Raw genomic sequence first — 241,431 nt, 5'->3', positions numbered from 1 at the left:
AGAGTCAGTTTAGAAATGGACCAAGCAAAGCATTGTGACCCAGACAGCTTGGAACATGTACATTTCACAAGGATATGAACGAGAAGGCAACATTATCAGGGTTTCTTTAGCAATTTAAACTCTGTCACATTGAGAAAGACACAAGATTTACTATGCTGGATTAGATTACACAGAAGCAGACCCTTGTGACTCTCTTGTGCTGTCCCACATAGGAGCAGACCGAGTTCTAACACTGCCACCTCACACTGGGAATGTCCCTGATTTGTAAGCTTGCTTAGCAGCACGTCCTCTTGGTATTCAGGTTCAACTCAAAGTCACTGGGCCAAAGTCTTTCAGGTGATTCCAAGCAATTTTTGCAAAATTTGCCCATTTACTGGCATGCAAACATTTCTAGAGCACATTGGAAAATCTGGATACATACAGCTGACCAGAATTTTTTTCTGCACATCTCTTGTTTCTAGCTTTAAACACCTTTGCACCTAGACACTCCTGCCATAGCAGGGCACTTAACACATGTATAACCCAAAGTCTCAGATATATGGTGAAGGATGCTTAAGAGTAAACAGGTAGGCTGTTCTGCATTTTACAGAAGAGGATCAAAACAATATATTCCCACTGCTAGTTAATGGCCAAAATTACCATCTGAGACACCATCATGAAAATTAGGAAAGGAGGGAACCCATACTTAGCATGGATATTTCAAAAGATGCATTAGTGAATCATGCACATGGAATAAATGTGTAAAGATAACAGCCACCCTTTAGTATAAAGAAGGTATTTTAATTCATTAGAAAGGATCTCCCGCACAGCAAGTTGTAAAAAGAAACACAGTGTCTGTATCATCAGATTATTTACAGAATTCCATATGGAAGAAAGATTTTTCCACTTGACCACACTTCTGAAACGCTCTTAATTATTGGTGGCAAGGGATGAAAAAGAACTCTGCATGACTGACAATTTTAAAAAAAGGCTTTTAGTCAGTTGAGCAAATACGACCTGGAATTGCTGACACAAATGTGAAATCTCCCAGGGAGAAGAGTTACTTTTCAAAATAAAGTCATGCTTTGAGTTCTAGGAGAAACAGAACGTGGACAGTGGATCTTATAATACAAACATAGTCTAAAAACCCACTGAATTGCAACATCAGCCTGTTGCAACCAGAAGACAATCTATTCTTGCACAAAACACGTATGGCACTGTGCATCTGGAAGCACATTTAAAGGCTGCCCACAGAAAGCACACCAATAGAAGGCTCTCAATGGAAGGAACTCCTCCAAACAACACACAGCTTTCAGCCAGTTCCCACAACTTGTATCCCAAAATGTTGATGCCAACGAATACTGCTAATTGAGATCTATTCCCCTAATGACAGCTACTCTCTAAGTTGTCTTAGTGATTCAGGCAACACGTGAAAGTGAGGTCTGGTTTCTGCCAGAGCCTCTGTTACCTCAAATGTAACGTGATGTTGTCTTTCAAAATATTGAACTGAGTCTTTAAACAAGTGTACAAGAGAGGAAGAGGATTTATGAGGAAGTGAAACCCAGCACTAGCCCCTTTCGCTTCCTGATTTAATACCAAATTGAGCATAACAGCACCCATGTAGCAATCCTTACAGCAGAAATTACTCATCAGAGCAAACAGCAGTCATCATACATTCGTACAGGAGCTAGTGCTTCCTCCTGTTGGTATAAGGAAGGGAAAAGCACTCCCTGAAGAATTTTGAGCAATGATTCAAACATTAGATGCAGTGAAGAGAACATACATAAATATCTATAAAAGCAGCAAGAGAGAGACCACCGAGATCCCAACTCTCCCACGAGAGGTGACACCACCCTGACAGCAATGCGTGCTTATTTGGTTAAGTAGTCAATCAGTCAGGAATCAATCAAGGTATCCTATGAATAACAGCTGGCTATGTTTGCTGTGCATGCAAACTAAATGCAGTAAAAGAGTTTCAGTCTTTGCCTCTGTCTCTACAGCTCAGTTAATGGTCCCATTATGAAACAACCTCCCGTTGTAAAAAATCCCCTCTGTCAGCTCACACCAGAATGAGATTCTGCCATTGCTGTGCACAGTTGCACAGAGACCTTCACGGTAAGACACTGGGCAAGAGACCCTTGAGGACAGAACATTCTCCCAAGACACTGCTGAAACCTGAAACATATGAGGGCTGTGATATTTTTTGCCTGTTGTTACCAGGTTAACCTTTCACCTGCAGGACTCACTGCTTCCATTTGCCCAACCTGTGATAAGCTGGAAATGAAATCACTTTGGCAGCTGTAAAAGATCAGTTGTAGAAACAATGTACCAGGTTTAGCTCAGTACCTCACCTACAGCATCTGCTATTCATTGCCATTTTAGTGTATCCACAAGAACAAACCAGATTCCTCCTTGCAGCAGAACACTGATGATACCTAGGAGCAAGATGCTAAGTCCAGGTGCTCACATCTTACCACAGCACTTGCAAAACTAGATCATCCAGCTGCAAGAACAGATTCTGGAGATGATTTTACAAAACTCCTGGGGATGCGTTCAGGACATCTGAAATAAGGAGGGAAGGCAAGCTGAAGATGACCTCTCAAGTGATGTTCGCAAGCACTTGCAAGTAAATGGAAACTTGTAGTGCTGTGAATGGTACAATCAGCAATTAACATATGGCAAACTCTGTTACTGACAATGGTTCATCAACCTTTCACTCACAGAAATCCTGACCTCCGCTCTATCTGTAAGACCTTGCGGAACACTCGTGTAAAGATTTCCTGGGTTTTGTCATGCTTCATGAACACACGGTGCAAGTATGATGTATTTAGGTGCATCAGTCTCCCTACTGATCCTATCAACACAGATGAATGTGCCAGGGAGAGGCAGTCCTGAAGATAATTAAGAGCTGCTGGTAACTGACTGTTACATGAAATACACAATTGACTTTTCAGTATCGGGATTTTTCTCCCCCACACAGCAACAATTGTACATTATTTGGCACATCCCCAAAATAACAATTTCTCATCTCAACCAAGCCTCATATATTGCTATAATAAAGATTTTCTGTTGTTCTTACTTTATTTATGAGAATACTTGCACACATTTCAGAAAAGAGAAATCTTTGTAAAATTACATGGATTTTATGACTACATTGGAAAAGGTTAATAACTTCCCAAATGGAAAAACCATCAGCAAGTCAGGCTTGTGGTCCCAAATACGCAAGCCTTTGAACAGTGATGCAGATGTCTTTCCCACAGACATATGCTTTTATATTATAAAGGAAAAAAACCCCATGATCTACAGTCCAGGGTACTTACAGGACTTCATGCTGTAACTCCAGCATATGGCAATGCTATACTAGTTTACAGGATATTCTAATTGCTCTCATTGCCATTGACCTTTTACTAACACACAGTGCGCTGACCTGAGCCAGGGCTGAGTAAACCCCTGCCACAGAAAATGTCTGCTGAAAAGCCAAAGAATATTTGAGATACCTGATGTAACAAAAAGATAACCAATGGCACATGTATTCTTTCCAGGCATGGTTTATTGAAAACACACCAAACTGTTATCCTACATACCTGGTTTCTAACAAGCATTCTACTTGTCTGCATTATGGAAAGATCCTATAATAGTAATACATTCTGTCACGGTAACATTTGTTCTATGAAAAGCATGTTCCACCTTTTTTTTTTTCCTCTCCATACTTGTAAAATCAAACCATTCTAAGTGTTTCAGTTTATAGTACAGTGTAGATACAATGCAAAATCCCACCAGTCTAAACTACAGAGAGAATGTTGAGCAGTATTACAGAAAACACATTGTTGATTTTTTTTTTTTAATTCTCCTACCATGAAAATTTTAAGGCACATGATAGTTACAAACACATTAGCTACTAATTATCAGTAAGCTTCTTAGTCTAGTTATTTTGTTTTTCTGAACAGTAAGAACCAGATTGGCAGGCCTTGTAGTATCTGCGCTATCTTCCTTCTCACACCTTGGACTTCAGAACATCCTACCCTGATGTAAAACTTCAGACAGAAAAAAAGGTTCATAATACCTTCTCCTTAAATGCACTAGGTTAGTCATTGTACCAATAAATCAGAGAATTTCTCTGTCAAAGGAAACACCAGATTTTAGGGGCATCAAAACAAAGAAATTTTGCAAGAAACAAAGCCTATATAAACCCCTTCAAAAACTGTGAGAGCACAACTCCACCCCAACAGCACAAAAATGCTGGCTGAAGTTATTGGCACACTGTTGTTTTCACCGAGTGGGCAGTCAGCACAGAGGCTGTAACCGCTGCCATATGCCCGTTTGGCTTCCAAAGCTTTGCTGCCTCGAAGGGTTTAACGTGCGCCTCTCTTGCAGGCAGCTGAGCCGACACACTCGGCTTTAAGGCAAATAACAGAAGGTAACTCACCACCTTGAGTCTCATAGAACTGCTCTAGGAGTGAAAGCTGCTTTGCCTAGCAGAAGCCTTGCATGCTAGGAAAAAAAATAAAAATCACTGAAGACTGCTCCTCAAGAGCTGGCAAGAACTTGCTCATCTGCTATAACGAACATGCCATCCCCTGCTTTCTTGATGTGTCACAGCAAGTCAGTTCCTACTCCCCAAGTTGGTCCCTTTTGTGATGTCTTGGCAGAGACCAGATTTGTTTTCCCAATACATTCAGGATTGGTGTGTCAGAGTGCACAAGAGCAGAACCAGGCAGGTGTTTTGGCCAGAAGACACGGAAGATCAGCACCTATGGCTGCCCAAGCTGTTCTCTGGGGAACATTTCAAGCTGGCAACACATCTTGAGTTGTCAAGTTACACTTAAGGCTAAATTGCTACTTAAATCCAAGACAGAAACAACATGTCCTAAAGCCTTGCATTTCTACTCTCCTCCTTGAATTCTTCAGACAGACCAACCCCGGATGTTGTAAGCACAAGTACAATTGCTCATGTACTCAACAACAAAACTTGATGCTTCTTCAGGGGAGTCTTGACACACCATGTTTTTTTTTAAACCTCCACAGCTTAGTAAAGATGCTTGGGTGATATGCAGGCCACCTCCCTGGGAAGAAAGTTCTGCACTAATAACATGCCATCAGATGTCTCCCTCTACCCTGTGTTATCTCAGCCCTCACTAGGCCATCAAACTGCCTCCTCCTCTTCATCAGGAGTTTTGCAACACCATCACTTCCTTCCACAACCATTCTTCCCACTAGAATTTCTGCAAGTAGAAAATCTTTTCCATCCCACCCCTTTGCAGGCAGATTCCCTCCAGTTTTCACAGTGGAGCCAACAGAAGGAAGTCACATACCTGAGCCCTAAAAAGCACCGCCTGCCTTTTAGCAGACTTTAGACCCTACTGCAGCTTTAGTCACACACACTGCCGCTTTCCCTTCTTGACATACAGTCCCTGCTGCCAAAACACAACAATTATGGGTTCATCCACCCACATCCCAGAACAGCTCAACCAGTCAGTCAACACTTGTGCCAGCAAGGGGGGGGGTACGGGCAGGCATCCCACCAGCAGGCTTGTGGCCATGGATAAAAAGGACATCAGATCACCTGATCTGGTTCGAAGTACCTTGCTTTGGACTTCAGCTGGTGGGCTGATTAATATAAGGCAATAGTCTCACATGCAAGTCACCCCCCAATCCATTTTCCTTCCTCAATATCCAAACGAGTTTAGTGAAAAGAAAAAAACACAGTAATGTAAGGGTTATTGCTACATATTTGGGAATTCATCATTATTGTAAGGCATGGGAAGGGAAGGGGTAAGACGTGTGATTTCCAGGGGAAGTCTTAGCCCATTGACTTGGTATTTGACTTCTTGATGTACCATCCTTTGCTTTTCTGCAGCAATAAACCATGTTGTCAGCTCACAAGTACGCTGGCTGCCAGAACACTTGCCCCCAGGAAAACGAAGAACAGTTTGCTACAATGACCCTGGGCAGGCAACACCATCTAACCTGACAGGGAGGTTTCTTTATCACAGGATGCAGTGTACATACAAAAAGGATTTTTGGGGAAAGTCACATGGGGTCGAATTTGCTTCTCAACTACTCCTCGGTGTTCTTAGCCCACTAATGACAGAGACCAAAGTAGATGCCAATCCAGATTTTGAGTGTCCCTGTAGTGCCCACTGAGAGCCATGGGATATCTGGGATAGGAGGTCATGGACATAACTGGCCCCTAGTCACTTCAATTCCCCTTTCCTACAGTTTTCTCTGTTAACCTCTTGCTGGCTTTAAAATATCTGTACAATAACTAAATCACAAAGTCTTAGCAGAGACTCCTTTCAACAGTTAGGTTTTTATTTTAAATGAACTTTTGCTCAGACTCCTTTGGTAAATATATGGTTTGAAGTAGATCAGGGACAGACTGACAGCATGGCCCTTCTCTTACACTGTTCTAATCAGCTACAAAGCAGGTTCCATTGCTAATTACTTAACGTTTTTAAAAAAATCCTTTCATATACAAAAAGAATACACCAAGTACATAACCAAAAGTGATATAAAACTCTTCTGTGTAGCTTGGTTAAAAGGGTCTCCGCGTATTGGCAGAACAAGTATGAAAAGAGCACCATTGATATAATATACAGTCAGACTATGTATCTGGTTTCATTGTCACACTTGATGTCTACACATAGAGAGACACTGCCCCGACACAAATGCAGATAATCACAGATGTATCTCTTCGCTTCCCTTGATCCACTGAGCATCTTTGGCCCAACAGGACTGTCATGCAGGTGAAAAAACAAACCTTTGCTATTTTCATTTGCTCCAAGCAACTTGACCTTCCCCAGGATCCAGAAGTGACCACTGCAACATACCTGGAAGATGAGTGTCAAAAAGGGAGGGTGTGAAGGAGCACATGTATCATCCAAATCACTGACAACTTCTGGCATCAGTCTTTTTCCCTGAATCAACAAATGCTTCCCTCTCCTGCAAACTACTTCACACATGGTTTTGTTAACCTATCCTCTGCACAACAATATATATATAGATATATAGATTTTTTTTATTTATTTATATATATGTATTAATGTCAAATTTTTTATATACTCAAGAAGATACAAAGCTCTTGGTACTTGCCTTTTTTTTAAGTTTTAAAATATTTTTTTACAAAAATTTTAGATGTTTACTATTACAATAATATTTTGGGGGAGGTGAGGTTGTTGGGTATTTCCCCTTTTTAATTACAAAGGAAATGGCAGGCACTGAAAACCGCAAATGATGTTTGCTAAACTCAAAATGTGCTTTCCAGTCACACCAATTTTAGGAGCTTGTTTAAAACTAAATGTGGCAAAGAACAGTGGCAATCAAACAAAAATCAGCAAAAGTCCTCTGATGTTACTACGGAGACAATCTGCTTCCTATGCTCATCTTGACCAATGCCTGGAGAAAATCAGTGATCTGAAGTCATTTAGTTCACGGCATTACCAGGTACCATATATGCAGAGTACGTTCTTGTGAGGTAAAAATTCCCCCTTACACAGTGCAGGCCTTGGCATCTCAGACGAGAACTGTTGCACGTGGGTGATTTTCACATCAACTGAAATATGTAATCTTAAAAGAAAACCAAAGGAACACAGAAATCACGATGATCATTTAAAAAATGCCAAACCAGTTCCCTTTGTGGCACTTTTCTTCAGAATCTGTAGCCCAAAGCAAACATGGATCCAATAGTGATAAATTTACCATAAAACATAAGTGACAGACCCATTTAAAATTATAGCATGTTCAAAATAAGACATCCTACAAAAAAGCTCCTATTTTCTTGCAATGTGTTAACAGCTATGGCAAAAGAAATTGTTAATCATCAATGCAACACTGGTACATTTAAAATGCTCCTTATTGCAATCTTTGAGAACAAGAAAATAAAAAGCCAGCCAACTCCATTTCTCAGCATAGATTTCTGAACCAAGGACACTGAAACCTTCAATAAACTGCTTTTCAATATGTGGACATAAAAACAGAGCCATTACAGAATTCAAAAGGCGGAAGTATTGTACACCAGATTATAACGATAATATAGCACTGTGATTGATATAGCTTACTCTAAAAGCAGATTATACAGCTTGCATCAATTTTGTCATCCACTCTCCAGTTCACTTGACCAGCGTTTTTGTTCTGCATTTTTTCCCTTCATTGAAATCCAACAAACCCACTCAACATTCCTGCACTTTCTGTGGAAATAATAAAGAAAACTTGAACATTTTTCAAAAAGCCTTTAAAAATGTTAGATTCACAGTTCAAAAGAAATCCCCCAAAAAAGAAAAATAAAACAACGAGCCCCAAACCAGAAAAGTGCTATTATCTTCATGGCTACACCTATGATATCATTTCAAATATTCTGCAGTCTCTCTTTCATTTGTGAAGCCATCTGCTGCCACACGACCTTCACTTCTCATACTTGGCACCATCCACATGTAAGAGTCACTGCCTAAGAACGCAGCCAGCTAGATGGAAGCTTGGATTTCTTTTCTTGCTTGCTTGCTTCTTGCAGGAGTGGGAAGGAGGGGGAGGTGGTGGCTATTTCTGCTGGGAATGTAACTGAATTAAAAAGCAAACTGTGTCGCTGTAAGGCATGGTGCTCCGGGTTGGCAATGGCAGGCAGTCGTGTTTTCTCCCCACGTCCTCCTGGAATCTGCAGCCGGTCAGTGATGCAGCGCCCTCCAAATCTGAATGGCAGTGGTGACTGATGAGATCCTCTGGGTCAATTCAATGTTTATTTCTCCCCCTCAATTAAAAAAAATGTGTTTGGACTCTAGCCCTGCAAAATAAAGTCAAAACTGATTAATACCAGAGAGTAACATGACCTTAGTGATCTCCATCACCCTATGGTAGGGCAGTGACTGTAAACATCAACCTATCCCCAATGTACGGGTTCCTGGGAGAAAAGGAGCTTTTCAGTCCGTCTCCCACCTGTAAGCTTCACTGCTCAGAGGAAGAGAGCAGGAGTGCAGCATATGGGCACTACACACAGCTGCTTCTCCCTGCCCTTTGGCTGGGCCTGCAAGGCTGACCAGTGCTGACCAGCTGCAGGACACCAGCAGTGCCAGCATCAGCTCCAGCTCCCTGTTGAAAACTGCCCTGAGCAGGTGCTTCCAACCCAGGGACAGACACAGTCTGTGAACGCTCAGCACTTAAATGAAGGAGGAGGAGAAGAAAAAAAAAATAATCCACCACCCCCCCCAAATTCATACAGAGTGTTCTCTCCCACTAATGCAAATGTTTACCATGTAGAATTATAGGGGTGGACGATGTTTTAGAATTTGGGCCTTAAAGGCCTATTGTTCACTCTGATGGGAAAGTTGCCCAGTGCACAACAGGCACTAAGATTTTCTGTTAGTCATAGCCAGGGGCAGAAAACCTGCTGTTCCAAACGTAGCGTCACATCTCATGGAGCACCAGAAGGTAGAACCAGGGTAGAGGGCTGTCTAGCACGACAGCAGGAGACAGATTAGCAGTGGCAGGAGAAAAGAAAGGCCAGTGACATTACTGAGGAACCTGGCATGTGACAAAGGCAGAGAACTAGAAAGCAGCAAAAAGGCACCTTTCTTTAGCAACAGAACAAAAAAAAAAGGAATTGAGAAATGGGTCATTGTTTACTGTGTAAGCAAAATCATCTCTCCTTGCAAAGTAACTTGTGTACAGCCAGCAGCTTTCCTGCAGATGGGCAGGGCTGTGTAATGCATGTGAATCTCAGGGGACATCCATAAATAGTCAAGGATATGCTTTTCCTTAAGTCTCAGACTAATCCTTATAATGAGCATAGAGGGGAAAAAATGGTTGGAAGCAGGAGCACACTATTCAAATTCATTCCCATGGCCTAACAGCAGCCATTTTTCACATTTCAGCTGACAACCAATCATTCATGATATTAATTTTCTGTCTGGTTATTTGACAGGTTATTTTTAATCAAACAGTGCTGTTTGATTGCATTTTATTAAAGATACACTGAATAATATAAAACTCACTTTTTTTTTCAAATGGATTTTCATTTGTCTGAAAGGACCCAGTTAGCAGTTAGCCTTGAAGAGATTCCACAGTGATACAGATAATGCACGAGACAAGTTAATCACTAGCACCAATTACCATTAAAAGGACCTACCATGCATGCAAATTAGACCCAGGAGTCAACAGGCTGGGGTTTAATGTCACGGGCATCCACCAGATTCACCGAAGCCCTGTTACTCCTGTTAATGTTTTTCCTATTTGTGTCATTCTGCAGCACAGGGTGAGGAGTTAAAAGGCAAAACAGAGCGGATTAATCAAACAAAACCACCAAACAAGTCAGCTTAAAGGAGCACAAGGGAAAATTAGTGGTAGAGAAAGAAACAAGATCAGCAAAGGCACAATACTGACAAAAGCATCTGCAACAGCCAAAAGGTTGCACTTCCCTGCCATCGGTATTCACAATTCTCATCCACTCCTGTACCTCAGAGCGATAGTTATCAAACTGTTCACAAGCCAGCAGACCCCACTGATATATTTCTGTTTCACAGCACATGGAGAAAGATAAGTAACAGCTATTCAGCTCTGCCCAACTGAGGGCAGGAGGTGTGTAACAGGCTGAATTCAGGTTACCCTGTCCTTAAAACCAAAAGGCAGCACAGACTATGGGAGACACATTGTCAACGTGACATGTCTTTTCTCTTTTTCTCACGAAAGCAAAGCAGCTACTCACTGAACTCCGGGCTGTGCTTCATTTCAGACACACACTGGAGTTTGGGCTGCTTGATGTGATTTGGAGAGCTGCATTGGACCACTTCGATGAATTTTGAGTGGCAAAAATAACAATTTTCCTGCCTTAGCCTATTTTCCTTAGAAAGACATTTTCTGTCAAGCTCCTATTGATCACATTCATATGCCACTTAGTGCATCCATTCCCACTGCATCCTTGTAAAACCTACTCGAACTGTGATGAGGGAACTAGAAGGTTTATTTTGTTGACACTGGCTCGAGTGGGGCCATCTCTCGCCACACTGGAGCAGGGGGACACACTCACAACTTGAGTATCAACTCTATTTTATCAGTTCCAAAACCAAATGAAGGAGTACAAGGACCTCTACCAAAAATCCAGCTGCGTAGCCTTCAACAGGGTACAGCTGTACCCAAAACTGGCAAATTGAAGAGAGTGATCTGTGCTTAGAAACATCTGTCTAGACTGAAGCCATTCTGCTGGGTAAAGCTTCACAAAACGGCAGGACACAGTAGGATATGAATGACCAGGCAGGTTACTACACACAGACTGATGCAGCGGCACATCGTCCTTATTTGTGATCCAAGGAAATATTTTTCTCCAAATCACATTTTTATTTCCCTTGTTCAATAACAGTGGGTTTTGCTTTCAATTGACCGAAATTTAATTTTTTCCACTGAATGTGAATCACCTGGCTTTTCTGATATTACCAGCACTATGCTGAAGGTTATTAAGGACAGCCTTCTGCAGACTAACAACAGCATTTTCTACCACTGCCTCTTGCTTCACTGAATCCTCCTCTTGTCCCTCAAAATCGCTTCCTCAGGGGAAAAAAAGAGCTTGTTTTGAGACCAGGGAGAACTGACAGCCCCAGCGTTAAGCGCCTCCAAAAAGGTCTGCTGAAAATGCATAGCAATACAACCAAAGTTACACAGAGCCTGCTAAGCCACATTTGCACACAGCCCACAATACAAAGAGCTTTCTGGAGATTTTTTTTTCGTTATAAAGTTGTCTCCATTTGTTTTTAAAAGGCACACACATAACGATGCACGTGTCTCGGGCTCCATCTCCTTAGCCCATGCCATAGTCCATTGTCAGGACCGTGAAGGAGCGCTGGGGACAGGAACAGTGTTCGCCAGACTGCTGTACACAGACACGCGAGCTCACACCTACTGCTCATGCTGAAAACAATAAAGCAGTGTGACAGTCCAAAGCGACTGCTCTAGGAACAAAGTCTGAGCACACTTACACACTTCAGGGCTAGGGAATGCTGCCTGGATGAGGGTGACAGAACAAACACTTTCTATTTTTACAACCTCATTCATTTACAGTACAGTGATTGCCTGTATTTGCTCCTGCAGTAGAAAGCAGCATTTTGTTTTTATTTCTAGTTAGCCAAGTGCTAAGTTACCAAATAGTGTCTTTATCTAAAAAAAAAAAAGCCTTTTATAGCCCCCTGGTGAGTAACTACTCTGTATTTCTTGCTGAGGATACCAGGCTTCCCCTCTTTTAGAGGCACTAAGTAGCATTCAGCAGTAAGAGGAAGCTCACTTTTAAAGGTTCTTTCTCTGAGGCATCTCCTGTGTTATCACTGGTCTTGTATTTGCGCTCCTTGTCCCGGTGATCGATGGTGGAGTACCCATCTGAGGAGAAATAACACAACGGTCAGGTGTGAGGCACTAGGAAGAGCAAAACCAGAGCTGATGCTAGCAGAATTCTTCAGCAAAGAAACAGGAAAATAAACCATCACAACCCAAAGATGCTGGCAGCCTGCTTTTCACATGCACTCCAGCTCTGAAATTTCATTTTTACCAGCTTAAAACTAAAGAGAAAATCCCTCTTTTTATATCACTGCCAGAAGCCGGCACTCATTAGCAAACAGCACTGTTTTCCTCCCAGCCTGCTGTGCCTTTTAGTGTGCCCAAGGAAAGCAGCAAGTTGTCATCTCGTGCCCTGTGGCTAATGAGCTCCAAATTCAGCCCAAATCTTGTGTTCCTTGCTTAGCAGCCTGATTAATTGGCTGTGTTCATTCCCTGAATGCTCTGCTGCATGCTCCCGCTCTTCCTGAGCCTGACCACTAGCAGGACAGGACAATCATTTGGAATAGCCCTTTTCAGAGCACTGAGAAAAAGGGCCTGGTGAGTTGGAAGAAATCCCGATGCAAACCCTGCTGTGCTTGGACTGTCTTTCATTACAAAGTAGCACCTGTTGGTGCTTTTTCTCCAGACAACTAAGAGACAATATGAAAGAGTGATGAACACAGTGAAGAAAAGTGTAAGGAGGTTTTATAAAGAAATGGCTCTAATTATTTCAGAACCTTTGCTTTGCATCATTGTCAGCCAATACAGATCTTAATTTATTTTCCTGAATGCATCAAATTTCCCTCATTATCAGTGACAAATAGATCCTCTCCTGCTCTGCTTTGACAGCATTGTAATCTGCAGTAAATGACACTCAAATTTATAGCTCCCTGTAGGCTTTTGCTTTCCCCTGTGTAACTGAGGGTTCATTAATGTTTTCATGTCCTGACAAAGTGGGTTCTTAGTATACCACGAAGAGGTTTTGCAAAAACTTCCAAAACGCTTCTCTCTTGGTTTATTACTTGCCTGCAACAGGCTGGTAAGAAAAAGTCAGTCATATTTTTGTGGCACTTCCATGGCATAAAGAGGCACCGTTCGCCCACATGACAAAAGCACACACAGCTACAGTGGCTTGTACCAAACACAGTTGCAGAGCAGAGCCCTAAATAATGTCCTTGCTGCCCACAGCCATGTTAGTTTTAAAAGGGCTGTAGTTGTCCTAAGTATCTAATGAATCAAAGTGCACACAGACCTGCAGCAAGCACCTGGAGTGTCATATGTTTATGGAATCATGGATAATACCAGATTATTTAACCATGCTGCCTAAAAATAACTAAAGAATTTTTGAGCTATACATGTAGTCACAGATCCTAAAACCACGAAAATAATTGCAACACAGAGATTTACTTACAATTCTTTGATGACAATGAAGATGCCTAACATTCTTGGCTATTCCTTTCAAACAAAAACCAAAAAAACCTAAAGCCTACCAGCTGCATCCAGCTACCCAGGCAGCATTTGTGGAGGAATGCATGACCAATCATTCTCTTTCAAATGACAGCCATGAATACTGCTAGTAAGTAATATCCTAATCCGAAGACTCATAATCTATTTATGAGTAAATAGTTCACATAGGCATGTAGTTAAATGGCAGAAAGGTGCTGACTCCCCCAAAAAATTAAACTCACAACAACTGAGCAGCAGCTTTTTACAATCTAGTATTAATTATACTCACAAGGATGCAATGGATCACTTTGCATTTTTGCAGTGCCATCATCATGGGTGGTCCAGAAGCACTGAATGGCCAAGATACAAAGAAAACCTTTAACCTATCCCAGAAAGCAACAGCTACTATGTGAAGTATGGAAGCTCTGACACTTCCCAAGGAGCAAGGCCAGAATTAAGGACTGTAATCGCAAAAATTAAAAGCACAACAGAACTTGAATACTACTAAAAGCTAAAAAACCCCATACGTAGCTAAGATAGCAGCAACAGGAAGATCAAGCTTTTGCACACTGGCAGTAATCTAACAACAAAGAACGGTCACAAACTTTGTTCTTCATATCTAAGTTCGAACGTATTTTGCAATTCAAACTGTCAGCCCGCGGTTGTGCGGTCTGCATGCTAACGGTGCTGCACACACCAGCACTAATGGATTACGTGTTTCTAAAAACCACACACTGCGCTATGACTCTGTCAAGATAAGCAGCAGCAGAGATAGGAAGTTCATGATCTGACCTAATAAAATGAGAAGTAGCTTGAAGGAGGCTGAATCAGAGAAGAATACCTCGGTGCCCCAAGGACCACAGCTCTCCAAAGAAATTACAAAGTACTGCTTCTTCCATGTTTCAGATTCATTATAAAAATCAGAATTAACTCTGCTTCTGTGGCATAAAGGACACCTATACAGATCTCACTGCTCCAAGGTGTAAGTGCGTTTCTCTGAGCTAAAAGAATCCAATGTATAGAAAAAGTTATATTGGTCAATAGAGGCCCATCTAATTATTGGCTTGTTTATTCCTCTCTCTCAACTTTCTGCTTGTTTTCTATATTGCTTCACTGACTATCTCCCATTCACTCTGCAGCAACATTTTTATGTCATCACAGATTAAAGGACCAAATGCCTGCTGAGTGTCAGTCCATCTGTGCCCTCACACAGCTCTCAACTTACAAAGATCAAACCTCCAGACCCATCTGAAAGGAGAAGGAGGAGAAAGGAAGAGTTATGCCTGAAGATGGGCATGTATGACAGGGGCACCTGAACTATGTGTCTCTGGTCTGAACAATTCTCAGCACCCAGATGCTTTTCTCTGACAGACTGTAGCTTAATTGAGGCACAGATAGAGTTTTAGAGAACTCACAAATTTGGCATACAGCCTGGAGATCACAGGTCTGCTGCTTCCACAGACAGCGCGGGTCACAGCCACCCTCAGGCAGCACTGTGACAACAAGCGGTGATGATCTCCAGATGACTCGGTGCAGAGCCACTTGTCTGGAGTTGATGAGATCTGACAGACCTGAGCTCTCTCTGCACTGGGCTGTCTAGTGCATCCCACACCAACTCATAATACATGTTTTCTTCCATTTCCCAGGACATCCACCCTCTACTCAGGCCCGTTGTGCAGACAACAGGAATGTGACTGGACCAGTACTGCCAGCTGATAGAGAACGTACCTTTCTGCCTCTCTAGCCACACTGACAGGGAATTAATTTCCTTTAGAGAGAAGGATGACGCCCCCAGCATTAGCAAACAAGCTGAGATACCAACAGCAATTTTCTTTTTGCGATTTTGAAAAAGAGTCAGCATGGGTTAACAGTAAAGGCCCAGGCAGCAAGAGAGCTGAACCCTGACAAAGAGAGGCAATAGCTGAGCAGCACACAGGTGGAGATGTTCTGAACAAGCAGCTTTGTACACTGCAGGGGAGCAGGATGAACACCCTGGGCTGGAAGGGTCCGGCTGAGCGGGTGATACCTCTAACACGTGTGAAATGGAAACCCACTGAGTTCTGCACTGTCACACTAATGTGTTTGAGGCAATTAAAGTTCCGTACCAAAGCAGTACAGTAGAAAGATAACTGCAACTTGGAAGCACAGGAATTAAATGGACAACACAAAGCTGGAGGCAGATGAGAATTCTCTAGAAGACAGTGAATATAAAGTAGAAAGATCTTAGGGCAAGTAAAGTTCAAAAGAGGAAGGCAAGGGAAAAACACACAACTGAAACCAGGGCACAGGACGTTCAGCAATAAAAAGAAATAAAAAGAAATGAAAAGATAAGCTGCGATGTTGAAAAATTTTCTCTGATATTTTATCATGCATTTTCTCTGCAAAAGTAAATGACGTCAGTCTCTCCTAGAGGCTCAACATAGACTGGTTGGAGTATGTAGGGATACAACCAGACTGCCTACTGCAGATACAAACCCAGAGGACTGCACTTCGATGTTGTGCTCCTTGTATCTGAAAGTTCACTCCAGAGTGGAAAAGGAACAAAACTCCAGAATACAACAGTTCACAATGGAGTTAAGATCAGAAAATATAGTCTAGAGGAGCTCCACATGTATGTATGCGCGTAAGACAAAAACCATATGACATTTGGAACAGCCTGAAGGAAAGAGATGAAGTACTAAGTTGTTATTTCAGTTCCTTGGACTTAAGGATAGTAAACTGGATAAATTAATTTAGTTCCTTCTCAGTTGTTCTCTGAAACAGCACAAAATTATACTCATACTGGAGTTAAAAAGCCCTCAAGAGCTGGGGTCAGGAAAACTTGACAGATTTCGTCTTCTAATAGTGATAAAAGGATCTGTCTGACATTGTACATATGCTGGTAATTTGCATCTCATTTTATACTCAGAGCTGCACCAGTAACTCCTGAAAGCATAAGGCAACAATTAATATTGAGACTCTAACCTATAAGCACTGCCCATACTGCAGCACCTGCTATCACACACTATCCTGCCAACAATCTCCTCTGAAGTTATTTGCTTTCATTGTGAGAACAAATGTTTCAGTGTTCCCTTATGCAAAATGCATACAGACAGTTGACTTATGGCAGGTGGCATCTCATTTTTCTAAGATACGAAACGTAATACATACCTTTTATTTTAAATTCTGAACATGCTTGGCTTTCAGCTTGGTTCTAACTTGCTATTTTTTTCAGCTACAATCACAGATAGCAGTATATCAAACTGTTTGATCCGGAGGCATTAATATAGGTATTTAAATAAAAATGTCAACTGGAAGCAGTAAAGCAAATTCCAAAGAGACCACACAGCACCTTGATCTACCTCAGTAAAGAAAAAAATCCTCTACAAGTTAAACTACAGAGCTTATCAATCTCAAAGCTCTTCAATGACAGCAGGTGGCTGTTCTCAGTCTACAGGAAAAGCCAGGCTTGGCTAGATGCAGGTAAAGGAAAAGCGGAGCCAGGAATATCATACATATTAACTTATTTCTGGTGTTACCTACAGAAAACAAAGGCAGAATGCATTTAAATGCAAGCATTACATTGAACTAAATTTTCAAGTTTTTTTTTTAACTTCCGAATCCCCAGATTTCCAGATCTGCAATAGGGAATGCAGCTGCCTCAAGAGCTAAAGGCGAGACTGAAAGCTAGGTCTGTATATCTCCAATATCTGCTTAAAGTACTGGAGAAATCGATATGTACACTCTACATGTATTTAAAAGAAGAAAAAAGACAGGGAAAGAAAAGAAAACAAAGACGACGACCAATCTTTTGTAAGGTAATGTTCTGTTTTTAAATGTCAGCTTTATCCATCTGCAATAATACCTCCTAGAGAAATAGTTGAACTTTCCCGTGAGTGACAGTGTGCTCTATTGGAACAGACAGAGGGTTTGATCTATGACTGAATTTACCTGGGCCAAGTTCATCCATAGGTATCATGTCACGACTCCCAGCCTTCTCGTTATCTATAAAATAGGAACATATGACTTAAGTTACATTTGCTTTTCTCAAAACCTGGTAGTTTTACATCAGTCACACAACCAGAGAAGTCCACAAAAAACTGAGTGCAGAGACTATTGTAAAGAATCCTCAAACTATTCAACCGTTATATCCATTCAGAAAGGGAAGTTTGATTTGAGTTCTCCAGAAAGCACAAGTAATCCTTATATTTTCTGCTTTGGCACTGCAATGTAGAACTCCCTCCAAGTGATAACAGAAACCTGCAATTCTGCTTTGGACTACCTACTGCTGTTAACAAGCTTCTCCCTGGTCTTTCCAGAATAAAAGAGAAAAAATAAGTAAGGGTGCAGCCTCACAAGGCACACAATCCAACCCAGCAGCCTGCTGAGCCAACAGAAAGCTAACTCACAAAGAAAACAAGAAGTTTACTGTCACATCAGCAAACTGATCCAAGTCACCCTCTGTCTGCATGATCTACCAGAACTGATCAAAGACAGGGCAGTGTGGTGCTGTCTTTTTTGCAATAATCTGCAGTTAAACCAGGTAAAGTGTAACATGGCAAACTCTGTCACAGGAGACTAAAGATTTCTGAAAAGGAATGTTGACATCTGAGCGTTGGAAACTAGAACCAGATTCTGAGACAAAGCAATCCCAATGACATTAAAGCTGGAACTACACCAGTGTTGGTAAGGCTGCTTTAGGCCTCATGAAAAAGCACAGACAGGTTTAGCTGAGCTTGGATAAACCCATCTCCAATGGAAAAATCTGCACAGTGGATGAAGAGGGACTGCCAAAACAGGCACGTTTACTTAGAAAGGAAAAGATTCCCATACTTAGTAGGGGCAAGGCCCAGTCCGCTGCCTGGCTGAAGGCAAGATTTATTAATATATAACATTGTCAAACAAGGCCATTCTCCTCTTTCGAAGTTTCAACTCACATCTATCCCAGATTCTCTCAGGAAGATTTAACTGATTACATTGCATACAAGCTGAGAAAACAACATCAGTAGTGTATATGTCACAAGGGAAGGAACTGTACACATCCAGCTAATTGGACTGACCATTTTGGGACTGAGGGGTAAAAATCACCACAGAAATAATACATTTTTACCTCCTTACGCAATAACACAGATGTGACAAATCCAGAAAACAAGCAAGCAAACACAACAGAAAAAGTGCTAAAGAGCAGAACTGACCTTGACTTTTATCCACCAGAGGCAAAGTGCTGTCATCATAGCCAGACCTGCCAGCAGTACCTTTGGAACCCTTTGGAGTTGCAGAAACAGACTATGAGACAAGAATCAAATAAATAATAAATTGATACTCAGGGAAACTGAACAAGAAAAACAAACAAACCAACAGTATGGCAAGAGATTCTGGAATGCTGTTGAGCCCCCCCTTCTGTTGATAATACGGCACTGGAATATCTTTTATTTTAATATAGATTTGCTGGTGGAATTGTTTTCTTGTTACCTACATGGCAGCATTGTTGGTCTGTGAAAGGAGCAAAACCTTTTCACAAGGGAAGATGAAGAGGTTGCACGGTAAGAACAGGCGGCTGCCCTACGCTGCTAGATGGAATGTTTCAAATGAGATACAGCTAAGACAAGACATGCTAATTCCTCCTCCTGTAAAGCACGGGCATTTGGCCCATATGAAGTGGCATTCTTCCAAAATCTAAAAAGCTGCATTTCACAGGGCATTGAAAAGCACACCCAGCAAGTATTTGTGTGATGCGGTGACTGAACAGAATACAACACATTGCTCTGTCATCTAAAAGAACAGAACCAAAGCCCACAATCTATCAGACTGTAATATTAGACTAAGTTAGGACATCTTCCACTCAGGCATTTCCATAACTACATCTAAGACCCCGCATCTTTACCTGGAAGTGTGATTTGTTCCACCCATCCTTCTGCAGGGCATTCCGTAGTTCTTTATAGCTCCAGATCATCTGAAGAACGTGAGATGCTGCTTTTGTTTCTCTGGGAGACTGGCTGAGTTGCAAGATAAAATTAGAGCTTAAGTTTCAAGCAATGTAAGACTATGTTGACCTCTTGCACCAAAACAATATCCAGGAGATACCTAGTACTCCATACAGCTGTTCTCTGAACCTATAAGCTTTCAGATTTCTGGGTTTTCACGTGTATTGCTTAGCAAGCACTGAGACCATGGTGACCCTTTTGTCATGTAGTTGTCATAAACAAAAACCAGACATATTCCATCCTGCCTGGATTTGTTTGGAAAAAGAAATAAATCAAAACAACAAAACCAAACAACAACAAAAAAACCAAACCCAAGCCACCACTACAACAAATCCCAAGAAACCTAACTCCTCCCAAACTCAAGTTCTATGCCACTTTTCAAACCTTCTCCCCAACTTAAGCATATTCCTTACAATTTAATTAAGTTGCTTCATAGTTCAAAATACCTTACAAAGCAATTTAGGTCAGCAGAAAAATAAGCTATTTTTAAACAGAAAATAGAAATTTTATCGATTCCTTACTAAGTCAGTACACAAGCAAATAATACAGGGCTAGATTCTTAGTTGCCTCTTATATTTTGTAACAATGCAACCCAATAAAGTCTTTGGCTACTCTCCCAAAAGTTTGCTGAAAACACACCTATAATGTCTACCTGGCCAAACTGTACAACACAAACTTTCCTCTAAAGCAGTCAAAACACAGTTTTCAACAGAACTGCAGAGTGAAAACTTGTCACTTCAAATTACCACCACCAGCCCTTTGGCCATAACAATTACTGCACATCATTAACCATTTTACTTAAAAGAAACAGATGTCATCACTGGCATTCCAGGAATGGAACAATGCCACAGGAAAAGGCCTCCCACACTAAAAATAAAGATCACAGTTTCACTGCAAATGGTGTCTGCTAAATACATACATGGTGCTAATATGTATCTGACAAAGAGTACATGTCTTAACCTGACTGAAGTGACTACTCAATTCACTGTTTTCTTATCAAGCAAACCTGTTAAAGGTGCTGACTGTTCTTACTGTGCATATATTAATTACTCTGAAACTAAGGCTTCTGAAAGGTTAGGATGCTTGAATACTTTCACAAAGCAAAAGCTGCTGTTCGCAGTGAGTTCTTATGCATTTTGCTTTCAACGGTCACTTACCTTGACTTGCTGATAGCTACCAGCTTCTGAATGCCCTGTGTCTGGATCAGAGACCTTGCATTTTCTGAGCTGTCAGTAATGATTTCATGGATGGTGTTCAACACTGCAACCACTGTATCCTCTTCCAGGTTCTTTGCAGATCTCTGTTGCCTGCTGGGCAAATTTCTTACCAGCTCACCCATGGCATAACTACCTAGGGTAAGGGGAAGAGATACCATTAGTCAATAATAATTTCAGCTTCCCATCCTGAAAAATAAAACTCAAGGGTGTTTGCCAGGTCAAAAACCTTACAATGCACATGTTTTGAACCTTTAGACTGTAACTTAACAGTTCACTTATCATTCATTATTTCCAGATGATTGAAGGTTGATATCCAAGACAAACACCTTCATCACAAATGCTAAAAGGTATCAAGGGGGAAAAAACTCCACCCGAACAATCTTTATTGAGAATTTTACAGCCAGCATCTATCATACTTTGCAATGCCTGAGGAAACAGCATCCAATAGCTGCTGCTAATGCCACGTATTCATGCTAATACACGCACAAGGCTTACTCAACTTAGCCTTGTAATAGGCCTTGTGGGGCAAGGTGTGCAGCCATGCATTCATTAACCTTGCCCCAGCAAAGGTAAGAGTGGTTCCTCGGGGTGTAGTTAGCCTTCACAGTGTGTAGCACTGAAGAAATAAACAAGGAGTCTGGAGTTTATCATTTCCAGGTGTCTGTACCATTTGCTCAGCTACACCTCTGAACTATTAAAAAAGAACCTGCTGTATTAAGGCAGAATCCCACCTTGCCATTTATTAGTATCAACTTGGATTACAGCCCACATATGTGACTGATATTTACTAGCCTGACAAAGCTCTATTTTAAACAAATACATCAGTTAAATACAGAGGCACCCAGAGGTGCTCAACTCACAGCTGAATCTTTCAAGATTCCTTCTAATGGGCAAGTGAATACTTATTTACCCACCCTGGACAGGAGCTAGGGAACAATGCTGAAGAACTGCCACAGAGACTAACTTGTTTGGTGTCCAGTTTGACAAGTAACTACCACCCAACATGATGAGAAGGGAAGGAGGAAGTGAGAAAGAAGGGACAACTTTAGAGCCCACTGTGCTTCCCCAGGCTGGCTCAGCACGCCAAGGGGAAGACTCCCATGCCGGTCTAAAGAGCAGGTCTAAGGAGCAACATCTCTGTAACCACTGGGAGCACCAGTGCCATGTCAGCCAGAGCTAAGGAAGAGACAAGAAACCTCTTAACCCACCCAGTCCTCTGCACACCTACAAACACTCTCCTCTCCTGCAAAAATCTAGAGCTGTTTTTACTCCTGAGTTAGAGATTTCCCTCAAACCACAGCTTGTTTGAATGGGCTGGAAATACATTCTGAGATGACAGCCCTCCGCTTGGTGGCTGCAAGAGTAATCTTAGTGCAGATGGAAACTGCATACAAAATGAATCTTCAGCACAAGTGACAGAAAATGTGAGGTGTCTCAAGGGTATCCAAGATCTCAGCCTGGTTAGAAAAGTTCAGAAGATACCTATAAGATCCTTATTGCGACGATCCATGGAAAGATTTCTCAGGGCAATTGACACAGCCCTCACCACCTTGTCAGAGTCAGACTGGAGCAGCTCCACAAGCACTGGTAAGCCTCTCTCCTTCCGCACTGTTGCACGGATGTACGTGGACCACTGATCAGAACACACAAGGGAAAAGAAACAACACAAAAGTATTGTGAGTTCATACACCTGCCCTTTCCTTGTCCCTGGCATTTCTTTCAGTGCTGCAATTCATTTTTTTTCCCTGTAAATACTAGTTAGACTTCATGTGTTGATGCATTTATAACTTAACCCATCATTCAAGTTCATCAAGCACCGAGGAAGAAAGGATGTAGAAGTTCATCCTACAGCTTAGCAAGCTGCCAGGGAAAGAGGTCAGAAATAGAAGTAGCATCATCTGCCAGCATCTGTTCTGTACACACCTCAGCTTGAAAATGCATCCCCCCCGGATTAGGAAAAAAGAGGTCATTTGGAGGGAACAGTACAGCATCCAAAGCATCTGTTATCTTCCCCCACCTCCAACTTCATGCTTCTATTCCATTTCATGTTTGATTTTAAAATAAACTAGACAGCTGTAAAACACCACCCTGCAGATCAGTCCCACTTTGCCAGGCAGTTCTAGAAGTGATCTGCACACCTTTGAGAGAACTGCTTGATTAGCCCTGCAGATGCTTCAGGGAAGATATCAGAACACACTTTAGAGTGCAGTTTCCTGAGCAATCTGACAATCTAATGAATTAAGTACTCAGGACACTTAATCATCTAACAACAGGCATTTCTAAATGGACAAAGCAACGGTTAAGTGGTTTAAGTAGTAAAACCTGCTCATGGTTAAATTGTGATGAGCTCAGTGATGCTTCCACTACATAAACACCATCTGTCCTGAAGATGCAAAACATCTTAAGTGGGCAAATAAGACAAATAATTTCTTTGAAGTTCTCACCTCCTTCCTTTTTATAGGAGATGTAAACGCACAAAGTAACAGCACACTTACAATGGGACATGACTTTGTTTTTACTTACACAAAGGCAACTAAAGGCAGTAGACTGCACTTACCATCCAGTTGCCAGCACTGAGATTCTGCAAAGCCCCTGCTGCAGCTTCCAGAGTGTTGAAGTTCTGACTTTCGGTGAGGATGGAGAGGTACAGTCGGACCACATCTGGCTGGTACAGCAATTCAAAGCCTGCAGGTGGAGGAAGAGGAGAACAGAAGCAAGAGAAGCAGAGAAGGCAATGCAGAATGAACAAATAGCATACCTTTATTTAATCACATATGAGTACAGCCAAGAGAAAGCTACACCACAGAAAGAAGTGCTGCTGTCACATCTAGGATGCTTTCTCCACAGTTGCTGAAAATGCTGCACACGGGAACTTAGGCACAGCACATTCACCTGGGCTGAAGGTCCCCTTTGCCTGTCTTCAGGCTGACAATTCTTTCTGAAATCTGTGCTATGCTACGTACTGCCTAGCAGCCTGAGTGTATGTGTGTGACGAGAGAGGTGATGAGAGACAATTTTTGTCTGCAACAATTCTTACTTTGCATCTCTAGACTGGGTTGCAAATTAATCTTCTGCACTCCTGTTTTCATTCAAATCTATCCCAGTACCTTTACAGACACAAACAACAGGGCCAAGGAGAACAAGTGACACAACCATTATCAGCCACCCCCTTCTCACATCTAGGTGACAAAAGATGCGAGACGTCAAAGTGATAAGAATCCCCAGTTGGCAGGGAGAAATGCTGACTCCAGTTCCAATATGAAGTAAAGAAATACACCAGCATCGTACCACACTGGGAGACTGCGACAGACACATGTGGTAACTAAACATCCCCAGAGTGACAGTATCAGCTTTGCAGTTTAAGCGTGACAGGAATGAGAACTATTCCCAGCTCTGCCACGGATTTCCTTTTGTGACGCTGCGTAACTGACAGGAGCATCTGTGTCTTGACTTCCTCATCCACAGGATTAGGATTTATCCATCTACCCACATTAAAAAGGGGTCTTAGGCAAGACCTCCATCATTCCAAGTTGCGGTACAAGCACACTGCATTGATGAGGGAAGAGTCTGCAAGCACCCACTTAAAGGACTTGCTAAACAAACACAATCTCAAATATCACGGTGCTGTTCAGATTACATGAACAAAAAACTAAACCCACTGAAGTGTTTTGGTGAGTGCAGGAAGGCACAAGCAACCTGTGGTCAACACTGACTCATCTGCAATCACTGTAGCTGGAACACATTTCTCGATTGGTAGGTTTTGGGGTGTTTTCAATAATAATAAGTAAAGTTTGGCAGGCATTACCTAGGAAAGGAGTTCTAGAAAAACATGACATGAAAGAAAGCATAAAGGTGTAAATGAGCTTGGGTAAAGAGGAAACATGAAGCTTGCTTTGAGGAGATTATTTTGGTTTTTTATTATTTGTGCACATGAAAAGAATGTTTTTCACATAACAAGATGCTGTCCTAGAAGAGCAGCATAGTAATTCAAAGCAAGTTTTCCCCCAGCAAGACGGGATACCTACAAACACAGATCATTCCCTCTCTTCAGTAATTTCTCTTCAAAATCATCTACCTCCAATATACATATTTTTCAGCACGTATCACCGATTACTGTATTTCAGACATCTCAGATCAAACCTAGAAGCAAGAAAACTGAACAATACTATCAAAGTAGATATCACTTTTTCTTCTTTTTTCTTTTTAAAATTCTCCGTTGCTAAAGGCTTTCTGAAATCAAAGCCTTACGTTTCAAACGTTTCTCCACATTTTTTGCAATAGTTATTGCTGTGGGACTACGTGAGTCAAGACAGCAGAACTCAGTACTTTAAACCTTGTATAACACTGCCCATAGACACAGACCATGTTAACTTCCTGCATGTACAGGGCTTATTCATCTCACTGAAAGCAAGAAAACAGACTTCATTAGCCAAGCATTTCTTTGCTCCATATAAAAACCTGATCTATGCATGAGGATCCACAAGCTCCCATGTACTGGCTCATCCTTTCCCTGCTCAGCTCCTCACATGCAACCCAGCATACTTGCATTCTTCCCTAACAACTGGATAGTTGACCTGATCCATGTCTCTAACCAGTTTTAATGCCACTGCTTGCTTGCTACATGACACCCTACGGATACATGCGAGCTGTGACAGGTGGTGATCCCCAAAGGCTCCCTGCCAATCCATACCACTTACTTTCCTCTTCTCCAATGTCCTCTCCTTGTGTTGGGATCATTGCCCTCTGCATTGAACGCTGAGAAGAACTGTAGTTACTCAATACATGAAGCATGAACAGTTGTATAGCTCTTCTCCATTCCTCAAATAAGTTTGCGATTATCTGACTCCAATATGACCTTCATATCACCTTTTTCCTCTGCCACTTCACAAGGTGAATTGGCAATCTAAGAACTCCTCAAGAAAAAACACCACTGCCTGATAAGCGTGCAGTAGTTCTTTCCTGAACACTAATGCTTTAAAAATCTCTTAGGATAGAACACTGGCACTTTTGCACTGTTATCTTTTGACGAAACTTTGCTGAAATGTAAATCAGATCAGCAAAAGAGATGAAGGCAGGTTCATTAACAGATAATATTCATACAACACATTGACCGCTTCTGTATTTGAGCTCAGACTCGCCTGTGGTTGGATAGCATGCAATTGTTCAGCCAGTCTTCTCCAATGACTTTGCTTTGAAATGCCTAGTCATTATTTCGGCATAATTGGAAACAGCCCCACACCTTCACCCCTTGTGTTATTTGAGTGTGGTCCGCAATGTGTCCTGTCAGGCTGTACATTCATTCTTGGCTGGACTCTCCCTTCTCCGCAGCAGCTCACTGCGTGTGAATACCAAGATGCAACAACCCCCTCACCTCAGCCTGGCTCCTGGGGACAGAGCTGCATTCCAGTCACGTGCCTCCCACCCGCTTTCTGTCATTACTCCTCTTCATGCATGAAAGCCTCTCCTTTTTCCTACTTACTAATGTGAGAGCATCTCAAAAATGTCTTCACCTTCTCCCTTCAGTCAAGCACAGCATTTCCTCTCCTCCAATTATCAGCACATTTCTGCTTTGGGCCATAAGCCCACAGCCAGTTTGGAGGATGATTCCCACTCCACGCATCCCCACTTTCCAACTACATTTATGCCTCAACGCCACTAGCATCCGTTTTAAACAGAGTCTGCAAGCGCTACACACCACATATGAAACTCTGTCCTCCCTTGTGTTCCCCCCTCTCCTCAAAGGCTGCAGATTCCAGCACTGCAGCACCTCTGTGCCAGCCTGGCTATGCCAGGAGAAGGCAGGAGTTGCTGAAACAAAGTAGTATGAATGCCCCTCATGGACAGCTGCTCATTAGCAGAGACGAGAACCTAATAGTGAGAAAGTTACTGCTGCACCAGAGGGTTTTTCCCTCATTGACAGCAAGCTGACACTTTTCATAAGCGTTACAGTCCCTTAAAAAGAAACAAACAAGTTTTATATTTTCTCCATCTGCCTCCTGTCCTAATGAATCCAGCTCTGCTATTTATAGGATGCAATTTGTCTGAATTATTATAAAATTTCCTTCCAGTGTTGTGTGGAGGCCTGGCACATTTTTCCATGAAGCGCTTCAGGCACGTTCCTGGGAAGCACAGCTGGTCTCACCTCCATTAAGCACCTGCTTCTCTTCAAAACTGATTTCCTTAATTTCAAGATCATCTTAATTATTTTTTCAGGTAATGCTACTTTTGTGCAATATACGGCTAATTGCTTATATCCGTTTTTTTAAATGGAAATGAGAAAAGAGGGTCATTAGTGATAGGTAATACATCAAATGAGAAAAACATCCACTCTTCTTTTCTTTAGAAAGCTGTTTTAATTATAGCCAAGATTCAGCACTGCCCTTAAAAAGATAATTTCTTCCGGAATAAATGAGGCTTTTCCACCAGTTACAGATTTGTGCTGAGTTGCAATCTACACAGTTTCCTCCTAGAAAAGCATGAGGATAAGTCACTTACTGCTTTTTTTCATTGCAGAAAGCAAAGTAAACAAGTTTACTATATTAGCTTTTGCCTTTTAGAGAAACAGAAAACGCCTTGGATGCTGATGTCATTCTGAGTATCAGACATTTCACAGCACCTAAGCATTCCCCCAGCTAATGGCACGAATGTGCAAGCAAGGGAAGTTCTTCCATATTAGACACATCTTCACCAACATGCAGTGGCCTCATCTTCTGAAAAAAGGAAGATCAGCTTCTTTGCAATTGCTCAAAATGGGAAGTTCACGCTACCAGGAGGCAGCAAGTGGATTATCCTTTATTTGCCCACAGAACAGTGACAGCACAGACAGCAACTTCAATCCTGACCAGAAAACACCTGAGGAATTAACAGGGGGTGATTAGCCATCTCAATCCACTCAACCCTCAGTGTCTGTGCCGAGAATGATACAGCAGTTCCTCAATTATCTCCTCCACAAACTTATTGGCTTTCATCTTGGCAATGCTGATTCTGTGCCTATACTTAGCTACGTTCTGGCAATAACATTACATACTGCACCAGGTGCCTATCTCTGATACGCCAGCTTAATCCCAAATTCAGACAACTCTCTTTGGAGCAAGGCTGCCAAATCTATTCCCCTTCATTACCCATCCCGTTCAGGATTTATCCTCCCCCTACAGGCATGGGAAATAATACACATGTGGATACTGCTCAGATGACAGTTCTACTGCTGTAGCAGAAATGTGCTCCTTCATTTTCTATCCAAACAAAAACTCTGCACTGCTGTGTAAAACAGAGGCAAATTTCATACAAAGCTGGAAGGAATTTCTGTTAATCCTAGGGAAAAAAGAAAAAGATCTCTAAAACAAACTCTGATAGCTATGCATTCCTGCAGTGTCCATAGGCATGTTTACATTAGTGTTTCATTCAGACCACTTTTGAAGTGAATTTCCCACTTACTGTACTTCGGTTCCCAACGCAGACAAGTGGCAGCACCACCTTGACTCCTTTTGGGGTGGAACAAAACCAAGAGATGTGCTCCAGGCCCACAATGCAGGTGTGCAGAGCAGAAGGGAAGCTCAAGGGCTCATCTGCCCATATTGAGCCGCTCCAGCGGCTACTCCGGCATCCGCCACACTGGCCCATTCCCAGCACGGGCTGTGACAGCCGCCGGTAGATGGAGCGAGAGGAGCCCAAACGGCAGCTTCTCTGCAAGGTCATCTACTAACAGACTCTATAGAATAAGCAAGCAGCTCCCCAAGCAGCTAAGAAACTATCAGCCAAGAGGAAAGGAGGGGGGGGAATCATGTCAGCAAAAGTAATAAACAATTTGATTCTGCAAGAAAGAAAAGCTCCACAGACCCTGGACTCCTGCCCTCTGCCGACAGCAGGCTGCGAACTTCATTACAGCCTGTGTAGTTCATTGTTTGCAAGTTAAACAGCTGTAAACCAGAGTTCAGAATTATTTGCTACAGAAACGTTTTCAGAACATGTAAGCAGCAAATCAGCCCAGCAGTTCAGCCCTTCTCCCTCCCAGGAATGCCGAACCCCGCAGTATGGTTTTATAATAGACTACACGAAAACCCCAGAGCAGGCAGGGGGCAGGCAGCTGGTTACTTTTATAAAACCAGTAATCAGATCCTTAACAAAATCAACCCATCAGCTCCATTCCATCTGGATGCTGTGCTTCAGCACCCAGTGCACAAAGCAGCCTGAATGCCAACATAAACTTGCAAGATTCTTCTAATTGAAAGGCTTAACAGTAGCGAGAATGCAGCCGGCTCCGCCAGAGCCAAATGCTTGGCATAAGTGACAGAGAATGCAGCCCGATGCAGATACTCGTAGAATACTGTCATGCAGAGGCATAGCAAACTTCTACAACAAACCAAGGAGAAATAATAGCTGGAAAGTTCTGAATAGTCCCTGTAGCTTTCACTTCAAGGTACAAGTCAGGGCAGGTGTTACGCTTACTGCAGAGATTCAATCAAGAATGCAGCATCCACCACTGAGCAGGAGCTATGAAGACAGACAGAACAGCCTCTGAATACTATTGAAAAGAACCGCCAGAATAATATGAGACACACGAGACTCAAATCAGGCTTGAGAAAATGTTGAAGAGAAGTTTTTCTATTCAGAAAACGAGCACCATAGTGTGTGACCTTTCCAACTAATCTACTAAGTCACACACAAGTTCTATAATTACATAAACTCTTCCCAGCTTAGCATGTACTCCCACAATGACAGAAGCAAAGGCATGTCAGTTAAAAAGGGATGCAAGCAACCCCCCAGCCCAAAGGATGTAACAGGAATGTTACCAGCACTACCCAGCATAGAGGTATGCAAAAAACAACAGAAGAAGCCAGGCTGACTGCAGGGAAAACAAAGGCAGCAAGGAAAGCAAATGAGAGGGCAAGGCAGTGCAGGAGAAATAAAGATGCCGGGGAAAGCAAACTGTCTTTTGCTTTATTCTTATTATTCTTTACATTTCCCAAGCTCTGCAAGCTGTCAAAGTAACTTCTCTTACAGAGAGTGCTTTGTAAGAGGTCGGTTAAATTCCACTTCATATCCAAAGAATATGCAATTCAACAAAGAGATGGCTCAATTAAATACAACACATTTTGACCTTGTGTGAGTTCCAGCACTTCTGCTTTCTGTGAGCAGACATTTTAAAGCTAATACAGTTTTCCCTTTGCAAAGGACCTGCAAGCAGCGTTTCTCCCAACAGTGTTTGACACGCTGCCCAATAACAAAGGCTTTTTTCAAGCATATGCAGCGAAGTCTCTTGGCAACTGGAGACGTTCCGTTAACAACCTTCTCTCCTCTGTTCGCTAATCAGCAGCAAAGGCTCTGGAGGACCAATACTTAATAAGGATCTGAAAGTTGCTGCAGATAACTAGAGCACTACCCAAGCTACTTGTTCAAAAGAGAAATGTGCTGTGCCCACAGGCCGGTTACTGCAGAGCAGGAATTACCTGGAGCCAGGCTGGTGCAGAGCGGGAGAGCTGCTCAAGGTCTCCTCTGAAAGCAGGAGGCATGCGGGTGAACTGCAGCACATACAAGCATTTGTAGGTCACCTCTGGCAGTGCTTTTTGTTTGTTTTTGAGAAACGTCATTGTTACAGGCAACAATGCTTTGGACCCAAAGTTAACATTAAGCCCTTTGGCTGAATGATTAAAATGGATGGCTCATGTAAATGGCTCCCTTTACCCCAGTCCCAAAAGACTTGCATCTGACCTTGGAGACTTTAGGTACAGTACATGAAATGTTAACACTTGCTCTTTTGCCAGTTTCTCTGATCCAAAGTTATTTCTACTTACTTCACAGTTGATAACTGAACATGTTTTCCTTTAAAGGGAACAGGACAACCATGTTATTCCAAAAGTACGTCTGTTGAAATGCAATTTGTATCTAAACCCCAAATTACATTCTCTCCTTCTCTCACATACACAGAGAACATACACTGGAGTCTCTGCTTTGTGAACTACATATCACACACGATCTGTTTGGAAGTACAGGTTCCCTTTTTCCCCAAACAAGCTTCCCATGGTGTGTGCAAGCCTCCAGAACACACTCCAGGTCCTGCATCACCACAGCAAAAACTCAAATGGGACTTGGTTCAAAATGCTGGCTCACCTACCCAACTGGCAAGTAATTCTCACCAAAGGTCTGCCAGCCCTGGAGGGGGTTTCACAGTGTGACACTGGCTTGCCCTGCAAGGGTCCTGTACTCCTGCCAGCCCAGGCACAGCTGAGACTCTAAGCCAGGGGTGAACGCTCTCTTGCCTGGAGAAATTCTGTGTGTCTTCCATAGTCTTGCAGGTTGTCCCTTACTCTTGTCTCAACCACTACAGTATTTTAAGACAAAAGACAGATTGGGCTTATCAGGCTGGTGATCTCCCTGAGAGCGGATCAATAAGCTAGGAAAGCAGCAATGCAAAGGCTCCTAATGCCGCAATCTCGGCTGCTGCCTCCAGGGAAGCTTTCAGGTCAGACACATGTCCCTAACAGCTGATACCAAAAGGACGGAGGCACAGGGATGATGGGCACTGCACTGGGGACTTCTTAAACAGACAGCAATTTGACCCACATACAGAAGATCAATACCTAGCATGTCACTGATCATGCTGTTTCCTTGGGAGGGAAAATCTGAGTTTCCAGATGCTGTCTGCTACATAACAGGAATATTAGAACAACAGTGGACAAGGTCAAATGTCCACACTTATTTAAATCTCAGTGCTGCTGGTGCTACTATTGACTCTGGATGCTTCTGACGCGTCTGTTCCTGTCCCTGCGAGAGTCCGGAATTACACGACTGACTTGTTTTCTTTGTCCCCTCTGGAAGGACCCAGATGGCAGTGCTTGGTGACTGCTCACATGCCCTCAGGGGCATCTCCTCGTGCGTGGCACCGAACAGCTCGATTTTGTCACCCTTCCTTTTCAGTCACAGATCGCAACTGCAAGGACTGCAGAACCCACACTACAAATAAGGACATTGCCAAGCCTGTCTGGCTTCTGGCATTTGGGCCAGTTACACCAGTACAAAATGCAGAAGCTCAGGAAGGTGTGAACTTAAGGCCCTCAGAACTACAAGCACAAGCCAAGAACTTGTGGGGATGCCACAATAATCCAAATCTGTAGCACAGCCAAAGATCATTCCTCATTCGTAATTCTGGAAAGACACAGTAATGAGGTGACTGTACAGAAAGCCTCATTTGATACAAACAGGTGTGAAAATGCACTTTTCTTCTTAATGGGGAAAGCTTTTAAATGGAGGAATCTCTAGGCTGGAACTTGCTTACTCTCTGCCTTGGTAGGTCTTGAACTCACTGCTTTTTGGAGCATATTGCAAGCCTTTTTCATTTAGTTAAGCTGTCCCAAAGGAACAAAAGGAATAGAGAATGCTGGAAAAGCTAATGAGGACTGGGAATTTGAGGAAGATTATTACTTTTCACGTTATATAAACAAATGTGGTTTTACAACTGTACATTCATGTACACGTGCCAGAACATATGTGTTTTCAGGGACTTTTCCTTAAAAAAATAAAACCAGGTAACAGCATTTTCCTTACAAAACCCACATACAATTCTGCAAAGCATGCTACTGCTTTTATGATCAGAGCTGCCACGTGAGGCAGCCAAACACACCTGAGATCTAAGACAGAGTCTTCTCACTGCTGTTAATAGTGCACATGCCCAAACACTGGAAGGTTTGAGCTTACTGTATAAAATGTGTTTATTCAAGAGAGAGATACTGAGTGATTCCCTGATAGAAAGATCCCATTAAAACAACAACAAAAAAGATCACACCACAGCTATGTCCAGTAATAAAATACAACATGCTGCTGTTAGTATCTTATCAACAAGTCCAAGAGCCTCATAACACAAAAATGTTTTGGAACTAGAGCCATCACTGAAAATGAACAGCACTGTTAAGGGACTTCTTCCTTCAACTTGTTGCTGCCTAGACCTACCATTTTCTTTCCTCTCATCGTTTGTGTGTGTTTAACCAAGGATCATGTGTTCCAAATTGCCCTTCTTTGGCCTCAAGGCCCTGTAAAACTCAGCTTTGCAGTTCCAGATGCCAATCAGCTGTTTTGACTCCAGGAAGCTAACGAGCTTTTAGCTTCCCCCCAGCTCAGCAGTAGAAACCTGTCTGCAGAGAAAAGCTCACTGCAAAAGCAAAAATGCATCAGTTGGCTCCTGACATTACTCAGAACTGTTTAGCTGTTGAATGGCTTTATAAACTTACTGTCACAAAACTCCAGCACAGAAAAGGGGAAGAACACTACAGAAGACAGCTGCAAGGCACATCAGGAAAACCTACATGGTAATACTTATTTAGTTGAAATATTGCAGCAAGTGGCCACTGCTTTGCCTGGCTGCAGTAGCCGCACTGCCCTAGACCTCCATGGACGCTGTTTCTCTCCACCAAGTCCGTAGAAAGTCAGGGTGTGTGGGGGGCCCACAGCACCTTGTGGGATCAGCCCTTCTCTGCCTTTACACACTGGGTGCTGCACAGACTCCTAACCAGCAAGGCAAACCCAAACGCTCCATCGCCCAGGAGTTTACAGAAATGGGATTGCTTTGCCAGGTGTGGGGCTGTGGGGGTTTTCACTGACTACGCTTCAAAACACTGTCCTGCTGCTGAGGGACTTTCTGCTCTGGTTTGAAAGCCCACACACTCCTGACAAGCATTTGGATGTATCAGCAATGGGCGCTGCTTAGAGCTGCGACAGACAGTATTTCCACTTGGGCTGGCACCTGTCAGGTTCTCCCCTCCGCAGCCTGTCTTATCTTCAATGCCGAGAGGAAAACAGCTTCAAGAAAAACAAAACAAACAAAAACACACACACAAAATCTTTCAGAGCTCATGCACACTCGGAAGCCAGTTTGAAAGCTGCTTTCTGGGTTACTTATGCTTCACCAAGTCTACTTATACTTCCACTTCTCATCATGATTTTTACGTAAAGTCTCATAAATGGTCATAAGCCATTACACAGGTATTTGGTTATTCATTTCAATTCAGTTGCTTGTTAGAGGCCTGTCTGCTTAAGGCAGTGAAAGGCAGCAGAATTCCACAGCCTGAATTCCTCGAATACAAAGGAAGAATAAATTCTCCAGTGGATCTACCCCCACAGAAACATCAAACACTTCAAAATCTAAATACTTCCCAGAAGGAAGGAAATATTTGGATATAAACAACCTTTTTTGGGCAAAGGTTACTGGAATCCAAGCTAAGAAGCAGCTAGCAGGTCCAGTCTCAGCCCGGAGAAATGAAAGGTCAGTGATTCCTAATCACCAGCACTGATAATAGAAGTCTGTTTGGTTCATGACAAGCAGAGTCCTGCAGTCTTGCCTTTATAAGCATTTTATAATCAAGTGCCATATGGAAAGACTCCCTCATGTTATTAAATAATTTATTATACGCCAACCCAAACACTTCCTCCGATCCTGTTTGTGTCCTGAAATTGCTAATTAGTTCCTGCTACAGTTTCCAAAGTCAAAAGTGTGTTTCAACTCCTCTCTCCATCTCATGAAAGCTGCCACATGCACCCAAAGGCAGCCCAGTGCCTCTGATCTGTCTCCATTACAGTCACTATGCTGCTGTCAGGCGATTCAAGTATCTCCCAAGCATCCAAGTAGAAGAATTTTGTGTTTTCAATGTCAAGTTAATGTCAGGCCAGAGTGGAGGCAGCATGAATAGAAGGTTTCCTTCAACTTCTCTAACAAAAAATAGACCTCGCAGCCCAGGTTTTCAAGGTACAGTATTTGGGTACTTAATTCTCATGCATTTCAGCATAAGCTAGAAACCTTAATTTGCCTTCAAGAGCAGAGGTTTTCCACCCATCCTCAAAGCACCATGTCCAGAGAAGGGCTACAGATGGTGAGAGGCAAGAGAAGACGCTGCTGCTCCTCATCTGAACTGGGATGTACCACATCGAAGGGATGGAGTGAAGGGGAACTCTCCTTTCTGCCAACCATTCTCTGCAGCTTTTTAGAGAAATAGGAAAGTTCTGTTAAATGTAAACATGTCTGCTGTTTGATGCACTGACTATTTCATATCACAGGCAGCACTGACACAAAACCAGCTTTGCCCATTGAATTATAGGCTTCCTGGAAATATACATCTTGCTATGAAACTTAAATTTGGACCAAAATGGGAAATAAGATAAACACGATCTAGAGAGAAGTAGCTCTCTGAAGCTTTAGCCGTCCAAATACATGCACATTTTACAACCACAAATAAATCTATTTTCAAGTAAAAAAAAAGAAAAGAAAAACAGAAAGACTGAGGCCCCAGCTTGTAGCAATGAATGAGAGACTTAGTTGAAATGAATAGAGGAAGCAAAGAGACATTTTTCAAGAGACAAAGGGGAACATCACACAGCATCCAACTGCAGACTGGCCTCATCTTTACCACACTGCAGGAATGGCCTATGTTCACAAGACACCAGAAAGTCATATGAGAAGTTTTACAACAAAGCTACAGCAGACACTACCTCAAAGCAACTCTGACAGCTGCTCTGAAACAGTTTCATCACTGTTCAAATGGTGGAAAGATCCCTAACCTAACAGCCACTGTACTTAGGACAGTTTTTGATTGCAATGCAGCTTTTTTACGGTAATATTAAGCAATTAAAAATTCAGCTTAAAAACACCCATGAAAAAGATTCCAAGCAGAAGCAGACATTTACCATGGAGTTTGTTCATGCCCATAGAAAACTCTGAAAAGATCCGTGTGAGTAAGGTGGGATCCTTCTTCAAGAGTACAGTTTCTAATCATTCATATCTGCAAGGCAGTGTTATGAATGCCCTGACAGCTTGTCATGGGCCATCTGAGTCCATAGCTGGATCTACAAACAGGCCTTCAGACTGCATTGAGGGGAGCGGCACCAAGTTTTAAGCATTTCAGGGAAGCTGGGATGCAACCCCATAGAAAAGTTCTAATGCATTTTCATTTCAATGGGATTAATCTCAGTATCACCTTCAGCAAGTAGATATGTCTGGTTTGGAAAGGACCCGCTTGCTAGGATTTAACTACGAAGCAAAACCTTGCAGAACTGCTGAAATCCGTAAGTCACACGTGCTTTTATCAAGTCTTAAGTTTTGGACACCTGCACCAACCAGAAGGGAAGGGCTTCCCTGGAAGCAGCACTCGTGTAATTGAATAAACGGGATTAGATTTTCTGTTCCTGACACGCACACTGCCTCATTCCTTGAGAAATCCCAAACACGCTGCAACACAACTAACACCTCAGTCATCCTTGACACATCTCTCCTCTTACACATCTGTAAGTTGCCTTTTGGGCTCTGCAGCGATCACTAGCACGTTTTACGACTCAACGCACAAAATATCCCCCAAAAGGGAGCAGGAAACCTGTATTTGCAAGGAACGCAGACTGCAGTTTCCTAAGTGCTTGAAGGTCGTTCAGAACACTACAGTTAAAGCAGATCCCTTCTCTAGATTTGTTTTTATATTTGTCCCCTCACATTTTCAATGTGTCTTTGGAGATGCTTCTCTTGCTCATAATTTTTTAGCTCTCAGCATGAAAAGATGCAATTATTTGCTTAATCATGTTTGCAGATTTGCTGGTTGTGATTTTAGAGGTCTCAAAACTCATTAGGTTAAATATTCTTTCTGGCTTTGTATGAGAGGGACCAAAGTGACATTTCCCAATGGAAAGGGCTTGCTACCTGGCTTGTTAGCATGAGCCAGCAAGAAAGACCTTGCTTTAGGAACTGGGAAACCTCAACTCGGTCCCCAGCTCTGCCACTGAAATGCCATGTAACCATACAACTCACTTCAGCTGCCTGTGTCCTGCTCTCCCCTCCCACTCTATTTCTGTCCTGCCTATCTAGACTTGGCCTGTTCAAGTGGACTGTCACAGCGATCAGATACTTAAACTTCACTGAGGCTTCTGCTAGAAGAGAATATGATGTTGTTCTACGTGTCTCCTGCAAAAGCAACAGTTTATTCAGTAAAGTAAGGAGACTGCAAGGTATGAAAAACATGCTTGAACTGGATACCAGCTGGAAGGATTGCTCTTCACATATCCTTCTTCCAGATAAGCCTGAATCGTGGTCTATTCCTAAACACACAAACAACATTTCATGCTATTACAGACTTCCAGCTCTCCTTATGACTAAGACACAGAAAATTCAGGGCTGAAACTAATGGTGTAAGAGGCTGAAATAAAAATGGTCTCCTTCCCACCATGTACCGGTCAACATTCACACTGATCACCTGAAAATGCCTGGGTCAACAATCAAACTCTCAGCGGGTCCAGAGCAATGAAAGGCTGGATTGACATTGCTTTCTAAACCACGCAGAGCGAGATTCCCCCCTCCAGCTGACAGGTAAATTTAAGTGTCTGCTTTACAATGTAAAATGTCTGCCTCTCACTTCAAGGTCATTTTTCTTCAATCTGCAGTTAGAGGTATATGGCACATTAAGTCATATCATTCCCCTGTCATGTCAGAGAAGGGGGGAGCTTTTAAGCCTGTGCAGAGCACTCAGGGTTATAGAAATAAATATGGCTTTACATAGCGGCTTTCACATTCAGGATATCTCAAAGTGGCTTACAAAGTAATGAGTCAGATAATAGCACTGCAGCAGCTGTGCAGGTAAACGCAGTAGAAATTAATGCTGAAAAAACAGAAGTCTTTCTTTTTGATTTGATTTGCCTTCCTGCAACACATGACCAGAGCTTCAGTCTGACTAATGAGCACCACTGACTTCTCCAATTTAGAATGCACAGGCTGACAGTCCAGTTTATTTTAATTTTCGGATTAACACCATGATTAAAGCTCTCCATTAACTCTAATAAATACTGCTCAAGCAAAAGCAGAAAAAATGCTAGACATTTTACTGCAGGTACCTCCCCTGTCTTGGCTGCAAGATAAGGAAGGCCACCTTACCTGATCTCTAGTACCTCAATTTGCAATCAGTTCAGAATCACACAACTATTTCATTTTTATTCCCCTTTCTCTCCCCAATCATTAGCTGTTACAAGCTCACCCTCAAAGACTGATTAACATCGTGGTGCTATGAGTACTCCATGGATTATTATACTGACACCACAGAAAGTACATATTGTAAGTAAAAATATATTTGTCTTTTAAAAAGCCATGCCTTGGGGGAAAAATAATCTAAAACATAATAAACCTGAGATCCAACAATTAAGATTCATTTTGCATCTATTCTCATTTCCCAGGTTCCACGGGCAAACGGGTTCTCTCATTCTCATTCCCTTCTGAGTCACCTAACCAGCTATCATAGATGAAGCTGTTTTGGAAAAATCTTGTCCCTAAAATGTGCTGGATTTTTTTTTTCCTCTTCTCCCCAGACACTTTTTTTTGAGTTTGTAATCAGTTAATGAGAGTCACACAAAACAACTGAGTTCAAAGGCAGTGTGGGAGGTCACTGGGCCAGCCTCCTGCTCAAAGCAGGCTCAGTGCTGAATTTACACCAAGTTATTTATGGCTTTGTCCAGTCAGATCTGGAAACTCTTCAAAGACAGAGAACCCTTCAAAACCTCTCAGAGGAACCTATTCCTATGCTTAATTACAGGGCATCAGCACGCATTTTTGAGGGCAAAAGAACACCAGACGGGACAGTCACGAGTATTCCAGACAGATGCTTTAAGTCAGACTGAAGAGGTGTCTGTCTAGCGCTGAGGTTTGAAAGCATCTGAGTCCCACAGGCCTCTGAGAAAGCGATCCATGTTCCTGTTGCTCCTAAAGGTACAGCCTTCTCAACACTCACCCTGAGCTATAACTACTTACTTTACTTATGCTTACGCTATTTCTGGAAATCTGGCAGGGGATTTAAATCATCATTACACCATTTTTCTGCCTCGGCTGTTCTGAAACTTTCTGCTGTTCTCTTAACTTGGCAAGTAGCTTGGTCAGCAGAACTTCACTGCGGTACTTTTGATGGACATTAAAGACAACTGTAACTTTGTGCAACGAAGTTTTTGTAATTGACTTTGACAGGAAATTTCATCTCTAAATTCCAACAGAAGCTGCATTCCTCTTCCTTGTGCTTCACGATAACACTGGCCAAGGCAATCAGGAAAACTTTCTGATTCACACCCCTCTTCAAAGTACAATCTCATTTTATACGCTCTTGCTGAAAGTGGGGAAAAAGACTGAGCTTTCATTGTTGTTTCTTAAATGAAACTGACTAAGTGGTATGGCAGAAATCTGACATAACACAACAGCGATGGATGGATGGAATTTTTCACTGCAGTGATGAAGTCCCAAGACAAGGTAGTTACAGTTATGTGGGATAAACACCTCCCACCAACTCCTGCTTTTATTCCTGGAAGACTTTCTTGGCACATTCTCATTTTATAAAAGCAGCATCTGTATAATGAGCTATGTTCTGTAATAACAGGCATTCTATTTTCAAGTAACAATTAGAATTGCTTGTAGAATAGAAATGCTAAATGAGACATGCAGAAACATGTACACAAACCAAAGGGTGGGAAAGAAGAGTATTAACCGCTCTTAGCTGGGGCAAACAGTAAAAGGAATGCTGTGAAAGGAAAAAGATATGACTGACAATTATCACTCTCCAGTATTAACCATTCTATCATCAGAAATGTTAACCAAGTATAAAGGATGTGAAAATCCTATCCGTGGTTGACAGGTTAAGATCCTGCATTGCCAGAGAGCACACATTGCTGTAACTACAGTAAACGTTGTAGCTGGGCTGTAAAACTTGACAAGATTTCATGTTATATATTGGTTTCTGTATATACATATCTATATAGAGCATCATAAATAATACAGTTGAACTTCTCCATTAAAAATACACAGTAAGTGTAATAAGCACAGTAAGAATACAAAGCAATTCATAGTGCTACATATTTTCAAAATACTCTGTACAACATGAACTCCTCAAGTCCGTTCACACAATATCCCTTTGGGGTAAGCCACCACCATCCACCCTTAATGGAAAATATGTTCTTATTTAGTTTTTCTATCACTGTGGTGCTAGCAACAGTTGTGATACACAATACTTTGCCATAATTTTGCTGGTTTTACAAATACATCACGTATACTACATCTGCACTGCTTATCACAGCCGCAGTGAAAATACCAGTAAGTATTCTAGTGAAGGCAGTGGAAGCAGCAGACACTTCATGAACGAGTTCTCTATAGCTCCAGCATCTGAACGCAATTAACTTGCCTCAGGCCACTCAGCACATCAGTAGCAATGCTGGAATGCGAAAATGAGACTCTTGCTTCCAGCTCTGTCTTTTGCCGAAGCCCCAGACCACTCCGTCTCCTTAGTAGCTGCTGTAATTACCATGTGCTTGAGTGGAGTTCCTGCTGTTTAGTTTTTCATAGGCTACTTTATTATGCAAGTATATATAGGCTGTTCTAGTTTAAAAGCTTATAACCACATGCATAAGTCTCATTTTCTGTGCATTTATAACTTGGCCACAAATTCACATCAAGCTGGAAAGGGAATTTACCACCCGGGATTCTTGTCTTTTGAAGATACTGCTAGTTATGATAACAGATCTATATTCTTGGGTGTCAGCCTCAGGCAAGAAGGAGCTGGGAGCTGACTACTGGAGATGTTTTACAGTCCCATGAGAGTCACAGGTGAAAGAACAAAGTTGGAGAGCGAGAATCTTGTCTCCAGCTGCCCTCTGTTCTGAGGAAGACTGAACATTCAAGAATGCAAGAGAAGGATAAAGAGAAGGAACCACTGTGGCTGTTCATTCACCATTTCCAGGATAACCAAAATACATTATAGGCAAGTCAGATTTTTCTCATTCAGAAGGAAGTTTGAAACCATTCAGGAAGAAAGGTGTCTTCCCAACTCATCTGGCATCTGACCTCTAGCTGTTAAGACAGAGGTAGAAAACAAAGAGAAAAGGAGGAACTCTACAGGCAACCAAATTATAGCAGAGCCAAGAAGTTATCAACAAGAACAACCACCCTATGACTTCATCAAGAGCTTCCCATTCTCAGTCCTGCATAAACATAGAGCTGAATGAAATTCTTGTATCACTACAACCGCTCCTCCTGCTTCCCCTCCCTGCAGTTGTTTCCCACTGCTTTAAGCTCCCACAGCTTAAACTTAAATCTATAAAACCTAAAACTGAAAAAGACATTTACACTATGAAGTGTCCATATTGGGGGTGAGGAGATATTAGACATATGTAACTATCACAGTTGAAATTTCTCCTCCAGTTCACATTGGTAATATATCCCCTCTACGTAGCGGAACTCTTCAAGTTCCCATCTCAAATCTTCCTGACACAAAAGTAGATCTCCCTTAACTGGGCAATTTATAGGGCAGTCTAGTCACACAAACGTTGTATTTCCCCTTGCTACAGCTGCAAGAGCTTTTCTGCTCTACAGATGCCACTTCACCTCTGCCAGGAATCTGTCCCATCTCATCCGTAAACGCAGCTCTTGCCTGGATGTCCCCATGGACGATGTGAGGGAGGACAGCCCAGCTCAGAGCTGCGACGCTGCACCGTTCCAGAAGCGCAACAGCAACCATTTCACAAACGTGGCAGCAATTACCAGAATGCAAAGCCAAAACTATTCTGCACATTCCTGAGCAGACAGATAACACCAGAGTAAGAGCTGGTCCTGTAACCGTCTCAAATGCCTCTCATATGGTTTGGTGGAATAAGTGAACCCCACACAGCAGAGCTGCGAGTCTCAGCAGTGTCACTGTGCACAGTTACTGGGGAGGGTTTCAGTTGCACCTTTTCATCTCTGCAGATGAGTCACCACCACCCATCACTGCTCACGCCACTAGAGTTTACCCAGAACTGTAAACTCGGTGAACAAAACCTCTCTAAAACGAACAACCTTCCTACTGGAAGGATTTTCTGCTTTAAGTAAGTGTTATCAAATTAACTACTGGTGACAGAGTTTTGCACTCCATTTAAAATCCACACTGAGTAACCATTCAATGCTCTCTGTATCCAACTGGTGCCAGAAACTCACACGTCATTAAAAGGCAAAGTGTCACCGTGTGTCAATACAGGCTACAACTCTTATAGGCTACAACTCTTCTTACAGGCTTAGGCCAATCTACTTGAAATGAAAATAGCAACTGTTCTATAATACACTTGCCACTGGTTCAAGTTGCTTGAGTTGTCAGGTTAAGAACAAGAAGAAGTTATTTCAGACTCATTCTTTTCATTGAAAGGAGATACGTTAGGGTAGAAACAAGACAAAAGACTCCAGTACTCCTGTGCTTCCAATTCATGTTCCAGTTGCATCTCTCCCTATGATTTTTCAAACCCTTCAGTTCCAGCCCTAAACTTGTAATTTGTGTTCTACATAATCAAATTTAACAGACCTATAAAGATCACAAATAAGAGTTTACACCTGTAGAGCACAGCTCAGCAGGCCAGGAAGCAACTGGCTGTCTCGGCTCCGCCCAGCTTTGAACTGCAGCGCGGCTCAGCCTAAGAACCGCAGAAGATTATGACAGTAAGAGCAGAGTATTCTAGAACTATTAGCAGCCAGCTAATGGAAAGAATGTGTATGCAAAAAAGGAAAAAAAAACACAGGTACCTGCTCCAAATTCCTTACAGATGTTGGAGAGAAAAAAAAAGAATGAGGATTTACAGGTACCAGGCTGGAGAAGTTTGGCAAGGGCAGGCTCCATATGGGAATTTCCCTACTCAAGGTAATAAATTTTCTCTGACTCAAAGCCCTGGAAGACAGATGAGAAATCTTTCACTGCTTTGTAAATTATGAAAAACACACGGGAGCAAAATGAACACTCTACTTAGTAAAGCAACAGAAATAAGAGATACTTAATAATTCTGGTAGGAATTCTCAACAACGTGCATGAAATACTTGAAAGATGTTAATACAAGACCATGTTACTTGCTCTCACAGAGAAGATCTTCCCAGTCCCCCACTTTCCAATGGCGGGCACAGGATGGGTGTGGATGGTGCCATTAATCAACCTGTTCTACTCACTTATTCACAATACGACAATCAAAATTAATGATTGAAGGGAGCTGGAAAGGGCGGGTGAGTGCTTGAGTCAACTTGTAAAGGTTTTAAGAAAGCAAATTAAAATGGCAGTGAAATGAGAACAGCAGCTAATCTTAATTACAAAGCTGAAGTCAGAGTAAAGCTTCACTGAAGCTTTTCTCTCCCCACACTACATGTTGCCTTTAGCTGAAGACAAATTGTCCACATTTTTGTAATCTACTAAGTTAAAGTCATTACCCTGACAGTGCCAGGAAGTCTAATTTCCTGGAGCAGTAACACAAAGATTTATAAGTGAATTTAAACACTCACCTTCTGGAATAGAAAATCTATCATCAGCATCAGGCTACATGGAAAACAACCAAGGATTTCAGATAATGGAGAAAGAAGAAAATCACCTGCTGACAAGTTCACTCCAAATCTCATTCCCTACCTACATAGGCTGCTGACCAGGGTAAATCTACACACAAAGTTGAGCTTTCAAATAAATTCAGCTGCAATGGAACAGACTTGCTCAACTATAAGCAGCTTTAGCACTAGTTCAGTATTTCTGCTTGACTCTCCTCAACTTCTGTTCCCATTAAAATGGAAGTAAGCTTAAATAATCAAAATGGGAAAGATAAATTAATAACCACTTCAATAACAGCTTTAAAAGAGAGAATGAGTTAGCTCATCCACCATGCTGAAATGTATCTGCACATGTCTCCTTACGGCTGAAAACTCTGAAGTCCCTAATGAGATATACTGAATCCATAGCTGAACTTCAACACCCAAAGCACCTTAGAGCATCTACTTTTATGTCATTAGATGTATGGGTGCATAAACAAGAAGCCAGAAGATTTGCCTAAACCCAATACAGCACAGAGGTCTGGATTTAATGAGGAATAACCTGCTGATTCCATATAAAAAGCTGTTTTGCTCTTCCGGACTTTCTCCTGCCACGTTCCAGCACTGACGAACAGAGGCAGACAATCCAACACCTTCACATCAGGAGGATTAAATGTTACAACTTTTATAACATCTTCAGAGGGCCGACACATATCAATGATGATTCTTTTCAGAAAAGCATATCAGAGTCTGCCATCTGAGACATCGCTTTCCACTGCACAGATATGATTAATCCTGATCTTCCCCCCAATGCACCAGCCTCCTGTCACCATTCCTGCTCAGAAATAAGGACTCTGCAAACAAAGCCAAGGAATTGCACTATGCTATGTATTTAATGTGCACACAGGAGAAATCAGCATTCGCACTGTGGCAGTGCAGAAGAGGATACGCTGCAGAGAGAGTCAACACCACTGCCAGTGACCTACTTTATATTGGGGAAGGGATTTCAGCAAGACTTTCCTTTTTCCCCTGACAGAAGCAGGAATTTTTGTAAGTACTAAATTTAGCAAAGTCCTGAGGACAACATTCACAATTTCTTGTCAGTGCTATCCCCTTCTCATAGGGCTCTACGCAAGCTCTCATCACTATCAAAGAAAATTGTCCTCTCTCTCTCCAACTGTCAGAAAAAAATATTCTCCTTTCAACAAAGAGGGAATGAGAAGCTTCTCTTCCACAATATTTCCTCATGAGGACAGCAGAACTCTGGACACTGCCAGAGCATATATACTTATTTGTTAATATCGGACAAGACAGCTTCTGAAAGCACTGCAAGCTCTCCCATCTGACATTATCCAGTTTGCCACAGATAACAACCCTGAACTGGAAGCTTTCCCCTGCCAGAATGCCCGGCACGTAGGATTGTTAAAGCCTTAGAAATGGTTTCAGGGCTGCTCAAATGGCGTGCTGCAGCAAAATCTGATTTCCATTAAAAAAACAAGAGCAATCAGAAGAGAAGGAGACTCTAGTTCATTACTTTGAACAAAAGATTTGCCTTTATTCACCTCTCTCCAGAGCAAACAAATTCCAGGAAAAAAAATTACTAGCATTTAAACTAGGTAATAACTCACAAGACCCTTTGGACTGTTCAGGATATGAACATGTTCCTAAGCTGTCTTAACAAAGACTGAGAAAACCTCTGCCTCCCACACAGACAATAACACCCCCAGCCCCCAACCAGAAACTATGAAAGTTTCTGGTTTTATGATGTTTGGCTACAGGACAGACAGAGATTCCTGCAATTAAAGTAATTTGGAGACGGAACGAAGTTTCCAGAGATGACAGAAAAGAGGTTGGAACTAGTTCAGTGCTTCTAGTTCACGGTTTCTCAAGCCATCACAAGCACACTACCAATTAAGCATAGTGATCACACCTAAGAGTATTTTATAGGGAAATAATGATGTCAAGTTACTGAAACCTTATGTTTAGATCCACCAGATGAGCATGATCAATGCTGACTGTAAGATTACAGGAAATTTAACACCACGACATCCCAGTATCTGTTAACTATCACTGCGTTCACTTGCTGCATTGCACGAACAAATCTTACTACTGCAGCTTCATCTGCCCACAAAGATTCCAGCTGAAAACTCACTTTAAATATGGCTTTAATAATACATGAAAGACATTAATCTATAACTGTTGATTTTTGAAATAGCACTTCATTGTGTCACTCAAACTGAGTGCTTTTGATCATTAAAACTTGCATGATTTTTTCAATCTTAGTAATGAGGCTCTGCTTCAGCTGAGAGCTGATCTCATCAGAACCAATTATACACTATGGCATAGATCTGACCGGAGCTTTTAAAGGTTTTAAAAATGCAATTTCATTTTTCTTATCTCACCAAACAATCCAAAGTCCTAGCAATCTTGTTACAACATTTAGGATCCAGGAACTCCTAGGAGACTACTAGTAAAAACATAAACAAAAAATGCATCACTGAATTTGGTTTTTTACTCTTCACACACAAGTCAATAGTTCCCTGTGCCTTTTTCCATGTGAAACGGCTTCTCTAAAATGCTGTGGGATTAATCTCCTGACCTCACTTAGCATGAGATATGTCATCAGACTAAACTCTGCTCTGCTTAGATTAAATGGGGGTATCTCAAAATTATCAAAGAAAACCTCTTCAATAATGTGTGATTTCTAGCAATTGAATATGATAACGAGCTCTGTAAGCTCAGAGAGATGGACACATCTCCCATCAGATATGCCACAATGCTTCTTCCATTGACAGACACACAAGCAAGATTTTCATCTTATTTTAAAGAAAGTTACGTGAGACCCATTTCTTTGCAGAAATCCTTGATTTCCATCTTTTCCCTTTAGCGGTACCTACATTCCAATCACGTTTAGAAAGGTAGGAAAGTGCTGAAGCCCTTGCTATATTTTGCGTTCCCTTCTTTGTCTGCATCCTTAAGACGTCTTCTCGCTCTGCAGTGTAATCAACGCCCAGCCCCGGACTGGTGACATTGCAGCGAAGGCTGGTACGAGAGGGTTCCTGCAGCTCCCCCAATACTATGGTGTTGCACCTTCTAAGAGGTGCGTGAGTATCTTGAGCAATAATGCACCAAATGAAAATTAGCATTTAGACATTAGCCTGGAAACTGTACACATTGTCAAAGGTGTCTGTAAATAGATTAGATCCATCTATATATTAAGATTAGTTTGCGCATCATCACTGTTTCACTGCCCGTGAATTTAAGTGAGAGCACGGCACTTCACATATAAATCATTATACCATTACTGACTATCAGCACATCTCTAAGGATGTTAGATACGGCCTCTGTTGTTGCCTTCAGTTAACGGTAAGGAAATTGAAGCACATATTAGTTAATTTGATCAAGGTCACTGAAGTAGCACAATTCAGGTCTCCCAAATCCAAGGATCTCTCTTATTGAGTGACACTGCCTCTTTATACTCTCCGAAATTGCACAAGTGATGCAGGAAGAGTTTAAGGCTTTCCGTCTGAAGAATCCTCAGCTAGTTCTGTGTATTGACAGATCGTTAAGGTGAGGGTGCTGTGGGAGAGCTTTCCCCGCCAGGCTGGGTTGACAGGGTGGCACCGCCGCCACGGTTGCCATGACAACGGCCAAATCTTTGCAATGACATTGCACACACTTCGAATGAAAACCTGCACAAGTCTCAAAACACCATCCAATGCTGTAAGAAGTCTGACAAGATCCCAAATCATCTCCTGATCTCCAATTAAAGAGAGAACCACACGTGCAGGAAGAGAATGCAGATTGTTTGTGAAAGATTTCACCTCTGCCAGAGCTGAAACACAGAAGCACAATGCAGGAGAAGTTTTCTGTGAACCTCCCGATTTTGGAAAACTACAAGTACTACTCACTACAGAGAGGGAAGAATGCTGTATTTAGGAGAAGAATGACTATCAGTCGAGACAAAAAACAAATGAACTCATCCTCTGCCATCACTCTCCAATTCGTCAGAACACTGAAGAACTACAGAGATGCCAGGGAAAGAAAAAGGTTAGTGGTAAAGCAGCCTAATGCATTTCATAACTCCTTACATTCACATCTAGTGCACACAATTTACAAATGGAGTTGTAAAGGAAGAGAGCATGTACTCACTCCCCTCTGGAGTTACAATCACCTAATGCCATATCAGATGGGCGAGATTCCACCAATTCAGCAGCTTTATATGAAAGCTGGTTATATCCAATATTGAATACTAGATAACAACAAGCACTGACATATCTATTATTTCAATTAACTGAATACAAAGGACAGAGATCAGCCCAATGCTCACATCTCAAGGCCCTTTAAAAGCCTCCAACTCCCAGGCTACTTGTTATTTCCAAAAGCACAGATATTAGCATTACCTTTTGCTGCTTCGGATCGCTTAGGCAAATCAAGTGTATCAAAATTCCTGTCCAAATCTCCATTCTTCTTTCCTGTGCAAAAAAAAATAAAACAACAGATGGAAAGGACTGTCAGCATCCTGACAGGTAAGTTACTGTCATGTGCATCTACAAGATGAGAGAAGATATAGACTCAGAATATAAATCGCAGACTATTACCCATATTTGCACAAATCTAACTTGCAATCCAGCTGCATAGCTGTGGTTTTAGCATGAGCAACTTAGGGGCAAAAAATCTGTGCTACTTTCAGGTTGATCCACAAACACGCTTAGCACTAGCATTTCAGTGGGTCTTAAGAGTGCTTAAAATCTTGGAAAATTGTGTCATTTCCCTTCTTGGCAAAGCTATGCCCCTCCCTCAGAAGCCCAGTATTTACTTGTTATTTTTTCAGAGGTATTTTGACCCGAAGCTTAGCTGAAGCAGAAGCCAACAGCAGAGCAAAAAACAGCAGGCTTTTGATTTGCAGCCTCTATTCTCATTGCAACCATCAGGCAGGAAGGCTTAGATTTAATACACTGTACAAACAGCAGCCAACAACTTAACCTTGAATTACCCTTCAATCAATAAAGTACCATTTTGACTATTTATTAGAAGCTAATGCAAATAACTCCATACTTTTGCTAAGAGACACTTTCAAACCATTACATCAGATTTAATTTATACGATGCTTCATAGAAAGCAGAAAAAACCCCTGGATTTTAGTTTTAGTTAGGTTGAGAATTCAAGGTTAGGTAAACAACTGGAGAGGGAAGGGTTATTTTTCATCCCTTCCTCTCCCCACAAGGAGACACACTGCCCTGGGTAAGGCAGGGATGCTGTGGGATAAGCAGGCACCCTGCTGTCAGACGAGTACTGACAGCACAGAGATTATTCTGAAGTGCAGGAATCTACGTGGCTTCTGAAGCCAGCAATGTACAATTTACCTTTCCCAAATTATTTGGGGGGGAGGGAGGAATCAAATTATTTAGTCCCTCTCCCTCAAGAGCAAGGGAGGCAGGTGCAACAGGATGAATTCTGAATAATACAATTTAGTCTTCCAGAGGTGGCTTCTGAACAGGGGCTCTACCAGGCTGCTAACGGAGGTTTACAGGAAGTGCTGAAAGCTCTGCCGGTCAGAATGCCTTAAAGTAAACAGCAAAATCATCCTTGAAAGTGTAATGTGGAGATCCAGCTGACTCTTGACTGGGAATAGGTCAAAAAACAGGAAAGGCCACTCCCTGTTACAGCAGAGATGGTGCAGCTTCTGCACAGTGAATTCAATGGGCCGCTCTAGCTTTCTTCTTGACAAATGGATAAACATATGCAGTACTATACAAGGAAGAAATAGAGCTTTTAAATACCAATATGAATATTTTAAAATAACATCAAGAGAAAAACAACCCCTCAAGATAGTATTCCATTCTCTCCCTTTCTTTGGAAATATCACACTATTTTGTTTTGAACTGCCAACACAGAATATCAGCCAACTTTAACTACTGTGCAAAACAAAGCATGCAGCTAGAAATTCGGTTCACCTGAAGTAATTTGCTTAATTACACAGAGCATGAGAAAGCCCATCTAAGCTGCCAAAAGGTCATGCAGCCAGGTACCATGCCATCCTTTGAAAGGTGTCTTTTCCAAAGGAAGGGACAGGAATTAGCTGCCCTTCGCAGCCCTCCATCAAGTTTTTGCTCCATGAAAGAACCAGAAAGATGTTTCTTGGGGAATCAAATACCAGAAAGAAAAAATGAAAGGACACTGCATTTCATAAAGGCAGCTGAACCCAGTCACTGGCTGCAAACCCTTGACCCTTAGAGCACTGACAGCAAAAAGCAGGGCAGAGGAGGGAAAAAGCATTGAAGGAAGGAAGTCGATGTTTAGGAAAGATTACAGACTTAAGGCAGGCCAATAAATGTGACTCCATCTTATCTACAAGTAGGACAAACTGTTTTTTTCACATGACCCCGAATTTCATGTCTCTGGCATTAGCTAGTTTGAACCTCAGAACATTTACTTGGAGAGCCAGACCTCATTCAACACAACTACTCATTTCAGAAGTTCTCTCTGTAATTTAAAGGCTGGGGTTTGGTACTTCTATTATCCCTGCATAACTGAAATGGCCCAGTAAAAGTTCCTTTCTTTCCAGTTCACTTTTAGTCAGCAGTGTTAATTTGTGCATAACTTTAAGGAAGACACTGCCCAGGAGCGCAGTGTTGGCTGCTACATCTTTTGAGCTAGCAATGCAGAAGCAGCTGCCTATTTGCTAAGCCATCTCTCACCACGACAGCTCACTCCACCTGCACTCTGTGTCTTCAGTCCCTGCCTCTCAGTTTCTGGGCCAGACTGCAAATACTGTCCGTATTCTGTGAAGCCCCTTGGCTAGTTTGTCTCTCAGCCCTCTGAGAAACTAACCCACGTCTGCTTGAACCAGAAGCTGCCAGCTGTTTACGAATTGAAGCAATTCAGAACACAGAGCTCTGACCAAGGGGATTTCAACTCTACAAATTACTTGTTTAATCAAATTGAGCAATGGCCAGGTTCAGAAACACCTGAAGCAGCTCCATTTTCCAGGGCTTTCCTACAGAGGGAAGGTGACCAAGCTCTAAGAAGACTCCAAAAGAAATCCATCTAGAAGGCAAAGGTTTCAAACTATGGCCCAGCTGGTATTTTTCCCAATTTGATTTTCACAGGTCCCACAAATATTGGTTTGGAGTTTCTAAAAAGGTGACCCAATTTAGCAAGGTGAAGAGCCTACCAGTTACAAATCTCAGCCATCCCCTGGCCTGACTGGTGTCATGAGAGAACCAGCTCCACCACTAGCCTCTGCAGCTCTGGACACCCCTCTGCCACTCGAGCCCGTCAGCAATGCCAGCGCACAGCGGTGCTGCAATGGCCGCACCAGCAGGAGAAAACAAGTTTAAGACCCTGTGTTTGTGCATTTAAATTTCTGCCCTTCTATGCATCTCTCTGCTCCCCAAGTTCTCCAGCCCGAGGTACGCCAGAGAAAAGATGATGCTGTTGGATCAGAAGCATGGCTCTAAACCTTGCCAAGAGACAGACAGCTCTGAATATGCCTGCTGACAGGTCTGTTTTATGAGACCTGGCTGTAGGAATTGGCCCAGGACTCTCATTTGGGAAAATGCCCGAGCCTTGCGTGTGCAAGATGCAGTTTACAGTCTCTGAAACCGTGGGATTAAAATTCTTTCTCTCCCCCCCGTGCTACTTTTCATTATGTAAGGAATAACCAAAACATGACCTCCGGCATTTTCAGCCTGTCAGAAACTCAGTATGGATTTTGAAGTACGACCCAGCGTTATTAACCACTAATGTTGCTGCTGATCTTCCTCAAATATCATTTTGCTTTAACGGATAATCAAAACAAGTCTTCAGCTAGACCATTTTTGCTCAAGGATTAACCTCCCAAACACTTTTTTTCTGGTTTAAAAAAAAAAAAGTTGAAGGGAAAGAGATTCTTCTTAACAACCCCCCTTGTTCTCCCAAACAGTCAATACCGTGCTTGTTAATACAGCCGCTGAGCCGGCAGAGCGAGGGCTGAGCTCTGTCCTTCCAACATGTCCGTCCTCCACAGGCTCACAGTCATACTCTGAATCAGCGTCTCACAGAACGCTAGTGAGCTTCATTTGTTGGGTAAAGCAACTAGATTTCACAGACACACACACCCCAGCACCCCCAACATTTCTCCTGTAGCTCCGTCCTGCAGAACCCACTGATCTGAAGCAAGTGTTACAAACTGAAAACAACCCTGCCGTTATCCCCAAGTCAGTCTCAGTAACACAGTGGAAGTCTGTAGGGCGCTCACAGCAAAACAACTTCCCAGCCGAGAAGCAAGGGAGGCAAACTTCAGTTTGTGCATTCCAGTTGTAATTGCACCTGTTGTGCCAGGATGAGAAACTAAAGGGCATATCCCCCAAGGTGCATCACCTAACCAGTCCAGTGCCAGCAAGAAAGATGCAGCAGCCCAGATGTGCATGCCCAAGCAGACGAGACACCAAGGATCCCTGAGAATACACATCCAGGCCGCTGAGTCTTCATGGCTGCTGCTGCCTAGCCAGCAAAGCTGTTCTTGGACACCACAGGGCTGGGGAGGCAACCTGCGTGCTCCAGTGTTCCCTCTCTCATGGATTTTCAGGCCAGTTACAAATCAATTCCCCTACTGCACTTACACCAAGAGTGAATAAAACGTCGTGTTTTCTATTGGCAGTGTGGGAAGATCAAACTGAAAACACTGTCTCCAGCAGAGGATTTCCCTGCCTGCTGACATGAACAGGAGGATGCACTGGGAGAGGAGAAGGTGAATGAATGGGACCTCGATCTCAGCTCTCAGCTTTGCATGTGAAAGTTGAACAAAGCATATTATGGCGATGATGAAAAGAAAGCATTGCAAAGACTCACCTTGATTGAACCACTCCTCTAATTACCAGAAAAGCAGCAGAAGAAAAACAAAAATTTACAGAAAGGAAGAAAATACAAAGGAACAGTCACAAAGAGGCAGAATGTCACAGAACAGGTTCAAAACCTGAGTATTACAAGAATACTACAGAACTTTCATCAATTAAAAAAGCAAATCAAAACAAGTTATTCCACTTTCTCCCTTTTGCTCCTGCTGAAAAAAAAAACCACCCCAACAATCTGCACAGCTTTTTTGTCTTCCTCTTTTCATTAAATGAAAAGGTGCTCCCAGCACTGAGGGGACAGAAGGCTGACTGGCCCTTTTCAGAGGTGTTTGAAAAGCTGTGATCAATGACCATGAAATAAAACAAAATAAACATGGAAACACTGCAAGGTTAAGTGAACAAGAGGGGGAGATAATGGATCTATTTTAAAGTCCTAGACTGAAAATATTAAGGCAGGTTCAGACCAGGTATTCAGATAAATGTGAGAAAAGGAAGCTTCTCTTTATGATTTTAAAAGCACACATACTAATGGATTTAATTTTTATTTTTTAAACACAACAGTTGCCTGTTCCCCTCTATCCTTCTGATCTAAATACTACCTGCTGCGAGCTCAGGATTATTCCCAGTTTATCTCCCTCTAGAGAGCAGTACACTTTTTATAAAGAGCACAGCAGAAAGGAGGAAAAAACCAAGTTAAAATATACTTTGGAAATTGTCACTTCCTGCTGAAGACAGAGCCAAACTCAAGCTGTCGCTGCGTGCCTGCACTGCTCGCGGAAACCTGTGGGTTCATCCTCAGTGTCAGATGATTTTGAGACCAATTTATCCAAAAAGACATGATCAGATGCTTCGGCTGATAAACAGGAGCTGTCGGGGCGTACAGACACAGAAGGTATCCCAGGTCGGCCCCGGCGGCGAGGCAGAGGCTTGGCAAAGGACAGCCACCCGAGAGCGCTCGCTCTGCGCTCTGTCATCAAGATGACGCTGACAGGTCTCAATTAGCAGCTCCCCTCCTCCCACTGTGCACACTCACAGCTTTTATGTCTCAAAATGTTTTCACTGACTGTGTTGCTCTCAAGCAGCAAAACAACAGGGCCCACGAGTGGCAGGAACAGGCTCGAGTCAGCACACGTTCAAGGTTTCCAAAGGATATCGCACCGAAGCATCAGTGATTCGCTGTGAAAACAGGCTGGCCAGGCAGGTAAAATTCTCTCTTCAGTTTTTCCCCCAGTCATTAAAAGATTCCCATCATTTTTTTCCTTTTTAAACACAATTTACATCTAGCTGATGACAGACTAGTCTGCAAAAGCCAGGTCACACTGTGATGACTTCCTTGACACATATGGAGACATAACATTTTAATAACACGTACAGGTCAGATCAAAGGAAGAGTAACATGCAGCACACAGTCCATCAAATTCAAACAATTCCATACCAGCTCTTCTGGACCAAAACCTTCCTCAGACCTGGCTATAAATAGTAAGCCAGGATGTGAGTACACATGAATGAGGATAATGGAGCCTAGACAGAAAATTGAGTTAATTATCTCTGAATTCAGTCTAGAATAGTCATTTCTCTAAAACAACAAAGAAAGTGGATATAATTTGAGCCTCCTTCTAAAGGAAAGATAGAAGGGGGGTTACTGAGACTATTAATCCTCTCTTGTAATGAAACTCATTTGCAACACTCGTACCCCAGAGGAGAGAACAGGTCTAAAAGTGACTGACAATTAAAAGCTACAAAATCATGTTTGCAATTTAAATTACTGGAAGAGTGACAGAATTGGGAGGTTGTGTGTTTTGGTTGTGAGTGGGAGGGCAGGTTTTCAGCGTGTTTTCAGATGCGAGTGACCGGAGGCACGGCAGCCGCACAGGCAGGACATGCAGGGGTGAAGCCGTGCGGGCGCGGGTCTCGTGCTGCGTGGGCTCAGCGGAGACGTGACGGATGCAAGAACACAGCAAAGCGGAGAAGAGGCAGACACATCCATGTTTGGCCAACAGCAGAGAGTCACCTGTCAGCATGCACCACTCCTGTTCAAAGCCAAACAAAACTAGAGCAACCGTGGAAAAGAAATCCCCAAATATCTAGTAGTAACGGAACAAGGGAGACGAACACGTGCCACGACACCACAAACACGAACCTCCGCAAGCTGCACTGCGCTAAACTCGCATGATGAATGTGCTTGCGAGAGCAGGCCTACGCAGCAAAATTCCCCCCCAAATCCATTTACAGTTCTGAGCTCTCTGCAACACGTACCTTTGGCTTTTTTTCCACCAAAACAACCAGCGTCATCTTTCTTCTTCTTCTGAGAGCCTCCCGTGCTTGTTGTCTGACTGGCGTCTAGTTCTTGGTACTTATCAGCTCCGGGGACCTCTTTATGGACGTGATAGGAAAGGTTCCGCATGATGCACACGCAGTTCTCCACAGACTGTTACACAGAAATGTATGTTGTAGTAAGTACTTCACCTTCTTATTTGCAAACTGTTATATTATACAGTGAAGGGGTTGGGGGAATTTTAAAAAAGCCCATTTGCCCCAGGAAAGAAGATTTAGTCAAGACCCCCTAAATTAAGGTTTGTTCTTGCTCTAAACCCAATTTTATTCTTCCAAAAGTGAAGTTCTTCATAAATAGCACCCATTCAAAATGAAAACTCTAATCAAAAATACCAGTTTGATCTTACATAAAGAATACAATTCACCAAAAGATCAAACACACAATGGAAAATGATCATATAAGGATTTTATTTTAATACAAACCTCTCACTTTTCCAACCTTTACAATCCCCAAGGGGCCCATTTTGTTACATTTTCTCTGGGTCAAAACCCAGGCCTTGTGAGGATTTCAATGAGAACACACATTGTCCTACAGTAATATCTAATCCACAGCACATCAGGTTCTGACAAGAGCAACGCTCTGCAGGCTGCAATGGAAACCACCAGGTGGTTACAAAATCCACTTCCAAAATTATCTGATTAAGTGACAGGGCTTTAGAATTCCACCACACAGTGAGACTCAAAAAGCATGAAATAATGATGCTTTACAAGCCTCACTGGTGTTACAAAGCAATAGCACACTCCTTTCTCAAACAGGCTAAACTTATGATATTCCTTATGCATATAAGTAAACATTTAAGCGGCACAGGATGAGAAGACAATAAAACCAGATTAATCAAAATCTGCACCTAAAATATAATCACAGCCACAATGAAAGTGCTGCAGGTCTGAAGACATATCTTACTATCTAAGCACTACAGTCTTTAGAGATGGTGCTGAAAAACTCTTTAGAATGGGAACTGACTCCTTTTCTGGTATTGTACAAAGCACAATACAATAGGACTCAATTCTGATTTGGAGACTGCACTTATAAATGTCAATTAAGTAATGCAGAGTAATGGCAATAACGTCACTAACGATAATAAAGGACCACTCTCCCCACCTGTTACAACCACTTGCCTTTGCTCACCTCATCAGCCACACATGGTAACTCAGCAGCATCGTGCTGATACCCCAGCAGCACTACCACGGATATCACAACAGAGATGAGAGGAAGATAATTATTATATTTTCTGAGGCAAGCATAATCCCCTTCTGAGACCAGCAAATAGGAGTCAGATCCCAGTGCAACACTTCAGCTTAAATTAATGGAAACATCCATTAATTCTTAATACTCAAATTCACCTTATTGTCTGTATCCTTCTTGCCAACTGCAGACTGGAGGGCGTGCAGCAGAGCATCCACCAGGCCATCGCACTCGCGCAGCCGCCGGCGCGCCTCTGCTCCGTCTGAACTCACATTCCTAGCAGGAGAGATCGGAAAGAAGATTTAGCCCTCTGACCTGCACCATGAAGTTGAAGGTGCGTCCATTTATATCACAATTATCAAGAACTCATTACACATTGGATGAACAATTGGGAGGTGAAATAGTCTGATAAACCTATTACATCTCAGCAAAATATGGGCAACGCACATCTGCAGCTCCCTGAGTCTGAACGGAAAGCGGAAAACAGTCACAGAGGTGTCTACAAACACATTTTTCCAAATTGCTGGCAAGTGCAGCCACATGCCTTAAACTGAGCAGGAGGTTTCAGGGCAAACAATACGCAAACTGAAAAATTAATTTCAAAGCCAGAACTTTTAATCTGAAAAACATTTTCGCTACCTTAAGAAAAAGATACAAAAACCACAAAACTACTCAGCAGTATTAATGGCCACAGAAACCGAAAAAAGAAAATGGTTAAAACCAGGCATACAATAAGCTGTATTTTATTTAATCAATCTGTAAATAAAATTAGTCTTCACTTTCCCTGGCCACCATCTGCTCCAAAGCAGTCAGGCTGGCGGTGACCCCGTACCACTGCTGTCCCCTTCACTGCTCAAGGTTTTGTCAAATCCATTCTGGATCTCCAGCTTTCTGACTGGAAGTTACTGCTACCCAGTTAAAATCCCGTGTTTTGACATTTAAAGCCCACCCTGCACAGCAGCTTCAGCCCAAAGCCCGAGTCAGTCACATTTAAGAAAGTAAAAGAGGATAGTTTGTATGTTTATATGGCTTTAAGTTTCTTGAAACAAAGGGAATCAAGTGACAAAATGATTCTTAACATTGCTTGCTGGCAAAACTGACATGGAAAGCTTTCTCAGAGTTGAAATGCACTAATTTTGACACCACCACAGTCAACATTTCAGCTCTCAGGCTTCAGTTCCACAAGCCCGTGCAGGGCTGGCTCTCAGAAGCTCAGGACACAATCATCACCTTCTGCCGCCAGGATCGTGCAGCCAATTCTTTTTAACTAACTAGAGGGACTGCCAATCTCGAAGTAATTAACAAATCAATCACGGTCCCCTCTCCTGTCCCCCATCATCCAGGCAGGCTGGCATGTTAATGGCATGACTAGGAAAAAAACACATTTTCTTAGAGACCTCTCAAAATCTGAAGACACTTAATTGTGAGCTGGTTGCTGTAACAGCACATTAACTTTCAATTAAGAATACAAATTGAATGCACAGATAAATGAATCCTTTCCCCAAATCCTAACACACGGTCTCACCTCTAGCAATGGCTGATACAAGGCAGGTAAAGTGGATATTAAAATACGAGTCTACAGGATATATGGAAGAGAGAATTCTACACGCTGCTTTTTCAGACTTCAGTTGTACTAATCCTTTTGTATCAAAAGCTCAAATGTGAATTTTAATGTCAAGTCTTTATGAAACTGAAATTAGAATTCAAATTCTCTGTGAAACCTTTCAGGAGTTACAACAGTAAATGATAGCAGCTCCACCTCCAAGCACATCTATTAAAGTGGAACATTACTTCTTAAGCTTGAGGGTGACAGAAATGCACTAAAAATGGTTGTATCTGGAGCTGTGTATCACGTTTCTTATTCCCTCATTGAGTCTTAGAAATGCAGAGCTAACATACATATGGAACACTTGCAGACTTCAAAAAAAAGCTTCACACCTGGCCCACAATGGCCTATTTGTAAGAGATATTTCTATGGTCCATTTGTGCTACCACACTTGTAGTGCATTTGTTTTACTGCTTTGGTTATCAACAGCATCACAGTATTTTGTATTCTGCTTTCTTATTTATTGACCTGTATTAGGATCAATGTTAAGGTAAGCACTGTTTAGGCTATAATTTAAAAAGTTACTACAGAAGTGCATCAGTAAGAGCATGGTTTGCTGGTATCGCTGTATCTTCAACTATGGAAAAATTTACTGAAAATTAATGCCTCAAGAAAAAAATCCCACATTTATCACACATAAGTAGGCATGAAAACTGTGCAGGATGAAAGTAATAGCTAATTAATGCTATGAATAAGTTATCCAGACATCAAACTTTGCAGCTTTAATGTTGCAACTAACACATCAGAAAATGTATCCGTATGAGCATCTCATGCAGAAACATCTGCTCTATGAACACCCAGCACTCCGGGGATTCTGCTGGTCCTCCCGCCTTGGGTGAGGAGGTTCCTGCAGCCCACGGGATTTATCCAATATGGAAAAACAAAACCCATTTCCCTGTCTGTAGCTCTAACCCAGACCTACCGGAGAGCTCAGCTCATGTTCTTCTCCACAGAAGCCTGGGCAACAATGGGCTAAGAAAGACCAAGCCCAGGGAGATCAGGACCAGCTCTTTCTGCTGCTCCAACACTGCAAATACAGCAAAAATCTCCCAGTTCCCATGGGAATATTTGCATTTCAGATACACGCACAAGCACACCAAACATCCCTCAGCACTAGGCAAAGGCGGGCACAGTTAAAGTGAAGCCGGTATCCTTGGAGTGAGCTGTCACAGGCAACCCCAAGAGAAGAGCTCCCAGGGCTGGTCTCCATGATCCAGAGCAACCTTCAAAAGCTCAGGCAAGCGCCAGGTTCCATTTCTGCCTTGGGGTGTTAAGATTCTGTAGCATCTACCTCCTTGTAAAACATCAGCTGGTAGTCATCAGCCAAATTCACATCTTGGGTCTTCAGGGGGATACGCAGCACGGAGACAAAAGTGATTACATGGACTGGAGAGCTAGTGCTGTCACTGCAAAGAATGGAATCTGCAGCCTGGTATCGCACTCCACTGGCCAGCCAGGAAAAACCTCTTCCAATTTCACATCTGCACTAAAACCATTCTTGATGCAACTTACAGATTTATTACACATTATGGAACAAAAGAAGTAACTAAATCATGTTCCAAAGGAACCTTTCAAAGCAAAGTTTCTAAACACCCATCTTTGAAGAGTGGTAAAAAAAAATAATCAACAAATAGGTGAGAGATTCCAGTAGATGTAACCAGAGGATTTGTAGCTGTCATACACAGGGTGACACTCCACAGAAGGAACCCAAAGCCTTGACTAGGGCAGAAACTTCCCCAAATTCATGCAACAGATAGATTTGCAACACATGGGAAGTGTATTTGGATGGAGTGTTTTGCTTTTCACTGAACTTTTCTACACATGAGACAAGCATTGCTTTATGTCAGAAGAAATGAATCCTTCGGTGGATGGAGCGTTTGACAGAAGACATCAAATAGAGAAGCCAAACCCCTCGCTGAGGTGCTTGTTCACTCTGTCACCAATGAGCCAGGCTGCCATGCATCAGATGGAACAGCCCAAAGATTCTGGAATTCAACACATTCTCTCAGTGACTTGCTTGCCAGGGCATCTTAATTATCAAGAACTTCTACAGATGAAATCAAAGATACTTTTTAAGCTTGAACAACTTGAAGCAGGAACTCTGAAGGGCTTTTGAGGCACTGATGATGGGCAAAATCCTCTTATAAATGAAAATAAAGTTGACTGCCTGTTCAAATGGGTGGGAATGGGGAGGAGGAACTACCGAACTGCTTTTAGATAAAACAGTGATAAATGATACCTGCCATTCACGTCTGCTTCCCTGCCTTGTCTCTTCACCCCCAGAGAGGCCTCCGCTGCTTTCCAATACTTTTCCAAGAGTCCATTTAGTGAAAAATGTATTTAAAAGAAACCACAATAGTATTTTTCTCACGTCACACTAGGGTGCTTACTGTACATTTATACAATACACTCAAAAGAGCAATTCTAGGAGCAAGACATGGAATTACTGTCCATGTTACTCAAATGCACAGGAAGGAAAGCAACTCTATGACTGATCTTATGTAAAACAGAAAAGCTCAAATCTCATTCCAGATATTTTAAGTCCCCAGCCTTTAGCTGGAAAAAGTGACCTGGATTCTTCCTCAAATTCTTGGGGTCCAGACTGCAGACGGGACTAGAGAAAGAGGATTTGTAAGGATGTTCAAATATATGCTCTCCCTGGGAAAACAAAACAGAGGAGCACTAAGTAAATGTTAAATAAAAGTAAATACCTACTAGCACAGAAACACATCAGACTAGGAATCCAGTCTGTTGGTATTAAAGACTTCAGAAAATGGTGGGGAATGTGCTGAGAAATCTGTTCATGCTTTAGATAAGGTTATCATTACCACCAAATAGTTGTCTTAATAATATGCAAGCCTGAATGTAACATTTACATCTGCAGAACAGAGTCGGTATTCATCATCTCTAGGATAGGTGAGCTGTTACTCCCATCTCTGCCACACGCTAAGATTGTCCTCAAGAGAAAAGATTTTAAAGTAATTAAATGCATGGCACTTAATTTGCACTGTTTCAATGCAAATCATGTAGCAATGTCCCCACTGTGCTTTACGTAACAACCTGAAAGATAGAGTGGAGACATGGAGAGATTGCGTGTGCTTTTTTTGTTTCCTTCAGATGGTAAAGAAAAACTTGAAAATATAAGCATCAGAGAGATACGCTGTTTTCTCCGAACATTAGAACTAGTATTTCCAAGACCATTGCTGTGTCTGCCACCTGGCTGGAAAGGGCCATCAGTTGTTATCCCGCAGTGCTGCAGATGCAGCTGAAAGCCAGAGGTGAGAGTGTTACTGAACACTTACTACCCCACTTCAGTGTAAAAACCACTTTGTTTAGAGACCCAGCTGGGGATGAAGACAACAGGTTGGGGACTTTCTCATATAGAGAGAAAGCTGAGCAGGAACTGTTTAAGATACTCTCCTGGTAACATTTCCACCTTTCTCTGGAAGAAGCATGGACGAGAGCTGAAGCCGAGACAGCGATGAGCTCTGACCAACAGCCTCTTGGTGCACACACCAAGCTCTCGGACTTTACTGTTGTAAACAGTTTTTACTATTATAAACAACCTCCTAATAGCTATTTTTGTATTGCCAGGCTAAAAAGTAACATTGACTCCTCACTAGACCTGGACTGACAACCTCACTGAGGCTTCGCTGTCCAGACACTGAGTTTTATGTACTTCAGCTGACAAAAACTACAAGGTTCTCACAAGTCTAATTTAAATGTATTAGTAGTTGTACTCTGACAGTCAGAACCCTTCCTATAAAAACACCCTTCCACACCCACACTTTGCTTCACTATTAAGAAATTTTTATTTGGATATCAGCCAACAGAGACTGATAAATAATAGTTGCAGTAAATGTACTCTATTTCCGAGCATACTTCTAGGCACTGAATGTCCCAAAGGAGGAATATGCAGCATTTTAAAATCATTCCATCACTTCATGCAGAAACAGAATGAATTCCATACTTCAGTTCACATGAAATATCAGAAAGTTTAATTGGTATTAAGTTCATTGTTCTGCAAATAAGAGAGAAAAAGAAAGAAGCTGCCTGTGACACAAAGATAGCCCGGTGCAGGCAGCGCTGGTCAGACAGCCCTGCACAACACGCCGGAGCTTGGGAGCAGATGGCTGCATCAGGAATCAAGCAGAGAACATGGTGAAGAAAACAAGCCAAAGTCCAAAGAACTGAACAGAATGACAGGGGAGCTCTACTCATGGTGACGTTACGTGGGGAGCAGTCGTTCAAATGTGAATCAGACCTGGGAGGAGATCCACTGGAGATTTCTGCTCTACTTAAGCATCCACTTACCAGCTACACACGAGAGAGAAGCTGCAGAGCAGCCCAGGTTGCTTTGCATGTAAAACTCTTCCAGCTATTTGAATAAAAAGATTTGTTTTGTTTAGTTGGTCAAATGCTCAGAAGAGGACATACCAAAAATCACCCCTGAAAAAGGACTTCCCAAGCTTAGTCTGTGCTCCAGCAATACTGACATAGAGCAAGAGACGTGCCAAGCACGCTGCCACGTGTCTCATATTCATGTCAGCAGTGTCTGCAAGAGCTCCCTGCAGTAAGCAGGGGCTCAAGAGCCTGCAGTGCAGTTTAACAAGGTACAGATGTCAAGTCCGTCCTTCATTATTTGTGGCTTTCTATATCCAAAACATCGCGTAATGCCTTCTCAGTCAAATGCTGACTGGTTGCCTGCTGCACGACCTACTTGGAGGGCTCGCCATCCTGCAACACAAACGATGCAGAAGTCCACTACACAAGAATTCCTTGATGCCCAGCAACTACTTCGCTTCCAAATCACTCCAGTCCCTGCTCAGAGGAAAGGCCAAGGGACTCTGCTTGCTGTATCACGCTTGCTTGCTGCAATGTGAAAAGAATCTCAAAAGTACAAAAATGAAGCAGTATTTATCTAAGAAAGGGTTATGGCTCACATGCATTCCAAAGAAAACTATGTCCATTACAGTGACGGCAGCGAGCTTTGTTTCAGTCTTGCTCTTCATCCCAAAGGGACAGATGTTTTTGTAGATTGCCTTCACTGACAGCCAAGGGAGAAGGGACCTAGATTCATTCCTAAGGAATGACAGAAGGCAATAAGCAAGTGCACAGCTTTAAATTTATACTTCAGATTCGATTGTAAAGCATTAAGGTTGCATGTAACTAGGTTATGTCTCTGCTGCTAAAATCTATGCATAATTTATTTATATTACAAGCTAAACATCAGGAACTGTCAGGAGGAACCCTAACAGCTCCTTTCTAGCACGAATTAAACGCTCTGCTCATCATATAAGCCCCAGGACAGCCATATGCTGTGATCCTGCACAGTATCAGTAAGCTAATTAAGAAACTGCCTTTGCTCACTCCTCTCTATTGTGTGGGTTTTTAATTTGAGTTGGTCTTTTTCCAGTCTGGGTTGGGCTGATAAGCTTCTCCCTTTTCCATTCTGCTTGCTGCCTCCAAAATGAAGATTCACAGGCTAATTTCTATTCCGTTCTTATCTCCTCCTAAAACTATTCCTTTGCTGAAAGTCCAGTTCAAAAGTACCTGTTAAATAACAAAACACTGACAGTATCGTTAGCTCCAGTTTCTGGAGCAGCAATCACCCAAAGGCTGAACCCGGCCTGAAAACAACACGAGCGCACTGGCCTCCGGGCACGGCGGGCGGGTGGGTGGATGGAGACCTGGCAGCACCTGCCCTCATCTCCTGCGGCTGGGATTGGGGCTGCCGAGCTTTGTAACGGGTCCTGTCCAGGCCTCTGTGCTTAAACAACTGTCCTACAAAAGCTCACAAAAGGGCTACTTGAACTACGATATGGGAGCACATAGATGAAGAGAAAAAGTCAACCACAGGACTTTGACAATGAATTTTTTTTTGGCGTGAGGGAGAAATGTAGATGCTACAAACTGGACTCTGTACTAGCGCTAGTTACTAATTTGCTGCTGATAAAAAAGAGAAAATAAAAGCCAGCACCTGAAAAGTGCCCCAGCAGCACTGGCACAGCTCTACCTCCTGCGCCCTGCTCCGCACCAGCCAGCGCTGCCAGCTCACGGATCTGCACTAAGTGCCTCCTTTCCGCAGGCAGCTGGAAACGGAGCCTGCCTCGAGTATATGAGAGTGCAGGTAGGACAAATATGATGTGACTGTCACCACATACTATTAGCATGCCTGCAGGATTTAGAGATGGATAGAACTTAGAGGTAACTCGCTTCAAAAGCTCTAATTTCCAAGCACTTTTCTTCAGAGAAAAGCCATACATTAATCATTAATAAGAAAGGAGGGTGTAAGCACCTGCTTTGACAGCCTATCTTCCTTTCTTTCCTCAAATTCAGCATGCAGAGATAAGAAGAAATGGACACACCGGTATCACCGAGACACTCACATAGTTGTTTCCAGGGTGGAGAGAACCTTTCTGCCAAAACAAGACCACTAGTTGTCTTTGACAAACCTCCTTTACCTCCGTGTGCCTCACAGATGCACACACTCCTGCTATAAAGCATACATGCTATAGGTGTTTGCATGTATACATATGTTCACAAGTACATAAAGACATTAGGACTCAAGGAAAGAGTCCATTACCACTAAGCAGTGTTATGTGTGACTGAAGCACCATAAGTTACATATGCAGGAGATGTACATTCATGTACGCTAATCCTTTCTGTCCTCAACAGAAAAAGGCTTTAAACATTTTCATATAAAAACCTCTATTTGGCACATCCTGAGTATTAATGATTTACCATCAAGCTCCCGCGGCCCTTTTTCCTCTGAAGTACAGAACAGTACCAGGAGCCTGCAGATACTCATACATCACTTCCCAGCTGGTGGAGTATGTTTTCTGCTGTGAATCTACCAAGTCCTTACCTCAAGTCTTCAAACATAATATCTCACACTTATCATAACTCTTAGGCTTTGATTCCATGGGACTGAACTCTTAATTTATACCTACAGGAGGTGCTTATTCCCAGTTGTCGTCTCTAGGACCAACCAGTTCACAATCCTTGGACTACTGGTGTTTACCAGCTTCAGAGGCAGGGTAAGGACAGAGGTGCCAACCCCACGTTCAAGACAGGAAAGAGAAGATCAGTGACCGAAGTCCAGACGCACTCAAGCACTTAGAAGCGCGAATCCAGTCACCAAAACCAGGAGGAGACGGGCTATTAAATATTAGACCATAAAAAGGTTTATACCATTAATCTTCCCTGTAATTACGTCCGAATAGCAGCAGAACAGCAATTAAATCCATACTTCTCTGGTCTCTTGTTCCAGCTTTAACCACCAGCTTGCCCCTTCTCAGGAGCTGCTGCTGGACAAGCTGGTGCATCCAATTTTGATGTGAAGAATGCATGTTTTCAGGGGAAGTCAAGTGGGTGCAGTTGTGTTCCTACACCTACGGCCAGGTCTCTGAACCCTGAGGCTACTGGTGAATGCAAATTTCTGTGTACTTGGAGAATTGACAAGGAACGCTGCTACTACAGATGGTACTCTGGAAAAAGGAGCACTTCGCATCTGTTTGCTATGCAAATTGATTCATTTAACATTTGTTGACAGCAGGTCAGTTTAGCACAGGAATCAGGCTAGAAAGCTGGCAATTTAGGAACTGAGTTCTACTCGGTCCTCTTAGAAATGAAAAAATCCAAGGGAGAATTAAAAGTAATTAGGCATAAACCAGCAATTAAAGCCAGAATGAATTGCATTTTTAAACCATTAAAATTCTTGCTGCTTCCAGAGAACTAGGGACCATGGTGGGTATCTACAAAGCAAACACAAAAGAGAACACGACTGCAGCAATGCTTTCTGACCCACAGACGCGGGACATCCCCCCTAAAGCACAGAAGGACCTCGGGGGAAACCTGGAGATACAGCGAAGGTCTCTGGCACCGCCTGGGTGCACGTGAGCTCGTCTCAGCTCCATCAGTCCTGCAAATAATTCAGCTTGTGCTCTTCTCCTAGAGCATCTTCACGTCTTGGTCGAAGTTGTGGGAAGGACCATGAAAGGGCCTGGTTAAGATGCACCAAATCATTACGTTATTTAAACTGCAGAGAGTACAATTTAAAAACAAATGCTTCTGGATTGAAAATCCCAGGAGGGATTTTGGAGTTTAAAGAAAAAAAAAAAAGACAGTAACTAGAAGATACATTCTCCACATACCTAAACGAATAAAATATAATGCCAAGACATGAAACTTGAACTGCAAAGAAATAAAGGAACATCTGTACATATTTAATGATTCTCTTGGAAAATGTCTTCCTTACTTCTTCTCCAGTCCTACTTTTCCATAACCCAAAATCTACGTAATTTCAACACATTTATATAGTTATGCTTTTTACTGTTCCTTTCCAGATTTATCTCAACAGGTTCAACAAAATATAATATAAAATTACAGCCAAGGTAGCATTTATCACAAGGCTCATGACCATTTTAAGTAGTAAAATTACTATGGACATAGCAGATCCATTCATCATATTGGGTCTGCCCCTATAAACAGAACACAATAATGGAAGAGGAAACATATTTTTCCTGACCTCAGGATGAGAATGGAGACAAAATTATCATCACCTGCACTAGTTCCTGAGAACTTCACTGTTTCTTGGCAAAGATTACAGAAAAAACACGCAGTAAATTTCATTACCAGGTCACAGTTTGCAAATTGGCTGTGCTGCCAAGTCTTTATTTTTCAAAGGGGAATACAGGATTCCCAAAACGTTTGTTTGAAGAGTTTTTGGCAAGCCAAGTGGATGCCACAAGAGAAACCACTCATCATGTTCCAGGATGATATCAGGATCCAGAAGATCCCTGCAACGGCCACAGTCCCAGGAGAAGGTTGGACTTTAGAAGGAGCCCTTCAAATAAACACCAGTCTTCATCGTCAATATAAACTTCAAGCAGTTGAGTTTTCTTCCTTTGATTCTTACTGGCTCTGTATACGTTGTCACCTAGCTACAGTTGTGTGGATGGACACCACCAAGTATCATAGATAATCAAGAGTTATTTAATTTAGGGCAAAAGATGCAGTGTTTAAATGGCATTCTTGATGCTAAGAAGCATTTTAAGAAGATGTAAAGGCAAATAAGTGTGTGTTGTTTTTTTTTTTTTTTTAAATTACTTGTTTTCAATTATTTTGAAAAAGTGTTTCAAAGGCTCCACATTATCAAAGGAAAGACCTAGATTAAGAACAAAGCTTAAAGGAAAGATCAGAAAGCAGTGTTAAAAAAACCCCCACAAATAATTAACCACTGGCAGTTCACCTTGTGAATCACCAAGTTTGAAACAAACTCACCCACATCTGTTAATAAACTTCATTAACTGAAAATATTATACTGAACGGAATGTCATCTTGTGTGCATAATGCCTGTCTTCTGCTTGGGCATCTGAACTGCAGAGACATCGGAAACCTCAGAAGCTCAAAGATCCCCCCAGGTTTTTTGGAACAGGAGGCAGCACACACGTGAGGCTGGCGCTCCATCAGGACTAACCTGCCAATTAAATATCACATTGGTCAACAGTTTGCAGTCTGCAACAAGCTCCACTCGTGGAAAATTGAATTTCTAGGACCAGTTACTGTGTCAATGAGAGAAGAGCAGGCAAATGGGTTTTTAAAGACTGACGTCTGTCAGACAGATGGCTGCACCAATTTATTCGCTGCCAGTGTTAACTACCTTGCTCGTGATTTTAAGGATGAGCTGCAGAGGACTTAAACAAATAATGCAAAATTATTTCCAACAGTAGTACTGATAGCTACATTTAACATGTCCATTTTTATATGTAGACCTGGAAGTGCTCTACAAAATGTATGTAACATGACCAACACTGCAACAAGAAGTACGATCAACTGGAAGACAGGTCATGTCTCACCTACTCCTGCATCGTTGTCTCTTGTCCTGGACTCACTTTGTCTCACTGCAAGAAGTCAGGAGACAGCAAGACGGTTCCCCCCGCTCTCTGTGCAAGAGGCTGCTCTAAGGCACAGCAAGAGACATGGACAAACTACCTTTCCAGACTGCCTGTCCCAGCTAACCTCTGCCAACACGTCTCCATTTACCTTAAGCAACTGCTTCCGAACATGGAATCACGTTGCCTCATGTCTGACTGAAGCTCCAAATTTTCCACAAGGAAGCACATAGTCCCATGACACTATGACAGCAGAGACTACAGAAGACAGGACTGAAATACACTTCCCCCTTTCAAAACCAGAATCAGTCACCACTCACTGGCTGCTGTTCTAACGCATCTGAAGTGCAGCAGGATCACTTAAGAACCAAAAGTTCAATTCTCTAATATACCTCAGTACTGCATTCCACACATCTCTTCATTAGCCCGAAGAATACAATGCCCAAAGTGGCACATACAAGCTTTTCCATGTCCTGTAAAACCAGTACCTTACTTTGAGATTAGAAAAACCCACCAAAAACCAACAAACAAAACCAACCCAAAGGTATCTTGGAATGTAGAAGTTGAAGTGGATCAGGGCACTGCACATACTAATAAAAATGTACGATGTGGATTAGGTTGGTCTAATAATGATCAATTTATTGTCTACACTTACTGGAGAATCTCATATTCATACAGATAATCCTTTTATCCCCCACCATGACTAATTTCCTCTTGCAGAACATCATTAGAAAATGAGACACTAGTAAGTAAAGCCCTATGATGTCTGGAGCCTACTTAAAGGACCTTAGTTTCCAGTGGGACCGCAAATAATTTCAGTAATGGGCCCTTTCAGAACGCTTTTCATTACTTTCTTCATTTGTGAAGTTACTCGGGGGAATAGTTATTGCAATTTAGAGACCACAAGCCCAGGAAACAGAAATGAACCAACTTCTGAAGATGCATTAATCAGTAGCAATCTGACAGAAACACACTTCAGAGCAACAGAAGGTATGATGCCAAATCTTTATTAGTTTTGTTCAAACTAATTGACTTCATCGTGAAGCTGAAGAATCTAACAGGGCATCTCCACTATTTTATCTCGAAGAAAATAAAAAGTGAAAGACTGTTTAGGGAACATTGGTTTTTCAGACTGCATTAGGACTCCTGACTCCAGCTTCTAGCACCTTCTGTCCTGCTGCCAAGGTGCTTTCAGAAATGCAAATACAGTTTCTAACCAGAAAAGTCTCCTTTGCAAGGAATATTAGAAATACATTCCTAAACAGTCAGTAGGTAATGTTTTTAAATTATTTCCCATGGGTCCTTATTCACTTTAGCTTAAAAATAGGAGCATGCCCACAAAAGGGTTTGTGGCTAAAACTGGATCCATGGTTCATGTTCAGCGTAATTCCATGAAACTACTTCCCTGGCATCTGCAAAACGATGCCTTTTGATAGCAGAAGGCCTAAAACCAGTAAGAAAGTTGATTGAAAACACTTTTCAGATACATAAAAACAGCACCACTAAGGGAAGCAGAGAAGGTGCCCAAAATTTGTAGACGCAGCCCACTGATCGCAGTACAATCGACAAAAGGAAGGTGATTGTCAGTACAAATGGCACAGTTTGCATTGCAAAATGCTCTTTTTGTACTTCTCTTGGCAAATAACCTTACCTGGGTGACTCTCCATTGTATTATACACCTCCCTGTACTGGTGCACTCCCCTAACCTGGATAAATAACCCTCGCACAGACCCACACTGACAGCCCTGCAGCAGGAGAGCGCGTAGCAGGCAAATACCTCCAAGCATCGCTGTTGTGGGCACTGAAATGGGGATATTTGTGCAAAAATGAAAGATATGCGATCCTTCATTTTGAATCAAATTAATGTTAACAAAATCCTAAACACGGGATGCAGTGAAAAGATGAGTACTCCACAGTTCTGTCTTACCGTAAGCAACCAGAAGTGTTCTTGAAGACAGTTGTCCACTCAGCATCGCGAGGCTTCGAGTCCTCATTGGGCTCGCTCTCCCAACCTGAATGGGGTATGATCACCTCGTTGGTGAGCGTCTGCAGGCCGTGGTTGATGATGACCATCTTCAGGGGCTCGTAGGAGGACAAGTTCCACAGGGTGCCTGCAGGAGAAACGCTGATTATTAAACAACAAGAGAATAATGACTATTTTAAAACTCTAGATTAAACAGAATCACTAGAAGGTTAAATCATAAAACTAAATGAAAAGTAGAAACTGCTTGGTGAGATGCCAGACTAGCACATAGCTCGGGGAAGATTCCACCGTCGCTGCAATAGAAGCATTTCCAAAAGCACTGAGGTACTTTTGTCAAGACATGGATATTGTTGAAGACAAGTACACAAATGTGATGTGCAATTGGAGATTGATAGGGTTTTCCTACTAAATACAAATTTTGTTACACTTTTAAGTCTAGCTATGCTTTGAAAAGTAAAAATTCATCCAGTGCAGCAGCCACGTATATATTTATTGAGGATCATTGATCTTATGCTTATCCTCTGCACAAGACAATATTTCATTCTAGACTCCTCTCTATTATTTACTTTCACATTTTCCTGTTACAGGCAATATTGGTGTTCAAATCACCTGGTGCCACAAGCATGTCATTCCGTGAAGAAGCTCAGAACCAAATCTCCCGTGTCTTTCCATTTTTTCCTTAATTATGAGCCAAAATAGACAGAAGTCAAACATCAAAACAACGTAACAGGAGAACAGCCTTACAACTGTAAAAATACCCTGTCTTAGACGGGTGATACAACTTAGCAGAGCTGCATCAGTGTCCTGATATTGCTCATTAGGTTAGGGCTGTACCGGGACAGTCACTTCAGAGATAATTTCTCCACAGGCACAGCCTGGTAACGTTTAAGAACTACCAGCAACAACACTCAGAGGGAGCCAGATGCAAGGTGTGTGAGAAGTGTAAGACTAGCAAAGTTTCAGAGAGACCGAACAGAGAAGCTAAATTGCCCAGAACACACAGGAAATCTTTCTTAGGTGGATACAACATAAACCTTAAGCTCCCTGTGTTAATACAGCTGTGAATCTGTGCACATTACAGTGCCAATTGTCAACACTCACCTCTTAGTATACACGTTTAAAACAAAACACAAAACAACCAAGGTGCAACCTTCTGTTTCAGTCATTTCAATCACTCCAGGTTTTAAAACCTACAATTTTCAAATTTTAAAAGCGACTGGGCAAAGATTTTGGATCTATTGCTTCTGTCGCAGGTCTGACACACGGATTTGCTGGACAGAGAGTGAAGACCCCTCAGGGCCACCACGGGGATCCCCTAGCAAAGGCAGCTCCCGCGGGAACACCCCTGCACACTGCACTGCTGCACGAGTGGCAAATGCCAAATGTCCTGTTTTAATACCCGAGTATTACCCATACAGGGTCATGACAGGTACCAGGTTAGGACGGGAATTTTATCTCCGTGTGAGTGGTGAGTGGCACTTGGACAATAACCTCAAAGGCTGAGGATTAGCAGAGCCAAGTGCTACGGTGTCCCCTACTCAAAGTGATCTTCACACAATCCAGGCATCCGTTCAGGCCGTATTAATTAATAGACTCAGAGGCTGACAACAGAATGAACACCACAATGTTTCTTCCAGTCTTTTTCTAAAAACATACAAAAATACTGCTTTTTTTGGCCTGATTCCCTTGCTGTTAATAAACAACACACTGCATAAGAGTTTCATGACCCACTTTTTTAGCTTTCAAACAAGACTGTATAGGTGAAATAGGAATTATTTCGCTCTTCATACTCATCACAATTAATCACCCTTTGCCACTGCGAAACACCAAACACAATGGACAGTAAAACACAAAACAAAACACCAGAAAATCAAGCAGAAAATGCTATTTTTCTTTTAAAGTCTTTACTTTTCAGAACAAATACGCATCAACTGAGGAACCTAGTGCGGCTTTTGTAAGGATCCTGCATTTCTGTTCTTTTTGAAACGGCAAAGTATCGCAACTGGAAATTGTGTGGAGACTTAAAATCATCTCTATGTGGAAGAGCTAAGTTTGAAAATCTGACAGCCCTTCATATTTAAGAGCTCTTTAGTGCACATACGGTTTCTGCACCTGAAATGAGATGCTGCCTTTTCCTCTTTCCCGGAGGAGTGACACAACCTGTTATCTCTGGTGTGAAACTACAAAGGCAAATTTCACTGCTTAAGAAGAATGAGGCAGAGATATACTTAAAAAGCCAAAAATACCTATCTAATTTCCAAGAGCTCTGATATTACAGGATTGTACAAGTTTTCCAGTGCTCAAATCTTTCGCTTGTCTTAAGACTTCGAGATTTGTGTCTAGATTTCAATACTTCCAAACCCAGTGTGCAAAATGAAACCATCACCTCCAAACTCCCTCTTCTCCTGTGTTCTCATTCACCAGTAGTTATTTCAAGAGAACAAACACAACTGGGATTCAATCACATTTTAACTGGGTTGCAACACCAAAAGCAGCACAAACCTGCCCCTCTACCACCCGCAAGTCAGCTTTGTGATAGCAGGAACCCCATCCAGAGCAGGAGAAGCACTTGCCCCTGCAAAACATCTCTTGTACATACTCATCCAGAATTTTTAGTTAAGAGGCTGACTGCAATTTATGAAATAAACCATTTACAGCAAACACATTTTGAGTGTCAGTCTCACTGAGTGCCTGTCAGACCGGGAACCGAAGGCCTTTCCCTCATCTTCTTTGAAGGAAAAAAAACCCAACACATTTCAAGCTTTTCAACTTCTCATCTGCCTCCCATCGCTCAAATATTTCATAAAAAACATCAGCTAACTGTAAAGAATAAAAGACGGTCTTACTACTAGAAAAAAAATATCAGAAAGCTCTTCAAATTCTTCAAAAATGTCAAAGCACTTAAATGTGTAATATTGTCTTTGAAGGCTGCACAAGGAAAAGCAGAATAATCCCTTTGTTGAAGAGCGTTCGGTGAAGGAAAACGCCCTGCACTGAACAGAGAGGTGGCCCACGATCAACAGGGCTGAAGGAATCTTACAGTGCCAAAGGCAGAGGAAAAATTCAGATTCAAGGCTGACTTCATTGGGAAAATATTCCACAAGAAGGGATACAGAAAATAAAGGGTGAAAATACATTTCTCTTATTCAAAGTTATGAACCAAAGTTATGAATCCAGCATCCTTTCAGTTCTTGAGAAAAAATAATCATCTAAAAGATACTGATAGTTGCAGCCACTGAAGCTTAAAAAAAAAGAACAAATTCAGATGAGACTGGAGGTTTTAGCACCGCAAGACAAAATCAAGCTACAAAAAATAAAATCCTTGCGAATTTGACATTCCTCTTTAAAAATCAGTCCCTGACTGTATTAGCATAACACACTAATGATCTAACAAGCTGGAAACACTGGCTTTAAAACTCTAAGTTTAATCAATTCAAATGAACAGCACTCAAGAGAAATCAAGTCACTACCACAGCAGCATAAGGGAAATGAAGTTATCTCCATTTTCCATGCACTTGCACTGCTAATATTGGCCTTTTGGACCACAGATCGCATTCATTTTAGGACTAGAGAAAGAAGATGAACTACAGCTTTCCAGAAGATGATCACAATTGTGATCAATATTTATTTTATTCATAAACACGATTTGCAATATACATATACATTTCTAACTACCAACATTACTCCTACTCTTTCAGCATGTTAAGCAGGGACAATAGCGACAAGTTTTTGTTTCAAAGTACTGATTATTGTAAAAACATATTAAAAATTACTGTAAGCTATGAACATAGCAATATGATTCAAGTAATATTAAAAGTGATTATGGCCACAGGCATAATTTCCTAAGTCTCTGCCTCCTTGGAGCTGTGAAAAGATTGCTAAAGGAATTGTGATAGAATACACACAGGCTGTTATCTTCTGAAATCTAAGGGAACTGTGTTCCTGCTGTGCTTGCTTACTAGCAAAAATCCAATGTCACCAAGAAATTAGACGAAGCCGCTGTTTAACTCTTTATCTGTGGCCCACACTACATCATTTACTATACAGGACAATAAAGCACTCTGCATTATATTCACCGAGGGCTTTTGTTGCACGTTGGTGCTGTACGCATTTATGGACAGACTTGTTTGATAATTCTAAGTTGTGAAGATTGGATGTGTGCTTCTTCAAGCTGAACAGTGGCCAGGCTGAGAACCTCGACACAACGTGCCGGAGAATACACCACGGAAAGGCTCCATCTTCTGACAAGCTTTCTAACAGAAAATGGAAGGAGTAAGGTCATCTGAAACCTGAAAGCTCAAGACAGCCAAGGTGCTTCAGAGACACGTTAGTGCCAGATGAGCTGACAGATCTCACACGTGAATGCCCAGGTGTGAATTCCGAGCAAACTGATCCATCTGCAAGTTGCCATTATAGTATTAGATCAAAATATCTCCTCTGCAGAGCATTTTGAAGGTCAATCATTTTTCAATTAAAACGAGTTTGGCAACATACACATCAGAAAAATCATGTTCTGCACCACTTAAAATCAGTTCAATGTCATCAAACAACAAAATTACTTCCAATGTTCGCACAACGAACAAAATTATTCATTAAAGCTACCAACTTCTGATTGCTTTTCAAAGAATGTAATAGAATTTTGGTCTTGCATATCCAATGGGAACATTTGCTTCACAAAAACACCCCTATTACTCAAGAGAAAACTTTTGCAGTTTTCATAATCAGAACAGATTTAATTCCTTATCAGCTGAATCCTTATTTCTCTGTTTCTCAAGGAAATGATACACTGAAAGTTCATTAGTACAGTTCCAAGACCAGAAAGGGATGCAAGGGAGAATTCTGTGGAGTATTTCTCACCACAACTCTACTCATGATTTACTTATGGACACTAACCATTAAATCGATCTTTTCTCAGAGCAGAAGAAGAGACACACTTTGTAATGCCACACTTTAAAAGACAGAAAATTGTGATCTGTGGCATTTTATGATTGTATCTTGAGTTTTGAAGGTATTTTTACAAACCTGATGTATCTGTCTTACCTTGAGGGACATGTTTTAGTGCTATTTGCAGATACATCAAGAATGTTTGGTAAAACAGACATGGCATTAACCCAGAGAGGGTTTTCAAATTCTGCTAAAACCAGTGCTATCTGAAAGGAAAAAAGCTGTAGACTTTGTTAACGTGGTAGTAGTGTTGTATCAAGTGTACTCAGCCTCCTTCCAAAGCTGCACACCAATGAGTTTGCCTAATCGGGGTTCTCCAAAACGTATATTCTGGGAGACAGTCAAGTGAACACAGTTCTGGTTGCCCTGATTCCAAACAGAACGTCACACCCGCCGTTCCCCTCATGCTCCGCTGCCACCACATCCACCTCTCACATGTTTCTAACCCGGTGCCCTGGCTTCTTCCCCCTCCATTAACCCACTGCCCAGCCCCGGCTGTCTGCACTGGTTCAGTCTCTCCTGGACACCTGTGGCTGCTGCATCACATCACCAAGTTACCAAGAGCCCATAGAGCTGTACTGAAGCAAATAAACTATTTAGAGCTCTCAATTCAGATGAGAACGACGTTCTGCGCTAAAGCGTGCTCTCCAGCTGCAAACAGCATCCCTTACTGAATGCTCCGTGTCCTCCTGTCCTGCAGGCAGGTCCCACACCCAGAGAGGCAAAACTCCAAGACTGCAAGTGCTCTTGAATTCAGACATCTGAATTATTTAAATGTCTTTAAATTATGTAAATCTCTTATGGACAGCAGGATTATTTCATCATTCACCCACATCTGGGAAGACCAGCTGATGACGACTATTCAGCTTTTGAAAAGCAGCCAGTATTGAGTTAAAGGAATATTAAACCACAGGGAAGTCAATGTGTCATTCCAAACTTGAATTTGCAGCCTGTTAAAAGAAATAAACAAGCAAACCCTGTACACTGTTGTCTTTTCTTCCCCCCTTTTCATTGCTGCAGAATCCCCAGAGACTTCACTCCAGACAGAATGAAAAACTTTCATGGCAAAGGTAGACTCTGGTTTATTACCAGGGAAAAGTACCCAGATAGGAAGTCAAGATTTCTACCACGACAACATCGGAATTGTGATCTGAATTTCTGAGCCTGCAAACACAGCCCTTTTGTAGCAGCCACGGCCAAACGCTCCCTTTGCACCCCACGTTGGCTCTTGTTTCTCTCTGCTGACTTTTGGAGCTCATTTTTCAAACAGACAATTCCCCATTATCAGCTGAGGCTTTGAACACTGACTGCAAGGACACCAGCACCCGCCACAGAGGCATTGCTGGAATACTCTTCTCTTCTATATTGATGCTTGAATGTCTCGCACTGGATCTGGTAATATCATCTTAGACGTAGAATGAAATGATGCCTGGTCAGGTGGAGATTAAATGCACATCACCTGTTACTGGACATCTGTTTAGGTTAATGCCCTCAGTATTCCTGGTGTTGCTCAGTAAATGGAAATAAAGAGCTTTAAACAGCAAAAAGCAAAGTGGAATGAAAATACTGTATTTAATTAGCAGGAGCTACTGTCAAATAAAATGCATTTGAACTCTAAAACTAATTAATCAACTGGAGATCAAAGCAATAGCCATATAGAGTGAAAATGGAAAACACTGAGTTTGTTTTTGTCATCTCAAAAGTGACTGATTATCATTTAGCATTATAATGATATTCCTTCAGAGTAAATTATAGACCGGTTTCTCCTTTCTTGAATCTAAAGAAACGAATTTATTCCTTCTCAGCACTCCAGAAATGAGTTTTGGGTAAACTAGAACAGTGCATAAACAGATGTTATTTAAAAAAATAATCATAAATTTAGGTCAGCCATCATACTAAATTACTGCAACAAATGGAATATAACTACTACCTATAGAGTCTCTGGGTTAAGAGACAATGCACCAACAGCAATCAAAGCACAACCAACACACTACTCAGAGGATCTCTGACAAACCAGCTCACTGGAGAGGGACTGAAAAACACCCCTGCTAGTTTCCAGAGACTATATTTAGACCTCATTTGCTAAATATCCTATAATGACTGCGGAAGAGCAGTTGGAACAACCAAGGCCACTCTTCAGCCCAGAGAATTATGATTACCAGTAAAAACTTGGAGAGCCTACTATAATTGTTTTGAAATTATGACAGAATTATGATGTTTACTTCTCATGGCTTAATCCACATTCACAACAGGGCCTGCCTGGAGAATCCAACACTGATAAGGTAGCTGAACAATTGCAGCCCTCGACTCATTTTTGCACTCACAAAACTTTCTGAAAAATTATGTTCTGGCACTGAAATTCGCTGCAACTGCCCTGGTCTCCATCCAAACATCCTCCGCTGCTTCTGAGAAGAGAAAGGGAAATCCATTTCATTCCTCGTGAGTTATGGGAGACTGAAGAACAATATATTTCTCCTTAGTTTAAGAGCTGACATACTTTTCCACCCTTTTTCCACTTAACGGCTGAACTTTGAAACTTGGCATATACTTTATTGCTCTTTTTGGATGATGTCCAAGACTAAGTTCAAATAAAAACCAGGTTGAATAAAGGAGTTATAAGTGCTTGAAAACTCCTTGCAAAGTGTGCATGAACTCATTAACTTCAAAACTTAATTCTCCCTCTTCCGATCATTGAACAAGCAAACACTATGTCCAGAGCATCTCAACAGCAGACTCCACACTCCTTAAAACCTGAGTTTTCCAGGTCAGAAGTGCTGTAGCTTCACACACAACCTCAGAGTCCTCAGCAGCAGGGGCTGGAAGTGTTCCTGAGAAGATTGTTCTATCAACATGAAGTAGTTGGGACACGGCAGTAGAATTGCTTTATAACAGATTAACATATCTTACCTCATGATCATAAAACGCTGAGGGCAAGCACACAACAAATTACCTGTCAAGGAAGTCGCTATAACTCATTTAAGTTTCAATAACTCGACCACATGCAGTTGCATGTGACACCCAAGCGGCACCATTCATCTCCCAGCGGGCAGGGAAACCCGAGTGTGACGCACACACTGATAATCCCGATTTCCTCCTGAAAGGCACGTTAGCCTCTGGCTTTCTCACACCACACATGTGGTGTGCTAAAGAAACAGCTGCAGCCAGGGGTCTAAATCGTCCTCTAGTCTCCAGAAATTCTTGTTCCTGAAGCTGAAAAGAGTCCTATAAAAAACAATTAATTACAGAAACTACAGATACTGACCTGTAATTAGTTCTCTGACTTCCATGTCATTTGTTTTTCGCAATAGTCTGATCAATGTAGGGATCCCATCACAGTTCTTTATAGCCACCTTGTTTTCATTATCCTTCCCATAGGAGATGTTTCTGAGAGCCCCACAGGCTTTACGATGGACCTCTGGCTTTGGATGATCGAGTAAGCCCACCAAGATGGGGATCCCTTTGAGGTGCCTCACGTCCTTTTTGATTTTATCGTTCTCGTAGCACAAGTGCTGCAAGTAGGCTGCGGCGTTAGACTTGACCGGGTCGATGGGGTGGCTGAGCATGGCGATCACTTCGGGGAGGTCGGGGTCCCTCCACCGGGGGTCTTTCCGAATGCTGTCAATGGAGGGGGAGCGCTTCCCCAGCCGGTCAATGCTGGCCATGCTGCCTCTCTCCGGCTGTGCCAGCGGGGCCGCGTAGCCACCGTGAAGGTAAGGGATCCTCTCCTCCACCATCTCTGTCTCGATGGGGTCATCGTAGCCCCTGTAAGAAGCAACAATACCAATAGAAACGACAAAAAGCACACAAACCACATTTAAACACTGCACCTCTGAGTCCGTATGGAGATTTCAGCTATGAGCAAGCATTTTAATATCACAAACTTTTTAATATCACAAACATCATTATGGGCCGCATATTTACACTTTCAAATAATTTATCTGTAGTAACTTGCAAATTAACCATAGCTGAGCACTCAGCAGTGAGGGGACTAGAGCACAGTGTTTGTTTGGCAATGAAATGATGACAGGAACTGCAAGTCATCAAACAGATTGCTTTCATTTCGGTCACTTAGCAAAACAATTAGGATAGAGCTGGATTATATTTAGTAGGGAACTCTGAGCTTCATTAATGCTGCTCCTTCTGCAACAACTCCAAACTTTAATTAAAGGCATTCAAGGCCTGAGCAGAGACCACAGACACTTCTCACCAAGTCTGAGAAGTCCCACTACATTTCCATGTTGGTGCTCACACAAGTACACCAAGCTCATCAATATACATAAGAATATCAAAGATGACGGAAAACCTAAGTCCTGAATCCAGGTATGTAATAAAAGTCCCTCTTGTACAGAATCATTTGGAATACAGATAAGAGGCTGATAGTCAAGAGACCTGGGTCCAACTATTAACAGCACAGTAATTTGCTGGACATCCAAAACAAGTGCTGTACTCTGAGCTTTCCTCCCCAGATCAGCAACTAACCTGGATGTAAGACACTCTGAAAATAATTTACAGCACTAGAGTGAATGTCACCCATCTTCTTGTGCTGCAATTCACTGCATGAAACTGAAGGTCACTCACAACCATTAACACATCCATTCAGATATTGCTGTCCTAGTTCACACAAAAGGCAAAGTTACAACCAACGCAGTTAAAAACACTCTAACGCAATACATTCTTACGCTACAAATATGCATAATCTTTTAAAAAAAATCAGTATTTGACAAATACTGCTTCTTTAACAAACACTGCTGCAACTATGAGCTCTAACCTTCCGAAGAAAAATTCCTCCCCTCTAGTTACTTCCTACAAGCACCTGCTAAAGGCAGAACATTTCTGCAAGAGATTTTTAAGGAAAGGCATTGCCAACTTCAGAATTTGGTTTTGAGATGCACTGATATACTTTATCATCCTTTATTCAAAGCGATACCTTTCAGCCTCCAGAACGTGCTTCGGTGCAGCCACCTGCGAGGTAACACCGGTGCAAGACCCACCGCTCAAAAATTCTTCCATTTTATATGTGAATAATCCCACAGGGCAATAAAGCGACTCGTACCTAACAGCTATGAACTCCCACAAACACTTGCAGTCGTACAGTCTCTCCTCTCCTGGGCTCACAGCAGCTCGCTAACCTGGCTGAGACAGAAGCTGAATCAAAATTCCAATTAATCCTGTTGTTTCAAGCCTCAAGTCTAGAAGATTTTCTTCCTCATGCTGCCTCTCCTCTAGTACTACTCTTAGTAGATGTTAACATAATTTGATTTTTTAAATTATTTTTTTTAAAACAATTGCAGCTTTTTGCCTGTTTTTTTTTTTTCCTGGCCAGATTAGCTCCTATCTTACTACTGTAGTTACCTCAGTCAAGCAAGTAGTTTTAATTGCTACAAAATCATTGTTGAAAACTTTCATTTTAAGAACCGATGGATGATTCCTTATGTCAGGCTGAAGAAAGTACAGACCATTAGAACTCAGAAGAAAATGGAGCTTGCTGTTATCCTAAAGGGACTGGTAATTAAACCAGACTCCGGGGAGAAGAACAACTGGAGGTGGAGGCTGAACTTGGTCTTGTACAATTAACGCTTTTAATGTTAAAAGCACCTCTACTGACTTTAAGTTACTCTAATTGCTGAATGAAAGGATAAAAATGGGCCAGTATCCAAAACTCAGAATGAATCTGAAGGAATCCTTTTATCGATGCAGCTATTTGTGTATGTATAATTCAGTACTTGCTCTACACAGTAATTTACAGTGTCTGGACAGCCGTTGTATTTTCTGTTACAGAACAAAGCTGATTCCATCATTCCAAGAACACAGTAACAACACCGAAAAGATTTACTTTTGTGCATATACACACAGCAGAAGTAAAAACAAACCTCCTTAACTGTTCCTCAAACAAAATTCTGCTTTTCACATATGCAAATTTGGGACAACCAGCATTATAACTACAACAGAAACTCATTTCTCAAACTCATCCTCATGTTAAATTCTTATTGACTTCCTAAAAGAAAATAAGCAGAAGATTAATTTTAATAATTGCCCTCTGCACAGCTGTTGCTTGCTTGACTTGCTAACTCGCCATTCAGCACGTCTCACTGCTGCGAGCTGCCCACAAGACAACTGCACACCACCCCAATTACACCTGCACAATTAAGCTTCTCTTGCCTTCTGATCCATGCAAATACACAAAGATAATTACTGTCTTGGGATGCAGTTTGTTTGCATTATTTCCGTGAAGCTGTCCAAACAGAACCACATGGATGGGCCCATCTTCCTCGTGCTGTATTCTCTCCCCCGTGCCACACAATGCTACTCAGTTTCATTACATTTGCCCAAAATAACACTTCAGTTAGGACATTGAACTGCAACACTGTCATGACTGGAGAAAGGACCACATAACTCTTATACCAACAATGCTACCTTTTAAAATATTATCACTCATTAAATAGGAATGTGAATACTTGAGTGAACAATCAGTCATTTTGAAAAAATCAGAAAAAAGATCATATCTCAACTTGCTACTTATTAGAATGAGATTTTTGGTTGCTGTTGTCCATTGGTTGGGTTAGTTGTTTTTTGGTTTTTCTTTCTTTCTTTTAACATAAAGGTTTTTTCTTCCATCTTTCTGATACAAATCTACTGATCCACCCAAGACAGCCAATAGGCTTTAACGACTCTCGCCTTTGACGATCCCTCTCTGATTAAATCCCCAGGACACAGGAACACGCTGTTTCAGGGAAGAGGCTGCGTTCCCAGCGCTGCGGGTGGTGGGGAGGGCAGCGGTGACCACAGCACACGGTGCTGACCCCGTCCCCACAGCAGCAGCAAAGCATCCTCCAGGAAACACACCCTGACCCATAAAGACACTGGGAAGTGACTTGTAAAAACTGTTGGTATTTTCATACAGTCCTGTGCAGGACTAGCGAGAGCTTCAGCACACGCAGCCGTTTGTGCTCAGGAGGCCAGGAGCTCTTTGCCTTGGGACTGAAGAGACCTGGTAGTTGGCCAGAGTTGCTGAGTACAAGCATCTTGCCTTCCATCTGTTTGCAGCAAGGCAGCCGAGTTTTCAGGATGCTGTGGGTCTCACTAATCATCTGTCTCAGGGAATTGATCAAAACACACTCTAGCACAGATAAAAACTGGGAGAAAGCTTGTGGATTTATCATCTTCCTTGTGGCTTCAACACAGGCACATTTGAGTAAACAGGTGAAGGATTTACACATTAAATCCTCAACAATTTAGACAAGTGTTACATTCATCACAGTTTGCAGCTGGTGTCTGCTCAGGATAAAAGACCAGAAAGGCTTGGGAATTCAGTAGGGAACTTTGTGCCAAATATTGAAGAGGAAATCCAAGGACCTTGCAGAATGAGGTCCTGCTTTCGCCAGCCTCTGTTCCCAAGAGGAGGACACACGAGAGGATTCAAAACTAGACTGAATTTTCTGTTGAGACAAGTCTGAGTTACAGGCCACATGGTTAAAACACCAAAATCCCTTTGACTGGAACTCCCTACAAGCTGGTAATGGATGAGCTGACACACCAACCTCAGCCACACGTCAGTCTTCTGCTACCAGATGATCACCCAACTCAGATCCCGTTCACTCTATGGAGGAGTGTCAGGAGAAAGAAAGAAAAAGGTTTTTCCTACACCCCATTCTGCCCAGGCAGGTCCGGAAGCTCCTGCCCCAAACTGGACAACAGCCCAACACTGCCACCATCCGGGTATTACATTAACGCTTGGTCAACCAAAGCGATTCTATGATTGAAGCAGAGAGGCCGATGTCCAGCAACAGGCACCGGCCCAACCCCGAGGCCACCGGCACAGGGGCTGCCGAGATCACCCTTGACACAGGGGACGTTCGGCCAGTGCGGACTGAAAGTCTGTCTAAAACTGCAAGCCTTTATATTCAAGACTGAAGAAAGACACCTGAGGTAGATTGTGGCTAAATGTATGTGATATCCATATTCTTGCACTGCCTATACATCACAGAATCAACAGAGACCTAGTGTTACAGTTATTTCATCTAAAATCTGGCTTGTTTCCTGGTAATAAGTCAGAGTATGAAGTGACCACAAAATACAGTCCCAGCCTCGTAGATCAGGCTTCTGCTATAGGAAATTTAACAGCAGAAAACTGTTTTGTTGTTGATTTAGTCAATATTAAAAACTCATATCCTCTCTAGTCTGGAACAGTAAAACTGGAGAGAGCTGCTCCAGAGTTTTTAGGGAAAAAAGAAGTGCCATGAATGCTCGTACAAGTGCAAACTCCAGAGGTTCATTCTAGGAAGAAATTAGCCCAGAGGCAAGTAATAAGAAGTTGAAGAGAAGATCATTTAAAAAAATAAGATGCATTGTGACTTGCCTTTTTTTTTCCTGCTCATTTGTGTTAACTTCAATTTATCGATTAAAAAAAACATTCAAATAATAGTAGGGATGTTTTTTGTGAATGAAAAAATATTCATTACTTCCTGCTTCTTCTTCCAAAAGGACTGTATGTAAAACATCTAGGAATGCCATAAGACTACATATTTTTAAAGACTATAATAAAAAATCTCCAAATTTAATAAAGCAACCTACCAAATGAAGAAAAAAGGGCATAAAACCAGTTACAGATGTGTAAATATGTTCACAAGTAAATCTGAGTAATGTTAAATCAGTATTATACACTCCAAATGCCTTTCACCCCAATTTATTACACAATCTGCCTTAAACCAAACCAGAGCACATGCTGAGGAAAAGAACATTAAATACCAGGTATTCTTCTTGCAGAAAATAATACATCTTACAGCAGAGACTCAGCATAGAAGAAAACAAGACACAAACCCAGCCACAAGCACTCAAGAGCCAACAGAAGGAATTTTTGCCTTTGTGCACTTATCTGGATTTATGGATGTTTGTGAGGAGGCACATTTTTCCCCAATTTAAAATGAAATAAAGGCAGCTTAAAAAGAGGCTGGCGATGACAGAAGGAGAGCACAATAGATATTTGTGTCTGTGATCAAACGGAGCAGGCAAGGGATGGGAAGGACAATCTGCGCTGCAGTCCCTGGGCTGGGACTCACACCACAGGGTCAGGTGAGAAACCCGCGTTCAGTCCCCCCAGAACAGCATCAAAACCAGGAACCAATAGCAAGGATCCTCTCAACTATTAACGAAGGGGCAGCACTTACTGGGAAGAAAATGAGAGAATAACTTAAGTTTCCACATCGAGTTGGCAAACAGAAGAATTCTGTTTGTGACGGGATGAAGACGCCCAAGCTGGAAGCCAGTGCTGAACCCCAGCCGGTGTCACAAGTGTTATATTCAAAATGTTGTTATAACATTATATCTACTCTACACACACTCCCCTTTGGAAATCAAAAGTGCCAGCAATTTATCACATTCATTTAATAATTTTCACAAGGAATAACTTGTTTTAAAAATGCTAGAGATGAATAATCAAGTAGTAATTACCCTCACCTAGTACAAAGCACTATTTGTAGTCTTTAGTTTCTTGAAGATCAGTAGCATATCTGAAACGTACATTTATTGAATTGTTCAAGTATTTCTTTGAAATGTCAACAAGTAACTATTTATGAAGAGGCTCTCATACAATCTTCTTACGTTCTCACTAGCTCAGGTTTGCTGCCACAGTCAGGCTAATTACTTGTCAAAGCCTCTTGATCATATTAAATATGGAAAAAACTCACAACAAAAGAAATGCAAAATAAAAACTGTGAATTGGTCCTTTCCAAACTGCAAGAAACAATAAATCAAAGGGATGTTTAAAACAAAAAAACCCACGCAACAACAACAAACTTAAAAAATGCAAATAGGTAGGTTCTAAGAAGACGTTTAATTATTCATTGTGCATAGAGTTTGAAAAAATGTTAATAAAAATTTTAAAAGCACTGTTGCCTGTTTTTATAACAAGAACTGTAAACTTTTTCAGATGCAGGAGAGCACCAATTAAAGTTTGATAGGTTGATCAGATTTTAATCTGGCTGTAGTTATTCCCTTTAGCCCTATAAAATGCTGATGTGGTTCCACTTCTTGGTGAGCGTGCAAGATCAAAGATGTCACTGGGAAGATCTTCAGTGAGGTTCAGCACAACGTGGTCATGCAGCTGAGGGTGCGCGGTCAGCACAGGATCAGGAGCTGATGCTGTCAAACGCCTCCCCAGACAGGGCGCCCTTCTCCACCAGCTATCAGCTCCCCTGCAGCCAGCTGTCCCAAATCTGTGCCTGCCACATGTGCACATAACCAGACCTGTCAGAAGTCCCATGGATTACAAATCCCTCTTTTCACCTTGCTAGCAGGGGATGGCTATGGGACAACACAATGCAGTCACAACTCTCTTTTAGGAAAAGGAAAAAAAGTAACTTAGCCCTCTTCTACAAGATCATCTCTTTCTTTCTAAATTCAACCTAAACTAAGCAGCCTAGAAACACAGTGAAAGGTTCTTGAGCACTACCATCATAACTCCCTTCTGTATTTCCCATGAGTTTTGCAGTCATTTACATGCTAATGAACTGATGGCTTCCACCTGTTTTTCTGTCAAGTAATTCCACAACTTACTAGACCATTAAGAGTTCACATAAGCAAAAGCAGATTAGCATTGTAAAAAACAAGTGGGTTTTACCTTCCTTTGTGAGGTCTTCCTCTCTCTGGCACACCTGCAGATGTCCTCCGGTTCACAGTTGAGTAATCAGGATCCAGTTCATACCCTTCATCGTCTACTCCAAGGCTGCGGTTATCATCTTCCAGGCCATAGGGCTCGGGCTGGAAGCGTTCTGGCTGGGAGCGGTTCAAGTCAACGTTGCTGCCTACGGGCACCTGAGGCTGGGCAACGGGACCATAGTTATCCCTTCTGCCCGGCAAAGTGAAGCTACCATCATCTGGCCTGTAATTGCTTCCTGGCACGTAGGCGTAGCGAGGACGGTAGTTGACGCCACGAGACAAGCTGCCGTAGTTATCAGATAGGTCACCGTAACCATCATGACTGATATAAGGGCGATACTGGCCTTCGTGGCTTTCAGGGTAAGAATCATTGTAGTTGTTGTAAGATCTGGTTAAGGTGGATGATGCTTGAGGTGTGATGTACCGCTCCCCGTTCTTCATGTACCTCCTGTCTATGGAGTCTGTGTAGCTGCCCATGGGTGACGAGCCGTCCATCGTCGGCAGGCCGTCAGGCCCAAGCGGCACCTGCCGCACTGTTCTGGTCGTGACTGTTTTGACCATTTTGGTCACCTGTGAGGAAGCAGTAAATGAATGTGTTAATTTTCTCCTTGCTGCATGATACAGGGAGCTACAATAGTGAAATGGGGAGAGGGCATCACAAAGCATACTACAGTGATGTGCCTGCTGAGTAGAAGCACTGGTGTACTCAAGAGTTCACCTATCAGGTTTAGGATATAGTAGTGGAAAAATACTTCTATAAAAAGCCGAAAAGACAGGTCACAGAGCCAGAGTCAAGTGCACTCTGGGGCTCTTACTACCAAACAAAAACCACTGCAGCCACGTGACAGCACGAGGAAGACACGCAAAGTCATTACCCCAGCTCAAATCTGCCCTAAATGTTTTCAGGAGGCATCTTTCCTAGAGCAGACTTTGCGATGTTGAAGAGCCACAGTCTGTCCTCCCATGATCAGCATAAATAAAACATCACATTCTCTAGTTCAACAGAAATACAGTCAGACGCTCCCACCTGATCTGTACCACTGTGCAATGCGATGGCGCTCACGTTCGGCAGTAATATTTAGGAAACCATGATCTCAAAAAGAAAAGTTTCGGGCTTTTAGACAGCACAACTACTTTCTCTTCAAAGATACAGGCCTATATTCAACCACCACTTGAAAAGCCCCACAGGTGTCATTCCATTATTTTGGTGACATTGTTTGGCAATAATGAACAGCAATGCCACACATCCTTTACAGTTGCAACTACCCTAATCATACTGGGCTAAACAAGATTGTTTAAAACATTGAAAAAATATCTGTACACAAACACATCTTTATCTTTTCTTCCTATAAATCACACATAATTTCAACACATAGTATTTCACATAACTGACCAAAACTAGCAATTTTAAGTGTCCGGAGGACACTTGCGTTCAGGGATTTTTGCTAAAGGGGAAGAACAAAGACTCCTCAAGAGTTTCCAAGAACATTCTGTCTCCATGTGAAAGGTCTGGCAATCTGCGTAAGACAGTGTCACACAAAAGCAACTACTGTTCACAAACTCGCAAAGGACCTTCTGTTTTGGTTGGTATCTGGGGTCTATTGACTTCTGTATTGTCTGCCAGAGTGACCAGCAAAAGCTGTTTTGGGGAGAACACAAAGTCCAGCAGAAGTCAATATATCCTTGGTTATCCTAACCCTAATAAAGTTATTTTAACCTACAAAAGTTAGCCTAACCATACTAAATTCTGACTTTCAGCCCTGTGTTATTAAAAAACCCAACCAAGCAACAAAACAACACACCCACAAATATGAGACAGAGACTCAATCCACCAGAGAGTTTTGCACACAGGGAGGAACACAAAATCGTTAAGAGATATTTTGGGTTTCTAAAGTGTTATAAAGGTAAATAAGCATCAGCAAATTATTTTTCTTCATGTAAGCCACAGAATGAAATGCGTACATCAAGAGAAACAGTAACTATAATGTGTATTCCTGTGGCTCTGAAGTCCACATTTTGACCTATAGCCTCCGATCTAAACATTTAGATTGGCACCAGCTTAACCAAGCTGCTGCTAAAACAAAATAATTAGAGTACATATCTTGAAGTAGCTCCAGACATGTCCTCTAGCCAGATGTTTTCACACAGAAACCCCAAACAGCGAAAATTCACCCAAACAGCATTTCTCTTCCCAGAGACATCTGTGAGCAAATGATACTCCAGCCTAATGAACTAATGAAATCCTGCAAGACTGAAAGCAGCGCAAATGTCTCTCCACCAAAAGCATCATAAAACAGCATCATGATGCTGAATAAAGTCTAGCCAGGTACCAACATGACTGTCGTATCTAATTGGGGTGAGAGCTGACAGAATTTTCCTGTTCAACCCAAAGAGATTTCTTTCACAAGTAAACTTTGGGAAAGATGTTAGCTTCCATGCCTCCTTTTTTTCATTTTTTTTAAAAAGCACACATTTTAATAATGAAAAGAAGCTAGAAACGAAACATTTATTTCATGACATAGAATCCAACAGCGGTTGTTTACTACCTGTGCACAATACTTCTGCTTCCCACTCAGCAAATGATTGCTGTCATGGCATTTATAAAACCAGACAGCATTTAGTGAACGGAAAGAGCTGGCGTAGCTTACAGTAGCTCTTTGTGAACTGGATACACACAAAGCAACACAGCTCAGTGTTCTCCTACTGAAGCCTGAAACAAAAGTTTTATTCAAAGTAATATGTTCATAAGTCATGTTCTAAGAGTAGAAAAAGCAACATTTCTCAGGCCTGAAACTGGGGGGTTTTGCAAAGCAATGACAAAACCGGACACTGCGCCTTTGCGTTCTTCAACTTGGGAACCAGCAACGGGAATAGCAAGAAGGTGGCGTTCCAACAATGTGATGAATCAGAAACTGATACTTGTGCCCGGCGGGGAACAAAGAGGCGGCTTTCTAGATGCCAGGACGAGCACTCGCATCATCTCGCAAAGTGCTTCCAGTGCCGCTCAACAGGAGCAGGATATTTTAAATCTAATTCCGAGTTTTGCTTTTCCAGACATATTGCCAGCCATGCAATTGTCAAGCTCCGATGATGCGGGTTACATAACACACCAGGTCTGGCTGCAGCAGTAGTGTGAGAGAAGGCAGCACCCAGCGCTGGGCTCTGCCTCTTTTTTGACTATTTCAGGTTTTTTTTTGGAGAATCACTGTTATTGTCAAACAGGATGAGGTAACACAACCTCAAATGTTGTTGGCAAGGACAACTGCCTACCAATATTCAGTACATCTACACAAAAAATACAAAGCAGAATCTCAGAACACTTTGACAATCAATTCCTAGACAATTTGTGACCTACCAGCTACACTTAATGAATTTTCCACCATGCTCTAATACTCTTAAAGAGTATTTACAGATATGATTTTTTCATGTGACCAACACAGAATGCAGGAGATTAATCTGCATTTTTTCCCATCTTCCAGACTGGCACAGACAAGTTTCCAGTGGCTGTGGCTAATGAAAAAAACCACTTAGCATCAGCCAGCACATGTGAGAACAAGTTTACAACGTCAGCACAGCTTCATTTCCACCGTTTTCTGAATGCTGCCCCTATTAACGAGTGGAAAGAATCAGGACAATCAAAACTCCCTTGTCAGACACACAAAAAGGAAGGTTTCTCTCAAGCATTAAAGAACACGTTTCTCATAGCAGAAAAGCATGAAATGCTTTTAGCAGAAATGCTAAAGGTGTTACGGTGGGGCAATCAAACCAAGTCTCTTTACATTTCGAAAGAGGGGGCGTATTTGCATTCATACCTCATTTGTCAGTAGTAGACATTGAGACAGAAGATTTATCACATGATAAACAGACTTTGTTGCCTACAGGACAATAAAGAGAAGCTTTTTGGAAGCAATTAGCCAGCAAACAGAGGAAGATCCATTTATTAGGTTTCCAAGCAATAAAAACAAACCACCAAAAACCAAAACAAACCCACAAGCCAAATGTCTTTATTTCAGGAAATCCAGCTAAAGGGAATCTTTCATTTATAGTTCTTCAAAGAACAGAGGCAGTCTCGAGCAGCCTGACAGCACAGTAATCTTCTCTCCCAACATTTTTGTGGTTTCCTTAATGCTGCTGCAGTAGCCAGAGAGAACAAAGCTCTTCCAAATGGGAGTCCCAGCACATCTTATCTAAGAGACACCTGATCCTCCAGATGCACCCAATCTCGGAAAGATTTATTAGCATGTACTCCTCGCTGCGGATTCGCTCTAATGAAAAACCTGGAGGTACCTGTTACTTTGAGAAAGCGTAATTTGACATCCTCTGTTCACTCCCCATCTCTGAAGAAAATCTGCTCAAAGAGGGGGTTTAGCCCAGTTACATATCAAAGGTGTTCAATTGCTTCAATGCTACAGTCTCAGAGCATGAGAAGAAATTTTCCAATTACTTTCTTATGAAGAGGTTGTCTTCAAATGTATTTGCAGTTCTTTATCCCCTGTAAACTATATTAAGGCTTCTAACCACGGTAAAACAGTGAAAGGTACCAATATACCAGGTTATTCAGCCCCTTTGCAACCAAAATCCTATGAGACTGCAAGCTGGTGTTTTCACTGCTGTTCCCCCATCCCAGAATATAACTGTATTTCAGGTTTACTGACCTTACCACTGTTCTCCCTGCCAGAGAGTAATTATTCTGTTAAATAATTCCCCTGCAGGCCCCATGATAATGTCTTTGCTAATTCTGTGTCTGGAAATACATTTACCAACAGAACACAAAGGAAATATTCCCACACATGAACCAGCTTCTGTATTGTTCTGCCCCTCATCCTTCTATAGGTCTTGAAGGATGCGAGAATAAACATGAAAGTATCTGAAGACTGGACTTGCTGGCGGCTTGTGCAGCTGGTCCAAGCAGATCCCTCCCAGCACACAGCACTGAGAGAAGAAAAGACAGTACTGAGATTTCAGCTGAAGCGGGTTACCATGGGCAAATACAGCCCTCTCAACCAGCACCTACAGCGCTGCCTTCCATTTGGTTATTGAGGTTGGTTTTGTTTTGTCCCTTTTTCATAAATTAAGTGCACTACGAAAGCTGACGGGGCTAAAAATTTTGTTGAAACTGTCGTAAAACAAAAACCAGATGGGAAGGCATACGTGGGGATAAGAGCATTCTGGCATTTCTGAGGGCTTATTTTTGAACTACGGGCTGTAAAAACTCATCAGCCCAAGCAGGCTGAAGCTATCACCTTTCTATTAAACGCTGTGTAAGAACTCGCCCCGTAGGTTTTCAAAACAACAGCTCAAATTTCTCCCCTTCAATTTTAAGCTTAAAGTTTCACCTTTTCAAAGGTTCCTCAACTTCGGCTGAAATCCATTCTTGTTACATTACTTAATTCCCCAAATTTTCTGCAAAGTTTGGAAGAACATCCCAGGGTACCCAACACGGCCACAACCAAAGAGTTTCGGTCACAAGCCCTTTCCCATGGCTGGTGCTGGAAGAGCGAGCAACGTTTCATCACTTTCAGGAAAGATCTGGCCTTGCTGAGTATTAGAAAGCACAAGGCAAGAGGAGGGACTGGAAATGAACAAATCCAGTGTGTTATTGGAAAACATCATTTTCAAAGAATAAGGGTGCCTACATCACTCCAGCCTTTTTGCATTTCAAAGACAGAAATTAAAGGTGCCTGAAGAAAGAAAAAAGCAAACATTAACACAAGCACACGCACATCTCATTTGCTTTACCGGGTTCTCTCGAGCCCCTTCTGCAGGCGGCAGCGTTCCAGCCGCCAGGCGAGAAGTGACAGCCTGCTCCCCAAGGTGACATTCACCGCTTTAGCACCAGGGCTATTCGGCTTCCAGAGAGATTATGAAGTTGAAATGAAGTATTATCTGCTACATCTTTTGTGCAGTGAATGTTATGTAGGGACTTAGTATAGTACTAAGACAATAACAGTTTGGGGAAAATTACTCAGAGATATCTCATTTTGTAGAGGCAGATGTTCTCTATTTAAAATATGTAAAATATTAAATTCTATTATGCCTTCTTCCTGCCTCACTGCTACAGGCAGCTTTTCAAAGGCGTGAGGAAAAGCGTAGAGAACCGTCAATGTTTCTGGATTAAAGCTGTTTACTTAATACACTATTGAAGAGAATAGCCTCTGTAAATTTTGGTTTTGAAACAACAAGGGGTAAAAATAAATAAAGGAACAGCAGCATACAGGAGCATTCCTGTTTACAGCCTTTGCTACGCTCAATTTCAAGAGGAGGAATTTCACGCACATCACTCTCCAACAAACTAAAGATCATAAAATGTAACTAAAATAAACAACAACTATAAAGATCCAAAAATACATACTAAATAACTAGGTTGAGTAATTCCCACATAAGCCATCCACCAAGCGTACATTTGGAAAACCTCTCTGGTCTCTCTGGCTTTTAAAAAAACATGACCTTCTTTATTTACTTTGTCAGAGGAAGCATCTTGTGCTGCCACTTCCTTTGCAAGACAAATAGCTGGAGATCGAGCCTGGCACTGCCCACACAGTCTTCTAGTTACAGAGGCAAGAAAAATACGTTCTAAACCCTTCCTCATATAAGCCTACAGCAAGGTAGACCATGCAAATGTTCATTTGTATGTCGTCCTCACTACCTTGATTTAACAGATGACTGAAAAAAGAAAAGAAGCTAAATACGAACCTAACCCCTCCTTAACATTGTGACTATCTCAACTTCAAACATTACTCTTATTTAAGTAACAGATTAGACATTACTGAAAATAGATGTGAGGGTCCCACCACAGGAAATGCAGCTCGTTTACAAGGATGAGCGGTACCTGCGCACTACACGCACACCCAGATTCGTGGGGGTTTTCTGTCAGGTTTATTTATTCTTAATCTGGGAAAAGGCAGAGAGACAGAACAGCAGTTTCTGGGCTCAGCACGGACCCCACCGCTGCACACCAATGCCCAGCAGACGTGTTCGCACCTCTCGTCCCACAGAAATGCTTTATTTCCTTTGCTGTCCTCATCTGAGCTGCAAGGTCACAATTCTTCCACTGCACAGAGGTACCAGGAAACTTAATTTTCTCTGTAAGGCTCTCACATGTAATAATATGACCTATAAAAGCACTGTGATGATACCTATTAGAAGTGATAGTAAGTCGATGCCAATTAACTGCAGGACACTTAATTGACGCTACAAAACCCCAGTGACAACAGTTTTCATTTTCACATTCCGTGTCAAAACAAAAAGCAAGTTGAAGAACGACATGATTAAAAAAATTTCGAAAAAATCTGACCTCAGATTCACATCTTCGAGCTGTTCAATCTACACCACATTCTCCCAGCAAGAAAAAGTCAAAACAAAACCGTTTCGGAGACAACAACCTCAGCAAAGTCACAGCAGCTCTTCTGACCGCCAGGGCTCAGCCAAGCCCATCTGCGTTTGCACATTTCAGGATCATTTTTCTCAACAACTGGATTTTTTTAGATTATTATCTTTTAAGAGCTGGACATTTTAGCAATTAAATACTAGGGAACACCTCCAGATGGTAAGTAAGTTATTTGAGGGTTATTTGAAAGAACACAACGGCAGAGCAAGAGCCACGTGCCCTGCTCTGCTCAACACACACTGCAGCGCCGCGGATGAACTGGAGAAAGCGGAGAACACCTCGCTCTTCGAAACCCAACAGTAGCTCCAGGCTGGCTGGTTTCCCATTCTCTTCTCCCATATGCACACACAATGCCTGTTTTGGAGCTGCCGCTTGTCCCTTTCTGTGGGAAGGCAGAAAAAATAGCAGGTACGCCACACAGAGGAGAGAATCGCGCCTTTTACGCGATGACAAACACGAAGCTTTATCAGTGGCGTGACTATTTCAGACAAACTATTTCGTTCCATGTGGTCCCGTTATCTAGGGACCACTGCATGGCCTCTCCTCTATTTTTACAGCCGTAGCTATCATTTCATTCCCTTGCATAGCTGCACTTAGAGTCTCCTAAAACCATGTGCTATTAGAGCATATAAAAAGGTGTCCATCACCACTGTAATTTTATCGCTTCCTTCCTGTACATAACAGTTGTTGCTGTCACTAGAAAGAAAACAACATTTCTTTCACATAAATCACAGATAAATACTTAAGATTATTGGAAGAGCTAATAAAAATTAGGGGTTTTTGTCTGCTTTATTTTTATTTTAAGACCTTCACCTCCTTCCAACAATGAGAAAACAGGCCGGTTATTTTTATCTTCTAACAATCACAACAAATATTAAACCAGATACTCAGTTTATAGCAGTGCGTGCAGGCCCACTGACCTCCGGAAACCAACATGCGTTCACTCCAACCTGAGGATCTGATGTCCTGAACAGATATCTTAGAGGATTGCAATGCTGGAACACCAGTAAAAATAAACACTGATTGATGCAGTGACCTCTGTTCAACTCCTTTTTAGACAGAAAGCAGTTGAACAGTCTTTTTTAATCAGCGCTGTTCAGAAGTTTTCAGAAAGGGAATCACTCTTAATCTTTCAGAAAACCAAAACCTAACGAAGATCTCAGCTCAACTTCCAAGACCCAAGCGTCAATGTATATTAGTGTTCCAGTGGTACCCAAATGCACGTGAGGCAGCCAGGAACACACAGCGTCTTCTCAGATGGGACTGCAAAATTATCTCACACAAGGGAACAAAAAGACATCAGGAAAATTAGAACATACGCAACACCTATAATCCAGCAGACCCTGAGGTACAGGTCACTTGAGAACACTCCCAGCTTGCCCCATGCAGCAGGAATAAAATTCCATTCACTGAATTGTTGCAGAATTTAAATGCTATGGTGTTATTTAAATAGAATATTTCTTGTTCTAAAGGACAAACACATAATTGCATACTGTTATTACAGATTACAACTAATTCGAGGACGTATTTCCAAGCACATTTTCCTCAGATGCAAATTTACTCCAAGCCCCATGAACTCATCTGTTATAGTTTTCATATCACTGTATGTGTTTGCAGGACAATGCTGTGAACTGTATCAGTAAAATAAAGTGATTCTTAAAAGAACAGTCTGGGAAGGGGGTCTAATGTTTTTGTTTGGTTAACCTGGATAATTTCTGCTGTTCAGTTCACAGCTCCACAAACAGCTGTAGCAGCACAGCTGGTCGGGAGCAGACTAGACATGGGTACAAAACTGGAAAAGCCCTGAACTCAGCTTTGCTAGCAAACAACATTCAAAATCACTGCGGATCCCAACAGCACAATTGTCCTCACTCAGGCTTTTCCCCGCTGGTTTTATTTTGTGATCGGGTAGTATTTAGTGATTCTCCTCATTGGTTATTAACCTCTCACCTTGGTTTCAGTTCTCCTTGTGGTTCCATCTTCAGAAGTGACAATAGACACATGGGAGGTGGGGGTGCCTGGGTCTTCCTCCACAGTAACTGTCTCTTCCACCATTTCTTGAGGCTCTTGCATCATTGCTATTGATGTCTGGTTACTGGGGCTTTGTTCCTAAAGAAGCAGGTAAAAGAAAATAAATTAACTTTCAGCTTCTACCATCATGCTCTAAACCGTTCTACTGAATGCAGCTTTCTTGATTGAAAAACACCTTTTACCCAACAACTTGCAAGTAGATATTCAGAGAAAGAAGTACTTACTGTCTCAAAAAAGCATCCTGCAACTATGCTGGTATGGCCGGGCTCAGCTCAATAAATGGAAATCATGTGAAGCATCTATCAAGCCCTTCATATTTATGGGCAACTACTACAGACTAGCAGACTACTACCTTGTATTTAAACCTGCTTTAAGCTTTCTCTTCAACGCCCAGCGTAGGAGGAATGGAATTTTTGTCTGTAAAAGCATTCATTCTGTTCCGCGGTGAACAGGACCATTGGCTTTCAGAACGGTTAATCTTACACAACATTAAAAGTTTATTTCTACTTGATAAAATACACTCAGTTGCAGACTACAAAAGGCTATAAAACCTCAAGACCTACTATTAAACTGACACCTTTCTCAAACCGTCCAAAGCAATGATAATTTAAAAAAACCCTGATAGCTAGAGATTAATAGCTGAATTATGTGAAATGCTACCCGTCTGACATCTTCCCTTCGCTAACTCCACAACATCTAACCGGCTATAAGCTTATTTAAAATTTATAACAGACAGACAACATAAAGAAACACTAAACAGAAAGAAAGTAGATCAAAGGCTGGTTCTTGCAGGAACAGCGCCCAAAGAGAACGCTTCTGCCTCTCGCCAGCACCAACGTCCAACCTTTCCTCCTCCTTATGTGATTATGTGTCTCAGCATAGAAATCAGAGAAGCTCCCCTTTGGTAGATGAATGTAATTCAGAAGTTTCACAGCAAGTGGCCAATAAAGAACCGACTTACATACTGAGAAATAAGACTTTTCCCCAGCATTATGAATCCTCAACTACATAGAATGAAATGACAGACTGTTCATTTCGTTATATGCCCCGAAGGTATCGGCTACACAAGCCTCAAAGCCAAAGCAGGGTTTCTATTTGCACATCTTGTCAAACAGGCACATAAAGAACATCTTTTATTAAGGAATATATATATACACACGCACAAATATACACATGCAGACACACCTTTTTTCATTTAAAAAAAGAACAGAATGACACAGGGCCCTAAATTGCAAAGTGAACACACTTTCCCTAAAGAAAACACCATAGGCAAAATCAGTGTACCTTTCACATCACAGGAAAACAAAATGATTGGGTTGAAATTGCTGTCATGCAGGTGCCGAGTCTAATTATATAAAGGATTACATACTCTCTACCTGTGACCAGCCCCATCACCAGGGAACTACAACACTTTATTTTGTAACATTTTAGTTACAAAAACCACATTTTTCTCAGATGCTCCGGATTGCCCCCATTACAGGGCCATATTTTGTGCAAGCCCCAAGGGATGTTGTTCTTCCGAGGGACTTTGTGCTGCTGAGCAGGAGCAGGGTACTGAGTCTCATTAAGCTCCATAGGGAAGAGCATCATTTAATCCTTGCGTGATCTGTAATTTGCTTTGAAACTACCTGAGATGCCCCTGTTCAGTTTTCTTTATTTACAGCTGTATTCTGACATTCTGGAACTGCTGCTTTCTCTTCCAGGTAAGCACTGGTATTAACCAAGCCCATGACAACAAGCCTCAGGCAATTATCTCAGTCAAAACGCAACACGAACAGCCTTCAAAGACAGGTTGGACCACCAGAGGTGATATAAGCAGGGACTACTTCCATTTCCATTGAAACCACACAATAACTCAGGCTACAGAATCAACGAGAATGAAGCTTCTGAAATCCTAAAGAAAATGCACACCTTCCAGTCTACACTGCTTAATCACTAAGGCAAATAACTTGCTATACACACCGCAGCCTTTATGGAAGGGTTCAGATGTCAGGTTGTGCCTTCCACCCCTGGTTTCAGAAGGGAAACTAGCTCCTGGGACAAATATATTAATCCTTTCATATTTTTCTTGAAGATACTATATTCTAACTGCAACTCCCTTTTCCCCACCCCACAGTAAAGCTTCCCTCCAAACAAAGATTTACGCACTATTGCAAAACAGTGAAGACTCAGAACTTCTGTTCGTCTTCATGCAACCTTGCCACCAGCAACGAAACCAGTTACATGTAGAGATTTTTTCCATTACACCTCATTCACGTAAACCGTCTCGTCATCTCTAAGGCATCAGTTGCCAAAACTGCTTCAAGGTGGGAGCTTCTCACTCCTCTCACATGCGTTTGTACAAACACACACCTCATCCATCATCCCCGTTTCCAGCCGCACCTTGAGGCGACTGAATGTATTTGCATCTCTTCTTTCCCCTCTAGATTCTTCCGAGGCAAACTCTGCTTCGTGATAATAAACCCGAGGAGATGGAAGGTGGAAATAAATATTTTGTTCCTTGAGCTTTTTGCAAAACTTTTTCTTTATGAAAAAAAAAGTCTCTCTTTGTATTCAGACTGCCTGTGGGCAAAGGAAACCTTTAAAGTTGGGCACTTAAACATGAGCAAATTGCAAACCAGAGCATATTGACTTTAAATGAGCACTGCACTACTTTTTATCCTCTGGCTGCTTCTAAAATGAAGATTCAGGGAGATATAGTACAGATCTGCATTCCTGAAATTGAAAACTATTGTTAGCAAGAGACTGTCCTAAGTATCAGAAAGAATTAAAGCTTTCCAAGGTCAAGGTAGATATTCCAACACAGACAACTAACAAGACGGCATCTTCTGGTGTTTCCCTTCTTATTGTAAGAGCTACGGAGGACAGCATGTGAGCAACAAGGACAGCACATCATCCAGCTTACTCTTCCCTGAATTAGTTTAAAAGGAGGTGGTTCTTTGATCTCCAAACCCAGTAGTTTCTCCACATCGCTAACTTGGAGCTGTCACGAGATAACACTGATGTAGAAAAGATGCAAAGATTTTGGCATCTGTTTTTAGTTTCCATCATTAAGGATTTTAGGTCACCAGAAATTGCAGAAACTGGGACACATTACCGCTTTTCAACCACCTTCCTCTGTGCTCAGCTTTAAGTCAGTATTTAGGATGCTCTTTTGCTAAATACATTTCAGCATCTCAAGATTCCCATCATTTGGCAGGCAAGCCTAATTATTCAAAGTAAAACACAAGTTGCCAGATAGAGCTGGAACATGACACCCCTAATGAATAATCCTATCAGTAGTTCCCTGCCTGCTAGAGATGGGAAATTCCAGTTTGGAATAACACTCGCTCACCTTGCTGCAAGGCTTTAAAAGCGACACCAAGCAGACAGTTCCCCTTCTCCTACCACACTGGCCAAGATCTCATGGTCCTTCCCACACTGCCAACCAAGAGGGTGTTCTCTGCACAACAGGGATCTGCCCTGCCACAGCAACCACCATCAGCTGAGCTTCTGGGAAGACCAAGTCTAAAGGAAGCTTCTTTCCAGCCTGTTCCCATGGGAGACCATCAGGATCCTTGACAGTTTCTTCAGGCTGGCTCCCTCTTCCTCCAGGGACCCTCCCTTTGCAACACTGAAGGCACAGCAGCCAAGCTACACCAATTGTGTCGCAGGGAACACCAAGGGCCAGTGGTTCCCTGGGGGATGTGGTGCTCAGGGGGATCCCCAGGTGTTTGGGCAGGGCTGGGCCACTGTCACATCACCCGAGCGGGACACGGCCAAGTTGCAGTATATCACGGTGACAAGGCCAACCTGGGAAACAAATCCACAGGTCAGGGTTAGGATAAGGTTCAGTGGTAGCCAGGCAAGCCCACAGGGACAAGGCAGCTCTGAGGCCAGGCTGGAAGTCAGTCTGCACGTCAGGGTCTATGGCCAGACACAGGCATGGCTGGAGCTCAGCTGGAGACCAGTTCTCCTCCAGTATAGCCCAGGCATGGGCTGAGGACTCAGGGCTGAACTTAAATAGAGGTCCCAGGTCTCTGGGCAAAGCCACTGAGGTCTGTCAATGCCCTCAGGGATCCCACAGCCCCTCGAAAATGGCTGTAGGAGTTCTCTTGCAATAAACACACACATATCAAAGCAATATCCCCTTCCCCAGTTGCTAAGCATTACCCATTAGGTCCCTTCCAAATAATAATCTCTGACTCCTTACAAGACAATTACAAACCAACATCAAGTTATGACAACAGAATCCAATCCAGTTATTGCACAGAGCATCAGCAGCCCCAGCTTTTCTCCCTGCTTTTTTGAGTACCAAATGAATCCTGCCCTGTTGATCTGCGCTTGTATATTCAGCGTGCTTTTAAAAAGCCAAGCTATTTAAAAAGCAAAACAACAATCAATTTATCCCCAGCCCCTAAAAGTTAAGTGCAGATGAAACAGCTAAAGACCTTGTAAAATAAGCAAGAATCATAAAATAACAGTAATTCCTGTTTTGTTAAAAACAGAGTGATTTACCATTTAGGGCACATATCTCCTAGGGCTTATTTTGCATTAGAATACTACAGCTTCTATAATCATCACCATTCCAATTCCTAGAGTTATGTTTCCATCAAAGCAGCTATTTTATATCTTTTTTAATAAAAGAATAACCTCCCCCAGGAGGATCAGACATCCTACTTTAAAACAGTAAACAAAGTTCTTTATTCTCTGCCTATGAAACAATTTAACACAGCCTGGAAATAATATAAAATTGCAGGAGATTATTACTTCCACTAAAACAGCCTCTCTTCAAAACCACTGAAAACACGTACATCGAACCATCATTCTCCCAGAGATACCCTTTGTTCTGCGGTTTGCAATGCAGGCTATTCAGGCTACCGCTTACTCCAGGCTACTGTCAGATACCAAATTTGAAGGTTTTTGCAAAGCACAAAGGCTGAATTCTACACCAGTGGACATATTTGTCCTCAACTGACCCCAGCACAGACAAAGCTCAAGTGTATCAACTCCTGCAAAACACAAGTCTGGGCATAATTAATAGCACTGGGCAACAATGCTAATTGAATTAATTGTGGATACCCTCTCCTCCTCCCCCTCTTTGTTTAAATTACTTCAATCTCTGCAAAGCATGAGATTATTTATAAGTGCAAAGCAGGGAAACATGGGTTTTGTCAGAGTTGAGTCTCAGGGAAACATTGTGCCTCACTGGTCTCCTTCCAGCTCCGGTCTGCACGTCCAGCCCCGTCCTGTCCTCCAGCCCTGATCTGCTTCAGCACGCGGAGGAGAACGGGGAGAAAAAGGGCAAGTCTGCAGGAACACGCCAATCCAACAAGTCTTGAGCTAGTCATGTTCCTGCTTTGAGCATCAGATTGGTATCCCCATGGGACAGCAAAGAGCAAGAAAAATCACCGATGGAGTTTGTAGAACTTGGTGTATTTGTGGCAGACCTTTCTCCAATACAAGATCGAGCTCCTCCTGCCTTGTCACAGCTCCTGTTCTTTCACCACGGCCCAAAGATCCCTGCTGTGCTAACCCTGGATTTGTCCAGAGAGGTTTTTTGTGCACCGTAGTAGTGCAACAGCTGGAATCCAAACCAACCTGCACGTGCACACCACTGAGCCTGGATCACCTGAGAGGCAGCTGTGCAGGGGACTGTCTTATTGATTTAAACCATGTTTCAGGAACGGGGGAACAGATAAGCCCTTCCATCCAGTGGTGCCTGCACCTCCTGGGAGAACACAGAGGCCTTGTTTCCAAGGGCTGCCACATGCTGCACTCCTCCAGTTCAAAAAATACAGCAAGGTCCAGGTCCTCAGCACCAAGCTCAGGTGCTCAGCCACACCTGTCCCAGCTCTTCACGGCCACGGGAAACTCTGCTGAGATGGGGACATGTTATTCAGGCAAAATGGCACTGGAACAAGCAGCACACGGACTAGCCCATATGGGAACCTATATAGTGTATAACATTGGAAAGAGAGTTTGCAAGAGAGACAATCATTTTAAGAGGGGAATACATAAATATCTACTTTGCTGCAGATAAACTGATCTCCACTTAGTAAGCCTACTTCTCCGGTCAAATGTTATGTGAAACAAAAATGTGGGTTTCATATATATAAATATGTATATGTATATATACAATAGATACATTTCACTTCAGAGTGAACCCAAACACATCAACCTACCACAAGGTTCCAGCGCTCTGTTGGAGCTCTCACACAAGCTCTACCCTGAGGCTGGTCAGCTCAGAACATAAGGAAAACGTTAGCTGGAAATGAAAGTAGGCTGTCCTGGCATGGGGTACCAGCATGAACTCAGCCACACACCACAATGCACCGACTGTTTCCTGAACACTTACACACTTCCTTTGTCCTTTAGAAACACACACGACAAGTGACTAACAAATAATGCCAAGAGCTTTTAAAGCACCAAGGTTAAAAAGGAACATTGCAGCAACTGAAAAAACCCACCTCAACTACAGAAGTTTTGAAAAGCCACAAAAAGCAGCTTTGTTTTTGCAAGCAGGCCTGGCAATTCACCATCTGAAGGCATCACACCTTTCAGGGAAAGCAAGAGGCGGAGGTGAAGGAGAAGGAATCAAAACCCAGACAAGGCCTGCAGTGGTAATATTCATCCCTCAAGTACCGCAGGACACACTGGGGTTCTGTTCAGCCACGCGGTAACTGCCCGTCAACGGGGAAATCCACAGCGCTTGCCCAACGGTCAACAAAGAGGCCTTTTATGCCATTTTAAACAATCTGAAGTGTCTCAGTTAATGGAAGACCGAGCAATTGGCCCTCAACTATTTCTAATTGACTGGAATGATGGATGAAGCTAAAGGGAAAGCTGACCCACTGAACTTTTCCATACAAAGCTGGAAAACTGAAGGAGATTGTAAACAGTTTATAAGAACGAGAAGTAGGAGAGGCAGAATCCCAGAGGCTTTGCTCCTCTCAACCTGCTGTTGTTTCAGACCAAGGAAAACAAGAGAGCTTCGACTCGGAGCAACAAGCAACAAAAAATACACGGAAGGCCTAAACAAATAGGGTATTTTTCCCATGCTCTCCTCCCCTTTCTCCAGTAGCTACTTAGCTCTGCCACGCAAGCTGGTCCTTTGAATCAGAAAGGGCAATTTGTCACTTTGACAAGTAAGATGGCTCTCAGGGCTCTGTATTGCCTTGCCCTGCTTTTCACATTGACTGGGTGTTAACCAAAGATGTCAAGACATTACATCTCAGTCAGCTTCAACAGATGTGATAATATATACTTAAAACTTAGGTATTAATCAGTCCCACGGCAGTGAAGTTAATGCTCAGCAAATCACACATGCACATTGATTTTCAGAACAAAACAATCACTAGTTGCTTTTGTACTGCCAAAGGGTAACGCTGCTGCAATGTGATGGAGCCGTCTGCTGACCTAAATAGCTGCTAGGGGGGAAAAGCAAGGAAAAAGCATCTATCTGCAGGCAGCTAAGAGAGGTATCTAAATGCACAACAACTTAATTCTTCCATTTCAGTCAAATAGAGCAGGAGCTTCAGAGAACAGTTCAGATTTTGCACAGACTAAATCGCCTCCTTGGACACATCCAGTTCTTGCCACTGATTCTGCAGGGAAATGGCATCAAGCACTTCAAGAAAGCATTAAAGGTAGGGGATGAGTCCAGACTCAGAATCCTGATGTAAGAACTCTGCGGTAGAACCCAGGTGTACCACAGGGTATCACAATTCATCATTCAGCCCCTCATCACAAGTCCTTTTCCTGCCCTGGTGGTTCAGCAAGATCAAGTGGTAAAAAACAAGCATCAGCCACTATTTTCAATATGAAAATGACAAAGGCCAACAAAAAGACAGAACACATGGCACACACAGTGTTAGGGCTAGCCCTATTTCTTTTAGCTGTCAACAGCATGGCAGCAAGTGTTTATCTGGAAAGTTTGCCCACTAGGAAACCATACTAAATGGGCCAGGAAATGACACTTTCTCACCAAGATTTGTACAGAAAGTTCACGGTTATTTGCCAAACTACCTCCCAAAGACAAACACAATGCAAATCTGCATGCCTAATCTTTGACCAAACCCAGACCAGATCTGACTTGCTTCCTCTCTGGAGTCTTTTAGATGAAGTAACCAAGGCTAAATTAGGGAGAGTTCTAGTGGGATGAGGTTACATCATGGATTACAATTTTCCAGCAAGTTTTTTCCTTCATCTCCACCTGCTGCTTCTACAATACTGGCATTAAGGGTGGTGCGGGATGACTCATTTGTACATTCCTTTCTGCAAGACAGGCATTCAGCTTTCATTGCTTCTGGGCCCCACAGTTTGGGTCATAATTTAAACTGATGCGTGTATTACTAGGTATCAAGTCTGCAAACTTACATGTACATAGGAGTCAGAAGTACAAGCTAGGTCCTGCATCTGAAACAAAGAATAGAACCGTCAGTTTGGCAGAGTACAGCAGCAAGTTTCTTTAGGCAGCCTGTGTGTCCCAGGCTCTACCCCCGCCACTTAAAGACATCACTCCTGCGTTAAACCGAGATCTGCCAGACTCAGCCTGTCACTTTTAGCCTAGCACATGCACGCCTACTTGCGCTGCTACAAAGCTACCTTAGGGAATTGCTTTTTTAATTTCAAGGTAGATGTAAACCATCTCTGCATTCCTTGAATTATGACCAAGACCGAAACATTATTTGGGTGTCCTAGCAGCCGTATCGGATCAGTGTTAAATTTAACTAATCTCCTCACCCACCCACAATCTTGCCTGTAGATCTGAACTACGGAACAAAAATGCTTTTTGTGGCAAAACACACCACCACAACACATAAAGAAAAAGAAAAAGCTTTTATAATCTTGAGGGAGACAGAACAAACAGATCGCTGATTAATTTTTAAGCCTGCATTCCAAGAAAGCCATTTCTTCAATAAATTCTCTCTCATTCTAGGGAATACAAAGTGATTGACAATAAATCTAATCACCCGCCTCATAAGGAGTGTGCTTGCCAATGTCTCCCACTATTAAGCACCAAAGCAGGTTTGCTTGGCACCAGGACAGCAAGACCGCTTCAGTCCAAACAGCTCCCCAAGAGATCACCCCTGGGAAACCACATTCTACTTCTTCCCTCTGCATTTCACCCCCTGCCCCGCACCAAAAGCCACCGACTACACAAAGCATAGCAGGGAACGTGTGAACGGCCGCTGACAGCGGCCCGGCTCTCAATATTGTGTAACCCCGGAGAGCAAAAATGTGACAGCAGGAAAGAAACTGCGCGGCAGGTCTCGGGATGACTACAAGTCCATTTGAACACCAAAAGACACAAACCAGCCAACAAAGCCAGAGGCCGCTCCATCTGCTGTAAATGTTCCAAATGGAAGAGATTCCAGCAGAAAGACAATTTTCCCCAGTGCAATGCAGTTACTGTGCTATTTCAACTACCCGAGAGAGTTCACCAATGGCTTTTTTGTCCAGTAGCCCATACGTCACACATTCTCCGTTTATTTTGTGAGACTGAGCTTCCAACCCTTAAGTGTACATGGGCAGTCTTGACAGACTGGAAAGACAGCAGGTAGACTTGTTAAGCCAGTGTTAAACTAGCAATAAACCATCGAAAGAGAAGAAAAAAATAAATGAAAGAGAGCACTTGGATATTAGGAAAATGCTGAATAACTGGCATTTCATCATTTCTATTTGTCATCTGTGTGGTCACTAGTGGGATGACCTGTTCAGGGCTCCTGCCCACAGCTGGGGAAGGATGCGACGCGCTGGGCTCAGAGAACGGCTGGCACAGCAGCCACGGAGAAGGATCGTCCAGCCCAAAGGCCCAAGCTATTCACCTCAAATACAAGGTCACGGGGTGATCTGATTACAGTTCAAGTGCCTAAAGGTGTAATGGAAAGTTGACAGAGAACCCTTCAGCCTCACAGACAAAATGTTTAACTCATCCTAATGGCAGGAAGCTCAGGGCTGACAAGACACACACATTTTGTTTTCATTTTTAGACAGCAAGCATGAACAGTTCAAGTATTAAGAACTTACATGCTAAAATTCTGCTAACCACTTAACAGATTAGACCTAATTATTTTTAAGAAACATGTTCCTATTTAATCAGAAACCTGGTAACGGAGAGGTGCTCATGTGCATGCACACAAGTACTCCTGCTTGACTACTATGTCACTCTGAAGATTTTTTTCAGCCTAAGAACAAATTATTTAAAACTTGTGAAGGATGGCCCCCAGCTCGCCCTAGCAAATCATACCTGAATGCAGCAAAGGGATTTTTGTCACCCTAACGAAGGTTCCCCATTCAGCAATTGTTCTGGCTTACGAGTCTCTTCTCTTGCCACCACCGAACGGTGAATCCCCTCCTCAGCTGGGCCAGCGGTACCTCCAACAGGGCCAAGTTGCAAACCAGAGCATTGTGTCAACTAAACTGACAAACCACCGTCACCAAATAATGACCGTCTGTTCTGTCCCCCAACCTTTGCTACCTATAGCACAGCTCCCAAACCCTGTTGTGCCAGCATAACAGAGCCGGCTGTATAATGGTAGGAACCAGTGACTGAAGGGAAAGGAAAAAAAGAAGAGATGAGGACCATTTATCCAAGCACTATCACCTAGAAAATTCAGTGAGAAACACTGAGTCCGTTCAGTGTCATCATAAGAATGCTAAATATCGACAGTCAGGCCATACATGGACAGCACAGACTGCTGTTACTGTATGATGAGCATGAATCTCAGAAAGGAAAAGTAATTTAAGATAAGGTGGAAATCACTTGCCCAGAGGTAAATATCTTCACTAGCAAAATAGCTCTCAATTTCTTAGTTAAATGTGTTTGGCTTTTTTCATTTTATATGAGCTGTGGTTAAGTGTTCCACATGCTTGCTGGAAATACGCATCTTTCTGTGAGCACCCTATTGGCACTGGGTATACAGCCTGTACTTCTGGATTAAAACACTGGAGCTGTAAAATCCAGTCACACTTGCCAACCACCCAATTATTTACATAGTATCTCTTTTGTTATTATGTCTGATGTGCTTTTGTCTGGCACTTCACAATGGAATTCAAACACGACAAAGATTAAGACAAGGCACAGCCCTAGAGCCAGCAATCTAAGCCACTTTTAAACAGGATCTCAGAGGGTTTTTCAGAGCGCCATTTCTTATTTAAACACACACAGATAACAACAAGCAACCATACGGGATGAAATTAAGGACTTGCTATTAACGAGCATCAGTCAGAAAACGAGATTCATGCTCTGAATGCTGTGCTTGCCTACAGCTGGCAAGCCAAGCTGCAAGATCGCAGTTTCAACCCAGGGACAGGACAGCTGTGTTTCAACTCCCACTCCTTGTTGTTGTTCTATGCCAGGAAAGGGAATTGTTTAATTTTTGCAGAGGAGCCCTGCCAAGATGAAGCTGCAAATAGGATACGGTGTGCTAGTAAACACAGAGCCAGCTTGCTCATACCCCGGCCACAGCTCTTCCAAGTGCTTTGTTCCCTATATACATGCTGGCAGCAGCAACCCCCTCGCTCTGGTGCAAACCAGCCCCCTGGGTTAGTCTCCCTTTGTTATTCGGGATTGCGCATGATGTGCCATTTTAATCTGTTCTGGCAAAATGTGGCATCCAGGTACCCAGCGTTGGCTTGTCTCCTTTATATAAAAGGAACTGCTTCCATAAGATCCCCCTCCACTACTAAAATTTTGGCAGAAATAAACCAGCCCTAACAGTGAAACTCCCGTAAATGCGTCAGAGGAACAAAGTTCTCCACAAAGCATTAGCAGTGCTGGTATCATCTATACACACAGCTGTCCTTCTCAGAGTTCAAATGAAGCGGTTTTATTTTCCTACCGACTCTCCACAAAGAATCAAAGTACAAACAGCCAGTCCTCCCACCCACCCTTTTTTCAACAGTTGGGCAGACTCGTGTACAAATTGAGCAGCACTGAGCCCCTGCCAGCGCTAAACCCCCTGCATGGGCACCGCTCCTGGGCATCGCGTTGGAAACCCCACAAACACACCCCAGCAGGGCTCATCCTCCGCTGGTTTTCACCTTAGGGGTTTACCTTGTTTCTAAGAGGAGAACGGTGCCTTTTAATCCCTTTCCAGAGTCCCCAGCAGCACAAAAATACATCCCAAAATGTGATGCTGAACCCATGAGTCAGGTTTGCTGATGTGGACTAACCCATCATTCATGATGTTGTTCTTAACAAATGAAGACGTCCTCGAGAACAGTCTGACAGATATCATAACACTCCACAGGTCCACTTGTTGAATCAGGGAGTACAATAGTTATTAACAGATAAAACATAAGCATGGAAGAGAGAAAACTTGGCACAAAGAAGACGAAAAAGCAACACTTTTAATCTATTTTTTTTCTGGCATGAGGTGGAAGCACAGCAGGGAAAGACGGGCAGAGGAGAAAAGCATTACAAAATACACGGGTCTGCCCAGGGAGGGGAAAAACAAAACAATAAAGCATGGCAGGGAAAACGGAGGGGGACAACAGGGAAAAATGAGAAAAGACAGAATCCATAAATGGAGTGTCACGTGGAAACCAAATGAGTGGGGTTTTTTTACATGAAAAAGAAGTGGTAGTAAAAGGGGAGGTGGGGAGAAGCATGATAGAAATATTTCAGTCTTTAATTTCATCCTGTTAACGCTGCTTTAGTTCACCATATAAATCTTCTGATGAATACCAGCTCTCTCCACACATGGCAGTATATTAAGGTTCTTTTTCAAGGCTTTCCAAACAACGCAATGTCATTCTTTGGCTTTTTATGTGGTTTGCCTAGACTATGTTTTTGTTGCTAAGCTCTCATTAGATCTGTATCTTTCACTGGTACTTACTGACAGGGAAGAGATTATAAAATACAAGAAACCCGAACACAAGCCCAGCATTCAATTTCACACAATTCAACTCTCACAAGCAATGCACAAGGCCTTGCTCAGGACTTGTGGATCCTTCTAAATACATTGAGGATGAACCAATTGTGCTCAAATTGTTCCATACTGGCACGCGAGCAATTCTCTGAGGATAGCGCAGAAAGGGTTGTTTTGCGACCGTCTGGAAGAGCACAGCTCCCCAAATGTAGCAACCCAGCTACTGGGTGTAACACAAATATATCCATCCTGAGCGGCTAATTCTGTCCAACACCAATGAACGCTTCACACGCCACAGGCGGAAAACCAGCCTGATTCTACACTTAATTCAATTATCCACGTCAACAGTGACCAAACACATCAGTATTTACAGCTTCCCACACGAAGAAATTAAATCAACTTCTGAATAAGGAATCACCAGCAACTCTGGTCACAGAACAAAAAAAGAAACTATTTTTGCCAACATGTTTAAACGGAGTACAGCTCCATTTAGAAAATTAGAAGAAACCTAAGAATAAGCATATAATTCACTTAACAAAAGCCACCCAACATATTGTAACAGGCTCTTAGTATATATCTAAAATACGTTTGGAAACCCAGCAAATATACTGGATAATGTGCACTGTATATCCTCAGCAGTAGACGTTACAGCTATTCTTAATCCTAGCTTTGTAAACCTTATAGATAAAATTCATTGTGGTTTTGGATCCGTACTATTTTGCAAAGCACTGCAGTTTGCTGGCTTATAAACACGTCCCGCCAGCTCACGGGCAGAAAGATTTCTGCTGACTTCATGTATCATTTCGGTTGCGCTCATCAGGGATTAATAATTTTTCCCATTTAGGATATAGGCTGTGAGTACTAAGCAGAAAATGTTATGCGTGTGTCTGAAAAAGACTGGTGACATTTTGACAGCTGATATTTGACTACACCAATAAAAATATTTAATATAAACTGTACTAATGAAAACCAGGGTCCTTCATTAAAAAGTGAAAAGCATATAAACAACCCAGAAGTGACTGAATACTGCACAGCACTGCTTAGAACATTGAATCGTGTTCTGAAACAACCAAATGATTTCTTATTTATTAACTATTCACTATTTATAGGGGTATTCAGAGAGTTTTTCCTTGCGAAAGGGAAACAGGGCATGCGGCAGCTGCTCTGACATACTGATTTATACATGAACACAGATATTCAAACATTAATAAAAGATGCTTTATTCTCAACTAATTAATTTCAAAAATCTCGAAGTTTTTGACAGGCTGCTGAAGTGAGTGCTTCTCTAAGCCAGAGAGACGCTGCTCCTTAGAAGATGAGACATTTAACTCGGAGCTCTGTGATTTCTCTGCCCCAGGGGCAGCACTGGGGTCTGCTGGGGCAGGGACACCACCAGGCTACACTGGGAAATACATGCCCAGCCCTACCGCCTCCATTCCTTCTGCAGTTCCAATACAGGAAAACAGTCGGGTTCACAATTAATTTTATCCCAAGAGGTCACGTTGTCCCCTGCTAACGATGGTTTGAAAATCCCCAAAGAAAAGCTGACAGCAAAAGCCACATAAAGCAAACAAGCACCCAAGAGACACTTCGCTGTTTCATTTGTGAAGTTCAAACAGGATATTAAAATTTCCAATCGTTTGGAAATTTTAGTGCTCTTTAAAAGACATAATTGATAGAATTGGTCATCGTAAATGAATTTTAACTCCTCCCATAACTCCTCCATGAGGAAGCAAGATAATCAGATATGCCTCTGTATTCTTTGCAGACTTTCATGAAGAAATTTCTCCTCTTTTTCACATAATTGCACACAAACCACAAGAAATAAGACCACTTTTAATAAAGAAGAGAGTATTCATCTAATGAGAAGATCCCAAGAAACCATAAAGGGAGACTAACAAGCATTTCTGGCTCAATCCGCTACCAACAAGGTCACATCTCAGCACAATGCCAATTCTGAAGCACTGCCATATTTTGCAATGAAGGTGATTTTTGATCATAGGGTGTATTTGCATTCCAATAATAGGTTTCTGTCTTTATACTCAGCAGGAAGTAAGCAAATATCAACACAAATCCACATAATTTGTTTAATGGAATTTTACACAGTTAAAAAAAAAAAACTTCAGAACAAATCACTGAGCAAATTGCTTCAAGAACATTATCTTCACACCTGCACCAACACCACAGCAGAAGAAATCATCAGTGAAATCCATTGCTTACAGCATTAAGCAGCATTTTGCAGTTTCAGCAGTCAAGCAAGTTCAAACAGTCAGTAGCGAAGAGCTTTTGTAACCTTTGTTATCTTGTTACTACTAAAAAAGACCCACTAGAGAACTTATTTGTTGTCAGGCCCAGGTGGAGAGATTCTAAGACCGTCACTGTCAATCCCCACACCGCAACACAAGCATTAGTTTACTATTCTCAGAGCTATATGATCTTGCTGACAGACCAATGGACTTTTTTCTAAAAGAAGATCAATTAAATGGAGGCTTGTAATTCAGCTAAATTACCCTGCGGTGCTTGTTAACCATCGGTCTACAATGCTCAAGTCAATGCGGTGCCACATAGAGATGCAAACCAAGCTGTACGACATTAAGAGGAAGGCACTGCCAATACGCCACCCATTCACACAACCGCTTTTTTTTTTCCCCGCTAGCGTATGTATACGCTTCAGTACAAAAATAGCTATATTCAGAGCTGATAATTCCACATGCACACCACTGCTTCTCAAAACAAAGAGACCATAGACTGCCCGGAGCTGGCCAGACTCAGCAAAGCAAGTCCACAAGGCAATGGTGAAAAACGACATGTGTTGACATCAGTTGTACGTGAGAACGCTGGTGGCTGAGAGACAGCTTAAGCATTAACTGCGTCTGCTCTTGTAAAGCCTGGCAGCGGCAGCCGGGAGGAGGCAGTCCCCGGCCCGTCAAGGGAAATAACAAGTGACAATTCAGGAAAGCATGTTCACTATCCATTCATGCACGCACGCAATCTTGGGCCAAAGAGCGGATGTGCTAAAAGGTTCTCCCCAACGGAAAAGTGTTTATTAATTAATATCTACTGAATTAATTGGTTCCACATATGCTCTGATGTGTTTTTAAGGCTGCAGTCCTACTGATATTACTGAAAGGTGTCAGGTGTGGTGACTACCCAGGAAGTTCATCAGGATACTTGAGTCAATCCAGAAACTTAATGCATGTGTTTCTTTTCACCAAATTCCGAGTGTGCCTGTTTATGCAGAAGTCTTGGAAAATGCATTTAAAAATCACCAACCCGTAATCACTTGGGAAAAAAAAAAAAGAAGAAAGAAAAAAAGAAAGCCAACACATACCCTTAGTTAAGACACAAATGTGGCACATAGCAGAAAAACAGAAGGCAGATGTTGATCTGAGGCCACCAGCTCATCTCCTGGCCTGTGACCTGCAGTAACCCTGGTGCTCCTTTCATACATCACACTCCTTACACCAATCTCTTCCTAGTAGGTGGTGCCACTACTACCAAACCAATCTTTACATCTACCATATCCTCTCCTCCTACTCCCTTTCATCAGGGCAGGACAGGTATTTTTGGATTCTGACTACATCTGGCATGAATCTGTATAGTGACATCATTTTTCCAATGTTATCAATCTCATTGAGAGACTTGATCCATCACACATTGGTGTGAGCCAGCAGGGCCCATGAGTCCGGCCATTCTGGTACAGTGGTCATCGGTCATCCTGGGTGAGCTCAGGCTGTAGCAAGGAAGAACAGTCCTACAACCATCCTCCTGTAAACACACACTAGCACAGGTTGTGCCTTCTTATCCACAAGGACAGATCACTCACCAAGATGTTCTTCCTCCATTGCAATGTCACTTCTCGCAAACTCCCTGGGTGCACCTACACAGTACACAGCCCAGCAAACCCTCTGTCAGATGGAGGGAGGACGAGCACCTACCACAGGAGGCTCTCCAGCAGATTCAAAGGCCTTTGATATCGATTTAGTCCAGGTCTACAGTTTCAGCATTCCCTCACGTATGCAATACCCATTTAGTCCGATTCAGAAACCTGAACACCAACGACTAGAATTACCACACCCAGAGATGAACTCAGACTGCAGCAACAGCATCCACGATGCAGATGGAGCTTGCTGCCCCAGCGCCCTTCCAGAAACACTCTGAAGTCAACATCTAGAATATGAAAGCACTGTTCCAGCCAAATTCAAGCACTGTGTTTCAAGGCTTTACTACTGTACCACCAGCACACCACCACACTGCCAACTGCAAGCTGAACAGGCCCAAGCACCAGATGTTTGACCACCGTTCAGACAGAAACTGCTCTTGCAACATCAGCAAGGTCTTGGGTGCAGCCACAATACCATACTTAAGACCTCAAGATAATGAAGCTGAAAACAGCCTGGCCGTAGAACTTCAACAAGACCATTCTGCTGCAGGAAATGGTTCAAGCATGTAATGAAAGAAACATTTATCGGTATAGACAGCTGTGATGGTAATGCATTCAAAACTAGCTTCCTACAGAGAAAGATGCCACCAGGTCATGCTGGTAAGAAACAGAAGGGGCTGTAGAGAGGCTTAACATCACATTCCTAAATCAGAGGCCATGTTAATAATAACTTATTTACAAGTATATAATAACTAGAACAAAAATTAAAGCTACCTTCAGAGAATAGTGTTTGCTGTGAAGCAGGCTGCAAATGAAAGTCAGCAGGATCTACACAACCTGTCTGGCAATTATATTTTCATTTTATACCAGGTGTATGACAAGCCAGACTTTTGAAGTGATCAGTATAAAACATTAGTGCATAGTGCAGTGCTAGGAATGCAGCAAATGGAAAAGGTGGGAAGACCCCTCCTGTCTGGGAGAGTTGTTTCTGCAAGATTTGCAATGTGCCACATGGAACCAGGTACAGCACTTCATCTTCCTGAGAGACGGCAGGTCTCTCAAAGCTATGAACTGCTCCTCTTTAACTCAGAATATCTGCCCCAACCAATGATTAAACCCTTTGACATTTCATTTAGGAGGAAGTATTTCACTTCCAGATGCTAGTAAAAAGCATTCAACAACAAAAATGATAGATGTTTGGTTTTCAGCCACTCTGATACAGCCTAAGCCTACACAAAGGATGTGAAGCGGCGGTAACCGCAGTACCACAGCATCACGTCAATGTAACCTCAGTGACCTCCCCGTGCACACACTGAGCTGTTCCTAGAGGCAACTCTTTGCTCTTCAAGGAGTCAGGCTGCAGGGGATCTTTTCCATGCACTTCACTTTGTTTTGGTTCACTGCTCTGCATGCAGATATGGAAGACTTCATAACACATTTGCTGTCCACCTGGAAGACATTAATGATTAATTTCCAAGCAAATCAAATATAGACAGCTCTTGGGCTTTCCTCTTCATTGCTTTATGTGAAGAAAAGAGAACAAGCATGATGTAAAATCCAGCCAGAGATATTAAAAAATTCCAGTATTTTTCAGTCTCAGCATAACTAAGGAGTCTAAGGTTTTAATCAAACCCCACGGATTAGGAGAAATGATTTTAAATACACAAAGTGCATGCCAGATCAAATCTTGTCTTCTGTCAGATGAGGTAACCATCGTACACAGTGAATTAATTTGTAAACATTATTTTAACCGGGTTTTATATAAATCAGTCTAGGTGAAAAGATGTGAAGCTGTGATTTGTCCTGCCAGCTCCAGCCCTGAGAGCACAGACAGTGAGGCGCGAGGCAGGAGATACACGAGGTCCATGGCCAAGGGGCCTTTACATGCAGAGACCATCCCGTTGGTGGTGAACGATGACACCCACCATGACTTCTCGCCCAGCCCTTTCAAAGATGTCATGTTCCTTCTCATGTCTGCAATGCAGCTCTGGGGAATGGTGAAACGCAGCCCGAGAGGCGCAGAACCAACACACACTTGCTCCATTAGCACCAGCACACAGCTCTTGCTCCAGAGACTCAAACAGGCCAGGAGAAGCTGACGCATCTCAACCACCAAAACACGAAAGCATCTGACAAAGGGACTGGGGAAATAACCAATTAGGGATTAGTGAAAAGGGAAAAAGCCACAGCTGCATTTTCATTTATCTATAAACCCACAGTCTGTGCAGTCAGAGGAACCAAGCCATTGCATTTAGATTTACCTCACCTTTCAGTCTCTACGCTTGAAAAGGAAAATATTGTTCAGGTTTTTCAAGACAGAGTTAAAAGGAACTTCCTGCCAAGCTTTCCCCAGACAAAAAAGCGCTAGTGACTTCTTGAAATACACAAATATACCAAAAACTCTCAAAAAGTTTCTGACTCCAACTTCTGCTTTCACAGTACAGGTTGTCAGATGAGTTCTTGATGTCTTTTGTAGTTGCACGTTACCTGGAGGCTGACTGCAGGAAAGATACAGCTACAGCTTCCCACAGCAACTCCTGATGCAAATACTCTGTCCTGAAGGAAAAACAATGCTCTTTTGAAATCAAATTAAACCACTGGTAAAGAAAAGCCCACACTCTGGGGTGAAGCCACGTTTAATAATAAGAAAATCCATGCAAGGACAGCTGCAATACATAAAATTTACACTGGAATAGACTGCACAGATCAGCACAGCTACCTTAACGCATCTTAGTCCACATTCAAAGGATTTTTTTCTTTAGTATAAAGCCTTGTAATAGGAATTCGGGATAATCTTTTACAATTTGATATATAGAACATAGAAAATATCAAAGAACAACAACAAAAATCAAGCAGCAGCTTTATGGAGTGTGCTTAAATGCTTTGCTTCCTGCCTGAAATTTGCCTCCTGATTGAACAATCCACAACAAACACTGACAGAAGTGTCTCTCCCATCCAGTTACCATCCCAGATCTCTGAGATGTTATGGGAACAGCAGGAGGTAACAGTCTCAGCAAAAAATCGCTGGATGACTAGACAATGCAAAGCACCAAATGGCTGGACTGTTTTAATAGGAAGGGCCAGATGAACACATACACATAGCATGCAAAAAAGACATGGAAATAAAATTGCCTTAACTGATCTAACACCACTGAAAAACAAGTCAAAGCCAGGGATTTACCAACAGCATTCTCACAAGTGAGGCTTCACGTGGCAGCTGCATTTTGTACATCTGGTAACACCTTTAAAAAGAAAACCCAATCACATATACAGAGCATAAAGCAGCATCCACTCCCAGCGCTGCTCTGTGCAGTCACTCAGCTTCCTCAGTCTTTTGTCCTTTTTTCTTTAAAAACAGAGAAGAGGGGGAAGATTGCATCTGTGACATACCTGTAAGTATCAGAAACTCGGTCAGCTTTTGCAATAATCTGAATCACTCCTCTGAATCCCCTCGCATTTTCTCACAGAATACACGAGCCTTACACAGATAGGATGCTGCATTACAACAGATAAAGAGCAAACCTGCAGAATTGAGGTCAGGGGTTTACGCCACTGGTAACTGCTGTTCTTTTTCATTGGGAAAGTCAGCGAGCTACACATGGCATGTGTAAAAGAATGAAAGCTAAAGCAAACAGCTTGCAAGTCCAGTTAAATTATCTGTACCGGGTGAGAATCATAAAAGCCACACAACATAAAAAGAGACTATTAGGTTTGGTTAAGCTGGCATACAGTGGTCAGGAAAAGACATCAGTACACTGCTAGAAGCCCGAGCATGAAAGATCTCCAGTTTAGGATGCAGTCAGCAGGTACAAAGTATTTGAGGTCCTAAAGCCGACCAGAGGTTACAAGAAGAATCCACGAGCACTCTAGTGCAAGCAACTTGGCTGCCTGACGGCTCAGACCCAAAAACTAATTGAGGAAATAGGAGTTCAGACAATGGCAAACTTGCAGACCGGCTTCTACATATACTTGAACAATACCTAGAAAACGGTGTATAATTCGACAGTAAGACACGTACCAACACTTGATGAATTGATGATCTCTAATAACATACCCAAGAACTTGAGATTTTTTTTGACTTTTAAGAAAACCAAGGAAGTATTTGTGGAAGTTGCATGTCAGTGAGTGTCTGCCGCTCCCCCTCGCAGGGAAGCAGAGCACTGCGCTGTCCTTCCACCGACACACACCGCGTTTGCTGTTTGTGGTGTTTATTCATTAAAGAGAGAGGGGGAAAAAAATCCTTTCTGCTAGTGCGCAGCTAATAGGAGAAAGAACTACCTCATTCATCTAAATAAAGTCAGCTCTAAAACCTGCAATAACCATTTAAGTGCCTAATTTGTTAATTATTTCACTGTTTATCTAATTCATTATGAGCATCTAAATAATAAGCTCTTTCAGCATAAACTGAGATCAGAGACATTGAAGACACCCATTCAGGCTATTCAATGTTCTGCTCACCATGGGTCTGTCCCCTGCAGCTTCACCCAGCAGCTTTATTGGGTTTCTAACCCCCTTGGGACTGTTCAATCACTCCACAGCTCAATACAGCACAGATTTATGAAAATTCGGTCTGTCTCTTCCACCATCAGTTCCCTACAGCCTTTGTGTGGACTTTGGGGATGGTTACTTCGTATTTTACTTCAGGAAAAAAGGTCACCTTCCAGCAAGACAAGGATAACACTCCCCAAGGGAGAGAACATGTGAATTGCTATATTATTAACCCACTTTCCTTTTCCTCATCTGTTGCTTTAGAATTGTTTATTTTGCATACAGCTGCAACAACACCAGTTCCTCTGCAAATCACTATTTCTATAAATATATAGTAGTGCTCACTTAGGAAACAAGTGCAACACACCTTTAAAAGAGCACGAGGAGTTGCAGTTACACCTCCCACGTGCCCTCCACTGAACCTGCCACCCACCCCCTTGCATAAACGCACCGCACTCGTGATTTCCTAAAGAAGGAGACAAAGTGCATCTCACCCTTCTATGTTTCATTTCAGTTTGGCATTTATAAAGCTCAGAAGATACTACACCTTTTCTAGCACTATTAACATGCCATTAAGTGGGCCTCAAACTGGGGTACTACCACCTTTCTCAGAGATGCTAAGCGAAGTAAGCGCACGCCCTGGCCTGAGAGGTTGTATGAGCAGCTCAAACACTGTTCTCCTCCACTCCTGAGCAGGGATCTAATCTCCGGGTGGAGTGCAATAGCGGGAGCCTGGGAGAAAATAAAAACGGAGAACTGACCACGAGCCTTTTACTTGCTGGCCAAGCCCAAGGCAACTTCACTGCAAGGGGCCGAGCACAAGCGGAACAAATCAAAGGAAGGCCCGGCCACGCTCGCGTTCCTGCCCGGGGAGGGGTGCTTTCCTCAGCTATTTCCAAACAGCGGTCGGTCAGCGAGGGTGGGTGCGGAGTCAAACCTCAGGGCAAACTGGTTATTTAAATAACTCCTTTTAATTGTCCTTCCTCACATCGTGGGTTTTAGCTACGGAATGGCACCCTGAGAAGGGGTGAATAGGTATCACTGTGACTGCAATTATAGCACGGTTACTAACACCAATCTCTTGATTTCTAAAATAAAAGCTTCTAAGGCTAATAATGAATTGAAGCATTAAAAAGTAGTGAAACTGATTTTCCATTTAGCAATAGTAGAGGAACTGCCAAACAGTTTACTCTTGATTGTCTACTGAGCACCTGAAATGATGCGGATCGTTAATTCCAGTAGGCACCAGCAATGTTAACCTGATTTACACAGGAGGCAAAAAATGATACTGTAATAGAGCCACAAAAATGCAACCGTACAACGTATGCAGGCTTTATATAAAACAATACACTATTCTAAGAAATTACAGTAATTTGGATGTGACTTAAATCTGGCCAAATATTATCAGGACAGCCAGGGTGAATTTATACAGCACCCCAAACGCCAATTAAAAATGCTAAAGAAAAGCCAACCCTGTTGATCTGTACATTTTTGTCTCCCAGGTGCTGTGTAGGCACATTATTTAGAGCAGCTGTGTTTTTAAAAAAAGGCTCTTCTGCACACACACAATTCTGTGCAGACCTTTGACCATGCACTGAAGGATGCAGTGTATGGTTAGGCCAGCAGAACCCACTTGATTAGCGTCCCAGATTTAGCACCAAGAGGAAAATTAATCTACAGCATAACTCTATTAAATGAATGTGGCTTCTTTTAAGTCAAGACCCAAGTCTGGTTCATGCAGCCAATGCACAATTAAATATCAGGCGAGCAAAATGTTGGAAGGAAGAGAAATTTCTCAACTGAATGTTATAAACCAGGATAAATAAACCACAGTGAGAAGGGGCATCTTTTAATTGTAACTCCATCATAGCTAAGCCACAGATTCTCAGCCTTTTCAGAAAACTGAGGAAAAAATGTGATCGCTTTCCATTTTGGCTCCTCGCTCGTGATCGCTCCTGCACCCTCGCAATCATTCCTACCTTTCCAAAAACTAATTTTTCAGGCATTCACAGGATTTACTTTCAGTCTATTGCAATCTCAAGCAGCCCAACTCAGGCCAATACCACAGCAGCTACATTAACATTAAAAGCCCAACCTGAGCAGAAAGCTTAGTGATGCAGGACACCTTTCATCACCTTCAGTCGTCACAGCTCTGCTAAATCCATGCCATCACAACAGCACAAATGAAGGAACACATCACTTCTGCTGGGATAAAGACATCGGAAGAAAACAAAAGCCAGAGGAAAAAACCAAAATCCAACTGGAAGCTTTTATAATTTTTTTCTTGAGTGTTCTACTACTCTCCCCCACCTCTGAAAGGGTTCAGGAACTCACACAAACACATTCAAAACCACATATTTGAAAAGACAGAAGCACACAAGAGTTTGTCCTGGAGGCAAAAAACAGAACTGGGTCAGAAAATTGGGTAACATTTGACTTGCTCAGGCCAACACAACCAGACAAAAAATGAAGTTTAGATTGGATTATGGCCATGCTGGCTCGAAGCAGTTATCTCCTGCGCTGACTTCAGTACTAAACGCCTTAAGCAACGACACTATCATGTTCCACATTTTGAAGAGGATGTGCTGGGTTTCATCCTTTGACATTTGCACATGCACAGCGTCCCTTCCTCACCCAGCAGCAAAGAGGAAAAACCTTTCATAACCTTCTCCTGAGCTCAACTAAAAATCAGCCGGTACATGTCAGCAGCAGCAGAGCAGACAGATGCCACCCTGGAGCCAGCTCCCGAACCGCCGCTCCTGCTGCGCCCAAACTGCCCGCATAGGCTGGATACGAACACAGCCTGAGCTTTCTGCTTCTCGCCATTTAAATAAAGCCATTTTGAGTACCACAAGTGTATCTTAATATGAGCTGGTTTCCAGAACGGTTAACCCTGCACTGTTTTACCTATTACAAAATTAACACTGCTTCTCCGCTGCTAAAAAGAGTCCCATGGGTATAAATTTTCAGGTCTGTTGCCATCCACCATTTCTCTGTAATGGGCTTTCTAGTCCCTCCTATTTCTCTCCTATACGAGGAAAGGACAAGATTTATTCCCCTAAATTGCTGAATCAAGACAGCTGCATAGAGCAAAAACTAGAAAGCAGCAGGCGGGCAGCAGAAGTGGATAAACACGGAGGTGAACGCCCAAGGGTGGGACCCCGCTGGGAGCCAGCGCAAGGGCGATTAACACCACGCAGGGAAAACCGTGTTTAGACAAACCCTGAGGATACACATCTGGATGGTGTTGACAGAAGTGACCTTGCTACAAAGTAGGAACAGCAACAGCTCTCCAATACTGCAAGCAGGAGATGTCCCAACCAAACAAAGGCCTTGTTTTCATTCCTATTATACAACTTGAAATAATTCAGCCACCTTCCAAAAATATTTTACAGTTCACAATCACCACCTTTTTTCCAAGTCCTGAGACGTTTGAAACCAGCATTCATTTTAAAGGCTATTTATTTCTTAGAAGAGGAAACCGAGGCACAGACTACCAAGAGGTTCTGTTTTTCAGTGCCTTGAATTACGCTGAGCTTATGTGACACATTAGTTGGCAGCAACAGCAAGTAAGTCTTAAGTGCATCAGTGTCTGACGGACTCCCATCTCTCCCATCATCCAAAGAGAAGGCTCCAGTTCTTTAACTTTTTCGGCCACTGAAGAGTTAGGCTGATAAAGTTTATTCTTTTTGTGCAGCAGATTTTGTGACATGTCCCACAAATGGCAGGTTGCCTCTGGAACTCATTTATCAGGAATTTCAGCAATGCCCTGCACAGATGTTGCCTATCACTGTAGGCTCCCGATAAAATGCAAGATGTTGTTGGATTCGAATATGAAGGATTAACTCCAAAGGACTTTAAACCGCAGAATTCCCATGAACACCAACAGCAATTCCCTCTCATAGCAATGAGAATACACCAGCATTAGACACTGAAACAACCAAAGCAAAAGAAACCTCTGCTGTCCTCTGGAGTTCACTGGCACGATGCGCCTGGCTTAGGCCCTGAGGCCTTTCCTCATCTGGTCCTCTTTCTCTCACACCTTTTTTTCCCCTTTAATTTAGCTACAATTCAGATGGTTTTGCTAAACTTCTCATAAGTGTTCCCCACACCGAAACACTTGCTGTCCTCAGTATCTAGTCAATTTTCTTAAATTCTCCATATCAGCTACCGTTTCTATAGCACAGCAGTTCTAATCTCCTTTGATATGTTCAAACAGTATTCTCTCTCTGCTTCTTTATTACCCATCCTACCTTCGCATCTGATGCCCAACATCCATCTCCTTCAGCATGTGCCTGAAGCACTCAGCCTCCCATTCAGTAACTCTGAAAAGCCAGCGCTTCGACCAATACATCAGCGTGAGCCATTTCTTCCTCCCCTTTCACAACTACCTTTTACAACCATCAAATACAATTCACAGCAGCTCTGCCTCAGGGTTTTTATTACCAGCCGCTTTCAATCAAAGGCACTGGGCCAAAATAAACCACCTCACTTACTAGTCCTACAACCTACTGTCCATCACAGCCCTTCTCAGCCGCCTAGGTCTGCTTTGCTCTGGGATTGCCCATTTTATGAGAGGTGCAGGGAACAGGACACTGAAAGGGACATGCAACTCCACCAGTGGCATAATGGGGAGGCTGGGGAACAGGGGTGTACGGCAAATCACCCAATGGCATCCTTCTATAGAGGCAAATAGATGTATTTATCTTCTTTACGAGAAGCTTTATGACCTGCAAGTGTTCATGTTATTTGTAGAGCCTCAGTTTCAATTCCACAACCTCCAACCTCAATTTTCACCCGAAGCTGCTCTATTAATAGCAGCTTCTTTCCTCCTGGGAAGTATCAACACAGCCATCTCTTGGATTCTTTCATATGGGTTAACAATAAAGTAATGCAAAAAGCAATCAACAAACGAGACAACAATCCAGCTTAGAGAAGTTCTTACCTTTTACTTTGCAAGAAAGTGAAAACTCCACATCTACAGAGGCAGATCCAAGTGCTTCAGGAACACTCCCTGTCCCACATTTCTTATTCCTATACACCAAAAGAAGCCTTTTCCATTGGATTAAAGTTCTGAAGTCAATAGCAACACTAATATAAACCTTTCAAGTATTTTCTCCTTTTGCAGATCATCCACGTGCTTTTTAAAAACCTTTTTCTCAGAAAAATAAAAAAGTTCTCCTCTACTCTCCAAATTGAAGCCAGCTCTATATATACCCACAGGTCAAATCTCAACGCTATTTCTTTACATTGACATGAAGAAAAGAGTGGCTGTTGTAACAAGTACAAACCCTGAAGAATTCTCCCAGGCACGTGAACATCAGTCCTGCTTAGATGAACAGTTTGAATACACAACACTCTCTAGGTTTGATAGTCTTACAGCCAGTTTTGACTGCCCGATGTACACACACTTACATGCGCCTCTCACTAAGTGTCTTTACCTCTTTCTGTAGCTCGCTCATTCCTGCCTTTACAGCGATCCGTCCAGGGAAAACTATTTTTTCTTCTTTGCATCCTTGCTACTGATCTGTGTTCATTAACCGATAGCTGTGGCTCAGGATCTGCGATCCTTCCTTGTCACACGCGGCTCTCCAGGGCACCGCTCGGCCCATCTGCTCACTGCTGAGGTGCCTTTGCAGCAGGATCTGCTGGCGGCTGCGAGGCCGGCGGCCAAAGAGCTGCTGCCCTAACATCATCATCATCCTCCTTCTTCTCCCGCAAAAACAGATCTACCGTTCTCCAGCTGAACAGCCCAGATCACCCCACTACCTTTGCATGAGGAGATATCCCAAGCTTTGAAACAAAATGTTCTTGTGTTTGAAGGTGTCAGGGTTGCATTAAACCTACCCAAATATTTCCCTGTGTGTGCGAAAGCCAAGCACAGAGCAGCACCAGACTGGCAGACTAACAGGCCAGGACCAGTTGTCTACAGCAAAAAGTCATTTTGTTGGTCAAAAGAGGGGCTTACAAATAAGTTATGTAGAGGTTGAATGATGCCCATAAAACTTCATTGGATGCTAATTTGATGCAGGTGAAATAAATCACAAGGTAACCCTAGTTTTACTGGCTTGATCTTGTTTCACACTTAAAATTGTTCGTTCTTGTTTATTGGGTAACATTTCCAGAAGCACCTGAGTTCTGCTGACACCCAGTATTTCTCCTACCAGCGTAGCAGATGCACATCTGGCAAGAATACAACCCTTTACAGTCCAAAAGCATTGTTTTGCTTCTAATAAGCAACTAAAGAAACCTTAGAGTAATAAGAGATTTCATCTCCTGTGCACAGGAAAGCGCAGATAGGGCAACCATGGTCGAAGGAGGTGACAAAAGATGGAGCAAAGCACTTTGGAACCAACTTCCCCAAGAGCAGCCTATAGGGACCTTTGTGCACAACCCAACGCGTGGCCGGACCAGCAGTGTGAGCTATGGATGGCTCGTGCTTCAGCCGGCTTGGTACGAACACAGTCAGCAGCAAACCACCCACTGGAATGCACCATCATCTCTGGGTGCTCTTCACCCCACAGGGGCCAGATTCCTCAATACAGCAATGCAGAAACAGTACAGAGCACAATTACCTTAATACGATTGCACCAAGATGATACAGTATGAAAATCCTATACCTTGGATATTTTGTCCATCAGTAACACAAAGTACTTTCCATCAGCATAAGGACAGTCTTTCAGTAGTAGAGTAAGATTTCAAGGGCAGGGGGAAGCTTTCAGTTTCTGAATGGGTTTTAAAAAAGGCATTTACAGATATTATTTTGAAAAAGGGCAGTTGAGACCAATTCCGTTGTCTACTTTGGAGGCCTTTAAAGGACATTTTGTAATTTCAAGCTAAACTATAAGTCTATCATGGGGAGGGAAGAGGAAGAAAAGGGAAAACAGTTTAATTTCCCCTGCTCACCTGAACGTGGATCAAGCGAACCTTTCAACAACCTCATAAAAACGCGCAAGGCAGACAGAAAATGATTTAGGATGCGTTTGGAATTTATTGACTTGGCCTGGTCATCTACTTGACAACGTATCTTGCTTTTGGTATGACAAGTGGGGAAAACAAAATTAAAGCTGGTTTTTGGAAACTGGCTGTCCTAAATTTAATTTTGAATATACTTGCAAGAAGGGGCTGGGGAAGAAGCCTCATGTTGCAATGAGAAGCTTTTTGCCTTACAGCTAAAGAGAAAGCAATCCAACTATTTACAAAAAAATAAACAAGGCAGAAAACAAAAACAGTCAAAAGCACTTGAAAATGATTAAGTATAGTGGCATGTTGGCTCTATTGCTTGATTAAGGACAAGGTTTTATTGAGAAAGCCACCACCTCAGCATTGTCAACAGCCCAGCAAAGCCTGATCTGGGTTCAGCGCTGAAAGGTGCCAACCCCAGCCTGTCCCACGGGATTATCTTTGTAGCCTCCTACTCAATGCTGTTTAACACACCACAGCACACATTTCAGCTGCTAATTCAACTCTCCAGTCAAAACAAGCAAGAGAAGCAAATGGATCATTTCTCCTCAGACTTTGGTTTTAAACCTACAATCATTATTTATATACAGCAATGTTCACACATCCATCCCCGGGAAACACAAATCTCAGTAACCTAAAACAGTTATCATGAGCCTAGACACACAGATTGAAGCAGGGCCCATTAAAAAAAGTGCAATTAATAAACTACAAGGGAGAAGCTGATGTTTGAAGGCACGTAGTGAGGCTCCCCGGCTGATCAGTACACCAGTTTTTCAACTGAGCCGCAACTGAAAATCCAACTGAATAAATATCTCTGATTTCAACAGGCAGGACACCGCCAGGCACCAAGAAATGTCACAGCTCAGCAGAAAGATAATGCAGTGATCATCGGGTGGGTATAATAGAGGGATTACTTTACAATTACAGCAACAATGCAAAAACAATTTATACAGTAACACACTGATGTACTGGCAAGCGCCTGTCCAAAGGGATTAAATAAAAGACTGACACAGACTATAGACAGAAGAATGTCTTTAACAAGAGGTTTATGAACATCCCTAGACAGTCATATTTCTCTGAAATGTCCTTTAAAGACAGTATTTTGCATTTAGATCTGTTTAGATAACAGAGGCACAACGCACAAATAAGAAATAAAGAGCACTTGGAGAATTCTTATTTATTTACAGAAAAGCAGAAGCATTTATGAAAAGGATAGGTCAACTTCTCATTGCTTCAGAAGGTCACTTCAGCAGCCCCCAAAACACCTTTAATGCTTGGGTTACAAATGGCCAAGGAGCCCCAGGGGTGACACTGGCAGTTTTGGGGCAGTTTTGGTTTGACAGGAGCAGGTGTGAGCAGGGCACACCAACAGCGACCAGCAGAGAGGACAGTGAGCCCAGAGCACCGCGGGGATGCAGAGAATGGCTCACAATGTCCCATGTTGCTGAAGCAACACCCCCGGTATTCTCTGAAAAAGGTCCATTTAACAGAAACAACTTGCAAGAATGACTTGCGGGTAGTTTGGGCACCTTTCCAGAGCAGGGAAAATCCAACCGAGAGGGGGAAAAATGTGTTTCAGAAGAGAGATTCCGGTAGTTCAAAGGGAGAGAAGATGAACATTTTCACAAACCGCAGAGCTTTTAGCTCTGGTTGATTTATTAAATGGGTCGTCCTCTTTTTACTATCACTTCAGGCAACAGCTGAATTATTCAGTGAGCTCCAGTTGACTATGTTGTTTCTAAAACACTTGGGCCACCTCTGGGGGAGAAAGACAGAAGGCGATGGGAAATAAAAACACATTTAAAAGTTAAAGAATTTAACAGAAATGGGTCCTATTCATTTATGAGAAGTCTCTGAGGCAGAGAGGAGGTGTTTCCGTCAGCCTTCTGCTCACTGGATTTCTCTCCCATTTCTTTCATCTTCTGTCTCAAATCAAAATGTTCCATTCCAACTGTTGCACTGTCTTGGGAACCTGATTTGCTTTTCCTGCTATATGCTACATGGTTTTTACTACAAAACAGGCAAGATCCTTTTCCAGATATCTTTTCGTTATTTCTTCCTGGGTCTTGATCTTATTAAAAGTTCTTCCTAGCTTTTTCTTCGGTAGCCATTTATCTTTTGTCCAGATGAAGTCTGTCCGTTCCAGCAAATCCCGGCTTTCTCATTACTGCAGAAATAGCACTGATGCAGGAATTTCAAATATGCGGGTTTAGTTTGTGCATGCTCATTGTGATAACTACAATGCAGTGGAAGAATGACTCATTACAATGATTTCAAAAGGATATTTTAATAGACTTTAAGTAAAAAAAAAAATCAAGTTTCTGAATCACCTATGTAAAACAATCAAATCTGCCTCTTTTTTTTTTCTTTTTTTTTAAACTAATAACATAGTCTTTTTGTTGTATTCCAGTAAAGCTGCTTCATTGTAACCACACATATTGCACAATGCCAGTTTTCAGGCTCCAGTGTCATGGGGAAATTCTCACTCGAGTAACTTCCATTCAGTCCCAGCCAAGAGCATTAGAATATGTATTAAGCCGACATGCCATTACCCAGAGAACAGCACCCTAACCAATCCATTTCAAACAATCAATGAAGTTCATTATACAGACCCAAAATTCATTACTGAGGACACATCTTTGAAGTAATCTAGAATATCATTAGGGGGAGAAAATTATTTACTAAAGTCACTTTCTTTTCTGGTTATGTTTGGTTTTTTTTACATAAGCAAACAAAAATTATGACAAACTATGCAACAGACTGAAAAGGGGCTTATAAAAACTAAGTAACGCCTTCTGTTTGCAACAAGCTGACAGCATTTGGTATTTCTCTGTCCTCCTCCTCTTAAGAGTAACCTCCCAGTTGACAAATGAACATTTAGAAGAGATTTGCAGGTAGCGAGTCCCTTGGTGCTGTGGCCACTCATGTCAGCACCGAGCAGGAAAACTGACAGGACTTGGTGCAAATTTAACAGTGAACAGTTCAGAACCAAATGCTGCCTAAACTTGCACATGTTCTTTTTATTTTTAAATTTTGGAACACCGGGGGCATAGAGAAGAGCTATGCAAGCTTGAGATGCACCAATCAGTCAGTTTAATGCAACCTAAGAGGATTTATATAGACTTTATCTTCAAATAACTACTTGTCTTGGACTTCCAGAAACACATCACTCCACCACCCAATCTTGAGACAGCCCCATAAAGATGTCTTGTGCTCATCAAACCCTGCAGCCCCAGCAGATCATCTGCCTTCACATGGGGCTGCTAACAGGTTTGTTGTGACCAAGAAGAGCATACAGGCAAGAATCTGTTCAAGATGAGCGACCTCTCCATCAAGACCCTCTCTACAGCCCAGTTCCCTCAACAAGTGGGGTGGTCATGTTGTCCTGGTTTTATTAAAAACAAGTTTTTCTTCTAGTGAATTTGCCTGTCAGCTAAAGCTTTCATATTAGCTGTATTTTCCTGAAGAGCCAGATAAATGTTTTGGTAGACACAGTAATGGAATGCAAGGTCATTGACAAGGAAGGATGTACATCTCGCAAGAGGGGCAATGAGAAACAGGTGACCCAAACCTGACCAACTGAAGCATTCCATCGCATTCACATCATACTTCATATAAAAGTGGGAGATCACGAGGATCTCGTCCCTTTTTCCTTATGACTGACATTAGGAGAGGACCTTGCGAGTCGTTCATGTGAACTGAGGCCTGGTGACAGACTGAATCCAGTTCCAGCTGGCTGCAGAGTCCAGTCCAGGACTTTGGGTGCCGGCCCTTCATTCTGCCGGAGCAGTTGCCGGGTCTTTCAAGATCTGTTTTGTATATTTTGTATTATTTTTCTCTATTTTATCAGTAGCATTAGTAAAACATTTTAAATTTTTCCAACTCTCTTCTCTCTGTCCTCCTTTCCCTCCCAATTGCCTGTCCTTAGTGGGAAGGGGCGAGAGGGAGGGGCTAAAGGGAGGGAAGAGGGGGTTAACAATACATCTGCCACGGTTTTATTGTCACCTCGCAATCAAACCTCGACACACGTTTTCTCCTGCTGGTCAGCAGCAGCAGAGTCTGAGCCCACGAGAGAGCCCCACAAGGGCAGTAACCGCTCCAGGGGAAGGTGTCCCACACCACCTGGGAGCAGAGGTCACCTGCTAGAGCTCCTTGACATCCACACAGGAATCATCAAGATCCACTTGCAGAGTGAGCTGGTGTCCCCACAATGTCTACAGCACTCACGCTTCTCCTTCAAACTGCATTATTCAGGTAGCCAAGGGCTCCAAGCAGCCAGGCGACCTAACACAGCTACATTGATTGTGCTCACAAAGCTGCGGACACTGGCACTCTGATGTATGCACACTACCAAATAAACTACAACAGGAGAGGACAGAGGTGCCACAGGTTTTCAAAGGAGATCTTTCAAACAGCAGCCAAGACAGCAATCTGATGCCATCTCCAACAAGCTACTTTAGAACACTGTCCAGGAACCATTCCTAAGGGTCATCTCCTAAGTTTTCACCAGCATTCAGGTGATACCAGCAGCTTACACAAGGTCTGCTCTCAAAGAGCTTCACACAAGACAGTGTGCAACCTGCTGGGGAGGGACTGTGACACCCCCTCCTAAGGCCAGCCTAACTCCAGCTCCTCCGTGTCCCCTTGCCCTCCCTACCACTAAGTCTCCAGCCTTTCTGATGATTATCAATGTACCAAGTAGCAGTAAACAAGATTCCCCTTCTCCTTCCTCCAGTGACAAATCATGGAGTGTTCTTACGCCAAAAGACAGAGGAAGATTCTGAGGGGAATGCAGCAAGTCTGATGGCTGAGAGAGGATGAGCAGGGGTTTTTATTATTTATTTTTTTAGCATCAGGGAGAGAGATCTGGCAGAAGCAGGTAGGAGACCTTGCTGCACACAGACATCACACATTTATCTACAGGTTTCTCACATGCACTTTTTTTTTACTGTTCAGCAGAAACAGGTCAGACTTCAGCCCAACGTATGTGCAAAAATTCCTTACAGCTGTGCTTTACGGGCAGCGTTTATTACATATGTTCCACTTGCCATGTCTCTTACCACCTAGTGAACAAACAGGGATAAACATCTGGAAGCATCGCTGTTGCTGGCAACACACACACAGCTGAAGCTCCGATCTGCAGCCCTGGAGCCGCACACACACGTCACCTGCTTTCACCTGAGCCCATAAGGGGCAGGTATTATTTACTCTGCCAAAATGTTCTGAGACATTTAACCTGTCCAAGGGCTGTCCACTTGCCTTCCTACAGGGAAGGGGACAGAAATTAATCATCATAAAGAAAGAACAAGAAACCTGACAGCTCCTTTTCCTCTGTGCTCTGTGAGGAACATGCCCAGCTGAAGAGATTCTAGCAGAAGAAAACACCATGAACCCCCCAGAGATACCAGAACAGGGGGTGAACAAGGGGCATCCATCTCCTGGGCCAGATCCCTGAACAGATTATTACAGGATGCCCAAATGTAGCTTTTCTCTTTATATTGCTACTTCATGTTATCTGAGAATTCTAGAATGTTATCTAGGATTCAAATCAGCAGACTTAGTGCTTGTATCATTCTCAGATTTTTCACAATAGAAGTCCTGAAAATCATGTCACTCACAAGGAAAGAGAGCACAATTTTTGTTTAATTTATCCCCAGACTTCAGAGAGTAACTTTTTCCTGCTGTTCTCTTCTCATAGAGGTGGTCAACAAACACACAGGACGCCAAATTATTTCCCCACAGCTCTACTGACAGACTCTTCTGTAACGCACCAGACCAGGGTTCCCCCAAGACAAAAGCCAGGACCAAACCCTTCTTCAGCCAGACAATGGGCTCGCAGAGCTTGTGCTGACTCTGGGTAGTGAGAGGAGCTCTGTGTCATTAAGTATCTGTGGACTTTTCTACACATTTTTTCAATCTAATAAAAACAAGCTACACAATATGGAAGGTGGAGAGAGGGAGAACAAATCCAACAGCATAGGAGGCTTTTTTCAGATTCCTTCTTTAGAAAAATAAATAAAACCAGGGAATCTTACGACACAAAAGGTTCTAAATGTTTTTTGCAGACCTTCCAAATGGAAGAAAAAAAGCTCACCACACAACACAACATTAATCCAAGTGGTAACAATGCCAGGGACCACATTCCAAAGGCCACAGTGCAGTTAAGGTACCTCACTGCTACATGGACACCACGCGACATCCTCTTCATGGCAGAGGAGACACGTGGACTCGGAATGATTCAAACCCACAGGAATTGAAATCTCACATCAATTCCAGGAACAAGCAAAAAGTCTTATATTTATGCACCTGATTGGCATCTATCACATTTAAAGGAAGACAAAAAAAATAACCCTTAAGATCTGGAAATCACCCAGGGAGCATTTCCCCAGCAATGATCCTCCTACACTTGGCTAACTGGTTTGCAGCCATTCCAAATGCCTCTGGAAACATCAGCAGGATCCACATACCTCAATTAAAAGCTGGCGTGTACTCAGCCACACTGCTGCACCACCAAATGTTTGTCCTGAAATTACTACACAACAACTCCCTCTGCAAAAATGTCCCTCCAGCACTGCATTCTGTTTGGCAATAGGCAAGTCTGGAAGTTTGCAATAGTTGTAACTAAACCTATCACCTTCTGTACCAAAACAGTGAAGCTTTTCTAAACATAGTGCAATCAATTCATCCCTCTTACTCACAAAAGCTTTTTAAACCTGTCTTCAGGGCTCTTGTGTCACTCCAACTGCCTTTTACTGGATAAAAGTAGTTGCTAAGAACTTAATTTATGTCCTTCTGGTACAACTGCCTCATCTTCATCTCCCACACTCTAATGTGCTAGATCAGACACCACCATTAACTGAGGCCTCATCTTCAATAAAACCCACAGCATGAAGACGCAGAAATAGGTAACTCAGTAGAGGGGCTTCACAACCACACACAAAATTTGCACCCAATACGTAGACCACGTATGGCAAAATAATGGTATACGAATATGCTCAGCCTTCTCCCCAGTGCTCTGCAAATCACTGCTCGCTCTCACAGCTCCCACGGCTCACAGCAAACACCTATTCTGGAAAGAGCACAGAGTAGGACCTTGGAAGAGGCAGCCAAAGGAAAAAATCAACTATTTCTAGTGCTTAAGCTACATAGGTGGCAGAGACAGGGCCCCCACTGCAGCTGAAGAGATGTCTTCCATTTTCCTGCTGTTACTGAACTCTTGTATTTTACCATTACCACAATTCCAGGTTATTTCACAAGTTCCTGCTGCTATGCCCTTCCCCAGTAATCTCTAAATAAAGAAGTACTAATGGCAAGAGAGCTGCATCCTGCCCCTGTGCGCTTACAGCAATTCTGATCCAATTTCAGCTTTAGTTAATTTAATTGAAACATTTCTGGACAGAAAGGAAGATTGATCATTCGCACAGGGCTCCGGGTTTCCAGCCTGAACTCGCACTGACCCTGCGGCTGAAGCCCCAGCGCTGCAAGAACCCACCAAATCCCAACCGAGGAGACGGGACCTGAACAGCCTGGGGAGGACAAAACAGGCTCAACATGACCGATGCTCACGCCATAAAAGAGGCAACAGAAAACATGACTTCAGAACCTCCTGGTTAAAACAACCACCAGCCTTTTCTGACTCCAAAAGACCAACAGGTCTCCTACCAGGCAGGTACAATGCAATGGATTATGCTACAATAAGGATACACTGTCACTGTACAAGAACAAAAACCCCGGCATCTGGCCTTAAATCATCACTGTCATGGATTTAAATCAAACTCCTAATGTCAGTAAGGCTACTTCAGAGCTAAAAACTCAAGACTAATCTCCTCTTAATTCTTTCTGTCACTAAAAATAAAAGTAGGACTTAGCTTGAATTTTCCATCTTTGCTTCCAACTGCACCTCACAGCTCTGTTTTCCAGTCTGCTTTGGTAGAAGTGAATCCAGATTTAAAATTCTTTTTATCTTTCTCTAAAAGAGCATGTAAAACATTCAGTCTTAATTTGGGAGGGAATCGAGAAACGGGCACATACTGGTTATCCATATTCCAGGGAAAAAATATTCCACTTTAGACTTTAAGATACTGATGACATCCAGCTTCACAGAAGGGAAGCCACTCAATGATTAAATTTCCTGATCAAGAGTGAAGCACCAACCTTATTGAGTATGCAGTTTTATTTTATTTGCCATCTAGATGAAAGGAAGTAAAATATAAGAGGGAAGTCTACACTTCACACCTTTCCCCTGCTTCTTATTCTGCTGGACTAGAGAGAAATTTCAACTTCCTACCAGAAATTATAATTAAAATATATCTCCTGCAGTTTTTCCAATTTAGTAATTTAATCTTCCTACCTTGCTGCTCTTCCACACACCTACAAACAGTTACTGAGGTTCCCCATGCCCCTGAATTAGCCCTATTCTCTCCCCATTCATAGCATGCAGGGAAGAAAAGAAGCAGCACCACTGGGGCTATTTTGCCCCTTGGGGCTGCACCGGCAGGTACAGCCCTTCCAGACAGGGCCAGGTGCTCAGAGCCTCAAACGCAGAGATTAATTAGCCCCGGGGGGCGCTTATTCCTTTCTGCTAATTAAGAAGCCCTCAGGGCTTCCCAACAGGCACAGAACACCCACCTACGGTTCTAGGGTTCTCAGTTCAGCGATTCAAGCCCGACCCGTCCACATTTCTTTTTACACACAGCGTTCAAAACTTCACTCCCTTTAACTGAAGAAGTTCCAAAGTGCAGAAATTACAGCCTTTTTGTGATTCTCAGAGTGGATGTGCTAAAAGTAAGGTTGTTTGCGGTTTCTCTACAAGATCCCCACAACTGCATCAAGAGAATTGTGGAATAAAAAGCTAACCACATTTTGCAATCCATTTATTTACATCAGATTTCCCTGAACAAGCAACATTCAAATGGAAACCATAAGCAGTTTACATGAAAAGACAACAGGCAGCAGTGAACTATAACATCTCCTAAAAGCTTAAGTGGACTTGCCTTGCAACCCTTCTCCTTTGAGCTGGTCACTGGAACAGAGGGGATCTGGAAACAAACAGAACACTACTGAAATCAGTATTCCGTTTGCTCCCAGCTGCAGGCAATAAACATGCATCCTTCTGAATCAGCTGATTGGTTTGAACAGCATCACCTGAGCTTAAAGTGTGCATGTCTATCTATTTTTTTTTTTTATTTTGGCATACTCACAGCATTGTTTTCCAATGTTTCAGACCAAAGGTTATTGTTTAAAACCAGCATCTAAAGGTATGTCCAAGTGTTTTAACTTCAACAAGTTCAGCTCAACAAAGGGAAATGCAAAGTCCTGCAACTGGGGGGTGAACAGCCCCCAGCACCAACACATGTGTGGCCATCCTGCTGGAAAGCACCTTGGATTTCTGGTGCTGGTGAACACCACATGTGAGCCAGCCTGGAGAATGAGAGGGTCAGGGGGATGCAAATAAACACCTGAAGGAAGGGTGCAGGGATGACTGAACCAAGCTCTTCTAGTGGTGCCCAGCAACAAGACACGAGCGATGGGCACAGAGTGAAACGTGGGAGGTTCTGTCTGAACATCAGCAAACGCTTTTTCACTGTGAGGGTGAGCAAGTGCTGGCACAGGATGCCCAGGGAGGCTGCAGGATCTCCATCCTGAGAGATGCTGAAAAGCCATCTGGACACAGTCCTGGGCAACAGGCTCTAGGTGGCCCTGTTTGAGCAGGTGGGTTGGACCAGATAATCTCCAGAGGTCCCTTCCAACCTCAACCATGTGCTGATTCTGTTGTTCCATTTTAGCTATAAAAATACATCCCACTGTTTCTGAAATCATAAATCTGCATTCTAGTTCCTCTCTAGACACTCCCAACCTTAAAGGAAGTCACCAAGAAAAAAGAAAACCTCAAAGCCTTTCTGAACTGCCTCCCCCACATTCAAATCAGTGGCAGCTATAAACGCATGCATAGTAATTGTCATCTTTACTCGGGGCTAAATAAACACACTTCAGTCAGCACTGTCTTCTTACTGTGACACAAAAGACCATGAATTTCCTTTTGCTCAGACAGGCAAATACAGATATAAAAATAAGACTGGAACATTTCAGAACAGTTTGTCTTCCAGATATCTACTCAATCCACAACATGTCTGTCCAAATAATTAAGTTGGTATGTCATAATGGGAAGTGATACAGATTAAAACAAGAAAATTACTTGAATACCTGTTCCACACTGTTTAAAGCATATTTCTACTTGTCCTATATACCTTCAGGTACAGTCTGAAAGTTAGATTTCTCAAACGCCAGAAGTACTGATGTTTTCCCTCAGATAACCCCAAACTTACATTCCCTCATTTCTTCATGGCAGAGCACACATCCAGGAGCTATAACACGCTTACCTTTATCTCAAAGTGTTGACAATCCCTCCAGAATTCATTCCCTTGGGTGAAACAGCTAAAGGATCTTTCAAAGTTACCTTCAGCAGTTGCCCAGGAAGGCGGAGATGTCCTTACAGCTGCTCGTTGTGTCTCATCCCCACGCTCCCCAGCAGCAGCAGGTGGCCAAGCAAAGCTGTCTCTGCACACCATCAGGCCACCGGGATCCTGCTTGCAGGACTGCTTTAAGAAGCCAAAGCACGCAAACGTACGCTCCACAATCTCTCCTGTGAACAGCTCCTTGAAATCCAGCTCTTCAATCATCATTATGCACGCTCTCCACTCCCTGCCTATGTGACCCAACATTCAGAGAACAGGTTTCTGAGGTTCCTGTCCTGCAAATCAATCCCCTTGAATCAGGCACCTTAACCCAGAGTTGGCATCATTCAATTAGAGAGGCATGTTCTTCACATCTGCAATAAATTCTTAATACTATAACAAACACCTGCTCTGTCACGCTTCTGTGCTTGCTTAACCTTTACGTCATTGTTTTGTAGAATGATTCCCCTACAATTTCTAACAGGCTGTCTCCATGGTATTGACACATCTCCCCATATTATTATATGTGGACAATCACAGCCGCTTCACAAGAAAAAAAGTCCTTGATTAGATTCTAAATCAGCAGCCACAGTATGGTGTAATGTGCTTCTCACTAACCTGATCCTTGCTATTGTCAGACACAGGAATGCAGCTCATACGTTGCACATAATCTTCATTCATCACTTTTCAATTAAACCTCTCTAATAAGGAAAGACTGAATTCAAAAGTGACACCATTATCACCTGATGGCTGATAGTTTAACTCAGCACCAACAAAAGTAACTTGCTGTGCCAACACCCTCCTCTTAACAGCCTCCTGCTCTTACTTTGGTAGCAACAGCCCCCAAAGCAAAACAACCTGAAGACAACACACAGCCTGGATCTAGTCGCACAGTTTATATGTTTAAGCCACCTACAAGGCCTTTTGGGCAAAATCAAGCAAAAGGAACTTCCTCAAAACATCCCATTCCTCGAAACTCCCTAAACAGCATTCCACGATCCTGAGCATGCTTCCAACATACCCTTTTCCACCCAGCAGTGATTTCAAAGCATACCAAATGGTGGTGCTTACCACTGGGCATCTATTGCAAAGTCCAGAACAAAACTGAGGAAACACTTCTTCATACGCTTCATCATTCTACTTCACCCCTTCAGAGAGACCCCCGAGATGTCTTGTCAGTGCTGCCGATTCATTTGCTTTCCAAAGACGACCCCATAGGAGGTCCAGCCGACTCTCCTGGAGGGTCACACCATTGCCATGGTCATTCCTGGGACACTGCCACTGAGTCTGAGGAACAGCAGAACCTCCAGGCCCCAGCACCATGGAGTACTTGTGTACTCAGGTGGATGACTTCCAGTTCTGGAAAACTATAAAGGAAGGTGAATTTATCAAAAGCATATTACAACAAGCCAGGCACCCAGTAGCTCCCAAACCTTCTGGATGGCTGACAGCTGGCTTTCTGCACTTAGACAAGCCCAATGAGGTAAAGGAAGAAATATTTGGCTGTTTGTACTGCATTGTTGCTCAAAAAGAAGTAGTACCGGGCTACAGAGGTTTATCTTCTCTACATCTTATGTTACCTCAATAGACAGCTAAATATAGTAAAAATGGTGATTATTCAGCACATCTTTAAAGCAACAATTTCCCTCCCAATTAATTTCCAGTTCCTCAGATTAATTATCTACTCAAATTTTCTTGATGCACACACTGCAAGAAGCTGAATGTGTTTCCTGTAAATTAAATTGCCTTCAGAGATAATGATGCTCCTAGAAGAACTAACTTTGACTAAGCAAAGAATCAAAAGCCCATGCTGCTGCCTGGATGGGTGAAAAGCAGAAACCAATGTCTCCAGACAGTGAAACCCCAGAGCTTGAACCTGAACAATGAGCTGCTTTCACTTGTCCTCAGGGTAATGACCCTAACATAATAATGAGAAGCAGCTTTTCATTGGCCCAAACAAGAACAAAACTCAAAAAAACCCAGGGATAATCACTATTGTTCACAACTTCAGCCACTGTGGACCTGTACTCAAGGAGTCTTGATGTCTACCAAGCCTGCAGATGGTCCAGACCTAGTTCTGTCACATCTAGTGACAAAGCTCCTGTAAATGTCTTCAACACCTGATTGGAAACTCCAGGAGAAAGCTGAAAGCAGAGTTCAGAGATCAAGTCCTTTCCCTCTGTGTCAGGCCAGAAGGACCAGAGGAGCAGTTGCAACCGCACGCTGCTGCACTCAGGAGCAGGAAGAAGAAAGCGCATCTGCCCTTCTCCACCCAGAGCCAGGAAAAGCAATTCCAACAGCTCTGTATTTTTTTCTTGGCATTCCTTTATTCTCCTACTCTACCACCTGATCCTGGAAGGGGCAGCGCTTGAACTCCTAGGAACAAAGCAAGAAAGTTGTTCAGTACCTGTCAAATTGCTTTTACTAAGAACAGCAGTTATATTAAAACCACTTAGTGGAACAGAAACCGCTGTCTTTCCAGGGAGGTGACCAGCACCAGGGCCACTTCTCCATCCTTGTGCAAAGGGAACAAAGCTCCCCTGTACAGCAGAGCACCCAATTCTGCACGGGGTCACTTCTGGACCCTGCCCTGCTCAAACCGCAATAGCAATCAAAGCTCAGTTCCCCTATCTAGTTTCTCATCATCTTTCTTTATATTGGTTCACTATTAAGTGCTGGAGTCCAGTTCTGTGGCCGTATGCTCTAACCACGCAGCACTGTGCCCTGCCCGCCCTGCAGAGCTTTCCTGTCCCGGGCCGTACTGCTCACCCAGCCGCAACGGGACTCACGTTGAAGGACCGTCCAAAACCTGCCTGCAGATTTTATCCCGCTGGCTCGAACCTGCCTGGCTTTGGCTTCATTCTGGAGGCACGAGGGGACAGGAGACACCCTTCGGTACAGATATGAGTTTACTGCAGCACTGTACGCTCAGAATAGGAAGGGAAAAAGAAAGAAGTTTCTTACACCTCCAAGCTCTCATTTGAGCACAACAAAGGGAACTTCCAGAACAAAGCGTGTCTGAAATCAGGTATCTGTTAAAAGCTTACACACTTCAGTCTGTCTAGATTACTAATGAGGTGTAAGTGGAAATGCACAATCAGACAACAGAAAGAAGGCAGGGTTAGCATACAATACACTGATCTTATAAAATATTTAAGCAAAGTATGTGACCGTTCATAACATGCACCCTGACTGAACAACAGGCTGCACATAAACAACTTTTCTCCTCCCAGACTTTGAGTGTATGGGTATCTGTGGAGGAGGGCTGAAATAAAAAACCAGCTGAAGAAAGAAAAAACACAAACACTGAGACAGCACAGCCCCTGTAAAGCGTGTTTGTAATATTATGCATTCTAGTTTAGAAAGAGACACATGTACACACTAACAGATTCTGCAGCCATTAGGTTTTTGAGGAAACATCCACAAGAGGAATGATTCTGCTGAGAACAAAGCTCTCGCACCCACCTCCAGTCTGCAGCTCCAGTGAGCCGTGTCCTGCAGGACAAGACCAAACAACGCTGTGCTTTAGTAACTGATAGTCCCCACCCCAGCTAAGGCCATCAGTCAGCTGTATAAAAACACTATATTACAGTATTTTAAATTCACCTCCTTAAAATTAAATAAATAATCTTTATTTTTCCCAAAAGGAAGTAAAATATCAAAAGAAGACAAGCAGGTAAGGGACCTAAAATTAGTTTCTCTTCTTCTGGATCACACCCTTTGCCAGCTCACTTCTACTTTATCAAAGTAGTAACAATGCAAACCTACTTCCTTTGTTAAAACACAACACATCCCATTTATGCTTGGATGGAAAAAGTAAACACTTAAGAATGCACCATATCGTGCCCTTTTTCCTACTAAGTCTACCTACATTACCACTCATGGATTTTTCTGCCAAAGGTGAACAGTGGCCATTGTCTAAAAAAGTGAGAGGATTTCAAGTATTGTCTTTAAGACTGAAACTGACCCTTTGTAAACTGAAACATTCTTGTTCAGACACAGTAAGTCATCACCATCCAAGCACTACATGGTTTCTGTGATGGTGCTGGTCTTATGCAATAATCCATGAGCTAATGATGTCTCTGTTCTCCAGAATCATAGCTACTATACTTGTATGCCAGCAAAATCCCATACCACCCAGAACAGCTAAGACGACAAAGAAGATAAATAACAAAAAACATAAAAATATAACTAGAAACCAATTCTACTCTGGAAATGCATATTTTCAAGTCACTTAGACCTGTAACACCAATCCTATCCATTATAAGATAGAGTAGTGGTCAAAGTCTACACTGCAGTGAAATGTTCAGTGTTTCCTGGTGAGTAGACTTGCCTGCAGTTGTCCTTATCTGCTTCCCTATAGATTAAGAACAAATTAAAACACAAGTTGACATTCTGAAGAACAAGTTTTCCGCTATGTTTGTGACTACTGTGTGAGTTTAGACTCTGCCGTTTGCAAAGTGTTTCTTTAAACTCATGCTCAGAGACAAAAACTACAAAAAGTTAATTAAGTTCTGGGATAATTCCAATACTGGAAAATCACACAGGTTATTTGGAAAAATGCAGATATAAAATATTAAATATTTTAGGCAGGTATCTTTACTCCCCACAACTACTACAGGATGGACCTACACAGTTCTGCCACTATTGCTGGGTATATAAATAACTGGCTTTGAATCAAATCCAGAAAAAGAATGAAAAAATGATGTTACACCAGAACAAGTATTTTTTTGCTTGAGGTTTCTTGACGCCGCTATTAAAGCTCAAACACTGATGCCATTTTTACAACCACAAATAAAAGATTAACTTCTCTGATCCAGAAGCTGCCCAGGGTACCCCTGGCACCAAGGCAAGAGGCCAACACTCCGTGAAAACATCACTTCTACCTTCCAGCAGGTACCCATGGTGGGGGAGCAGGATGGAAAAAGAGGGACAAGGGGGCAGGGGGAAAGGAGCAGGGACAGCTGGTTAAGCTGAAATCCCAGGAGGTGACTGGTATCTTCTTTAGGGAAAGATGCAGTCAAATTTCATAAACGCACTGAGCGAACAAACGTAGGCAGAAAGGATGCTGGTACCAATGGGGAAATTAATGATGACCTGAATTTAAAACACAGGAGTCGCCCACACGGAGACACACCGGCTCACAAACATCCCCGTGCTGTATGGATCTGTGAGAGAAGGCTGCATTCTGGGACACGTCAATTAAAATTAAGAATGAAATAACTCTGTGCAGCGGTGCTGAATGGCATTTTCTCTCGAGAGACCACAAGTTCAAATGGAGATTTCAGTTGTGCAATCAGATTTCCACCCTTAACTCTTTCATTTCCAATGCAATTGATCAGCTCATGAGAGTCTTCCCTTCCCTTCAACTCTCTCCTAATTCCAAAGACATTTCATAGAGACCCGTACCTGCCTGAAGCCCGAAGCCCGGGCTGTGGCAGCCCTTCCACCAGCATTAACGAGACACGAGTTCTGCCAGAAAGGAAGAGCAGCTCTGGATTACCATGGGTGCCATCAGAACCCAATCTAGAATTTCAGGCCACACTTTACAGAAAGCTCACAGCCGTGCCTGCTCGGGACGCCCACACGATCCTATGGGAACCCAGCTCTGCATTCCCACCACCACCACATGAAATACAATCAAGCAGAACCACAACACTATTTCTACTTGAGCTATACTGTATGACATGCCCAAAGCCATCCTGACATTCTTCCTCAGGAGAACATGGAGTTGAACTTTAAGAGGGAGGAAAAGTACCCTTTTCCCAATTCATTAGACACCCAAAAATATCTTCTTTGTAATCCACAAGAAACATTAAAAGCCAACATAGTTTAAGTAGTGTGTTTCCATCACTACCTTAAATTTTAAAGGCATCTTTAAAAAGCAGTTATCTATAATTTATACCCAGGAGAAAGCTAATTCTGCCTGGCCCTTTAAAAGAAAGCTGTGGATTTTTTAGAATAAAAAAACCAAAACACTTATGGGAATTTTAAATACAGGAAAAAGGGATAAGAAAATGAGGGAAGAACTCAGTCCTCAAATATTTTTGTGACTCCAGTTGCCGATCAGTATCCACACAATGTTCCTCTGCCAGGTTTCTTTGAACACAAGAAAATCCGAAGAGCAACAATTCCTGAAACACACCCACACATTTCCAGTATATTTATACAAGCGCACACAGCACTTCAGCTGCTGTGGACATGACTCTTCCTTCACTATCTCACTGTACACAGCAGATGCTTCTTTTCCCAGTGTCTCTTTTTCTGGAAAGTCTCTGGAATCCATCCAAGCTTGGGATGCGCGTTACACAATATCTGTTCTGCCTCTTGGTACAGGCAGCAGAGGAAGAAAATGACGTTTGAGTATTGAAAAGTTTGCGCTGGCAAGCTGGAATTTTAGAGTGGCAGCTTTGTAAAGGAAAGGAAAAGAAAAATAAACTGATCCCATGTAAATGAGACACAGAGATGGTTTTGACTTTAGCCTCAAAAACCAAGAAGCAGAAAAACTTATTGGATTAACAGTATGTCACAGTAGATTTAAAGCAACTTGCAGACAGGTGCTTCCAATCCTATTTACACACCAAAACCAGCAGCCGGATTTTCAAATTTGTACACTGGATGGATGGATCACTCTTCAGTTGATCTCGAATCATATTTGGAGTTGGCGTATACCAGCCTGAAAGGTTTGAAACTCTGTCCCCTCATTTTTGGGTTGCCTAAATAGCATCAGTTTTCTCTTTGAAGATTTGGCAATTGAACAAATAGTAGGAAAGAATGCATTTTAAAATCAAATATATTAAAAAGGGCCATAATCTTTTCAACAATAGACCCAAACAACATTCTTCCTCTCACTTCACCTTGTCGTAGAGTTGATGCAAAATACTTATTTTTGTATGTTAAAATACAGAAGCCACAACTGCAAATACAAAGGTCTGTCTGTCACTATTACACAAATAATGAATTACCACTTTTTTGCATCTCCTTGTACTGTTGCAGCCAGGAGAGAAGGGTGTAATGTCACCTTCTGTTTGCTTCATATTTACTGAATGGTACCCACAGAAGCCTTTTTTTGCTATCTCTTACATCTCAAATGATTGATGGCTGATGTTTTTGATGTAATTACAAATGGCTCTTCCCTCCAGAAATAACCTGCTCAAAAGAGTATTGTACATTATAAGTAAAGTATTACCCTTAAAAACTGCCAACGGTATGCACTAATACATAGCCCTGGTATTGCTGTGCCATGAGCTGGTGTCATGACTGTCACTGACAGATGAAAAGCTGAATAGGAAAGAGAAAAGAAATGGGATGTGATAAGATCGCATCATAAAATACAAGATAAATGTGTCACCGTGACCAAGATGCATTCTAACCTCCGGTAATAAAACAACATGTCATGGTAGGAGTAGAAAGAATGACCCAGATGAGATGAAACTGCTAAAGACAAATGTGAAATGTTCCTCGTCTAGCATGCTTTTATATACATTTACATATGCTAATATGAGAAATATAATTTTTTAAAACTCTTGTGAACATACTGTAGTTCATTCTTTTTGGGTAAAGAGGAGAAAAGAAGAACCAGAAAGTACAAGATTATTAAAACCCTGAGCCAGGAGCAAAGGGGAAGAAAGAAGCTGTGCCATAAGATTCTGACACTCTTATTGCTGGGACACAATCTCCCTGCAGAAGTGGATCAGAGCCATAACTAGCAGACTTGGAGTTTCAATATATTTTATTAAATATCTACTAACTTGCCTGCCAGTGCTAGAAGGCAAGTACAGGCTTTCCACACAACTGATTCGTTGAAATTTCACCCAGAAAACACTGTGCTTATCTCCACCCGACCACCGGTGCTGGTTGGCACCTGCTCCCAAGGCCGAGCTCACACAACTGTTTCCCCTCCCATCTGCAAACCAGCCACAAGGATCACCTCTAACTGCGTATAAACTATGCAAAGTGCTTTTGAAGCCCTTATCACGGCAATGGAGATTTCAACATGTGTAAACCAAGGCACTATGCATGTCTTGAATTCTTAAGCGTGGGGAATGTTTAATTACTGCCATCTTGCTGCCCCAGCATGGGGAGAGGGTCACAGTCGGTCAGGAACGGGGTTGGCAAGAGCTGCTTTAGGAGGGGCTTCCACCCCCTCGCTTTCTTCACCCAAAGCAGCGACAAGCGTGAACACCCAGAGGGAAATATCTCACCCATCAAGTCCAGTCACCTCTCCCATGAGCATTCAAGAAAGCTCATATGACATGAAGACCACTTCTCCACAAATATTAAGACATGACTGTATTTACAAGATCTAGAGGCAAAAAATTAAAAGAACTAAATGGTAAAGAGTTTCTTTTGCAGTTAATTTCAAAGTATTACCAACTCAACAGAAAAAAAATAAGGTAAAATAATGCACAAGCCAAGCAGCATGTAGGGGAAGTAATGAAAAGAAATAGCTTTTGAAGTTACCAACACAGAAATAACTCTTGCCTTTTCATTAAAGGCAACTCTTAATATCATCCATTACTCTTAAGGAAGTCTGCCAGCAATCCAGGAGTTCAAGGGTACATCTCAAGGCCAGAAGCTGTGAAAGCTGTGAGAGTTACATTTTACAATAGTAAGCAGCATCTACACGCACTTTATAAATAAAATGTACCATTTACAAAGTCACTATACATTCATAGCATCTGGCATTTAAGTTGATATCTTTTACAACGCAGGAGAAGATTATTTATAAGTGTTCTCTCATTAGAGCATCATAAAAAATGATCTATGAAGAGCTGCACTCTGAAGGTAGTGAAAACCATACTTAGGATTCATCAGAGGCTTAAAATGGCAGAGAGATCACCAAGAAAGCCCAGCTGGGCAACACTGGTCTCCTAAAACATATTGCTGGATTTACAGATGAGCTGATAACCAATGTAATTGAGGCCAGTAGCATAAAGCACCTGCTGAATTAAGTTTAAATGGTAACACATTCCTCCTAATTTAACGTGTGCGAGCAACAGGAGAATTACTCTGGTCACCCTTGCTACCGTTAGGAGGAATGTTTAAGAAGGACAAAACAGTAACAGAAGTCAGTGAGGTGACTGGGACTAAACAATGTACCTGGGAGAATGTCAGCGTGACCCGACGCAGAATCAGACAGTTCCTATGGAATTCACGCCAGTATGAGACAGGTGCCATGGAGGAGCTTCTAGCCACCATTTCAATCTCTAGAATTGGGGTCTGGTTTGTTAATCAATGAATAATAAAGATTCAGGAAGTTCTTGATAGAGAAATGCAGCCACCTGCATAATCTGTTTTATAAATAAGTCATTTTGTCCATTCAAAACAAAGTACAAGTGCAAAGTACAAGATATAGCCTTATTTACTGGTTTCCTTATCAAACCTTTTTTCACAGCTCCTCGGAATTCAACATAACCTGGTGTTTATACCAGAACTGATGCAGAGATGAGAGCTTTCCAGATTTGAGTGAGACAGAGTTTAATACAGGCTATTGAGATTAAGTCTGTTAAATGTGTCACAAAACCAACCAGCTAAGGCCACATGATGCCACGGCTGGAAGGCAAAAGGGCCTTTATTCCCGCAACACCAAACTCCCCTGAGAATCATATCATCAAAAGAGAGGGATGCAAATAGCTCCAGATGCAAAACTTGCTAAAATAATTTGAAAGAGTTTACAATTCAAACCACACAGGAACTGTTTCCATCTCAGGGCTCTACCACCCATAAACAAATTGTGCTGCACATCTTTCATCAACTCCTTAATGAATTACCAGTTTCTAAGTAGAAAAGTCTTCTTACTGTTCCAGGATCAGTGTTGCACTACGTACAGCTCCAGAGTAATGCTACTTACATTAAATCATCTCCTCCATATATATATATTTTTGCTCAGATATATATACACACACATAAAAATACATTCTCTACAGTATAAAAATAAGCCCTCACGTTCTGGTTTCATTTTCTGCTTTCAGGAATCTCTCTGATCATTACAATACTCTTGCTGTGGAAGTTTTACTAAAAATAGAAGTTTTGAGTGATGCCAAGTGATTTAGCTTACAGAGGCAGAAATTCCCAAGCTCAACAATTCTCCAGGTTTATTTGGAACAGTTTTCACCCTATTTTTTGAATACCAAAAAGAAGCGTTGCGATGCTAAGGATAGATGTGTGGGATGAGCCAAAAGGGAAAACTCAGGCATTTCAATTTCCTGCTGTGAGCAGGTGTGGGCTTGACTCAAAGAGGCAGAGAACACCGCGGAAAGTAATGAATTTTCACATTACTGCAGTATACAGGGAGCACTGTGGAATCACAACCCTTAATGAGACAGAAGAGAACTTGCCACCCATTCAGAGATACAAAAGATAACAGCTCCTCAGAGAAAGGGAGATTTTAGCCCCTGTGCTCACAAGGTTCTCTGCGGTACAGTTAGCTGCTCACTGCTCAGGCATGCTGACAAACAACAACATTTTTTAAAAAATTTAAAAATCCCAAAGCATAGCTGCAGCCTAATGAGACACAAAGGACACCGACACTTAAAACTATCATAGTCTGAGTTTTGGTTTTACTTTTACCCAAGAATTTGAAATACACTCTCTCTAGTCCCCGGATTTCAGGGACTCCATTCACTCTTAACCCTCTCCTCTTGCTGTTTATACTGTGGTTGGAATGCGGGGAGGAATCATCACATCCCGCTCATCCTTAAAAGGAGAAACAAAAGAAAACCTACTAAATCCTACATTCCATTTCCCACTAGGAACAAAACCTTAGAGCACAAACTAAACATCACCTCTGCTATCCCAACCTTACTACTATTAAAGCTACTGCAATTAATCTCCTTATCTCCTGTAGCATAAGCAAGTCTGTGCAATTCTATGAAAAATACAGATGGCTAACATGAAATGATGAAGGAGACTCCTATTAACCAAAATACCTTGGAAGGCAGAGTTAAAAAGAAGCAAGTTCCCATCCACTATCCAGCCTCATATGCAGCCTTAACTACTTCTGTCATTGCTGGGCACAGCTGAGCTTCTCTGGACAACATCAGTACGTAGAGGATGCTCCTGAAACAACAGTAGTTTTCAAAACCATGAAGAACAGGGTCTTCGTATTGCTCCCCTCTGTTCTCAGGAAGATCTGAACAAACCGAACATATACAGAGCTCCCAAGCCACGTTATTTGAGTTACAAAACCCCTGTATGGTCTGGATGTTGCTTCACCAGCAAAAGCAGTTCCAATAGGTCCTACACACACCTGTTCACTCCTTGTCCTTTTCTTCCTCCCTCTGGCCTACTTCATACAGAGCCACTTCTCTCCCTGGATCAATTAACTGCTCTTGTCCACAGAACAGCCCTGAAAACGTGTGTTTGCATAACCAAGAGGGCAACCTGTTGCATAATTTGGGAAATCAACAGCCAGCAGCAGCAAAGGATCTAAGCCTGTTAACCCAGTGAAGCTGAAGCTCCCATCTCACACAACCATACCCACAAATGTGTCCAGAAAGGTGAACAGGCAGTGGTGGAGTCTGGAATTGTAGTTTCCTTAATTAAACCCACATTATCTTAGGAGTATTCATTCTGTGTCTCAGAGCGGTATCTTGGGGGGCGAGGGGAGGGAGTAACACCTCCTTAGACTAGCACATGCAGTTCAGAAGCTTTGGGGTGGAAGAAGTGGTGAGTGAAGTATATTATGGTATGTTCCTTACACCTTTATGGCCTACATCCAATGAAACAGAAGCTTTTCAGAAGTTGCACAATTTTGCTATCACAGGGGAAATTAACTAAGAGCAACTGGGGAACAGATGCAGGAACAGGTAAAGACAAACTGAGAACATGCTAAAATCCTCACAATCAGAGAAACACCTTATTATCTAACACCCAAATATAGAGACACAACCATTTTCTCGCAGTGGCCCTGACCCTACTCCTACTGAAGTCAGCATCAAAACCTTAATTTAGTAACAGAGGTGAATGAACTCAGAGAAGGATGTTTGAAAGTAAATGTTTGTGAACAGTCATGTTAGAAATTTCCAGTCTGCACAGTTCCAAATGTGACTGTTTAACATGCTTTTTCCCCACCCTGTTTTCTCCTCCATAATTAGAATTTCTACATTATGAAAGACCTTGATGTACATAATTTTTAAAAAAGGCAAAAAAGCTTTTATTTTTAGTAACTGCAGTGTAACTTAAGCAAAACAATGCAGCCAGCTGTATTGTCCCCGTACAGCAGCTCCCCTCGCGACCTTTGGGACAGGTGGTTAAGCACCAGCCTGGGGAAGCAGATCACTGGAATGTCTTCCTCAGTATGTCTATTGCTGTTAGAAAGCTGCATACGCACAAACTGGACTTTACAATCTCTCATATCCCAACACACACAAAAGCACTTCTAGAATAATACAGTTCTTGCAATGCCTTTTTCAGCAGCAGAGCACCTGCACTGCCATAACCTACACAGTGCGTCTTGCTGCAGCCCAGAGCATCTCGGTCATGGTGAGGGTCCCCACCGTGTACATCCCCACACCTGAATTCCACTGTTACACAACCGAGTTAGGCAGTTACTGCCTAAAGAGTTACGACATCCACCCTCCCAGGGGATTCCTGCCTCTGTGGCAGAGCGAGCAGAACGCAACATGTGCCTCCACTAAGGTGCTCCAGTTTGTAGTTCAACATCTCAGTAACTTAGGGCTGAAACAGATAGATTCCCTTTGCCCAACGCTGCTGCAGAGGTCACAACGGCTGGCAAAGGCTTTATTTACTTTGGAGTCGACGTTGTAGACTGCTGTATCTCTTCATCCAGGGTTTCAGGGCACATTAGAGATGTTCCAGGTCTATACCCACACGGGGCAGCCCATCGTCTGTGAGAATCTGTGTGTGACTCCATATAGAGACCCATGTTAAAAATCAATCTCCCTCCGCACTTGTTTTTTCTAGTATGACTTGCCCAACTGTTTGGAAATGATGTTGGTTTTGCATGCTGCACCTCCATGAACATTTCTTCCACAAGATTTCCATCACCAGTATAGAATCACATCAGGTATATCATTAATGCATTAACTACTTTTTCATCCTCCCAGATCTAGAACTTCACACTCTCTCACATTAGTATCATCCCCTAGTGAAACGCTCCAGGGACACAGCACCGAGGAAGAGCAGCCTTACAGAGTTCAGTGCCTGAATGGTAGTAAAGCATTTTCTGAAGCAGAAATAACAGAACTGAAGAGTTTTTGCCAAAAGCCACTTTAAGTGACTCCTTTCTCCTTCACAACTTCATGACCCCGAGGCAAGCCAGCACCTAAGGCTTCAGCTACAGATCAAAGCTGTATGTGGTAGAATAACCAAACATATTTCAACAGTTCCATGCTTCAAGATCCTTCTGAATTTCATGAACTCTGCACTTACATTCAGGCCCCTGCTGAATGTCAGGCTGCAGGTACTCAGCACAATCTTCAGCAGTCTCCGTTGCCCATCAGCACAAGGGAAATGGCCAAGGGTGACACCAAAAAGGTGACACCTGCCCTGCGTGCTCGCAGCCACAAGAAAAGCGTGTCCTGCATCTGTTTTTCTACCAGTGCTCCCAGGTACAACGCTGCTTTTGTGGCCCCGAATTGGGACTATTCCCAGCAGAAGTCAAAAAGCATAGTTAAAAGTTACTCTTGGTTCTTTTTAGTTATGATTTCATAACTGTATTTACTCAGATTTTAACATGAAGAGTCTCTAAATACATTATGTGTTTAGTTAATGTGGCAGAAGTCTCTTCTCGTATCTCTCCCATTTTTGTCTGTATGGGTTGTATATGCTTGCCATTCACCTTCAAGCCGCTTATCCATGTAGCTTAGTTTTACTTAACTGTGATCATTAAAACTAAAAGATTACTTTCGAAAGGCTCTGTAACTGCACAATAAATTTCTCTGACAAGCCATGGTTTAAAACTACCGCCTTTCGTTAAACAAAACATTCTCTAATCACTGTTGTGGTATCAGCCTCCTCAGTTATACTGCAAAAAGACCTCAGAAAGAATCAAGAACACTTGCTCCATCAGAAAAGATAAAACACCATCTCTGCCTGGTCCTCAACTACGACAGGCAGCATAAAAATTAAAACCATGCGATTTTTTTGTTTTGATTTGGAAGAAGAATTTACAAGTGAACTGGAATCCATGACCTGAAGTGATTATAGGCTTTCACTCTCACTCAAGCTTTTCCTCCTATCAAAACACAAAGCCCAGAAGACAAGAACACAGCTCAACTGCACAGGTCAAGAGACATTAAACACACCTCTTTTTTCAATTAGCATTCTGTTCCTTACCTCCAGTTTTTTTCTTCATGTATTGAAAAACAAAAATCCCAAAGAGCTACTAATTAGATCTATTTATTTTAAAATCAACAACCCATTGCACATAATTTAACAAGTACAGCAACTTCAGATCAGGCAATATGAACAGGACCACATACACAAATGGAATCCAGTTCCTTCCTAAGAAGTCCACAGGCAGGGTGACAAACAAGCACCCCAAAGACAACCAGGATTGGGTGACGTCCAGCAGGCAGGGCAGTGACAATGGGGACCCTCTCCAGACCATTAAATGCTCACTCTGAGGCCAGCTGAAAGGGACTTTCCTCTCAAGACAACCAACATCCTATTTGCATCAAGAAACGATTCAGCCTTCTGTTATGGAGATGGACAAGTTGAACACAGCAGGATTAAACCAAACTGAAGCACCTCTAACAATTCCAGTGCACTGAACCGAAGCAAATTCACAGATGTATTATCAGTGACGTATTACTGTTGCATTTTCTTATGCTAAAATACTCTATTTTAAATTAAAAAGGCAGAGAAGAAAAAGGAGGGCTGAAGAAGACAACACCTCACCCTAGTTTGAGGAGCAGCTCTACCCTGCCACCACCTGAATTTATAGGGTTTCCTGAGGCTCACAAGGAAGATGAAGGAGGTTAACAAGGTAAGCACCTATAAATTACAGGGATCTGACATGGTATCTATTTATTTAAATCTAACATGCAACTGCTTTACCCTGCAATGCCCAATGACACTCCAAGGTAAAGAATAATATTTTAAATATTTTTGCAGAGAGCTGTAAACCCATTAAAATTATTAAGATGACAACCAAGAAGGCTTTTTGTTTAAGATAACATTAGAGTGAAAAACTGAAGTTCTTTCCCTGGTATGTTCAACAACTAAATCAAAGAAAAAGCAATTGAGCAGTGTATGGGAAAAGCAAACATTTAACAAAAGGACAATAGCAAAGCTTTCTTTTTAAAAAGCACTATTTCTAGCTGTTCATGTCAAAGAGCTCCCTAGATTTATTGAGCAGGATAAGAAGGTCAAATAAAACAATAGCTTGCTTTTTTTGGGTGTTTCACCAGTTAACACAACAGAGACAAAAGCAAAATCTCTCTGGAATGCTCTGTTAGAAAGAGAAGCTCAGCTTTTACTCTTAGTTCTCGGCTAAAAAATGAAAACACAAGTAAACAAGCCCTTCCAGCCCTGACAGCCTCCTCCTTCCCACACACCCAGGACCACCGCACATGCGGCCGCACAGAACTGCCGGAGCCCGGAGGGAAGGACACAAGTTTCGCACTAACCTGTTTGAGTTCCGCAGGCATTGATGCAAGGTGCCAGCTTCGCAGTCCCTAGCAGAGAACCCCTCCAGCCTCCTGCAAACCCTCTGCGGACCCAGCCTTCTGCTCCGACCGCCTCCGGAGCCTCTTTCCTCCGCGAAGCCCGCTCCTTTTGTAACCCCACCAGCAACCTCGCCGCTCCGCAGCCTCCCCGCGGACACAGCCCATCCAAGGAAACGAGACCACCAGGCAACGCCGCTCCGAGGGCACAAAACACCCCGCGGCGGCTCCCAGCCGGGACGCGCCGCTCTCACATGGCTCTTCTCGCCGCCGCTCCCGGGAGTCTCGGTCCCGGGGGGCGGAACTGACGGGCAGCCGCAGCCGGAGCGGGCTGGGGCGCGGCCACGCCCGGCGCGCCGGGGGAGCGGGAGCGCCCGGCGGCTCCGGCCGCTCGGTGGGAAGCGCGGGCGGCTGCCGGGGGGGCGGCGGGAGCGGGCGGAGGCGCTGCAGACGGAGAAGCGTCTCCCCTCGGCCCGGCGCTGCAGGGCACCGAGCCCCGGAGCCCCCCGGGGTTCCCACGCTGCCCCGCCCGGCTGGATCTCCCCGCTGGATGATAAAGACAAAGAGGGAAAATGTCACTCGGCAGCGGTAGCAGCGTCTCTGGAAGCGCTGCCCCGCTGGCTGCTGAGAGCCCCTCGGACATCGGCTGCACTGAGAGCGCAGTTGCCGCCTGAATGGCAGGGGGGTCTAACGCAAAAGCACAAGAAAGAAAACGCTCCCGTTTGCTTACTTGGTGCACTTCACTTCCAGATTAATGCCAACCCTAATGCACCAACGCCAGAGAAAGATGATCTTCCATCACAGTCTCCTCCCTTTTCTATTTCACACAGATGCAGCGAGGCTTAGAGCTCAAAGTACACCTGGCCTCATTTTTTAAAACCATTCACCTGCCCACAAACCTGCCCCACATTCATTAAAACATTGTCTTGATAAATCACTCATTACCAGAATGAATGCCAGATGTGCTATACCTGGCATTCAAGAGACTCCGCAACAAAAACTGGGACATGGTTTTCACATCCATTTGTTGTTAGTAAACTGGAAGTACCCAGCTTTTAACATTCAGGCTTCGCACAGGCTGCAAAGCCCCTGAAATCCCTGGGAGGGATAAGAGCCTCCTATACTTATTATTCTAGAATCTAATCCCTCTCTCTGCCTTTTCCAAGAAATGGCAGAAAGGGTCTGTATTAATAAATATATTAAGACATCAAGTGTAATAAGACAGAGACCTAGGTTGGTAGGTGGTATAAACCAACCTCAACTAAACCTGAAGCCCCCCCGGGCGCAGTCCTGGGGCAGGAGGACACGCTTACCCAGCACTGGAACTAAAGCCTGGCCCTTGGGATGGGCACAGACCAGCACGTCTGAGGCACCGGCTTAGTCCTGTGCCCAGTGCTAAACACCCAGCCCCGCTGGCAGCACAAGCCAAGGGTACTGCCTGTTCAAACCCTTCTGTACAAGGTTCCTGCAGCAAACCAAAGCAACAAATAAATCCACCGCTGTAACAGCTGGTGGCTGAACAATGGTAATTAGGGACTGAAAGCTACTGGAATCAAATTAGAGACTATAACTGGAAAACAGGGATAGTCGGAGACAGTGAGACCAACTATAAAGCAGAAAGGAAGGCACATCACAGTTTAATCTTCTGTAATTATCAGAATAGGCACCTTTGCACAAAAGAGTCTTTTCATCCCAGCTTCAGGTTCCCTGAAAATTCTAAAACATGCTTCCAGTGTCAATGTAATTAACATGTTAATTAATATCAGTCCTACCACATCAACATGAAAAAGGTGGCATCTCCTACTATACTGACACTGAAGACCAGAAGAAATGTTTTAGACCTATTTAATCCTCATTTCAGCCTTACTGCCAGTGTCAGAGTTCCTGCTGAATATCAGAGCTGCGGCTGTGTAGTTTAGGGGCAGAGCACAGAGCAGAACTACATTACCCAACTCTGATCCTATTTTGTTTAAAACTAAATGCTGTAAAGTTCGACAAGGGCAATGGTAGATGTTCCACAAGATTTAGCTGAAGCAAAGTATTTGCTCCACTGGAGGAAAAAAATACGCTCTATTTACAGTGGAATAATTTAGAGGCAACTTGTAGTGGCCCTTAATAAAATACTAAGGCGCCAAAGCAAAAGGAATGCATTTTGTATGAGTCTCCTGTACTTTCGTACGGTGCTCTCCCCCGCCTTCTCCTTGTCCAACTTTTCTTCAGTTAACAAACTAAAATAGCTCAACTTTTGTTGAGGCCAGGCTGGCATAGGAAAGTACCATTCAATTTAGGCATGCACATGGATACGTGCCAGACCTTTCTATGCTGTCAAAGAGGAAAAAAAAACACACTATAAAGCCTATATCCATAGGGCACTGAAGCAGCAGGTCTTGCATGCAAAATGATGAAACTAAAACCTTCCTGGATAGATTTGTCAGTTCTTACTGACCTAAGAAGTCTCTCATGTTGTAAACCTACATGTATTTGTGCAAGCCATGCAAGGCTGGCATTGGTGAATTCTGAAGTCCCATCTTCTGGAATCAGGTTGTTATTTAAGAACATAGTTTTCCTTTAAAAAAATATGATAAATGCTTGTAGGCTTTCTGGTTGTAAAGTAAATTTTGAAAGAGTTTTGACTTAAAGATTTTTTCAAAATTATTATTTAAAAGTCAAAATACATTTCAAGTCCTCTTATTTATCAGCTGCTTGCAATATTTTACCAGCTTACGTAATTGTGAATACTGGGATTTGGCAATGCTGAAGTAAAAGAACTAATTACCTAAGTAAGAGTTATGGATTAGACCCTTAAGGTTATACTGAACTTCCAAATTCTGGCAACAAACATTCTATCCATTAGTACCAGACTGCTGACTACATTGCAACCTCCCCCACTCTTATTTTTTAAAATGAACATTAATTTCTTAATCTATCACATTTTTCCCAGCTGCAAAAGCATGGTGAAAACCTCCTTTCTTGTCTCTGAGAAATTAAACATTTATGAATAGGAAGGGATTTAATTCTCTGGAAGATGGAGTAGTAGAGTATCTGGGCCAAGCACTCTTTTTTATATTTTCTCCCATTATCCTTAAAAAATTCTCCATCACTAGTGCTGCACTGTAGATTGATCTGCTCTCAGAGGCAGTAAAAGCAAAATGGTTTACAGCTCTGCCTGGAAATATAACATATGGCTCCAGTGATATGTACCTTCCATAAACCCAACAGAGCAAGCAGGCCCAAGATGAATCAAGAATCCCAGCTAACCATAGACGATCACCCATGACAACTCCCGGAATGAGATAGCCTATATTCATATCCGTGCTGCCATGCCAAAGGTATTTTATTTTTATCCTGTGACTTTCATGAAGCAAATAAACAAGGTAAGGGAGAGAACTGAAGAACAGTAGACCAAGATGTGGCAGGGTGCCCTGCTGTAATGATTGTAATACAGACAAATGAAAACAGAACATTCTATCTCCAAGATGAACTTTGAAATATTTTACTGTCAGTATTCCCATCATTTTAAAATATATTTGAACTATTACACGAGCCCTTGCAAAGCATCCATACTTCAAAATGGTTCCAAGACTAGAAGGAGAAATCCAATGAGAATCTTCTAACATTTCCATCAACATGGTTCTGACAATCTTTTTGCTTTCATACCGCAGGGTCAGAAATGGAGATGAAGGGAGATTGCCTCAATTGGGGAGCAGTTTGTGTATAAATGGAGCATGACTTCATGTGTCATCCTCGTTTAAGAATCCAGTATTAAGAAGAGGTCTAGAGGATGACAAGGCTGAAGAACAAGATGGCAAAGAGGAAGGAGACACATTCTGGAGAGGGACACCATGAGGCATTTCCGTGAGCTCGGGGGATTGTCATTTGTATACAAACACAGCTTCCTTCTTCCTACAGCTCCCATCAGTCATCTCCCTTTCATCCGAGTTGTCATATGACAGGATGGGAACAAGGACGGTCTGGTGACAGCACTGCTTACATTAGAAATAAAGGACAGAGGACAGTACATGTCACTGCATATAGGTCACAGTTAAATGAATGACCTATGTTTCTTCCCAGCAGCTTCATTTAGATAAGAATCAAGTACATTTTACCAGGATAAAAATAGAAAAATCTCCTCTAGTTTAAGAAAAAAAAAATTACATTTATAACAGAATGACAAGAGCAAGGAAAACAAATCAAATTTAAGGTTGGTATTGTGACCATAATTTCATACTGTAGTTATTGGAAAGGAAAACAAAGACACTCAAATGCAGGAAAGAAAGACTGAGCGTTGACCATTTTTCATGTCTCAGATTTTGTTTCAGTTTTTGGATTTTCCAGGTGATTTGTGCTGTATTTCAAGACGCACATTACAATGACTTGCTCAGAAGATCCCAGGTTAAACATGCCATTCATTCGGAGGACAAAAACGTGATTTTCCGCTGGACTGATAGCTGTCTGTACTATCAACTGATTTCTATGGTATTAACTATCCTCCTCAAACCAAAACCCAAAGCTGTTTTGGATTTTCTTCTGAAGACCAAATTAAGGTCTCTGCATATGAAACTTTATTACAGAGCAAGTTTCTTGTATTTGAAACACTTTCATAAGAAAGTAAGATGGAACAAAGGAATAAGAGCTAACAGAGATGAATTAGGAACACAGACACTATAGTTCCTTTCAGCCTTTAACTAGAGTATTCTAAAAACACCACTCTGCCAGAAGCTAAAGATACATCTTAGATTAAGTCCCTAAAATGAACCCAGACGGTATTCTACAGCATTTCCCAGTCACCACAACTATGCTTAAAAGATACTCTCTTCAGCTAGCAATTTGGTAGCTTAAAATGGGAAGCAGTTTTGCTTTGTTTTTAAATATATATCAAGAAGAAGCCCTGCCATTTATTTAAACCAAAGGCTTTAATTACAGCTGGCACTCCACTCGGGCTGCCCATGGCCATCCTGGCCGTGCTGTTCTCAGTCACACCGATGACTTCAGTGAATTACTCCACGGTTGTGACAAAGCAAGCGAGAGCATCATTTGAACCATTAACAAGACGAGCTAAACTGGTAAAAGGCTCAGTAATTCATCAATGTCATCATAACCCAACATTCATTTTGGGCTCTTTCAGCTTTAGTTCAGAAGAGCTTAGAGATGGCTGAAATGGAATAGTAGAAAGTTTGGGGGTTGAAGCCTTCAGGTCCAAAGCTTAAAGGGCTGAGGGGAAGAGGAAATCACCTGTTTGTCAGTTTTAAAGCTTCTGCAAAAGATTCTTGTGGCTCCGAGTGGATGTGCAAGGGCAGAGGCTCACAGAGGCCTGAGCAGCGCTCACAGGGATGAAGGTCCTGTATTAGCAACAACATCTCTTCATTAAATTGAGTGATATAGTGCAAAAAGCTTTTGTGAAGGTTTAAAGTCTTTCCTCCCGAACATCCCAGCTGAACCACTGCAGTAGTATGCTTGGAAAGTAAAGTGTAGGAGAATTAAAATCTATAAAAGCCAGTACAATTAATTGTGTTCTGCTGCTGAGCTGAGAAATAAGCAAGCGGCAGAACACGAAAAACAAATCACGACTTTATAACGTAAGATGTTTTCATGTTAATTATCTGGAAGCAAGTGTGCTAAATGTGACTAGAAGGTTGTTTTTTAAAAAAATCCTGTTAAACCTGCTTGATATTACTCTTTAATGTTTGAATGTTTACATCTGAATGTTCCTGGTTTAAGACATTTTTAATAATTATTTGGCAACACTCAGACATTATGCAAAAAACAACCTAGACAGCCCTTTACATAATGAAGTATACCCAGAAAGCAGAATTCACTTTTAATGTGTTTCTCTTATATGTATTTCTAGAAAAAAACATAGTTTTACTAGTAAAGCAATGTAAAATCATGGAAGATTATTACAAAATGACAAATTTGTCATTCAAACTAAATCATTTTCATTTACACCTGGCACAGTTCCAGGTCAGAAAGGTTAATAGTTGTGGAAAATTCTTCTTTCACGAACCTTGGCAAACAAAACAAGACAATCCTTGCTTTTCAGTTGCTTCCAAAACCTCATTCAATAAAAATCCACACAAAACAAAAGCAGCTGAGACTTCCAAGGCAAATGAAACTACAAAACTATTTCTGACATGCTCGGGGTAAATGTGGCCATTACTTTGCACTGTTACAATCATCAGCAGAAAGCAGTTGCTGTCCTGCTGACAAACATTAGATGGCACTTTGGAATGTAGCAGCTCCCACAGAAAGTTGCAGAGCACATAGTTTGAATGGTGAGACGTGAGGTGCTGCTGATGGGACAGAGAAAAGCGACATTTCTGCAAAGCCACGGACCTTTCAGCTCAAAGACGCATTTTCAGCCCGCACATGTGAAACTATAAACTAGTACGTAATTACGTTTTGAAAAAACAAATCATTGTGTTAGAAACATAAACTAGTTGTTTCCTTACCAGGCAGAGAGGGGCAGTTTTTCAGTTGCTGGGTTCAATTTTTTTTTTAAATGAACTATTTGGTATCTACTCTTCAAACTATATTTGCCAACAAAGTTTTATACCAAAATTTCTTGGATAATGCATCAGATTTTGAGTGGATTCTGCTGCATGCCAGCAGATCTGAGCCCCAAATAACCCTAGTAAGTGGGGTTTAGATGGTTCACTTATCAAATAAATCCCTTCTGGAAAGCACTTCACAGCATCTGATGAAGTCGGTGCTGAAATGGATGCTGATATAATATTCCCATTCACTTCTGTATCCATGTTATTACCATTTAAGGCCTTAACTGAAGACTGAAGAATAATCGTAGGGGAGAAACTATAACAAGAAATAGAAGAACCACAAAATGTGAATTCTCCAAGGTATACTACTTTAGTCCATCTTTCAAAAACTCTCATTTGATATATATCACGATGCCTGTTGCGCAAACTCTCATTTTCTGTTAGCCTCGTGCTATCGCATTCCTCCTGCAATCCAGGAAGCAGGTTCTAGGATTTCTGTTGGAATTCGGGTAATCCCAGCAGAAAGGCAAACAGCAGGAGGCCCCTGAGCCCACAGCGGCGCAACGGGCCGGCCTTCCCTTTGGAAAGTCTCTGTTTGAAACGCCTGCAGTGGTTCCAAGAGTGCCGCTCTGCCCGGGTTCCTGGAGGGGCAGGCTGGCTCAGCACCCGCTTCAGCCTCTTCAGGGATGTGGCCCTGAGAAACATCAGGTCCTTGCTTCCAGCTCCTGCTGGAGCTGAGTGGTTTACTCATTGTAAACCAGGAGTTGATGCCTTCACAGAGATGGGAAAATGTTAAAGGTAGCAAAAGCTCCAACCTCCAAGCCAAACTCAACTGTTACCATCAACACGGCAGAACCCCGGACAGGATCATACCTCCCACATGGGGAACGTGTCTTTCTGAAAACTGGCTGAGTAACGGCTTCTGGTCCAGTTCCAAACCGTGCTGGGATTCACAGGTACTGCAAATATCTCAGCTCACACTGAATTCTGATCTATGAACTGATTCCCTCATGGGAATCATATTCCCAAGTCTCCTCCCTCTGTCCCCCCGGAACCTTTGAGTAATTGCACATACGCAGAAGCTGAAACCTGACCCAGGCCATTCCTAACAATTCCGTGGGGCTACTCATCCGTCCTGCATGTCCAGGAGCAGGCGGAGGGCACAGCCCGTGCACGTGTCACTGCACGGGGACCTGTGGGCCCACGAACCCAGGAGCTGAACTGCAGAGCCACCACCCCACTGCACCACAACTGACACTGCTGGGGTTTCAGCTGGTTTGCTAAAGGAATTAGGGCTATGCCTGGAAATTCTTTCAGCATTCTGCAGTCTGCTCAGTACTAGCAGAACTTGGGTTAACTATCAATGGGTATTTGGCAGTGTAACACCAGGCAGCTGTCATGAACCGACAGCCGTGTTGTCTGTACCTGACCTTACCTGTAAGGCACAAAAAGAGGCATTTTCCATGCTGTCAGTCCCTTAAGCTGAGCACAACTGTGTTATATAACAAAGGAAGCCAAGAGGCACTACAAACTGGAACGAATTACGTGAAACTTCACACGGTGAGCAAAGACAGAACTGCATTCTGTATGCGATGGAGAGGGGAAGGAAAGGTACGCTGATGGCTCGGCGCAGCTCAGAACCCATTTTTGCTTCTTCTGTGCTTATGTTCAAACATACATCCAATATTAATGCACCCACATTCTTACTATTAAAGCACTGCAAACAGTCTCCACATTCTAACAGCCAGCACCATGGCAGTGTGGAGCAGAGAATCTTAAACAAAAGTAATGAAATACAGACAGAAGACTTATTGTTGCCCGAACTGTAACTCAGAAAAGTTAACTTGATGGTATTTTCTTAGAAAAGTAATTTGAGCTAATCTTCTTGTATTTTTTAAAATTCTCACCATGTGTTCTGCTGTGCTTTAGTGTTCAACCTTTCCTTGAAACTGACCCTCCATTCACGAAATGTCATTTTTGGCAGAAGTCACAGGTACCTCAGATTAACATAAAGAGTGAAGAATATTGGTTCTTAATTATGGCTACAAAATACCTGCCTAGAAATAATGTTTAAAAATATATATTTGCTAATTTTTAAACAGGTGGTTGGTTTTTTTTTTTTTCCTCTGGAACATAAGTTGAAATAGAAATGATCTAAATCACACCTATGGAAGTGTTCTGTAGCTTTTCTCCATTAGGCGATTTCCTGTGAACAGCTCTAATCACATTTGCAGAGTAAAGAAATAATGGATTTTATCAACTTGTTTGATTACTGACATTTCAAGGTGGCCTTCTGGGGTGTTATTTGGTGGGAGGGGGTTTGCGGGTCTTTTTTGGAGAGGATGTTAATAGAAAAAATAAAACAGTATGTGATTTAAGTTTCTTCATTCCCACTTATCTCCCTCCATTTCAACTCTGTTTTGTTAATACCTTGGTTAAACGCAAAGTTAGGGAATACTTGGACCCAAACTGTATATCAATGTATGAAAAAGCATGGTCAAACATGTACCAGGCCTGGAGAAACAGATGAAAAAGTTCTTATCAATTAGAGGTAGGATGCTAATGAAACCCAATGGAAAATTTTGAGCCTGTGTTTATTACCCTACGTCTTCACAAATGAAGAATCATGGAAGCAATAAAAAATAAAACTGACTCAAAAACCTCATCGCTTATTTACACTGTGGTTTTTTTTCCTAGTTTGTATTTAAACAATTATTATTGTGTATATTTCCTTAGTTCAGAAGCAACGGCTTTTGCATTGCTTCAACTCCACCGCTTTCAGGATGATCCTGCGCAAGGGGAACAACCCCCTATCAGCATTTACACAAGATACACCTGTGACAGTGGAACTTACCATACTTGCCATCATAATTATTATATTCTTAAAGTCTGAAGAAGAACAGAGAAAACAAAAATCCAAATCTGTAGTGAAACAGTTAATCTAGTACAAAATGACTGGAGAGCAGTCTTCAGTGAATCATTAATAAGCCTTTGTAAACGGCGCAATCACAAGCCCTGTTGCAGAGAAGTCTGTCTCGGTCACGTCTAAGGAACCAAATTATTGCGCCCGGTATTACAAAAGGCACAAACAAGGTCAGTTCTGCCTCAAACACCGTATTCATGCCATGTTAATACCGCAGTTGCACAGCCATGCACAGGGCGGGCTCTACACGTGAAAACCTGCGTAATAATGGATATTAGTAGGTGTAATAGCTACATAAATACAAGATATTACGCTATATTAATCGCTGTCACCTCATGCTGATTCAGCTTGGATTATTAGAAATTTCAGCCCATCAAACACCCTCGTACACTCTTCTATTAAGAATCTCAGCAAGCCTGACTCTTACATGGAGCTCAACAAATTGACAGGATGAACCTGTGAACATCTAACTCTGAGTCAAAAAATGATCAGTGAAGTTGGCTGGATTGGAGTTAAAAGTCCAAACATGATTCAAAACTTGTATTTTACTTTTGAAAACAAAATAAGCTATTTTATCACTCCTTTTAGGGGAGGAAACCAGTCACTAAAACTGAGTTAACTTAGAGTTGCCATCATAGGTCTCCTGGATCATGTTGTTGACAGGCAGAACTGTAGAAAACATCCCATAAACCCTATAGCCATTGTTCAGTCACTATTTACTCCTTGTCAGCATTTACCAATTCTGTGGCATCAGGACCACAACGAAGGTTCTTTCATATGGGAACTACTGTATGATGTGTAAAAAGTTTTCCATAAAGTACAGCAGAATAACACTTGCAACAACACCACCAATTTAAACAAAAATAGCATTGAAGGAAAAAAATGCACAGAATGAATTTATGCTGATAGGCTTTTTTTAATAAAAGGCTTTGTAAAAAGCACGTGGGAGTATCTATATCTATATTATACTAACATATATGCATGCACACAATCTCCATTTTGGGTTTGATCTATTCCAGTAGCTCCTTAGCCAAATGTACCAGATAATATATCTAAAAGAGTAAATGTATAAACATGCCAACAAACTCACCTTAGGGAACCTAAAATAATGGAAATAACAGTTAAATGAAATAAGTTTTTCATTATCGGATTATTTTGTCAATGCAAAGTCTTTGCAGATGAACTTATGTTAAGTCTTGCAAGCGTAAGAGTCAATCTGGTAAATTAAACTCTGCACCAGATGCCAGGGGCTGATTTCTGGGGAGATCTGGCAACTCCTACAGCTTTTCTACCTGTCCGAAGGGGGACACCACCTGCCTTTTGTGTAAAGGAAGCCCCTTCCAAATCCCTATAGGCCACTGCAAAGATCATTCGAAGTCAAAGTATCGTTACAGTGTATTTGCTGGCAAAACAGGTTTATTGAACGCTGTACTATATTTTGGCTATGAAACATTAACAGGAATGGAATTGTCAATGTGTACCAATGAGGAAACGATCTTTGAATGCAAACACTGTTGTTGAGCTCCCCAGCTGATCAGACTTGACAGAGCTTCTCTGAAACGCATGGAGCCAGGCCAACTCAAACCAGCTCAGGATATGGCCTTGTGTTTAATCAGCTTCACATGTCTGATGCCTTAATAAAAGTTTAAAACAAGAAAAAAAGATAATATTCTTCATTATTAAAAAGTTATGCTCTGAATGGTTGGCTCTGCAGCAATAACACTGCAGCTTTGTGCATTCAGCCCACTGGAGTACAAACCCTACATGTGCACTTTTGGAGCTTCTCCCCATCCTTCAGTGCCCTCTGTGAGGAGCAGCAGAAGGCTCATTCGAAAAGTGAAACAGAACCAGGTGATTAAACTAAACACCTCACACATAAGGAGCGGCAAGATTTATCAAGCTGGCACAAACATTTTTAACCAGATACTTGAACGTGTAGAAGACGCATGATAGGTGCCACTCATCAGTGACTTAGAAGCTTAGACTATTTAATTCTCATTAAAGAGCAAATGTCAGCTATTTCTAATTAATTCCCGAACAAACCATTAACGACCTGTTTAGATTGTCTAAGTAATCAACTTCTCCCATTAATAACAACTTTAAGATACATTTTAGAAAAATCTGCCACGCTTTCTTAATGTGAAATTAAGAGGTCTAGGCGCACTTTTTTGGCAATTACAGCACATCCCTGACCCCATTTGCAGATCCAGTTACTGCTTGGCAGGGGCCAAAAACCACAATGCCATATACACTCCCACTAATGTCAACCAGTGCACCACAGCTCACAGGGTCCATTCGAGTGTTCTCAATTCACGCTGAACAGGCAGAACTCACCAATGATGAAGGAAGTGACTAAATGGGCTGCCAAGGAGCTATTGCTACCAATTGAGTAGCAAGTTGGTATTAAAAATAAATCAATAAATAAATAAATATCCAGATCTAATTAATTAGAATCAGTATCTGCAAAAGAGCTTGATTTTGTCTTTTGAGGACTTCAGAAAACTGTTACACTTCTGACAAATTGCCTATATACTATTTGTCCTTTTATATATTTATTTATTTATTTATTTTTAAGCATTTCATTTTCTTTACCAAGAAGGGAGTTTGGAAGCATATATTACAAAAAAGTACTGAGACACTCTGTTAGCAAAGCCCTGACAATACACATTTCCCTAACAGATCCCTTTAACAGACTCCACTTTGACAATCAAACAACATGGAAAACTGAAGCCTGGTTGTGGAAATCATTAAAGATTATTTGCCATTCTCTTAAAATCGAAGTAAGCCTCATTTTTGACCAAATTCTTCTTCAAAATGACTATATTACGTATACTCACCTAAGCAACTTCCATACGGAAAAGCTACAACTTATTTTGTGTTATTACTTATAACAAAAGGTTGAATGGGTGATAAGCAGAAATCAGGCAGTGCTCACTGAAACAGCTTCAGAGATTGTTGCATTTCACTATAGTGTATGAACAATCCTTATAGACAGCAGAGTATAGAGTGACTTTTGCTTTGTGTACTCTTTAGCAATGAAATGCAATATATAATACTAAAGATGAAATCATCATATATTCTGCATAACACTGAATGTACAGCTTTCAACCTTCATTTAAACACTATTTAATTAATTCTAGTAAGGCAGGGAAGAATTTGGCCCTCAGTACATTTAATGAAAATTCACTACAAATAACCTTATATTAATTCTTAACTGTGCATATTTAGCTAATCAACCATTCTATTTCATAGACAAGCTACTCTAAAAACCTCAGCACCAATTATTTATGAACTAAAGCTCCTCTCACCCAGTGGCAATGAGCTGAGGGGCTGTTTCTCCATAGGAGTCACGTAGGCCCTAGTACCCTAAACTCTTTTATTAAGTTTTCTTGGAAGTGGTTAGACCTTAAGCCATAGCACTGCAGAAAACTCATGCTTCATCAGTTTTGTGGATAAGGAATTTCATTCTGGAGCTGTTCATCACGCACTTTGCACAAAGTCACTCAGAGGAAGTGAAGGTGAACTTGTCCTTGTCTCAAACAAGTGTGTAAGCACATGTCCCCAGCCCTGCTGCTGAGCGAGGGCATCACAACCCACAGCTCCGACCAGCACCGCCGTGCTCTGAGCCCGACCCACGCAGGCTGCTCCTTTACGTCAAGTCCCATATTCAAGCATTTACATGTACAGAAACACAGCAGCTGTTAATAGCAAAGCTGTGCTAATGTAATATAATGTAAGTCTGCCTGAGTACAGCTCAATGCAGGTATAATTGTAAAACAGTCTGGCATAATGGGAAAATAACTTTTAGAATCCCTACAGCCCAGAGTTTCTCTCTGAATGGAACAATGTTTTCTTAGGAAACAGACCTTCACAAATGGTACTATTGCTTCTGCATGACTTACCTTGCATGGCAGAGCGATTTGCTAGCTTAAATGATTTAGAGATGCAAGTAGTTTATCACCGCACATTTAAACAGTTAAAGAACACATATCAAGCAAAACAATGTTTGGAAATCTAAGGCTACCACAAAGCCAGTTTGCATCATTCAAATAAAGTATATCAATTCAATAAACATGAGAAACAAATTATGAAGCCCTTGCTAACTCAAACAAAAAGACTTTGCAGGAGGGAAATCCCCGCTTTTCATGCCGTTCCCTCTATTCAAAGTCCAACTATTTCTAATGGAAATTTTGTTTGCTATGGAGATTGCAACTCAGCCTTGTTTTTCAATCACCAGCACATCACCATACTTGCAGCAAGCGTGCAGATGTAGAGGAGGGTATGAAGATCTCTTCTAAGGTTTAATGCTTGAGGATGCATGTGCTTTTAGAAGTATGCCATGAGCTAAGAGGAACTAAGAGCAACTTGTAAGCCAAGGCTCTGAAGCCCGAGCTCCCAATCTGATCAATGAAGCAATCCGACCACGGGATGTCAGCACACAAGCTATGAAATGAAATGCTGACGACAAACGAGATGCACCCGACTTTCGGGAATGGGAAATTGTGGCAGAGGTGAACTCTAGCGAGAGGTGAAACGGGCAGGTCATTACCTGCAGAACCAGCTGCTGCCAGGCGGTTGCCAGGGGCTGACCATTGCCAATGTTGCAAATGCTCATTCGCTCTGCGGGCTGCTGGGCACGCTCAAGCTGCAAGGAGACATTGCGCCGCTCCTCCTCGAGTGCGCGGGTCAGCCGCTCGAATCGAGCTTCTTGCTCCTTAACAGACGCTAAAATGCTGGCGGCAGACCTGATATCATAGTCATCCATGACTGTTTCCAAATGCTCCTGCCTGTTAATTGACCGGGGCAAATGGAGAGGGTTAGGTAGAGGGGTGGGGAGGGCACAGGTCAGAGGTTAAGAATAGAAATGCACATTGTTAGTCACCCTACTAAATACTGGTCACCTTAAGTAGCAAACTGCACTGCTCTTTGAAAATACTTCCTTTCCATCTATTGATTTGATTTTACATTAAAAGTAATTAATCCAAGGCTTCCCTCTTTAAAAACGAAAAAACCAACCAACCCATACATGCTCACTTTTGAGAGAATTTAGATTTAATTCCTTTGATCTTTTTGCTAAAATTGCTCTGACAGGGGTTTTCATCCCTCTTGCAAAGCTAATTTCACTGTGCAAATAATAAAGTACTTAAAAGAACTATATTAAACAATATATGGCTTTGGGGGGGGGATGAGGAACAGACCCTTTATCCTACAGACACCTGGAATTTTTGTCTTTAACAGAAACATTTTTAAAGACAGAAACTTCATGGTACAAGAAAACAGTTGTGTCCATTTTTTCCAAGTGAATCAAACAGCACCCCCCCCCCCCCCCCCCCCAATTATAGGAGTACACCGTAAAATGGAAAATATTTCTAAATGCAGATAGTGCAATTGCAGTTGAAATGTGCTTGATGATTCCAGCATGGTAGCCAATGAAACAGTCCTGCATGCAGCTGTTCGCTAATAATGCAAATGAAAAAGCCAAAATCAAACAACTTCATGGAAAACACACAGGACTGATTGTCTATCGGTGCAGGAAAAAGAACTCAGAAACCAGCTAGATGGGATATATATCTTCTGCCTTATGTCCTCTCTAGTAGGGTTATAAAGTATTCTATTTCAAACCCGATCTCCATCTGTATGGTGCATGCAGCAAAACTCCCCACTGATTCCACAGATCTATCATGTGAATATCACTTAACATGTTTTCCTAAGAGTATAAAATCAGCATAACATAAGCTTAAATGGTGGCTTCAACAGAACCCTTTCTAAGCTAAACAACTAGTTTCCTACTGTTTACTCCTCGATTACTAACAACCTCTGAGGAGCACAGAAGCAGAATTTTCTCCAGCTCCTGTAATTCAAGAACAGTTCATATTCTGCGCTAAGAGTTAAGTCCCTAGAAATTGTCCCTTGATGTGCAAATCAGGAGTGACACTCCCTGCTGCCAGACATTCTTTGCTTCCCATCTATCAACACGGATTTCCATAAGCACTGGCGGTACCAAACCCTGGGCTCTTGAAGCTTTGCATTTCATCCCTCGGTGCCTGCAGATGACACACGCTCAACCGAGGCTTTTTCCATCACTGGTACATTTATCAGGTCTCCTGTAGCTGATGATAACGAGGCCATATACTGTTATGTTCCCAGAAGAGGGATGTTAGTAGATATTAAGCTGCCTGTTTTCACAAAAAAACTCGTAAATAGGCCTGAGGTCTCCCTGCTTTTGTTGAACGTGGTTGAAGTCACCCAAGACATCCAAAAGATGCCAGGGCAGAAGTAACAGACCCAAACCCAATGACATACACCTTGACTTCAAGGGAAATAATGTGCCAGTAGCCCTGCGGTTCATTGTTAACTCCTGGGGAGTTGCTTTTGAAAAGAATTGGGGTGATAAGAAATCACGTTGGAAATAGTATCAAGATAACCATGTAATAATCTCATAATGTTTATCTAGAGCCATGATTTCAGACCAGTAAGCAGAAGTGACTTTTCTCATTGATGCATTGATTTAACTGTAACTGAGATTCTGACAGAAAACCAAAAACCACCAAAGGGTTTTCCAGATGTCGCAAACCAGTCAAACGCAGACCAAGCTGTCGACCTCAGAGACCTTCCACTCTGAACCTTGTTTTGCTCGATTATTGGAAGTCTATAAAACCTTCAGGGAGTGCGTGGTTTCTGCAAAGGAGAATCACAACCATCTCAATAGTCTGGCTCCCGGGAAGCCCATACAAGGCTGGACAGGACTGCGTGACTCACCTGCTACATGTCAGCGTGGTTTAGCCCTGGCACAGCTCCACGCAGACACAGCCAGGCCTTCCGGACCTAAGCTGCCTCATGTGCAGCCGCATGTTTCTGCTTTTGTGCTTCCCTGCGTGGCACAGATGGAGACAGCCCGGTCTGCTGTCTGCAGACATGCTTGGAGACTCCCGAGAGTGAGTGTGAAAAAAGTGGGACTTCACAGACCCGGGCACTAGTCGTGTTTTGGGAAAAACATACACTGGGGGGGTAGGGAGGCATTTCTAGCTATATATTCTTAAAGGCAGCTACCTGGTTGCTAATTATCAGTGCCCTTGTGCTAGAGCACAGGAACAGCCTGAATGACACAGAGGCCCAAATACACCTCAGATCAGGGGATGCTCCAAGCCCAAGGAAAAATAAGAGAGAGTCAGAATGGTCCAGAGGTGAAAGAATGGAGACAGGCCCCTCAGAGGCGCTGCAGGGCAGGAACGCGGCTTTCCTCAATGGCTCCTCGCAGTGGCCCATGCTTCAGCTGATTCATTGTCGGCAGCTCAACCAGCTCCTTCTCACATGTGACTATGTTATAACACAGTCTTTGTCTTTTGGGGACCAAAGAGACTGGATACTTCTATGGACTAACTTCAAAAAGTTAATCACGTAGCGATGTAGGAAGAAGATGACAAGATGCAAACTACAGTGACAAAATTTAGAAAAACAGGTTCCCTATAGAACATATAATGCAATTTTCTGTTTTAAGGAAAAGCATTACCAGTAGCAGCATCAAAAAAATAAAATAAAGAAGCACCTCCTCTCATACAGACTCTGAAGCAGGAACAGCTTTAATAATAGAAGTCACATTGATGGCTGAGCTGGTGTATAACTTTCAAGTCACATTCTGAGAATGTGATAACAATCCCATTCAGAAAATCCTTAATGAGCTATAAGCACTTGATGCCACACAAGAGAGAACCTAGAAAATGTGGGTTCTGTAAATGGTGCAAATCTCTAGAGAGCTACAGCGATCTCCATGCAGAAAATATAACGTTAACCTCGTTACAACCATAAATATTGTGCTTCTTTTCTCTGTGCAAAGAAAAACACGGGCAGAAAATAAACTGTATAAATTTTCAGATGTACAATTGGTGGCCATAAAACCCCTAATTGCTATGCAGAAACAGCAGCAGGACCAATAACTGCCTTTTAAGAACTGCTGGACAAAGACAGACTTCTGCATTTCAAATGTTTTATTAGCAGATAAATACTCGCTTGCTGTTGATTGCACTCCCAATTATTTACCCAGGGTTTCAACAATTTACATTATCAGCAGTCTAGACTGGAGGAGAAAAATAAAAGTACTGACTCATGAGTTAGTTACTCAGGCTGCCACTTGCAATTTGCTACCATTTGTAAATAAATTAAAGTGCATTGAAAAGGGTACAAATAAATGAAAATATTAGACCTGTAGCAGCCAGGTAAAGATTATTCCTTAGGCTGCACTTCCAAACACAGCAAACACTTGCCTACAGAGTGTCAAAGGCTACGCTGACAGCAGCAAATCTCTCTCCTGCCTACGTGACTCTAAATATATTAGTGTTGCATTAGAGCAAAGTAAGCGGATCTGTTTTTTCTGACTGTTCATATGAAAAACTAATGCATCAAAAGGCCTCCTATAAGTCAATACAGCTTAAGTGCTCAATAGGGATGAAAATCACCCCTGTGCAAAGAGCCAAAAAGGGGGTTCTACACACTGCTAACAGCCCAGCTGATGCCCAAGTTTGAAGGCTCTTTGGAAACATGGACGTGCCTTGGGTCACTTGGTCCTTGGCCAAAAACGTGAGTTGACTCTGCACACTAATTTTGCTGATATAGGATGTAGCTGATAGTCAAGAGCTTGTAAAGAACCCTTGAAATTAAAGGGGGGGAAGTTCCATGAGATATGAGCATCTAAATCCTAACAGTCATGGAGAACCTTAAACCCCCTGCACTTTTCCATGTATTCTGCCCGCCTAAGGCAATCAATGACTGCGCTGTGTTTGAGGAGGGCAGCGTCCCCCAGCTCGCTGCCGTACGTGGCAGAGGCTCCTCTTGGTGCAAGGGGACGTGGCTCTCGGGGCACACAGGGGATTTCTCGGGTCCAACAGTCTGAACACGGGGCATGGCTGTCCTAGTACTGCTCTCTGCCCACCCAGTTCAAGCCCGCCAGGTCCTACTGACAAGAAACAATGGTGCAGTGAGCAACAAGAAGCTTGTACATACAACTGTAGGAGCAAAAATGAAAGCCTGTGGGCATGCATGGAAACGGTAGCAATGCGCTTCTGCAAGGAAGAAAATCATCAGAATAAAAGCAAAAATGGGGCTTGAATCTATGGAACTGAAGTGTAAAGCATGCTAATTATATTATCACCCTGAAGCGCCCCGAGAGATGAGCAGCATTAAATGACCGTTGTCCCCCATGCGGTGCTGGAAAGCATGCCGAGAAAACCAAGCGATACACACCGAGTGGGTTACCGGGCTCTGAGCGTCAGAGCTGCTGGGACATCACCCACTAAGACTAGAGAAGTACAGACAAAGCAGGAGAGCAGCCTCAAGCAGAACCAGCTACGAGAGAGAGGAAAGAGAAGAGAGTTAGTTAATAAGGCATTACAGCTTCTTCTGTACACAGTCATCTTCCCAGGTTCTCCTCACTATGTTGTATAAAATACTTATTATACTGTTTTCCTCCTAACTTGGAGGAAAAAGAAGCAATATTCAGAGAAGCCAGTCTTGAGACAAAGGAAAAAAAACCCGACCTGGTTAATTTGATTTGTTACCAATCATCAATACCTGCATGTTTATGTGAGACTTACTGCTGTGTTCTAAATCAAGGAAAACTCTGGACTAGAATGAGGATTTTGAATGCTACAAAACTGGATATTGTAGCCATACGTCTTACAAACACAGAAACCTAACATGACACTCTGAGAAATGAGAATAACTATATAGGCATGAGACTTCAGGCCCCATGTATGATGAATGAGCCCCCAGATGGCTCTAGATGGTTTCACAGGTACCTGTCAGAGAGGGCAGAGTCACTGCTGGCAGATGCACAACAGCTCCCAGCCACTCAGTTCTACCTGTCTGTGATCTAATCCTACCCAAAAGCCAAGCCAAAGAAGCTTTTGGGATATTAGGTTGTCCACATAGCTTTGTAAATCTCTGATCTGTTTTGTCTTAAAACATTTAGCACCAAAACTTCTCTGGGTCAGCGACTGCAAATTTAGTACCTGTTTTTGCTGGAAAACGTACAGAACAGAACCCATTTCGCAAAGGCACGGTTCTGTAAAGCAGCATATCCAGTTTTCAGCTACCACCACATCAAAAATGCTGCAACCACATGGCATGAAATGCAGAGCCAGTACAAACTTAATTTGCTTTAGAACATTTTCAGAGAGTAATTTTGCCCCAGCAGATTTTATGCTTGACCAGGTACGGTCTGCCTTCCTGAAGCCAGCATAAACACCATTTCTTGTGTTTCAGCCAAATTACCAGAAATGTGATCCTTTCTTTGCATGGATCCAATCTCAAGGGGCATGGAAATATCATACAAAAATACTCGTTTTTCTTAAACTAACAGAAGTAAGTTGTATGCTCAAAACTCACTAGATACAGCGAAACTATGCAAAGATATGCCCCAAGATGGAAACCGGGAGGCAGAGCGACAGAAAGACTAATTCTGAAGTAAATGACCAGAAGGCATAAATTAAGCATAATTCAGTTTCTACAGAAAATAAGAGCAACAACTTGCAAAATAAAATATAGTTGTATTTAACACATCACAAATACTAGATAAACTGCTTCTCAGACCTTATGGCAAAATCTGTCTTGAGCTGGGCTCCTCTTCTTGCTGCTCTGGTTGACTGAGCTCTAATTTGACCCTTATGTGACAATCTCCACCAATGAATATCAATGAGGAGTTCACAAAGAAACCTATTTCAATATAGTTCTCTTCTAGGCACAGACAGACATACTGTGTTGGTGTCAAAAGAAACAAAAAAAGGCTGGTTGGGGTTTTTTGTTCCTTTGGACAGAGGCGGCCTGTGAAACAAGGAGAAAACTGGGGACGAACAAGCGCAGCGGAAACGCTCCCAGGGAAACTCCTGCAGAAGGAACCGTGGATACCAGGGACATGGCCGTGAACCAGCAGCTCCCCAGTGCTGCTAATGCAGAGAAAGCATCCATGTGGAATATTTGAGGTTTTGCACCAGTATGAAATTTCATCCGATCATCCAGCAGGAATCATTTTGTAGAAATAAGTAAATTTTGCAAATAAATCTGCAGAATATCATACTATGATCTGGGTTTGGCAACGCCAACAAAAGAATCCAGCCACGCACACATCTTGTATGTGCAACACAGTTCCAACACCATTCTCTGTAGAGCTGGCTCTGGTCAATAGTACCATAGCACCTCCAATCTTACCATCATGGTTCCCAGTCCATTTAAAAAAGATACAGTTCTCAGCAAAAACAAATTCAGATTTTCTCATATCTCATACAATCTCTCTCATGGATTAATCGGTGCATGTTTAAATGACAGCAGTCATCTTCCTACAGCTTCCCTTTGGTGGCGGTTCCTCACTTCAGCAATTTGCTACTAGGAATTTCGCGGGTTTTCCTTCCAAGATGTCATGCAGTGTTTTCAGGGCTTAGTGATACCGTGTGCCTACATGGCTTTAATTATACTGAAGCACTATTTCCCTAATGAGATACATTTCAATTGCTACACTGTACTCCCAAATGGAAAGGAAAATAAATTAGAGCAATACGGAACACCTTTATAACAACTGCATACATATAATAGTATAAATAATTCAGTCATGCATTAAACTTCAAATTGAAATATTTTTACAAGGGCAATTTTTAAAGGAAATGTTTTAGCCTATGACCAGTTTTATCCAATGTAAAAAAATTCCATTTCTCCTTGAAATGTATCACTTATAAAGCAGAAGAGTGTAAGAGCACTTTTCTGCAGCAAGGCTCCTGCTCGCCACAGCCTAAGAGTTTGACTGCACTCCAGTCACAGGGCGCTCGTCACACCACATTCCCTTCAAAGATCAGTGTTTGTGTTAATTAAGCATAAAACAGCGCAAAGTGACATCACGTTACCCCACACCTCCTAAGTGTCCACACTAAGGTTTAACGGGGTATGTGATAGTCTATAAATTCACACTGTGCACTGTAAATTCTCTGCATAAACAAACACTCCCCATATCTTTTGAAATGAGCGGAATTTTTTTTTTTTAAATCTTGTAAATATTAAAAGACCGAACAATGTAGAGATGGCTGAATTCCGACTTCAGTACGTCTGCTGAATTTGAACTTGACAGCTAAAAATCCTTTGCTATTGTTCTGTCTCAATAAGTGTTAATTCTGTCAACTCAGCCACAACCATGAAATATTAGCATCATTAATACTTCATTCCCTACACAAAGAGAATCACTGTTTTATACAACTTAATTTCTGTTTACCTACTTTAGTTGGCTATCACTTGAGACAGCACTTCCCTCCCATAACAACAAGCCAAGTCTGAAGTCACCAGCTGAGCTGAATGATGTGCACAAATCTCATGGGAAATTCAGAATATTTTGATGATTTCAGCAATTCCTTTTGCTTAATACTGTACATTATAATGAACAAGCCTTTGTTTACATATACCCAGAAACTTTTATATTTTCCTTTACATTTTTCATTACATTTTTCATTCATAGAAATAAAATGCAACTTGGAAGTTAAAGCAAAAATGAACAATATCATGCTTTGCCATTTCTTTTGGAATACGAACACTAAATTTGCTACTTCTGAAACCTCTGACACCTTTTCTTCTGCCTTGGAACTTTCCCAACACGATTGCCACTAGCTTGATTAATTGATAGGCCCATCAGTTTAACAGCCCAGAACACATGCCGGTGCATCCTGAAGTTGCAGCATGTCATTGATTTTTCAAAGGTCTCCCCACTGAAATCAATATGGAGCTCTACTTCAAAATGGATTGCACTTTGTGGTCCCTTTCTGATTCATGTATATTCAGGCTTCTAAGTATTCTCAGACCCGTTTGGGCAGAAGCTGCATCATCAATGGAGCTTCACCACTTGCGCTGACCCCAATCTGATTCTCGCTGACTTCAACAGACGCTTCAGCTGCGAGCAAAACAATCTGGGCAAACTTCTATCAAGTAGAAAATTCCGCTATCACCATTTTACTAGAATACTGTCTTCCAGGCAGATAGAAAAAGCAAAACAAAACCACAGCCCAACACTAACCTTAAGAAGTGCATCTTAGTGACTGCTGGATAGTATCAGGCATTACATGAAGTATCAAGGAATTGCTGTAAGGATGGGCCGGGTCTCATCTCATTTTCAACAGAAATACCTCCTGGCTGCGGCAGCTGCCTCGTAGGCACAGCCACCAAAAATCAATACATCTATTCTTAGAACAGGGCTATTTTAATGAGAAAAAGATCAAAGGCAACATAGTTCAGAACTTCACTCCCTGGTTCTTTCCCTAGTATTTTAAAGCTTGGCTTCATTAATATCCAATCCAATTTGGCCACAAATAAACCAATCACATCAAGAAACTGTTATAACCTTTTACAATTACTTCCACAGAATACTTGAAGTATTTCACTAAGCAATATACAACTGTCCTCATTTACCTTGGCTTCTAAATATTTTGAGTTTTGGTAAAAGGGCTTCCATTTGAAGAGAAAATAACGAAGAGGAATGCAGTCTGAAACTGGCTGTACATGGGGAACTGCAGCTCAGAACAGCCACACATTTACAAGCATTAAATCTCCATTTCACAAAATGCAGGAGCAAGGGAGTCAGTGGGGAGGCAGCGATTTCCATCATCAGACCAGTTTCTCATTGGCAAAATGGAATAACTGAAATATTACAGCAAAGCTGGAAAATCCTGCAGATGGTCATAATCATCCCTTCATAAACGATATTATTGTGCTATCGTCTAACAGATAAAATACACAACACAACGGCAAGTAGCAAAGATGAGGTCAGCCCTGCAGTGGGGCAGACCAACAACCTGCTCCATCTATTCCAGATCCCACGGTAACGGTGTCAGAACACTGTGTATTCAAACCAACTGCCATTTCTTAGAAAATGGTCATTTCGCTATAGTTTGAGAGGAAAAAATCCAACTGTGACCCCACAGAACAGTGCGTGTTTAAGCTCAGCAACAGATGTGTCAAATGACTTATCCCAACCACGAGGAGTTAATTGATGCTATAAATAGTACTCTGTCAAAAAAAATGAAATCCACTTAATTCTTGTATCCAGAGCACACAGTCTTGCTTTGCTTATCAGTGGAACTATTTTCCTTTAAAGACGCAGGCTGGGGTGTTTTACATGTAGATTAACACAGAGAGATAATTTGATTTCAGGCTATTGAGACATTTCTTTCCTTTTATGTTTCAGAAGAACACGGCTGCATGCAGCTAAATGAGATCCATAGATTACAGTAGAGGAAAGGCTCATAAAACTGCACAGCTACATTCCTGGTAATAACAAATGGGTTTTAATTCTAGGGCTCCAATCTCAGGGTTTATGAGGGCATTTCCAATTACTACTTTTAAGATTAATGCAAATAAATGCATCAAAACGAAACACATCTTTTAACCCATCTGAATTAAATGCTTAATATCTCCCATAGCATTGTACAGCAATAAACAAACTGGCATTGCTAGGGAAAAAAGAAGAGTCACAGTTGTGAGTTGTTCAGAGCAAACATCTTCCCTCTGGTTTTCTTATTGTTTGCAGGAGAGAGAAGAAAAATAAAACCAAAAAACCCCGAAACAAACCACACACAACCACAAACCAACAAACAATCCCACTTCTCCTGTTTTTCTAACCATGTGTCTTGTTTAACTTCCACAGCCATACATAGTGGGCTGTGTGGCTGCTCTATTGGGTCCATCAGTGAACTGGAAATATGAGTACACAGTGTCAGTATTCACCTTTAATTCTTGAAGCTGCTAAATCAAATGAATTTTATTAGCTGCTTACCAACCAATCCTACTGCATTGCTCTCCCATATTTCAACCTCATTAAAAACAACCCGATTTCAGCCTTACATTGCTTTAAATCAGGAACAGTATCAATGAAGAGATTAAAGCAAGACAAAAAGAGGGAAGAACCAGCATGAGGCCCACGAGCTCTAATTCTCGCCAGTAACATCTGTCTCATTCTAAATCAAGCCTTTCTTTCACCAAGCTAAATCTGGAAGTCTGAGGCACTAAGTAAACCCACTCTGTGAGACCAAAGCTGTAGATCAGCTTCTGCAATGGTACGTGCAGACGCCGAGATGGCAGCGATAGACCCTTCACTGTTTCGGCATCTGTAAATTTAAAACGCAATCCAAGTTCATTTTACCCTTGTGAGTTTAGGCTGCAATCCAAGGTTGTGTTGATTAACACCACAGCTTTTTTGTGTTACAAGGCAAATGCATTTGAGAACTAATAAATAATATCTGAGCAAAATAAAAGTATTTAGCTCATCTGATGTCTTGAGTAATCATCCAGTTCATGCATAAACATATAAAGGCAGGAAAAACAGATACATTTTAATGACAGTCTCGGAGAGACTCATCATTCCATATGATGGATTCTGGCACACAACATCTCTCTAACGTTGCCAACAGAACAGTCTTTGTTACGCACTGCAAAACGTCCATCTCCGTGGTGGCACCGCCTGCTGGAGGGGCAGGAACGTCACACTGCCACCTTACCCTCTGTCTGCAGGTGCGAGACGCGGCTGAATCTTCAAAGCAGATATATTGAACACACAGAAGTATTTTCTGTTACACTGAATCACAGAATGGTTGGGTCGGAAGGGACCTCTGGAGATCATCCAGCCCAACCCACCTGCTAAAGCAGGTTCACCAGAGCAGATCGCACAGGAACGTGTCCAGGCAGGTTTGATTGTCTCCAGAGAAGGACACTGTTCTATTAGCCAAGCATATTGGTGTCTTTAGGGTTAACCTAACAGTCAAAATAGCCCTCAGAGAATAATGTTCAGGACGTGCCTTGTTCATATCCCTGGGTAAATCAAGATGCCATAGTAACCACATTGATTAGTCCAGACTCAAGTGTTCTTTACTCATTTAGATCTTCACTTGCATGAAACAGCAACGCAGTGCTGTGCTTAGTCTGTGAAGTGTTACATCCATATATTTATCAAAAATTATTTTTATTACATCACTGCAAGTAGAAATTTTCACAACTAGGATCTCAATGCTTTTTGTAGCTTATATTCAATCAATAATATCAATCAATAATATCAATAACATCAATAATATTTCTTCTTTCCAGGAATGCACTTATCACTAGTACCTGACTACAGCTGTTTGGAAGCAGAAATATTTCTCCTAAATCACTGAAAATCTGTTCCAAGAACCAACTTTCCATTCCAACGTCCCTTTTTAACAACGATTCCACTGATAACTGTGCTGAGTGGGAAAAATAACTTTGCTTTAACTGTCGAGCCACTTCAAATGTTTAAAACAAATGAAAATCCTGCACTGTACCAATAAGAATATATTCCAGCAATAATAAACACTTTAAACTCATTTCATTAAGACTATATAAGTAACAGAGGTAAGTAGCAAACGATTCAGACAGTACTATGTAAACTCTGACAATCCTTCATACAAACAGCCCTGAAACTTTTAATGGGCTATATACACTTTCAGTTTTGACGTATACAAAAGGGACAATGTTTAATCTAAAAATAATCAAATGAAAATGGAAAGAACTTTATAAAAATCAGTAACATGATACCTGTTATTCAGAGGATTACTTTAAAAAAATGCTTGGCTAGAACTACAGTCCACCTACACAGAGAAAATAAAGCAGTACACAGAAAGGAGTAATATTTCAGGAAAACAAACAGCAGAGTACTTAGATATTTAACTCTGTTATTCACCACCAGGCCCCCAGATCTAAACCAGACACACTACAGGACTGAGGTGAATTCACAGCAGCTGAACATCCCTGTGATCACCCCCGAAGCAACAGAAGGACTGGCCTCTTGGTCTCAGGAAAGGCTGAGACATGGTTGGCATGAAGGGAATGGAGAGAGGAAGACGCGTCTTAAGAGCAGGATCCTTCCTGCGGGGAGACGGGACACAAGGCACAGCCCCGGCCGTTCATGGAGCCCCTTCAGGTGCAAGAACACCCCATGAAAGCAGGAGCACGAGCTGGGCATGGGGTAGGAGCAAATGCTGGGAGCGCGCCTGCTGGACACGTGGCTGTGGGAAGAGTTCACACTGCCAGAGACATTCCCTGCACTGCCAAATGTGGAAATCAAACTAAATGATCTTCATGGTAGACGAAGAAGGGAAACATGGATCAGAAATGGTGTGAAGTCACAAAAGAGAAAATTGTCATCCCCATTTTCCTCAGCAAACACTTGAATTATAGCCTTGCCAGTGCCTCAGCTCTCAACACAATTTAGAATTAGAGAGGTTCCTATCCCAGTTCCACAGTTTCAAGATTTATCAGGGGTATTTCCTTACTTCTGCCCCTCAACCATTCTACCACTATTTTAAAACAAATTTTAGTAGGCCTTCAATAACATGCAAACTATTGAATTTCTGAGAGGTGTAAAGATAATTTTTGAAAAGGATAATTATATAAGAATACACATAATGACAAAGCTGCAAAATACTCAAAGAGATTTGGTAAACAACTGCAGAAACACAATAAAAACACAATACCTTTTATAGCGTTCCTTTCCTGTATTGGCTTAAGGTAGAAATTCTCCCTTGGTTCGATGATAACTCTGTCAGCGAAACAAACATAACAAAAAAGACACATTTTATTCCATCTAGTAGAAGTAGGAAGAGGGTAGTATTTTTAAATTATTGATAACATTTAAATAATACAGTGGAAATCTATTAGTTGTATCTCCCTTTGGTATTCCTTTGTATCCCTTCTTGAGTCACGCTGGTGCACGAAACAGTTTTCACTCCTGACATCTATTCCACCATCATCTGAGTCCCCAAGAAAATCCCACAGAACTGGAGTATTGAAAGTAAACTCCATAGCAAGAGCTTGCTTGGCTAACTACATATTCCAGTCCTCTCCATTTCTGTCCCAGTGCCACCCATATGTGCATATATCAAACATTTCCAGACTTAGAATTCAATCCAATATATAATTAACTCCCCATTGATTCATAGATTTAAAAGCCAAAAATGTTTCCTTCGTAAGCACACACCACACAGCATTTTCAGTCATCCAGGTCTAAATACCATCTAGTGACTCTCAAAATGTCAACTGTGGCTACATAAACACACCTCATCCCATCTGACATTTTTTCTTCTAGCAGCAGGAAACAAGAGAAATTAGGGCCGAAAGACATTCGCCTTTGAAAGGCAACAGAAGGAACCCAACATTTTTCAACCTCTCATTGTTTTTGCCTGAGCTTCAGGTAGTGTTGCCATTACGGCATTTCTTATCCTAGGAATTTCTCATCCAGATAACAAGCAGGATGCTTCTTTGCCTCAGATTCCCGATCTCCTCCTCTCTTTCTGAGACCAAGATTTCATCTCGGACCCTTCCCCTCCTCTCCTCCTTCGGCTGGGGGCACAGTAAGGCCAAATAAATGTATCCATGGTCAGTAAGGAAAACCACTTCAACCCTGCAGATGCAAACAGATGCTAAAACAAAATTACAAATCTGTGGTGTAAGATGAGGGTTTTCTGAAGACTCATTTCTTTTAGCTTTTGTCTCATAACAAAAGTACAACTGTCTCCTCTAAGTAGGCTAATTTTATGTATTTTATTAAAATATTCTCTGTTTTTAAGGAGAAATAATTCATGATTTATATTTAGTGTCATCAGGAGCAGACAAAAAACACTGAAAAACACTTTGCTTGATTTTTTCCTTCCTCCTTTTCCACCTTTATTTTTTCTTTCGGTTGATTCAGAGTCAAGAAGACCAACAGCCTAAGGCATTTGTCTTGAATTGGGAACATCCTGGGTAAGACCCAGATCCACTATAACCTTCACGTATGTCTGTGGGCTATTTTACTCTTTTCTATCATATCATCTGGAAAGCAACTGCATTTTCCTATTTCAGAAGATCTCATTAAATATATATCTAAAATACCACAAGGTATCAGGTACTACTGCCTTGTGAGCAACAGTCCCTGATGGTCTGTCTGGATCAGCTAATGCTGACAGACCAGCCTGTTCGTATCTCCACGTGGGTACAGTCCAAGTGACACTGGGAGACAAGTGTTGGTTTATTTTGGCTGCTGCCAGCTAAGAGCTTGAGCCCCAAATCCTGGGCAGCCTGGAGCTCCCTGACATTTATGGCTACACTGCAAAGTCCCTTTTTCAGCCTTGGTTACTGTTTACCTGCTAACGTGACCCGGACAGGGAGGAGTGAAGAACCCACCAGCTGGGACCACATGACATTTACTAAAACACCTGTACTTCATTACAGAAATGCTGCTTCATTCCAGTCATACTTTCATCACTGATTTTAATCAAGTATCTTACAGCTCTCAGATGAGAAAGGTGGAGAAAAACCCGTAATGCCTTTTCAAATTGCTTGTTATCTCTCACTTGTAACTAATTACCCCAGTCGCACTGTTAGAGATTCTGAGCAGTTTTATGTTCACTCACCAACAAAAGAATACAAAAAATGAAATAAGACAATTAGTCTCTAGCTATAATAACTAATTAAGATAAATCTTTTCAAAATGAGGAACTTAACAGAACATCAAGACACTGACAACTGCAAAGTGCATGTGAAAGTAAAGCATCTATCAGCAAACAATTTCTTGCCATTCAGCAAGATCCACAATTACATCCCAACCACCACTTTGTTCTTTTCCTACTCCAGCAAATGTAATTAGTTATTAAAATGTCTTTCTAATGTGGTAAGAATGTGAGCAGTTTATGGGGCTATAGGAAAGCTTAGGGACAAATTTGGATGCTGCACCATCGCAAGTGCTCGCAGTACCAACAGATGAGCATTTCTACACAAATGGCATGATGGAAAGTCCTGTAGCAATCCATCCTACCGTTTGTTTTTTCTAATGTCTTTTTTCGCATCATCCGCTAAGCCTGGACTGTGCAAGAAGCTCATACCCTCCAATTGCGTGTTTTCCTTGGCAGGGGCTTTGTCACATATAAATCACCACAAGTACAGGCAGAGCTGAACAGTTTTCTTTGAGCTGTGTTTTGCATCTGCTGTGATTTACTTTTCCTAACCAAGAAACAAGGAGGTGAGGAAAAGGAATTTTTTTCACTAAACTCCTTCTTCTTTCACCTTATATCCCTATTTGCTAAACTGCTATTTTATTTCACAGAGAAATGTAGGATATTCTGACTGACAACATAGTTCTTTCTTTATATGAGGTATCAGACGGCAAACGTGAGGTATGTACATTATACAGCTCAGTATATGGGTATATACTCTGTCACAACTTGCATCAAAACCTATTAAACAGTCGTGGGAAGAGAGGTCTCTCCACTTAGAGATGAGATGCAAACACAGCTACCACCTACTACACTGAACAGCAACACCACACTCAGGATGAGGCTTTCCATCAAGAGCCAAACTACAAGCTGTTAGATATTCTAATATTTACACTCAATTAGCTTTAGAAATGTATTTAAACCAGCATTATTTTTGTGTTACTTATGAGCTTCAAGTTCCCTTATAAACTCCTACTCATTGTTAATTATCATGTAAATCAGCATGTTAACGTCAAGCGGCTGTTGACTAAACCAGCTCCTACAAACAGGGTTTGGACAGAGCGGTGGCAAAACGCCCGGGACGTTACAAACCCCAACAGCTCGGTCACCGCGGTGGATCCACAGACCGCTCCAAAGATGCTCTAACGGCACTCACTGCCACTACATTTTATATAAATATTACAAAAGCGGTAAAGAGCCCATGCATCACTACACAGACATATCACAGATAAGAACTACGGCTTTTTAAAATGTCAGGACTGAAAACGTACAACAGTCTATAAAATGTTGCTCAAGTCATTACATGCTAACAGCAATATAAATTATTTATTAAGGAAACGATGGCTGAACTAACTCTGGCAAACTAGATGCACCTATTTCCTTGACTACGTTAGTGTGCTGATAAAGACATGGCATATTAAACGAAAATTTATGAGACAGAACACTACAAAAGCCAATGTACAGTGATTCATTTCAATGTGCTATGATACAAGCAAGTGAAATTAAAGCTAATCCTTTCTGCTGAAGGAAATGTCACAGACTTTTGTGTGCTTGCTAAATTAATATTTATAAGAAGCCCAGACAGTTTAGTGTTTGTAATATAGAACTAGGATTTTCTCCTAAACATCAAACAGAGAAGTTGCATTTAAACTGCCATTTCTTGATTGCCACAAACCTAAATGACAGTATTTCCAAGATGTGTTTTCCATCACGTCATACAGATTAGCAACTGTACACAACAGGGAGATTTGCAAAATCCACAAAGTAGCCATGAATTATACATTCCTAACTCTTTAAAGTTAATGCGTAATAATCTTCCTATCAAGAGCCTGCTGACAGCTGCTAGTACTATTTTCCTAATATTTCTCATTACAGACAGACATCTAGGAATGGAAAAACAACCAGGTATACACAGAATCTAATATCACACCAGTGCACATACATATTACATATATATGTAATGAGTGAGACTTTGCCAACAACGTTGTTTCAAGGAGTTAAGTAGCAACAAAATTGTCACAGCACTTAATCACCTTTTATGCAAATTTTGAAAAAATTTTGTTATATTGTATGCTAATATGGAGTTTATTTCATTTAGCTGCTTAATTACCTACTTTTGCTTTCCAGTACATTAAGGATATCCCAACCAAACATGACAGCTTTTCATGGGGTAACCAAAGTCACCTTATGTGTATTACAGAAAGAGGAGAAATATATTCATTTTAAATGGGAGGCAAATGTGATCTTCCAAAAGTTTATAATGAAATTTAAGCTTGAAAAAAAAGAACAATAAACCCCTGGTTTTCATGCAAATACAACATCGGTGCCAGTCCAGTTGGACAACACAAGAAGAACCGCAGGTGCTGGTGACAGAGTTATATTGAAGATAATGCTTTAGGTACATTATTGTAAATAAAATTCTGGATTATTTTTTTAATCTAAGTTGAATCATCCACCAAATACAGATTCCAGTAAGTAACAACTCCCAAACCAACATTTTTGCTTTGCAAGGATCGGCAATGAAAAACCATTTCTCTTGCAAACACATTTGCTGAAGAATATTGCACTTAATACAGATTTTGATTGAAAGAGTCAATCGGATTAATTTACCATTAAATAAGATCTGAGTATAGGTTTAATTTCTTTTCTTACAGCTTACACTTTTTCCTCCCAATGTTACATTATACACCAACTTGTTCAACTCCAAATGTAAGCTTCACATTTAACTAATAAACTTGAATTTGTGTAAGAATTATTTCAGATTTGAAAAATGCGCTCTGTAGAAGAGCTGTTTTCTAAGTAAAACAGCAGTTTCTAGTGACTAGTAACTGTATTCTCGTTACTTAATAACTACATCAGACAGTGAATTTACATGATGACATGTAATTTTAATGTTTCCAAGTGATCATTGAAGTGGCTTTAAAAATATGAATGTTCAGTGCAGCCATCCACAACCATCAAAATCATGAAAAGCCAAATGATCTTTGCCTGTTAAAGACTTTTAACTTGAGCATGACACAGTGTCCCAATCAACCAACAAGTCCAGCTAAGAGTGTGGAGATGAGAAAGAGCTTCTGAGCTTGATTCCCCCATTCCAGGTCCCTGCCCCAGTGCCGAGGCCCTGCAGGCCCCAGCCCCAGCAGGACAGACGGACAGAGGACACCAAAGGACAACAGGAGAGAAAAGAAGAAAGGAGGAGTCTCAAATGAAAGGGAGAGAATCGGAAAGAAGCAAATTGTTTAATTTGTGGGTGAACAGCCACGTTCAACACTGACCATGAGACACAAAACACAGCAGGCTCCAGCTGTGCATTTAGCCAGGGGTTTGTATTCGAATTTCCTGAGGTGATCTATTCAATTCACTGTCCTATTTATTTGAAATACTAGATGAAAAGAACCAAGAAATGAAGATCTTCCATTTGGCCCCTATTTGAAAATGTTTTGATGAAGCTGAACAAAAATGGGACGTTTAATACATATGTGTCATGGATACTCTACCAGGTTTTAAACTCACTTGCTGTACAGTCAAACTATAAAGTTAAGAGTGTCTTTAAAGAACTCCCTCAGCACAGATTTCCCAAAGCAAGATGGAATTTTTAGGTGTAAACTATAAGAAGAAAATCTTTGTTGACAATTTTAATTCAAAAAAGAAAACGTCAGTTTACCATTCATATCTTACTGTACCCATACAACATAGGTTAGCTGCTATAAAATAGATTAGCTGCTATAAAACTGCACAAGGCTGTATCAGCTCAGTGATGATGACGGGACCCAGGAGCACTGTGCAGTCACCACTGTCAGATGTTTCTGTGTCGATGGGACATCATTCCAGCCCCATAATGACGCTGCGCTGGCTGCCACGGGCTGGCATCTCCAGCTTGGCAACCCAACTGGCAAGGTCTCAGCTCTGAACAAAAAGCATATTTGGTCAAGCTAGGAAATTTCTTATTGAAAATATGTATTTGAAAATGGTCCATTTTTTTCTGAGCACACTCTCAGTGCACAAATGGAAGAAGAAAAGCAGCCTGAAAGTTTCACAACTAGCAACATTTTGCGAATAAAATTGTAGGGTAGCCTAGCTTAAGAACTATATTTTCTCCATAAATCTGTATTCATATGCAACAGTCTTACTAGTCCATGCTGACAAGTTGAAGTAGTCACTATTACAACGGTACCTATCTTCTGTAACTGGCATGACCTTCAACCATAGATACACAGATGACCATTACATGCTTACAAAATTAAATGAAAGGAATGTGAAATACAGGTAAGATTGAAGAAACCACATAGAGAACAACAATTTGCTGAAGGTCAGAGTCATGAGTGAGAAGCCCATCTCCTGAATCTCAAAACTAATCCTTAACATAGGACTAACACCTCTCATCCTTAGGAAGGACAGATGACTGAATGAGGCCTCAATCACATCATCAGCTCTTACTGTTATTTACATAAAGTGGGATTTTTCATATTTTTTTTAAACAAGAACACAGCTTGAAACAAATGGAACCCCCATGGCAAACCCGCAGGATGCACAGTGTTCCCGAGGACAGCAGGAGACGCACACAGCTTCCAGAAAAGAGATCAGGTGGATGCATGTGCATGCAGCTAAACCTGCTGAGCATTCCCAGACTAAGAAACTGCATACAAATGGGTAGGAAATCAAAAGGTACAAGTAGTCGGATTATTTCAGATGTGCTTGCATCTTTTTTTTAATTTTATGTTCCACAGCAGCATTGATTTTACCAATGAGGTTTTGATAGAAATGGCACGGTTGTGAAATCTGTCACCCAGGTGACAGTGAGAAAGTGTAGCATGTCTTGCTTACACTAAAATTATGTATATTCTATTTAATTGTTCAACAATGTTTCCGTTTGTTGAAAAATAATTGAGTAAGTTCTATTTATTAATGATGACCTGAAGCGAGAAGTTAATATGAAGAGAAAAAGCAGGATCTCTACCCAGTCACGCACACAAGATAGTGTTACATTAGCACAGATTAAGATCACTAATACAAATTGCTTTGATAAAGCAAGGTGAAAATTAAAGGTGAAGTGCTGTAGCAATCTAAAATGAAAAACAATTGCCAGGGAAAGATATAAATAGCATCCACACTCATTGCTCTGTGAATGTAAAAGAGATAAGGAGGAAGAATATCAAAGGATAGAAGAAATCAATCATTTGTAGTAGTTATAGATCAGAGCTTAGTAACCTTTCCTAGCAAACTGGGAATTCGCTCACAAAGCAGAGACAAAGGAAACAGGGAGAATATTTGTATTCCAAGTCCCAGCACTCTTCCAAACTGTATGCTTCATGTTAACACACTCAGGCTACCAGGCAGTCATATTACTTCAGCTCTTTATAGACACGCCAACTTATTCAAATACTTGTCTATACATTTTTCAATTTCTAGGACAAGGGCAGCTAAAATGTATAATATTCGCTTCCAGAAGTAAGTGTTGCCACGTTCACAAAAATGTTATGTAAGTACCTATAATCTTATGTTAATTGAAACATGGTAAGTACATACATTTATTAACACAGCTTGTTTCCTAGTGCTTTCAGTTCATAAGTTTAAGGACCACAGAACCGGAACAGTTTGCTGGGTTTAATCTGGTCTTTAGACACTAAAAACGAATTCAGCCTCTTATTTTAAAAGGATTAAGATGTGAAAGCAGTAGGAATTTGGTTATCCAGACACTTCAGAAGCAAAAGCATTTGCTTTGCCACATTGTTTCCTTTTTATGGTATTTACATTCTAATCTCTTTTTCATGTACTACTGTAGCTCTTCTGATACAGAAAAGTTATTACACTTGTGCTGTAAAAGAGTTGAAACAATTTATTAGACCCGCATGGTTTTATATTTATCTTTAAGGTCAATGAAGGAAGATTAAATTAAAACATATTCCTAAAACTGAAATATTGCTAATTTCAAGCAACTTCTTGTTGCTTTTCCTAAGCAATATTGAGGGGGATGCACTAGAGAAAACCTCAACAAGAAAGTGTGTTCGGATTCTAAGAGTACAAGGTAGATTAAAAACAAATTTAAGAAGTGGATTTATCTCAATAGTTGCCTTTTCCTTTTTAAACCTGCAGACACAGATGACTAGAAATTCCGCAATTGCAGTAAATTGGTTAATATGGTTCAGTGACAAGCTGGCCTCACAGAGTCCCAAATTCTGTATTTTGTTACTAGTGGAGACACAAACAAGAGACCAAAGACGTCTCTGAAAGGCCAAATTAACCAACTAAAGACAGCAGTGGTGGTACTGAAGAGTGCAGCACATGCTGGAAAGCCCAGCGGTGAAACATGCTGCCACCAAATAAACGTGGGAGCGGGAAGAACACAAAGGCAGAGACCCTGGCAAGGGAAGGCGCTCACGAGACCCACATGGCCACTGCAAACAGCGGCAGCAGTGCCAAGTGTGAACTGGCAATGGGTGCCAAGGGGCGTGGGGAGCGAAAACCGGCCAGCTGGCAGCGCCTGGATCACCGCATCCAGCCCCCGCTGCATCCAGCCCTCTCATCATATGCACTTCACGTGGCTGCTGTGATAACCTGCCTGGACAAATACTAGGAGGTATGAAATAGCAACAGACTCATTAATATTAATTAGTATTCTTGATACCTAATTTAGTGTCTGTAGAGAACTTTCTTTGTGGCTAGGCAGAGGAAAAACAAGGAGGGGAAAAAAAATGCATGCAAGCAGGGAAACAAGGCAAGTAAGTTTAACAGTGAAGATGGCACACATTGAGTCTGGCCTGAAGAGCTGCCACTTGGTCAGGAAAGGGAACAGGTATTTAAGAGAAGAGAAATAAACAGGTAAGCCATTCACATATATTTGCACCACGCTATAGGTCTTGCTATTCATGGTGATAGTAGGATTAATATACATTCCTGGTAAGATCAGGGAGTGTGGAACCACATTGCTTTTAAAACATATAGATTTATCAGTCTACATTTGCTATACCTGTTGGATCAGTGCTTCAGTGCCACATAACCTTTCTCCTTTTGCTCCCACAACAAACAGAACTAAAAGGAGAACAACAGAGCATTTGGAAGTGTGATTCACCGGGCTGCACTCTTCATCTCGCTGCTCTCTTCATCTCGCTGCTCTCAGATGTAATTGAGATATCGTGCCTTACAGAACCTTTTTCTCGAAGCACACTGCTCATTACACTTCAAGACGACATGGGAAAGCACAAATCAGTACAAAAGCTGGCAGATCTAATTTTAGTTCTGCCAGCCTGGGCAGTGTCCTCTTAACAAGTACCAAGTGCGATAAAATTGATGAATGAGCCTCACTGTCAAAAACATAGAAGCAATAACTCCACCGCACAAGTCTTATTTGCATCTTAAATATTTATAATCTGCAGATTTAAGAGACAGAATATGGCTGCACATCTGTTCCTTTAACCTGAACGTGTGCCTTTCAATGTGAGCAGCTCAGCAACTGCCACACACAACACTGCTGGGACCCGGCCGGGCAGCTCCAGGCCGACTCCAGCACCGGACCATCGATGTTCGGATGCCGGTTTGCTCCTCTCTCATTATATTGTTCCTCCTGAATGATTCAGTGAAGTCTCTGGTTTCTGCGGCATCGAAAAAGCAGCAAAGGATTGATGCGGCCAAATATATTGGTCTCAAAAAACCCCAGCTTGACTAGGTATTTATTAAGAAAATATATTTCATACAAGTAATGTGGAAATCAGCAAGAAACCTTGATTTCCAGCCACAACGGTGTCACAGGCTGTAGGTGCTTCTTAGATCTCAAAAGATACAGAAATGAAATGGATCCTATTAATATAATATCGGATATAATGACACCATATCAGCCTTGCAAAATTGCACAAAGATATATTTTGTCTGCAACTTGATAGAATAATAGTAGTAAACGAACAAATATTTTAGTTGACGTCAAAAAATGTAATCACCATGAGCAGGCTGAAAAAATTTGCAAAGCTTCTATATATTAAGCTGCTCATTTAATGCTGATACATCTCCATGATAAAACAAAACAAGTCACTATGCCCTCTAGGTCTCACCTAAGTCTTACTTTTTGGTCCCTTAGAAGGAGAGGTGGACTGTTCTGTGTCACCCAGAGGTCACCCAGATGCTAAAGGAAAGCACAGGGGCAAATATACTCTCCACTGAAGCCCTGCTATTAACTTACGTTGATTAACAGTACCAGAGTTTCAATAACATAACATGAATTATATTTTATTTCATAACATAAAGTTGCCCACCAAAATGTCCATAAGTGTTTATACATTTTGGTAAGTCTACAGCATAGATTTTCTTAGCGTTGGTATACGCATAAGCTCATTGTTAAAAAACCAAACAGTCTCTCCAACTGTTAAGCACACACGGATCTGTATGAAGGCAGAGGAAAATTAGATTGTCCAAGAACTACATAATTTCATACTAGCTGGTAATTAAAAGAAATCACTGAACCCACAGAGGTTTAAATCAATATATGAATAAAAGTTCACATTTAGGTGGGATCAAAATCTAAGGCAAAGCCCACAATAAATCCTAATATTACTCTGCTGTGTTCACTGGTGTCGAGACTTAAAATTTCTAATACCTTCTCTGGTGGAAGTCACAATCTAACATTCTTTTAATTAAAAGTTGTTTAAGAATATGATTGAGCTTTCATTAGGTCTCTGCAATTTACGGTTTTGAAGGGCAGGTTTTAATTGTATGTGTGTCAATCATAAACTCATCCGACTGTCATGGAAACACACAGCCATTCCGGTGAAGAGTCAGATGATTAACTTGGCTGTTGGAACAAAACTTTTATTGCTGCAATTTACTGAAACTGTCTGGTTTGCATATATTGAGCTGAAGGGAATGGCAGTAATGGCCATGCTGCTGGACACTGTGTTCTGCCAAGACTTCAAATGGATTTGGTACTTAAATTCTTCGTAGAAACATGCATTATTCTGATTGTATTCTGTATTTAAGCTAGCAGGACGTTACAGGGTACACTTCAACTCTGTAAGACTCATGTTTTTGTCCACCTTCAAACATGACTAATTAGGTTAATTGGGTCAATTGAGAACTTAAGGCACCAGCCAGGCATATGTTGGGATTTGTTTGTTTTCTGCACATTGCCTCTACCACATTATACTGGTTTTCTCAAGTAGAAATTGGCAAAGTGACTTAGGACTTTTTCCTCCTTCATTCCACCACCACGACACTGAGCCCAGAGGTCCCTACATTTTCCTTCTTAATCTTCTTCTCAGTGTTGTGTCAGAACGTCCCCAACAACCTGAGAAGCCCAGCATTTTCAAAGAGAAACGTAAGGCACATTTTGGAGTATACAGTATTTTTAGTAAGCTAAACAGAACTAAGCCATATGGTCCCACATTTTCATGTGATGTAATCTAAAACGACTTATTTTTTTAATATTTTTTTACAAGCTAAGACACTCGTAGTCTTTACAGTATTTTGCACTTCAGATGGGTCTTAAAAAGCTGTTTTGCCTGCAACCAACTTTTGATAATTTGCTCTGGATGTTGTCCAGGACAAGAAATAAATGGGTGCACTGCAGTGTCAGGCATCACCTGGGACCTTCATATGCCAAAAGAAACAAAGTCCTAACCACATCCCTGACTGCCGCACACTTCACCATGGATTAAACTCATCTAAGGCACTCCCCTGTAATACGTCTTTATATTGAAACAAGTGAGTCCTCCTGCTGCTGTAAATACAGAAGAATCAAGTTTAATTAACTTGACACAGAGAGATTAAGTTTGGATCACAACTCCTAGCCAACTTCAATAACGATTTCGAATCTCCAGACCTATTTTTGAAAACAAAATGACCAAAGGGAGATTTAAAAACAAAGCAAACCAAAAACATATTGTAATTTTTGTATGCTAAATCACCTGATTTTTCAATATATGTAATATATATCCATCTTAGGCATTGTCCAAGATATACTGGTCCAAGCAGGTAAACATTTGAAAACTATGAACTTCTCTTCTATTTTTGCCTGTCATTTAAAACCTTCCTTGCTGTTTACTCTGACTCTCTAAAGTGGGGATAACTCAGAAATGTAATGCAACAGTCCTTGCGAAATCTTGTTTGATAGACAGTACTTTGAAGATACAAAAAAAAAAAAAAAATCCCAAATACCATTTAACCACCAGAATTGTCTAGTTGTGAATAAGCTACTGCTACAGAAACAGGCAGCAAATGCCTAGAGCAGGATTTCCCTTATTCGGATTGTTTACTAGAGGGATTTAATTGACACACCAGCAGGTTATTCTGCTGATCTCGTTGCCTGTACTCTGGTTCCACTCACAGATGAATCAATGATGTTCAAATCTTGTTACCTGAGTCTGTGGCTTCAAAACATCTGACTGTGCAAATGATTATTTTATCCCTTTTCATTTGGCAGGCTAGCTGTGTTATGCACAATATTGTCATAAAGAGATATTATCTTCTCTTTTAGCAATTCAATACACCTTATAATTAAGAATTATTTATTAATATCCCTGTACCTGTCAAGCCATTAACTCCACACAACACAAATGAAATTAGATCTGCCAGGAACCCTGTTAAGACAGAGCAAGACCAAGATTAAAAACTCTTGCAGCCAATCTTAAGGTTTCTCTTTTATGGTGGTCGCTTAACATTTTTGGGGTAAACTGCCATGAGGAATGTCAGCCCGGAAAAGCAAGTAACCTAGCTTAGAAACGGGGAACATGTCAAGCTTGCTTTGTGCTTGTGCCTGCAACTGCTCTGGCCCTGGGGCTGCCCATGGTGTGTGGCCAACTGTGCCCCCCCCAGCAGATCCCAGCAATGATCCATTGGGGCCGGTGCCCGCCTGGAGGAAGGAAAACTCGTCCCTCTGCTAGTAACAGCAATGGACATCACCAGACAGTTTTTATTATTATTTTTCTAGTAAGCATTCATGTATGATGAACTGTTCTTACTGCTGTAGAAAATAGGCTGAATTTGTATACTCCAAATAACCCGGCATTTTTCAAATAGGTCTGACCTTGCAGTATAGGACAGCTAACAGATACTAGTCTTAGTCATCAAAATGTCCATTAGAGGACCAAGACAGAGGAAAAAAAGACCTTGTCTTGTTTTAAATATTTTTAGTTAATGATGGGCATTACTCCACAGGGTTCCTTTCCCTACCTCGATGAAGAAGATTTTCTATTATTTAATTCAGTATCCATCTAGCTCAGCTGAAGGGCTGTCTCCACAAAATTCACGCTGCTCTTTCTCTATAGAATTCTGCCATTCATGAGCAGACAGAACAGCAAAAGCAGGTTGGGGCCACGAATCCACTCCTGCAGAGGGACATGTTGCTCTGAGGCCAACAGGCCAAGAACCGGCTCCTGGCAGACGCTGAGCACTGTTCACTCAACACACAGCAAGTACCACTGCTGACACACAATAACGCTTCATTATGAGTTTTTGAAGTGTTATTGCTTTTTCCAACCAGCACAATCCTTGTTTTGTGTTCCTTTTTTCCTCCCTTCACTTTCCACAGAGCACCAGAACTAACTCCGTAACATTTTGGTTACAGGAGGTGTCTTGTTCCAGGCTGGTGCCAGGTTCTGTACCACCCATCCATTTCACCCAATCACTGCTTTACAATCCTTTTCCCAGCTTATTTGCCCCAAGGAAAAACGCAAATGACAAAATGATTCTTGCCTCATCTGTTCTGCATTGGTGCAGAGCTCTACAGCTGAAATGCTTATCAGAGCCAAAAGCTTGGGCATGATTGAACTTTAAACAAGCTAAACATCAATTGTTTTGATTTATAGACCCAGGAGACCAAGCCAATCACAAAAGACTAAAGTAAAATTAATTTGCTATTCAGAGCTGTCTATAAGACATACTTAGCCTGAGAAATATAAAAAAAAATCATTAGTAAGTAGATTGTGTTATTGTTTCTGTTGGACAAAATGGCTTAGATTTCCATCTTCATAGTGGTCATATACCCAGAACAGCACTTGCTCCATCTAGGAACTGAATCTAGGATCCCCTCCCCACCCCACCATTGAGTACGACTCACTTAGACCAGCACTGAATATACAGCATCTCCGGCTGTACCAGATTTATGATATCTCTATAACTGGACTATCTCTGGCATCTGTTTGGGAGGCACAGCATAAGGCAAGTTCATCAGTTCAAACTTGGTTTATAAATAGATGCTGCAGATGCATTTCAGAGTAGATATTGTAGACAAATTTTCCATTTGAGAACTTTGCATCTTTTAGGTAATGCACATACATAAACACAGAACATTAACATAACAGCTTAAGAGATGCAATTTGGTATATTTTAAGCTACACAAGAATTTGCAGTTTAATGACAGCATCAAGATGGTTGTTAAATGCAGCTCATGTGGAACAAAAGGTGAACTGGTGAGTAACCCTTGTCAGCCAACCCGCTGAATGGCACTGACACCACGGTCACCCACCTTTCTGCACTCACACTGCTCCCTGCACCGCAAACAACCAACTCGCTTCGCAAAACTAAACTGCTTCATAAATCCCACTCATTCAATATTGTAACAGGGAATGAAGCGAGCAGGAAGAGAAGGCTTATTGTAAAAGGTGAAGTTCCCTTCTATATTGAAATCTTTTTGTTATGAATAACAGACCCAGAAAGGAAGGAGAACTACTGATGAATCAGTGATAGAATAAATCATTCGCTGAGGTCATTTAGTCTGTCAGTATTTAAAGATCAGAAAGTTTCTAATTTAGTTCTTCACAGAAGCAGCTCCCTGCTGTTAACAACTTCACAATGAATTTTCAGCATTTAACTTCAAACCGAAATCAGTACTGTAGCTTAATACTTCTCTATCAGGTACTAAGTCAAACACAAAACTTAAATTCTGGGCAGAAAACATCACCAGCTATTTACAGTTTAGGCAATTTCTGTGTACAGACAATAAAAGAAAGAACATCTCAGTCTAGCAACTGAAGTCTGATTACAGAAACAGCTTTAATACTAGTTTATGCAGTGAAGTTCCAAACAATATCTACATCAATCTCAATCAAATATCTGGTTTACAGATATTATTTTAGGTGTCTGCTTCTGTTTTAGTAGGTGTAATGAGAACTGTGGTCACGACATTATTCAAAAAGAGAAAAAATACAGCTGAGTTTCTGCAATGACACAGAATGCAGTCTGCTAACACCTGATAACTTCACAGTGTCCATAAAACATATTACTATGTATATGTGCTAGAAACATCCATATTCTTGGCTCCTTACTCTCCTGTAAAACAGAAGAGTGGAATTGCTCTCCTAAGATTCATAAAGAGATTCTGATTTCATGCAGGAAAACCTCCACCTTTCTCTTTGCAACAGAAAGTTCTCCCACCTCAACCTGTTGTTCTTTGCAGCTCCAATATAATGATTCATGGCTTTGTGAATAGTGCTCTAAATTTACACCACTAGACACAAAAACCACCACACCATGGCAACTAAGATTTTCTGAGAGCTATTTACAGCCTGTTAAGAAATTAAGATACACATATTCAACAAGTGTCTCTTTTTCTTTCTTATGGGTTCCATGAAAGATACTTCATTTCACACTATATATTCTGTGTATAATGCCAGCTCCATAAGCCCTGACTCAAAGAGAACAACTTCTACCAGCCAAAGAAATCAGCCCTGGCCATGCTCTGGGAGATTTGCCAAAGAAAAACAAGCTCCATGGTGAAAGGTCATTAGGAATAAGAGACATTCTTTTTGCTGGGCTGGGTAGAGAGACTAATCTACTTCTTTTGGTAGGAAGTACACAGGTAGGGGACGAGCAAGCTTTAGTTCCGGACTCCTCCGCTCCAGCTTTTCTAAGTATGTTCAGGGAACCTACCATTTTGACCTGCTTTTCTTTTGGTTTTGATGTCATGCGCTGCAAACCCCAGCATTATGCTTACTCGGACAAATCTATTGTGCTACGCTGGAAATCCTCTCTAATAGCATGGGGGATGCTGGCAGTAAGGGCAGTAAGTCAGCTGGCTGCTGTTATCATCAATCAAGCATGAAGGCCCTGCTATTCTGCGGCCCAAATTCTTTATCTAACTGATTAGTCATACAGTCCAACTGTATTACAGTATTGCTTCCCAACTCCCATTACAGAACCTCTCCATTTGGAGTATTAAAAAACCCAGCTGATGAGCTCAACTTTGCATGAAAGATGCTTTGGAGAGGAGGGAGGGGAAGCAAAGCAGTAGAGGACAGAGACACAGTCCCCTCATCCCCACACATCTGCATGCAGAAATGAAGGGAGGGAAACCTTGCAAATCAATTCAGAAGCAAATAAAGCAACAAGAGGCCACCAAGACAAACACCAGAGAGCTATTTTAAGGTTCAGACTGAATTAAATACACAATGAAATGAAGCATGGCAAGGAAACGATCTTACTGGCAGAATTAGCCTTTCTTTTCCTGTTTGTTGGACAGCTGAGAAAGGCATTTCAGAAGAGTATCAGTAACATGACTAGGTTGAATTTGCTTTTTGTTGTGCTCAGGGAGGTTTTCTATTTCAATAGCCCTCCTAAGAAAAAGAAACAGACCCCTTAAAAAACACATTCCCCTGTTATTTTCTCTATCACATTCTGTACTGTTCCCCATAGAGACTGAATGTCAAAGGTGGCCTCTTTTGACTTGGTAGAAAAGTTACTACTCAGCTATTTCTCCCATCCAAGAAAAAGAAAAACACCTTGCCCAAGAATCCGATTTCTGGAGTGTAACCTGTTTGACTCTTTTCCCATATACCCCTACACGTGCACACAGGCCTGCTTGCCAGTAAAGCATTAATCCAGGGACTTCACCAGGAGCGCTCCTATTTTACCCCAGAATCGCCCTGCTTTCTGCCTCCCTGACCTACACAAACCTATTTTATATGCTCATGCAGTTTCCACTACATTTTTCTTTTTCCCTTGAAAGTCACACTTTGTTACAAAAACCTTTGAACATAACAAAGTCCAAGCATATCACAGCCAACAACTTAATCTAAAAGGATGAGCATTTACCATAATAATCTCCACACTGTACAGCTGACAGGCACTAAAATAAGATCCTTTACCCATAAATGTCTACCTTTAGATAAATGTCTCTCATCTTACACCCTTGCCAAGCAAAATGTTTTGATTTATAATTACATCCATCTTGTCTTAAAAGCAGGGTTACCAATCCAGAGATTTCTGTTTCCTTTTTTCCCAGCACCTGGCACCACTCTCCTGTTCCAGAGCTTCTGCACACCCTGAAGTCCTCAGCACTTGTCCCTAACAGTTGTACCCGAGTGCCTCTCAAACAGCTTCTCTCTCCAGTGCAACATATAGAGAGCCACATATTATACACTACACCAAGTGTCTCTTCTGCTGTTTAAAATATTCCATTCTCACCATACCTGCTAGTTTCAATATTCAGTAGCTAAAGCACTGCTGAGCAGGCACCCAGTGGGATTTCAGAGTAGAATGTAAAGAGGAATTACTTAGGAAAGAAAGCCTGCGGTGATGGAGTCCTGCAGTCAGAAAACTCTCCAGCTGCAAAGGCCTCTCCCACCAAATGCTGGGGGTATGAGAGAAACAAGAAAAAAACGCAGATGGGCGTCCCCTTGCATCCTGGTCAGATAAACCCACCAAATGCATGTCCAGAGAATGGATTGTAGTATGTGCCAGATAAATAAAAACAAATCCAAGTACAATCACTATCAATATGCAAGGCAAATAAAACAAGCATGCTCTCTAAGTGGCTATTCTGTACTAGAATGCTCTGCTGTCTTCTACCATACATTGATAGAGGTAAAGACAATTGCAAACAGGAACAGCATTATTTTGCACTCCTTGTAACAGGAGCTGACTTTTTTCAGTTTAATATGCATCCACAGAGACCCAATCACAACTGTCATCACAGCTACGTTTCTCTCTAGTGGGTTTCTTGGGAAAGGACTGACTTCATTTGCCTCATTTGTACTGTGCCAAGCGCAGTACGGCCTTAGTCCCAGTTGAGGCCTCCAGGCACTGTCACAACATAGTCACCAGACGAGCCACTTGATGTGCTCAATGCAAAATTCCTCGCATTTAATAGGCAGCTTGAAAGATGCGAGGATAAAGCACTGCAACAGTGGTAAACATGACGTGAATGTACTTTTTAAATAAAGCTGCTAACTCCTGCTTTTTACTGCTTACTCTTCCATTCCCTCTCCTGCTTCCGTTATTACCTCTACCTGGGGATATAGTTTACATTTACTGTTTGTTCCAAAAGGTGCTTAGGTTACCCCAGGAATAGCATAAAAGAAGAAATATGCATGGTGGGCCACAGGGTTAAAATGACCCTTTTCCTTTCTTTGCCTTTTTTTTTTTCCCTAGCATTGCTGAATAAAAAGGCTGAAACAGTTATTTTTCAGCCAGTAATGATAGGATAAGTGTCAGATGTAACCCAAAAAAGTTTCACTATAGCTCTCTGCAGCTAAAATCCCTGTTAAATTTATTCATATTTGATTCCACCCTCAGAAAGCCAGTTCTCTTCTGTCTTTTATTGTTTATATTAGATAGAGTGAGTCACGGAAATAAAGTGACATGAAACCCCATTTACACTAAAGAAATCATCCTACATCTTTTCAGATTCTCTTTCCTGCTATTTCTGTAGCATGCCTTCTATTGAACCTGTGAGACTGATTACCCAAGCAAGGGCTAAGAGCTTATTCTTGACTCCAGTTAAAACGTTTAGCTGCTCACGTTCTCATCTTGCCAATTCAGGGACGCATTGTCCATCAGGTACAGAATCTGAATGAGTGTATACAGGACTATCTATCTGACCACTGCCTATAAACAACAAAGTGACAGTAATGCTAAGCAAAGATAACAATCTAAAAGTACTATTACTTTCCTTTCTTATGTGTGCATAAGTTATGAATACCCTAGAAGAGATGGTGACCTCTTGTCAAGGGCAACCAAACATTTACCTTAAACACCTCGGCCATTATGAATGCAGAGCAGAACATCTTCCAGAAACTGAAATTGGTGCGTTTAAGGTATCAGGTTGGCCATAGATCATAAGGAGGAACACATTCTGCTTTGCGCTTTTGTGATCACTAATTTTTCTAGCCAAACACTATTTCCAATCCAGTCTCCCTACTATGACAGAAGACGAAGGTGACTTATGCTTTCAGTGATTAATTGAATGAATTAGGTGACTACGCAGCTGAAAGAAGAAGCTGTCTTTTGCAAGTAAGATCCTTCTGCAATACTCCAGATGCGGAAATCAGTATTAAGTATTCAATTTATATTACTTTCTTCACTACAAAATGGTTCAACGACATGAGATGCAGCCCCAAATATTCCACACATTTAAAAGAATGCAGATTTAGCATAGCAACTTGCATGCAAGAGCTGACATGCTTTCACTCAGCCACACAGTCAAATTGTAAACCTAACACTGCCAGGTCCAGCACTAAACCATGTTCCAAAGCATCACATGTACACGCCTTTTAAACACCTCCAGGACTGGTGACTCCACCATGTCCCTGGGCAGCCCGTTCCAATGCCTGACAGCCCTTTCCCTGAAGAAATTTCTCCTAATAACCAATCTAAACCTCCCTGGCACAACTTGAGGCCATTTCCTCTCATCCTATCACTTGTTACACAGAAGAGACAGACACCAACCTCACTACAACCTCCCTTCAGGCAGTTGTAGAGAGTAATAAGGTCTCTCTTCAGCCTCCTGTTCTCCAGAATAAACACCCCCAGTTCCCTCAGCTGCTCCTCACAGGACTTGTTTTCTAGACTCTTCAGCAGGTTTAGACTGACAGGCCTGTAATTCCTGGATCCTCCTCTGGCCCTTCTTGTAGGTGGCCAGCACACTGGCTAAAACCTCCAGTCAACTGGGGCCTTCCCAGCTACCCACGTTAAATGAACCCTGATGAATGAAGACAACACAAGACAAGAACTACTCAGTGGAAATGTGTTTAACCCATTAAGAGCTCAAATCAAGGAAATAGCTTTGCCAGCTAACACACGATCCTCAGTATTGGAAAGTCACACTGCAAGGCCAGTGAAGTTCTCTTGCTTTGTTCATCTAGTTGCCCCAAGTGGTACCAATAAAATTTGGACTCCACCTTTGATATGCTTCAAACTATTTATAGTATTCATATCAAGCAAATATCAAGTCACAGCTGTCCAACATTTGCCATTCTTAACTTCATATAACCATAAGGTCACCATGGATTTACTGTATCTTCACCAGCAAAATACCAGGGTTGCCTCATAATGTTCTATACACTTAAAAATTAAAATTTTTAGCTTTCAGAAAAGTTATGCTCAGCTAGTAAACTTCAACTCTTTTTATCATATACATCAGAAATTATTCCTGTGCATACCTTCCAAACATATAAATGACATTAAAAACAAACAGATCAAGTTTTGCAGTAGCTACAACTGCAAATGCTGAGAGGTATTCCGCATAAAGCAGATCTATAGTAATCTTAAAGCTATTCACCTTCACGGGAAAGAGCTGGTACACCCTCCTAATTACAGTTTTAACAGGAGGCTATGAACATTTTTACTCAGAACTAACACAAATACTGATCTCTCTAAATGTAAAAGACAGAATGAGCTCCCCCTGCTTTTTATTATACAACACTGGCTGTTGTGAAGTTTTATTTTAAAGCCAGATATATAAAAGCAAGATGAGACAACAAGCAGTTTCAGTATTGTTAATTCCATGCCTAGGCTGCATAAAGTCCAAGCTGATCATTCCTAATTAACTTACTTTACTGCAAACAGCAGTGTATGATGGTTAATACAACACATCAAGCAGGAGGAGTCCTTCCTAATACCTTTTAATCAATATATTAATATGTAATTAACTTCAATCTGTTTGCAAGTCTCAAAGCATAGTACGTATTTCTAAAGTATTTTTGCAATTGCAGTGCACAATTAACACATTCTAGTTCCATTTATCAGATTTCTGTGTGGAAACCCCAACCAGGGTGAGCGCTGCCCCACACTGGCCACCGCACAACACCCTCCAGGTTCCCCTGCCTGTGGCTGCGAGGGATGGAGATCAAAACCAGAGAGATGGGAGATGCCTATTCAAAATAGTTCCGGCCTTAACAGAGGCAAAGGCTCCTCTCTCTCCGGACTCGCTAAGATCTACATCACTGAGATGAAGAGTATGTTGCCAGCTTCTCAGACAAATTGCTCCCATGAAAGACACTGCTGCTTTGGAAACTCCACAGGAGAACATAGTTAATCTCTCTTTCTCACTTAGGGGTTGTTTATTCGCTCTGAACAGGACTTAACGTGGCAAGCGTGAGGAGGCTTGTGCTTTAGGAGAACCTGGGAATTGTTAACAAGTTCCCTCTTTATTTCTTTAAAACATTTTGTTCTTTGTTACAGAACACCTAAGAGAACAACTTCCTTTAGACAAGAAATAAAATGGAAAAGTTCCATTCTGCGGCTGCTTCTCCAAGTACCACAGGCAAGGTAGAAAGATACAGGGTAGCTTCTTGCAGCTAAATTCCTCTGAATCACAGAAGAAGAAATCAGATTATATGCATTTTTATCACTGGCCCTGTTACCGATTGCCATTGCTGCTTCATTTTTTATTGCTGTACATTAGTTCTCTCATTTATAAAAGGGAACACCACCCTTTTAAAAATCAAATCTACTTTGATTTCTATCACAGGTAGATGATACTTTCTACTTTCCTGAAACAATTAAGAGCAAAGAAGCTAACAAGCCGTGAATGGTTCCAAAGCTCTGTGAATGCACCAGATCCCAAACAGAATTTGCTCCTGAATGTCCTAAAAAATCAAGTAGTCGTCTGACCGTACTGTGAGATGGTAATGTTGTAACATCATGTTTGATTTACTTATTTAATAATGCTATGAATGGACAAGCAAAATGTTTCTGTTTGTGTTGTTTCCAGGAAAGGAACCACAGAAGTGATTGCCAATGGTCTCACTAGTCATGTTTAGTTACAGCCCTTCAGATATCGCCCGAAACAATCTTCAGGGCAGTAAATAACCATTTTTTTGGTCATTATCAATGAGCAGGAAAAGATCTTACACAGCCAAAGCAAGTTCTGGAACAAGTTTTCAAACTCTAGCTTTTGAATCAATAAAGATAATGCAAAAAAACTCAAAAAAAAAAACCCACCCAAAAAACCAACCACCAGTAAAACAACACAATATGGATCTGGGAAAAATGTCAAGTGCTTTCCTTGTATTTTCAGTGCATAATTAATGCTGTGCAGAACTTTCTCTGCAGCTGGGATACGCTGTGACATCTCTGAAGGGGTAATCTTGGGAATTGAGCTTTTTATTAAGTCTGTTTAAGAAACATTGTAATGAAATAAGAAAATGTAAAGGCTGAAAAATCTGAACATGAATTATACATTCCCAGTAACTCTGATGTAAAATAAAAATGTTTGTTCTTGCTGTTGGATTTCACGTACCGCTGCACAAAAGCTAAAGGCTAACAATATATCACTCTTGCTTTTATTTGGCTCCAAGTCTTGATGCAACAGATACACCTACCCACATGTATAATCCTCATTTATTACACTCCTGTACCAATTTACTCCACTTCTGTGGGAACAGCTTATCCTAAAGTGATGAAGGAAACTGTTCTAACCGCACCTCACTGCAGAATGTCCTCTTGAATTCTTCGCTGTTTCACTACCTTCAATCACCCTTGGAGTGACTTCATGCTTTCAAACAAGCGATTCTTTACTCCTCCCAACCACAATCACTTCCAATTCCACTTGTCTACTTCAGACCTACACAAATGGGGAATTACAGCTTGGGACCTCCTGACCAGGAGATAACGCAACATAGTCCATGATCAGGGTTTGTATTATACTACAATACAAATACAATTACCAGCAGGAACAATGTTAGTTATTCCACAGCATTTGTGCTTGAGTGTACGTTAGATACAGAATCTTTTTGCCTGATTTATTCTCTTCAAGTTATATAACTTTCTATTAAAATCAAATTTTCTTTCAGACGTGTATAAAGTTATGTTGTCAGGTAGCTGGACTCAACTCCAGCTTCAGGTGCCCCAGGGCAAGTGAAATGCCAGTACAACACAAGGGGCTGAAATTCCTTTTTCAGCTGCCCCAGAGGAAACAAAAGAAGCCCAGAGATCCCATGAGATCTGAAAGGTCAGTAGATCCAGTCGAATAGACCAGTCCTACAACCTAAGCAGGACCAATAAACCAAGAAAATGTGTGGCATTTTTAAGGCAAAGCATTTATGTTAGAGTTCTTTCAACCATTTGCCTTTAAAACTGTAGAATCATGCAACATGTGAAGGAAGAACGGCTAGGGTGCCTATGGAGTCTAAATTACAGTAGGAGGAAGCAGCAAATTAACTTATTGGTATAGCGACCTAAATTACAGCTAAGCCTGCAGAGGCTATAAAGGATGCTATATCAGAAGTCACTAATGACTTATGGGCACAGGAAGAAGATAACACAGTAAAAATCCCGAGAGGCAATGGCCACGATGCACTGACATGATACAAAAACCACAAGACAAATTTCACTCACGTCTTGCTTCAATAACCTGTTTCTTAGGAGAAGAGGCTCCCTTCACCCTTCCTTTCTCTCTCCCCCCGCACTCTAAATGTCCTACAGCTTCACAGCCCCCCCGGGAGCCCTGTGTTACAGCTCCCTCTGCCTTCCCCAAGGCAGATGGCATTCCCTTCACACATCCATCAAACCCTGCCTGCAGGGAAACGCTTCTGAGGGACAGGCAGCACTTTCTAGCTTTTCTTGGAGCTAGCAACAGCTCTGCAGCAAGAATATATTCTTTTGATTAAGAGAAAAGCTCTGGTACTGAGCTGACCAGGTTTTGATTTCTTCCTCTGGTTTATCATTATAGCTGGAGATAGGCAACTATTTCAAAGAGGCACAGAAACAATTACGTCCTTGGTATGCGAGTCCCAGAAGCATCTATTGCTATAATTTTCTTTGTGACACATCAGCTTTTACTGTAACGAGACCTTGATTTAGAGGAAGGAAAAAAAAGGAGGAAAAAAAAAAATCAATAAGGGTAATTGAAACTCTGCTGTGGCCAGATGAAGTACCAGATTTCACTGGCAGCAGTGTCATACCACTTAAACAATAAAACACTACCTATTAAACCAAATCTGCAGTCACAATGGTCACCATTCTGCTTACACTTAATTCTGTGAAATCACTTATTTTTTCCCTTGAGGCTCAGAATATGTATTTTACCTGGCACACAGTGAAGGTGGCTGTGCACACAGGACTCTGCAATCACAGCAGTGACCCATCAGGTACTAGAAGAGAGAGAACTATGGGCAGAAGCAGAAAATAAAGACCACAAATTTGATTTTATTCTTGTTAAGCCTTCTCCATTTTTCAGCAGATCCACTTGAATTTCCCCTGAGTTCTAGAACTTCAGTCCAAAAACGCATCACTGCAGAACCCCCACAATTCTCCAGGGGATGATCCCTTCCAAGTATGATACACTTATTGCCCAGTCACTAAATGCAACCATCCTATTCACGTAAACACTAATACAAGCAATTGCCATATACACAAAACCTCTCTCATCCTTTACACTGTAACACTGAGGCACCAGGACAATATGAAGAATTTCAATTACATTTCCAGGGTACATTCAATGACAATGAGAGCATTGGCATAATATTGCCATGCTCCACAAGCAGGATCTGGCAGTTCCGATGGTCAAGGTTTACAACTGTTGTATGTGTGCAGTATCAGGAAGAGTGAAGGAAGGCATCAACTATATGTTGATTCCAGAAATAAAATAGCATCGACTTGTATTTAGTTCCATTTTGAAAAAGACATCGGCAGAAAATTCTGATCAAAAACTGATTTTTACCTTTGCAAATACTTTCTTCTAATAAAACCCATGTCTACATTTACCACTGAGAAATCGATAAAAAGTAATTGTAAGGAACACAGAGATGTGTACGAAGCCCCTGCGCTCCCTGTGCGCTCACACTGGTCTCTGCCCACGCTCACCACGCAGCAGCCGGACCAGCGAACCCTCAAAGCCGGCTCCAGCTGCACTCACAAAGATGCATTAGCGAGGCTCAGTGCCACGCTAAACACGCCTGCAAAGATTCCAGATGCCGCCCAGCTGGCTTTGCCATCAAAACAACGTACAGTCTTGTGTTAAGAAGCCTGTGCAGCAAGCAGTATGCTACTGATGTTATAGATTATAACCATACACAAAACAAGCTACAAATAAAAGCCATGTTAATTTTGAGTCTCATGCTTGTTTCAGTAGAACATCAGTATACAACTAATTTCAAGCTCTACTGGAAATGCAGGAAAAATCACAAGCCCTCTGAAAAGCAGAACAACGCAGAGAATTGGCCTGCCAAAGAGGTTTTGAATAGGCAGGTTTCAAGGGTCTCTACAAGGACATCAGGTGTCAACACATGGAGAATCCTTCTCAAAAATTATGTCCAAAATGGTATGGAGTAAAAAACTTGAGAGTTAAAAAATAACAGAAAGCAAGACAACTTAATGAATGATAATGTTCTTACACTTATATTTTCATTCCAGAGGATCCAAATATAAACAACTTGTGATCCACAAAAGGAAGAATATAGACACTGTCTTGTGAAAGTGATTGCAGCAAGCTAATACTCAGGCAGCATTACCTGATCTAGAGATAAGTAAAGCTATAGGTTTCCGCCACTGATACCGGCTTCGCTCTATGCAAAACTGTCACCGATAGTATCAGGAACACAACTGAGCATGAGGTTTCCCACCCGTGTAAAAGAATCAGGGTCACTGACAGAGTAGCTCTGCGGGGATTATTTGCAGAATTCATGTCTGTCTCTCATGTCAATACTGTAAGTTTAAGACCAACCTGGGACTTTTTATGCATTTCTGCATAAAATAGAGGGGAAGAGATCAGATGCTGCAAAGACAACCATGTTTTTTTATTGAGGAACTGACCATTTCTTTCTGTTAGTACAGTAACAGGGACATTATATACCATTGTCCAGTTATCTATTTCTTACTACAGTATTCAACAACATAAAAAACAAATCAGTATGTTAGCCAGGTAAGCACAATTTTAATATTCAAATGAGTATATTAACTGAGTGGAAGCATTCTTATCTCCCTGTATGAATAAGGTGAATAAGAGCCAGAAATTTACCTTGTACTAGAAAAGTATGTCTTCATGCTGTGGAATAGCTTCTTCTAAATGCAAGCGGAATATAATGCAATAATGGACAATTCACTTGAAATGCTGCCTATCTTACAGGCAGTGCCCTACAGCAGATTCCAAAACAGAAGACACGTCAAGTGCCACACAAATGACACAAATATTCCAACACAGGTAATTATATAGCAACTATGTCATATATGTCATATACCTCCAATGACTGCCAGTGGGCACACAACCTTAATCTTTAGCATCAAAGCACCAACACAGCTCATTTGAGTTAAATGAGTAATTCTTTTAGCTGGAACTGGTAGCAGCCCCTTCTTTGCTAATCAGATCAGCCAACTGAGAAATCACAAGACAGGTCTCAGCAGCACGTTCCACCTCTGGTAGTTCCAGCTGGAAAGAGCATCCTTGTTCCCTGCCCTCAGCTACGGAGTGGTCCTGCTCTTCAGCAGCTTCTGTGCTTCACCCAACGCTGGGTGCGCTTCAGCTGCAAATCAATGATGGCTCTGTATGTTTTATATATCACAGGAATCTTAAAAGTTTAAAAAAAAAGGTTAAAAATTACAGAAATTGACTCAGTACCCTAGTCATTTTGCCATTTAATTCTGCTTACTATGAAATGATCCATTTCCCGCAATGCTACTAATGTAACCAACCAGCAGCACTCCAGTAAGTTCTAAATCACCTGGATGGCTACAAAGCAGAAGTAAGGTTTTAAACATTTCTATATTTTATATGCTGATTAAACTGTAATTACAATTATTTTTTACAGTAGTCATTAACTATCGGATTTTTATAAGCCAAGAATTCTCATGTCATAGGTCAGTCACTCAGTAAATTATAAGATAAGCACATTAAGTGATTACGCATGCATGCAAATGTCCATATTATTTTTATAGATATTGGTGCAATTAATCAGACTCATATAACTTGAATATCTTTAAAATGGAGTGACTGAAATACTTTAGCTTTTGCAGCAGGAATCTCTCTGTGTTACTGACTTTAACCTGTAATGCATATATTTACATACAATATAGACACCACGTATTTCTCATATCCATAAACAGTCTAGTGAGACAATCTTAAATGATAATTTTTTTACTAAGAGATTTGACAATCAGATATTAACATAAAACCAAGATTAGGATAGAAACCTTTAACAATTTTGCATGATCACTCATTTTAAATCAAATGCTGCAGTCAGAAATCAGAGTGGTGACTGTTTAGACTGTTTAGAGGACTTGGACCTCTAGAGGATGAAAAAGGAAGAACCCAAACCCACACCCACCCATGACAAATCCAATACTACATTTTCAGTAAAGTTGCTTGATATCAGTAAAGACGGTGTAAGAATTGGACAACAACTGTAGGGAACAAAGAATTCATCGAATGCTGTAGGCAGGTTCAAGAATGGGTAGCGGCCTTCACAAACTAGAGAACAAGCCAAATCTCATTTAAAAATGCTCTTTACATGTGTTAAAAACCTGTAGCTAGTATCTGCACTATATACTTGGCAGTAGTTCTTTAACTAGTGCATCTGTTTCAGATAGAGTACACTGCAAAGAAAAGATCCTTTTCAAGAATGGAGTTTCAGCACATGGTTTGCATGGCAGAATTATGGACTGGAGACCAGAAATGCACACCCAGCCACAACCTGAACAAGAGGGTTAAAGAGCTCTTCAAAACAAGCACTGGTCCAGAAAACCTACACATTCCTTTTTTCATTGTCATCTTTACATATTTACACAAAAATGGTACATGCAAGTTTCCATGTACATCCTCTAGTGTAACTGACACCAGAATGTCACAGGCCTTACACCAGCCTTACTGAACAACCGCATTTACAAACTGATGAGCCACAGGCTCAGTAACTATAGCAACGTGCTTGGCTTCTCAGAAGAATCAAATAAGATAGCCTGCCCTAAAGTAGATGCAAAATAGCTGGCGATGCACGTGTGGGGTTTCAGAGACACAATACAACTACCAAAATCAATTTTTTTTGAGTGCACAATGCTCCCTTTTATAGAAGTCGAAAAGCTACCCCACAGGCAGTGGATGCAAATTCAGTCCAATTCCTTTACTCTCAGTGTTTGAAAAGTGAAATCATTTATCTCAAAGCTTAATTGTGCCTTTTAACAAATTAGACTTCATTATCTGTTTTCCCCACTTGTTGTTACAATTCAAAGGCAGCATCTGTTAAAGAGCAAAAATGAACCATTTTCCCCTCATTACGCAAAGAGTAAAAAGTCATCCCAAGTTCACATTACTCCAGAAGGTAATTTCTGTTCATCAGAACAATTTGCTATGTGTTCATTCCTTCGCATCCAGTTTCGCAGGCTAATTTCCTCAAATATTTAGACTTAATTTGGTTTGCAACCATTAACTGTTTAAGTTAGCATTCCACATCAGTACTGCTAAAAATATTCTCTGGCTACTGTCTTTGTTATTTTGTGTGATCATTTCCTCATAAAACATTACAGCAAGAAACACAAAACCCAGCGGTCCCCAGAATCCTTTCTCCAGTGCATTTCTGGGAAGCATATACGTACACAGAGATAGTAATGACAGCTGTACAGGAACAACAGGCTGTGCGTACCCAGGTACATTTGACATGGTATATTTTTACATGTTAGGAAAAATTTAAGACCATTCTTCCTAAATATAGAGCACAGGCAACCAGGTTGAAGGGCAGCTTAATTTTTTTTCATATCTAGTACTTATTTTGGCTGAAATGTTCACAGCTAAAGGAGGAGGCTATTTTCTGCAAAACTTAAGTCTGTTTATCAGTTAAACATGATCCCTCATTAGAAACTCGACAGATAACCAGGCCCTGTAATTTTACAGTCTTCACTAACATATTCTGCAGCCAGGAAAAGACAGATTATCTTATGCTTCATGTTAAAAATAGGTTCCCATATTAATCTTTCAGTTGTGCTGCACCACGATCTCACTGCTGACCTTGCTGTTATTCCAATAACATGTCAGTCCTCGATGTTCTCCCTGCTGAGAGTCCAACTGTGGGAACTGGTTTGTTCAAAACATGTTGCTGGGAGGACAAAACACACTTTTCCTCCACAAGCTAACACGCAAATGTGCTCCAGAGCAGTTACTCCAGTGTCTAAACAGTATTTCTTCTAGGGACACACTGCATAGCCTTAAATTTTCAGTTCATTAACATCAGGCATTGGTTGTAGTTGCAGCAATTCCTGCAGGGTTTCTACCCTCACAGTAGGCAGGGACTTGGCAGACTCTTCCCTTCCTGCTCAACACGGCCCTTTCTGAGCCAAGCAGATGCATGTTTGTAATAAATCAGTTTATGTTGCTAAACATATTTGTTTCATTTTATTCAGACCACAATTTTTTCCACCAAAATGAACAGTGTAATCTTGAAGTTCAGATCAAAAGACCAACTTCAAATTCTCCAATCTTTTGCAGAATACTGTCTATCTTCATAAAACTTGCCATTTAAAATGCTACTGAAAGCATTTTAAAACAGTTTCACAGAACATTTACCTTGGTCCAGAAACCACTGCTCAGATCCTCAAAATGTAGAAGCTTCAGAAACCAGTTATTCAAGAAAATGATTCCAGGATCTGGTAAACTAAATAGGGCTGGGTTTGGTCTAGATTTAATGTGAAATCTTCTGTTGGAATTTTAAAAGCCTATGTATGATCTGGCTTAATCAAGTCCTATTCTTAACAATATGAAAACACAAAAGAGATGTTTAGATCTAGCATAGAGTGCTTCCTCATTTGAGTTGCTTAGAGGAATTCATGCATGATTTTTATGACTCCACAGGTTTCTTAAGAGAAGTATGAGCTTGTATTGAACTCATTAATGTTTATAGATATATAAAGGGTGAGTGTCAGGAGGATGGAGCCAGGCTCTTCTCGGTGACAATCAATGATAGGACAAGGGGTAATGGGTTCAAACTGGAACACAAGAAGTTCCACTTAAATTTGAGATGACACTTCTTCTCAGTGAGGGTGGCAGAGCCTGGCCCAGGCTGCCCAGGGGGGTTGTGGAGTCTCCTTCTCTGCAGACATTCAAATCCGCCTGGACACCTTCCTGTGTAACCTCATCTGAGTGTTCCTGCTCCATGGGGGGATTGCACTGGATGAGCTTTCAAGGTCACTTCCAATCCCTGACATTCTGGGATTCTGTGATTCTGTATTTTCAATTAATTTACTGAATATGCAGTATTACTATGTAAAAGTAATTCTTCTCTCTAATGACTGACCAAATAAATCCCAACAGCTGAATTTGCAAATCTGTTTCTTCATGTCAACAGCCTTGTCATGTCAATAAATCCAGCACTAAGCCAGGAGCAAGGATTATTAGCCATCTTCTGCTGTCACCCAAGCAGAGCCACATAGCTTGCCTGAAACCATCAGGCAAGATTTACACTCAGCAGTCAAGAGCAGAAAGCACCTAATGTATCACAGCTGTCATCAGGTAAATGAGAAGAATCTACCATGTCTTGAAGAAAAAAAAAATATCCCTTTGGAATCACAGGAATATAATCTGTAATCTTGAAAGTTTACTGTAAAGTGGACAGAAAACCTTGAGAAAGTAATTTTGAATTCTGAATTAGTGAGGTGATTTCAGCAAAGTTTACTGTCTGTCTGCAAATTGACATAGTTAAACATAATTGCTGGCTTGAATGGATGGGTTCCAACAGAGTGCTGTCATCCTACCAGAGAAATTAAAGCATCTCGCCTCTGGCAATGTAGACCATTGTGATATGCATGACAAGATGTGAACTGTTTCCTCAACATCATGTAAATAGGTTTTAGCAGAGATGTGTCAAAGTCTCACACTGAAACTTAGCATCAGAACAAACTTTTGTATTTTAGTCTCCGGTGGCAAATTAAGAGTTAAAACTATTCTGGAAAAAAAAGCCACAAAACTGAAAAATATTACATTTTAAATAGCCTTAATCTGTCAGCAGTAGACAATGTCCAAATTCATTTTCATCTAAGAATGTCTTTCAGATTTTGTAAGTACCTTACTGTGTACATAAGCTATCGGTACCTGTCATATCAAGAGCTGGTATTTTAATATTCACGCGTGTCCTTACTTTTATGTTCCAATGGTATTGCCTTGAAGGCAGATGAAGTAAAACACGTGGGAATCTTGAATAAAACCTTCTCCACAGGCAGAAGGTAGTATCATTACTTAATATGTGATACTAAAGCAACATGCAATGTCCTACAGAGAAGATAAAGATGTTGAGCCAATGCCGTAGATCTCGGAGTTTATTTGGTATAAAGAAAAGCTCAGCACAGTGCGTACTACTGTGACGAGTTCTTTTGAATTCAATGAGATCCTCTGGAAGGGTAAGCAGTGCACTCACTCTAAGTACAGAGTGTTACTATAGGCACCTGATATAATGAAATACTGAAATAGATGAAAAGAACAGAGGCATATATAGCGTGCTTGGAAACATGTCATCTTCCCAAGTTGTGTATTATAATTATTTGTCTATTTTCAAAACTATATAATCATCAGGCTGGACATGAGTAAGACATTTTTGACACTGAGGGTGGTGAGAGCCTGGCCCAGGTTGCCCACAGAGGTGGTGGATGAACCATCCCTGGAGACATCCCAGGCCAGGCTGGACGGGGCTCTGAGCAACCTGAGCTGGTGAAGATGTCCCTGCTCATGGCAGGGGTGGCACTGGAGGAGCTTTGAGGGTCCCTTCAGCCCAAACTATTCTATGATTCTATAATTCCTCATTAAACCTATACTTAGCAGAGCTTGCAAGAGGGGTGCAAATCAAGTCAAAAAGATGGATACTCAAGGTAAGTACTTACGGGATTTGGACATTTGTGTCTGAAACTAAAGAAAAAATAAAATGAGCATCCCAAGCTCACTCTTAGTATTTAAAGCGGAAAACCAACAGCTGCAATAAAGCAAATTTAACTTAGAATTTTTAACCATTATGAAGCTGTACTTCAGATTGGGAAACTTCAGGCAGAGTGACACAGAAGAAAGAACAACTAGCTAAGGACTGGAAAAAGCTTTTGAAGAAAGTGTCTCAGATAATTTACCTTCAGATTAATGAGCGCACCAGAAAGATGGAGCTGCAGCAAGAAACCTAAAGGACTCTTCCAGGGTACAATCAAATTTAGACTGGCTTATGAATACATAGAGAGTAAACTTACATCAACAACCCACACACGTTAGTGAAGAATTCTAATGATTTTATGCTCGCATAGCTCTCTCTAGAATCCTAGTTGTGAGTACTAAGGAGAAAAAACTCCCCACTTAGCCTGCCAGATGGCTTTGACAAGCCTCACTGGTACCCTGGCTGCTTCTGACAACCTGCCTGTACTGTCTACCTGCTTCTTGACAACTATTTTCTCCAAGTCAAATGCAGCCAGGTATTTAAGGGCAGCCCTCTATTTCAAAAAGAAAACTGCCCATCTGCTGGAGTAGCTGAGAAACTGGACTGCGGATGTCCTGCTAGGTGCGCTGTTCTATCATCACAATACCAAAGAAAGAGACACACGTGTCAAAAGATCTTTGTCAGTGCTATTCAAGCAACACACCTGAGCAATGATGCTTACTTTCAGACTAACAATTTGAGACCGGAGAATCAGTGTCCCACTGACACCAGAAAAACTCAAACATAATGTTCTTTAAATAAAAAAAAAAAAGAAACGTGAAATGCTTAATTTCTAGTAAAGGAAGTTAATCTTATTTGTAATATTTATTTTTGTTCAAATGTGATCATCAAATTCAGAAGATCTGAAATGTAAATTAGGTTTATTCAACAAGCCAAGGCATTGCTGGAAAGAAGAGCAGCGCTGCTATTGCTGCCCTGGGGCTGACCGCCCACAGATCCAGGGAACTTGCAGCAATATTGAAATTTGCTATCAGATCGTTCTGTGTGTTTTCAGGTTAGAAGTGGCTGATTTACTTTTCTAGGATCAGAAGACACAGATAAGGAAACAGGTTCTAACACAGAGGATCGGAGCTCCTTATCACACACACTTACACCTGCTTCCTCTATACAAATCAGGACGAAGCCGTGTCAGTACACCACCGATACACGTTGTTCAGCATTAGCCCCGTTTAATAATTCCACTTCAGTGTTGGCTGTCAGCCATCTGCCAACAGGGAAAACACACTAAACATTTTTATTCTAGTAATACTATTGTGTACTTTTCTATTCCTGGTACACAAACATCTAACTAATTATGGCTAGAGTACACAATAACAGACAATCTATAGAGTAGTTTTATCTACCCTTAAATTCCTCAGTTTATTTGGAAAAGAAACTGGAATTGATACTTTCAGTTACATTTTCCAAAGTAGTACATTATATCAAGTATGTTCTGTACATTAAAGACATGTTCAACCTATTTTAAGTTCATTGACTGTTTAGTGGCTGAAGGCTTCTTTCTAGAAAGTAGAATTCTATACATAAAACACATAAAGACTATTCTATTTAAGTTAAAGGTTGGGGTAACTTTTGAACATGTATTATAAAAAAAGCATGTACTATATAGTTGTTTTCCACTATGCATTAGAAAAGTGCTTTGATAAAATCTGAACTCTTCATTTTCCTATCACATAATTTAAGACAAGAGACTGTCCTGTTTGTGACTGGCACACACAGCACAGCCTCCCAGCAACAGCTCAGCCCAGCTCAGCATCCCCTCCCTGCTCTGCTGCTCCTGGAGAACAACTGGTTTGACTTTCTGGGAGTGAAGAGCAGACACGGTGTCCGGGGGGCACCGATGCGGCGTCCCGGGGGGCACTGACACATCCCCAGCTCTTGACCAGCGCACCAAGGACACTGTCCCCTCAGCCCGGCTCTTCCAACATCTTCCTACCACAGCCTTTCCCAGCACAGAGAGGATGGCAGGGAAGCGCTGTCAAGGCGAAGTTATTTCATGGCTTGGTTGGTGTGGAGAAGGGAGAGGAGGGCAATTAGGTGCAAGCATACCCTGAGGCTTTGCTCTATGCCATGAGCAAATCCTGCCTAGTAAGTAATTAATACCCTAAGGGCAGGCGCAGTGTGCTCCAGAGTGCCGCACTCTGTTCCCCTCATTAACACCGACTTCCACTACGTTCAGAGAACAGATACGTAGTTCCAATATTCCCATATTAGTTTGAGACAAAGAGCCAATAGAAAATTCTCATTTATGCCTGGCTAGACATAACTATCATCCAGATAAACTAAGACTCAGGTTACCCAGCCAAGATAAGTTGCTTTTGGATTCCAGCATTATGGCAATTTCTGTGTTAAATAATTATAGAAAAGCCAAATAGAATTTATTTTATTTCAACTAAGTTTCATAGAAAAGAACTCAAACACTCCTGTCTGCATTGGGCTACAGCTGCTTCAGAAAACTGAGCAACAGTTGGACATGTGCTATTGTATCAAATCACTAATAAGGAATTTGGACACTTTTCAGAGTGGGAGTTTTTAAAAAAGGCCAAATCCTGATCTTTACTGCGTCACGAAATAGTCTGAGAATCCCAGAGTCCATTATTTCCAGTGGATTTCTGAACAAATTTTCCTTATAACCTGCTCCTTCAGTTTATGCATAATGTGTACTTATATAATTACAGGGTAAATTGTAAATTCTATTTATTTGCCATAAAACCATATATGGATATTTCTAAGTTGTTGTTATTACAATAAAAGTGAAATATGTGAAGTTAGTCCTTAGAAGAAGTTTTATACTACTTAGCTTCATTGCTGGTCAGCAGTTTTGTTTGGAAAACACCACAAAGCCTGCAATGTGTGTAGGGTTATGTGCACAACTTAAATTTACCTCCATTGCAGTTGCCAGCGTTTATGACATAACATCCCCGAGTTCTCTTACATAACAAACCCCTGAATCCCAATCACATTAGCTACGTACCACACATTTTTTCCACATAACTGCACAACTGACATCCGCAAAGTCTGGCTGAACAGTTTTCATCTTCTACCCCTATTTATTTGAAAATACATACCGCTTTTCAACATTCACATTAAGTCTTAAAAATATACTTCTGTTTCTTCACTTCCTATTTTTTGTTATGCCTAATGTAAATTAGTTTCTAAATCTGCTGTGTAGATCATCTCATTTATGACAATAATATATCCATGCTCACATGTGTATGTGATCAATACATTCTAGAGAATATAAAATCCTAGCATCACATTGCTTATGAATCTCCTGAAACACTGTGGGCCAATTACATCTATTTTTACATATTATATATTTGTTCGTAGGTAGTCACACATTTTCACCATGGCAAAGATATCGTTATAAATGAAGAGTACAACAAAATTAATGTTTTGCTTTGCTTTGCTTTCCTGTGTAATATAATAAACACATGCATACATTCTTAAAGAAAATTATAAAGCAAGTAGGGGGGGAAAAGCAAGCTGTTAATTACAGGTTGAGAGACCAAATTAGTTATATACAATTAAAAATCCCAGAAATGAAACTGAGCGTTGCCATACAGAAGAGTAAAACCTGCCTTCAAACAGAGTTTATGTTCCACGCACTGTTAAACTAGGGGTTATAGACTCTATGGCAGCAGCTCACGACTCTGACACTGATCTGTAGAACCATCCACCTTTTCAAAGCAGCTGCCAGATATGGAGGGTTCAGATCAAGAAGCTCCAGAGCACCTATTTGAATTCAGTAAAAATTCTTCAGTAACAACACTCTCCAGCTTATTGCATCATGCCCGAATATTCCGAGATGAGTTCTTTTCTTGCCTCCCCTTACTTCCACCCCAAAATGTTCACGCTCAACTGGGGCATAAAAATAAAGCTGAAAACTCCTTCAGTGAACTGCAGGCATAGAAATAATTTGGTGTAGCCTAATTTGGCTGCTGCCCAACTCAGGAACAAAAAATACGTGCTTGACTTAAAGTACCCAATTCAAACACTGTTAAATTTCAGGGAAGTTTCAGTCCTATCCCAACGGCTTTAACATAGTCAGTGTCCTTATGATTGAAACACGATTTAATTCTAAGACCTGCTTAACTGCAGCCAGCCTCACAGGAGAGCAAAATCAGTCATTTAATACCAACGCAAAAGAAAGACAAGTCTTCTCTAGCAAAAGACTTTCAAGTCAATGCGCAATATAGTGTTCAAAAAAAAGGAAGAGTAAGACCATTCTTCTGTTACACAGTTAAAACAACACTATGAGCAAATTTCTCTACAATTTTACTATGACAACAGTGAAAGACCTCAGAGGCGGGCATTCCGGAACGTGACACTCTCAGCAGAGTCTTCTCTCAAGGCCGTCAGAGTTTATTTTTATGTAAATTTGCAAAGAAAACGAAGCACTAGTGTACGCATGAGAAAAAAGGCAAAGACTAAACTTAATCTGGAAAATTTCGGACGCATGTAATAGAGAAACTGATTACAAGTTTTAGTCACGACAAGCAAAATAATAAAGCAATTGGATGCTAATTTTAAATTTGCCCTGATCATAGGACATGTATTTCTCTAAATACCTCAGTGGCTAAATATAAATTGTACTTATTCAAATAAATACCCTACATTTTAAGATGTTAGGATCCTGATAATTGTCCTATTCTCTCTAGAGGTAGCAGTATAAGCCAAGTTAAGTTAGAGGAAGACTGGTACACTGCAAGATCATTTTAACACCATCCTGTAGCTAAATTTGTCTCTTATTCACGAGTCTAAATCACAAGCTCTTCGAAACAATCGACAGCACAGTAAATTGAAAGAGCAGAAAAAAGTGGCCTTCCAAACAAATGCTAACAGAAAGCAGTTTAAATCAAGGCAAAAACATCATACATGTTTATATATGAAATGCTTTTACCAAGGAAAAAATAAAGAAAACCACTACCAATTTAAATTTATAACACCATGTACTAAGTTTAGGAATATTCATCCACTTTTGAAAAGGGGCCTTTCAGAGCTAGTGATAAGGGGAGACAGGCGTACAATTGCTGCTAAACAATAGTATAAAAGAACTATAGCTTTAGGGCAGCAGACAGGGACTACAATTTGAATTCCCACTCAATGTGTGAACTGCAGTTTGGCCCTGGTCAGTCTCAACACGCTGAACACCACTGATGTACCAACTTCCAATAGAATGGTAATACACCACTTCCACAGGCAAGGACTGCCAATATTCTACAAACTTAAATACATAAGATCCTTGAAATATTATTAAAGGAGTCATTTAGCCATCACTGCTCTCCAGATTTTTCTCCTGTTTAAAAAAAGGCGTCATTAAAGGCTCCCACTGCATAAATGAAATGTGTAATGCTGCAGGAAATCAATAGAAGAGCTGGGGACAGAATGCAGAGCTCCTGGCACTAAATTATTTCTCTCATTTGTTAGACCATGTCTCTGACTTCAGCAAGTTCCATTTTATACTTTAAACTAAAATCCCAAACACTTGTTAATTCCTCGGGCAGCAGGTTCCTCCACGGCACAGCCACGAATGGCAAGTCTGACCGTGCACTCCAGGAACAGCAGCTGAACGGGTGGACACGCCGCAGGAGTTACAGGGTGGACTGAACACAGGGGAATTCAGAAACTCAACGTCCGGGCAGCAGTTCAATCACGGCTAATGCAGCACATCAGGATAACACAGCTGGACACTGCTGCCTCCCTCCCCTCCGGAGATCCAGGCTAATATTTACAAAGATACCAAGCCAGACTTACCCAGCCCAGGTCCTGTTTCCTTGAGTTCACTGTCTCAAACCCTCCCACTCACCTCTCTCTGTCTCTGGAACCAACCTGTACCAACAGTTTCTAGGGTACAAGATTCTGTGCCAGGGGCTGTGATTGTCCTGTCACTGCTCAGTCACAAAGGAGGCTCTGGGCACTCGCCAACAAGCCATCACAACACTAAGCAGTCTCAACAGGCTGGTTAAGAACGCATGTTCAAAGGACTCTGGCTTGCCCCTCAATAAAAACCCCACCTTTGTAAAGTCTTCAGTTATCATCAGTCCAAAGAAAGCATTTAAATGCTCTTAAATCAGACTTTCCGAGGTATTCAATGCAGTAATTCCTCCAAATCGCTTTTTCATTGAGAGACAAAGTAAAGTTTATCTACTTCTAGAAGTTCTTCAGATAACTTTGGTAACTTTGAAATGTCCAAGGTTCTACACTTTAATTGGGTAACCACTGGACATCATCCAGAAGACTCAGCATAAAACACCTTGAACATTTGGCATGAAGCAGAAATTACAAGGAAGCTGGACTAGCAGCTGTTCCTCTTCTCCCCAGTCTACTACAGGATGGAAGTATAAAGCCCGAGCATTAGAAAAATGTAAATGTCTGCTCCAATAAAGCCTTTTCTCTAAGAGGATTTGAGCTGTCCACATGAGGTGGCAAAAACTGCAGAAAGCATAGCCTTGCTTGAAACTACATCAAACTCTCCTATGCTCCAAATCAGTTTCCACTAATGTGAGCTGGATCTCAAGGTAGAAGTGGCTTGATTGTATCTTCAAATCATTTAAATTAACAAGTTCTGTAGCTTATCCCATCTTGTGCATTTGTGATAATCCTGTAGATCCAGCTTTCCTGTTGGGTATCACTTACACATACCAAGGGTTGTTTAGAAGGAATGTTCAGTACGAAGTTTCTGCTCAGTTACACCACCCTGGCTTCTCTTTTTGTGATAATAACATAAGAGAAAGCCCAGGACAAAACTTGAGAGTTCTGGTCAGGTTTGTGGGGGTTTGTTTGTCATTTGCAGTTTTTTGTTTGGGGATTTGGTTTGTTTTGGTTGGTTGGTTGCTTTGTAAGAGTAAGTTGATTTACTTTAAGAGCACGCAAAAGATGAAGGGTGCATCAGTAATAATATTTTGCTTTTCCATGTACTTAACCCCGCTTATCTTTCTTTGCACAATAGGTTGCATTACCCACAAAAACCACGGCCTTGAAACTCAAGACAGACATTGTATTACTGTCACTTCTCCAGAAAAGTCTATACCAGCATCAGAACAGGGCCATTGTTTTCTGAGATGGGGGAAGATGAGAAAAGCAAGTGAAGGATTGATCAAACAGCAAAAAGCATTCAAAGAACAAAACCATTCTCAGAGCAAAATGAAGTACACGCAGCCTTCGGATCACATTGGGTTGGGGGAGGATACTGTTGTGGTCAAAAACTAAATAGCTTCCTCCGGTTTTAGAGTAAGAGAGAATGATTATTCCCTGAAATTCAAGGACTATTCTCCCAAAGAAACTGTCAATTAGCATAACTTCAAACCCAGCAAAACTCTTTCCGACTACCAGATGTAACTATGGCAACGAGATCCAGGAACCTACAATAAATATGATAGAGTGTCAATAACCCAGCCTTTTGCATGGAAATAGATAAAGCACAAGGAAGACAGAAGACCATTTCCTGTCCTTTAGATTCGATTTTTAGATCTCTTCAACGCACATTCCAATGACTAATAAAATAAAGAGTAAGAGAAAACCAAAGGGAAAGAAAACCATACATGTCTCATGGAAAAGCTATATAGAATTTAAGAAAAATAAAAATAAGACTACATTTGTGGACCTTTTCCATTAAACCTGGGAAGTTCTTTAAACAGATATAATCTCTATTAAATTTTGCAAATAGGTTTGAAATTGTTTCAGAACACCGACTTGGTTTAATGAATAAGTGATATCTTTCTATTGGAATCTTCAAGTCAATCCTAAAAATAAAAGAAACGGAACAAAGCTTTTTAATTCTCTTATCTGGCTACATCTCTCAGTTGCATCTGTAAAGGTAAAGCATTTTCATTTATGGGAATATTAAGTCATAGCTTTATACAAAAGCATTTAAAATCATGAATCATTGCCTAAACATAAAATTAAGCTCCCCCCTCATTCATCATTGTATGGAAACTTGATGGAAAAGCGTAACACTCTTCCCACCCCACAACTTCCAAACGGCCGACAGACGAACAACAAATCAGCATCCAGAGAGTATCTGGATCTTGGAAACAAATGAAAAACAACGGCTTCCTATCACCTTCTCTGAAAACTAAAATAACACACCACAACAAAAAAACCCACATCCACTGACTAGGAATATTAATATAACGCACATAAGGGCACAAGACATGTAGTGTTTTCAAAAAGTCCTAGATGAGAAAACACAGGATGATGTTGCGAGATTGAACACAGGGACAGGCACAAAGCCGGAAACTAATGAGGAAGCTGGAGTGAAACTGGCAGGGAAAAGACTGAGAAAAGTAAAAATGGAACAAAAAAATCCAGGAAAAGGGACTGATGACGGAATGACAAATCCCAGACAAGATGCAGAAGTGACACCAGGGAAATAAAGTTTCATTACAAACAGGAGAGTTCTGAGCTGTAAAGCTATAAAGCCACTGCCTATCTAAAGGATCCTTATCCAAATGCCATTTCTGCCTCCCTATCTCTCTCTCCAGTTGTGCCCAGTATGATGAGCTTACTCCCTCCTATCCTAAAATAAATGGCTTGAAGCCACAGTACTAAATCCCAGCAAGAGCCCAAGACAGATGCTGGCCTGGGGTAACTGAACGGAGACAAGAAAGAGAATTCTACCTCTAAATAGATGGGTCTTCAGGAGGACAGTCAGTCACTTGTCACCCCCTTGCTGACTGCAAACATTTCTAAAGCATCTTTGCATCCACTAACAGCCTAAAAGTGACCATTAGAGTTGTGCACTGACTCCAATTAATTGCTGCACTATTTTTGCCTTAGGTCAAATATTCCTTTAGGGTATGAATTGTCCAATGCAAGTCAAAATATATATAGTTTAGGATTTTTACATTTCTTGCTATTCAGTGACCTACAGATTGTAGCTCACTGATGGGCTCTGGCTCTGGGAGTCAGAAGCATTTTCCACAGGTGCTGTGAGTCCCACACCCCAGCCCTGCCGCGTTTCATTCACATGTGTCTGCCTGCCATGAGATCCAACCTCTGCAGTACATTACATGTCCATTAAATACAAGTTACAAAGAATTAACACAGATCTTTTTTTTCCAGTACAGCACATAGAAACAAATAGGCTATTTCTGAGGAGCAAGAACAACTATAAAATTAAAACTGTTCCGCACTTCTGTCAGGTTTTTATTCACGATGCCCAAGCTGATTATCTACAGCATAACAGCAGTGTTTGGGACAACAAAGAAAGCACTTTTCCTTTTAAAAATTAAGCATAAGCAGCAATTTCTAAGAAACTCCAACAGCCTACTATGTAGCTTACGAACAGTTAAGGCAAGTACGATCACGTTTTGCCAAATTAGATATTGAATTTATTAATAATTTACTGGAACTTTTAGTACCATGGTTAAAAATAGCTCTCCTGTGAGCTTTTAGTCCGTATCAGATACTGTGGTAATTATCCTCAGAATCTAAATCATGACAACAAAAACAAAATAACCAGACTGAGCAGAAGCAAAGCCAAACTTTATCCTTCATGGGTAACATTTCTCACTTGCATGCAAACCCCTGCATGTTCATTGAAGGCCATCGAAACAGAGCTAGTTAATTAGAGATGCTAGTCAAATTAAGAGAAGTATCCATGGAAAAAGTGAGGAAAAAGAGCCATCTCTAAGCCTGTCTTTCCACATGAAGGGTTTTAAATCCCCTCCCTTGCTTTCTTTATAATCTCTCCTGGTTTTGTTTCTCTCTACGCTGCCTCCACCTACATACGATCACTATGGAAAATAAGCTCATTATAGTGCAGCATGGGTGAGCAACTGCAGGCGAAAAGGAATTGATTGATCCAAAGCTTCATATTAGCAGCTGCTTTTGCAAGCAAAGAAGAGTGGGATGGCATCCCCTGCACACAGGGACCGAGACTGAGAACAGATCCAGGTATGTGTCTTTGTGAGCTTTTGCTACCACAACAAATGTCTTCCAGGTCATCTTGCCACTGTTTCCCTGCTACAACATGTTAATCTCAACTCCTATGGTTTAACACCAGATTATTCTATTTCTACATTAAAGTTGGTGACATGAGCAGTATGGTTGAGGACTTTATAATCACAAAAAAGTCAAACTCATCAATATCTATGCACTTGTCTTCCCTCCAGGAAGTGTTCGCACATTAACCCCTTCAGTTATTTTAGCTTTGTCTATATAGACCTAACTGACAAGAGGCCTCTTTGCATTTCTTCATATTTAATTTTGTCAAGGAATCTGGACATGACCCAGCTGAAGTCGAGAGGATGCAATTAATACCATTTTGTCTCAAGTTTGTCATACGAGATTTATGTTGCCATAACAGAGATTTATCCAGTAATAAAATTGTACTATTATTAAACTTTCTACAGCATATCAGTAACAGGGATTACACAAATCATCTCTTACAGGTGAAAAGCAAGAACTGCTATACGAATATTTCTAGATAGTAAGCATTTTAATGCAATTTCTAGATCTTTTAAATAAACAATGCCCATCTCAATTATTGTGTTTTCATGCAGCATTCTGTGTAAACCAAGAAAATTTGGACCTTCACTTCTTAAGATATGGTCAATATATTTGTTATGTAACAAGTATCTGGGGAAAAATATTTACCTATGAGTGACGCTGAAAACACGAATAACTTATATCTATTAAAACTACCTTTTTCCAGCCTTTAAAATGCTCTAATAGATTTTCCGTATTCACTCCTATATCCCAAAGAATTCCAAAGAGGTTCACAAGTTATGTTTTCAGTACATCTTTGCATATCTCCCTCCCATTTAAAATATATCCTATTTCAGACCTTGGCAAAGTCAAATGATAGAAATATAAGGAAGGTATCAGACCATGAAAAAGAAAAAAGAGCCCTTAAGGCAAGTTTAATAGGCATCTTTAGTGCTCTTTAAGATCACCCCTGTATATAGCCGCATCTCACAATAAACTCATGTAATCCATTGGATTTGTGCCCAACAAAATCCAGCCCACTGTTAAAATGACATGATTATATGGAAAATTTACTTCTTGGTACGTCAAACTTCCTCACTTGTGTTGCTGTTACAGCAGAAAACTTTATCAGACTGTACAAAAGAGAAACATCTACTTTATTTAGAAAACAGATCGTGATATCTTTATTTCATAAATTTATTGCAGAGATACATTAAAAAAAAAAATCAAATTATTGCCTCAAGCATCCTCTGATCTCAAGTTTAGACATTGATTTTTGTGACAGGGTTGACCACTATGATCAAAGCACATTTGCAATCTAGCATACTTGCTACCTAGAATTAGCAAAAAGGAGACTGCAACTCAGAAAGGGACAAAGATAAAAGGGAGCTCATATGTAAAATTCCTTCCATTCCTCTGGAATGGTTACCCAGCCTTTAGAAATTGTTGAGCCTCTGGAAGAGTCCAAACCAAGATTCCCAAAGGGATTAAGAAAAATGAGAAGAGAGCCAGCAAACTGAAGACAAGTTTTACGTACCAACCATTCTCTTCAATAATTCACAAGGCATGAAATTGCCTCACATATTATTTGGCTTTGGCCCAACAAGTCTAATTTGCCAATTCCAGGGAAAAGCAAATCAGTGTATACAAAATTGACACGTAATGCATGTATTTCATGGACTTCAAGATTAAAATATGTAATTGCTTTATTCAGAAAACACGTTAAGCCTCATGTTAGTGAGCCTTTTATTTTCAGCAAGGTATGTAATTTGCTTCCTTCCCAGAGACCTATATGATACGCCACGTCCTATCCTTCCCACTTCATGTTTCAAGCCACATGCACAACCCCGCATGTCCTCTAATTTCCATAGAAAATCCATATCCAGAAGGCACCAAGTAACAGATATGAATGGAATGAAATACCTTTGCATTATTTTAGCCGATCATAGTGCAGCACCACTACTACAGTACATCAACTCAACTAACGTATAAACCAAGGCCAGTGTTTAGACTGAACTTCTCTCCCACACGTGCTTGGCTTCTCAACACGAGTACTCTACTTTCACAGATTGATTCAACCGTATCAGGGAGGAAATAACCCCAGGGAAAGCACTGGAGAGAAAATATGCTACTTGGTGAGCCAACTGTGATATGTGGAAGCACGCGATGCCATCTTCGTAACACTTCCAAAAGATGCTATTATTAACTATTCCAAACACAGCCCTGTTCCATGTTAATGTGGTTTCCTACTCTGAAAAGTGTCTAAAGATTGCATGGAATTTCATGTTTACTGCTTCAAATTGCCAAAGCAAATTTTGCTTACTTTGTAAGCCAAAAGACTGGTTGTTACAGCTAACAAATGTTATGGCAAAGCCATTTCTGATTGATGGACTATCATAATACATGTTTCATATATATACATTATCTAGATCCATAAAATATCCATATAAAATAAATATCTAGTGAAAATGTGCTTACTTATACTACACACCATTGACAGTTTAAAAGACAAGTATCAAGATATTAGTCCTGGGGAAAAAAAAATCTGACAGATCTTGCCTTTCAAATATATTAGTTTTATAATAGAACAGTTTCTTAACTTAAAAGTTAAGATCTTGAACCATTCGCATAACAACCATCACGCCTCCCTTGCATTTTGCTTAGTGTGAAGGCTATGCCTGCAATTATCTGCAGAACAGGCATTCATGTTATTCCAAGCATAAGGTATTATTATCAATGCAAACAAACTTCAACATCCCCCTCAATTTACACTTGCTATAGCATAAAAATCAAAATAATGCACGGTGAAGCACCTTACTTCAACCAGTGAGGAGAGGTGCAACAAACAGGTCTGTAACATTGTGGCTCAACGTGTAGGTAAAATCAGCAGACTAAGATAGACACTATATTGCTGGATAGCTGCAAGGGCAGGGCCGAGAAAAGCCTTTCACACTGTGTAGTTTTGCTACTACCCCACTCAGCTTGCAGAGCAGCTCCAGAGAACAGGAGCGCGCGAGTGGTGCCCCAGCAGTGGGCACTCTGCTCAGTGACCCTGTGGGCCCAGGGCTGCCCCGCTTCCCCATCCTCAACCCGAGGGCTCATCAGTGGGTTCCCTGACAGATACCAAGCCGCTGGAAAAGGTGGTGCTGAAAAGAATGAATCCCTTTTCAACCCACATCCTTCACGCTCTGAAGAGGCTTCCAGCAACACCGGGGGCCAAAGCAGGATGAAATCTGGGTGGCCAATACACACAGTTAGTCTGCAACACATCATTTAGACCAACAGCAACAGTCACATATATTTCATTTATAAAGAATCACAACCAAAGATTTTCTACTTTTTAATTTATTTAATGCTGATCACCCACCCCCCTTTTGGTTTTGTAATCAAATTACAGTATTACAGGGTTGTAATATCAAGGGTATGTCAAGACGCAGCAGCTTGCAAAAGCAAATCTCATGACCTCCAAATGAAATAGAAGTGCTGTAGTTTCCTAAAACATAAAAGTCCTTTACCTATTTAAGAAAATACCCAAGGTACCAGCATGGAACTAAAGACCATTGCTATTGTAAAACTAATCAGGATATATTTTCTCATTTGCTACCAGGTAAGGCAATTCTTTTCTTTGTAATGATCATCTTGAGTGCCTCTAATTTCCTTTTCAGTGTTTTTTTGGCAGAAATACTTACAGACGCAAGACACAGAGAACACATAAAAGAGAGAAAAACATGCATTTCAAAGTGCAACCATACATCTTTAAACAATTTATCTGCCAATTTTAAATACATTAAGACCTTAAAACAAATTTATTAAAGGAATAAAAAACAAGTGGAAATCAGTCTTCATTCACTGGCCCAAACCAGTTCTATTCTAGCCTTGTTTTGATTCAGTTTACTCTGAGGATACAAAAAGCACCTGCATAGTGAACATACTCTGTGACAATACTAAAATGAATAGTTACAACCTAGTGGCCTTAACTTGACTCATCTGTTTGGATTTAAGTTACATTAACTGCATTCTGCTGAGGAATATCTGCATGACCAACAGAATTAAACATCAGTTAAATAAGTTATCAGTCTCTAACAGTGTTTTGAGCAGTGACAACAACTGAACAGACACATGAAACAAAACCTCTTCTCACCTGTTGCTTAAAATCTAAGGGAATAAATTACTGAGATTTAGGAGTATATGGGCTTTGACACTGGAAGAACGGGCAACAGAGGTGCAATTGCAGCTGGGAAAGAGACTAAAATACTCATTAATATGTAGCAAAGTGAAAATAAAAGGCTACTACCTGGAGCTCTATGTAACTGCCAAAGAGAAGTGTGACTATGTGGCTTGATAATTCTCAGATTACTGGATTCTTTACCTCCTGGGATCCTTATCTTTCTCCTTCAACTGCCAGCCCTTCCCAGCAGTTGTTCTTCTTGACCTCACAATCCACGAATAAAACACAGTTTCAGTCTTGCACCCTGTCATCCATTCATCACTCTAAGTCCCTTTGCTGGCTCTGTTTCCCAATTTATGCATCGTAAAATTCCGTACACGTTTAACTGAGCAGCAATTTATAAATAGCTTTTATTATACAAGGCAGGCTTGATGCTCAAACAGGAGCTCAGAGATACTGGCACTTCATTCTTAAAGTTTTCCATTCTGCTTTTCCTCCCAATTTCTCACAATTAGCTATCCTCAAAGAAGAATGTTAATGTTGATTTGTAATTATCTTTTCTCTTTGAGCCCACTTCTTTAATAGTGGGCAATATCTCCTTTTCATATGTGAAATATTACCAAAATTAAGAGCCCGGGCAGTTATCCCCACACAGAGTTGTAAATCAGCCTTAGTTCTACTACTTTGCAAGTCCAAAGCACAGATTCCCAGAGCAACATATGGATCCTTTATTATAGTATCATTTTGCTCAGATAAATATTCTGGAGATGGGAGAACCAACTGTAAACAAAGCCAATACGCTTCAGCAGTGGACTGAACCGGAGCAGAGCTACTGAAACAACAGGTGAAGCAAAGGATCAGTGCAGGGATTTCACATCTAGAAACCACGACTCTCAACAGCCGTCGTGTATCCATCTATTATGGCCTCTTGCCAAAGGCAGTTCAAACCTACCACTTTCTGCACACCAGAGAGGAATAAAGAACATGCTTAAAGAGCTACAGGGCTGTGACTGAGATCAGAAATGATGCAGGGTGCTGGAACTGGTGGCTCCAAAAAAGTCTACATATTTGTATGGGCTTTCCCCTGATTGGTGTCATGCACTGGTGGAATTCCCTAAATTATCTGAGTAATGGTAGAAACGAAGAGTCCACAGGGAGAAAGAAGCTTTATGCTCTTCTTGAGAAGATCTTTCTAACAGTCCTTAACAATCACTTCCTCCCCTCCTGGCTTGGTTCATTCTCTGGCTCCGATTCTTTGTGCAGGTATTGCTATATTAAAAGTTTTCCCCACAGCACACCAACCTATCACTGTGCTTTGTAAAATTAATCAGAAAATGAGGTTCTACAGTGAAATTATAAGCAAATTGTAGGGAAAGCTGATTAAGAAATGTAAGAACTCAAACCCCTTGCTACTCAATTACCACCTTCAGTGCTACCGAAGACCAGTTTGTTAAGACACCTACTGACAAGAATATTTGACCCTGCACTTACATATTTAAATCTTTTTAAGGTTCACAGTCCACGCGTCTCCCTCCTTGAGGTACAATCTGACACGCAGCCAAGAGGGAAGGCTGTTTAGAGCTCTAATAGCACAGAAATCCATTTGCAACTGCTCTTTTCATTTGCCCTCTACAAATCAGTCAAGGACCCAAGCTCTTGACGAGCTAAACTGGACTCTGGTATTACTGCGACTGCTCAGTAATAAGGCTACAGGTGGAAATAATTCCCAAGGACTAAGAAACTTCAGAGCACCTGAGTAAAAAAGACTGATAAAGAAGAGAAAAATGTCAAGAGAGCCTCAAAGTGGTTTGTGCTCAGCCGGTCTCCCTGGGCTGGTCAGTGGGGAGAGCTGGGGATGCTCCACAAGTGTCTCGAGCCCCATCCCCTGTTGCGCTGCCCTTGATTTGCATGTTCTTCAGTGTGTGCAGCAAGAAAGTCACTGCAGGGCAAAGCAGAGAGCACCCAGATGGCTCACAAAGGGTGTTATCAACACCACAGGTCATGTGGGGAAGTAGCAAGAGAGAAGGCTATTGTGAGCAAGTTCTACCAAAACTCAATTTCTCTCAACAGAGATGAGGAACAGAGAAAGGCTGCAGGGACAACAAGGTCAAGCATCATCAGGTTCCATTAAAGTTCTCACTAATGGTTTTATTTAAGAGTCCTCAGTCTACTGCTTTGGAAAGAGGAGCTATTTGTGCTAACAGTTTTGGTGGAAATCAGGACGATTCTACCCATCATAGGAACAACATCCTGAAAGCATCTCCAAATCAAATAAAGAGGGACAAAACAGAAACACTAATTATTTTTTTAGGAGGAAGCTTGATACATTCAAATACATAAAACATTGTGGTTGTAACAGAGAAGAACTGCGCATAGCAACTCCTTTCTAATCAATTCCAAATTGAGGATAACTACGCTAGAGTGCAGATGTAAAACTCTTTCCCATCAAGAGGTCACATATTAAAAAAGGCACACAGTGTAATATTCTTATGTAGACCTACATTAGTCCAAAGCTTCGTCCCAATTTCAGCGTGATTGGCAGTACACAGCACACAAGCTAATGCTTCCGGAGTTTACTGCACCTATTGGGCTTTTGAAAATGCTTGGTAAGGTCTTCATCTACCAGGAGCACAAGTCTCTGAACATTCTAACTTCTTCCCAGCACATTTTAATTCTTTTAGGACATGCATTTATTGCTGGTCTATTCTACTCACTGATACTGCAGCCAGTAGAATAAGTATTTGTAACGACCTAGCAACACTTTCTGTAAAGCAAAGCATCTCAAACACTTGACAACTGTCAATTAAGTCTTGTTATGCAGAGATAGTATTTTTGTCATTTGGTAGATTGTGCCTTTTCATTTCTTAGAGAGGTGGAATAATTTAGGAGAATTTGTCTACTATAGGATTAACATGGAGCTGCTGCAATTGCCGTATCCAGAATCTCTGCGCACCTGACAAGGTTAAGCCTCATAAACACGTACATGGTATTTGTTTACTATTTTGTAAGTGTCTCTTTCTACTCCAGAGTAATATTCCACACACAAGACATCTTCATGAGAAACATGATAGTGTAACTGATAAAAACCAACGGAGATGAGATCCAAAATGCAGGTTCCAGGAGGCAAGAAAAGCAGTAGCTGAGATTAATTCCTTAGTCAGAAAAGTGCAGCGATTATATTCAAATACGATGAATGCCGTAATTATGACTTCAGAGATAAGCAGAAATATTTTGAGAAGCAGTAATTCAACTAAAGCCATATTTAAAACAAAGAGTGCTAGACTTTAGCTACTATAAAACAGTCTTAAGGGATTAACAATACTTGTATATTTAATTGTTTATGTCTAACACACTCTTGGCTACAACAAGTGAAGAAACGTCAAGGAATTTACAAGAGATCACAGAGAGAAAGGTACAAAGTGCAGGCACAACCAGTGATGCTTTTGCAATTGAGAGGACAGTTTGCATTACAGAAATAAAAATGAGGCACTAGCAGAAAGCAGAGGGTGCCTGGGTGTTAGAAGCAAAGACAAAAGCACAATGTTATACAACTACAACAACAAAACCACCCAAACGTACAGCCCACACAAAACCCTGAGGATCCTAATTAGAGAGAACGGGGCTGACCCAGAGTCCTGTTTTCTTTCATATATTCAGCCAACAAACTGCAGAGAATTCCAGCAGTTAGAATTGACAGTGACATTTTAAGTCAATGAGAATCTATTTTACTCTTCCTCCCACAACACAAATGAATAGTAGTGTTAATGAAATTCCACTCCTATTATAAATTGACAAACACAATCCTTCATTTATCCCTTCCAGCAAAATGTGCCTTTTAACAAACTTGAACTGTTCTGAAATACCCTTCGGCCACAATATAACAAAACAAAATGCCACTCTCTCCTGCACTGCCCTTTTTCCAATTAACTTGACTTTAGTGGACCAAGATAGATTTTTTTTTTCTATTGTATTTCACACCCACAGTTTTGGATTAATCATATTAAAATTTACAAATTTAGTCACAGACTTCAATACAGTCTGGGTATTTATTTGATCAAGTGTTTCTGACTGAGGATGAGCTTCTAATTCATCACACTCAAACAACTTGCTTTTAAAAACCCACTGGCTTCCAGTGCTGCCTTCTCCAAAATGTCAAGTAATTACATTATATGCAGAAATAAAAATAATTGATTGGATTTTAGACCAAGATTCAAAATGTAATCTGTGTGCATTATTATTCAGAAAAATAAGAGAAAATATTATTATTCCTTTCTTTTTAAATTAGTTTCCTCAGAAATGCTAGATAACCTTTTCCTATTTAATTGTGATATACTAGGAAAGCAGCTCTTGATATCTCTCAACCAGAAGAGTACAGAGAAATAATTCTATTTCTTTCACCATGAAAAACCTAGAGAAGCTCTTTGTTAACCACAAACTCATTGGCAAAGCTCACCCTTATATGTGATTAGTACAATAGCACAGGTGTGTTTACTGCAATTCAGCAGTTCCAAGGCCAAATGAAGAAATGCATACCACAGAAAACCATTTCAGAAACATACAATAGACAACTTAGCCACAGCTTACAGCCTTTCATTACCTGTAGTGGGTATTATTGCACGTTATTCTGATACTCCTATCTTTCAGAAAGTCTGGACTCTCCGGTTTCTCTCAAAGGGATGACATGTAAGCACTACTAGCCTATGCATTTTTTAAAAATGATATCTGAAGATAGTATCAAAAGAAGATAGCACCCCTTTACCATAAGTAGTTAATTCAGGATCTATAGATCAAAGCAAGTTAAGTTTTGCAGCAATGTCATTGCAGCTTTGCCTGTAGTCATGTTAGTAAAAAGATAATAAGGATTAACAAGCAGTGAGGATAACACCACCCTTCCCATCCCGTTTTCCAAGACTAAAAGATTCCTAGAACACTCACCACCCTGTAAAGTGGTTTTCTCTTTCTTTCTGAGCCCCCAAAAAGGAACACCTGGCAGGTCCATGAACAGTTAGGCACCCATAAAAGAGATCAACTTGCAAATTTTGGCACAGCCACAATCATTATGTTGCAAATCTTAAATAGCATTTTCACAAACATTCAGCTTCAGTGACTTGGAGAGAGACACCAGCCAAAGACAGAAGTCAATGGACAAGTTGTATTTACATTTCCACCTGCTGGCAGAAAGTGTTCCCACAGCAGTAGTATGCTTTTATAGTGCTTTAAGTCTGGAATAAATCCAATAAATTGGTGGAGTTTTTCTTGGTTAAAAAAAAATCAATACAAAGCCACATTTATCCTACAACGTCACTGGCACACAAATATTATTATAGAAAGTCTGCTTTTGATAAGGCTGTGTACCTCCAGATCTGAGGCCCTAATGTTAGTCTAACTGATGTATAATATATATATATTTAATTGCTGAGTGCCACTAATGCACGTGACAGTTTCCCAAAACTGTAAGTAATCAGCTCAAATTCCTAAACACCAAAACATGTTATGATGGTGTTAATGAGGTCCAACACTTAGCAAAATAAGTTATTTTTTCAGTTGATGTTTATCTGAAATTAAAAGTCAGGAGGACTCAAAAGAACGAGGTGGTATTCAGCACATACCACTGAATTGCTGTAACTTCCACAACCTCCCTGGGCAGCCTGGGCCAGTGTCTGTCACCCTTAGTGAGAGGAAGTTCCTTCTCAAATTTAAGTGGAACCTTTTGTGTTCCAGTTTGAACCCATTACCCCTTGTCCTATCATTGGTTGTCACCAAGAAGAGCCTGGCTCCATCCTCCTGACACTCACCTTTTATATATCTGTAAACATTAATGAGGTCACCCCTCAGTCTCCTCTTCTCCAGCTCCAGAGCCTCAGCTCCCTCAGCCTTTCCTCATAAGGCAGATGCTCCACTCCCTTCAGCATCTTTGTTGCCCTGCGCTGGACTCTCTCCAGCAGTTCCCTGTCCTGCTGGAACTGAGGGACCACAACTGGACACAATATTCCAGATGTGGTCTCACCAGGGCAGAGTAGAGGGCAAGGAGAACCTCTCTGACCTACTGACCACCCCCCTTCTAAGTCACTAGAATTGTGTGGATAATAATGAAGGCAAAATTAGGACTCGGAAATTCTGGAAGGTTTGTATGATCATTAACTAAAGATAATCACATAGCAATAAATTCTCAAATATACAAACACAGAGTAAGTCAGACTTAGTTTGTAAACTAATGTCATACAGAGACAGTAGCAAAAGTTCAAATTCAAGATAAATAAACTCGAGGTACGATAAAATAGCAAAATATTTTCCAAGAGCTACATATGAAAACTCACTAAATAACACCCACATATAATGTACATGACATGGAGGGGAAATTCCTTTCTAAAATTAGGTCAGACTTATTTTATGCTGCAAATGTTTACAAACCAAAATGTTATCTTTGGGTCACTTGAGTATTTAGGTCGTATCTTGCACTTCTCCAGTGCGAGAAAGAATCAGACATGCCCGAGACTTAACTTTTATAATAAATTTAACTACAGACAATTTTTTTAAAATAGCTTACTCGCAAGAAATATCTAACATATTAAGTACGAATTTGATTAATCTATAGCAATCCATCAATTAAACGACATTAATTCATCATTCTTGCTTGTTCCAAAAAAGATGGTAGAAACACAAAATAAGCAGCCATTCATCTATGAGCAGTGAATTAGGGGGAAAAAAAGGTTTATCACAGATAAAACTACATGTTCTGGATGGCTCAGGTCTGAAACCTGGCAGCCTCCAATGTCTTTCAAATCAAGCCAACTCCATTTTACACATTACAATCAAAACTGACCATTTAAACCACACAACCACAGTTTGGGAAATATCTATGCAGTATTAATTTCTGAAAAAGCAATTATTTTTAATGTTCCACAAATCACGTCTGGGCAACCATTAGCTAGAGGCTTTTATGCCAAATTCACTTGTAATAGCATCTTCCTAGAGTGCAACAACACCCCAAAACATCTATTCACAGAATTGCATGCTTTCTCTCTAAACTGGATTCCCTGTTTACATGACCAGTGATATCTATGATTATAGAATTTAGGCCATGTCTACCATCACTCCAATAAGTGTTCATCCTGCAATTTTCCTTCTTGCCTCATGAGAAGGAACTCCGTCTGTTCAGACCTACTCCTTCATGCAATGTAATAAAACACACTGGATGATACAACCAAAATAATTTCAGATAACCAACTTTTATGGTACAATGACTTTCAAAGCTGTAGGTATTAAACAAAAAATCAATACACTAGCATAACAAATGGTTAAAACTTCTTTTCCTACTTAGGAAATACCTTTTTTTCATAATCAAGTACTATAATAGTTACTTAGTTTTCCCGTAACACTAACTATAGCAGACTATAAGCATTTTTTGAAAGAGAGGAAAAGTCTTCACATTCAGGCAGTATAACGTTACTCCCACTGAAAGCCACAGAAATTCTACTGCTGACCTCAGCGGGAGTTTCAAATGGCTCCAACTTTTCAGATTTTCCAAGACGTCTATTGCAAAAAAATGCAATTCTATTTTATCATTAAAAGCCACAAACCCAATAACCAAACAAAATAAACACAAAATTGTTTTGTAAGTGAGCAGCCTCAGCCAATGAGTTGCACTTGTAAAAGGAACTAAGCAGCATTCTTCAGGGCTGACAAGCAATAAATTGAAAGCATCATCATTCTGAAAATGTATGGCGGTGCTGATTGAGGGTGACATACTCTTTAAAGTGAGTACAGAGCATACCTCACTTCTGAAACAAGGAGATCAGTCTTAGTCATGCACTCTGTAAAAAAATCTCTTTGGTAATGATAGCACAATTACTACTGTTTCTTCAGTGTAGATGGAGCAGGAACGTTTGCAAAGTTGTACATTCACAAATATGCTGAGGAAAAATAATAGGTTGCTTGTATATCTACAAACAACATCTCAGTTGATCGCCTGCTACTTTTTTCCTGATTTTGAACAAGTAGTGAGGCTGTTTGGTAAGAGATAACTCCTAGGTCCTATCATCTTATTCCCTTTCACCCCTACAATTATTTTCCCTTGCTCTAAATACTAGACGTTTCACCTCAGGATGACTGTTACATTGCAGACTCATACAAATTAATACATTGCTTGGTCGCTCTCTATGCTGACTGCCCTGTTCTGACAAAGGCCCTACACTTAAAACCAATAAATTGGTAGAAGAGTCAAATGCTGCAGAAAGTCATGGATCCCATCACAAAAGCAGATAAACACTGAATTATTATCTGTGTTACATTCATGTGCCCCAGAGAGCTCAGAGAACAACCTCCCCTGGAGTCTGATGGCCCAGCCAAACACCCAACAGAGCCATGGGAAGGGGCAGTGAGGAGGTGGGAAGCCAGTTCACCTCTCATCTAAAAGCAGGACAAAACATATTGAAAAGGTCCATTTATAAAGTTTTGGAAGTTTCATTATTACTCACATTATATGCAGTTAATTATTCTACATTCAGATTATAGAGACATTTGTTTTTATATGGTGGTTTGCTATTCCAAGCAAAGTAATTCAAACTCTTGCATACATTAGCCATACTCTGTTCAATAGTCCTACTGTTTGAGAAAAAGGCCGCTAAAGACTATTATTATTAAATGAATTTAGTCTATCACTTTATTGAATGTCAATTGTGAGACTGTCCCTAACAGTAAATAGCAAACATGGATTGAATTAGTTACAATTTTGCCTTCTAGACTTCATAGGTATGAACATGTGACATCAGTAAAATAAAATATACGTAAGGAAATTCTGACAACTCTTACCACTCGTTCAGACGAGTTGGTAGGCCCCTTTTCGTGTTCATAAAGCACAGCTCAAAGTTATGGATACCCCTGAAAAACATAAGAAACAGATCAAACCCTGAACAGAAACTCCATAACTAATGTGACTAATGGCACCTCGACCTGAGAAATGGGTTTGTTTCCGAACTAGAAATACATCTGATTCAATACATACACTGCAAGCTGGAAGCGGCACCTTCATCTAATTCGGAACATTAAGACCCAGCAGCATTCGGGTTAAAAGAAAGAAAAGGATTAATTTTACTCTGACCTTAAAATCGACAAAACTTTAGATCCTTGACTTCTCTAAAGAATTTCTAGAGTTAAGAAAGAAGCAAACTGCTCTTATATCTTGCCAAATAAGCATTATGACTTAACGCACAACAACAGAGAGAAGAAATAATGGAAATAATGGAAAAAGAGCAGTTGATCTAGTGCTGTATCATAAGCTTCAAACAACTTCTTTCTGCCAGCCCAGTTATAGAGAACTAACAAGTATATACTCTGAATAACTGCAGTAAGGCCTATCTTAACAAGTCTCTTATAAATGTCCAAAAGACCCACCATATTGGCAGTTCTAAACACAGTCGAGGGGGAAGGTCTCTTAAGGAGCAGCTCTGAGCATAATGCAACCAGTTCTGACTGGAACCTTATGCTGAACCAACGCTGGTTGACAAGGGCACGACCTTCTATTGATACTGAAAATGACGACTTCATTGCAAAATTATTTCATTTTGCTGCCACAGATTTAACAGCTCAGACTTTGCCCCCATGAGATGAGTAAAACATGCTCATTGGGTAACCTAGTTCTACAGACATGGGATTTTAAACAAGGGCCAAGCACCTTTATTTTAATATTTGAAATATGCCCACAAGGTGCTTTAATGCAGACCAGTTACAGAGGTGAAAACCAAGCACAGATCCCTGGACCCACAGGACACATTCCCAACAGGAGGAATGCACTGACAACAGTTACAGGTGACATTAAATATGTCAACAAAAAGCGATGAGCACTGAGCAGAAACCCAGCCAGATAATCTGCCACAGCAATTCTGAGCATCTTCAAAAATGTGCATCAATAAAAGGAAAATAATTTTTGCTTTGTTTATCCAGTCTTACAGGCAAGACAATTACAAACTATTTTAGAACTTCTTTCAGCTTGTCCAAAATAGTTACTGACCATTGTTTTCATCTTACTAGTTACAGACACAGCAATGTCAGACAATATTTTTACAATCAACTTGGATTTACTATCCCTACATCTACATTAGGTCTAACCAATAAAGTAATGCAGAACAAAAAAGGGGGATGAGAGGAAGAAGGGAATCAGAATACCACAAAGCTAAGCAGGCAGTTATTGCTTATTCTGAGAGCAATAAAAAGAAATCTAGAGGCCAAAATGTTCCAGCTGAGCTAACTATGGCTTCCTGCTGCTGTTACTAACATGGTATCGCAGAAAAGTAATTGCAAATATTACTCATGAAGTACAAAATACAAAACAGAAATAAACAAGATAATGCAAGAAACATCTATCTACCAGCAAAGCTAAAACTCATCAGATTATATTCAACACACTTTGAAGCCAGCTGTATAAACTGACAGTGGAGGCCTTCAAATTTAAATAAACATTTTTAAATTCTTGATTTCACTAAAGGCAGAAGTTTGACCTTAAGTGTTAATTTAAATGGATACAACTAAGTTGGTTAACAAAACCCAAACTGGAGTTTCATAACCACAGCTGCTAATGGTACCCTGGGAGCTGCAGCCACATCCCGGCCGGGCCTGAGCTCCGTCCATCAGCTGTCCCGTCACCCCCCCCATGCGGAGCATCACTGACAGCGACACCCACTGCGGAAAAACACAGAGATTGTCCTGCAACACTGAAACTCGTTTCTGGACCTTCTGCCCTCTGCATCATCAGGATCCTTGCAGCTTTGCTGCTGCTTGTAGAAGAGAGAATAACCTGAAGAACATTCAATTATTAACCATCTTATTTTTCCATAATCACAGCTGAGGTTGGAAAGGACTGCTGGAGATCATCTCCTACAACTTCCCTGCTCAAAGCAGAGTCAATTTCAAGAAGTTGCTCCTATTCTTTTCCAGTCAGGTTTTAAAAATCTCCAGGCACATAAACTCCACAGCCTCTCTGGGCCATTTGCTCCAGTGTTCAGTTCACCCTTACAGTATTTCTTTTTTTCCTCAGCGTTTGATTGAAATAAGACTTTTCCACGCTGTACCTATCAGCATATTAGGCTGTACTGCCTGCTGTCATATTCTTGAACAGTGGGATCTGCTTAAATCAATGAGCTCTGAAAATGACAATGAGATGCACAACCATGAAATGCACTGAACAGGCCTGTGTGCATTAGCAGGGACACAGTGAGGCTTCTGGGGCCACTTAATGCCAAGAGCTGGGTTCCTTCAGCTCCCAGTTACTGCTCCCAGTCCCCCAGTCACACCAGGACACTCAAAACAGACACACGTTCTGCTCCAGGATATTACACCTCCTTTAAAACAGTTGGGTTTTGTCCTATTACAGTACAAACCTGATAAATTTGTTTCAATTTCATAGTACCAAAGATATTTTAAATGAGTTTATCACAAGAATCTACTATTAACATTCCTTGTCTCTAAAGGCAAGCGGTTATTCTGAGGTGGAACTGGGAGAAACCTGTATGAACTCAATGCTCTTGAGATTTCTATCAGAAATCAGACACTTGATTTCATGTGAAATGACAAGAATGCACAAGCATATTTTTTGGTTCTTTATTACAGAAGTCTCAAGTGATATTTGCTGTAAGAAAGACAATGTTAACAGGCAGCAAAAAGTAAAAAGTTTCCCAAGGAGAAGTCAATGCTGCTCATGATTCTCCTCTTAAAACACAGAAGTAACTCAGGTCTATTCAGTCAAACTACACCTGTATGAAGAGAGAAATGACTATCAAGCGATTAATCACTAATACTAAAACTGTGTAATTGTTATATTTGTGCGTAATTCCTTTCTCATTTTATATTTTCTAGAAGAAAATGCCTTCAGAGATTTCTTTTCCCCATTAGAATTCTCCATCTTGCTGTAAATATTTTATATCTGTGCAGCTACTGAAGTCATTAAATTATCAATCTTGTACTCTGAAATAAATCAGCCTGTTTCAGGGCCTTTTTTTTATGTCCCTCCTTCATCACAGCTATTTTCATTCCAGACTCTCCACACACTTTGTGCACATGTAACCTGTATCTGCATTGTATTAACAAGATCCTCCCAATTAGATTTAATTTCTTCAAGTGAGAAAAAAGTGACATGCTAATCCTGCCAGTTCTTTGAAAACTGTCCTAGAAGGTCAAATCATGTGTATGTAAGAGCTTTGTGACCTGTTTGACACCAGTAAGATAAGGTGGGTCAACATTCCAGATTCCTTCAGTAATGTAAAGCAAAGTAACTGGTATTGATTCCATTCACATCAATCTCAAAATGGTAAACAAAATAATTATATTCTCTGTATAGCAGTCTCATGGGTGCATGCAGATATACTTAATAGATTACAGACAGTACAAAGCTCATTTAAAAATAAGACACTATGGAAAACTCTAGTTTTCTTCGTCGAGCTACTATGCAGACAGTGAAGATACTGAGATCTGTACAACACTTATCCTTATGAATTTAACCAAAGTCAGAAACTCTCGGAAGTAATAATATAAGGGCAAAACAATATGGGAAAGGAAAACATCTTAAAGGACAGGGCTTAAGACACTTACAGTTCTCTTGTTCAATATTAAGGTAATGTTGAGAAATCACATCCCTACCAACATCACTACCCTCCTACAGAGAGGGAAATGAGAAGAATTTGCTAAATATAGATACAAGTGTTTGGAAGGATGCCTATCCTTATTTGTGCATTCATCTGTTTAATTGTGGGCAATATAGTCCACTAGACAGCCTGAGGCAAGCAGGGATGTTCAATATTCCCTGAGTTATACAGGCTCAACTGGAGACTGGATTTAATTACACATTTTACAATAGTACAAATGGGAAAAACTTATTTTGAAACTCTTCAGTTGTGAGAACCTCTGGACTATTTTTAGTGGGGTTTGGGAAGATACTAACTGCCTGTGTGCAGTTTTAAACAAGCATGGTGAAAGCGGAATTCTCATCCCATGAACTGCAGTAGATAAAGAGATATCACAAATGTAGACAAATATACATTGATATTTGGACAACAAAAATCTCCTAGAGTAAGCCACGTTAAAAATCAAGTTCTATGCTTAGTTTGGTAGCCTGAGGAAACTGGCATTTTTCTTAAATTGATCTGCAAGTGCATTTTTAAAATAATCGCAGTAATTTAATTCTCTAAACATACTTGTCAATACATCTCACCAAATTAACCCATCTGTATTTGAAAATAAAGCTGAAACAATAACATAAACCTAGAAGAAACAAGTCAAGGTAAGTTTATACCTGTGATCCAAACCTTTGGAAGGATTCCTAAACCTATTTCCTTTTGTTTCAGTGACAATATTGTAAAGAAATAGAATGGAATTTAACAGGAACTCTGTGCCTAAATCCCTCTAAGAATTCTGGCTTAATTTTCTAAGGGATCACTGAAGGTCTCGGCCAAGGTACCAACTTATTTATCAATCACAGAGAGGTTCTCACGTGTTCTTTTTACGCGGGATCCCATCCCCACTGATGTTCCTCACAGGACACCTGAGCCAGGCCGGCTGCAAACCCCATCAGAGCTCTCTGCTCCTTCTTAGCAGAAGGTCCAACAGCTCAACAAATTCCTTAAGAGAATTGTCTGTCCTCTCAGCAAGGCTTAGAGAAAGTACAATGCTAACTGCCCAGAAAAATCAAGATTTTCCATTGGGAAGAGAGTGTGTGCAGTCAGGAAGGAAAAATCCCTGTGCAAATAAACCCCTGTGTTATCTCCTGACCATCTAAATGCAAATACTCGCCTTGCATTGTGAAGAGACTAACCTTTATACAACTAATAATATTCAGAGTTTAAGTTCATTTTCAATGTAAAAACCACTGCTAAGATACAAAACAAGAATGTTGTTACTGGGCTGTATGTGACTAGATAAGTCACATTAGATCTTCGTGGAGAGCTAAATGAATAAAACAAGCTTCAGTTCTGTTTAACATTAGTTCTTCGATCCCTTAAAAACTAAAGTTCCTGAGATTCAGAGGTATACTGCTTCTGTGCTTCAAAAGAGAGGGAAGTGGTTTGTGGTGTCACAGATGAAATGAGGTGGTTATCCTTGAAGGGATAGATGAGCACGGGCTGGGATTCGGAAACCCCACCACGGATGCAGTAAGTAGTCTGTAAAAGCTGAAGACTGGTTATCACCTACTGGAACATTCCATCGTGACACACGGGTGAAAAAGATAACATAGCAAGTATTCTTCCAAGCAATACCCTTGTTTTGTACAGGACAAGATATCAGCCCAAAACATGTTCTCAACGACAAGCAGGTTAACTCATTAATAGTATCCTAAGAAAACTGTCTGGGGAATGCTGTTCTGTCTGGATTCTTATCTGTCATACTTTGGGAGTTTTATCTCAGCATTAAGCAACAAAACAACATGTAATACACTATTACATAAAAAAAATAATATAATATCCTACTTGAATTTGATCAGAATTAGTTCAAGCTTGGTATGGAAGGATTTCCCTAAACAGTTCTGATGCTGAGATTCTTAGTACCAACTCTTGAACAGTTAAAGCACAAACCACTCCTTTTATACTGTAATTGTTCCCACAGCAGATAGAGTTTTGATATAATGCCACTAAAGATGGGCAACAAAAGAGATCTAGACGTTAACCAAGAACTAGGATTTTATTTAATAACCTGAAGAACAGTAAATTTCAAGACATGCATATTTCTCTGGACTATACAGATTACTCCTGCTGAAAAACTGCAGGTATATTTGGATATAAAATGGTAACACCATCAGAAATAGAAAGCTGTATATGTAAGAAGCTAATATGTGCAATACTCGCAAATTTAAGTTTTCTGTTTGACATTCAAATCAAGAATAAAATCTACATGAATCTGTATGAACAACTGAATTTGAAGCTTTACATAGGCTTTACATATATGAATTTGAAGCTTTATGTAAGCTTCACACACCAAGTTTATTTGTGATAAATTGTTGAAGTTTTCTTATCACACTTAAAGCTCAACAATAGATTTTATTCTATTCAGTATAAATACACAGTAATTTTCCATTGAACTTGTAGCTAATCATCTGACAAACAAAACAACCAGAGAGGTGGCAAATAAGGGAATAAATATGTGTCTCCAGAAAGCTATGTACTACTTTCAAGGAACATCACTATTCCCAAATTCCTGGTCCTAATCTGTACCTTCTGTTCAATTTCACTGACTTCAGGCTTGGAAAAGAAAATCAGAGGATGACATCAATCTTTTAAATTGTGTTCCTCTATTAGAGAGACACCTGAAGATATATCAGTATTAAGAGAAAACTATATTCCAGTTTAAGGACAGAACTAGAATTAGGGTTAGTGATAATGATAGAAATTCTATCCAGGTTTCACATTTATGGTTTATACAACCCAATAAGCTTTCATCATCGTATCACACTGAAAATAGCGCCTTACCCTCCACCTCTCAAACACCACCTCGGGACAGGGAACACAATTTTTCACTTCCATTATCTTCCAGCCCGCAGTGAGGAAATGCCTTGGTCCTGAATCAGAACCCACAGGAATTTAGCAAGTGCTATTTCTGCTTGTAGTAAAATCTTCAATATGTAATTTACATCTTGATGTGTCATCATTTCTTGGTATTTAACTTAGTAACAGCTTCTCCAAAGTAGAGATTTTATTACATAAATTATGAAAGTACCAGACTGGGTGTAGTAGAGACAACATAAATTCCTGAATCAATACAAAATATGTCCCTGGTAGTAGTTGTTATTCTATGCAGGTGTGTTATTGATTACATTCATAATGGTCTCACTTTAGCTGCCATCAATAACTCACTACTTGTATTGTCACACTGAATTACAGAAGAACCAGTCTAAAAAGATGTGGAGAAGTTTTACCAGCATGGCATGACCCAGCCTGTGATGCAAAAAATCAGAACACTGCCAGTTTCAGTTAGGATTCGTGTTTGAGACTTCACTTGACATTACATTGATAAAATAAAGTCAAAGGTGCTACTTACTCAGGCAGAAGAGATCATGTCTTAAACATACTGGAAAACTCTTAAATTTATAGCAACTGCATGCAATAAAACTGTGCTTCTAATACCTTGGGACCATTATTGGCGTGCACTTACTGACATGCAAAACTGAATCCAAGTTTTATGGATGGTTATTATCATTTTACTGATCAACAAGACCAAAGCTTCCTTGCATCACATTAAGAATTGTAGAAGGAATGTTAGATTATTTCACTCTTTTAAATGGAGTTCATTTCTAAATCAAAACTTGACAGCAATATAGACAGTGGAATACTAACCATATGCCAAAGATTCATGAAGTACTGAAAAGTTAAGCATAGATAATATTATCCCAGTTGTATGAAGCACGTCATTAATATTAGTATATATAAGCATTTTTCTTGTAAATATCTCAGAGCAGACACATAGCAAAACATGAACACTCGCTGCCACTGCCCCACCAAAACAGAGAAGCAGATCCAGGGATGAGAGACAGAAGTCTTCCTAATTGCAGTAATCTGATCTTTATGCCATTTTAACCCACTGTAGAGGATTAACAAAATATTAGGATTATATCTCAAAGAGTAGAATATTGTTAAAAATGTCCACAGGAATAATTAATGTTCTGCGCACATCCTAGACAAGCACGACAACATTTCATAAAACCTGCATTTCCTTAAAAACAAAAACCACCATCATTTTAAAGTAACACTTTTAATTATGCACTTCAATTGCATTTCCCATGTATCCTCAGTTGCTATTAGAGGGATTCTCCTTGACAAATGCCAAGATAAGAAGGCAGGTCATGCTCATGCCCCCCTTTCTCTGACTGTGTAAGGCTGCCCTCTCTTCCCCAGGTACAGCAAAACAGAAACAAACTCCTACAGCAGCAAACTTACTGGTTCTACTGGACTGCTACTGGTCACATTACATTAATACACATCACAAGAAACTCAACCCACCATCAACAGAATCCTTTAAAAGTTCCGACAACTGCACAAAATGACCCAAACTATTCAACCTCATAGGTGAGGTCTATGAATAGCTGTCTAACGAAAATTCGACCCATCGATGAGCAATTAAAATACCCACCACATGAAAGTTCTTAAAAGTTTTGATGTATACATAACAATAATATTCATACTGTCTCATTCCCAGCACCTGACATACGTGCTTAATTTCGGAAGCCAGTCTCCATGTACTATCCAGATTTGCCACTCAGCAGAGTCTCCTTCAAAGTGCCACTTAAAACACTCGATTCAGACTCGTAGACTGAACCAACCCCCAGAGAAGTCTGTCTGTCTCTCCACTGTTTTTATTTGCGGCCATAAGTCACTGCCCTTTCTAACTCAGGCGTCTAATTCACATGCCTGAAGTTATTTTAACTACCCCAACTTAAGTGTCACATCTCAGATTCTCCTTCCCCAAGATAGTCCACGCTTTATGAACCACATTTGAAGACACTCTGCAATTTGCTTTCCTCTGGGGAATCTCTGCAACCTTTGCTACTCTGCATACTGTCAAAAAGGTTGTTATTTCTTCATTTAAAACCAGAAAATAATATGCCTACCTAATATCACTACATAGATCCAGCTCTCATCAAGCTGTGAATCCAGCAGACATAGACACTGTTGATTAGTTAAACACTGCAATACAGTTTCTTAGCCATCAGAATAATCCAGTAAAAGTCTGTGTGATTGCTTGTCACTGTTCTGAATAGCAGTTACTTAAAATTTTATCACTACATAACCCAAATTAAATAGACAATGTTTACTGTAATGAGAAGGTCCCATGGAGGAATTGTGCTGATCTGCTTCCAGCTCATGGATGAAAACTCCATTGCTAGAGTAGATGAGGAGCAGGCAATTAAATTACTGGAAACAGTGGCTCTAGTTTCATTAACTTTACATTGCGATGAATGTAGATCCATACAGAAAAGATTTTCTTACAGCAACAAGTTAAGGTAGCATTTTTGTGTACAAAACCCCCATGATCATTCCTTTTATCATAGCAGAAATAAGAGGAGGAAAAAATTAAGCTTAGAAAATAAAAAAGGTACATGTCATACAAAGCCCAGATCCTGTAAAGATTTTTTTTTCTGGCCAGTACTCCAAATTAAGCTACTGCTTGGCACCTCCAAGTCAGTCAATACTGCTGCACCTGTAAGGATTCTTACAGGGATTACTTCATTAGATAATTCAAAATACATTCAGCTAAGAATGCAGGTCTTGATATTGGTCCCCTGGAAAGTCCACTCTGAAGGATGACTGTGCAAAGGAAGCATTGATGCCTAATTATATACTCCTGAATTATTAAATTCTGAAAGAAATAATGAAAAGAAGAAATAATTGGGGTTTGCCATAGCTACACAATGTCAAGACTGGCCCCAAACTGATTTACTCACTTCTTCCTCCTCACTTGCTTGCAATGTTTAAGCTGTAACTCTTTAGTAATGTATTTCAGAAGACAGTAAACGCTTCACAACTCTTAAATAAACCCTAAGCAGCTAAACTCTAACTGTTCTGGAGGACAAAGGCCTGTTGGCAAGGCACTAGAATTCAAGTTTCCATTGGCTTATGACAGCAATAATAAGGTAAACAAAATAAATAATAAAAATGAAATTGTGAAAGATACCTTGACAGTGTCCTTTTAATCTTCAGCCAACTTGAGATGTCATGTACGCACTGAAGCAGCAAAGAGCTGATACTGCTTCGACAGCAAAATCTCAATTTCTCCCTGACCTACAAATCATAAGCTAATAGACTAGCAGTGCACTGGCACATATCTGCACAGTAGCTCATGGAAACCCTGTTGCAGCTCCTGAAATTATTGGCATGTGCTCTGAGATGCAGGAAAACCATAATTATAAACAAAATCAACTGAGGCATGCACAGAAGACTTCAACACTGCAGTCAAGGACCTTATGGAACAAAGATCCTCAATTGCCTAAGCAAATTGTCACATCTGTAAAGAGAAAACACGCAACATGTGGTTCAGAAAGGTCTTCCCAGTGCAATATAAACTGGAGAGTGAAGCAGAGAAGCACAATCCCACCCATGTTTGCCTAATGGATCTTAGTACCTTGTAATACTGTCAGCAGCAGCATCACCATTAAACAAATGCTGGATGAAATTTACTTCCTGGGGATACTTGGCCTGGAATCTGTGATCTGAATCCTACTATTTTGTTCTTCCTAAATATATTCTATATTCAAAATCACTCAGCTTGTCTCATAGTAACTAGCATCAGCTGATTACAGAGGATTAAGACTTGCAGAACCAGACCAAGAGATTCTTCACAAAAAGGTATTTGGAGAGATGCAGAACTGCACATCCTCAGACTCACAGGTTCTTTCCTCAGTGTACTATTGCTAGTAAACATCTTCTATCTTGTGCAAAATCTCCATGCTTGAGAAAATACAGACTTAAATACCTACAGAAGTACCCACTGATTTTGTTCTTCTAGGTTAACTCCTCAGAGGGCCTGATTTTGAAAGATACGATTAAGCAGATCCTTCAACATTACTATAGCCAACTCCTTAGAACCAACTTTAGATACCTCTTACTTGGAACCAGTGATATTTCAGTTTTATCTAGATTGGACAACAAAAATAACCACATAGTAAAATACGAGGATATAAACAGAGTATCAACTCTTACAGAATTTGATCAAGTAATCATTAAAAATAAATAAATAAATAAAATCAATAAAGCCAGTCATGCCAGGGGTATAATGGTGCCTTACTTAATTAAGATTCACTATTTTCAGAATGAGACCATTTGTTTCTATAGTGGTGCGCTCCCACTAATGACAACTATTGTAAGAACATATGTGGGTTTTAATCTCAACAGAAATCTCACTGCTCATTTCCAGGTGACTTATTTGAAGTCTCCATAAAAGTAACTGCATGCAACACATCAGATAAATTCCTCCCCTATCCATAGTGGCGTAATCCTAGAGTTGGGCTTTTCCTCCTTCTGTGGAGACAGGCAATAAAGTAAAAAAAA

At 41.4% G+C, this 241,431-nt stretch overlaps 1 protein-coding gene across 1 annotated transcript; it reads right to left on the bottom strand.

Moving 5' to 3' along the window:
* Positions 1-10,105: 10,105 nt before the first annotated feature.
* On the bottom strand, positions 10,106-162,495 carry ARVCF (ARVCF delta catenin family member; the record flags this gene model as incomplete). Its single annotated transcript, XM_080355196.1, has 16 exons — positions 10,106-10,207; positions 12,236-12,327; positions 17,641-17,694; positions 18,885-18,975; positions 19,574-19,685; positions 20,831-21,023; positions 22,373-22,523; positions 23,448-23,575; positions 47,582-47,653; positions 54,272-54,443; positions 55,694-55,811; positions 68,965-69,148; positions 77,228-77,727; positions 84,581-85,188; positions 93,956-94,114; positions 162,280-162,495. 16 exons carry the CDS (start codon positions 162,493-162,495, stop codon positions 10,106-10,108), a joined length of 2,952 nt encoding a protein of 983 aa, XP_080211322.1.
* Positions 162,496-241,431: the final 78,936 nt, after the last annotated feature.

Source organism: Nesoenas mayeri (assembly GCF_963082525.1).
Source record: "Nesoenas mayeri genome assembly, chromosome: 17".
In the NCBI taxonomy this organism is placed as follows: Eukaryota; Metazoa; Chordata; class Aves; order Columbiformes; family Columbidae; genus Nesoenas; species Nesoenas mayeri.
The sequence above is the reverse complement of the archived record's forward strand: the minus strand, read 5'-3'. Positions and strand labels throughout refer to the sequence as shown.